The following is a 288,358-nucleotide window of genomic DNA, read 5'->3' on the forward strand; positions in this document are numbered from 1 at the left end:
GTCTATATCTGTAGAAAGCACGGGGGGCTAAGGCCTTTGGAAGTATGGAAATCCGACTTCTAATCAGTGTCCCTCTGTACCATCTGTGATCCTGGAAGATCCCAGGCAGTCTCATTCATGAGTGCCACAAAGAGCTAAAAGGTAGATACAATACTGCAAAACACCGAGTGTTTCTTAATTTTTTAATGTCATCTCTAGTTTTTTTTATTAATATTGTTTTATTTTTTAAACTTTTTTCTTGATTCATGCATCCTAATCTCACTCATCTCCCTGTGTCCTCGATTCTGCCCTCTGCCCTTGCAACCTGCCCCCAAAACAAAATTTAAAAGTAAAACTAAAAAACCCAAACCAAACACACACACACAAAAATCAAACAACAACTCCAGCTCCCCAAATCTCCATGTGGAAGCTATAGTGTATCACAGTATACCCTTTAGTCCATCTATCTTTACTTGCAAGTGTTCATTGCAAGGAGTCACTGGTCTGGTTGAGTCCCTTGGCTTCTGCTGCACTATCGATGCTGGGCCCTCACTGGAACTCCTCTTGGATATCCTGTTGTTGCCTTGTGTCATGGAGATCCTGCAGCTTTGGGTCTGCAGGACCGGCCCCTTCACATGCTCCAGCAGTTCATAGATGAGGTGGATGTGGTGGTGGACTACCTTGTTATCCTGGTTCTGGTTCTGGGTGGTAGCTGGGTTGGTTCAGCCTGCCAGCTTTCCCTCAATTTCACCACCCAGGCAAGTTCTTCATGTCTGGGTCTGTGGTCCTACTGCACCCTGAGTCTGTGCTGATGTCCATGGCCCATGTTTCCACCAAACAGCACACTGATGCCCAGGGTCTGGGCTTCCACTGGTGGCCCTCTTGGTGCCTGAGGGCTGTGCTGCTGTCGGGCCCATACAGACCTGAGTGACATGTGCTGCCACCCAGGGTCAGGGCATCATACAGGCCAAGCTGCAGCAGAGGCCATGTCTTAGTCAGTGGCCCTGCCACAGCCAGGGTCTGCACTGATGTCTGAGACTCCTGTGTGGATGCCCAAGATCTGGGCTTACACCTGTGCCCATGTGGGTGTTCAAGGGCCATGCTGCCAATGGGTCTATGCTGATCAGAGGGACCTGCATTGCCAACTAGGGCCATGGTGACATCAGGCCTAAGCTGCTGCGAAGGACCGTGTCTGGGTCCATGGTCCAACCACAGCTGGGGTCTGTATTGACATCCGTGGCCCATATTGCCACTAAAGGCCACTTAGATGTCAGGGGTCTGGGCCACCACTTAGGGCCATATTAGTGTCCAAGGGTTGAGCCTCTGTCGGGGCCATGCAGATCTGAGTAGCCTGTGCCTCCACCAAGGGTGAGGGTTTCATCGGGGCCTGGGCTGCTGCCAAGGTCCGTGTCTGGTCTGTGACCCTGCTGCAGCTGTAGCCTGTGATGATGTCCCTGGTTCCTGTTACCCCTGAAAGCCGTGTGGATAGGCCTGCACAGAGTTGGTCCTGCCCCTCACTGGCTGCAGCTTTAGAGAGAACCGTTCCTCCCCCCCCCCCCCCCCACCAACTGCAGCACTCAGAAGAGAGGGCCCTGCACTTTGCCTGGGCAGCACAGTAGAGTTTTCCCTGCTCGTGGAGGTGGGATGAGCCGGCCCTGAAGATGTGAGAGTGGGAGAGCTAACCCCATGGTCTGTCACATGGTAGCATGAGCAAGGAAGAGATGCCCCCTTTCCCCTCACCCCTTGTCCCTTGCCCCCAGCCCTACCTTACCTACTGCAGGCGAGAAAAGCTGGTCCCAGCATCACAAGAGTAGAAGACCTGATCCTGCCCCTCACAGACTGCAGCACTCAGGAGAGTGGGCTCTCCCAGGCAGCACAGAAGAGCTGACCCCAATTGATGGGGGTGCAAGTGATCCGGCCATGTGAATGCAGGAGGGAGGTTAGGCCCCACCCCTCATCTGCCATGTGGTGGAGTGGGCCAGAGAGATGACCTCCTTCCTCCTTCTCTCACCCCTTGTCACCCCTGGTGGGTGAGTGAGCTAGCCCTGAGACCAAGGCAGTTGGAGAACAGGCACTGCCCCCAACTGGCAGTGCTGGGAATCATACCTGAGTCACCTGGACGATCGACCAGTGGTCTTGACCCCTGAGCTATTTCTCTGGCTTTCTGATTTCACCTCTTAAAAAATCATTTACACTTTAAAAATGAGATGGGATTCCTTCTTTTTAAAAATATTTCAAGAGATAATAAAAACTTAATTTATATCATAGTTAATAAAAATACTTCTCTGACTTGTACAAGAAGAATGGCAGGGAACTCTGATAGACACGGTGTACGGCTAATCCCACTTGATTTCCTTTTTAACAAAATTATTGGAATTTTATTTTAAATTACAAAATTACCTATTTCATATACTTGAACCAATAAAAATCTCATATATATTCATATATATATATATATGAACACAAAGATTAATAGAGTAATCTAAGTGCTGTAATCATTGAAAGATCCTGTAATAGTATATATTTTCAAGGCAAATTTATTTTTCACAACACAGGGAAAAATATAACTTCATGAAAACATACAAAGGAAAATATAAAGTATTTTAAGGACTTCAATTTTTTTTTAAGTGTTCATTTAACTTTAAAAATCCAGATCCAATGCAGTAAACATATTTAAATTATAAAGTCCCACCGTTCACAGAAGTTCTGTGCAGGATCTTCATGGTACTGGCTGATAGCACTCGGGAGGCAGAGATAGGCAGAACTCAGTGAGTTTGAGGGCAGCTTGGTCTACAGAGTTAGTTTCAGGACAGCCAAGGCTGTTATACAGAGAAACCCTGTCTTGGAAACAAAACAAAACAACAAAACAAACAACAACAACAACAGCAAAAAAGGCAGCTGGTGGTGGTGCACACCTTTAATCCCAGCACTCGGGAGTCATAGGCAGATGGATCTCTATGAGTTCAAGCCCAGGCTGCTCTACAGAGCGATATCCAGGACAGCCAGGGATATACAGAGAAACTCTGTCTCGACACCCCCAACCCCCCAAAAAAGTCACCTGGAAAGAGGAATTGCCTCCATCAGATTGGCCCGAGGGCATGTCAATGGGACATTTTCTTATCAATGATTGCTGTGGAAGGGCCAGCCCAAATGTATGTCAGTGGAGGTACCTAGCCAAATGTTCCCAGAGAAACCTTGTCTTGAAAAAAAAAAGTAGACAGAAAACTATGGGGAACAAGCCTGTAAGCAGCACTCACCCACGGCCTCTACATCAACTCCTGCCTCCATCTTCCTGCCTTAGCTTCCCCAGAGGATGGATGGACTACGCGTAAGCCAAGTAAGTCAACCCTTTCCTTCTCCAACTTCTTCTGATTTGTGTTTTATCACAGCATCAGAAAGCAGACCAGGTTGATCACTTAAGACATTTTCCAGGTTAGAATCACTACAAAATTTGAATATTTGGTTAAAGACATGAAAATGCCAGGCAGTATACAGTGAGTATATGTGCATACTCCACAAGGTGGCACCCTTTGTACTAAGAGAAAGTTAGCTAAGCTCCACCATAAGCCAGAGCCCTACCCTGGCTTGCTGTGGGCCCTGGTTTTCTGCATTTGGAAGACACAAGCGCAATAGAGTTGGGTTTCTTACAAGATTCCCTTCCCAGTTTATTAGCAGTTTCATTCTCTTCTTTAACTTCTATTTGAAGCCTTGATTCATCAGTTTACCTGGGCGATCAGGAGGTGTGCCCGCTTCTTTCACATAAGGCTTCAGTGTGGGCAGGAAAATATCTACAAACTCTACACATTGCTTTTCTTTCTTTGGCATTGTATCCATGAATAGATTTTTTTTCGAGACAGGGTTTCTCTCAGTAACAGCCTTGGCTGTCCTGGAACTCACTGTGTAGACTCTGCTGGCTTCAAACTCACAGAGATCCACCTGCCTGGGATTAAAGGCATGCACTACCATTGCTCAGCTACCAGAGATAGATTCTTATGAAGGGAGAGACTGGCCAGGAGTGTATCTGAGGCAACTGATTGTTCCCACTGCACATTCTTATCTTTCAATAATTAAGAAAAGATTGTTTCTCCCCCTTTCTGAGGTGGGAGTCTAGAAATTTCTTTGGCACCAGCAGTCAGCACACATTTCTGAGGAGGTTTAGGGGTGCTTAAATCCACCAGCAGCACCTGCCACCTCTTTTTGAGTACAAGTACTTCAATTTCGTTCTCACTTTCATACTTCACCTTTAAATATTTTTGTTCCACATTTTAATTTGTGTGTGTGTGTGTGTGTGTGTGTGTGTGTGTGTGTGTGTGTGTGTGGTATGTTGTGTGTGCATGCGTGTGTGCACTCTTGTGGAGGGCAAATTGCAGAAGGTTCTTTCCTTCTACCATATGGTTCCTGGGGATGAAACTCAGATCCTCAGCTTTGGCACAAGTGCCTTCTCCCACTGACTGAGGCACGTTGCCTGCCCTGAGGTGCTTTCAGTTTCTTTGTTTGAACTGAATTCATAAAACATCAGCACAAACAAATCTGTATAATAGCTGTTATCTTCGGAACACAAGAGAGAGTTGGAGTGGAGGCTTAAACTTCACACTATCAGGGCCTGAGAGATGGCTCAGTGCTTAAGAGAACTGGCTGCTCTTCCAGAGGACTGGGGCTTGATTCCCAAAATCCATATGGTGACTGACAGTGGTCTATAACTCCCATTCCAGAGGATATGATCTCCTCTTCTGGCCTCCATGGGCAATGCATGCGCATGGTACACAGACATACATGTAGGCAAAACACCCATGCACATAAAATAAAGATAATAAATAAATCTTTTAAAACCTTCCATGTTTTTCATCGAAAATCTTAAAATTTCCCAGATCACTACAATTTTGCTGGGAAGATGTTTTATGTCACCATTCTTCTGTTCAAACACACAAACCATTTCTGCTGCTCAAATTCAGTTGGAGATCTTTTCATCCTTAGCAACGTAACTTCATAACTTCACCCCATGCCTTCACTGTTAAATGCATTTTGCTTCTTTAGTGACTGGTAGTCTACTTTTCCACTGTTAAATTGGTGTAGTGTCATTGCCCTTCCATCTTCTACCTCTTTCTACTATTCACTCTTTCCAGATGCTGTTGCTGAAGGCCCATCCTGGAAACACAGCATGTCCAGAACCATTACACTAAACATACCCTGCCACAGAACCACCTCACTATTCCTTCTGCTAGACTGCCAGTAAACAACAGAGCTCTTTGAATGCAGCTCCTGCTAAGACTCACACTCCAGATGTGTGGCCTCTCTCTCTTCTCCTACATCAGAGGACAGACCGTCCTCATTTTTGACATTTTTAGGGTCCTGACCAATTATGGAAGAAATTATTTATGAGGCTGCAAAAGTAAATAAAATAAAATACCTACATCTGTTTCTGAAGCTACTAGAAACATATACTTAAAGAGAAATCTAAAGTGAGCTTCTGAGCCGGGCAAGGTGGGCAATATGTTGCACGCTCCGGGCTAGGTGGCAGGAGAGAAGCCTAAGCCTTCCTCCAACCTGGAATGGTTGAAGTCTCCGATCATTCCAGGCTTCTTTTGAAGCAGCAGGACCTCTGTCTACTGTGGCTCCTAGGGCCATGCTTGCTGCACAGAAGAGGGGTCGGGTGAGCAGAGAGCTGTATTCCAATAGTGAAGATGAATGCTGCCTGATCCAGTGAATCCTGTGACTGGCCTTTGGAAGATTCAGGTGTGCACTGAACTCATGAGTGTGGGCAGGAGGCTGTGCTGTCTGAAAACGCACTGACCACCTCCTGGGGACAATGAGGATCCTTGGACATGTTTCTGCAGCTACAGGGTCAGAATGGGGGTCAGGGGTGAGAGACAGAGAACAAGGAACATTCTGTGCAAATCCAGAGAGACCAGAGAAACAACTGTGAAGTGCAGGGGCTACTGAAGGTGACACAGCCATGCCACCTCATGAAAGAAGACCTCTTTGCCAATCTGTTTGAATCTTGTGTACAGAGATCATTTTGCATCTACATTCTACAAAGCAGAAAGAAAATATTGTGAAAATCTCTCTTTATTGATACTGTTATTCCAATGCCAACGATATAGAGAAACACGTTTTCAACAGCCCATCTCCATGTGGCTCCTGGACAAGGATGGCATCCTAGGGCTCCTCCACGTCCTTCATGGAAATGTGGTCCTGGATCCCAGGTGGTGCGCTCCTGAGCATTGCTTTCTTCTCACTGGCCCTCTGTTTGGCTCTCCTGTTGTTAAACCAAGTCTGAAAGCAGAGGAGAACGGGAAATGTCTCAGCATGCTGGGCACTCTGATGCAAAGAGGCACATCATAGGGACACTGGCATTCTTCACTGCACAGCAGCAGCTGTTTTCCAAATGCTCAGCCACCCAGGTCAGAAGCAGGCAGGGTGTGTTCAGTGTTGTTGGAGGTCATGGCTAGACTCTAGTTAACTCTGCCTTCTTCACAGGAAACTGAAAACAGCACCAGCAATCACTATTTCTGAAAAGTCATAGCATGCCTGCTCCTTCAGATCACACAGGGAGAGCAGCAGCCCTGTGCTAAGTTCTGGAAGAGACTCGGTGCAAGACAAGTGCACATTTAATGTGATTTCCAAGGTGCACTTTCTACGGGTGTCTTATTCACCGATGCTGGGTCATCTCTAATGAATTAACTGGTTTTGACTGTTCCATCCCTTAGACAAGGTTTCAAGAGCATTAATCCTCGCCCTCTTCCACCGCCCTTGGGACAGTTTGGACAATGTGTTAGGGTGGAGGCAACATCTGAATTGAAAACAATCCCCCAGATTAAAATTGAGTGCTGGTATCTCATGCACACTCACAGAGGAGGAGGAGCAACCACTTGGACTATGAAGCTCTATTCCCACATCAGTCTCATCATACCATGCATTAATTGGTCCATGTGGGTTCCATGGGCAGATTGGTAACTTGCCCCAATAGCTAGAAGGTTGTCCTTTAGCTAAGTGTGCACAACTTATTTTTAGTAATTTAACGCAACTGAATCCTTTGATAGCCCTGTTTGATCCTGCATCAACTTGAGTCTCTACAGCCACATCCTCAGCCCCAACATGACTCCACAGATGTTTCCTGTAAAGGACAATGGTGGTGAAGGAATTAAACATGAATACTGGGTAAATAGCCATGCACTCACAGGTATGTGTTCTACATGTATATAATTATAGAGCCCTTGCTGTGTAAAGACCTTGGCTTTGCACACAGAACATGAGCAGCATGTGGTTGCTTTGGGTTCCTGTTTCCACCAGGAAGTCACTTTCCTTCCAGGAACAGGCAAGAAGCACTAGCTGAAGTATAGTTCCTCCCCCTTCCAATCAGGAAGCCAGTGACTGCCATCATAGGAAAGACAGCAATCACACACCTACTGAAAAAGACCCAGGACAGCTGGTCCAAGACCTGAAGTGCTCCAGATGGACTTCCCCACCCCATGCTTTCTCAGATTTACTGACCTGCACTTTGGCTTCAGGCACATCCATGTTTCTGGCAAGCACCCGTCTGTGTAGAGAAAGCCACAGAGATCAGTAGTCAAGGTTATGAGAAACATCACAGGCTGGAAACAGTGTGTGCTTGAGACAAACTTTGTCTTCCTGCTAAACTCCTCAAGGATTTGTCCCTGATAAAGCCAGGCATGGTTTTCAAAGGTTTCATATCATCACAACATTTAAAGTGTTATGTTGTACATTGATGGTCAAGATGACTCTAATTGGCTTACACAAATAATTTCAATGCATTATTTTATAAATGAGTACAAAGGCAGGAGTCTATGATGGAGATGTTATGTAAATTTTAAGCATAGGAATATGTAGGAAATACGTGAAAGGCTGCATGATGACAAGATCTTATTCTCCTGACTCTGTTTCCTGTAAATTTGTTTAGTACCTAAGGCGAAGACCAGGAAGGAGTCGGGGTGGGGGGTAGAGGAGTGGGTGGGGAGAAAATGAGGTAAAATAGAGCGCATCAAAAATATAATCTTCTGTGTATCATAGGACACAACCAAGAGTGTGTAGCCAGAAATGACAGTGAAGACCTGTAATTCCAGCTACTTGGGAATCCAAGGCAGATTCACAATATAAGGCCTGAGTGAGCTCTAGTTTAAGTTCAAGGTCACCACCCTAAGGAAGGTAGAAAGACCCTATCTCAATCAGTAAGAGGAGGCTCGTAGCCAAGGCAGGGGATCTCAGATTTATATTCCCAGTACTTGAACACCAGAGAAAGGATAGCCTCAAGAACAAGAATAGCTTGGTTTACATTGGGAGATCCATTTCAGCAAGGACTCCAAAGGAAGTCCATTTTTAAAGAAACCGAACACTCCTTTAGATGAACCAAGAAATGGTGGCTATGGCCATAGATTTAGTGGACTGCCTGTGGAGCATACACATTCCCTGCCTTCAACCCTCACCACAGACAAACAAAAGTGACAAAGACAACCACAGTGTAGGAAAATGTTTGGAAAGAACACAGTCACAATCTCTTACCCAGTGGGGTAGCTAATACAATCAACAGGTGAGGATTTAGAGAAAACAGGAGCTTCTAGACTGTGGGTGGAAATATCTACTCATGTACTAGGTTGGGAAAAGCATTGCTTACAAAAAGACTCAATGCAGTAACTCCATTTCAGAGTTTACATAGCCAAGACCAGTAGCCTGGAGCTGAAGAGAGTTTTGTCAGCCCAGGTAACAGCAACCCCACCCCCATAGCCACAAGGCAAAAACAACCCTGAACTCCTCAGAGGAGGGATTCTGAAAAGACAGGGTATGTTGATACAGTGGTGTGAGATTCAGACCCAAAAAGATCTGAACAGCAGCAGAAACTACAGCTGAGAAGCCCGAGAACTATGACAAATCAGTCAAAAAAGGACATTGACTTCTGTCAGAGGCGGCCTTTAGAGCACTACTGTTTACACCAGGAGGGAAGAAGACATCAGCTTCTGGGATGGAAGAAGTAGGGAATTTTGATACAGTTGGTCAAGAGGAATGGACTTCTAGAGCTCTGTCAGACAAATCATAACATTGCAGAATTCTAAAGCATCAGAAGAGTTTGTGTTCCTACACGATTTTCATTCACCCATGTTGCACCATGTTTGAGAAATGAGATAAAGAAGGACATGAGCAGTAAGCACACCGGTCTCATGCCACCACTGCGTGAAAACACTAACCTTGATTCAAACACTGAGCTCGATGCCACAAAGCAACTTCCCCATACCCATCATGGGGTAGAAGCTACCTGTGGTTTGGAAAAGAATGGGGAGGACAGGGCCCAGAAGGGGTAAAGGCCAGGTCAATATGAACGCTAGCCCCTGGAGGCCAGGGTGCCTCCTGGTGCCAGCCACATACCTTGTGAGCACATCCGGGTACTGGGTTTCTTAGAAAATGGTCTCCATTTCCTGCACCTGCCACTGTGTGAAGTGGAACTGGATTTGGTGCCTGCTGGGCTGGCGCCTTGGAACCTCAGCCAGCAAGATGGCTGGAACCTCTGGGTCTGCCCACATGGGAGCCTGGTTGCTGTGGTCACCTTCAGGAACCAGGCTGTTGTAAGGGCTCATGTGGCCTCCCTGGTTGAGGTTGCCCTGTTGGTTCTCACTGTCGTCCAGGCTTAGAGCTCCTTCATAGACCCTGCCACCTTCCTCGGCTGCTCCCTCCTATTCAGGGTGTGGACCACTGTCCTCCTCATAGTCCTCCAGATGATAGTAGAAGTTGTCGTTGTAGTTGTGGAGGTGCTCCATGGCTACTGCTCCTCAGAAGCCTAGTGACCAGCACCCTCCCTGAGGTGTTTGGCAGGAGCCTTGCCCTGGGGTCTTTCAGCAAGTTGCTGCCACAAAGGTTCAGGCTCTCCTCTTTCAAGATTGCTATTGGCTTTCTGTGTGCCTCCTACATTAGTGGATGAGTCTCTGAAGTGAGAATGGGCTGGGGCGTGGCCCAAGCATGGGATGGGGGAAGGACAGTGAATCTTACTTTTAGAAGACCTGCTCAGATCTGGCTACCTGCCCTGGCCCGTGCCCTTGGACCTCACAGAACACCTTAGGAATGGAGCTATGGGAGATTGCAGGCTGATTTTAGCATGGAGAGTGGGGAACGGGGGAAAAAACTCACAATGAGCACGTGAGGTTTGGGTGAAGAGTAGAGAATTTCTCATCGTCCCAGACCCCACATTTCTGAGTCTCTATGACACATGAGATGAACATTGAGTGGACAGGGTCAGTTCTGCATGTGTCTTCAAGGACTCTGAAAGCAGAGGCCAGTCCCAGACCTCCACCTTCAGCAGTGGCATTTTGGTCCCATGTTTACAGTGTGTTGTGCAGCACTGCGAAAAAGCCAGTGCAACCCTTGCAAAAGTTAACAGACTCCAGACAGGCAGTGAAGAATCTGCATTAGAATGCTTATAGAAGGTCCTGTCCAGCGCTTCTCAGCTCTGCAAGTTCAGACACTGCACCAACTGCACCCTTTGTGTTGCAGTACAAACTGCTGAGGGCTGAGGGTGCATTCGCACAATAACCTGGGCAGAGTAAGTGCCGCAGACTCTGGAAGGCCATAAACAGGGGAGAGGTTGTGTGCACTTCTTGTGGTAGAGCGACTGATCTCATTGACGGTGTTTCAGAGTGCTGGGGTTGGGGTGGGGTGTTAATAGCACCTGAGAGAGAAAATGCAGTGTTGTCCTTTGGTTTGTTTCTTCGTTTTGTGTTTGTGACAGTCTCTCATGTATCCCAGGGAAGCCTGAACCTCACATGTCCCATACTGTGTACAACAGGATGACTAGTGCTGTACTTCCTAGTGTTATACCCTCCCACTGGTCACAGGAGTGCATAGAAATGTCTGGCTTTTGGTTAATTAACTAATTATAAAAAAGAAGTATTAGAACTGGAGGCTTAGCTGTGTATAGAGCTGCAGCATGGCTGAACAGCCTCCAGGAATTCTAAATGTATTGTAGGACAAACACCTCAACCTATAAACATGAACACCATGCCTAGAAATAAGAAAGCCTTGTAAAATAATGATGGATATTAGCTAAATCAAACAAGTAATTGTTTTTGTGAAATATCCAGCCCTTCACTGAAAGGGGGGAGACACAGATCATTGCTACTTTTGATTGAAAGTGCTTGAGGGAAAGATCCGGAAGGTAAGGATTGACACTGCATGGTGGTTATGCTCAGAGTGTTCTCTGTGGGTGGAACGGTCTGTAAGTATGTGGTAAACCCAGCAGTAAGACATGGATTTCAGAGTACCTGACAGTGGGGGCTGTCAGGGTTATTTAGTAAATATCCAAGGGAAGTCATAGAAACTGAGCTCCATGATTTCAGGAACAAGTTGTGTATGGATTTGGGATATCTGAGGGAAGGGATGTTTACAAAATGTCCTCAATGAACAGCAGAAAGTCTTCACTTCTAAATTGTCAATGAAAGCTCTTTCTCTTAGACAGATGCCAGCCATTCATGTGTAGTCAGCCAATAGAAACACAGATCCCTTTTCACACATTTACCTGGTCTCCCCACAGTCTCCGTCCAGGTTTTATGAAGGTGCCCTATCATAGACACACTCAACTGGTCCCTTGCACAGCAATGTAAGCTACAGAAAAGTGGACCCTCATCTAATTGATAGGAAGTCCAGTCGGAACCTGAGCCAGACATGTGGTCACCTAGAGCATGCCTCCACAGGATCTGGCCCTGTAGCTGGTACACATTTTGTGTAGCAGTTTCCTCCAAGATAAGACATTCCATTTGGAGGAAAGCTCTTGAAGACACAAGACATTCCAAATGGAGGTGAAACATTTCATAATACGGAGGAGATGGTTAAGACACAGGAAGTAAAAGGCTGGATAGCTCCAACTAGGCTTAGTAGATGTTTGTTCCCGATTCCTCCTGTGTCTCCAGGAAGAATGTCAACAGCACATCTCAGTTCCACATAACCGGGGAGCACAGAATGAGAATCCACAGTCAGCTGAGGCACAGGATGCCACCCACAGGTTCCGTTCATGGAGCATCAGCCCCAGTGAGAAGACTGAAGCCACTGGATGTGGCAGCCAGGAACTGGAGCATGTCAGCAGACAACACTCTGTACCTGGAAGATTGGTGGCAAGGGCCTGAATAGAACTCAGGAAAGTCATGTCTTGCTGGAACATCCAATGTGGAGCCTCAGGACCCTTTTTCCTGATTCCTCCAGGTCCCCAGTGAACCCATCTCTCTCTCTCTCTCTCTCTCTCTCTCTCTCTCTCTCTCTCTCTCTCTCTCTCTCTCTGCTTCTCCAGGTGTGGTCCCCACCATGAGCCCTTGGGGATTATCCTAAGTTAAAGATGATTGCAAAATACCATCCAGAAGTCAGTTAGGAGCAGAGGCCCTGGTGATAGTGGCAGCTGCAGCAGTGTTTGTGTGGAGGACTGGGGGGGGGGTCAGGAAGGAGGAGGGGGCCTCACTGGTATAGGAACTCTTCTTCCTACAGAGAAAGAGTGGAAGCCAGAAGCAGCCAGGAACTCAGGCTCCCTGGAGACAATCTGAGGCCCCTGGAAACCACTGCTTTCACTCCACCCTTACAAGACTGAGAACAGTTTTCAGACTATTCCAAAACCCCACGGGACTGTAGGATGAGCACTGAGCTCAATGGAGCCTACACAGCCTGGGGGCAGGGGCTGTGCTCAGTCTTCATTCCTTCTTCTAGAGTCCCTTCCTGTTCTTCCTGACCAAAGACAAACAGGGGATCCAAGGCTGCTGGGCCTGTCAGCTTGCACATCACCATGTCCATCACATCTCCTGGACAGCTCAGGGTGGATTTTCTTTGCAGTAGGTTATGGTTGGTACAGAGACCCACAGCCCGTCAATGTTTGCAGCAGCAAACAATAGAAGGTGGAGCACTCAGGTCTAAATGGGACATCTCTGTCCTAATCCTTGCTCACAGGCACAGGGACCATGAGGATGACTGGTGGACGATTCTCATTCTTAAAGCTAGGGGAGGTGTAGTGGGTAGCCATTCCAGCTTTGATCTGGAAGTTCCAACCCCCTTTGAGGCTTCAGTAACTGTCAAGCCTACAAGGCGGGGCCAAGAGAGGGCCCTGAAGACCAGAGTTGTGGATGCATGCTCTCTTGGTTCCTCGACCCTGGACGCTGGAGGTAGACCAAGCAGAGTTCTCCACAGAACACGGCCGGATTGCACTACGTCTTTGCCAGACCCTGCAACCTACCTATCCCTTCATTTGTAAGTTATGCCACTAAATAAACCTCCCTTTTAACTATGTGGAGTGGCCTTAATAATTTCACCAATAGGGAAGTGGTTATCTGTACTGAAATATTATTTGTTAGACCTGCAAAGGGGAGACCTCAGGTTCAGGACCATAGATGCAGCCCTAGTGAAATTCTGATACCTGATAAATAATTGTTCCACAGAGATGGAGTGAGTTGACAAGGCTATGATGAGAGGGTGGAGAGTCATGTGGGGTCAGCATGAAGCAGCATAGCACCTGGAAATCTTCCTCACTTGGCAAGGCACAGTGACCACACCTTGCCAGTGTCACCTCCTGCCATAAATGTCATTTCTGGAATAGGCTACTATGGTTCAAATACTTATACCCACATTTTAGTAATCTGAAAAACAATGAAACCAACATACTTAGAATCCACCTCTTTATTGCTGAGATAATTGCAGGGAAGAAAAAGTTGTCATGGCCAGAACAGGTAGCCGAGACATTGGGGGCAGGGCCAGGTTCCAGGTCATCTGGCTTTGGAAAGAGGTGGCACACATGAGCTGCTCCAAAATCTTCAGGAATCGTTGTTCTGGGGACCAGGTGGTGCATCAATCAGCACCACCTTTCTATTGTTTCTCCTGAAAATGGCTCTCCTGGTCCTAAACCAATCCTACAAGCAGAAGAAAGGGTTGCTTTAGTACACTGTACTGTACCACCACTGAAGAACATATCCTTTAACCACGTATACTGGCTCAATTTTACTAGCATTTTAGAACATATATGGAACCCATCCCTGGGCCAGTATGTGCTAGGTATGTGCTCCAGGACAGAGCTACTCCCCTAGCAAAGCACCACATTTCTGTTTTCCCAGAAACTGTTTGTTTATCGATCTAACCCCAAGAACGGTTGAAGACTTACCTCAAGTGTGTACTGATTGTTCAGAATGCTGGAAGCAACAGGTTTCATTCTCATTGAAACAGTCAAAACACCCCCATGAAGCCCCTGAGGACATGTACCCCCACACCCAGTCCTTCTGCTATGGAACAGACCCAGAATATAGTCTATTCTCTCCATTAATTGATATTTTTAATGCATTCTTTCAGGAAAGCATGCAGATCTAGCTCATGCGTTGTTCCTGGTCCTTGCTGTGTGTTGAAGATTATCAAAAACAGTTCTCTTGGAACCCCGGAGTACTATTTCAAGGCCCAAAGTTTCTGTAAAAGGCTCCATGGTGTTAACCTTTCATGAGTATCCAGAATGCACATTTTATGAGACAAAGGGCATTTCTTCCTGTTCTATGCTTCTTCCCTAGCCTCCAAGCATACTGTGTATAGGCCTTTTCCCTTGTGGGCATGTGGTCTGGAAAAGTCAGGGCTGATTGTAATGATGAGCAGAATTCACATACATAACCAACAAAAGCCTGGTAAAAGGGTTATGGGCCGTTTGAGGTTCCTGGTCCCAGTATTGATTCAGAACTAAGCCAGGCATGGGGCATTTACAGACTAGATCAAGAAGTCTGAGAAAAGGTTTTCTGAGACACACAGAGTGAAAGAGTTGAAGGTTGGCAAGAACATGTTCTCTTCACTTAAGTGAGGCATGCGGACTGCACAGTCTTCAGAAGGTCATGGAGAACACACTATGTTCACTGAGGGTCAGACAAAGCACCTTGGCATCTTAGGTTTCAGGTGTCCATGTTGGCATTTCCTGCCTGAGAAAATGGAGGTGTTTCATCATCTTGAGCCTAGCCTGGGTGTGGACTGGTCTGGCATCCTTGGGATGCAACATCAGGTCCCAATTTGCTGCTACACCTCTGTTCTAGACAGCACCATAACAAGATGTGGAGCCCTTCGAAAACATTAATTTTTTTTTTTAAAATACTGACCTGCACATCTGCTTCTGGCACACCCATTGATATTGCAAGATCCTTCCTGGAGTGAAAAGATTCCAACATTCAGGCCTTGTAGTGGAAATAAACTGTATAAAGACATGTCCTGTTTGCTTTTAAATGTTTGTGTACACACTTGTGTGTGTGCACACGTGTACATACACACACACACACACACACACACACACACACACAGACACATACACAAACACATGCACACACTCACACAGACACACACACAGTATTCCTCACACCTACTTTGAGACTTACTTCAGTAACAGGTTTCTTTCAGGGACCAAAATTAAGGGTAATCCCCCAAACACAGGTATGTGGTCTATGTACTTAACATGTAAAGCTCCATTAAGAGAAGCTCCACGATAAAAAGTGTTAGTCAAATTTTAATCTGAGGTGGAATCCCTCCTGCATTTTACCAGCCACAACTCAGGCTTCTCACTCATACTTACAGAGACTTATTTAGAACAAGCATTGTCTAAATTTCCCACTCACTCTCCAATTAAACAGGCAGCAAAACACAATCTTTCCAGTTGGACTAGGGCACATCTGCTTACTCTAAAATTCACTTTCTGCTGGAGGGTCCAGACATGGTGGCTTTGTTTGTAGAGGAAATCAGGGGTCAGGGAGCACCAAAGAACAGCCTGGATGCACTGCTAGAAAACCAGGCGCCTAGCAGGGCATTCTGCTTACCTTACTTGAAAGCTGGGGAAGCGAGTCTCTTCAAAAAGACGCTCCAGGTCCTGCAGCTGAGACTGGGTGAATTTGGTGTGTCTGTGGAAAGGCTGCCTGTCCTGAGCCTGGAGATTCTTGGTGCCCTCAGGCATTGCTGCCTCTTGCTGAGGCTGCTGTTGAACACTTCCGCCATGGCCACCTTCTGCCTGGATCCCCTTGTCCATGGGGCCAGAACTACCATCGCCAGAATGACCTCCTTTCATTTCTTCTTCTTCGTTTTCTCCCTCCTCTACCACTCCTGTGGCTTCCTGAGTAAGACCGGACTGAGCAAGCGCTTCTTGAGCAGGCTTGCTTGGGGCAAGTTCGCCCAGAGCAAGTTCGCCCTGACCAAGCTCACCCTGAGCAAGCTCGCTCTGTACAAACCCTTTCTTGCCTCCTTCCTCTCCAGCCTTCAGGACCATTGCAATCTCTCCTGCAAGAGAGAAAAACACAAAGATAAAGATCTGAGCATCGTGGCCCATGGATCATTGGAAAGCCTGGAGAGGGCCCACAGGCAGAGCCGGGTAATCGAAGTGCCTGGCCACTGGCCTTTCCACCAAATATGCTTCCCAGACTTCGCTCAAGTAGAGTCAGAACCATTTTACTGACCATGCTGTTGTTCCTGGTCTTCATTAGCTCCTAGACACAGCAACCTGGTGAAAATGTGGCAGCAGCTCTGGAGAGACCCCATGCCAGAAATCTTTCAATCAGACCCGAGTTCTGAAGACTTAAAAGCCGTGTCCTCACGGTCTGACGCCAGAGGTACAGCTGTGACTCTTAACCCGGAAGGCTTGTCTTCTGGAGACTCAACGTAATTACAATGTGTCCAATCACACATTCTGGCCTGCACAGCCTCAGTGGCTGTGGGCTTGTCCTCTGAGGTGCTTAGCCTGAAGCACTTTAGAGCTGCAAAGAGCAGGGAGTATTTAAAAACTGCAGTGAGTGTGTGTGCCGTGGGGGTGCGGAACCTGTGGCTCTGGTTTGCTCCTTAGCTGACACCTCTAGTTTTGGGTAATGCTGGACTGTCCAAATTCAGTCATAGGGAGTAACAAAAAGACCTTTTCAAACTCAGCAGGCCCTTGAGTCCAGCTAAATCACTTTATTAAATTATGGAAATGTCCTTCAAACAAAATGCCCCAACCTTGGTTGTGCTGCCTTGAAGAGCCCTGTATGATGGCAACTATGTGGGTAGGCCAGGGCAAGATCCTCCTGAGAGACTGTGCTCCCAACAGGGCTGAATTCCACCAGTGTTCACAAGCTCATTCTGATGGAGACCTTTCTCTACCTAGCTGTGCTTGACCAAGGTCCTAGGGTGACCCAGATACCTGAGGGCATCAAAGATCAACACTGGGTACTGGCTCCAAACCTGTCTCACAGCTGTGAAGGTTAAAGACAGGATGAGCAAGCAATTCTGATGCAAGCTCTACAAAGAATCATTACAGGACGGGGCGAACTGAGGAAAAGTTAGAGAGACTCCCTAGAGTAGGTGACATTCCCAAAATTTAAAAGAGCCACTGAGCTCTGTCATTTCGTTGTTTTTGTTTTTAATAGGATCATGGTAGAGTCTGGACAATGGCTGAGGTTATTGTTAGGAGATGGTTTATTTCTCTGGGATAGCATAGGCTGAGACATGGAGGGCCCACGGTCCACATGGTCTAGCCCACACCAAGGAGATGATCATGCTCTGTTCACCCATTGCCCACCTAGTCAGGGGTGGCTCAACCCCCTCCCACCACAGGCCCCTTTATCCATCCCTGACTAGGCTTTGTGAGTTGTGGGCCTTGACTGTCTTGTCGCCATTAGCCACTGCATGGTCTTGTGTCCTCTGACATTTCAGCTGTCCCAGGTGCTTTTAATTATCCTCAGCTCTCTGTCTTCTCACAGTCACCAAGAAGCAGCTGCAACTGTCCTTCCTCTTCTCCTTGTCTCCTGGGTCATTGTGAAAGGCTTCCCTGAAACACCTAAATGGGAGGCTTTCTTAGACACAGACTTTACTCACTCTCACAATTAGCTGCTGGAGAAGCTAGGCTATTTTAGGAGACAATAGTATCATGGGTGCTTTCCTGAAGGACTTGGTGGCCTGGTTGGACTGCCCGCACTAGCTGGGAGCCCTGTCTTTACCAGTGTGAGACAGCTTGACTGTCCTACTGATCGCAGAAACTGTTTGTGTCTCTTCTTTGGTGTTCTTGGCTTGGCTGTTTCAAATCAACCCTCCTTTTAGCCCTAGCATCCCTGCAACATATGTGAGCAACTTAGAAATTTGAACGTGACTGCTTTTTACTTACTAAGGACAGAGACCTCCTTCATCCATATCAACCCCATATTCTGAGATAAATTTCCCAAGACACTGTTCCCAGGGTTGGTGTGAAGCAGGTAAGCAATCATGTATTCAGGGTGCCCCAGAGACTGGTCATTTCTTCCCCTTTCTACTGAGCTCACAGGACACTGGGTGTATTCTTTTATTTCTGGCAGTTTGCTCCCAGGGCTTAGCAAAGAGTGATGCAGAGGGATATCACTCTGTGGTGGTTGATTCAGCACCCTAAAAGATGGATGCTTGCTGTGTAACCCAGAGGAGCTGTGGAGTGCAATATGGGAGTAGCTAATACAGGTAAACACCAAGGCCTGCTCTGCTCCAAGCTGTTATCTATGTGAGTCTGGAAACCAGCACCCATCTCTGCCTTTACCTTTGATCCTCTTGACTCTGCTGTCCCCATCTTGGACCTGGGGAAGGGACTCTACTCCTCTGACTCCTTAGGATGTCTGCTGCTCGCCTGCTGCTACCTAGTAGCCCAATCCTATATATCACTGCATTGACAGGAAACCTGTACCCATAAGCAGCTTTTGCTGTAGAACAGCAGTGATTCATGAGCCCAATTACTGCTCTGTGTGATTTTCTTTTAAGTTATCTTCTGTGAGGGACTCTCCAGGATTGAAATGCATTAATGCAATCTTGTGGTTCCTTCTTGTTTAGTTACATGCTCAATGCTTTAGGTCAGTGATTCTCAACCTTCCTAATGCTGTGGCCTTTTAATATAGTTGCCCGTGCTGTGGTGACACCAACCATTTTCGTTGTTACTTCCTAATTGTAATTTTGCTACTGTTATGAGTCATAATTTAATATCTTTGTTTTCCAATGGTCTTAGTTAAGGTCTGTGGACCCCAAAGTTAAAAGTGGCTGCAACTCCCAAGTTGAGAACCACTGCTTCAGGTTAAGGCATGTGATTGTGGAGTTTATACACTATTTTCCAGTGGGACTCTGCTCATCATAGTTATTAGATGGGAAACCTATCTGCACACAGATTTTCCTGAGGGATTTCTTGATCAGCATGCACAAGTCCACACAGGTGCATTCACAGTCACAACATTCACATGCAGAAACATCTGTAGTCAAAGCCCTCCCATCCCATTGTCCAATCCCTTAGAGTGAGGCTAATCTGAAGATTGTAAGAGTAGTTCTAGAAATATGGAAAGCAAAAAAGGAAAGTGGTCCAAAATGTTTCCTAAAGCTAGTTACTGCCGGGAAAGGAAACACAAATGAATTCTAAGTCTTTTATTGATGAGCACAATTTAAAAAAATCTTGGATCACTGCTTAACTAAAACCCAAGACAATATTAAGTTTACCTTGAAGAATGTTGAGATAATTCAAATGAGCAATTTTAGAAGCAATTTTTCAGCTCTAAGAAGAAATGTAATTGTGGGATCAGGATCTATACCTGGTGCTTGCGCAATCTTTTTGGAACTCATTACCTATGCTGGGATACCTTGCATAGCCTTGGTACAGAGGGGAGGGGCTTGGTCCTGCCTCAACTGAATGTACCAGGCTCTGCTGAATTCCCATGGGAGCCTTACCTTTATCGAGGTGGGGATAGGAAGGTAGGTTGCTGGGGGGAATGCTGGGGGAATTGTTAGGAGAGATGCGAAGGGGATCTGTGGTTGGTATGTAAAATGAACAAACAATTTCTTAAAGAAAAAAAGAAGAAACATAATTGACAGGGAATGAATTCTTTGATGAGCTTTTACCTGTGTATGACATCATGTCACATACAGAAAGAATAATAAATGGGGAAGCTTTCCTAGATTTGAGACATGTTCCACAAACCCGTGGTCAGCATAGTTAGGGACACCTGACATTCCATGAACCAGCTGTGCCCAGGTTGGCTCTCCCATGAGGCCTTTGTGGCTCATAGGACAGGATACACTGACCCCAGCACTGCCCACTTAGTCACAGCTCACTGTGTTCTTTCTCTGCTCAGCACTCCATGGCCTGAGCTTTCAAGCCATCAAGTGATAATCATGTCTTTGGCAGGAAAGTCAGAGGCTGCCACCTGCCTCATCTGAAATGCAGCTGCTCTCTCTCTCTCGGTCTCTGTCTTTCTCTGTCTCTCTTTCTCTCTGTCTCTCCCCTCTCTCTCCTCTCTCCCTCTCTCTTTTTTGTGTGTATACTGGTGTCTTGTGTAGAAATAATGAAGAGTGAGCCCCTCTCTGAACCAGGAAATGCTTGGACAGGTCAGGGATCATCCCTTCAGTTTTTCAACCAGCCACATGACTTTGGAGTGTTCTTGCTTAACCCCTCTGGTATGCTGTATCCCAGCAACAAGCCCTGAAGTATCTTGATGTATCCAGGCCATAGGTCCTATCTCTGGTCACAGGACTCACCCTACAGGGACTCAGTAAGGACTCTTCCTGCTGTTTTTAAGAGACACATGGTCAAGAGAGACAAGGGTTGATATAGAGGGAGGCCAGGATTGGGAGTTGGGTGGGCAGACATCTAGAAGGACAGTATCCTGAGGAAGGAGAGGGTGGGGTGGCTGAAGTGAGCTCCAGGGAAGGGTAACTCTGAAAGTGATGGTAGAGGTACGGCCAGGAGATGGTCTGGAGACAAACTGGGCCAATTTTCCAGTGGAAAGGAGTCAAGGTTGGGGAGAAATATGTACCAATTATGGACCTCGCCAGGCCGTGGTGGCACATGCCTTTAATCTCAGCACTGGAGAAGAAGAGTGAGGGAGATCTCTGTGTGTTGGAGGCCATTCTGGTATACAGAGCGAGATTCAGGATAGGCACCAAAACTACACAGAAAAACCCTGTCTGGAAAAACCAAAAAAATCATTATGAGCCCCAAGAAGGAGGTTGGAGCTGGGGTACCCAGGAGGGTCCAGGAAAGAGGCCACTGAGAAGTCAGAAGACTGTGCAGCAGATGAGAGCATGCTGTGAGCATGACTGACTGTGGATCAGCACAGGAGTGAGGCAGACTGCAGGACAGTGGTGGGGATTTCTCATGTAAATCAGCCTGGCCAACCAGGGTCCAGTGTACAGAAGGAAACTTGGCCCTTGTAAAATCTGCAGGACCCTAAATGTGCCTTTGTGGGTCTCAAAGACCAGTAAAAATGGTTCTGTTTTGTAGATAGTTGACCACATAAACTTCCATGGTGCTCTCCGAGAGGGACCTGTTCTTCCTGGATGCAAGCTTAGGCTGGCATAACAAGCACTCAGATAGTCCCCTGGTGGGGTGGTAAGAACATTCAACTTCTTCAGTGACATCCATGGAGAATGAAGAATCCTTACTAGTTGAAATTGGTTATAATGACTTAGTGTGTGTTGATGTGGCTGTGATACTCACTGCAGAATTATGTCTAAACAAAAAACTGGGAAGGGCCTTGATATCCTTCATTGGAGAATTTACTCCATAGGCCAAAGTCTGATCTGAGGCTAGATGATTTTACAGACCATGAATATCATGCTCTCACAAGTGCAGTCCCGGGTGATCTTTCCAAAATGCCAACCTGACTCTGCTGCTTCTCTGCTCAGACACTGCTCACAGCTGCCCACCACCTTTCTGACTTTGCAGGAGCCCAACACTGCCCTTCTCTGACCTCATATTCCATTTGAGTTGTCACCAAACAGTGTTGCTTGGTCCACCTTTGTTCCTTCTGGTTTTATTTCTGGCATGTCTACTTTCAAATTTAACTCTGAGGCTCTGTCCTGTGCACACTTCCTGGTCTTCCTGCCTGTTTGAACGGTTCTATACTGCCACTAGTACCTCCTATTACTGAGTTGGGATCCCTGAGGGACTCTGAGGTTGGCCTTTTTAGTGCTGGATGTGTTCCTGTGGGCAGAGGACTTATGCTGGGAACAAGGAAGCAATTAGGCAGATAACCTGCTCCCGTGTAGGAGGGATTGTAGCCCACCAATGTACCTGGGCCAACTCCAGTGTACCTGGGCCTCTCCACAAGGCTGTCAGGGTGGGCATTTTGCTGGCTACCAGATAACAGCAGTCTGCCAGAGGTCTCTTCATGAGGCTATGAGACATTCTTGAAACATCTGTCCCTGTACTTACACAAGAACAAGATATTCAAAACAAAATAAAATTAAAAAGATCAACAAGATTTGATGGGCTAGAGGAATTGTCTGTAGTTCAGAGTACAAGCCTCTTCCCACTGTACACTCAGACAATTATGTGGCATACAACTCTGCCCTACACAGAGACATATTGATGAGCAAAGCATGGAGTGGAAAGATGATAAAAGTATGAGGTGTTAGGACCTCCCTCTCTTAGAAGTTAGCTCATGTAGAGGCACTATAATGTCATATGACCAAGGAACAACAGAATGCCAGGTTTAGATATATAGACAAATTTATAAGGATATAAATGTGAACATTGATTGTATTATGTCAGAATTTGAGTAGTAACTGCAGCATCTTTGGCCTGAAGACTTTTCCTGAGCAGTCTGACCACTAAGAGTTAATAATACACTGCTTGAGACATGGCAAAATGCCCAGGGTGGTTGAACATTTTGTTTTGGTCTATTGTCCTTGAAGCAACCAAAGCAACCAGCCTGAGCACAGGCTGTCATATGCCTCTAGATTCTCAAAAATTGGGTTATGAGGTTAGTGAGTAAGAATGATAAGTCTGTTTATTAATGATGTCAAAACTTGAGGGAAAATGATTTGAAATAATAACTCTTTTCTGTCATAGTTTATTAATGATGACTAAAAGATGAGCAAAAGGAAGTGAAACACATGTCCAAAACCAAAAATGAAATGATCTATGTTTTGGAACATCATGAATGTATTCCTGTTAACTAACTTCTATATAAATAAAGACACATTCTGGCTGCTAGTCAGTCAGGCTGCAAGATTCTCCCGACCACCATGGCCTGGCTCACTTCCTTCCCTGCTGACTCCTTATACTCTCTCTAAGTGATAGCAATGATTTTTGTCATCAAGATGCATTTTTTCAAGTTGAACGGTTCCTTGGATCTCCTGGTTTTTCTCTCTCTTCTCTAAAACTTATGTTAGAAATTTTACTTTTAATATTCAAATTTTTTTGGAAATATGTAGAAAATTTCTGCATTCTTTGGTTTTCACTGTGCACATGCATCCTGTTGCTATGGGAACATAAACCAATCCAGGAAGTAATTCACCCAGGCACTGAGAGAACACAGCACAAATTCTTTAGCCATGAAATCAAGACCCTTGCTAGTGCTTAAGGGGAACCAGCCCAAAGAAAAACCATTCATGTTTATAAAAAGGAGAGCTATAACAGTGTACTCTTATATATAAGTTTATCTACTGCAGGATCTAGGATCCCACTTGAAGATACATTTTCTGAGCAATTAAGCAAGTTTTTTTTCCCTATGGCATTTCTTTCCTTTAATTGACCATAGATATTTTTTCTCACATAATATATATTCTGATTACTGTTTCCCCCACATCTATTTCTCCCTGTTTCTCCTGACCTTCCCTACCATCTGGCTGCACTCCCTTTCTGCCTCTCACTAGAAAACACACAGTTTTCAGCATAGGACAAAATCAATGAATAGAAGGAAAAGAGCCCAAGAAAAGGCACAAAAAACAGATGCAGACAAAGAGCTGCTTGCTCACATACTCAGAGGTCCCATAAAAACACTAAACTAGGAACCATAATATCTATGCAAAGGACCTTTGGGGTTAAAAAAGAGAGAGAACATTAAAAATAATAAGTAAAAAATCTTTAAGAAGATAAAAATTAAAGAAAAAAATCAGAAGAAGAAAAAAATGTGACATGACATTATGAGACAAGGAACCTTCAAAGGTGCCCTTGAGTTCCTTTCAATTTGGCCATCTACTGCTGGACATGTGGCCTATCATTAAGAATAGTTTGTTTCCCCAATTAGAGAAAGCTTCTGGGTTAGGGATAGGGGTATGTGTCCACTTTGTCTTTCAGCTCAAGGACCCCATGTGGTGCAGACCCATGTGGACCCTGCTCATGCTGCCTTGGTCTGTGTGAGTTTATATGTGCATTGATCATTTTGATTTAGAGGCCTTCTCTTCTTGGTGTCCTCTACCCCCTCTGGCTCTTACACACTTCCCCTCTTATCCTCTGCAGGGTTCCCTGAGCCCCGAGAGAAGGGGTTTGATGGACACATTCCATTTAAGGCTGAGTGTTTCAAGGTACTTCATACCCCACATATTGTCTGGCTGTGGCTCTCTGTATTTGTTCCCATCTGTCACAGGAGGAAGCTTCTCTTATGGTGGCTGAGCAAGGTACTGGTCTATGAGTATAACCTAATATCATTGGGAGTCATTTTATTGCCACCTGTTTTAGAAGAGTAGTGTTTGGTTGTCTTCTAAGTCCCGGGACTATCTAGTCTCTGGTTCTTGGTCACTCAAGCAGTGTTGGGTGTGGGTTCCGTCTCATGGAGTGGGTCTTAAGTCAAACTGGATATTGGTTGGCTAATGGCACAAGTTTTGTGGGAACAACCTTGAATTCACTGGCACAGTAAAAGACTTCGTGAATAGAACACTGTTAACTTAGTGCACAGGCATTAAATTCAACAATTAATAAATGGGAACTTGTGAATCTAAAAAGCTTTTGTAATGCAAAGGGCACCATCATTCAGACTAAGCAGCAGCGTACAGGCTGGGAAAAAGTCTTTACCAACCTCATGTCTGATAGAGGACTAATATCCAAAAGACATAAAGAACCAAAAACACTAGATGGGGCTGTGTAGATGACTCAATGGTTATGTACACTATCAGTTCTTCAAGAGGACCCAGGATTAATTCTCAGCACCCACATGGCACCTCACAACCATCTGTAGTTCCAGTCCCAAGGAATTCAGTGTCTTCTTCTGGTCTCTAAGGGCACTGCATGCATATGGTACACAGGCATACATGCAAACAAATCACCCATACACATAAATAAAAAAATCTAAAGGAATGCAAAAAATAAATTAGATATTATGAAAAGAAATAACTCAATTTAAAAATGGGGTACAGATCTAAATGGAATTCTTAAAAGAGGAAACTCAATGGGCTGAGAAACACTTAGAGAAACGTTCAATGCTCTTTGTTGTCAGGTAAACGCAAATCAAAACTCCTCTGAGATTCCATCCTATCCCTGTCAGAGTGCCTAAGACCAATAAAGAACCTGACAGACCATGCTGGTGAGGATGTGGAGTAAGAACACTCATCCATTGCTGGTGGGAGTGCAAACTTGTATAGCCACTATGAAATCAGTGTGGTGGGTCCTCAGGTAGATGGGAATTGATCTACCTCAATATCCAGCTATATTGTTCTAGGGCATATACTCAAAGGACACTTCATCATACCACAGAGACACTTACTCAAATATGTTTATTGCTGTTCTATTGATAATAGCCTCAAATTGGAAACAACCTAAATGTTCCTCAACTGAAGGATGGATAAAGAAAATGTGGTACAATTACACAATGGAATATTACTCAGCTGTTTAAAAAAATGGCATCATGAAATTTGCAGGTAAATGGATGTAATTAGAAAAATATCACCCTGAGTGAGGTAACCCAGACCCATATAGACAAATATGATATGCATTTTCTTTTTTTTTTTTTTTCTTTTTTTTTTTGGTTTTTCGAGACAGGGTTTCTCTGTGTAGCTTTGCGCCTTTCCTGGAACTCACTTGGTAGTCCAGGCTGGCCTCGAACTCACAGAGATCCGCCTGGCTCTGCCTCCCGAGTGCTGGGATTAAAGGCGTGCGCCACCACCGCCCGGCACGATATGCATTTTCTTATATGTGGATATTAGCCATTAAGTCCATGATAAGCAAGTAACAATCTGTAGACTCAGAGGATGGACACAGAGTAAGTGACTATGGGAACAGATAGATCTCCCTAGGAGCGGGAAGTAAAACAGATAGTTATGGATGGTTGGGAAAGGTTGGAATGGGAGGATGTGTGAGTTTTTGTTTTGTCTTATCTGTTTTATTTTATTTATCAGTATGCCTTAGAAGTATCTTTCTAGAAAGAGACAGGAAGGGAGTGGATCTGGATCAGAGTGGAGGTGGGAGGAACTGGAAAAAGTGGTGTGTGGGAAAAGTAATCAGGATAAATTATGTAAGAAAAAAATAAATTTTCAATTAAAGGAAAATACATAAACTACAAAAAAATGAAAAGAAAAGACAAAAGGAAAATGAGCTGAGTAACCATAGGCAGCTAGCCAGTAAGAAATGTTGGTCCACAGCCTCTGCTCCAGTTCCTGCCTCCAAAGTCCTATCTTGAGTTCCTGCACTGACTTCCATGGATGATAAACTATAACTTGTAATACACAAAACATGCTTTGCTCAGCAAGTTTGATTCTGGTGATGTTTTTAAATGCAAGAAATAGAAACTCTAAGACAGCCTCCAGACCACCTCTCCTGATGGAAACTTCATATTCTAGTAGCTCCTCATTCAGGGATGGAACTTGGAGAATACTCCTTATAGCAGCTTCAACTTGCATTGTGGACATCTTCCTCACAGCATCATCAAATTCCACTATCTCCTTAGTGAAGAATTAATCCTGTTGAGCACCTCCCCCATGGCATCATCAACTGCTTATAACTCCTCAGTAAAAAATAAGCCCTGTTGAGCACTTCCCTCATGGCATCATCAACTGCTTAAAACTCTTCAGGAAAGAATGCACCCCTTTGAGCACCTGCCCTTGGCAGTTTCAATTGCCTATAAATAAACGGGTGGTAGAGCATGGAGAGCACCTCCCTATCATAGCTTCAGTTGCCAATAGCAACTCAGTAAGGAAAAGGGCCTCTGAAGTGCCTCATCTTTGACAGCATCAATTGCCAAAGCACCTCAGTAAAGGTATAGGGCCTGGAGAGCACATTTGATGGCACTTTTCAATTGCTAATAATTATCCAGTAAGGGTTAGTGTCTGGAGGACACATCACCTATGGTAACTTCATCTATAAAAAGATACACAAGAAGGTATGGGGCCTGTGGTGGCTAGTGTTTTGTCAAATCGACATAACCTAGATGCATCTGAGAAAAAGGAAACTCAATTCAGAAAATACCTCCATAAGATTGGCCTGTAGGCAACCCATGGGGCCATTTCTTGATTGAGAATTAGTCTGGGAGGGTTCAGATCATTGTGGAAGGTACCACTTTTGGCATTTTGTCCTGTGTTCACCAACAAAGCAAGCAAAGCAAGCCAATCACAGCAAGCCTGAAAACATCATGATTCCATAGACCCTGCCTCTGTTTTCACCTCTAGGTTCTAGCTTTAAATTCCTATAGTGCCTTCCACAGAAAATGGACTATAAGCTACAAGATGAAATAAACCCTTTTCTCTAAAAGTTGATTTGGTTCATGGTGTTTATCCAAGAACTTGAAACTCTAAGACAGGGAGTGAAGTTCACCTTTCTCCATGGAAGTTTTATATGCTAGTAGCTCCCCAGTCAGGGATGGAAATTGGAGAGCATTTCCCATAGCCAATTCTACAAGCACCATCTCCTCAGTAAGAGGTATGGACCTCCTGCATGACATCTTCAAACAGCACTAACTCATCAGTAGCAGAAGAAGCCTGGAGAACACCTCTCCCAAGGTTGCTTCAACTATCATGAGCTCCTCAGCAAGTATTGGGCTTGGAGAACACCCTGACCAAGGCAGATTAAACTGCCAATAGCTCCACAGAAGGGGATAGGGCCTGCAGAGTACCTCCCATGACAACTTCACCTGTGTAAAGCTTCCCAGTAAGGGACAGGGACTGGAGATTACTTTCTTCCTGACAGCCTCAACTGCCAGGATCCCCTAAGTAAATAAGAGCCCCAAAGGGCACCTTGTCTCATGAGAGCTTCACCTATCAGCAGCTACTCAGTAGGGGATATTTTCAGGAAAGCACCTCCTCCGTGGTCCATGGTGGCTTCAACTGCCTAAAGCTCTGCAATAAGGGACAGGGTTTGTGTTTGCTGTTATGTTTGTTTTGTTTTGTGTTGGTTTTGGTTTTTGTCAACTTGACACAAGCTAGTCAACTGAGAGGAAGGAAACTTAATTCAGAAAATACTTTCTAAAGATTGACTTGAAGCCAACTCCTGGGGGCATTTTTTGATTGAGAATTAGTGTGGGAGGGCCATGCTCACTGTGGCAGGTACCAGTCTTGGGAAGGTGATGCTGGGTGTTGTAAGAAATCAGGATGGGTAAGGCATGACCAACAAACCAGTCAGCAACATTCCTTCATAATCTCTGTTTCAGTTCCTACTTCCATGTTCCTGCCTGAGTTTCTGCCCTGACTTGATGAATAATGGACCACAAGCCATATAATAAAATAAACCTTTTCTTGGAGAAGATTTCCCATGGCAGATTCTGCTAGCAACATCTCCTCAGTAAGGGATATGGCACCACTCCCATGGCATCTTTAACTAGCACTAACTCCTCAGTAAGGGATGAGGCCTGAAAAGCACCTCTCCCAAGGTTGTTTCAATTGTCAGTAACTCTTTAGCAAAGGGTAGAGTCCCAAGAGAACCTTCACATGACAGATTCTACTGCCAATAGCTTACAATTAAGGGACAGAACCAGGAAATCCCTTAAGCATAGAAGATTATACTGCCTTCAGCTCCTTAGTAAGGGAGAATTTGTGGTAGAGCACATACTCATGAGAGCTCATATGGCCAGCAACTCCTCAGTATGGGATAGGGTCTGGTAGATCATTTCCTTCAAGGCAGCTTCATCTACCAGTATTTCCTCAGTGTGGGATATTATCTGCAGAGCATTGTCCATAGCAGATTCTACTAACAACATCTCCACATAAGGGATGGGACCGGAAAGGCATCACCGCTCATGAGAGTTTCATCTCCCATATCTCTTCAGTAAGGGAAAGGACTTGGAGAACTCCTCCCAAGGAGGCTTCAACTGCAAACAGCTATCCAGTGTGGGATGGGGCCTGGAAAGTTTCTCCTCCATGACTTATTAACTGCCAGTAGCGCATCTATAAGGGCGAGAGCCTACAGATCACCTTCCTGGCAGCTTCAACTGCCAGTGTCTCCTAAGTAAGGGATAGGGAGGGCTTGAAGAGCAGCTCCTCACTGCAGCTTCATGAGTTCCTCAGTAAAGGTTAGACCCAGGTGGAGCACCACCTCACATCACAACTTCAACTGCCAATCAATCTCCAGTAATTGATGGGCACAGGAGAGCTCTTCCTCAAAGCAGCTTCAACTGCCAACATCTATATAAGGGATATGGCCTGTGGAACACCACACACATGGCAGCCTCAACTGCCACTAACCCCTCAGTAAGAGACAGAGCCTGAAGTTCACTTCCCCCACAGCAACATCAACTCTCATGAGGTTTCCAGTAAGGGCCAGGGCATGGTAGGGCTCCTACCCCATGTCACTTTCCATTGTCAATAGGTTAACAGGGACAGGGCCTGAGGACCACGTCCAACATCAGTGCTAGAAGATTCTGCTGAAGGTGATTTAAAATTTAAGACAGGATAATAGTAAAGAAATTGACATTTGAAAAAATTAAGAATAGTAACAAACAGGATTGACTGGTGCAGAGGGAAATACACTAGACAAGTCTACTATCCAAACTTGCTAGAATAAAATACGGCAATGAGGTCATGACTGAAGGGTGTGACTGGAGAAATGAGAGTCTGGAGACAGCACAAGCAGGATAGTATCTCACTGAAGTACAAAGAGATAGATTCAGTGGATTATTATTCTAGACGTTTGTTTCTAACACTTGTCCAAAACTCTGAAATGGATAAGGTGGCCTCCTCATTCAGATGTTGTCTGCTCCCCTCTGATTCCCCTGGCTGCTCTGAGTTATTTCAGTTTTATCTTTTATGACTTCCTGAAGATTTCTGCGAGAGGGAATGCAGGAAGAAATCACTTCTTCATGGGTCAACATGTATCACCCAGTCTTCCTGACCCTGGCATTTCCAGCACACACTGTGCAAATATACCAATCAGTCAGTATAAGCCAGATGGCATTATGTCTGGCTTAGGGGCAAAATCACATTGTCCTAGGCATTCAGGAGCTAATGTCTCAATAATGGCATCTGTATTCAAGGCAGCCACATAGGGATGAAGAAGATTTGAAGGGCAGTAAGTCCCCAGCTAATTTTAGCTGTGGGATATCATATATTTTATTATTTTTCCATTCCATCTTTTTTTTTACTATGAGACATTTACAAATATTTTATTTTATTACTGTTTCACACAGAAGGAAGATACGTATAAAGATAAAAAGTCTATACTATGACACAGAATATAAATAAGCTTATTGAGAACTTAGTTATAAAACAGAACAAAATGAATTTTGAAAGTTGGAGAAAATATTTCAGTCAGAAACATACTTGAGAAAAAATATCTTTTGGTTTTCAATAGCACTGAGCAGATAAAGTTGCACACATAGCAAATATTTCACATATACAGAATTGGTGACATAGACACTTCAGCCACATTAGAATTCACTTGAACTTTGCAGTCTGACACCTGAACCCAAGTCATCATACATGCTGAACAAACATAGTACTATTGAGCTACACCCCAGCACCAAACCCCATTTTTACTAATGAGGTCCGTGAATAAATGAAGTTGAGTCTCAGTAGATTTTCGTAGAGCTCCTGTTTTTTCTTTATTTATGGAGGGGGGCGGTAGATGACAGCTAGCTACATTTTTAGTTCTCCCTAGACATCTAGAAAATTGAGGATTTATATGTACTAAAAAATAATCTGTACATTTAATCCTTCTCTTCAACAAGTCAAAGGGGGAAAGAATCATGGACTACTGTTAACCACACAACATAAAGTGATATATGGTGAAATGCAATTACGTTGGAAGGAAATGACAGATTGGAAATCAACTTCTTTTGTTCTGCCTTTAGAATATTAAGTGCATGGGATCATTCATTTGAAGTCACATTGTTGTGGTATGCTTGCAGTTCCAGAAAAAAAAAGCTTTCTTGGGAAAACAGTTTCTTATTCCAAACTACAGAAGCTAATTCACAATAGTGCAAGCAAAAATAAAGGCTTATTAAAAGGAACTGGTCATGTATACTTCCTGGACTTGTGAGAAATGGAAACCAAAACTCAAGGAAACCAAGAATCAAGATGATTTCTCACTCTCGGCCCACTTTCTTTTTTGAACCATCTTGTGTTGCATACTGTTTGTGTCCCTCAGTGATTCTTTTTCATGTTTTCTTTACAGATCCACTTTGTATCCATCTACCTAAAGAAGAAAATCAAACTACTATTTCTAAACTAGAACTGATGAGATGACAAAAGAAGAAGAAATGCACTTTATCCTCTATATGTGCCAAAGATGGCAAGAGCTAGAAGACACTTTCTGGAGGGACAGTTATACTTTGTGGAAAAAGCTGAAATCCCACAGATACACTTTCAAAATCTGCCTACTCTACAAATTAACACTGTACCCATTCAGTAAAGTATGTTTTGATTTTTTGATTCTCTAAAATATGGATGCCAATATTTATCTTGCTGATATGCTATGTAAATCAGCTAAAGTAAAATTATGACAGGACTTGTCACTAAGTAGATACTCAAGAATGTATTGCTATTGTTTATTATGTTGTTTCTTTGCTATCAATTTACTATACTTGTCTTAGTGTTATTAGTATGTTACAGATAAGATTCCTCTATGAAGGGTATTTGATGAAGATGGTGACAAGAGTTAAGGATTTTTAAAGTCCTAATTTTTTAGTGTTCTTTTACCTTTAGCTCAGAGATGTCTCAAGTCTCCCTTGGAGCAGAGTTGCAGAGCTGGGGTGACATTGAAAGAATGTTCAACTCATCATTCTTTTTGTACACCTAAAGGGAATTTTAAGAAATGGAGATTGATCTCTGCAATGACTAAAGTGTTGGATTAGCTCCTTCTGAAGCACTCTCTTCTCTGGATTTCATAACACCATTCATGCCTAATTTTCCTCCCAGCTTCTCTCAGTTTCTTTGTTGGTTTCCTTTTGTCTGTCTATCCTCTAAATCTTGGTGTGTCTTAATGATTGTTTCCCTCTTTTCTCTGAATCTTTTCAATCATGTTTGTTCACAGTCCTACCTATATTTATGACTTCCAATTTTATATTTTTGATTTCTGAATTTTCTTTTCATAGATACCCAAAGAGCAACACATCAAGTAATCAATCCTTTCCCTTGTTATCTCTGCAAAGAATCTGCCTTCCTTCTCCCGTGTGTGCTCTTTTAGTGTGTGCACCACAATTAACCTGTGAGGCCAGCAGAAACATAGGAATTGTTTTTGACTCTTTTTTTCCACCATTACCATGTTTCTACTCCTAATCCCTTTGGTCCCCAAGACCTGTGAGGACTAGTCTAGGATACTTATCATTTCCTGTCTAATCATTTTAATCACCTACTAACTTTTCTCCTTGAACAAACCATCAACATTCCCTATACATCCTCTGTAACCTGTCCCAAGAGATCTTGAATACATTTTCAAGGCAGACTCTTATACAGTGTGTCTGTGTGGCTTCCCAGTTCTCCCTGTTTTTATGTATTACTTAGAAAAGCATACCTTTTCTTTTTTCTTTCTATTTCTGTTCCAATTGTGCTTTCCCTAACACTTCGGACTTCCTTAATCTTTTTGTAAAGCCCAGCTTCTTACCATGTGGCAGACCCCCCATGCCAGCTTAATTCAAGCAGCATGTGTTTTTCTCCTTCTCTACTCCATTCTCCTCCATCCATGAAGTGGTCAAGAGTTCGGTTTGCCTCCTTCCTTGGGGTTCTTCTTTTAAATCCTAATAAAATTGTCCTCAAGCATATGAAACAGCTTAGCAGGTAAAAGAACCTACCTGATGACCGGAGTTCAATCCCTGTGACCCACATGGTGGAGAAAACTGACTTCAGAAAGTTTATTCTGACTTCCACACATGCTGTGGCACATGAACCCCCTCCCCAATATTAGTTTTAAAAACTCACCTTGAAAATAGTAGTTGTCCCTTAAAGAATCATTCGTTACCATGTGCTTGTTTCAGGATAATGTCTTAACCCCTTTAGTGGTTTACAAAACTCTGATCAAATTTTAGTTTCTTTTCCAGATTTTCATTCTTTCCTCACCCCATTCCCTGCATTTTCTGTTCTATTCAGTGTTAATTGTTCTTTCCCTGGCACAAGATCCAGGGTCTGGCATGTTCAGTGCTCTTTTTGAGTGCATGTAGACCAAATGAGCAAATCAGGTACAATGTATAGGGAGCTTGGAACTTAGTTTGAAGCATTTTCCCTATAATCTTGTTTTAGTTATGCACTCCAGAGTTAAGATTACATTTCTGTGCTTCACACTCTGCCCTACCTAGGCTTTTCTGCTTTGTAATGAGTATGCTTCAATACAGAAATGGTTGTCTGCCTTTGAGTTTCCAGTTCAAGGCTCATTAGACTGCATTGATCAGTTCCAATCAAATGACAGTGGAGAGTGAGTCCAAATTCAGGTGATGAAAGCACCTCACTTCTTCGATCAGTCATATTGCTATATATTCTTTCCTATGCCCTGTGAGTTAGATAGGAAAAGAAATGAAATCATTCTGAACTGAACCAATCTGTGGTTCAACTTGACCCAGCGCGAGTGTAATCCTGGGAGGACCTTGATGAGAATTGTCTTCTGGACTCTAGTTCAGGGATCTCAGTGTGTAGAAATCAGCTTTCCTTACACTTTAGTTCTGACACTTGCCACTGTCAACATATGTGAGAACTAATGGCTTCGTTCCTTCTATTGTCAGAGTTTAATGTTCTTGCAAATTATTGATTGGTTGCCTATTATATAACTTCTTATTGGTTGAAAATGTGAAATAGAAGAGACTTTAAATGGCATTTGTTTTTTTTTTCTTTCACAGCCCGTTTGTCACGTGTAGCAATTATGAATATGCGTGACCGTGCTGGCTGCTAACTGGCCTGCCCTGGTCACTGCCTCAGTCTCCTCACCTTCTGACTTCCTCCTCCTTCCTTCCCTCCCTTCCCTCTCTCCTGTCCTCCCTCCCTTCCTCTGCTTTTATATAACATCATCACGCCTGCATTATTTTCTCCTGCTTTCTTTTATCTTCTTGCTGTTGTTTCTCTATCTGATGAATGGTGTATTTGTGTGCATGTGTGCATTCACCAAAGAAGAAATGAAATGAGAAAAATATGCTTTCCACTTGGAGGAAATTTCAAGCTCACTTGGAGTATTTTTCCCTCATTCTTACACACAAAAAGAACATAAAATCTATCACCAGTTGAGCTCCTAGGAAGCTCAGAGACCAATTGGATTCTCACATGAGCTACTCGAAGCTCAGAAATGTTAAATGACTCACGTGAGCCAGGCCCAGACGTGAGGGCAGAAATTGATGGTGTTTTAGAGTTGAAGATTAGCAGATGTAGGGAGAGTAGCAAAGTCACAAACCATGTAGGGAGAAGGGAGTGTCCCAGCCTACCTTGTGCAGTGGTGAAAGGACTTCATCACAGTTTAGAAGATTTACATCTTCAGGCACACTGTGGTGGTCCTGGCAGATATCTGAGCATTCTTCATCAGTCATGATTGACAACCTCAGGCTCTAAGTCCTCTTATCATCAGCTACATTGGTGTGTACATGAAGGATGCTGAAGGATGCGACCTCTTCACTTTAGTGACTAGAATGAAGGACAGATGACCTAAGTTTCAGGCTCTGTCAACTCAAAGCAGAGGGAATTGAAGTCCCCTGGGTCACACATGCATTTTCCTAGTGGCCATGGTTAGAGGGAAAAGATCTAAGGCCCTCTATTAGAGGGACAATTTGGAGGCCCACATGCACATTGGAGATGCTCTGAGGACCCTTTGATCCTGGTCCACTTGGGCAAAATGGAAATTCTGAGATTGCTATAGTAAAAGACAATCATTCTTATGACTCTCCTTGGACAGAGAGGTAAGGTGTGTGGTATAACTTGCAATAGCAGAAAGGTCTGACAACCACTTGAACCAAAGGAAAGTTCTGATAACCCTTCATCAATAGGGCATGGTGTGTGATGCCTTGAGAATAAGGACAGTTTGGGGAGTCCATATTCAGAGGGGAAACTTCTGAGGTCATTCTGAACTGCCTTGCTTAGACAGAAAGTGTCTGGCCTTGTTTAACCAAATAGTAAGATCCAATCACTCCATTGCCAGAATGGAACGGACTAGCTTACCTTGGGTGGTGAGAGAATGGTGTGGTTCTGCATCATGTGCTTCCAACTGTTCTTTCCAGCTCCCATGATCCATATATTACATTGACTGTTTGGAAGAGAACAAGAAGCAATTACAACAGTCTTCCAACAGGATGCGTGATTGTCTGGAATTTGATGCTTCCTCAAGGTTGTATTGATCTGTGCTTATCCATCAATGAATGATGGGAACATTGCATTTCTGACAATCATCTTCTGGGTAGATAGCATGACTATTAGTTTTAGCTTTCTATATTTTGCCATCTGATCTAAACCTAGAATCTTGTGAGGTCCCATTTGTGACAAATGTGTTTGCCTAGCAATCTTGGTTACAGGGATTAGCACTAAGATAATATAAGTTCTAAGGTCACATGTAAGGTGTACTTTGAAGGCAGGAAATTGTCTAGGGCTTCCAAAGGTCAGAGGCTAGATCTGAAGCTCCACTGAGTATAGAATGAAGGAATGAGAGCCCCTTGGCCATGGGAACCAATTCTGAGGTCTCATTCATTATAGGGCCAGACACTCATAGACAAAAATGGGATCTCTGTAGTCTTTGTGGTTGAAAGGAGGTAATCATAGCCCTCTTTTGCACTACACTGAATTGCATGTAGGCAGATCTTATTCTCACTTGTACAGAGGGAGTGGTGTAAGGAATACTTGGTCTGAGCCCTCTTTAGTCATAGGGAAATAACTTAGGCCCACTTACAAATAAACAGAAAGTTTGAGAGACTTTTCCACAAAATGAGTACTTGAGACCACCTTGGGCAAATGGGGAAGGTCTGCAGTAGGCTCTGTCCTAGGAGGGAGGTTTGACATTCTCTTCAACTAAGTAAAAGGAGTGAGGCAACTTGAGAAGAGAGGAAGCACTGGGCCCCTTGTCAGAAAGAGAAAACCTTGACACCTGGTTGGGCAATGGTATGAACTGGAAAACCCTTGGAGAGAGAGGGGAAGTCCCATGCACAATTCTGTTGAAGGTGAATGTCCCTGCTACCTTATTCCATAAAGGAAGGTCTCATCATTGCACTTTAGCTTCCAGCTCTACTTTAGAATTTCCAAATCTTCTGTTGAGTCTCGGAGAGTTAAAGCAGCAATCAGCACCTTTTCCAAGGAGCTTGGATGGCTGTCCCTGGCTAGGTTGTCTCTTCTTTCAGTTTGTCTTCATAGTCCATATCTGGGCAGCATTGATGGGACCACTTCATTTCTAGTGATTGGATTGAAGAGCATAGCATAGGATCCAGTCTCTAAATACGCACTTAGAAACTGGACCCTCAAACCAGTGTGGAGCAATGCATTTCCCTAGCCACCAAGGTCAAAAGTGAAAGGTTTAAATCTCTCTTATTTGCAGTAGCATATGTTGGAGGTACTTCAGAGACTTACAGGGATGCTTGAGAATTTGTGAAATAATAATACAAGGTATGATGCAGTATTATTCAAAAGAGTATGTCTAATGCCTTCTTGGGAATAAAAGGAATGCATGAGTTTCCTTGTGTCAAAGACAGTAGTTCCAATTCCGCCTTGTAGAGGTGAGTAATGTCTAAGACCACATTTTAATGGGGTGAAGGATGGAGTCTCAGTATGACGCAGGATAGTTCTCATGACAACTTTAATAAACAGAGAATGTGTGAGGTCCTATGGGAACAGAAGAATTCTGAGAACATCTTCTAGGGAATGGGAAGTCATGAGACCACCTTCTGCAAAGGAGAAATGCTGAACATCTTTGTTCACAGGGAGGAAGCCCTCAGCCATATTTGATAGAATAGGAATATGCAGTTCACCCATGGTCAGAAGGGGAAGGTCCCAGGCTGTTCTGAGTAGTGGGAAAAGGTCCTGTCTCTGCCTCACTAGCTTCCAGCTATTTTTCCCAGTACAAACACATATACCCTGTGTGAAATCTTTGAGAGTCTAAGGTAAATCTCATAACAGTTATCCAACAGGATAAGTGGTTATGCAAATATTGATGTTTCCTCAAGGTTGTGTTCATCTGATCATATATGTGAATAAAAGACAGGAATAGTGCATTTTTGATAGCCAACTTTTGAGGCAGATGGCTTGAGAGCAGATTTCATCTTTCTATCTGCTGCCTATGATCTAAAAGCAGAAAGTTATGAGGTCTCATTGGTCAAACATATATTTGTATGGCTATCTCCATCAGAGGGGTCAGCTCTATAGCAATCTTAGTTAATAGGGAAATGTGTGACATCACCATGGAAAGAAGGGAAGCTCTGGTGGTTCTTTAGACATAAGGGTTGATCTAAAGTGCCAAAAAGCAGAGTGTAGGGGTCTGAGACATCCCTTGGATACTGGGGAAGAGTTTTGAGTGCCCTTTCAATAGAGTTTGAATTCCCAGATCTCCTTTTACAGAAACTGGATGTTTGAAATCCTCTTGCTGGATGGAGGTGTATAATTGGTCCAAAATCTATTGGGAAGATCAGGAAAGTCTGACTCTTGTTTGTGCAGAGTGGTATAATGCACTCTCGGTCTGATGCCCCTTTAATGAGAAAAGAAGACTCACAGACACTTGGTAGGAATGGGAATATTTAAGGACCATGTAACACAAAATAAATGTTTTAGGCCCCATTGGGAAAATGGGGCTTAGAACAACATTAGTCTCAGGAGAGTTCTAACAACTTGTTCCATGTACTGAGAAGGAATAAGATGATGATAATAATAATAATAATAATAATAATAATAATAATAATAATAATAATAATAGGAAAAGTGGAAGCTCTGAGCCCTATGTGACAGAGAAGTCCTCTGAGGCCCATTTAAAAATGAAGACAGAATCTCCTTTGGGTAGAGGATGAAGGTGCCATATACACTTCTGTTGAAGGTAATTATCCCTGGTACCTTATACAGTGGAGAAAGTTCCCAGCATTGATCGTGAGCTTCTAACTCTTATTCAGAGTTTTGTAACTTCATAGTTTGTGTTCATTCTGGGAGAGATAAGGCAGCAACAACCCATGTCTTCTTCCAAAGGTCTGAATGACTGTCCCTGACTAGGTTGGTTCCTCTAGTTTGTCTTCAGCTTTACAGATCTAGGCAGAGATTTTGAAGTCATTCCACTTCTATAGACTGGCCTAAAGGCAGATGACATGGGTTTCAATGTTGTGATTACTAAACTTGGCCTATGGGACCTCAAACCAACGTGGACTGGTGCCCCTTGTTTATAGAGAGTCTCTCATAGACCTATGCCTGATCAGTTCAATGTGAGACCCATTTGGCCATATGTGGGGAAATGTCAGGCCCCATTCTTGACCAGAAGAAAGTTTTGTGTTGGCAGGTTTAGTAGGAATGAGCAGTGAGGTCCAAGAATACTTCATGCAGAAGATGAAGCTCCCAGGTTACCTTGGGAGTTGGATGAAAGTGCAGGCAATTTCTTATCAGGTCCAAATGTCCTCACACTACAGAATACCCATGTGTTCTGGACTCTGAGTCTTGCTTGCCAGCAATCAGAGCATTTTTTCTTACAGGTTGGTTAGTAATCCCTGGCTCTGTGTCTACATCAGCAGCACAGGCATAGGCAACAAAGATGGGACCACTCCATTTCTGGTGAGAATCTTAAAAGTAGAAGGTGTTTAATCAGGGATCAGATTTTTATAGTCATGTCCCAGGATATCAGTTTAGAGTGATCTGACATCCCTTTGGTCATTTGGGAATGCCTGGCCACCCAGGTCAGAAGGGAAAGACTAAGACCTCATTTAGAGGAAATGCACTCCACTAATTCTCAAGCAGGCTTCAGACCTAGCACTTCAGAACCACAGGTCTTCCAAACTGCTGTATGGACTGATGAGGTTTCTTTTCTGTCCTTCAGAACCAGGGGTTCTCAGATCATCCCAAATGGCCCAGGTTGCCTCAACCTTATCTGTCTAGAACAAAGATAACTCACAACATTCACCAGTAACTCAAGGGGGGTTGGATCTACCTCTTCAACATCAAAAGCTTCAACCATTCCCCAGTATTCAGGGGACATTGTCACACCTTTCCTTTAAGGACCAGGGGGTCTCAGGCACTCACTAATTGTCTTCTGGTTCTAAAGGAGTAAGTCTGAGACCCCTTTGTCAGAAACACAATTTGGAGAGCCCTTGGACAGAGTGAGAATATTTGAGGCACCCACAGACGAACAGGCAATTTTGAGGACACCATTCTTCAGAGGCAGAAAGTCTCATGTTATGTTGGGGAAAGCAGAAACATCAAAGAGTCTGATGGGGAACAGGGGCACATCAAATGTCAGAAAAGGCCAGAAAATTTCCTTATCCAATCTTCATGGGAATATAGAACATCCATGTTATGCAGGGCAGGCAGCAGTGTGATCAATCTCCAACATGCTAGGAGGCAGTTCCCAGCTAGTTCTCCTGACCAATTCAGCTGCCTGCTTCTGAACATGAAGGGCATGGCTTCTTTATTCATGCTGACCAAGTTAAAGGCATATATCCTAGGTTTAGAGTGCTGCTGGACACTCTTAAGCTCTGGGACTTCAGGCATCAGGTCCTTTTATTTTTGCACAGAGGTGATGAAGTCAGATGATTAGAATAAGAAACACTCAGAGCCTCTTAGGCACAAGGAGTTGATCTGTCCCCCTGCTAAGTCAGATGAAATCAGTCTAGGGCCACATTAGTCAGAAGGAGCACATGCTGTTCTCAATGGGTAATAGATTGAATAGCATGTTCTGGATAGAAACTGTTTTCTATTCTTAACCAGAAGGGAAACACCTGCCTTGCTTACAGTCAGATAGGTCTATCTGATGCCTTGATATACATCTGACATAGCCAGGAATTGAAGTCAAAGGTTTGACAGACGTTTGATGACAAGGAAACATTCTAAACTCCCATTGTTCATGTGGGTAACAAAGTGAAAAAATATGAGACCAGCTTGTGGGTAAAAAGATCTGAAGATGTCATGGTAAGAGAGAGTATGACCCAGGCTCCCCTCTTGAGATGAACATCTTGAGAACTTCAAGTTGACAGGCGTGTAAGGTCTGAAGCCTCCATGGGCAGAAGGAGTATGCCGGGGCATCCTAGGGCAGAAGTTGAAGTTCTGACCCACTCTTGTTTAGGGGGCACATCTCTGAATTCCCTTTGGTCACAAGGAGCACATGTGAGACTCACCTTGTTAGATGGGGTATGCCTGTGGCTCTCTCTTTCAGATTGAAACATTCTAAGGCTGCCTTGAACAGGGTGACCATTAGAAATTCTGAGGCCCCTTTGGTCTCATTGAGAAGGTCTGATACCTGGTTGGGGGAAGAGGTTAAAACTCCAGCTCCGTTTTTGCAGCAGGATCCTTTTGAGACTGCATGAGATTGAATGTAAATATCTGTGGCCTCCTAGGACAGAAGGGTCAAATATGGGGGCCTCATATTCATACTGGAAGGCTGTGCCTGTCCCTTTGTAAAAGAGGGAAGATCTCAGGTCCCCTAGTTGAGATAGGGTATGTCTGAATTTCCCTGGGACAACAGGGAATGATGTACCACTTGCTTTTGGAACTGGTGAATATATGAGTCCCCATTGGACAGGACACAAACCCTGAGCCCCTCTCTGGCACTAGTGGAAGGATTCTGTCTCTCTTAGACAGAAAGAGTATGTCTAAAGCCCTCCTTGGTAGAAACAGGGTATCTGGCATCATCGCTTTGGGGTGATGAGGAAAGTGGGACACTCCCATTGTGACCGTCTCCATCTGTAGATGAGTTGAAGCTTTCTTGGGCTGCAGGGGAAGTTTTAATGGCTTCTTGAGTATAAGGGGCGTTTCTGGGTCTTGTCCTGGTAGTAGTAGAAGTAGTATGGCTGAAAGTCCCATGGGGAGAGGTGGAATGTCTGAGATTCTCTTCATGAGAGGGAGTAGTTCCTGAGCCCCCTTCTGTACAGATGAAAGATTCTATGTTCTCTTGAGGAGTAGGCTTTGGTTTCTGGTCCCTTTTGGCAGAAGAAGCATATCTGAGCCGACTTTTTGACAAACAGGATTGTTTACAGCCCTTGTGCTCTAAATGGGAAGCATGAGCATGTGCTTTGTCAGAGGGGGCCTTTTTCAAATTGGTTTTGGTAGATTTGGAATGTCTAGGGATGCCTTGGGGGAGATGGAGAACTTCTGTAGTGCTCCTCACAAGATCAAGGATCTGCAGTCTCCCTTATTAGAAGGAGAAGTGGTGAGACTCCCTTTGGGTTCAGTTTGAAGTCTTATACCCCCTTTGTTTGAAATGGAAGCTTTGCCTCCCTTTTAGGAAGAATGAAGAAGTTTCAAGTCCTCATCTGCTGATGAGATAGATTTGAGGCCTGCTTCTTTAGAAGCATGTCTTGATTTTGTTTTCTTTGATTTAGAATGTCTGGAGCCACCTAGTGGAGAGGGAGAATGTCTGAGATCTTCTTTAGGAAGGGAACTAGATCTGACAATTCTGATGATGGGGGTGGAACTCTAAGGAGTAGAGGTAGGACTTGAATCCTTTTGGGCATACACTGAAGACATGAGCCTACCTTTGGCAGAAAGAATAGATCTTAACCTATCAAGTTCTGAAAGGGAATATCTGATATTCCCTTCAGGAAATGGGACATGTCTTGATACATTTTTGGTGGAATTGGAAAATCTGGAGCTTATTTTTGGATAAGGGGAATGCCTTGGGCAGTCTTCATGAGAAGGAATAAGAATGAAGTCACCAGGTACATAAATGGACAGGCCCAGAAACTCTGTTGAAAATCAAGGTCCCACAGCTTCTTGGATAGATGGCATAGGTTCTAGAGGCCCTTGGGCTGGTTTGGAGTTTTCCAGAGTATCATGGAGAGATGTCGATGGTCCCAGATTTCCTTGATCACATACCAAAGGGCCCAGAGGACCTGGGTTAGATTTCAAAAGTCCCAGAGTCCCTAGAACAGATGGAAAAGATTCTAAAGTGCCTGACATTGATTCTGAAGTGTTACAAACCTCTTTGGTAGATGACAAAGCTTCTATTGTCTCTGGAGAAAGTGGGCAATGATTCAGAGTCTGCACAGAAGGAAGTGGAAGTCCTAGAGAATCTTGGTAAAGTGGTGAAACTTCTGTAATCCTATGGGTCGAAGATCGTATTTCTAGAGTACTTTGGGTACATGGGAATATTCCTAGTGTCCCCTGAGCAGACTGAGAAAGTCCAAGATCTCTTGGGTCAGATGATGACTATCGTAAGGGCCCTTGATCCAAACACTTGCCTGAAGCCTCTTGTTATGACAAGGTATTATCTGGAGACCCTTCAGCAGATGATGAATGTCCTAGAGATTCTTGTATTGATGTGGACAGTCTCAGAGCCCCTTGTGTACACAATGCATTTCCTAAAGAGATTCTCTGAGGTGGTGAATCTTCTGGAGTCACTTTTTCACCCAAAGACACTTCCTGTAAACCCTGGTCTGTTAGTGAAGATCTTATAGGCCCAGTTTTACATGAGGCATATTTCACAGACCCTTGGTCAGATGGAAAATGTTCCAGAGTGTCCTGGGAAAATGTTGGTGATGCCAGTATCACTTGGTCAGATATAGAAGGGTCCACAGCACCTTGGGCAGCTGTTGAAAGTGTCAGTGCCTCTAGGTCAGATGTCAAAGTTTCTAGGGACCTTGAGATAGATTTTTAAAGTTGTATGAACCTCTTGGGGAGATGGCAAAGGTTCTGATGTCTCTAGTTTAAAGTGTGAAGGACCCAGAGTCCTCTTCAAAGAAGCCTGTATTCCCAGAACACTTTGAACAGATGATGCAGAATCTATAGACCATTGGGCAGATGATGGTGTTTCTCTAGCACCTTGAATAGATGATGATGGTCCTAGAGGACATTCTGAAGATTGGGAAAGTCCAGAAAGTCCTGGATCAGATGAATGTGCTAAAGCCTCTTGGGGTAAAGAAGGGCCACAATCCTTTTGGGAAGATGTGGAAGTTGCTGGAGATCATTGATCAGGTTTTGAATGTCCTACATAATCTAGTGTTGATATGGAATTTCCCAGAGCCCCCTGGGCAGATAGTTAATCTTCTTAATATCCTTTCTGAGATGGTGAAGGACCTAGAGACCTTTGGGCAGATCTAGGCAATTCTAGACAGAATTGGGCTTATAATAAAGATTCCAAGGTCCCTGGTACAGATGGAGTAGGTCCCACTGAACCTTTAGAAAATGGAAACAGTTGAAGAGTTTCCTGGAGAGAGTCTGATGATCCCTGAATTGGTTGGTCAGAATCACAAAGGCACTCATCACCTTGCGCAGATATTGAATGTCCCAGAGAACCTATGAGAGGTGACAAGGTTGGACCCTGACCCCCATTCCTTGGATGGCTGTTGCCTTGCTTGCTGACCTTGATCAGATGTCCTCCCTATGCTAATTCCCTCCCGTTTCCTTCCTCCTAAATGGCTTACCAGAGGTTCCTTTTTTGTGTATCCTGCATATTGCTGTAAACAGCTAGGATGCAAGAATGTAAAACATCTGTAGTGAACTTCTGTGCTCTGGGGTTCTCTCACTGTGCTGTAAGCCTGTATTTAAGGCCTCTTCCCTCCTTCAATAAAGGGCATTCTACTGAGATGAATGACCCACTGTCTTGTCTCTGTTTTAATCCTCAGCCCCTCCCTTGGACATGATGAACGGGTAGTAGCACAGGCGCTACAAGTGGAGGTCCCACTGAGATCCGAGAAAGAAGAGATGTGCTGAAGTACACCCAAAGAAAGGCTGGCCAGCATTTTTAAAGAAGGTAAGAGTGGGTGAATTGTTATGGGTGCAGCTAGTTCGCAGTCGCTCCTGGAGGAACAATTAATTGGACTGCTGAAGCAACAGGGAATCACCATTAAGAGTAGAATGGCTAAAGATTTCAGTCAGATTCTCCAGAATGTTAGTCCCTGGTTTCTGGTCTGTGGGGGATTTAATATACCAGATTGGGAACAGGTTAAGATTAACTTACAAAAATACTTGCATAAAGAAGGGCCTGATTCCATACCCTTCGCTACTTTCTCTTTGTGGTGCTTGGTTAAAGATGTGTTGCTTAGTGATAATATCAAAGTTCAAGAATTAACTGAAGCTAAAGCTGTGTTGGAAGAGGCTCAGGTAGAGGAGGCTTTCAGATCCCTTCAAACTTCTGATGTTTCTGACTCTGCAGAGTCATCTTCAGAGGGTCATGATGTAGAAGTCAGATTAGAAAAGAATACTAGATGCTTAAGAGGGAGATTACAGAAGATTTCTTACAAGGATAGACCTCCTGCCCACAACCCTGGCTTTTGCAACACAGAAGTTCATCCTTTCGCACCCATAGGGGAGTTAACAGGGGGAGTTGCTTACCCAGTTATAGAGTCTCAAAATGCTCAAGGTCAGAGGCAAGAGGAACACAATCCCCTAGATTTTAAAAGCATCAAACAGCTTAAGGAAGCTGTAATGTCATATGGGCCCCATGTTCCTTTTACCACAGCTATACTTGAATCTTCTTCTGCCTTAATTATACCCCTAGAGATTGGATGCAGTTGTGTCATGTTGCTCTCTCTAGGGTGGGTTTATTTAAATTGGAGGAGTGAGTTTCAAGAACATTGTCAAACTACAGCTAATAGGAATGCCACTGTGGGCTTTCCAGCTCGCAATCTTGAGATGCTCACGGGTACAGGGCAAGATGCCACTTTATAAGCACAGATTTTGTATGATCCCCCAGTTTATGCACAGATTAGCATAGCCGCTACCAGAGCATGGAACGGGCTGCCTAACAACGCTGCTGGCAAACAACTATCTAAAGTCATTCAGGGACCATCAGAACCATTTGCAGAGTTTATAGATCATCTGCTTCAATTAGCAGGTAGACTATTTGGGGATGCTGATCAAGCCATGCCTATCGTAAAGCAATTGGCCTTTGAAAATGCCAATAAGTATTGCAAGGAGGCCATTAAGCCCCATAAAAATAAGAGCTTAAATGATTATCTTAAGATATATAGAGATATAGACGGGCATCGCATCATGGGACAGGTAATAACTTCAGCCATGAGGGGAAAATATTGTGGAGGAGCCCACCAAAAAAGCTGTTTTGGATGTGGCCAGCAAGGTCATTTTAAGAAAAATTGTCCTCGAGCACAAGCAGTGGCAAAGACACTGGGACTTTGCTCCCGATGTCAAAAGGGCCATCACTGGAGTACTGGGTGCCGGTCTAAGGTTGATGCTCAGGAAAATCTGTTACCACCTTTGGGAAATGGGCAGTGGGGTCCGCTCTGGACCCCCCACAGTCAGGTGTACTGAGCCCTGGATACACCTGTCCCAACCCGTTTCCCACCATCCCATCCAGTTTGTTCCTCGCAAAAATCACTTTCTGTCCAAGACCTTATCAGAGGGACCCCTGGGAGTGCAGGATTGGACCTCTGCGCCTCTGCCAGAGCAATGTTAACACCTCGGATGGGCCCCCAGGCTCTCAGTACTGGAGTCATGGGTCCACTACCTGCAGGATCTTTAGGACTGATTCTGGGCAGGAGCAGTGCTCTTATGCAAGGTATTAGAGTAATTCCAGGAGTGATAGATGAAGAGTCTGAAGGAGAAATAAGAATCATGGTTGAGGTGGAAAGGGGGTGACAGTTATTCCCCAGGGTGCTTGCATAGCACAATTGCTTTTGATGCCTCACTTTCAAACTAATAATCCTTTTCTTAAATCACATAGAGGTGAAGGTGGATTGGGCTCTATGGGCCCTCTAGCCTGCTGGGTGTCCACCTTAGAACAAAGACCCATACTAAATTTAAAAATTAATGATCGCAATTTTCAGGGTCTTTTAGATACTGGTGCTGACACTTGAGTTATCTCTATAAAACATTGGCCAAAGCATGGCCCTTTAAAGATTCCACCTCTAACATACAGGGTATCGGCACAGCTCAGATGCCATTACAGAGCAGGCTACTCTTTTTTTATTTTTTTTTATTTTTTTTTATTTATTTTGCAATACAATTCAGTTCTACATATCAGCCATGGATTCCTTTGTTCTCCCCCCTCCCGTCCCCCTCATCTTCCCCCCAGCCCCGCCCCCCATTCCCATCTCCTCCAGGGCAAAGCCTTCCCCACAGACTGAGGTCAACCTGGTAGACTCAGTCCAGGTAGGTCTAGTCCCCTCCTCCCAGGCCGAGCCAAGCAATCCTGCATAGGCCCCAGGTTTCAAACAGCCAACTCATGCAATGAGCACAGGACCCGGTCCCACTGCCTGGATGCGTCCCAAACAGATCAAGCCAATCAACTGTCTCACCCATTCGGAGGGCCTGATCCAGTGGGGACCCCTCAGCCATTGGTTCATAGTTCATGTGTTTCCATTCCTTTGGCTATTTGTCCCTGTGCTTTATCCAACCTTGGTCTCAACAATTCTCGCTCATATAAACCCTCCTCATTCTCGCTAATTGGACTCCCAGAGATCCACCCAGGGCCTAGTCATGGATCTCTGCATCCAGATCCCTCAGTAGTTGGATGAGGTTTCTAGCACAACAATTAGGGTGTTTGGCCATCCCATCACCAGAGTAGCCACCGCCCGGCTCAGAGCAGGCTACTCTTAAATTGGAAGGGTAAGTGTAGCTAGAGTTTTCCTGCCTGGCCCACAGTCAGGATAAATCTCTGCCACCCGCCAGTCCCACAACCGCTCAGACACGACCAAGTAAACACAGAGACTTATATTGGTTACAAACTGTATGGCCGTGGCAGGCTTCTTGCTAACTGTTCTTACAGCTTAAATTAATCCATTTCCATTAATCTATACCTTGCCACATGGCTCGTGGCTTACCAGCATCTTCACATGCGACTTGTCATCATGGCGGCTGGCAGTGTCTCCCTCACCCAGCTTCCTGTTCTCTCAATTTTCCTCTCTGTTAGTCCCGCCTATACTTCCTGCCTGGCCACTGCCAATCAGTGATTTATTCATTGACCAATCAGCAACACATTTGACATACAGACCATCCCACAGCAGGTAAGGAAGGTCATGCAGGAACTTTTCAACACTTTGTGCTACCTGACACTCCAGGGAACTTGTGGGGACAGGACGGATTAGACGGTATGGGAGCAGTGCTTACTACACGGGCTGTACAACAGATGCTGAAGAGTCAGGGCTACTGCCCAGGCAGAGGCTTAGGGAAAATGCTGCCAGGGGATCCACTACCTGTGGCAGACAAAAGCTGTGTCACTAGATGTCCTGGGGATACTAGGGGATTAGGATTTTTTCCAAGGGGTCACTGCACAGCAGCCTGCGATAATACAACCGATAAAAATCACTTGGAAAAGTGATGACCCTGTACGGGTGGAACAGTGGCTCCTAATAAAAAAAATTGGAGGCTGTGAATGCATTAGTTAAGGAACAGTTAGAGGCTGGACATATCATTCCTTCCACCTCACCCTGAAACACACCTATATTTGTTATTAAAAAGAAGTCAGGAAAATGGAGGCTATTACAAGTTCTTAGAGCTGTAAATAAAACCATGCTTCTCATGGGAGCAACACAGCCTGGTTTGCCTGCCCCTGTGGCAATTCCTAAACATTGGCATTTAATTGTGATTGACTTGAGGGATTGTTTCTTCACCATTCCTTTACATCCCAAGGACAGTTCTTGCTTTGCTTTTAGTGTTCCATCAGAAAATCTCAAAGAACCTTATCAGAGATATCTGTGGGCAGTTTTGCCCCAAGTAATGGCCAATAGCCCCTACTATATGTCAAATTTATGTGTCTTTGTCCACAGCTCCAGTTCGAAAATCTTTTCCAGATGTTTATATAATTCACTATATGGACGATATTTTATTGGTTGCTGAAGGCAAAAAAACTTGTTTTTGATGCCTTTTCTAAATTACAAGAGGTTCTTAGCCTGGATAATTTACAAATAGACCCAAAAAAAGTCCAGGTATCCTTTCCCTATCATTATTTAGGTCATAAAATGTTATGCACAGGCATATGTCAACAAAAGATTACTCTGCATATGGATCAGCTATGCACGCTTAATGATTTCCAAGACTTCCTGGGAGATATTCAAAGACTTCAGCCCACTTTAAATATTTCAACAGATCAACTTTATCCTTTGTATGATGTCTTAAAGGATGACCCTGATCCTATATTTCCACAACATTTTGTTCAATTCTAACATGTTAATTTTTGTTTTACTTATTATGTTACTATTTATTTATGTCTATCTATCTATCTATCTATCTATCTATCTATCTATCTATCTATTTATTTATTCATTTTGGATTTTTCAAGACAGGGTTTCTTTGTGTAGTCCTGGCTGTCTTGGAACTCAATCTGTAGACCAGGCTGGCCTCAAATTCACAGAGATCTGCTTACCTCTGCCTCCCAAGTGCTGGGATTAAAGGCATGTACCACAATAGCTCGGCTATAGTTTATTTTATTATTATTCCTTTGAAGCCTGTATGTTTTCACACACACACACACACACACACACACACACACACACACACACACACACACACACTCACACAATCTTTATTGATTCCTTGGGAATTTCACATCATGCACCCTAATTCTGCTCATTTCCCAGTCCCTCCATATCCTCCCTTTACCCTTGCAGAGTCCCTCTCCCAAAAGAAAATTAAACAAAAAACCAAACTCAACCAACCAACCAAACAAACAAACAAAAACCCCACTTCTCTCCTCTGTCTTTCCTGCCTCTTCAACATCTCTTCATTCATTTGAGTGGCACTGGGATCCTCGGTGTGTCATGCAGTATACACTTTTGTTCAATCAGCACACCCGAAAATGTAAATTGTAATGAGTCATTGGTCTGGTTCAAGGCCTCTGGTTTCTGGTACACCGTCATCACTGGACCCTCACTGAAACTCCTCTCTGATATCCCACGGCTGCCCCTAGTCATGGAGATCTGCAGAACCAGTCCTTTCACATGCTCCTTTCACATGCAGGTCCTAGATGGGGTAGATATTAGGGTGGGCCAATCCAAGGCCCTGGATATGGTCCTGGGTGGTAGTTGATCTGGTCAGTCCTGGATACTTGAGCTGACACTCAAGTGAGGGGTGGAATCAGCTCTCCTATGCCATGGCATCGGGGCCAGCTCTCTCATGCCTGTGTTGAGAGGTGGGGCCATCTCTCCTGAGTACAAGGGGCCAGTTCTCCATGCCAGAGTCATTGGGGCCAGCTCTCCTGTGAGGGTCAGGGTTAGCACTCTTGCTGCAGTGTCTAGTGAGGGGCAGGGCCAGCTTTCCTAGGGCCAACAAAGGGCAGGACCGACTCAGCACTGCCCTTGGATTTCATCATGCATGGACCCCTATGGTAACATGACCCACAGACATCAACACAGACCCCAGTTGCAGCAGGACCACAGATCCAGACATGGCCCTTCAGAGCACCGTGGGCCCAGATGTCACCATGTCCCCTGTGGCAGCTCAGGTCACTGACATCAGTTTGGCTCCAGCAGCAGCACGGCTCTCAGACAACAAAATTGTCTGAGGTGACTAACCAGACCCTGGGCATCCTCATGGCTCTTGGTGGCAACAGATGCCATGGACATCTGCAGCAATCCAGGCCCGGGTGTCATCACTTTCCTGGGTGACAAGCAGGTCACCTACCTCAGTCAGCTCCTCACCACCTTCGATTCTTCGGTTCCACCTCTTTCCAAAACAGCACATGAACCATTCTACCTCTCATTTTCTCCCATTTCTCCACCACACATTTGCTCATCATAAAGGCACCCTCCCCCTGTCAATGTCTTTAGCCAGCCCAGGCCTTGAGGACCCAGGCTGGCCTGGGGGTGGCTTCTACCCACCTGAGCTGTTTTCTAGTGAGAGACAGAAAGGGGGATATATCCAGATGGGAGGGTAAGTGGGGAGGAACTGGGAGGAGTAGGGGGAAGGGAAACCATAATCAGGATTATTATGTGACAGAAAAATCTATTTTCATTAAAAGAAAAAAGAAAGGATTGTTGTGACCCCTCCCCAAATAAAAAGTAATCATCAGGGAGGCTACCCGGAAAACAGGACCCCAAGAAAGACACAGGGATCGCCCAATGACAGAGAAATGGAATGAGATCTACATGAACAGCCTGGACATGAGTGGGGGTAATGAAAGGCGAGGGTCGAGGGAAAGAGAGCTTGGGGGAGCGGGAGATCCCAGCTGGATCAACAACAGAGAGGGAGAACAAGGAATAGGAGACCATGGTAAATGAAGACCACATGAGAACAGGAAGAAGCAAAGTGCTAGAGAGGCCCACAGAAATCCACAAAGATACCCACACAACAGACTGCCGGCAATGGTCGAGAGACAGCCCGAACTGACCTACTCTGGTGATGGGATGGCCAAACACCCTAATTGTTGTGCTAGAAACCTCATCCAACTACTGAGGGATCTGGATGCAGAGATCCATGACTAGGCCCTGGGTAGATCTCTGGGAGTCCAATTAACGAGAATGAGGAGGGTTTATATGAGCGAGAATTGTTGAGACCAAGGTTGGATAAAGCACAGGGACAAATAGCCAAAGGAATGGAAACACATGAACTATGAACCAATGGCTGAGGGGTCCCCACTGGATCAGGCCCTCCGAATGGGTGAGACAGTTGATTGGCTTGATCTGTTTGGGAGGCATCCAGGCAGTGGGACCAGATCTTGTGCTCATTGCATGAGTTGGCTGTTTGAAACCTGGGGCCTATGCAGGATTGTTTGGCTCGGCCTGGGAGGAGGGGACTAGACCTACCTGGACTGAGTCTACCAGGTTGACCTCAGTCTGTGGGGAAGGCTTTGCCCTGGAGGAGATGGGAATGGGGGGGGGGGCGTTGGGGGGAAGGTGAGGGGGACGGGAGGGGGGAGAACAAGGGAATCCGTGACCGATATGTAGAACCGGAGTACCGGGGATAAGAAATCTCCCTTTGAGTTGTTCGTTGAGGGATTTCAAAAGACCCCAAAACAATACAGACTGTTGCCATTTCCATGGCTTGCTGCCCCCAAGTTCCCACTGCTGAAAATAACAGGTACTTTGAGGACAGGACTTGGAGGGATTGAGCTGGATCTTACCTGAAGCTTCCTCCCTGAGGACTAGCTTTCATAGTGTAGGAAGGTGTCATGCAGCTGTCAAGGAGAAAAGTCCTCCCCAGCTTTGATGTCTATGAATCACAGCAGTAACTGGTTTAGCAAGACATCTGAAAAGGTGCAACAATGGCACTTACATCTGTTCAGTAACCAGCAACTATCTGATTGGATGTAGTGCCCACTCAATAGGAGGGAATTCATGTCTGATACTGTGAAACTACCAACTACCTACCCCTGACTAGTTAGGTCAAGAAATCTAGAAGAGAACCCACTCCTGTTACTTTCCCAACTATTATAATCTCTGTCTGCACTCTAAACATTCATTTTTATACCTTCAGATAAGTATAGCTCTTGTCCCTCATCAAAGAAACTTCTTTCTGGAGCAGACAGGTACTATTGCAAAAAGTCACAACTAATCAAAATGCAGAGAACCACAGACCATGGGATGCCCATCCCTAATTGGTCATCTATAACAAAATATCTACCTCTATGTATGTGTAAATTCATGTATGTGACCTATTCATGTGATACCTATGGTCTAAATCCTTCTAATTGATCAATTGTCTGTCTTTTATGAATTACAGTATTTGAATATTAAATCAATATTTTATTTCTTCTGAAAAAAAAAGAAAAAAAAAAGTAATCATCAGCATCAATACTTTCTGTGCCCACCTTCTCCTTAGAGTCCCCATTTGCAGGGTTACTACTGAATCCCTTGCTCAAAGGATCAAGTGAGCCTGAATCAAGAAGGCTTAAGTGATCCACTGTTTCACAATTACCATGTGTAGGGAATAGTCATCTATGCAAGCAATACTCATGACTTAGAAATATCACCCCAAAAACAGAACTTGTCATTTTGTTTAAATGGCATTTCCTGAAGAGTGTACATCTATATACTACAAAACCCCAGAAAGCATATGAAATTAAATAACTTGGAAATTCATGATTTTATTGTTAACATGAGTGCTGAATTTTAGTGAAGCTGGACATTGAGTACATGTGTCATCAGATTTCCCTGTAGCTCCTGAACAAAGATTGCACTCTAGGGATAGTCATCCCTATCGATAATGAGAAGGACCTTTTCAATACGAGGAGGTGTGCTCTGTACTACTACACGCCTCTGACTCTTCCTCTCTTCTGCTCTCCGATGGACGAACCATGTCTAAAATTAGAGGAAGGCAGGATTGGAGTTAGCATTGGCTTCCACCCCAGAGCCAAGAGATAAAAACCACTTTAAGACACATAACACTGACTTTCTATTCAGCTCATAAAAGCAAATACCAGCTGTGTGTCAAATTCTGTAATAGGCCATGATTTTGTCTTTTTCCAGCAGTATAGACACTTCAGTGGTTTCTTTTCTATTGGATGGAAAGCTTAGATAACAGCTTGTTCCAGGTCCTTGATATTAGTTAAATATACGGTAACTGGGTAAAGGAAAGTCTTCATTCTGACATTTGACCATCAGCTGTAGAATACCCTCCTCACTAGTGATACATTCCTCTTGTTTGGGCAGAGAGTGTAGACCACCAAATGTTAGCACATTTTAAAGGCCTATGGAGAGGAACAGCTTTCTGTTTGCAAAAAGTAATCTTCACTATGAAGTAATCAACAGAAACAAGTGTGGGAGATTGTTAGAAAGAAAATAGCCTTCAAGAGTGCCAATGGGATTGTTGGTGCTTCAAATTTCAGGAGAGCAAACAGGTGGTAGGCAGAGAAGGCATGGGCAATGGTTTGACATCGCAGCCTCCAGTGTTTGTGAAAGTTGACAAATTTAACCTTAATGACATACAGGACACGGAAACCTTTGCCATCTCCAGGAGTTCAGCAGAAAGGGTAACTTCCACCCATGGTTAATCTGAACAGAATATGTTCTTTCATGAACAGTAAATCTGAACAGTATATTCTTTCATGTTATACAAAGTTCTCCATGATGAGGACGAAGAATGGTATCTCTGATTCAGCTATATTTCTAGAATCCTGTCCAGCACAGAGGGCACACTAGGACATCTTCATCAGGACATCTAAAGCCCATCATTCTTCAAAAGGCAAAGAGTAAGATGGTCCACAACAGTGTGGGGAAAGTAGTCATGAATCAGTTCTTCCTAAATATTGTCTAGCTATGGAAATACAGTCACAGTTAACTGTTAAATGTCACCATCCTCTCAGGCTCCTAGTGAATGAGGGTCCATTTTATTGGGAAGTTCTGAAACTGTACATTTGTGCCTCCATGTCCTTTCTTTCCCTGCCTATTATGTGGATGTATAGTCTAAAGAAGACCAACCAAAGGAAGCCCTACTTCCATCATGATGCCTCCATGAACTCAAAGAAAGCCCCAGTGGCTGACTCATGTGGGCTCACATTAAGAGTTCCCTGTGTTTGATTCCTAAAGCCTATCTATTACGTTTGTAAGAGGAAAGGGGAAATCAGAAATGAGGCTTTTGGAAAGTCACAATCAAGAGTGTGCAAACAGGAGACCATGGGTGTTTTCTCTTGTGTCTTGTGTCCACCTTCTCTCTGTAGCTGCAGTGCACCAGTCTCTAGAGCTGTAGTTCATCAGTCTCTCTAGAGCTGCAGTGCATCAGGCTCGCTAGAGTTGCAGAGCATCAGGCTCTCTAGAGCTATAGTGCATCAGGCTCTCTAGAGCGACAGTGCACCAACGTCTCTAGAGCTGCATTGCATCAGTCTGTCTAGAGCTGCAGTGCATCCGACTCTCTAGAGCTGCAGTGCATCAGTCTCTAGAGCTGCAGTGCAACATTCTCTCTAGAACTGCAGTGCACCAGCCTCTCTAGAGCTGTAGTGCATCAGCCTCTCTAGAGCTGCAGTGCATCATTCTCTCTAGAGCTGCAGTGCATCATTCTCCAGTGAATCGGCCTCTAGAGCTGCAGTGCATCAAACTCTCTAGAGCTGCAGTGCACCAGCCTCTCTAGAACTGCAGTGTATCAGCCTCTCTAGAGCTGCAGCTCATCAGCCTCTCTACAGTTGCAGTGCATCAGCCTCTCTAGAGTTGCAGTGCATCAGCATTTCTAGAGCTGCATTGCATCAGCATTTCTAGAGCTGCAGTGCATCAGCCTCTCTAGAGCTGCAGTCCATCAGCCTCTCTAGCAAAGGATAACCAGGCTACAATCCACAACTCAAGAGAAGTTAGGCAAAGAGGAGGACCCTAAGACAAACATGCATGGATCACCCCAGGAAGGGAAAATGTTTAAGATCGCCTGGGTAAACTGGGAAGGGGGTAGAACGGTGGGGATGGGGGATGGGAACATGAGGGATCTGGATGGTCAGGTTGGAGGAGGGATGGAAAGGGAGAGCAATGAAAGAGATATCTTGAGAGAGCCATTATGGGGTTAGGGAGAAACCTGGTGCTAGGGAAATCCCCAAGAATCCACAAGGATGACTCCAGCTTATACGCCTAGCAATGGTGGAGAGGGTGCCTTAACTAGCCTTCTCCTGTAGTCAGATGGGTGACTACCCTAATTGTCATCTAGAACCCACTTCCAGTGACTGGTGGAAGCAGATACAGAGATCCACAGCCAAGCCATTTGGCTGAGCTCCTGGAGTTCAGTTGAAGAGAGGGAGGAGGGATTATATGAGCAAGGGGCATCAAGACCATGATGGGAAAAACCACAGAGACAGCTGACCCGAGTTAGTGGGAGCTCACAGACTCTGGACTGACAGCTGGGGAGCTTGCATGGGACCAAACCAGACCCTCTGAATGTGGGTGACAGCTGTGTGGCTTGATCTGTTTGTGGGGTCCCTGACAGTGGGACCAGGACTAATCCTGGGTACATGAACTGGTTTTTTAGAGCCGATTCCTTATGGTGGGATGCCTTGGTCAGCCTTGATGCAGTGGGGAGGAGCGTGGTCCTGCCCCAACTGAATGTACCAGGCTTTGTTGACTCACAATGGAGGCCTTACCCTCTATGAAGAGTAGATGTGGGAGTGGGGTGGGGTGGGGATGAGAGCAGGAGATGGGGAAGGAGGGGGAACTGTGGTTGGTATGTAAAATGAAAAAAATTTTGAAAAAAAAAAAGTGCCTAGGACAAGGCTTCCCAAGACATGAGGAAGGCTGTAGATTGACTGTTCAATGTCTTTGCTTGGATTTACTGACCTTCACTTTGACTTCAGGAATATTCAAAGCTTGTGCAAGTTCTTTCCTGTGGAAAGGAAACCACGAATGTTAGCATGCAGTGTTTTCCATGAAATGCAAAGTCATAAATGATTTCTCTGCTTTTTTAATATTGCTATCCTCCCTCACATCCCCCATTTAACTTTCATTCTCAGAACTAGTCTTGCTTTTGAAATGGTTTCACCTCTTACAAAAGTTTCTAAACAATAGAGATGAATAATTTTAACACACTATTAAAAATTAAAAATAAATGCCAAAGTGTATGCCGAGCAAATTGTACTAAATTAAAAAACAGCACCAGGGGAAGGGAAAGGGAAAGCGAAAGGAGTTGATGGATAGGTACACAGTCCCTGAAAAGATGACGAGACTACTGGTCAGGAGGTCACCCAACAAAGTGTAAATCCTTAACACTGGTGAATTTTACACTAGTGAGTATTTTGACACACTATACTCATGTCTCTATATTTTACAGAAATTAAGATATGACTCAAAATGAGTGGTGTTAACTATGTATACTTGTTTCAGGTCAACCCTACACGCTAATACTGACCTTGACCCAGACACAAGGCCCCCTCCTGTACCCACCACCAAGGGAGAAGACAGCAGTGGCTTAGGGAGGGATGATAGGAAACCAGGGCCTGGAAGAACAAAAGGACATCTCAACTTGAGACAACAGGGAGGTTGGAGATAGCTCCTGGTGCAAGACACATACCTGGCAAGCGCATCTGGGTACTGGGTTTCTTTGAACAATTTTTCCATTTCCTCGACCTGCCCCAGTGTGAACTTCAATGTGGTTCGTCGTCGCCTTCGTGATGAACGGCGCCTGGGAATCCGAATCACAGGCTCGGCTGAGGGCCTTGGCTCCTCCTGGTGAGGCTCCGAGGAAGAGGAGTTTGGGTCCCTACTTCTCTCCTCAGAGTCGTTTTGGCTCTCACGGACCTGGCGGACCCCGTTATTTAGTTCCATTACGCAGCCTGCGTCACCTCCACTAGGGTTGCCACCCACCATGGCCAAGGCAGCCTCTAAGGTGGAGACCTCAGCTATCTCCTCACCATTCTCATTCCTCACAATGTATATATATTGCCAATGGACCTTGCGGGCCATGACTAGTAGTGGGCCCAAGCCACAGAGAGAAGTGAGGCCCCAGGAATGACGACACTCAAGGCCTATTGTTTGGTCATGTCTACTACTGATGAGGCATCAAGAGAGGCCTGAGGAAAGGGTGACGTCAACGTGTCCTTCTGCGCATGCTCCACACTTCTCCATGTTCCTCAAGGTTGACGTCAAGACGCTCCTCTCCAGATGGGCGCTATAGGCTTTTCCCTCCCTGACTGACTGCTCTGGGCTTTTTGACCTCTTGCTGAGGTAGGTGGTATTTGCTTTGTTGCACAAAGGGTGGGTGTGGCCCAAAAGATGAGGAACGAGGGAGCCATTGTGAACAGGGTTGTAAAAGGTCGTGTGAAGTTAAACCTTGCTTCCAGGGCATGCGTGTAGCATGAGTTTTAGCTTGCATTTGCGTGCACGTGCATGCTGCCTGTTCCTTCTAGATTGTAGAGATGACACTGAAGGGTGAATTGTGTAGCATTGCAAGATAATTGGGGAAGAGAGTATGAGAGAAAGGTGGGAACACACACTGACCACAGGACCCTTGTGTGAACATGTAGAAAATTTCTGTGGACCTCATCCTCTCCCTACTACTGCTGCTCAGAGAATGGGCTTAGAACTAAGTGGATATGATCAGCTTAGTGGCTGCTAGTTCAAGAGTGCCTGTTAGTACATTGAATGCTGGCTAGCCATTCTTCTTCAAGCTCAACATCAACATCTTGGGACTGGGTTTGAATATAATTCTAGTTAATAACACTGTTGAAAACCAAACAAAAGACATCCCCTCCTCTAAAAAGAAAAATGATCTGCTTGAGAAATAATTACCTCAGATTATAATAAATTTATAATCTCTGTTAAATTCCACATGTAATATTTGCCTCAGTTCTTATCACTGAGGATGTTGATGCAGTCCCTTATTCTGTTGAATGGAAGGTAAATACATAAATATTCCGGCAGTGTTTAAAACAATATTTGGCATGTGACATATGGCATATGACACCTTTTCAGAAAAATAATAGGTGCCTGAGTTAGCCACTGTTGGAAGTGGGGAGGGTCAGTACCACCCTTCCTGACATATTCCCATAAATAAAGAAAATTTTGCCTTGTTCAGGATTACAAATTAATTAATTACAAATTAATTAGTTATTTAGGATATAAAATAGGTCTACAAAAAATTAGACCCCAAAAGGTGCAAATTAAGAAAGATCAATTACGGACTCTTAATGACTTTCAAAGATTTCTTGGAGACATTTCCCATCTACAAACTGTTGCTGGGGTAAAAAATGATGAATTGAGTAATTTGTTCAAAACCTTAGAAGTTGACAAGGACTTAAATAGTCCAAAAGAATTATCTGCTAAAGCTGAGAGAGAATTGGCCTTGGTGGAAAAGAAAGTACAGGAAGGACATGTGGATGTAGCTAGAGTTTTCCTGCCTGGCCCACAGTCAGGACAAATCTCTCTCACCTGCCAGTCCCACAGCCCCTCAGACCCAACCAAGTAAACACAGAGACTTATATTGGTTACAAACTGTATGGCCGTGGCAGGCTTCTTGATAACTGTTCTTACAGTTTAAATTAATCCATTTCCATTAATCTATACCTTGCCACATGGCTCGTGGCTTACCGGCATCCTCACATGCTGTTTGTCATCATGGCGGCTGGCAGGGTCTCTGACTCAGCTTTCCACTTCCCAGCTTTATTCTCCTCCTTGTTCCGCCTATACTTCCTGCCTGGCCACTGGCCAATCAGTGATTTATTTATTGACCAATCAGAGCAACACATTTGTCATACAGAACATCCCACAGCATGTGGATCCAAAGCTTGATTGCATTTTGGTTATTTTACCCTCTAAGCATTCTCCTACAGGAATTTTAATGCAGAGGGAAGCTATTACATTGGAATGGATATTTCTACCAAATAAACAGAGTAAAAAATTAAAAACTTATGTGGAATAGATCTCTGACTTGATTTTAAAGGGAAAATTGAGACTTTGTCAATTAGCAAGAATAGGCCCAGCAGAAACTGTAGTACCTTTAACTAAGGATGACATTGAAAAATTATGGGTGGAAAGTGAACCTTGGCAAATAGCTTGCAGTAATTTTTTGGGAGAGATTAACAGCAAATATCCCAAAAGTGATAGAATTCAACTTATAAAGAGAACTGATTGGATTCTGCCTCATATTGTATGGGAAATACCCATATCTGGAGCCTGTACATTTTATACAGATGCAAACAAACAAGGAAAGGCAGGTCACAATTCATAAAATTTAAGTAAAGTGGTTCAAAGTCCTTATAATTCAGTTCAAAAATCAGAATTGTATGCTATTCTGTTGGTATTAATGGATTTTTTGGAACCTCTCAACATAGTTACTGACTCTCAGTATGCTGAAAGAGTGGTATTACATATTGAGACTGCAGAATTTACCCCTGATGAGTCAGAATTAGCTTTGTTATTTATTCAGTTACATGATATAATCAGGAATAGGAAACATCCCTTACATATAACTCACATATGATCCCATATGGGTCTGCCAGGCCCTCTAGCACAAGGTAATGATGAGATTGATAAACTATTGATAGGAAATGTGCTCAAGGTCTCAGAATTTCATTAAAAAAACATCATGTTAATAGTAAAGGTTTAAAAAAGAATTTTTCCGTAACCTGGCAACAAGCCAAGGAAATTATAAGAAAATGTCCTACTTATTCTTTTAACAATCAGAATCCACTACCAGCAGGATGTAACTCAAAGAGTACTCAGAGGAATGAAATCTGGCAGATGAATGTGTTTCACTTTGTAGATTTTGGAAAATTAAAATATGTACACCACACTATTGATACTTATTCAGGATTTCAATGGGCAACTGCTCTGAGATCTGAAAAAGCTGAATCTGTAATCACGCATATGCTGGAAGTTATGGTCATCATGGGTATACCTGCACAAATTAAAATTAACAATGCTCCATCATATGTCTTTGTTACAATGAAATAGATTTTTGCTTATTACAATATAAAGCATATTACAGGCATACCACATAATCCTACAGGCCAAACACTCATAGAAAGATCAAAAAGAACTCTAAAGGATATGCTAAATAAACAGAAAGGAGTAACAAAAAACCCAGAAATAGATTACATAATGCTCTGTTAACTTTGAATTTTCTCAATGCTAATGAGAAAGGAACAATAGCTGTGGAGTGACATTGGATAATAGAAAAAAACTACTGAGTTAAATCAGCCTATATACTTTATTCCTGACCTCAGAATGGGAACCAGGATATGTGTTACATTGGGGATGAGGTTTTGCTTTTGTTTCTACAGGAGAAGATAAGCTGTGGATAGCATCAAAATTAATAAAGGTTTGATTTAAACAAGAAAGACCTCTTAATTAGAGGAGGTGATAGTTCATCGACCAGCATAATCATCCAAATAAAATTAACTTATATCACTAACAAATCCTTTTAATTTAATCAGATGTAACTTGCCAAAAAGGGACCTCCCCAAAGTTAGGCTTGGAGAAGGGATTTTGTTTTTTGTCTTTCAAGAGAATGAAGGCTAAGGAATCTGAAGAATACTGGACAAATGGGACATCTCAAGAAAAGGGACAAATCATCCAGAAAAAATGTCCCAAGAAAAAGAGTAAATTGGCCTATTGTTATATCACATATAAAATTTCATAAGGCTTCCTAAAAGTTTGTTTCTGCTCTTCTCTCCAGACACTTAACACAACCCTAGGGTTTTCCCTGCTCTTGGAAGTTTGGGGAGGGTCAGGATTAAAAATTCAGTTCAATTTTTTAAGGTTTATTTTTCTTTTTCTTTATGTGTATGTATTATTGTTCACTTGTTTGTATTTGTACATGTGTGTGTGTGTAGACACATAATAAGGCATATGACACCTTTTCATAAAAAATGATAGGTGCCTGAGTTAACCACCGTCGAAAGTGGGGAAGGCTCAGTAACCCTCTTCCTGACAGATTCCCATAAGCCTTACAATGTATTTTGTGTGTTTCTAAAAGTTGACTACTTGGCTGTCCATGGGTTTGTTAGTGTAGATAAAGAGACAGAGACCCTGAGTCTGCAGCACGCTAATGCAGGAAGCTGGGGTCTTTATGGTGGATGTGGAGCCATGAAAAGGCACTTGACATTTGTTTTTTTTTTTTGTTTGTTTTTGTTTTTGTTTTCTTTTTTGGTTTTTCGAGACAGGGTTTCTCTGTGTAGCTTTGCGCCTTTCCTGGAACTCACTCTGTAATCCAGGCTGGCCTCAAACTCACAGAGATCCACCTGACTCTGTCTCCCAAGTTCTGGGATTAAAGGTGTGCACCACCACCACCCGGCTTGGCACTTGACATATTTACTTGGGCCTCAGAGGGCAGTTTTCCCTCTCACTGACTGCCACACAATTTCTAGGAGATCTCTGCATTATAATTTCAGAGGGGGGAAGAGAGCAGAAGGTAAAGAAAGAAGCAGCTGAGAAAAAAGAAAACAGGATGGGTGGTGTCATCTCTATTTAGCTAAATCCCAAAGCCTGAGCTCCGTATATCTTGGGACCCTGAATGAAATGAAATGCCTTGTTCACAGCTTCCTTAACCATGAAATGGGGATAACATCAATGGCACAGGACGGGGATACCATCAGGGTTCATTGAGTTACTTGCAGAGTTTGACATCCTTTTACTTCAACTTCACAAACCAGTGTACCAGTAACTACAGTTTACTTCCCCTGAAAAGCATAATCTCAGCACTAGGACAGTGCTTCCAGAGCCTTTGTCAGTATGGAAGCCTCTGACTTCTGAATTTCTCTAAATAGCCCAATCAAGCTGCCTATAACAATCCAGTGCATCTCATGCTCAGCTCTAAACAGGATGTCTCCATCAAATCCCTCCCCTCAGGGCTCAGGGAACCCCAGAGAAGAGGAGGCAGGAAGAGTGTAAGAGCCAGAGGGGATGGAGGACACCAGGGGAGCAAGTCCCTCCAAATCAACTGAGCAAAGCTCCTGTGAACTCTCAGAGACTGTAGCAGCAAACACAGGGCCTACATGGGTCTGCACCAATACTCTGAATTCAGTTTGGTGTATTATGGGACTCCTGAGTGTGTTGACAAAGGGTCTTTGATTCTTGGGGTCAGTCCAGAAGCCCTGGGACTTCCATGCTTTCACCTTGTGATTCCAGAGCTGAGAGAATATTTCCCTAAGTATTCCTAGTCCCTGTGTGATTGTGGGTTAAGTGCCATGCTCAATGGCCTGAGCAAGGGCTGTGCTCAGGCCTCATTCCCCACTCCTTGGCTCATTTCATGCTTCTGACACCATGCTTCTGAGTCTTGTCATTTGCCTCCCTGCCTGCCTTGTGCCCCTTTCCGTGCCTTCCTTCACACCTTCTGGGGTGCAGCCCTTTCTTCAACCTACTCCTTTACATTCTCAGCTTCTCCTCTCCATTCACAAAGGGTCGTGGTCCCATGGCTTTCCCGTATATCTCCTGTCTCAAGTAGACAGGGCTGGTACCTCAGACTCATGGAATTTTCCTCTCTTTTCACTGTGTAGTATGCTTTTGTTCCCCTGCTATATACCCTGAGGTCATGAAGGGGAGGAGCCTGCCATCCAGTCTCTTCTGAGCTCTGAGCCCAGACTCTGAACTTAGGACATTGTGTCTGCCTGGTCCGAGTTTAGCAAAGCTCCTGCTCAGTCAGTTGAGCTGTCCTGCATAGCCTAGCACTCCCGATGTCTGCTCTGCATCCTCATCCTTGCACACACCCAACAGAAGTCTGGGCACCCTGACCTGACTTAGATAAAGTCTTATTATCTTTATTCATCCAGAATTACGCCTTCCTACAAAGGATTTAAGTGAGTAGATTTCCATCCACTACTCTACCCTCTGCTCTGAAGCCAGGAATTGCCACATTCCCAGGCTGCCATTTATTTATTTTATTAGATTTATTTATTTTAGCTTATGTGTATGACTCTTTTGCCTGCGTGTATGTATGTATACAAGAGGGTATCAGATACCCTGGAAATGGGGTTATGGATAGTTGTGGGCCACCATGTGGGTAATGATATCTGAACCTAGGTCCTCTGCAAGAGCACCAAGTGCTCTTAACCACTGAGCCATCTCTCTAGTCCCAACCAGGCTTCATTCAGTGAGAGTGACCTCAGTTTTGGCCCTAAATTCACTGAAGAAGTAACTAAAATTTTCTTTCTTCTCCACAGTCAGGGCCACAGACCTGGTAGGTCAGTGTTTAGGCCAAAGAAGAGACTTGACTACGAGCTGTCTTGACTGTGGCCCACACCTGAATCTGAGCTTAGCTCCTTTCCCTATAGCTGTCTTGAGGCTCCCCTGGAACAGTCTCCCTTTGTACTGTTGAAGAGTTCAGTAAACGTTTTCCTTTCATAGTTGTGATGCTGTAACATTGACATCCCTTAGCTCCTGGACCGCTCATCTGGGACCCCAGGTATTCATACTTCAGTGTTGAGCCTTCACTCCTGACCTATATACTTGACATCTACTTATGAATCATATTGCAGAAGCATTGCTTCAAGCAGCTTCTATGAAAACTGGTTAGGATGGACTCAACTCCTGAGGTTTAAGTCTACTCTGAGACTGACTCTAATGATGGTTAGAGTCCTGAGCTTCTTTGAAAAGACTCCTCCTAGGTGCAAAGACTTTTTTTAGCTTCATCTTGTGTGGGCATTATTCCCAGATTACATGAGCTAGGAAGGTTTTTCTTGGTAACAAATGGGTCTTTCTGCTATATGACATCATGTGAAGATCTCATCTGAATGGAACCCTATTCTTGAACCCCTACTTTCTGACAGAGTTTTGATGAAGGTTACTTGAACATTCATCATCCCAGCAGTATTTGGGATATGGAAGTCACCTCATTGGATATACCAGGTTCTGTTCTCTGTTTCTGTCCTCCTCCTCTCTCTAGTCATCTTCAATCCTTTTTTCTCTGGCCTTGAACCACTTAATGTGTGCCTTGTAAACCCTTCCCTTCTCCATCTGTGCTACCCTGCCATACTGCTTCTTTCCCACATCAGACCCTGTGCTGTCTACAGTCACCTTTGTTTAGAACAGTGGTTCTCAACCTGTGGGTTGTGACCCGCTTGGGGTTGCTTATCAGATATCCTGCATGTCAGATATTTCTGTTACGACTCATAACAATAGCAAAATTACACTTAGGAAGTAGCAATGAAATAATTTCATGGTGTGTGGGGTCACCTCAACATGAGGAACTATATTAAAGGTTTGAAGCATTAGGAAGGTTGAGAACCACTGGTTTAGAATCTTATAGAAGGCTGCTCCCTCTGAGCCAAGTCAGATGGACTCAGTGGCATTGCAGTCACCCTATACCACAGCTCTGATAGCAAAATTCCTAAAACACGGCCTTTTGGGAAATTCTGAATCCTTGGCCAGTTTATCTGTATTCAACAAAGCACCCAGCATGTGCACTCTCAAGTATCAGGTGGCACATGTGTTCTCAGCTGTGGTGTAGCCTGACGCTCTCTGTTGCATGTCCTCTCCACAAGCTTGAGTGTTCTGTGGCCTGGGATCCTGCTGTGTACCTGGCTGGGTGTACCCCCACTCCTGTATCATTCTTCTGCCCCTCAATAGTCAGTCTTGTTTTGTAAATATAAACTGATCTGTTGCCCAGGAATAACAACAAGCTGTGTTATATCCAAATGTGTCAGAAACATGTATTTTTAATGAAGATGATAGGGTTTCTTTTGTGGCCTACTATACTATAGTAGTAGGTAGCTGAAAGTTATGATGCCATATTAATTTCCAAGTATTATGTGCCTTCTCTGGGAGGGTATAATAGGGAGCATGACAGGCTCAAGTGTACATTTTTATCATTGATTCTTTTTACAGCTGTTGTATAGCAGTTTCCTCCTGGATTGAAACATTCAATTCCACAGAAAAGCTCCTTAAGAAGGAGTAAACAGGGATTGCGGATTTAACTCAGTGGTAGAGTGCTTGCCTAGCAAGCACAAGGCCCTGGGTTCGGTCCTCAGGTCCAGGCAGTGGGGGGAAAGGAGTAAACAACTGAAATACCTTCAGGAAATTTCTGAACCTGACTTCATTCAGTGGGCCCCGCCCTCCTCAAGAGTATATAAATAGTTAAGAGTGCTGAGAGTCTTTCTCAGACCAGTGGAGCAGCTGGGAAGAGACCAGCAGACCTGCTCAGAAGGAGCAAAGACCAGTTGAGCTGCCTGGGAGAGACTCAGACTAACAGCCACCTGGAAAGACTGTGACCTGTTTTTCTGCCCGCAGGCTGTATAGAGTGCTTCGGGTTTCCAGATTTGGAGAGCCATCACTCGAGCTGAGGTAGGATTTGGTGACAAAGGTGACTTTGAGTCATTTCTGCTCCTGTAAGCAACCCCTCGCCCGTATTCCTGTAACTCTGGTAAAATCCATTGGTTCACCTAGTTGGACACTGGTACAATCGTTGCTTCTGTCTGTGGGGGGATCCCTTTCTGTAGTGAGTAAACGTGTGTTGTTTCCCTAGAAAAAATGTGTTTCACAACAGCAGCTGAGTGTAAAATGTTCCCAGGAGGCAAAAGGAATAGGTGAAGCAGAAATACAGGAGGCTAACATAACTGAGAATTAGACACAGTCATCGAGGATCCTAAGACACAAAGCTCAGGATTTGGACCTGGGCACCCATGTGCCCCCTTACACTACTGATCATCACCTTGCTTCACAGCAGCATACCTTTTCCATTCCTTTTCTGCTCATTCTTACTTTTTTTCCTCCTCTCTTCCTCCTCGAGGGTTAGAATCAAAGGACTTCCTAGCAGTGAGTGGAAAGGGAAGGTGACTGTGTCCTGTCCTGCTGATGCTCACATGATGGAAATATCAGGGTTTTTTTATGTTCAGCATCACCATGAAGACCTCAGCTTCTAGCATTAGCAGGTTGCAGTCTCAGAGGCTCTGCTTCTTATTCTATACTACCCAAACCTGCTAACAATCAAAGAACTAATCTTTATAAAATCACACAATCCATTGAAAGGGGTCTAATACAGCTTCAGAAAAGATAGTATTCTCTTCAGAAGGGATATTCTACTCTTCCTCCTGATAGGATGCTTAGGAGGAATTTGATGGGATTTACTTGGGTCAGGAGTTCTGGGGGGAATACTGTTAGGATTTATGAGACCCTGTAGTGTATGTAGGACTCAAAGTCCAGTAAGATGAATATCCAAAGGCATTCTAAATGTTGTTTCATAATTTTGAGCAGGCATACTTTTACAGGACTTTGCCTGGACCATACCCCTTGTACACAAAAATGAATCTTTGTGTGGGACGTGAGGTCTTCTGTGATGTTTCAGTGGGTAAAGGTGTCTGCTGACAAGCCTGATTACCTGAGCCTGATCCCTGGGATGCACATGTAGAAAGAGAGAATTGATTCTCCCAAGTTGTCTTCTCACTTCCAACGTGTGCTGTGGCCTGCACTCCATGGTGGTCCATACACACATAACAAATAAATTCAACAATTAAAAGAATTCCTAATCTACTCAGCTACCAACTCTATGGGTATTTGACAAGGCTTTTGTATTTAAGGACATTGATTTTCACATTTGCAAGTCAAATTATTTGCACTACAACTTTCTTAGGCATCTTACTTGCTGCCCTAATATCACAAAACTCTAGGAATCTACAACTGAAAGGAAGAAAGAAAAAGTTTGCATTTGTGTGAGGGGACTGGAAGATGGCTAAATGGTTAAGAACTTTTGTTGTTCTTTCAGAGGACCAGAGTCCAGTTCCCAGCATGACCTCAGGTCCTCACAACCACCTACCTATAAGTTGAGCTTTAGGGCCTCCAGTGCTCCCTGTAGGCACCCAGAAGCATGTGCACACAAACAAATAATCATCTTTTTAAAAAGGAATTATGTTTTTAGGTTTCTTAATCTGTAACTTTAGTAAATTCAGTATTAATTTTTAAAAGCAATATTGAACTCTAGTTTTTCTTTTTTATTAATATATTAATTATTTTCCCAGCCCAATCACATTTCCCCTCCCTCCTTCCTCTCCTTCCAGACCTTCCCACTAACCTTCTCTCTTCCCCCATTCACTCCTCCTCTTTTCTCTCCAGAAAAGGGCAGGCCTCCCTTATGTATCCACCAGCCATAGTTTATCAAGTTGCAGTGAGACTAGGCACCTCCTCTCCTGCTAAGGCTAGACAAGGCAATCTAGTAGGAGGAAAGTGTCCCAAAAGCAGGTCACAGAGTCTGAGACAGCCCCTGCTTCCACCGTTAGAAGCCCCACAAAAGATCAAACTATACATCTGTAAAATATGTGCAGAGGGCCTAGTTCAGACCCATGTAAGCTCTCTTGCTGTCTATTCAGTCTCTGTGAGCACCTATGAGCCCAGATTAGTTGATTCTGTGGGTTTTCTTGTGGTTTCCTTGGCCCCTCTGGCTCCCATAATCCTTCCTCTACCTCTTCCACAGGATTCCCTGAGGTCCACTTAATGTTTGGCTGTGGGTCACTGCATCTGTTTCTATCAGTGGCTGGGTGAAGGATTACATTTTCTTAATGAGATCCTCTTGATATTTTCCAACATCTCAGTACACTGAAAACACTTCTTTGAGACTATTAACTCCTTGAAAGGAACTGGGCCTGACATTCTTTCCTTTTCATTTTCTTAATGCATATATGGTGTTTAATCAACCCAGGTACTGTTCCAATGCACGCTCAACCTTAAGTGGTTTATTGACACTACAAAAGGGCACTTAACCATGCAGTGTCAGCATTTGCAGACACAAGAAGCACTGGGCAGGACACTATACTACTCTGATGGAGATTTTTTTACAACAATCTGGAGTATGTGAATTTTTTTTCACTGATGACATCAATTTTTTTTTGCAGTGTCTTGTCCACCAGAATGCTGCACATACCTGGCTCCACAAACATGCCACTGCTGCTGATGGAGGACAGTGATTGGCTGTGTTTTCAGTGTCCTTACAGAAATTTGGAACAAACACAAACTGAGATAACCATGAGCACTTAGTTCCTAGTTCCTGCAATGTGCACCCAGTGAGATATAGAGGCTAGAAGTTCTCCAGAGGTTCACTCAGGGGCCATGTGCTCAGTGTAAATTCTTGTCCTCGTCCTTGCTTGTGCACTTGCAACAGCTTGCTTGCTCCTGAAGTCCCTTCTTCTCGAGGTTTTGATGGGCTTGGTTGGATTCCAAGTTGGGTACATTCTGTACATGCTCCCTAGAGCCACTTCCTTTGACCACATATCTCCTATAGGGATCATGGGATGGAAAGAGAAGGTGTGAAACTTGCAAAAAGCCCAGGCACTGCAATACCATTCAATCCACAGAACATTTGTAGAGGTGACGCTACTTATTCTCTTTTAGGTCCACCATAGCTCTTCAATTCCAACATGTAGACCCCGATTTCTACAAGCAGGAGGAAAATGAGATCGAGGTGAGCCTTGAGGATGAACAAGAGACCACTGTAGCAGCAGAAAATGGCAACTTTGAAGGTTCTCCAAATGGTCCAGACAAACTAAAGAACCAGGGCATCCCAGACCAGAAGGATGATGTGATCCACTACATTGGTGATGACATCAAAGATGAGAGCCATGGGAGCCACCAAGGGTCTGGACACCCACAGTTGGAGAAGCAGGAGAACTTGGCTGCTGCCAGAGTTCCACAGTTCCGGCGCACAAGGCCACGGATCCAGTTGGGTCTTACACCCAGGCAGCTGAGTGAACTGGAAGAAGTTTTTGAACAAACTAAGTACCCTGATGAGGCCACAAGGTATGTGGCTTGTTTCAGTAGCCAATCCCACCTCCCATCTTTCAGCTTCTCATTTGGAGGTGTGTTCTCCGCACTGTGGCCCCTATCTGCTTTGAGCCCCAAGGCATGGAGGTCTTTACCTGTTTCATTGATGGGAAGGGATTTGTCATGTCAGAGTCAATATTTCCATGTAATATTGATATAGATTGATTCTAAAAACTGGTTGGTGCCTCTCAATTCCTTCATTCAGTTTTCTTTTTGTTTATGTTTGTTTTCTTCCTCCTCTTCTTCTTCATGCTTCCTTTCCCCCTTTTGTAATGGGAATTGTACTCAAGACCTTGGGGTTTCTAGGCAATCCCACTACTACTATAACATATCCCCCATGTGTTAATTAATTAATGCGTTTATTTATTGTAGTAAAGTAGAGATAAATGAAAAGCCACTTTTACACCTTTACATATTTTTGTGTTGGTATGTGACCCATCTCCAGAAGTCTCTTCATCTTGCCAAGCTGAAATCTGTATTACTCTAACAGCTCCACTTTTCCATCTTCTTTCCACAGGAGGGACCTTGCAAAGCGCTTGTTCCTGGGAGAATCCAGAGTTCGGGTCAGTAAATCTAAAAAGGCTTTGGGTAGGACACTCTGCTTCAGGCTGTGGTTGATTTTCTTGTAGCCATTATGAAAAGTGATCATGGGTGGGAGGTGCTGTTGTCTGTTTTATAATGGCAACCAAGCATTGAGTCTTGCAGTTTTCCAGAGGTAAAAATGGAATGAACACCCAGCAGCTTATGGTCCTTTCCCATTACTGGAGGCAGCATGATCTCTTAATTGGAAAAAAAACCTGAAAAGGCAGACTACTGATAATCAGTGTGTGGATATCAGATGTATAGACAGCATTGAATATTATAATGCCATGCATATAGGAAGACATAAATGTTCACTGGAATGTCTGCAGTGATTAATAATGAAGTCCAGACACTCAGGTCATTTCAGGGCACTTACATCTAGGATCATAGTAGGGCTCTAAATGACCTTGGGGACCTCTAATTGATGTAGCAAGCAGCAGGGATAAAAAGGGGTTCAGTTGCAACAAATACACATTTACTTAAAAGCATGAGTTAATTGAGACAAGGGAGAAATGCTTCCAAGAAACACACTTTTTCAAAAACTCACCTGTGTTTAGTTTTGCAAAGAGTCATGTGGGAAGACACTTTAAAAGTCCACGTGGTTGGCCCTCCACCTTTGTAAGTTTGTGGAAAGGTGATGTAGACAACACCAAGGCCGAATTTTCATGTTCTCCCATGCTGTGTTTAGGTTATCTAAAACATGGCCAAAATAGTCTCATTAGTGTTTGGAGAGGTCTAGGGATGACAGCTTTGGAAGTTTGTGCTAAAATTAAACACAAACGAAAGCCGGGAGGTGGTGGCACATGTCTTTAATCGCAGCACTTGGGAGACAGAGCCAGGCAGATCTCTGTGAGTTCAAGGCCAGCCTGGTCTACAGAGCGAGATCCAGGACTGGCACCAAAACTACACAGAGAAACCCTGTCTCGAAAAAACAAACAAACAAACAAACTAAACAAAAAAGAGTCAGACTGAATTAATTTCAGTTAATCTTATAAGGAGGACGTGTTCAGGGGAAAATAGCAAAGTCAAAATGCAGGTTGGGGCTGAGGAAAGAGCTCAGTGGATAAAGTACTTCCCACATGAGTTGGATCCTCAGCACCCACATAAAAGCTTAGTAGGTATGTTAGCTCACATGCATAATAAGCTCAGGTTCAGGAGGCACAGACCATGGGTCCTGAGGGTGATTGAGACTAGCTTAGTTGCTGAGCTTAGGTTCAGGGACAGAACCTGCCTCCATAAATCATGTGGGGAACAAGCTAGGAAGATGCTTGACTCTGATCTCAGTCCTTTGCAATCAGGAGTGTGCATGTGCACATGGACACACATGCACATCAAACACCATCCACATAAAAAGTAAAGGTTGCCAAACCACAGACAAGTAAGTCTTCTGTTGAATAACTTGAAAATAGAAAAGGTACCTTTTCCTTTAAAGGAGACTGTTGAAGATACAGGTTTTTTGAAAATTTGGAAAGGCTAGAGCTCACTTGAAGGTAGAATTGTAGCTATCTTATTTTCAAACGAATTTCTTTCCTTCAGACAGTAAAGACTAATGTTTAGCTCATGAGATAAAAAGCTGAGGCCATGAGCCCAAAGAAACTGAATACTCCATGCCAAATCAGAAAGGACAAAGGCAGCGCAGAGTGCTGTTAATGCTAACTTCAGCATGCATCAGGGCAGTCATGACATAAGCATGCTGCCCTACCTGCAGTAGGTTGTCCAGAACAGAAGTCCCAAATAGCAGGCCCCTGAGTGCATGCGTCCTAACAACACAAGCTATAAGCTACAGTAGGACCAGGCTCAGGTGGGAGAAGTTGGAAGAAAGAAGAGTGGTTTTCCCCAAGATGGAGAGGAGGAGTGAGAGGAAAAGAAAAGCTGAAGGTGTGAGGGATTTTTCCCCTCTCGGAGCTGACAGGCCACTGCACTACAGCTCTAGGTATAAATGCACTGCAGCTCTAGAGAGACTGGTGCACTGCATCTCTAGAGACTGGTGCACTTCAACTCTAGAGTTGATGATGCACTGCATCTCTAGAGAGACTGATGCACTGCAGCTCTAGAGAGGATGATACACTGAAGCTCTAGAGACTGGTGCACTACAACTCTAGAGTTGATGATGCACTGCATCTCTAGAGAGACTGACACACTGCAGCTCTAGAGACTGGTGCACTGCAGCTCTAGAGAGGATGATGCACTGCAGCTCTAGAGACTGGTGCACTGCAGCTACTGAGAGAAGGTGGACAAAAGACACAAGAGAAAACACCCATGGTCTCCTGTTTGCACACTCTTGATTGTGACTTTCCAAAAGCCTCACTTCTGATTTCCCCTTTCCTCTTACAGACGTAATAGATAGGCTTTAGGAATCAAACGGGGAACTCTGCCTTAATGTGAGCCTACATGAGTCAGCCACTGGGGCTTTATTTAAGTTCATGGAGGCATCATGATGGATGTAGGGCTTCCTTTGGTTGGTCATCTTTAGAATATACATCCACATAATAGGCAGGGAGAGAAAGTACATTGGAGTCACGAATGTGCAGTTTGAGAATTTCCCAATAAAATGGACCCTCATTCACTAGGAGCCTGAGAGGATGGTGACATCTGACAGGTAACTGTGACTCTATTTCCATCGCTAGACAATGTATTGAGGAGGAGGCAGTTCTGTTAAATGTTCTCCACTCTGGCAGATCACCTTCCTGAGTGGAGGTTCAACCTTAAGTCTTTGAATGTCCTGGTAAAATAATAGGGTCCAGGATGCCCTTCATGTCGGGCAGGAAGTAGGGCATCAATATCCTCATGCTGCAATTCTCATTGAGAAGATTGCCTTTGTCCTGAGCCCAGAAAACATAAGAGGGCAAGAAGTCCATAGGTGACAGCAACCTCCCCCATCACCTAAACTCCATGGAAGCAGGGGAGTGCCAAGATACCGGAATGATTTGTCTGAATTGGTCTTGTTTCTCTAACCCTATAAATGACAATATCCCAGCTCTGTGCAGGCCTACCTTGGAGTAGTGTTACCTGTTCCAAGGCAATTTGAGAGGTATTTTTTTTTGTTTGAGCTGGGGATAGGATGTGGTTCTGCACACTCTTTGGGCAAGTGTGGTTCCTTGTAATCACCCCACCTCCTTAAAGTGCTAGAGCAATAAGAAGTCATCAATCCATGAATGGTGAGCTGAAAGCATGGGGGTTAAAATATTACTGGGGAAGAATTGTGTGATAAACATATATGCCAGAGGAGATCCAGAAACACAGAAGGCTGCTTGTGAGAGACCAGGATAGAAGGAGAAGAAGCTGGAGGGAGAAAGAGGAGAGGAGGAAGAGGAAGAGGAGGAGGAGAAGGAGGAGATTGGGAATGAAAGAGATTGTTTTCTGAACGTTTAGGGAAAGTAGGAAGTGGATATCCCACTATCATAAGTGATAAATCTCACAGTATCCTTTATCCTTTCTTAGATTGGCCACTTGTGAGGAGGCACCATAGGGAGTTAGGATTTAACTGTTTGTATAAGACACCACAAGTCTTGAAGTCAGGCTGCAAACAGAGTGTGAATGATGAAGTGTGTTGATTTCAGTTTTATTTTTGACCTTTTGTCCAGAAAATAGATTTTTGTTTCCTTAGAGTCATCCACCACCTCTGGATCTTCCAATCTTTCTGCTTCGACTTGGGTAGAGATCCCTGAGCCTTGAGGGGAGGAGTTTGATGAAGACCTCTCATTTAGAATTGACTTTGGTAACAGCTTTGGATCAGTCTTTATTCCAGCTGGTTAGGACCACACTCAGGTATCTGGCACCTGGATGTGGCCCCAAGTGCCCAGAGCACACGGATTTTAAGGTCAGAAACCATGTCCTAGAATCTCACTCAGCAGCTGCAGAGGGCCTTTGTAGAAGTAAGCACTTTGAAGCAAGCTGTTTAACGAAAGCTAAAATAACCAGTTAGCTGTGGTGGGGTTTTTGTACAAACAGGCAGTTTAACCGAAACTAAGTTAGCTAGAACATTCTTGATCTTTGGTCCCGAGAATAGATTTGAGTAATTTTCCATGGGATTCTTCATCATAGAAATCAAATTCTATTTATACCTGAAATGGCCTCAACAATAATACAAGATGGAGGAACCACTGCACTGTCTTGCCCTGTCACATTCCCCACTGGATCAAAGGCATGAGTCAAATCATTGACTCATCCTGTTCTAGGAGGGCATAGTTGGTTCTAGGGACCAGTAGCTTAAATGAGTTTATTCTCTGTTTGACACAGTTGGCCATGCAGCTGAGCATGCAGGGTTCCACCATTAGCCCAATAAAGACAAGAATCGATGGTTCAGCTAATGCTGACAGTAAGGTGGTCAGCCATAGGGACCAGGTCATCAGAGAGTGATAGCAATTTCCTGATCTATGTCTTCTTTCCATTCATTGAGCTTTTCTCTCTCCCCTCTCTCTTCTCTATTGCGATTGGCTCAATTTTTCACCAGTTTTTCAGGACCTATTTGGTCAAAAGTCTCCTTTAGAGTTCTAGTCATTATTTTTACTAACCTGAACTCTGTGGTTTATATGCACAATGTAACTTCCAATTAATAGTTAATACCTTTCTCAGATTTTGAGACATTTTGGCTGTGAAGGCCGGGTCATCGCTAGACCCCAAAGCTAGGGGCAGTCCAAACCTGGGAATTAGTTCCTGAAGAAGTTTCCTAGTAATTACTGGAGCAGAATCTGTTTGGGTGTGGTATGCCTCCATGCATCCTTGGAAGGTATCTACAAACACCAGCAAATATTTATAGCCAAAAATAGTAGGCTAAATTTTAGTAACATCCAACCCCCAATGTTCTCCAGGCCCACTTCCTCAAGCCCAGATCCCTTTGGAGTTTACCTGAGCACAGGTGGCACATCTAAACATGGTGTTTGAGCCTTCTTGGCTTAGACTCTGTACCTCTGGGCTTGAAGGACCTCGAAAATGGCCTTCTGTTAGCTGTCCACATTCCTCATCAGTGGACAGAGCTATGAGGAGGCCATCTACCTACTGGAGCAGGGGGATTTATGGATATTTTTCCCTTTAAACTCCAATGGATCTGCACTCAGGGCCCCATCAAATGATGCTGGTGAAATACTGAACCCCTTCTCCTGGTCTATTTCTCCCATTTTTCTCTCTTGTCTGTTTCCCCAAGGGCAGTGATCACCTCATGGGAAAGTTTTTTTCCCTCTTTGTCTTTGGCTTCAATGTCAGCTACTGTAAACTTTCTGAGCGATTTCCATAAGTTGAAACCTATTAACCTTGTGCCACCACTCCCCACACATGGGTCTGCAAAATTACTTCTGAAGGGGCCAATATTGGCTCAAGACCCCCAAGACCAACTTCTCAGCACAAAGGAGATTTATTTGCCCCAGAGAGACAAAGGGCAGGGAATAAGAGACAAAGACAGGAGAGAGAGGATGAGAGAGAAGGGGAAGGAAACAAGGGAGAGGGGCAAAGGGTACTTGTGGGGGGGGAGACGACAAAAGATTATCTCTGGATAGAGAGGAGGCAGACATGGGCCATAGGAAAATGGCAGTTTATAAAGGTAAAAGGGGAAACTTCACGTTAAGATAAGGTGTTTAATGTTGATTAGACATGTTAATTAGGGAAGCTCAAGGGGATTTTGATTGCTGGACTTCAATACTTTGATACAGAACTTGGTAGTGAGAGTCAGGAGAAGGAAGTTGCCAAATAAGGGAATAGACCTTGGTGGCTAGCTTTAGGAATGTAAGCTAACAGTTTTTAGCAAGGCAGAGGGAATGGGGAGATGGACAAGGCCTGCCAGAGCCATGTTTGCCATGCTCAAGCTGGCTAGAGTCCCTTCAACTTTCTCCTTCCTCTGAGCAACCAGCACCTGGCTCTGGGAATTATTCCTGTCTCCCAGCTGAGGGAACAGGCAGAAGTTTGGGGTTTCTCTGAGTTACTTGGTTAGGACCAAAGGATTCTGGTTTCCAAGGAGGAGACACAGGTCTTAAGCCAAGGTGAGGGGTCTTGCACCAGAGGAAGCCATTGGTTATTACATGGGAGCTGGTGATTACAGATGAGGCTTGGAAGCACCCAGATAGTCACAGCAGTAGTGGAGCCAGCTGCCACGAGGCACAGTCACAGCTGCTGCCAGAAACAGGGTCACCACAGTGCTGCCTGCAATTGCCCATGAGCTTGCAGGAAATTGTGCACTGCCTAGGGGCAGCTCTAGCTGTGGTCTTGGGATGACTTACTCTCCCTTTCATTTTCAATCTGTTTCTTCAGCCAACAGAACTGACAGAAACACACAGGGAGACACAGTCATGCTGAGAGACACATAGAAAAGACAAATGACAAATAGGGGTGGCCACCACACATTCATACACCTGCAGATCAACAATCCAGTGACATCGCACAGATCCCAGACACAGGATCTATGGTCGAGCCTGACCTCTCCTCTTGTGTCCTAACCAGATGGCACGCCTTACAGACCAAACTTACCTCTGGAGGTGTTAAGACCAGATGACTTCTGTTTTACCTTTTTTGTTTGTTTCTCTTTTGGGTGGTGACCAATACTGGGTGCCTCCAGAGTGCTCAGCAGCAATGGCTCAGAGATGATTTTCTTGGGATCCTGGACCGTCTCAGGCCGAGTACATCCCCTAAGAGTCCTCTCCAGCTGGTGCATTCTTCACTGTTCCTGGGGGTCCCAAAGACCTAAGTGTCTGTGTCCAGTCTCTGGGATCTCAGAGGGACCTCCAAAATTTTACCCGTAGCCCACCAGAGATGGCCACTCAAACAATTTATAGCCAATTGAAAGTATTTATTCCAGCTGTCTGGAATTACTTCCGAGCTATTTGTGGATCTAGGTGTAGCTCCGAGGGTACAGAGCATGGGATTTTTAGGCAGAAAATACCCTGGCATCACACTCGGCAGCTACAGGGGGGGCTTTGCAGAGTAAGTACTTTGAAACAAGCAGTTTTAATAGAAGACAAATTAAGTGGTTAGCTGGACAGAGTGTTCTGCACAAGCAGGTAGTTTAACAGAAGCTAAGATTAGGTAGCTAGGACATCTTGACCTCTGGTACCCAGAATAATAGATTTGGATAATTTTGCCTCAGTTTTCCAACAAGGAGATCAAATTCCAGTTAAATCTGAAATGGCCTCAGCAAGAATACAAAATGGAGGAACCTTTTTGTTGTCTTGCCCTGGGACAAAGTCTCTCACTTTCAGGCGCAAGACCTGCAAGGGTTTAAACCAGACAAAATTCCAGCACTGAGAAGGGGAAGTGGACACAAAGTTGCACCCCTAACCAAGAAGCTCTTTGCAATTGATGCCTGATAGTAAAGGGAACATGAATTTTCTGCATGGAGTGTCACTGGGTACAGCAACCATACTCTGGGGCAGGCCCCATACCCAGTAATAGTTCTGGTTGACTCCATGTTTTCTGCAGAATTTTTGTCTCTTTTGTTTTGTTTTGTTGTCGTCTTTTAGTTTGTTTTGTTTTTTGTTTTTTTGTCATTATCTTATTTTTGAGAGAGAGAGAGAGAGAGAGAGAGAGAGAGAGAGAGAGAGAGAGAGAGAGAACGAGAAATGAAGTTGGGTGGGTTAGGAGGTATGGAGAATATGAGAAGTGTTCAGGAGGGTAAATGATCAAATATATTCCATAAAATAATTTTAAAGAAAATACCCATATGTATGAGATTGTTCTATTTAGTCTAAAGCCTCACTGGCATACAGAGATTTTTTTTCCAGTTGTGATATGGACTGTTGAATATACTAAAGTCATCTCCTTCACCATGTTATTGCAGAGTTGGTTTAAGAGAAGAAGAGCCAAGTACAGGAAAACTCAGCAGTCTCAAATGCTCAAGTGTGAGTCTGCTGACAGGCAGAACACCTTGCAGTAAAGCTTTTGGAGGAGTCCTGAAGCATCATTTTGTCTTGGCACTGGATGAAGACAGGATATTCTGGTGTCACTGACGAGTGCTCCCAATGCCTATGAAACCTTATTCTTTCATCAACAAAGAGATGTGTATTCAATATATGTCATGTCTTTTTTTGGGTAGCAGTAAGTTGTGGGTGTCAATTATTGAGAAAATATCATGTTTGAAGGACAAAGAGAGGTGACAAATCCTGAGTCATCTTTATTACTCCACAAATCACAAAGTTTCTCAGGAGCCACAGAGACCCTCACTCAGACACATAGTCTTCTCTATTGTCACATTGTGCTATCCTCACCTTAATCGTTGACCCTGTATATATGAGCAAATACATGAAAACAAGGACAGAGAAAGTCCCCAGTGAGAAGACTGTTCACAAAGACAGCTGAGTTCCACCAGTATTTAGGAGTTCACTCTTATCTGCACCAAATATACAAAGAGGAGATTCTGAGCATTCATGGGAGGAGGAGTGTGAACAATCACCCAGGCTGCCCCCAGGTCTGTTCACTATCCTTCCTTTCAATGGCTCAGTCATGGTACTAGGAGTCATTCTGCCTCAGGTCCTACTGTTTCAAAGGAATCACAAGAGCCCATCCCATGCTGACTAGAAGGAAGTTTCCTCTCTTCTCCCACCTCTATGCACAAGATGCATATTGACCCATTCCTCTCAGGTCAGACCAGAGAGGCAAAGGTTTCTCAGTAGATGCACCAGCCCAGGTTAGGGGTAGACATTGGATACAGGGTTTGGGACATGCAGGGAACAATTGTCTGTGTTAGCCCAAGGGTAACTGGAGGAGAGGCAGTGTGAGAAATGTATAGAGAGGCTTATGCTTGAGTTCCAGCAGGGAGGACACATCAAAGGGGCATTAGTACGGTAGTGTAGGGCATTAGTATGGTGGTTTATGGCATGGGAAGTAGAGATAATGGTCCTGTAAGAATGTGGCCACAACATGAGCTGATTTTGATGCTGTGACTATTTGTGAGCTGTGACTGACTCTAAAAAAGAGGGGTCCAGCAGCATGTGTTGAAAGCCTCTTTGGAAACTGACCACAGGTAAGGGGGAATCTGGAATCTTGAATAGAGAAGATGGGTAAAGAGGGCTGTTTACTCAGTAGACACACATCTAGAAGTCTGGGGTGACAGAGGAGGGGCGTATTTAGGGAAGTTTATGGATGGTAGAGGCATTGGGGAAAGATGAAAGACATGGATCCACACAGCAGGGTGTCTAGAGGCCAGATTACATGAGTACTGGCTGGTTTTGTGTGTCAACTTGACACAAGCTAGAGTCATCAGAGAGGAATGAGCCCCAGTTGAGATCCAACTGTAAGGCATTACTCAATTAGTGATCAGTGGGCAAAGACTCAGCCCACAGTGGATGGGGCCATCCCTGAGATGGTGGTCCTTGCAGCGGTGGTACAAGCCTTTAATCCCAGCACTTGGGAGGCAGAGCCAAGTGGATTGCTGTGAGTTCAAGGCCAGCCTGGTCTACAGAGCAAGATCCAGGACAGACACCAAAACTACACAGAGAAACCCTGTCTTGTAAAACCAGAAAGAAAGAGAGAAAGAGAGAGAGAGAGAGAGAGAGAGAGAGAGAGAGAGAGAGAGAGAGAGAGAGAGAGAGAGAGAGAAAGGCTGAGCAAGCCACTAATCAGCATCCATCCATGTCCTCTACATCAGCTCCTGTCTCCAGGATCCTGCCCTGTTTGAGTTCTTGTCCTAACTTCCTTCAGTGATGAGCAGCAATGTTGAAGTGTAAGCCAAATAATACCATTTTGTCCCAATTTGCCTTTTGGTCGTGGTGTTTTGTCACAGCAACAGAAACCATGACTAAGACAACATCCTTCTACTTCAAGCTGGGCTGGGAGCACTGATGCTGGAGTTATAAGCACCAGGGTGGATGCTGGATTTAGGGACATGTGCAAGACCTAGAAGGAAGGGGAACAGTAGACAGATGCCTGTGCAGCAGAGGTGGGGTGTGTGAGGTGGAGACAGTGAGAAAGACTCCCTGGGGTCTACTACCACAGAATGTAGACAGGTTCTTAGTAGAGTCCTGAGAATTGGAGAGTGACTGGCCACACTAAGTGGGCCTAGTGGATCAAGGCCCAACAAATGCAGAGAAAGCTTCTTTCCATAGAGATCAATGAACAATGAGGAAGGGGCCCATTGATAAAAACAGGTTCTGGTGTGGGACCAGAGTGAGCACCCACAGCTCCACATACCAGGAGAGGGGAAAGAATATGTAGTCAATATACAAATGGGAAGGTGTATCCTCATTGTAACCTGTGTTCCTTATCCAGAGAGTGCCATTTCCAGGACCCCACGACAAAACATTTGAAACTGACACACATCTTTTGGGGCAAAGTCCAGAATAAGGGCATAGAGAGATGGCGCAGCAATTATGGACCCAGTCATACTCTTTATGGTTCATTTCCAGCACCTATGTTGGCTCATAACCTCCTGTAACTTGAGCTTCAGGGGATATGACATCCTCCTTTGGCCTATACAGGCACCTGTTTGCATACATGCACAGACTCGTGCACATAATTACAAATAAGATTTCAAAAAGAAAGTGCAGATTGAGAGTTCCAGACAAGAGATCTTCAGCCATGAATCTTTTTGTCCCAGGATCCTTCGTGTTCCTGCCACCATCAGCATATGCCCAGTGCAAGGCGTTTTTGATGCATGTATCTGAATAGGGACATTGCTGGTGAGAGAGTTCAGCAGGTGCTTCATTTGCTGTGACAAAATACCCTGACAAAAAGTAACGGTGTGCCCGTGTCACAAGACCCCCAAGCAAGACCACCACAGAGCCAATATCCGATGCAAGCACACAGGCATCTGTTAATAGCAAAACAAGCCTTGCTTGATCCATGTCCAACACTCAGCACAGTGGATGGAGGAGGACAGCCCCGAGCACTCACTTCAAGGGGTTTATATAGGAAAAGTTTATGTGCAGAGGGTTACATGTCTCGGGATGGCACGAGGGAGCTCAGGGTGAGGTAGTTCTTTGAAGTTACTGGCTGACCTATAAGCGTGAGGTTACTAATGGCTAACAGGATGCAGGGTATCGACAGAAACATAAGTTTTTTACTCCCTATAAGCTGTTTTTGTTGAGCCCAGGATATATACATTCAGATTTATTATTTTAGTCCTTTTTTCCAATGAGTTTAATTTCTGGTCAGCTATAAAACTCTGGTCAGCAAATACCTTTAGAGGAGGTGGGGAAGGAGCATCTCTTAAGAGGGGTACTGATTTTTCCCTTTCAGTAACTCATGGGAGAAAGGACTTATTTCAGCTCACAATTCCAGGTTATAGACCATTATAGTAAGGAACTTAAAATAGCTGGACACTTTACTTTCACAGTCAGGAGTAGAGAGAAGTGAATGCATTCCTGCTTACTTGCTTGTTTTTGCTCATGGAAATGTATTCATTTGTATGCAGTTCAAAATCCCCTGGCTAGGGAATGGTGCCACCAAAAGTGGGCTAGATCTTCCTATAACAACTCACTTGAAGACAATTTCCCACAGGCCAACCAAAGTAGATAATTTATCATTGAGACTCTCTTCTCAAGTGATTGTAAGTCGTGTCAAGTTGACAAAGCAAAACATCAGAGAAGGTAAAGTCACCAAGACAGCTGACCTGAAGTTCATCCCCAGGATTTACATGGTGGAAGGAGAGAATCAGACCCTGCAAGTTGTGCTCTTATCTCCACACTGGGAAGGGTCACCCCAATAAATTAATTATAGTAATAATAATAACAAAATAGTAATGACTAATAGTGCCTCTACATACAGTAATTCATGTGCTGCATGGTAGAGATTGCCTAGCTTGCACTAGGTCCTGATTTAATGTCTAGTACCATGGAGAAAGTTGAAATATTGTCATTGGACCAGCACAGGTTTCAGACATTAAAGAAGGTATCAACTAAGTGTATCTATTTTCCTGATTCTCAGGGGAAAGCATCTGCCTCCCTTCCCCAGCTTTGTCAAGGCCCACACAGCAGCCAAGCACTAGGAGGCCTGGATTAGAGAGATCAGATTTCCAGCAAGTTCTGTTCCTTCCAGTTTGATCTTTGCTAACTCACAGCAGCTTCAGGTAGTGCCTCATTATCCTCCCCTACATGCTGGGCCTCATGGCTGTGACTCTCATAGATCTGCTGAGATGACGTCTTTCCTCTGTTCACCCAGGTGTGATCTTAAAACCCTAACCATTGAACACCACTAACACAGGAATCCAAGACAGGAGGTCTTACAGTGACACTGTGGCTTCAGGGAACTGCTGGCCTGAACCTTCTTTCTGGCCCATGCTGATGGCCCATTGTTGTGTAACAGTTTCCTCTGAGATGGAAACATTGCACCATGCAGGCTTGGGACCTCCTTAACCAGAGACATAACTCCAAATAATTCTAAGAACTCCCTGAAACTGACTAGGTTCACTAGGCCCCTTCTTGCCAGAGTCAACAGTGAAAGCTGAGTCCCTCTCAGAGGAAGAAAAGCTGAGCTGCTAAGAAGACTATTAGAGGTCAAAAGAAGCAAACAGGACTGGGACAAGACCAGCTGCCTAGAAGAAGCAAGCCCAGCTAAGCAGCCTAGAAGAGGTTTTAACCAGCTGAGGCACCTGGAAAGGACACGTTCCAACCTGTTGAGCTGCCTGCAGGCTGTGTAGTGTACTCCAGATTCCCAGGGTTTCTGAGCTGTCACCCATGCTGGGGTTGGCTTTGGTGATACACCTGTCTGAGTCATTTCTGCTCCTGTAACCCCCCACCCATATCCTCTAAGTAACCCCAGTAAAACCCATTCGTCCACCAAGTTGGACTTTGATGGTATCTGCACTTTGGTCTATCATGGGCTCCCTATCTGGGGTGAGTAGATGAGTGTGTTTCGTCTCCTCAGGAAAAATCTTGTCACACAACACATGCAGGTAGCCTGAGGGCACTCCAAAAAACCATCTCATAAGGTAACTGGCTGGTGAAGTCAGGGCTGCCCAGAGCAACAATCAGCATCTCATGACAGCAATGTCACCTGTGATTAAATACTTGTTTGTCCGATTCCACACTCCCTCCTGCATCCCATTCTCAAATCTTCTTCAGTTAAAATCTGACCAGAAGTTTCAATGATGTGGGACGCTTCTGTATGACCCAGTGCCCTGTCTGCAGGCATGCATCCTGCTTCCCCTCTGGCTGCAGATTTCACAGAGATGGCTGTGGGGGGCGTATGTCACCTCCACCCTGGTCATTTCTTCCCAATATGATGGTGATGCATTTGTTCTTTCCTCTTTTGATTTTAGTGAGCAGCTTTCTTTAGCTTTAACATTGACAGGCAACACTTTGTGTGCGTACAACTGCAGAGTGATTGAAAAAAAATTCTAGAGAACAGGAAAAATGCATTTTTCCATTCCTGAAATTTTGGAGTATGGGAAGGAACAAGTCATTGCAAGGATATGCTAGATAGTAAGGTAAATTTTAGCTACAAATAAGAAATTTTTTAAATTTTACCTTCACATTTATTTTATTTTATGTGTATGAACGTTTTGCCTGCATGAATGTGTGTATACCATGTGTGTGCCTGGTACCTATGGAAGTCAGAAGGGGGTGGTGTATTCCACTGGAAGTGGGGTTACAGATTCATGTGAGCCACCATGTGAATGATGAACCCAGCTCTTCTTGAACAGCCAGTACTCTTTACCCTGAGCCATCTCTCCAACCCCTCACATAATTCTTTTTAGCATAAATATGTCTCTAATAATGTATGGAGAATACACATCAAAGAATAAGCTTTGTCTGTTGTGGCACATTCCTGTGGTACCAGCGTTTGGGATCCTGAGGCAGATAAACTAGAGTACCCAGTCAGCCTGTGCTATACACTGAGGCTCAGTTTTAACACCATACATTAAGTGTTTACCTCTATTTTAAATATACCTTAATGGTTCTCTAGTGGAACTACAATTGTAAATTTGATGTGCCATTGTTTGATTTACAATGAGCTTGAACAATTGTACCTTTTGGAATTAGTCCATGGATATATATATCTACCTGTGATTCAAGAGGGTTCCAGGAGAAAAATACATACCGAGCACTTCCTCTACATATGTGCACGCACCCAGGTAGCACCCCAAACACAGTTACAAACACTTGTATTGTTACACAGCTTTTTCTGACCTATGTACTTTTCCCATTCAGGTGTATCAGGTGCTGTGCTGAGGATGATGTGATCTATTCTTCAGCAGGGACTTCAGGAGATGCACGGGTAAGGGACAGAACTTGGAGACAGGTTTTCCACAACTTTATTACATACATACCTAGAGTCTGACCCCAGGCCCCAAGCCCTGGGAAAAACCTGCTGGATCTGCATGGTTTTGTTTACATAGGTTCTTCTTTGACAGTCGCACATGGCAAGTTCAGGAGTGAACAGAAAAGTTACTTTCTCAGACTGGACAGAGATTCCGTTTTCTCCACCTCAGGAAAGACTCTTGTATTGGGCTTAGCAGCCTTGGAAAGAGGCCTTGCTCTTAGGCACAGAAACCAGAACATTCCACAGCATCAAACTGAAGTCATAGGAAAAGTTTCTTCTTCAGTAGCTAGAGGTTGCATACGGAATCCTTCTGAGGATTGTCCATCCAAGGGTAGAGAAGGTTAAAGAGGGTGTGGAGTGATGGCTGGGGCACAGAGTCACACAGAACGGACCCTTCAGAACCATTCGCCTCTATCACTTTGCTGAAAGAACACCTCAGTAGCCCCCTCAGACAGAGAAACCTAAAAATGCTTTGGACTTGGAAATCGAGAAGCCTGTGTGAATTAGTTGCCTGCACAGCAACTTGACCCTGCACCCAACTGCCCAATTGCTAGCGTGGTATTTTGGTTCCTTCTGTGTATTGGATGTTATACGTCCCTTCCTGTCCACTACATTGATATTTAGGAAACGGACTGCAAGAGTATAAATGGGCTCTGAAGCACCAGGCAGCTTTAGAAAGGGCCCGGACTGTGTGATTTAAAGATTAATTTCCCTCTTGAATGCTTTTCACTCCCTACCATTTTGTAAGCATTTACAATGTAAATTGGGCCTGGATCTGTCTATCCCACTAACATCTCTGGACTGACTTTATCCTGTATGTTCACATGATAAAAGTCCATATGTGTGATGCTGTGATGAAAGGAGGTTTGTGCAAGGGGCAGAAGTAATAATGTCCAATATTAGAGCAGGTGGTTCTGGGTCAGGAAGCAGTCATTAGTGTTCCTCCCTCTCAGCTACTCGGAGAGGAGCAGAGTAATCAAGTTTTCTGGAAGTTCATAAACACACCCTGGAACACCCACCCAATTCAGCCCCAGTTGCCAACCAGCAGGCAGAACTCCTGCGGGAAGGCTCCCCATTCATCAAGACCCCTCAGCCGCAGACCCTGCAATCTACATGCCCTGCCCCCATTTCCATCTGCCCGAGACCCCAGCCACTTCCTGAGGCTTGGAAACCAACCCTTAGCTCTATTCTTACCGAGAGAGAGAGAGAGAGAGAGAGAGAGAGAGAGAGAGAGAGAGAGAGAGAGAGAGAGCTCTCATTGGACAAAGGTTTGTCTTTGGACCAAGAGTAACATCAGCAAAAAGGGAATCTGCCAGCCCTCATTAGACCAAGAGTGGCTTTCTCAGAAGTAGAATCTCCCACCTCTCATTGGACCAAGAGAGGCTTCCTGAAACACAGAATCAGGCACTTCTGACTGGATCAAGAGTCCTGAGAATACCAAGAAAGCATCTGGGACTCACAGAATCAACTAGCTTGGGTTGACCCAAGAGCAGCTCCCTGAAACACAGAATCTGCCTGCTCCAATTAGACCAAGAGCTAAGATTAGACCCAGAAGGGCCCCCTGAGAAACAGACACAACAAGCACAGAGTGGACCAAAGCAACTCATTCACACACAGGCACCTCATATACCCATTAGAGGAAGAGATGGGCAGACATCAAGGCAGAAGTACATACAACAACATAAAGAGCAATAGAGCATCACCAGAACCTAGGCCTCCTCCAACAGCAAGACCTGAACATCACAAGACAGAAGAAGCAGAAGAAAGTGACCTTAAGAATAGAATCATGAAGATGCTAGAGGCCTTTCAAGAAAACATGAAAAATGAAATTGAGGAAAAGATAAACAAAAAAGTGGAAGAAATCAATAAAGATATTGAGAAAAAGACAAACAAAAAATTGGAAGAAATAGAGGAAAAGACAAATAAAAAATTGGAAGAAAGCAATAAATCCCTTAAAGAAAACAAAGAAAAAGCGATTAAACAGGTGAGGAAAACAGTTCAAGACCTGGAAAGGGAAATAGAAACAATGATGAAGACACAAACAGAGGGAATGCTAGAAATAAAAAATCCGAGTAAACGAACAGGAAACACAGATGCAAGCATAACCAACAGAAGACAAGAGATGGAAGAGAGGATCTCTGGTGTAGAGGATACAATAGAGGAAATGGATTCATCAGTCAAAGAAAATACCAAAGCCAAAAAAGTCATAACACAAAACATCCAAGAACTCTGGGACACCATGAAAACACCAAAATTAAGAATAATAGGGATAGAGGAAGGAGAAGAATACCAACTCAAAGGCACAGAAAATATATTCAACAAGATCATAGAAGAAAATCTTGCCAACTTAAAGAAGGAAATGCCTATGAAGATACAAGAAGCTTATGGAACATCAAATAGACTAGACCCCTCAAAAAAGTCCCCTCACCACATAATAATTAAACCACTAAACATACAGAATAAAGAATATTAAGAGCAGCAAAGGAAAAGGCCAAGTGACTTATAAAGGCAGACCCATCAGAATAACACCCGACTTGTCAATGGAGACTTTGAAAGCCAGAAGGTCCCGGAAAGATGTAATGCAGACACTAAGAGACCATGGATGCCAGCCTAGACTACTATACCCAGCAAAACTTTCAATCACCATAGACAGAGTGAACAAGACATTCCCAGACAAAACCAGATTTAAACAATACCTATCCAAAAATCCAGCCCTACAGAAAGCGCTAAAAGGAAAATTCCAACCTAAGGGAGTCAAATATACCCACAAAAACACAGGCAATAGATAACCCCACAGCAGTAAATCCCAAAGAAGAGAAGTACACACACACACACTTCCACCAAAAGATAACAGGAATTAACAATCACTGGACTTTAATACCCATTAATATCACTGGACTTAATTCACCTATAAAAAGACACAGGCTAACAGAATGGATATGTCGTCAGTACCCATCCTTCTGCTGCATACAAGAAACACACTACCTCAGAGTAAAAGGCTGGGAAAAGACTTTCTAATCAAGTGGCCTTAAGAAGCAAGCTGGTATCGCTATCCTAATATCTAACAAAATAGACTTCAAACTAAAATCATTCAAACAGATCGAGAAGGACATTACATACTCATGACAGGAAAGATCCACCAAGATGAAGTTTCAATTCTGAACAGTTATGCCCCAAATACAAAGGCACACACATATATAAAAGAAACATTACTAAACCTTAAATCACACAACAAACCTCACACATTAATAATGGGAGACTTCAACACCTGACTCTCACCACTGGACAGATATGTCAGATCGAAGCTTAACAGAGAAGGAAGGGATCTAACAGATGTTATGACTCAAATGGACTTAATATATATCTACAGATCATTCCACCCTAACAAAAAAATACCCTTTTCTCAGCACCCCATGGAACCTTCTCTAAAATTGACCACATACTCGGCCACAAAGCAAATCTCAACAGATACACAAAAAATTGAAATAACCTCCTGTATTCTATCAGACCACCATGCCTTAAAGCTAGATTTCAATGATAACAAAAATTACAGAAAACCTACAATCTCATGGAAACTGAATAATGCTCAACTGAATCACCAATAGGTCAAGGAAGAAATAAAAAAAAGAAATTAAGACTTCCTAGAGTTCAATGAAAATGAATGTACTACATACCCAAACTTATGGGACACTATGAAAGCAGCGTTAAAAGGAAAATTCATACCACTAAATGTCCACATAAAGAAACTGGAGAAATCTCACAGTAGTGATTTAACAGCACACCTAAAATCTCTAGAATAAAAGGAAGCAAAGTCACTCAGGAGGAAAAGGTGCCAGGAAATAATCAAATTGAGAGCTGAAATCAATAAAATAGAAACAAAGAGAACAAGACAAAGAATCAATGAAACAATGAGTTGGTTCTTGGAGAAAATCAACAAGATTGACAAGCCCTTATCTAGACTAACCAAAAGGGACAGAGAGACTATCCAAATTAATAAAATCAGAAACAAAAAGGGAGACATAACAACAGATAATTAGGAAATCCAGAGAATCATCTGGTCATACTTCAAACACCTGTACTCCACAAAATTGGAAAATCTAAAAGAAATGGACAATTTTCTGGATAGGTACCCCATACCGAAGCTAAATCAAGATCAGATAAACTAATTAAATAGACCAACAACCCCTAAGGAAATAGACACAGTCATTGAAAGTCTCCCAACCAAAAAATGCCCAGGACCAGATACTTTCAATGCAGAATTCTACCAGATATTCAAAGAAGAGTTAATACCAATACTCTTCAAAATCCACACAATAGAAGCTGAAGGAATGTTACCAAACTCCTTTTATGAGGCTACATTTACTCTGATTCTCAAGCCACTCAAACATTCAACAAACAAAGAGAATTACAAACCAATCTCCCTCATGAATATTGATGCAAAAATTCTCAATAAAATATTGGCAAACAGACTCCAAGAACACATCAAAAAATTATCCACCATGATCAAGTAGGCTTCATCCAAGAGATGCAAGCATGGTTCAACATACAAAAGTTCAACATACAAATGTAATACACCATATAAACAAACTGAAAGAAAAAAAACGGCTGGAGAGATGGCTCAGCGGTTAAGAGTACTGGCTGCTCTTCCAGAGGTCCTGAGTTCAGTTCCCAGCAACCACATGGAGGCTTACAACCATCTGTAATGAGAACTGGTGCCCTCTTCTGGCCTGCAGACATACATGCAGGCAGAACACTGTGTACATAATAAAAAGTCTTTAAAAAAAGAAAGAAAAAACCATATGATCATTTCATTAGGTGCTGAAAAGGCCTTTGACAAAATCCAACACCCCTTCATGACAAAGATCTTGGAGAGACCTTTATATAAGGAACACACCTAAACATAATAAAGGCAATTTACAGCAAGCTAACAGCCAACGTCAAAGTAAATGGAGAGAAACTCAAAGCAATTCCACTAAAATAAGGAACAAGACAAGGCTGTCCACTATCCTCATATTTATTAAATATTGTACTTGAAGTTCTGGCTAGAGCAATAAGACAACACAAGAAGATCAAAGGGATACAAATTGAAAGGAAGAAGTCAAAATTTTACTGTTTTCAGATGATATGATGCCATACATAAGTGACCCCAAAAATTCTACCAGGGAACTCCTACAGCTGATAAACACTTTCAGTAATGTGGCCGGATACAAGATTAACTCAAATCAGTGGCCCTCTAATATACAAATGATAAATGGGAGGAGAAAGAAATCAGAGAAACATCACCCTTTACAATAGCCACAAATAATATAAAATAACTTGGGGTGACCCTAACTAAGGATGTGAAGGACCTCTATGACAAGAACTGTAAATCTCTGAAGAAAGAAATTTAAGATGTCAGAAAATGGAAAGATCTCCCATGCTCATGGATAGGTAGGATTAACATAGTAAAAATGGCAATCTTACCAAAAGCAATCTACAGATTCAATGCAATCCCCATCAAAATACAAAAGCAATTCTTCACAGAACTGGAAAGATCAATATTCAACTTCATTTGGAAAAACAGAAAACCCAGGATAGCTAAAAGAATCCTGTACAACAAAGCCACCTCTGGAGGCATCCCGATCCCTGACATCAAGCTCTACTATAGAGCTATAGTAATAAAAACAGTTTGGTACTGGCATAAAAACCGATATGTGGACCAATGGAATCGAATTGAAGACCCTGACATTAATTCTGCACACCTATCAACATGAGATTTTTTACAAAGAAGCCAAAACTGTACAGTGGAAAAAAGAAAGCATCTTCAACAAATGGTGCTGGCATAACTGGACGTCAACATGTAGAAGATTGCAAATAGATCCATAAATGTTGCCATGCACAAAACTCAAGTCCAAGTGGATCAAAGACCTCAATATAAACCAGTTACACTGAACCTGATAGAAGAGAAAGTAGGAAATAGTCTTGAACATATTGGCACAGGAGACCACTTCCTAAATATAAAACCAGTAGCACAGACACTGAGAACAACAATTAATAAATGGGACCTCCTGAAACTGAGAAGCTTCTGTAAGACAAAGCACACAGTAAATAAGACAAAACTATAGCCTACAGGATGGTAAAAGATTTTCACCAACACCACATCTGACAGAGTGCTGATCTCCAAAATATATAAAGAACTCAAAAAGTTAGACAGCAAAATACCCAACAGTCCAATTAAAAAATGGGCTATAGTGCTAAACAGATAATTCTCAACAGAAGAATCTCGAATGGCTGAAAGACATTTAAGGAATTGCTCAGCATCCTTAATCATCAGGGAAAGGTAAATCAAAATGACTCTGAAATACCACCTTACACCTGTCAGAATGGCTAAGACCAAAAACACTGATGACAGCTTATGATGGAGAGGATGTGGAGCAAGGGGAACACTTCTACACTGTTGGTGGGAGTGCAAACTTGTACAGCCACTTTGGGAATCAGTATGACAGTTTTCTCCTAAAACTGGGAATCAATCTACCCAGCTATACCATTCTTGGGCATTTACCTAAGGACTGCTCAATATTACCACAAGGACACATGCTCAACTATGTTCATAGCAACATTATTTGTAATAGCCAGAACCTGGAAACCACCTAGATGCCCTTCAACTGAAGAATGGATTAAGAAAATGTGGTACATATATACAATGGAGTACTACTCAGCAGAGAAAAACAATGACATCATGAAATTTACAGGCAAATGGATGAAACTAGAAAATATCATCCCAAGTAAGGTAACTCAGACTCAGAAGGACAAACATGGTATGTACCCACTCATAAGTGAATACTAGATAAAAAACAAAGGATAATCAGGGAACAACCCAAAAATCCAGGGTAGCTAACTAACAAGGAAGACCGAAAGAGGGATGCATGGATTGCCCTGGGAAGGGAAAATAGATGAGATCTCCATGAGTAAATTGGGGATGAGGGGTGTGCAATAGAGGGTAGGGAATGGGATGATTGAGCTGGAACAGGGATGGAGGAGGAAAGCAATGAAAGAGATACCATGACATCAGGAGCTATCATGAGGATAGAGAGAAACCTGGTGCTAGGGAAGTTGCCATGAATCCCCAAGGATAACCCCAGCTTGGACTACTAGAAATAGCGGAGAGGGTACCCACACTGAACTGCCTTACCCCCGTGTTCAGACCAGTGAATACCCTAACTGTCATCACAGAGCTTTTCTCCAATTACTGATGGAAGCAGATGCAGAGATCCACAGCCAAACACCAGGCAGAACTTCAGGAGTCCAGTCAAAGAGAGAGAAGAGGGATTCTGTGAGCAAGTGCATCAGGATCATGATGGGGAAACCTGCAGAGATGACCAAACCAAACTAGTGGGAACTCATGAAAGTTGGATCAATGGCTGTGGAGCCTGCATGGGACTGGACTAGGCCCTCTGCATGGCAAGACAGTTGTGTAACTTGATCTGCTTGGGGGGTCTTGGCGGTAGGATCAGAATCCTCTCTGGTGCATGAGCAGGCTTTTTGGAGCCCACTACCTATGATGGGACACCTTGCACAGCCTTGAGGCAGGGGGAAGGGCTGGGACTTGCCTCTACTCACATGGCATGTACTCACAGCAATGAAACCCTAACTAAAACTCTACAGTTGGTAAAGGCAGCCTGAGATTAGGTATCTAGTTTCCTAGCTTCAAAGTTGGCTCAGTCATTGAATATTGGTGTTAGTGGGCATGGTCCTATTTCAGACTTCTAAGGTAAATGTAAGCTGGATATCTAATTAAACTGGGAATGATAGTATTCACCATGAGTGATTGTTCTGAGAATGATGGTCACAGAGGTCTGAGCATGATGACTGACTAGTCTGAGCCACTGGGACCTATGTAATTGCAGGGATTTTAGCAAGGAAAGTATAACCAGTAACACACCTTTCCTTTTCTCCTTGTTTCCTTTAATTCAACAAACAATGGGATTTTGAATTTTAAAGAATAATTAAAATACTTTTAACAATTAAAAAACATCATATCCTAACTCAGACTGGAAACCACCTCTCAAGGCAGCACAAAACTCAAATAGGAAATTCAATCTCTCACATTTATGTATATGAGTCCACGAAATGTGGTCTTGGAAAAATAACTTCAATGAAATATCTAGAAGCAGAGGGTTCAGGTACCACCAGCTTTGGGGCAACCTGACCCTTCAGGGGCCCTTGTTGGAGGCATCAAGTAACCAGAGATCCTCTCCTGTCTGAGGAAGTTCCTCCAGACCACTTCCCTCTGGCCACCTCCAAGACCCCCCCTGTTTGCTTGGTTTCTTCACCCTAAGGTAACCCCAGAACATCTCCTGCAGCAGCTGTCCCCAATGTGGGCACTGAAGAACGGGGAACCTTAAACTGCCACCTGCTTCCCGTTGATTGCATCTTTAAGGCCATGCACCCTACTGCACCTATGCAGAAGTTCCACGAGGGGTCCCTTGAAGGGCCAAAGCCTGGAGAAATTCTGCACGGAGGTCTGGCCCAGACAGCTGACTGCATGGGAACCTCAGAAGCAGGCCTAGGAGACCAAGCCAGCAGCATTTGTCTCCCTCTGGAGGACGAGATGGGGTACAACAAGGCCGGACGGGCCAAATCAAAAAAAAGAGCTGCTTGCAGCACACACACAGCAAGCCTTAGGAGGTTCCCTGTTGTAGTTATGGCTCCTCCTCCTCGGTCATAGGGCACATTACCTGAGCCACACTGCAAACAGTGACCTCCTCCGGCTCAGAGTCCACCATCAGAGAACAGGTGCCTCTCTCCGTTACTCCTTCCCCAACCCCCATTGAAGCCCGCCAGGGTGAAAGTATACTCACAGACCAATGTGGACTAAATGGAAATGCTCTACCAAGGCTGGGGTGGGTCCTGAGTGTCCAGTGCCTTTTCCCACTTCTTGTGACTCTGGTCCTATTGGTGGGAAGCCTGAGCAGGAAGAGAAGCTGCTAGTGTTGCTGAACTTGGAAGCCTAGCTTTCCTGTCCTCCTGCTGCCTTTCTGGGGTGTGCCAATGGGAGGGTCTGGCCCCATCCTTTCCATCTGTACCTCTTCTCTCAGTGTCCTTTAACATCTCCTGCGGGGAGAAGAAAAAGAGCACTGAGGGCCAGGAATAAGGTGGAAAGGGTCTTAAGTGTTCACGTCCTTTCTCATCTTGCTTTTAGAAGAGGTCCCCCCATGTTCCAGGGCTTCAGACAGAAATAGAAGACAAGGCAGAGGGCTTGAGATAGCTGAGCCAGAACTGCAGCAAATATGCTGTGGCTACCCCGACATCATAGGTGGGACAGGAGCTTTTTGAACTAGTGCTGTACCCCAGTAAGTGAACCCCTATTTTATAAGAAGAAACAGCCTGGAGGTGATAGAGGGGACTGGGATACTGATTTACAGGTCCTCGCTCCTACAGCTTCAGTTAGGGGTCATGGTCATCGGCTAAGCTTCCTTTTGCCTTGTGTGAGTCACGTGGCATTGGGCTTTCTGGGCAGCAGATCATGTTGCCTGAGTCACCTGGATTGCCAGTGTCCTCTGCCCCTCACTTTGACTTTTGCAGATCTTGAGGTGGCCTGGGATATGATTTTAGGGAATCGTGTTCTCTTTTCCTCCTGTATCCTATTGTTCCCAAAGTTTCCTTGTCCTCTGTCTGTCCCTGCTTCTTTGCTGTTGATGAATAGAAATAAATCTGATCCTGTAAATCTGGGTTGAAGCTTCAGGGCAAGAAGAGGTCCCAGCAGCAAACTCCTTTCAGGAGAGTGTCCATCATGGAATTGGGGAACTGTGAAAGAAAGGATAAACAGAAAATCCTGGGAGGCCTTTGCTGAAGAGGCAACTCCTCTGTTCAGTCTCTGAACTCTCCATGAATTTTCATCCATGCCAAAGAAGCCAGAAAATCACTCAGGCAAATTGTACATTAGAGAAGCTGATACCAATATAAATACTACAAGAAAATGATGGAAAGTTGGGAGGTGTCTAAGGTAAACTGAACTTGGAGAACTGAATAAACTATTGGATATGAAATGTTATTTTTATATGTAGGTGCATGTTCATGTGCATGGATGTACATTGTTGGTGTGAGTTTGTTTATGGGTATGCTTAATGGATGTGGAGAATAAGGGTAGCTTTTGGTGTCATTCTTCAGGTGCAATCCATGTTCTTTTTAAAATTTTTATTGAAAATAGATTCTTCTCTCATACAATACATCCTGACCACAGATTCTTCTTCCTCTGCTCCCTACCCCTTCCACCTATCCTCCCCAACAGATCCACTCCCCTCCATTTCCTCTTCAGAAAAGAGCAGACCTTCAAGAGAGGACAGCCAGACAGGACAAAACAAGATACAATAAGACAAGGCAAAAGCCCTCATCAAGGCTGGACAAGGCAACCCAGTAGGAGGAAACTGGTCCCAAGAGAAGACAAAAGAGTCAGAGAGACCCGGTCCCATTATTAGGTGGACCACAAAACACCAAGCTAACAGCCATAACAAAATACAGAGGACTTGGTCCAGACCCTTGCAGACCCCTGCTTGCAGCTTCAGTCTTTATGAGCCCATGTGAGTCCTGCTTAGTTGATTCAGTGTGTCTGGTTCTCCTGGTGTCATCCATACCTTCTGATAGTCCACATTCTTTTGAGTTACACATTCCTTACAGTTACAGGTCTGCTGTATTTCCTTCTCAGCCTGCTGCGAGATTTAGAGAAAGTCACGTGACCTCTGTTTTATTTTCCCTATGTACAAGATGAGGGTATGATTCTCATGTCTGATTACATGACACTAGTCAGGGCTTCAGCCCGGCATGCTGCACTGTCTCCTACTAAGCCTTGGCAATCTGACAAGGCTGCCCTTTGCCCATTTACTGGGTAGACCCTTATTGCTCTAGAGCATCGCTGTTTGTACAGACAGGGTAATTTGTGAGCGTTCTATGTGTTTCACTTCTGGAAACAATGGATGCATGTGCCAGCACGATAGGACTGCACACATCTCTCTACTGTAACCATTACTTTGTCTGTGTTGACCACTTTCCTGCCTTTGGGGATTCAGTGCTGCCACGTGGCCCTTGTTACTCTGGGATACAAGTAGACTTGTTGTATTTGATTTATCCAGTTATGACCTCTGACTTCCACTGTGAAGTGTGGCGTAAAGAGAACAGCAATGACAGATCTCCTCCGTCATACTAGTTCACAAGTTCCGTTTTCTGTAGTATTCCTCACAAATAATCTTCAGGGCCTTCCCAGTACGCAGAAGTCTGTGTCAGAGGACAAATCGATGCCAGCATTCCAATTTCCCTGAACCTTTTATTCCCTTTATCAACATGGAACCATCCAGGCTCATTCACAGTTGGCCGTCTTTTTACATTTGTTTCAAAATCAATAGAATAAACATCAGCATCTTTTTTAAAAAAAAGATTTGTCCTATTTCATGTGTAAGAGTGTTTTCACTGCATATAGTTATGTGCACCATGTACATGCCTGGGGTCTGTGGAGATCAGAAGAGGTTGTCAAACCCTTTGGGACTGGAGTTTAACTGCAGTTATGGATGGTTGTAAATTACCATTTATTACAAGCCTCGTGGCTTTACCCAGCAGGTCTGCATAGAGGATGATTAGGACCACGGGCCTGAGTGCAGGTGTCTGAGATGGTCTGCACTTGGCTGTGCTGGGGGAGGAGGTCTTTTGCTCCACCCCTTGGCGTCTCTATAAAAACCCTGGGGCAGAGACAGTCGGGGCCCGTTGGAAAAGATTCCAGGCCCTCTCGAGGCTATCCTTTATTTTCTATCTGTTTATCTCCGCAAGATTCTCCGCAATAAATCCTTCTATCTAATATTTCCTGCTGCTCGCACTCAAGAAAACTCTGGGGAACTGTGGGGGTGGTGGGTAAACACCCCACAAGTGGTTAAGAGAATCCAAGTTTGATTTCCAGCACCAACATGGTTGCTTACAACTATCTGTAACTCCAGTTCCAGGGAAACTTGATGCCCTCTTCTGGCCTCTGTTGTCACACATGTGGTGCATATATATACATATAGACAAAACGTCCAAATAATTTTTCAGCTAGAAATATATATACCATATGACCCCACTTTAATACTTTAGTCACAAAAGCTAGAAAATGGAATGAGCCTACAAATCCACCAACAGATGAATGAATAATGAGAATATTGTGGGCATACACAATGGAATTCAATTCAACTGTAAATAAAACTGAAATTATGAAATAAGCAAGTAAAATCAGTAGAACTGTAAATGGTATGCTGGATGAAGTAACCCAGGCCCAGAGACAAATGTCTCATATGCTCTCTTATGTATTGAGCCTAACTTCAAACCTTTGTTTGATAAATTTAATGTAGATCAGCTGTAGAAGTCACTGAACTAGAAAAAGATCATTGAGGGGGGGGGGTGTAGCTTGAGTTTTTTCTCTGGTCCCGTCAAGCCCCGGCAGTCTGATAGCCCACTTATAAAATAAATACACAGACGCTTATATTGCTTACAAACTGTTTAGCCGTAGCAGACTTCTTGCTAACTGTTTTTATATCTTAAATTAACCCATTTCTATTGTGAGACCAAAATGAGCCATCTTAGAAATAAGACCAAAATGCTTTCACCCTAAAATTAAGGCCTAAGATTTCTCCTTTTGGGAATAGGCCATTAGTTACAGAAACAAGTCAGTTCAGATTCCAGAAACCCGGAAGTGTAAAAGTACAGAGTCACAAGATAGTCACAAGGTAATGCCTGCCAGACTATGGAATGTCCTCTCCCTGGTTTCCAGGGTAACTGACCATAAAATGCCCCCACGTGAGGGCAGCCAATGAGAAATGGTGGCGGGAAACCACTCCCTTAGAAGTAAGATTAAGCCATGATTTCTAGAAAGCCCCTAGAAGCGAGCCAATCAGAATTGTACCTGTACTAGCACCCCTAAACAATGTAACCTTGTGATTTTTCCCTTTAAAAACTGAGCTTGCTGACAGGCAGGCACTTCCTCCAGCCTCCACTGCGTTGGATGTATTGGACAAAGTACCTGCCTAGGCTTGTATTGCTTTTGGATATCTAGAATTAAACCTTGCTTTTGCATTCCGGCATGCTCGTCTTTGGTGGTCTCTCTGGGGGTCATGATCTGGGCACAACACTATTAATCTATAAGTTACCACGTGGCTTGTGGCTTACCGGTATCTTAACATGCTGCTTCTCCTCATGGTGGCTGGCAGTGTCTCCCCCCACCCTGCCTTCCTGTTCCTTCAATTCTCCTCTCTGTTAGTCCCACTTCCTGCCTGGCTACTGGCCAATCAGTGTTTTATTTATTAACCAATCAGAGCAACACATTTGCCATACAGACCATCCTTCAGCAGGGGGGAATGTCTTAAGTTTGTGAAAGCAGAGAGGACAAACTGTGGGGTAGAAAAGTTCAAGTAAGAATAGGCATTGGGGGACAGGAGAAACAAAGGAGATACAGATAATACACAATTAAAGGATGAAATAAATTTTCAAAAATAAAATACTGTGTGTGTGTGTGTGTGTGTGTGTGTGTGTGTGTGTGTGTGTGTTTTTGTGTGCAGGTGTGTTAAAAATAGTGAGAAAGGAGGTGTCCTGCACAGTCAGATGATGCTATATGTAGCAATCTTTGTTTCTCAAACAAAATTCCCATTCCCCTGTGTGAGGTTCTTCATGAGTTGTTGGTCAGGGAGGCTTCTATTTCCTCCTGTTCGCTGACTCCTTCACCTTCATTTATGTCATTCATTAACTATTTCCATACTTATCTTACATAATATTTAACTGAATAACACATTTTCCACTAATTTTGATATTTTCTGTCTTACAGACAACAGTGATGTCTTAGTAAGTTCCTATCTTGCTTTCTTTTGCTGCTGTGATAAAAATGCATGGATTAAAAGCAGTTAAGAGAAAAATAGCTTATTCAGCTCACATTTCATGAATTCAGTCCATCATAGATGGGAAGTAAAGACACCAGGAGTTTGAAGCATCTGGTCACAGTGCATCCACATTCAGGAACAAAATGAGACAAATCCAAGTTAGCACTCAGCTCACATTCTCCACCTTATATATATTCTGAGATGCTCTCCCCAGGAATTGGCACACCCCCCTAATTAAGATGAGTCTTCCTATTGCTTAGTCCCTTCAGGGAGAAAATTCTCACAACAGATGGTAAAGTTTTGTTACTGTATCTCATGGTATGAAAAATAAAATTAAAGGTAACCAGGAAGTAGGAAAAATAAATGTTAGAAGGATATAAGAATAAAAATATTTTGAGCAAAAAGGATTTGTGTATAAAGATTAAGATAGCTGGATGTTTCTTCCAGAATGGTGAAAAACGCATGAAGGACTAAGAGAGTTACAAAGCTCTGAGTATGCTAAATAACATATATAAAACATGAGCCTTAGAGATGATATATGTATGGTATTAAATCTAATTTTAAGGACAAAGGTCAATGCATTGTAATCAAATCTCTACTACTTCTATCAATGGAGTTATTTATCTGCTCTTGGTACTAGTTACAAGGAGTAGCTAAGAGTTACAAGGAGTAACTAAAAGTAAAAAATAACAGGAAAGGCGCAAAGCTACACAGAGAAACCCTGTCTCGAAAAACCAAAAAAAAAAAAAAAAAAGTAAAAAATAATGTCTAATCAAGGTTCATTTACAGTGGTCCCACATACTGCCCAAGCCACACAACTGTCACCCACATTCAGAGGGCCTAGTTCAGCAACCCCAGAGAAGCTAGGTAACAAGGAAGACCTTGATAGAGACATGCATGGATCCCTGTAGGAAGGGGACATAGATAAGATCTCCTGAGTAAATTGGGAGCATGGGGGGAGGTAAGGGAAGGTGGCAAAAGAACATGAGGGAACCTGGTGGTCGAGCTGGGGGTGGGGCGGAACAGAGAGGGAGAGCAAGGAAAGAGATACCTTTTTATATTTATTTAAATTTTTAATCATTTTACATACCAACCACAGATGCCCCTCTCATCCCTTCTCCTGCTCCCCCAAGCATCTTCCCCCTACCTCCCATCTCCTCCTCCAAAAGAGTAAGGCCTCCCATGAGGAGTCAGCAAAGCCTGGTACATTCAGTTGAGGCAGGTCCAAGCCCCTCTCCCCTACATCAAGGGTGAGCAAGATAGACAATGGGCTCAAAAAGCCACCTCACGCACCAGGGATAGATCCTGATGCCACTGTCAGGGATCCCTCAAACAGACCAAATTACACAACTGCCTAATCCAGTCCCATGCAGGTTCCACAGCTGTCGGTCTAAAATTTGTGAGTTTCCACGAACTTGGACCAGGTGTCTCTGTAGATTTCCCAACTATGATCTTGACTCCCCCCTTGCTCATATAATCCCTCTTCCCTCTCTTCAACTGGCTCCTGGAACTCAGCCTGGTGCTTGGTTGTGGATCTTTGCCTCTGCTTCCATCAGTTACTGAATGAAGGCTCTGTGATGAGTTAGGGTAGTCACCAATCTGATTACCAGGGTAGGCCAGTTTAGGCACCCTCTCCACTATTGCTAGTTGTCTAATCTGGAGTCATCCTTGTGGATTCCTGGGAATTTCCCTAGCACCAGGTTTCTCCCTAACCCCATAATGGCTACCTCTATCAAGATGAACCCAGCTAAGACTCTAAGAGTCCAGTTGAAGAGAGGGAGGAAGGATTATGTGAGCAAAGAGGTCAAGATCATGATGGGGAAATCCACAGAGACAGCTGACCAGGGCTAGCTGGAGCTCACAGACTCTGGATTGACAGCTGAGGAACCTGTATGGGACCAAACTAGTCCATGATGTTTTAATATCTCCTTTAAACTCTCATCATATTATTTAGGAGCTTTCAGTTATTTTGGTTAGTTTAGCTTATGATTTGTCTGTTTATCTTTTCAAGGAACCAACTCTTTGTTTCATTGATTCTTTGCATATTTTGTTTCTAGTTCATTGATTTCAGCCCTGATTTTGATTGTCATCCCACCAATGTTTGGGATGTATTGTTTCTTGTTTGTCCAAGGCCTTTGGGTGCATCATTAAATTACTAGTTTAAGCTCTCTCAAATTTGTGATATAGTCTGTGGTGATGTATTGTGTCCCCCAATCTATTGTGCATCCTAATAAACTTATCTGGGGTCAGAGAACAGAACAGCCACTAGATAGACATAGAGACCAGAAAATGGTGGCACACACACCTTTAATCCTAGCATTCTGGAGGCAAAGATCCATCTGGATCTCTGTGAGTTCAAAGGAACACTGGAAACAGCCAGGCATGGTGACTCACGCCTTTAATCTCAGGAAGTGATGGCAGAAAGGTATATAAGACTTGAGGACCTGGAACTAGAGCCTGGTTAATCTTTTAGGCTTCTAGCAACAGTTCAGTTGAGATTCATTCCGGATGAGGACTCAGAGGCTTCCAGTCTGAGGAAACAGGATCAGCTAAAGAACTGGCAAGGTTAGGTAGCTGTGGCTTGTTCTGCTTCTCTGATCTTCCAGCGTTCACCCCAATACCTGGCTTCAGGTTTTTTCTTATTAATAAGACCGTTTAAGATTCCTGCTATAATAGTCCTATATTTTTTCTCAGATTTGCTTTAATTTTGTCCCATAAATTTTGGCATTTTTAATTTTCATTGAGTTCTAGAAATCTTTCCTTCTTGATTCTTCTTTAATCTAATTATTACTTGATAGTTTTCTGTTTAATCTCCAGAAATTTGTGCTCTTTTCTGTAGTTTCTATTGCTGTTAATATACAGCTTTTATTCCATTGCAATCACATAGAATGCAAGATATTACTTCAATTTTTCTAGATTTGTTGGGAGGGGAAGAGATAATGGAAGAGCAAGAAGTAGTGGACAGTATTTAACAGACAGGACTATGCCATTACATACATGAAGTCACTGTGTCTGTGTCTGCAGACACTACACAAAACCAGACCAGATAAAATTCCATAAAGGTGGGGAGAGGAACTCATGAAGTCTCATCCATAGCTGAGAAGCTATTGGTAATTTATGGCTTTTTGGAGAGTGGGAGTCAAGTTTTCTTCAGGGATGAGGCCCCTGAAAGGATACTCATGCCCCAGTAGATATCCTACACTCAGGCACATACCTATGTGGACACTAAGTGAACACAGAGTTTTGTTTTCTTAGAAGACATAAAGTTGGGAGGGAAAAGTTGTGGGATGATAAGGGTAGAAGAGAGGAAAGTTTTGATCAAAATGAACTATATGCATGACTAAAATTCTCAAATAATAAAGAGAAAGTTTTTTAAAAACCCACAAAAATGAAACTCCTTCTACTCCTAGCACAATGGCCAAGAAAATCTCAGCTCAGACTATAGAAAACTAGTGGAGATTTCCAAAGAATTAATAAAAATCAGGAAATATTAACATTACAAACTAAATCTGGAAGAAAATCAAAATGAACGAAAAAATTAAAGAAAGAAAAAAAAAGAGCCCAAAGAAACATGTTCTATGCTCCAGGACCTCATTAGAAAAATCCCTATACTGGGAAACTCCAGGACAAACAACAAGCAGTGGCAATAGAATGTCTTCGGGTCAGTAATCGTGTCATACTGTTGTTTTCAGCTGTGATCTCATATGGTACTTAAAGATTTTTAAAAGAATTTCTACAACATCATATCATAAAATGTAAAAAACAAAATTAGAAAGACTCTCCCAACTAAAAACACCCAGGCCAGATAGATTCAGCACAGAATTCCACCAGACTTTCAAAGAAGAATTAACACTAATACTCCTCAAGTTGTTCTATAAAATAGAAAAGGAAGGAACACTTCCAAATTTGTTTTACTAAACCAGCATTTCCCTGATACCAAAACCAGTCAAAAACCCAACAAAAAAGGGAAGTATATAGGCCAATCTCTCTGACGAACATAAACACAAAAATTTCCATTAAAATATTTGCAAGCCAAATTCAAGACCACATCCAAAAGATAATTTGACTTCATCCCAGAGAAGCAGGGATGGTTTGATACATGTAAATCAGTAGATTTAATCCACCACAGAGACTCAAGGAGAGAAACCTCATGAGCAGCTCATTAGATGCCAAAAATGCCTTTAAGAAAATCCAACATCTCTTCATGATAGAAGTCCTGCAGAATCTAGGGATAGAGGGTTGATATCTCAACCTAATAATGACAATATATAAGTCCCCTGTCAACTGGTCTGAGGTCACAATTGTAATTCAAACAAAAATTATGTGAATGTTAAGTTTATATTTGTAAAGTCAAGGTTTTTCTACAGAACTTCTGCCTTTCCTATTTGATAGCTACAGAATTACATTGGCATTATAGGCAGGGTGATAATCCTACAGATGTTGCAACTGGGTTAAGGGAAAGTTATTTGTTAATATACTTTGTAAGAATACACTCACATATGCAGCATACACACACGCACACACTACAAGCCCACAACAAACATCATGATAAATGGAGAAATACTGAAATAATTTCTTCTAAAATAAAGAACAAGACAAGAATGGCCACTCTTTCTATTCTTCTTCAATAAAGTCCTTAAAGTCCTTGGTGGAGCAATGAAACAAAGCGATAAAGGGGATACATATAGGAAAGATAGAAGTCTAATACACCCATTTGAAGATATGATTCTACACATAAAAGATCCTAAAGACTCCACAGGAAAACTAGAGCTGAAAAATACATTCAGCAATGTTGTAGGATACAAAATTAAAAATCAACATCTCTAGTTTTCCTTTATATAGATGAAAAACATATCAAGAAACCATAAAAACAATCCATTTACAATAGGACAAAAATATCTTGGAATAAATCTAATCAAGGAAGTTAAAGACTTGTACAATGAAAACTTTACACACTGAAGAAAGAAATGAAAGACAATACCAGAAGACGGAAAGACCTCTCATGCTCATAGTCTAGTAAGATTAATAAGGTGAAAATGGCCATCGTACTAAAAGTAAACTATGTATTCAATGCAATCCCTATCAAAATTCCAATGCAATTTTTCACAGAAACTGAAAAAAATCTCTATTAATATAGTAACACTACTGGAGGTATCAACATCCCAGATTTTAAATTACGCTACAGAGCTATAGTAACAAAAACAGCATTGCACTGGCAGGAAAACACACATTGATCAATGGAATAGAATTGAGGACTCACATACAAGCCTGTGCTCCCATGGCCATTGTTTTTTTGTATATAATTTATTTATTTTATTTTAAATGCATTGATGTTTTGCCTGCAAGTATGTTTGAATCAGATTCCCTGGAAGAGGAGTTATGGACAACTGTGAGCTGCCATGTGGGGGCTGGGAATTGAACCCAGGTCCTATGGAAGAGCAGCCAGTGCTCTTAACCACTGAGCCATTTCTCCAGCCCACCAGGCCACTCCTTCAGCCCAGTAATTGGTTCTGGTAATTTACAAAACTTAAGATACATAACCAAATAAATATGTGCTGTGTTAGTGGAGAGAACTTTGGAAATGACTGTTTTCATCAAGTCTGGGACTTAGCCACATCTACCATGTAGGCCCCAGTTGAAGCAAAATACTACCAATACCAAATGTATCTTATGTCTGGAAATTAGAGATAATAATACCTGGCAGGCCATTGTGAGTATTAAATGTGATAATATATGAAGTATCTAGTGCTTAATAGTTTCTCAATAAATTTGTCTCTTTCCCATTCAAAAGTAAACATTAAAACAACCTAGGTGACATAGACCTGTGCTCAAATCTACCATTTCTTTTAACGAAAATGATGAAATTACATATTGGAGAAAAGACCAATGTTAAAAAATGGTGCTAGTCAACTTGGATGGCTTTTAGAAGACAGTAATTAGATGCTTTAATCTCACCCTTTACAAAACTCAACTTCAAATGGATCAAGGAACTCAACATAAGACCACATCCCCTCAAATTGCTAGAAGAAAAAATCAGGGAATACACTTCAAGTTATAGGCACTAGAAAGAATAGGGATTTCTTTTTTAGCTACCTATTGACATAGCCAGATTGCAGGATTATACAGCACTTCATCTTTTATCTGCAAAAAGTAATAAGGAGATGTAGAGTGCATACAACCACACATTCCTTAAGTCCTGATGTCCCCAGGAAGCTCATATTTTCCCACCTTTCAATGTTCTCCTGTTTTCTTATGGTGTTATTTCTAGGGATTTTTAAAAATATAAGAGGGAGGCAGACAAAATATGGAATCAGTCCATTTTTGCAGAATTAGAGATTTTATTCTTTATTATTTTTGTTTTTAAAATGTTTGCTAAGTGAATGAATGCTAAGTGTTGATGGGATTTAAAGAATACCATCATTTGTAATTCTTCTAGAAGATTAAAACATATCTGGCCAGCTAGATATAGTTGCATCAATGCATATGTTATACAGAGTTACATGACATTTATGCAATATAAAGTGTTAAAACTGTTAAAGTAGAAATAGTTCAGTATGAAGCCTCCCTCTGTCCTGGAATGGTTGAAGTCTCCGATCATTCCAGGCTTCTTTTGAAGCAGCAGGACCTCTGTCTACTGTGGCTCCTAGGGCCATGCTTGCTGCACAGAAGAGGGATCAGGTGAGCAGAGAGCTGTATTCCAATAGTGAAGATGAATGCTGCCTGATCCAGTGAATCCTGTGACTGGCCTTTGGAAGATTCAGGTGTGTACTGAACTCATGAGTGTGGGCAGGAGGCTGTGCTGTCTGAAAACGCACTGACCACCTCCTGGGGACAATGAGGATCTTTGGACATGTTTCTGCTGCTACACCTTCAGAATGGGGTTCAGGAGTGACAGACAGAGAACAAGGCACATTCTGTGCAAATCCAGAGAGACCAGAGAAACAACTGTGAAGTGCAGGGGCTACTGAAGGTGACACAGCCATGCCACCTCATGAAAGAAGACCTCTTTGCCAATCTGTTTGAATCTTGTGTACAGAGATCATTTTGCATCTACATTCTACAAAGCAGAAAGAAAATATTGTGAAAATCTGTCTTTATTGATACTGTTATTCCAATGCCAACGATATAGAGAAACATAATTTTCCCCTCAGAAGTGACTGAGTTGTGACAGCAAACAGCCCATCTCCATGTGGCTCCTGGACGAGGATGGCATCCTAGGGCTCCTCCACATCCTTCATGGAAATGTGGTCCTGGATCCCAGGTGGTGCACTCCTGAGCATCACTTTCTTTTCACTGGCCCTCTGTTTGGCTCTCTTGTTGTTAAACCAAGTCTGAAAGCAGAGGAGAATGGGAAATGTCTCAGCATGCTGGGTACTTTGATGCAAAGAGGCACATCATAGGGACACTGGCATTCTGAACTGCACAGCAGCAGCTGTTTTCCAAATACTCAGCCACCCAGGGCAGAAGCAGGCAGGGTGTGTTCAGTGTAGGAGGTCATGGCTAGACTCTAGTTAACGCTGCCTTCTTCACAGGAAACTGAAAACAGCACCAGCAATTACTATTTCTGAAAAGTCATAGCATGCCTGCTCCTTCAGATCACACAGGGAGAGCAGCAGCCCTGTGCTAAGATCTGGAAGAGACTCGGTGCAAGACAAGTGCACATTTAATGTGATTCCCAAGATGCGCTTTTACGGGTATCTTATTCACCGATGCTGGGTCATCTCTAATGAATTAACTGGTTTTGACTGTTCCATCCCTTAGACAAGGTTTCAAGGGCATTAATCCTTGCCCTCTTCCACTGCCCTTGGGACAGTTTGGACAATGTGTTAGGGTGGAGGCAACATCTGAATTGAAAACAATCCCCCAGATTAAAATTGAGTGCTGGTATCTCATGCACACTCACAGAGGAGGAGGAGCAACCACTTGGACTATGAAGCTCTATTCCCACATCAGTCTCGTCATATCATGCATTAGTTGCTCCATGTGGGTTCTATGGGTAAATAATTCACTCGCCCAGATAGCTAGTAGGTTGTCCTTTAGCTAAGTGTGCACAACTTATTTTTAGTAAATTAATGCAACTGAATCCTTTGATAGCCCTGTTTGATCCTGCATCAGCTTGAGTCTCTACAGCCACATCCTCAGCCCCAACATACCCACAGAAGGTTCTTGTAAAGGACAATGGTGGTGAAGGAATTAAACATGAATACTGGGTAAATAGCCATGCACTCACAGGTATGTGTTCTACATGTACATAATTATAGAGCCCTTGCTGTGTAAAGACCTTGGCTTTGCACACAGAACATGAGCAGCATGTGGTTGCTTTGGGTTCCTGTTTCCACCAGGAAGTCACTTTCCTTCCAGGAACAGGCAAGAAGCACTAGCTGAAGTATAGTTTCTCCCCCTTCCAATCAGGAAGCCAGTGACTGCCATCATAGGAAAGACAGCAATCATACACCTGTTAGGATCTTGTATATGCACAGCGTCTTACATCATCAGTGGGCACTGGAGACTACGTACCCACCACGTGGTCACGCAATTCCCACCTTAGAAAGCTGGATGCTAACCCCCACCTTCTCTTTCTTTGCTCTCTGTTCTCTGCTCCGCTCTGCTCTCTCCCCCCAAGGCCTGGCTCCCCTCTCTCTCCCTCCTTTCCCTTCTAATAAAGCCCTCTGTAACTCTGAGGTCATGGCTCCTGACTTTTCTGCCAGTAACCAGCTCTGCCACCAACATCATTCATCCTTTAAAGACCTACTGAAAAAGACCCAGGACAACTGGTCCAAGACCTGAAGTGCTCCAGATGGACTTCCCCACCCCATGCTTTCTCAGATTTACTGACCTGCACTTTTGCTTCAGGCACATTCATGTTTCTGGCAAGCACCTGTCTGTGTAGAGAAAGCCACAGAGATCAGTAGTCAAGGTTATGAGAAACATCACAGGCTGGAAACAATGTGTACTTGTGACAATCTTTGTCTTCCTGCTAAACTTCTCAAGGACTTGTCGCTGATAAAGCCAGGCATGGTTTTCAAAGGTTTCACATCATCACAACATTTAAAGTGTTGTGTTGTACATTGATGGTCAAGATGACTCTAATTAGCTTATACAAATAATTTCAATGCAGTATTTTATACATGAGCACAAAAACAGAAGTCTATGGTGGAGACTTATGTAAATTTTAAGCATAAGAATATGTAGGAAATATGTAGGAAATATGTGAAAGGCTAAATGATGACAGGATCTTATTCTCCTGACTCTGTTTCCTCTAAATTTTGTTTAGTACCTAATGTGAAGACCAGGAAGGAGTGGGGGTGGGGTGAGGTGTGGAGGGGGAGAAAATGAGATAAAATAGAGCATATCAAAAATATAATCTTCCATGCATCACAGGACACAACCAAGAGTGTGTAGCCAGAACTGACAGTGGAGACCTGTAATTCCAGCTACTTGGGAATCTAAGGCAGAAGGGTCACAATATAAGGCCTGAGTGGGCTCTAGTTTAAGTTCAAGGTCACCCTAAGGAAGGTAGAGAGACCTTATCTCAATCAATAAGAGGAGGCTCATAGCCAAGGCAAGGGGCCTCAGATTTATATTCCCAGTACTTGAACACCAGAGAGAGATTAGCCTCAAGAACAAGAATAGCTTGGTTTACATTGGGAGATCCATTTCAGCAAGGACTCCAAAGGAAGTCCATTTTTAAAGAAACCAAACACCCCTTTAGTATCAATGAAGAAATGGGTGGCTGTGGCCATAGATTTAGTGGACTGCCTGTGGAGCATACACATTCCCTGCCTTCAACCCTCACCACAGACAAACAAAAGTGACAAAGACAACCACAATGTTAGAAAATGTTTGGAAAGAACACAGTCACAATCTCTTACCCAGTGTAGTAGCTAACACAATCAAGAGGTGAGGACATAGAGAAAACAGGAGCTTCTAGACTGTGGGTGGAAATATCTACTCATGCACTAGGTGAGGAAAAGCATTGCTTACAAAAAGACTCAATCCAGTAACTCCATTTCAGAGTTTACATAGCCAAGACCAGAAGCCTAGAGCTGAAGAGGGTTTCTGTCAGCCCAGGTAACATCAACCCCACTCCCATAACCACAAGGCAATAACAACCCTGAACTCCTCAGAGAAGAGATTCTAAACAAAGACAGGGTATGTTGATACAGTAGTGTGAGATTCAGACCCAAAAAGATCTGAAAACCAGCAGAAACTACAGCTGAGAAGCCCGAGAACTATAACAAATCAGTCAAAAAAGGACATTGACTTCTGTCAGAGGCGGCCTTTAGAGCACTACTGTTTACACCAGGAGGGAAGAAGACATCAGCTTCTGGGATGGAAGAAGTAGGGAATTTTGATACAGTTGGTCAAGAGGAATGGACTTCTAGAGCTCTGTCAGACAAATCATAACATTGCAGAATTCTAAAGCATCAGAATAGTTTGAGTTCCTACATGATTTTCATTCACCCATGTTGCACCATGTTTGAGAACCGAGATAAAGAAGGACATGAGCAGTAAGCACACTGGTCTCATGCCACCATTGCATGAAAACACTAACCTTGATTCAAACACTGAGCTCGATGCCACAAAGCAACTTCCCCATACCCATCATGGGGTAGAAGCTACCTGTGGTTTGGAAATGAATGGGGAGGACAGGGCCCAGAAGGGGTAAAGGCCAGGTCAATATGAACACTAGCCCCTGGAGGCCAGGGTGCCTCCTGGTGCCAGCCACGTACCTTGTGAGCACATCTGGGTACTGGGTTTATCAGAAATTGTCTCCATTTCCTGTACCTGCCACTGTGTGAAGTGGAACTGGATTTGGTGCCTGCTGTTCTGGTGCCTTGGAACCCTGCTGGGCTCCTCTGGGTCTGCCTCCATGGCAACCTGGTTGCTGTGGTCACCTTCAGGACCCAGGCACATGTGGCCTCCTTGGTTGAGGTTGCCTTGTTGGTTCTCACTGTCGTCCAGGCTTAGGGCCCCTTCATAGACCCTGCCACCTGATTCAGGTGCTCCCTCCAGTTCACGGTGGGGGTCCACTGTCTTCCTCATAGTCCTCCAGATGATAGTAGAAGTTGTCGTTGTAATTGTGGAGGTGCTCCATGGCTACTGCTCCTCAGAAGCCTAGTGACCAGCACCCTCCCTGAGGTGTTTGGCAGGAGCCTTAACCTGGGGGCTTTCAGCAAGTTGTTGCCACAAAGGTTCAGGCTCTCCTATTTCAAGATTGCTATTGGCTTTCTGTGTGCTTCCTACATTAGTGGATGAGTCTCTGAAGTGAGAATGGGCTAGGTCATAGCCAAAGCATGGGGTGGCAGAAGGACACTGAAACTTACTTTTAGGAGACCTGCTCAGATCTGGCAGCCTGCCCTGGCCCATGCTGTTGGACCTCACAGAACACCTTGGGAATGGGGCTATGGGAGATTGCACACTTATTTTAGCATGGAGAGTGGGGAACGGGGGAAAACTCACAATGAGCACATGAGGCTTGGGGGAAGACTGGAGAATTTTTCATCATCCCAGACCCCACATTTCCAAGTCTCTATGACACATGAGATGAACATTGAGTGGACAGGGTCAGCTCTGGGTGTGTCTGCTTCAAGAGTCTTCAACAACTCTGAAAGCAGAGGCCAGTCCTGGACCTCCACCTTCAGCAGTGGCATTTTAGTCCCATGTTTACAGTGTGTTGTGCAGCACTGCAAAAAAGCCAGTTCAACCCTTGGAAAAGTTAACAGACTCCAGACAGCCAGTGAAGAATCTGCATTAGAATGCTTATAGAAGGTCCTGTCCAGTGCTTCTCAGCTCTGCAAGATCAGACACTGCACCAACAGCACTCTTTGTGTTGCAGTACAAACTGCTGAGGGCTGAGGGTGCATTCTCACAATAACCTGGGCAGAGTAAGTGCCTCAGACTCTGGAAGGCCATAAACAGGGGAGAGGTTGTGTGCACTTCTTGTGGTAGAGCCAATGCTCTCATTGATGGTGTTTCAGAGTGCTGGGGTTGGGGTGGGGTGTTAATAGGACCTGAGAGAGAAAATGCAGTGTTGTCCTTTGGTTTGTTTCTTCGTTTTGTGTTTGTGACGGTCTCTCATGTATCCCAGGGAAGCCTGAACCTCACATGTCCCATACTGTGTACAACAGGATGACTAGTGCTGTACTTCCTTGTGTTATACCCTCCCACTGGTCACAGGAGTGCATAGAAATGTCTGATTTTTCTTTAAATAACTAATTACTTAAAAAAAGAGGTATTAGACCTGGAGGTCTAGCTGTGTATAGAGCTGCAGCATGGCTGGACAGCCTCCAGGAATTCTAAATATATTGTAGGGCAAACACCTCAACTTATAAACATGAACACCATGCCTAGAAATAAGAAAACCGTGTCAAATAATGCTGGATATTAGCTAAATCAAACAGCTCATTGTTTTTGAGGAAATATCCAGCCTTTCACTGAAGGGGGAGACATAGAGCATTGCTACTATTGACTGAAAGGGCTTGAGAGAAAGATCCAAAGCGACAGCCTACAGAATGGGAAAAGATCTTCACCAACCCCACATCTGACAGAGGACTGATATCCAGAATATATAAGGAACTCAAGAAATTAGACATCAAAATGCCCAACAGTCCAATTAAGAAATGGGCTATAGAACTAAACAGAGAATTCTCAACAGAGGAAACTCAAATGGCCGAAAGACATTTAAGGAATTGCTCAACATCCCTAATCATCAGGGAAATGCAAATCAAAACAACTCTGAGATACCACCTTACGCCTGTCAGAATGGCTAAGATCAAAAACACTGAAGACACCTTATGCTGGAGAGGATGTGGAGCTAGGGGAACTCTCCTCCACTGCTGGTGGGAATGCAAGCTTGTACAACCACTTTGGAAATCAATATGGCGCTTTCTTAGAAAATTGGGAATCCATCTCCCCCAAGATTCAGCTATACCACTCTTGGGCATATACCCCAGGAATGCTCAATCACACCACAAGAGCACTTGTTCAGCTATGTTCATATCAGCATTGTTTGTAATAGCCAGAACATGGAAACAACCTAGATGCCCTTCAACTGAAGAATTGATAAACAAAATGTGGTACATATACACAATGGAATACTACTCAGCAGAGAAGAACAATGACATCATGAGGTTTGCAGGCAAATGGATGGATCTAGAAAAAATCATCCTGAGTGAGGTAACCCAGACTGAGAAACACAAACATGGTATGTACTCACTCATAGCAGGATACTAGATGTGGAACAAGGATGACTGGACTGCTACTCACATCACCAGGGAGGCTACCTGGAAAACAGGACCCCAAGAAAGACACAGGGATTGCCCAATGACGGAGAAATGGAAGAGATCTACATGAACAGCCTGAACATGAGTGGGGGTAGTGAAGGGCGAGGGTCGAGGGAAAGAGAACTTGGAGGAGCGGGACATCCCAGCTGGATCAACAACAGAGAGGGAGAACAAGGAATAGGAGACCATGGTAAATGAAGACCACATGAGAATAGGAAGAAACAAAGTGCTAGAGAGGCCCACAGAAATCCACATTGATACCCCCACAACAGACTGCTGGCAATGGTCGAGAGACAGCCCGAACTGACCTACTCTGGTGATGAGATGGCCAAACACCCTAATTGTTGTGCTAGAAACCTCATCCAACTACTGAGGGATCTGGATGCAGAGATCCATGACTAGGCCCGGAGTGGATCTCTGGGAGTCCAATTAGCGAGAATGAGGAGGGGTTATATGAGCGAGAATTGTTGAGACCAAGGTTGGATAAAGCACAGGGACAAATAGCCAAATGAATGGAAACACATGAACTCTGAACCAATGGCTGAGGGGTCCCCACTGGATCAGGCCCTCCGAATGGGTGAGACAGTTGATTGGCTTGATCTGTTTGGGACGCATCCAGGCAGTGGGACCGGGTCCTGTGCTCATTGCATGAGTTGGCTGTTTGAAACCTGGGGCCTATGCAGGATTGTTTGACTTGGCCTGGGAGAGGGGACTAGACCTACCTGGACTGAGTCTACCACGTTGACCTCAGTCTGTGGGGAAGGCTTTGCCCTGGAGGATATGGAAATGGGGGGGGGGGGTGTTGGGGGGAAGGTGAGGGGCACGGGAGGGGGGAGAACAAGGGAATCTGTGGCTGATATGTAGAACTGAATTGTATTGCAAAATAAATTAAAAAAAAAAGAAAGATCCAAAAGGTAAGGATTGACACTGCATGGTGGTTATGCTCACAGTGCTCTCTGTGGGTGGAAAGTTCTTCAAGAGCATGGTAAACCCAGCAGTAAGACAGGGATTTCAAAGTCCCTGAAGTGGAGACTCTGACTTTAATAAGTCCTACTACACAAGGGAAGTCATAGAAACCGAGTCCCGTGATTTCAGGAGGAAGTTGTATATGGATTTGAGATATCTGAGTGAAGGGATATTTACAAAACGTCCTCAATGAACAGCAGAAAGTCTTTTCTCTTAAAGTGTCAATGAAAACGCTTACCCTTAGACACAGATCCCAGCCAGTCATGTGTAGTCAGCCAATAGAAACACAGATCCCTTTTCACACATTTACCTGGTCTCCCCATAGTCTCTGTCCATGTTTTATGAAGGTGCCCTCTCACAGACACACGGTCCCTTGCACAGCAATGTAAGCTACTGAAAAGTGGAGCCTCTTCTAATTGATAGGAAGGCCAGTCAGAACCCGAGCCAGACATGTGGTCACCTAGAGCATGCCTCAACGGGATCTGGCCTTGCAGCTGGATACACATATTGTATAGTAGTTTCCTCCAAGATAAGACATTCCATTTGGAGGAAAGCTCCTGAAGACACAAGACATTCCAAATGGAGGTGAAACATTTCATAATACGGAGGAGATGGTTAAGACACAGAAAAAAATGCTGGATAGCTCCAACTGGGCTTAGTAGATGTTTGTTCCCAATTCCTCCTGTGTACCCAGAAAGAGTGTCAACAGCACATCTCAGGTCCACACAACTTAGGAACACAGGATGAGAATCAGCAGTCTGCTGAGACACAAGATGCCATCCACAGGTTCAGTTCATGGCACATCAGCCCCAGTGAAAAGACTGAAGCCACTGGACATGGCAGCCAGGAACTGGAGCATGTCACCAGATAACACTCTGTACCTGGAAGATTGGTGGCAAGGGCCTGAATAGAACTCAAGAAAGTCATCTCTTACTGGAACATCCAATGTGGAACCTCATGACCCTACTTCCTAATGCCTCCAGGTCCCCAGTTGAATCAATCTCTCTCTCTCTCTCTCTCTCTCTCTCTCTCTCTCTCTCTCTCTCTCTCTCTCTGCTTCTCCATGTGTGATCTCCACCATTAGCCCTTGGGGATTATCCTAAGATAAAGATGACTGCAAAATATCATCCAAAAGTCAGTTAGGAACAGAGGCCCTGGTGGTAGTAGCAGCTGCAGCAGAGTGTGTGAGGAGGACTGGGGGGGGTCAGGAAGGAGGAGGGGGCCTCACTGGTGTAGGAACTCTTCTTCCTACAGAGAAACAGTGGAAGCTGGAAGCAGCCAGGAACTCAGGCTCCCTGGAGACAATCTGAGGCCCCTGGAAACCACTGCTTTCTCTCTACCCTTACAAGACTGAGAACAGTTTTCAGACTATTCCAAAACCCCATGGGAATGTAGAATGAGCACTGAGCTCAATGGAGCCTACACAGCCTGGGGGCAGGGGCTGTGCTCAAACATCATTCCTCCTTCTAGAGTCCCTTCCTGTTCTTCCTGACCAAAGACAAACAGGGGATCCAAGGCTGCTGGACCTGTCAGCTTGCACATTACCATGTCCATCACATCTCCTGGACAGCTCAGGGTGAATGTTCTTTGCAGTAGGTTATGGTTGGTACAGAGACCCACAGTTGGTCATTGTGCAGTGGCACACAAGAGAAGGTGGAGCACTCAGGTTTAAATGGGACATCTCTGTCATATCCCTTGCTCACAGGCACAGGGACCATGAGGATGACTGGTGGAAGATTCTTAAAGCCAGGGGAACTAGTTATCTGTACTGAAATATTATGTGCTAGACCTGAAAAGGGGAGACCTCAGGTTCAGGGCCATAGACAGAGCCCTAGTGAAATTCTGATACCTGTTACTACAGCAAGGGCTATCAAATCAGCATGCTGGGAGACATCATAGAGACTCAAAAGCAAAGTACCTGCAGCAGGCAAGGTCCCTGGAGCACTCATATTCCCAGAGACTGAAAATAGACTACGGATTGCAAGGGCAGGAGAGCATGGTGTTGGGACAATACCATGCAGTACATTTGGGGCTGTACAACTAGGCCATAGCTCTCCATCTCACCAAGATAGACTTTGTGCATTTGGACCTGCAACTTCACATAGGCAAAGAAACAGTACTACTCTATGCACAGTCTGACTGCTCCAGAACATTGCTAGGGGCTCAGTTTTGTATACAAATTAGAGCTGCTATGAAGCAAAGGTCCACAAAATCTTGAGTACTGAGGGTTCTCCAAGGCAGGTGACAAAATGCAGACAGAAGACATATTAGTCAAGATCTCTGAGAAGGCTAGGGTGAGACCATATGCTCCCTGAGCTGTAATGGATGAAATGAAACAGAAACATTCCTCTGGCCTGGACAGATGGATTCTGCTCTCCCTCCCAAGCATCAGGACTCTGGCCAGTGTGGCTCCTAGTGCCCTGGATGTCCACAGAGAGGATGTAAATCACACATCATATACCCCTTCCTCTCACTGTCAAACCTGGGACAAGTGTCTGGGAAGTATCCAGCTGGATCCAGGTTGAGACTTACTGGAGTGTGGGTGGGAACAGCCATGACTAGAAACACACTGTCGTCTGCTGGGGTCTTGCCCCACCTGACATTATAAATAATTGTTCCACAGAGGTGGAGTGAGTTGACAAGCCCCTGAGGAGGGTACAGAGAACCATATGGGGTCAGCATGAAGCAGCATAGCACCTGGAAATCTTCCTCACTCGGCAAGGCACAGGGACCACAGCTTGCCAGTGTCACCTCCTGCCATAAATGCCATTTCTGGAATAGGCTACTATGGTTCTAATACTTATACCCACATTTTAGTAACCTGAAAAACAATGGAACCAAAATACTGAGAATCCACCTCTTTATTGCTAAGATAATTGCAGGGAAGAAAAGGATGTCATGAGCAGCATGGGTGGCTGAGACATTGGGGGCAGGGCCAGGCTCCACGACATCTGGCTCTGGACAGAGGTGGTACTCATGCGCTGCTCCAAAATCTTCAGGGATCGTTGTTCTGGGGACCAGGTGGTGCATCAAACAGCATTGATACTGTAGTGCTTCACTTGAAATTCACTCTCCTGGTCCTAAACCAATCCTACAAGCAGAAGAAAGGGTTGCTTTAGTACACTGAACTGTACCACCACTGACGAACACATGCTGTACCCTTGTATACTGGCTCAATTTTACTAACATTTTAGAATGTGTATGGAACCCATCCCTGGGTCAGTGTACGGTAGGTATGTGCTCCAGGCCTGAGCAACTCCCCTAGCAAAGCACCACATTTTTGATTGCCAAGAAACTGTTTGTTTATTTGCCTAAGCCCTAGAACAGTTGAAGTCTTACCTCAAGTGTGTACTGATTGTTCAGAATGCTGGAAACAAAAGGTTTCATTCTCATTGAAACAGTCAAAACACCCCCATGAAGCCCCAGAGGACATGTACCCCCACACCCAGTACTTCAGCTATGGGACAGACCCAGAATATTGCTGCTTCCCTCCATCAATTGGTAGTTTTAATGCATTCTTTCAGGAAAGGATGCAGATCTAGCTTGTGAGTTGTTCCTGGTCCTTGCTGTGTGTCAAAAAGTATCAAAAAGAGTTCTCTTGGAACCTGGGAGAACTATCTCAAGGCCCAAAGCTGTCTGTGAAAGGCTCCATGGTGACAGCCTTTTGTGAGTATCCAGAATGCATATTTTATGAGACAAAAGGCACTTCTTCCTGCTTTATGCTTCCTCCCTAGCCTCCAAGCATACTGTGTATAGGCCTTTTCCCTTGTGGGCATGTGGTCTGGAAAAGTCAGGGCTGATTGTAATGGTGAGCAGAGTTCACATACATAACCAACAAAAGACAGGTAAAAGGGCTATGGGCCTTTTGAGGTTCCTGGTCCCAGTATTGATTCAGAACTAAGCCAGGCATATGACATTACAGACTAGATCAAGAAGTCTGAGAAAAGGTTTTCTGAGACACACAGAGTGAAAGAGTTGAAGGTGGGCAAGAACATGGTCTCTTCACTTAAGTGAGGCATGCGGGCTGCACGGCCTTCAGAAGGTCATGGAGAACACACTATGTTCACCGAGGGTCAGACAAAGCACCTTGGCACCTTAGGTTTCAGGTGTCCATGTTGGCATTTCCTGCCTGAGAAAATGGAGGTCTTTCCTCATCTTGAGCCTAGCCTGGGTGTGGACTGGTCTGGAGTCCTTGGGATACAACTTTAGGGTCCCACTCTTCTGCTATAATTATCCTCTAGAAACAACATCACAAGATGTGGAGCCCTCCCAAAATATTATTTTTAGAATACTGACCAGCACATCTGCTTCTGGCACACCCATCCATCTTGCAAGATCCTTCCTGAAGTGAAAAGATTCCAACATTTAGGCTTTGTGGTGGATGTAAACTGTATAAGGATATGTCCTGATTGCTTTTAAATGTTTGTGTCCACACTTGTGTGTACACACACATACACACACACACACACACACACACACACACACACACACACACACTATTCCTCACACCTGCTTTGAGACATACTTTAGTAACACGGTTCTTTCAGGGACCAAAATTAAGGGTAATCCCCCAAACACAGGTACTTAACATGTAAGCTTCTTTAAGAGAGACTCCATGATGAAAAGTGTTAGCCAAATTTTAATCTGAGGTGGAATCCCTCCTACATTTTCCAAATCACACCTCAGGCTTCTCACTCATTCTTACAGAGAAACATTTAGAACAAGCATTGTCTAAATTTCCCACTCACTCACGTACCACTTAAACAGGCAACAAAACACATTCTTTCCACTTGGACTAGGGCACATCCCCCTACTCCAGAATCCAATTTCTGCTGGAGGGTCCAGACATGGTGGCTTTGTTTCTAGAGGAAATCGGGGTTCAGGGAGCACCAAAGGATAGCCTGGATACACTGCCTGAAAACCAGGCGCCTAGCAGGGCGTTCTGCTTACCTTACTTGAAAGCTGGGGTAGCGATTCTCTTTGAAAAGACGCTCTAGGTCCTGCAGCTGAGACTGGGTGAATCTGGTGTGTCTCTGCAAAGGCTGCCTGTCCCCAGCCTGGAGACTCTTGGTACCCTCAGGCATTGCTGCTTCTTGCTGAGGCTGCTGTTCAATACTGATTCCATGACCACCTTCCGATGGGATCCCCTTGTCCATGGCGCCAGAACTACCATCTCCAGCTTGTCTTCCTTCCATTTCTTCTTCTTCGTTTTCTCCCTCCTCTACCACTCCTGTAGCTTCCTGAGTAAGACCGGATTGAGCAAGTTCTTCTTGAGCAGGCTTGCTTGGGGCAAGTTTGCCCAGAGCGGGTTCGCCGTGATCAAGCTCACCCTGAGCAAGCTCGCTCTGTACAAGCTCCTTCTTGCCTCCTTCCTCTCCAGCCTTCAGGACCACTGCATTCCCACTTGCAAGAGAGAAAAACATAAAGATAAAGATCTGAGCATCGTGGCCCATGGATCATTGGAAAGCCTGGAGAGGGCCCACAGGCAGAGCCGGGTAATCGAAGTGCCTGGCCACTGGCCTTTCCACCAAATTTGCTTCCAGAACTTCGCCCAAGTCCAATCAGAACCATTTTACTGACCATGCTGTTGTTCCTGGTGCTCATCAGCTCCTGGTCTCAGCATCCTGTTGAAACTGTGGCAGTAACCCTCACGAGTCTCCTTGCCGGGAATCTCTCAATCAAACCCGAGTTCCGAAGACTTAAAAGCTGTGTCCTCATGGTCTGATGCCAGAGGTACAGCTGTGACTCTTAACCTGGAAGGCTTATCTTCTGGAGACTCAATGTAATTACAATGTGTCCAATCACACATTCTGGCCTGCACAGCCTCAGTGGCTGTGTGCTTGTCCTCTGAGGTGCCTAGCCTGAAGCACTTTAGGGCTGCAAAGAGCAGGGAGTACTTTAAAAACTGCAGTGAGTGTGTGTGCCGTGGGGGTGCGGAACCTGTGGCTCTGGTTTGCTCCTTAGCTGACACCTCTAGTTTTGGGTAATGCTGGACTGTCCAAATTCAGTCATAGGGAGTAACAAAAGACCTTTTCAAACTCAGCAGGCCCTTGAGTCCAGCTAAATCACTTTATTAAATTATGGAAATGTCCTTCAAACAAAATGCCCCAATCTTGGTTGTGCTGCCTTGAAGAGCCCTGTATGATGGCAACTATGTAGGCCAGGGCAAGATCCTCCTGAGAGACTGTGCTCCCAACAGGGCTGAATTCCACCAGTGTTCACAAGCTCATTCTGATGGAGACCTTTCTCTACCTAGCTGTGCTTGACCAAGGTCCTAGGGTGACCCAGATACCTGAGGGCATCAAAGATCAACCCTGGGTAGTGGTACCAAACCTGTCTCACAGCTGTGAAGGTTAAAGACAGGATGAGCAAGCAATTCTGGATGCAAGCTCTACAAAGAATCATTGCAGGACGGGGCAGAACTGAGGAAAAGCTAGAGAGACTCCCCAGAGTAGGTGACATTCCCAAAATTTAAAAGAGCCACTGAGCTCTGTCATTTCGTTGTTTTTGTTTTTAATAGGATCATGGCAGAGTCTGGACAATGGCTGAGGTAATTGTTAGGAGATGGGTTAGTTCTCTAGGAAAGCATACGCTGAGACACTGGAGGGCCCACGGTCCACATGGTCTAGCCCACACCAAGGAAATGATCATGCTCTGTTCACCCATTGCCCACCTAGTCAGGGGTGGCTCAACCCTCTCCCACCACAGGCCCCTTTATCCATTCCTAACTGGGGCTTTGTGAGTTGTGGGCCTTGACTGTCTTGTCGCCATTAGCCACTGCATGGTCCTGTGTCCTCTGACATTTCAGCTGTCCCAGGTGCCTTTAATTATACTCAGCTCTCTTTCTTCTCACAGTCACCAAGAAGCAGCTACAACTGTCCTTCCTCTTCTCCTTGTCTCCTGGGTCATTGTGAAAGGCTTCCCTGAAACACCGAAATGGGAGGCTTTCTTAGACACAGACTTTACTCACTCTCACAATTAGCTGCTGGAGAAGCTAGGCTATTTTAGGAGACAATAGTACCATGGGTGCTTTCCTGAAGGACTTGGTGGCCTGGTTGGACTGCCTGCACTAGACAGGAGCCCTGTCTTTATCAGTGTGAGACAGCTTGACTGTCCTACTGATCGCAGAAACTCTTTGTGTCTCATCTTTGGTGTTCCTGGCTTGGCTGTTTCAAATCAACCCTCCTTTTAGCCCTAGCATCCCTGCAACATATGCGAGCAACTTAGAAATTTGAACTTGAGTGCTTTTTCCTGACTAAGGACAGAGACCTACCTCCTGCATCCATACCAACCCCAGATTCTGAGATAAGTTTCCCAAGACGCTGTTCCCAGGGTTGGTGTGAAGCAGGTAAGCGATCATGCAATCAGGGTGCCCCAGAGACTGTTCATTTCCTCCCCCTTTCTACAAAGCTCACAGGACACTGGGTGTATTCTTTTATTTCTGGCAGTTTGCTCCCAGGGCTTAGCAAAGAGTGATGCAGAGGGATATCAGTCTCGTGGTTTATTCAGCACCTTAAAAGATGGATGCATGATGTGTAATCCAGAGGAGCTGTGGCATGCACTATGTGAGTAGCTAACACAGGTAAACACCAAGGCCTGCTCTGCTCCAAGCTGTTATCTATGTGAGTCTGGAAGCCAGCACCCATCTCTGCCTTTACCCTTGATGGTCTTGACTCTGCTGTTCCCATCTTGGACCTGGGGAAGGGACTCTACTCTGCTGACTCCTTAGGATGTTTGCTGCTATCTAGTAGCCCAATCTTACATATCACTGCATTGAAAGGAAACCTGTACCCATAAGCAGCTTTTGCTGTAGAACAGCAGTGATTCATGAGCCCAATTACTGCTCTGTGTGATTTTCTTTTAGGTTATCTTCTGTGAGGGTCTATCCAGGATTGAAATGCATTAATGCAATCTTGTGGCTCCTTCTTGTTTAGTTACATGCTCAATGCTTTAGGTCAGTGATTCTCAACCTTCCTAATGCTGTGTCCCTTTAATATTGTTCCCCATGTTCTGGTGACCCCAACCATTTTCGTTGTTACTTCCTAATTGTAATTTTGCTACTGTTTTGAGTCATAATTTAATATCTTTGTTTTCCAATGGTCTTAGTTAAGGTCTGTGGACCCCAAAGTTAAAAGGGCCTGCAACACCCAAGTTGAGAACCACTGCTTCAGTTTAAGGCATGTGATTGTGGAGTTTCTACACTATTTTCCAATGGTGCTCTGCTCATCATAGTTATTAGATTGGAAACCTATCTGCACACAGATTTTCCTGAGGGATTTCTTGGTCAGCATGCACAAGTCCACCCAGGTGCATTCACAGTCACAACATTCACATTCAGAAACATCTGTAGCCAAAGCCCTCCCATCCCATTGTCCAATCCCCTAGAGTGAGGCTAATCTGCAGATTGTAAGAGCAGTTCTAGAAATATGGAAAGCAAAATAGGAAAGTGGTCCAAAATGTTTCCTAAAGCTAGTTACTGCCAGGAAAGGAAACACAAATGAATTCTAAGTCTTTTATTGATGAGCACAATTTAAAAAATATATTGGATCACTGCTTAACTAAAACCCAAGACAATATTAAGTTTATCTTGAAGAATGTTGAGATAATTCAAATGAGCAATTTTAGAAGCAATTTTTCAGCTCTAAGAAGAAATGTAATTGTGGGATCAGGATCTATACCTGGTGCATGCGCGATCTTTTTGGAGGTCATTACCTATGATGGGACACCTTGAACAGCCTTGGTACAGAGGGGAGGGGCTTGGTCCTGCCTCAACTGAATGTACCAGGCTCTCCTGAGTACCCATGGGAACCTTACCTTTTTGGAGGTGGGGATAGGGAGGTAGTTTGCTGGGGGGGAATGCTGGGGGAATTGTTAGGAGAGATGAGAAGGGGATCTGTGGTTGGTATGTAAAATGAATAAAAAATTTCTTAAAGAAAAAAAGAAGAAGCATAGTTGACAGGGAATGAATTCTTTGATGAGCTTTTACCTGCGTATGACATGTCACATACAGAAAGAATAATAAATGGGGAAGCTTTCCTAGATTTGAGACATCTTCCACAAACCCATGGTCAGCATAGTAGGGACACGTGACATCCCATGTGCCAGCTGTGCCCAGGTTGGCTCTCCCATGAGGCCTTTGTGGCTCATAGGACAGGATACACTGACCCCAGCACTGCCCACTTAGTCACAGCTCACTATGTCCTTTCTCTGCTCAGCACTCCATGGCCTGAGCTTTCAAGCCATCAAGTGATAATCGTGTCTTTGGCAGGAAAGTCAGAGGCTGCCACCTGGCTCATCTGAAATGCAGCTGCTCTCTCTCTCTCTCTCTCTCACTCTCTCTCTCTCTCTCTCTCTCTCTCTCTCTCTCTCTCTCTCTCTGTCTCTCTCTGTCTCTCTCTCTCTTTCTCTCTGATTCTCTTTCTCTCCCCTCTCTCCCTCTCTCTTTTTTTGTGTGTACTGGTGTCTCGTGTATAAATAATGAAGAGTCAGGCCCTCTCTGAACCAGGAAAGGAGTGGACAGGACAGGGATCATCCCTTCAGTCTTTCAAACAGCCACATCACTTTGGAGTGTTCTTGCTTAACCCCTCTGGTATGCTGTATCCTAGCAACCGGCCCTGGAGCATACTTGCTGTATCCAGGTCATAGGACCTCTCCCTGCATTAGGTCTCATCCTATAGGGACTCAGTAAGGACTCTTCCTGCTGTTTGTAAGAGACACATGGTAGAGAGAGACAAGGGTTGATTTAGAGGGAGACCAGGACTGGGAGCTGGGTGGGAAGACATCTAGAAGGACAATATCCTGAGGAATGAGAGGGTGGGGTGGCTGAAGTGAGCTCCAGGGAAGGGTAACTCTGAAAGTGATGGCAGAGGTATGGCCAGGAGATGGTCTGGAGACAAGCTGGGCCAATTTTCCAGTGGAAAGGAGTCAAGGTTGGGGGAAATATGTACCAATTATGGACCTTGCCAGGCCGTGGTGGCACATGCCTTTAATCTCAGCACTGGAGAAGAAGAGCGAGGGAGATCTCTGTGTGTTTGAGGCCATTCTGGTCTACAGAGCGAGATCCAGGTTAGGCACCAAAACTACACAGAGAAACCCTGTCTGGAAAAACCAAAAAAATCATTATGAGCCCCAAGAAAGAGGTTGGAGCTGGGGTACCCAGCAGTGCACAGGAAAGAGGCCACTGAGAAGTCAGAAGACTGTGCAGCAGATGAGAGCATGCTTTGAGCATGACTGACTGTGCATCAGTACAGAAGTGAGGCAGGATGCAGGACAGTGGTGGGGATTTCTCATGTAAATCAGCCTGGCCAACCAGGGTTCAGTGTACAGAAGGAAATCTGGACCCTTGTAAAATCTCCAGGACCCTAAATGTGCCTTTGTGGGTCTCAAAGACCAGTAAAAATGGTTCTGCTGTGTAGACAGTTGACCACATAAACTCCCCTGGTGCTCTCCGAGAGGGACCTGTTCTTCCTGGAAGCAAGCTTAGGCTGGCATAACAAGCTCTCAGATAGTCCCCTGGTGGGTGGTAAGAACGTTCAACTTCTTCAGTGACACCCATGGAGAATGAAGAATCCTTACTAGTAGAAATTGGTTATAATGACTTAGTGTGTGTTGATGTGGCTGTGATACTCACTGCAGAATTATGTCTAAACAAAAAGCTGGGAAGGGCCTTGATATCCTTCATTGGAGAATCTACTCCACAGGCCAAAGTCTGACCTGAGGCTAGATGATTTTACAGACCATGAATATCATGCTCTCACAAGTGCAGTCCAGGGTGATCTTTCCAAAATGCCAACCCGACTCTGCTGCTTCTCTGCTCAGACACTGCCTACAGCTGCCCTCCACCTTTCTGACTTTGCAGGAGCCCAACAGTGCCCTTCTCTGACCTCATATTCCATTTGAGTTGTCACCAAACAGTGTTGCTTGGTCCAGCTTTGTTCCTTCTGGTTTTATTTCTGGCATGTCTACTTTCTAATTTAACTCTGAGGCTCTGTCCTGTGCACACTTCCTGGTCTTCCTGCCTGTTTGAACTGTTCTATACTGCCACTAGTACCTCCTATTACTGAGTTGGGATCCCTGAGGGCCTCTGAGGTTGGCCTTTTTAGTGCTGGATGTGTTCCTGTGGGCAGAGGACTTATGCTGGGAACAAGGAAGCAATTAGGCAGATAACCTGCTCCCGTGTAGGAGGGATTGTAGCCCACCAATGTACCTGGGCCAACTCCAGTGTACCTGGGCCTCTCCACAAGGCTGTCAGGGTGGGCATATTGCTGGCTACCAGATAACAGCAGTCTGCCAGAGGTCTCTTCATGAGGCTATGAGACATTCTTGAAACATCTGTCCCTGTACTTACACAGGAACAAAATATTCAAAACAAAATAAAATTAAAAAGATCAACAAGATTTGATGGGCTAGAGGAATTGTCTGTAGTTCAGATTACAAGCCTCTTCCCACTGTACACTCAGACAATTATGTGGCATACAACTCTGCCCTACACAGAGACATATTGATGAGCAAAGCATGGAGTGGAAAGATGATAAAAGTATGAGGTGTTAGGACCTCCCTCTCTTAGAAGTTAGCTCATGTAGAGGCACTATAATGTCATATGACCAAGGAACAACAGAATGCCAGGTTTAGACATATAGAGAAATTTATAAGGATATAAATGTGAACATTGATTGTATCATGTCAGAATTTGAGTAATAACTGCAGCATCTTTGGCCTGAAGACTTTTCCTGGACAGTCTGACCACTAAGAGTTAATAATACAGTGCTTGAGACATGGCAAAATGCCCAAGGTGGTTGATCATTTTGTTTTGGTCTAGTGTCCTTGAAGCAACCAAAGCAACCAGCCTGAGCACAGGCTGTCATATGCCTCTAGATTCTCAAAAATTGGGTTATGAGGTTAGTGAGTAAGAATGATAAGTCTGTTTATTAATGATGTCAAAAGTTGAGGGAAAATGATTGGAAATAATAACTGTTTTCTGTCATAGTTTATTAATGATGACTAAAAGATGAGCAAAAGGAAGTGAAATACATGTCCAAAACCAAAAATGAAATGATCTATGTTTTGGAACATTATGAATGTATCCCTGCTAACTAACTTCTGTATAAATAAAGACACATTCTGGCTGCTAGTCAGTCAGGCTGCAAGATTCTCCTGACCACCATGGCCTGGCTCAGTTCCTTCCCTGCTGACTCCTTATACTCTCTCTAAGTGATAGCAATGATTTTTGTCATCAAGATGCATTTTTTCAAGTTGAATGGTTCCTTGGATCTCCTGGTTTTTCTCTTTCCCTTCTCTAAAACTTCTGTTAGAAATTTTACTTTTAATATTTAAATTTTTTTGAAAATATGTAGAAAATTTCTGCATTCTTTGGTTTTCTCTGTGCACATGCATCCTGTTGCTATGGGAACATAAACCAATCCAGGAAGTAATTCACCCAGGCACTGAGAGAACACAGCACAAATTCTTTAGCCATGTATTCAAGACCCTTGCTAGTGCTTAAGGGGAACCAGCCCAAAGAAAAACTATTCATGTTTATAAAAAGGAGAGCTATAACAGTGTACTCTTATATATGTTTATCTACAGCAGGATCTAGGATCCCACTTCAAGATACATTTTCTGAGCAATTAAGCAAGTTTTTTTTCCTATGGCATTTCTTTCCTTTAATTGACCATAGATATTTTTTCTCGCATAATATATATTCTGGTTACTGTTTACCCTACATCTATTTCTCCCTGTTTCTCCCCACCTTCCCTACCATCTGGCTGCACTCCCTTTCTGCCTCTCATTAGAAAGCATACAGTTTTCAGCATAGGACAAAATCAATGAATAGAAGGAAAAGAGCCCAAGAAAAGGCACAAAAAACATGCAGACAAAGAGCTGCTTGCTCACATACTCAGAAGTCCCATAAAAACACTAAACTAGGAACCATAATATCTATGCAAAGGACCTATGGGGTTAAAAAAGAGAGAGAAAATTAAAAATAATAAGTAAAAAATCTTTAAGAAGATAAAAATTAAAGAAAAAAATCAGAAGAAGAAAAAATGTGACATGACATTATGAGACAAGGAACCTTCAAAGGTGCCCTTGAGTTCCTTTCAATTTGGCCATCTACTCCTGGACATGTGGCCTATCATTAAGAATAGTTTGTTTCCCCAATTAGAGAGAGCTTCTGGGTTAGGGATGGGGTATGTGTCCACTTTGTCTTTCAGCTCAAGGACCACATGTGGTGCAGACCCATGTGGACCCTGCTCATGCTGCCTTGGTCTGTGTGAGTTTATATGTGCATTGATCATTTTGATTTAGAGGCCTTCTTTTCATGGTGTCCTCCACCCCCTCTGGCTCTTACATACTTCCCCTCTTATCCTCTGCAGGGTTCCCTGAGCCCTGAGAGAAGGGGTTTGATGGACACATTCCATTTAAGGCTGAGTGTTTCAAGGTCTCTGGTACCCCACATATTGTCTGACTGTGGCTCTCTGTATTTGTTCCCATCTGTCACAGGAGGAAGCTTCTCATATGGTGGCTGAGCAAGGTACTGGTCTATGAGTATAACCTAATGTCATTGGGAGTCATTTTATTGCCACCTTTTTTAGAAGAGTAGTGTTTGGTTTTCTTCTAAGTCCCGGGACTATCTAGTCTCTGGTTCTTGGTCACTCAAGCAGTGTTGGGTGTGGGTTCTGTCTCATGGAGTGGGTCTTAAGTCAAACTGGATATTGGTTGGCTAATGGCACAAGCTTTGTGGGAATAGCCTTGAATTCCCTGGCACAGGAAAAGACTTTCTGAACAGAACACTGTTAACTTAGTGCACAGGCATTAAATTCAACAGTTAATAAATGGAACTTCATGAAACTGAAAAGCTTTTGTAATGCAAAGGACACCATCATTCAGACTAAGCAGCGTACAGGCTGGGAAAAAGTCTTTACCAACCTCATGTCTGATAGAGGACTAATATCCAAAAGACATAAAGAACAATAAACACTAGATGGTGCTGTGTAGATGACTCAATGGTTATATACACTATCAGCTCTTCCAGAGGACCCAGGATTAATTCTCAGTACCCACATGGCAGCTGGCAACCATCTGTAGTTCCAGTCCCAAGGAATTCAGTGTCTTCAATAATGGCATCTGTATTCAAGACAGCCACACAGCAATGAAGAAGATTTGAAGGGCAATCATTTTTAGCTGTGGGATAGTGTATATTTTATTATTTTTCATTCCATCTGTTGGTTATGCTTGCATCTGTAGTTCCTGTTCTTTTTCTCAGATTTTCTACTTCCAGCATTCCCTCAATTTGTGTTTTCTTTATTGTTTCAGTTTCACTTTTCATGTCTTGAACTGTTTCCCTCAATTTTTAAATTGCTTTCCCTTGGCTTTCTTTCAGGTATTTACTGATTTCTTCCATTTTTTGTTTGACTTTTCCTTGAGTTCTTTAAGGGAATTTTTCATTTCCTCTTTAAAGATCTCTATCAACTTCTTAAGGTCATTTTAAGGTCGATTTTGTCTGTTTCTTCTGTGTTGGGATGTTCAGGTCTTGCTGATGTAGGTTCTGATGGAGCCATTGGTTTTTATGTTGTTGACTGTATTTCTGCACTGGCTTCTACCTATCTCTTTCTCCACTTGGTGCAAGTGGTGTCTGTGTCTGAGGGAGCCTCTCTGGTCTGATCCATACTCTTGGTCCAGTGGGACCTCTTGGTCTAAATGGTGCTCATGGACTCTTTGTCTCAGAGAGCAGCTCTTAGTCCAATTGGTACTTGTGGGCTCTGTCTCAGGGAGTAGCTGCAATCTTGGTGTGTGGGTGGGTTGGGAGGGGTGAGGCTTGTGGATTACAGGGTCTGGTGGGGAATGGTGGTAATCTGATCTTCCTACAGTAGTTCTGCCTGCCTGAAACTGGGACTGCAATGGGTGGTGGTGTAGGGGCTCAGGGTTGTGCCCATGGCCCCAAAGCCTAGGGGCTGGAGTGTTAGAGTGTGAGGATAAAGACTCACTTCTTAATCCATTTGGGTGCTAGCGGGCTCTGTCTTAGCGAACAGTTGCAGTCTAGGTGGGTGGGTGGGATTTGGGGAGGTGGGGATTTTGGATTACAGGGTCTGGTGGGGGATGGTGGCAGTCCGACCTGTCTGCAGGAGGCCTGCCTATTGGCTTGAGACTGGGACTGCACTGGGTGGTGGTGTGGGGGCACAGGTTTGTGCCCCTGGGCCCCACCTAGACAAAGACTGACCTCTTAGTCTAATTGGGCATTGGCAGGCTCTATCTCAGGGAACAGTTGCAGTCTGGGAGGGTGGGTGGGGCTTTTGGGTTACAGGGTCTGATGAGGGATGGTGTTAGTCTGACCTCTCTGCAGGAGGTCTGCCTGCCAACTGGCCGGAAACTAGGACTGCAATGGATGGTGGTGTTGGGGATCTGGGTTGTGCCCCTAGGCCCACTTGGAGTGTCTTGGAATATGTTTGGTTATTTTGGGCCCCATGGCAAGACAGGAGGACCATTTTGGCCAGCAGGGGATATTTGAAGCCCAAAGACCAGTGACAAGACAGGATGGACTTTTTGGCCAGCAGTGGATGTATGAAGCCCACTAGGTCTGATAGGGACACCGTGAAATCCTCTTGTTCAGAGGGAGGATCTCTCCATCTCCTTTTGCCACAGTAGGAATATCCAGGGTCCCTTTTCATAGCAGGAGAATGTTTGAAGCTCTTTTTGTGAGAGAGAATAGGTCTTTGACCCTCTGCTCTAGATGTGGATAATCCTGGAGTCACATTCAGAACCCCTGGGGTAGATGGTGAAGGTGCTAGAGCCCTTTGTGTGTGTTGAGAAGGCCCAAGAGTTCCTTGGGCAGACTTGGGAGTTCCTAGCACCTCTTGTGTATATGTGGAATGCTCTAGGGCCCCTTCTGAAGAGGGAAATGGTCCGTGAGCCCCTGGTATAGATGTGGATAGTTTTGTTTCTGCTTGGGCATGCATGGGTGGTATGAGGCTCTCTTGGGAATTAGTGGTCTGGCTTAGGCCCCTTTGGGCAATAAGGGAAGATCTGAGCCCATTTTTTAATAGTGGAGGACATTTAAAGCCCCCTTGGTTTAATGGGCAAGCAATGAAATTGCCTTGATCAGAGCAGACAAGACTCAAGAGCGCTTCAGTAGAAGTAGATTGCTTGGGGTCCTTTTGAGGAGAGGAGGAATGTCCTCGACTTTCTTCATTGGAGGGAGTAGCTCTCCAGCCAACTTGAGCGGCTGTCAATGGTGTTAAAGTCCCCTGAGGAGAGGTGATGGGACTCAATCCATTTCAGGAAAATGAGAAATCACTGAGTCCCCCTTGAGAAGATGTTTTGAAACCCTCTTTGTCTGATGAGGTTTGTTGGAGGCACCTTTGATCAGAAGGGCCTTGTCTAAAACTCCTTGGGGGAGACATGTAACAATTGGTGACCCCATGGTTAGAGGATGGACTTCTGAAACCCTTTCTGGGAGAGGAGATATGTTTGGTTTTCCTTTGAGCACAAGTGCGAAGTCTCTGGAATTCCTGTGCAAATGTGTAATGGCCCATAGGCCTTTGGTCACATTGGGGTCCTCCCAGAACCTCTTGGGTGGATAGGGATAGTTCCTGAGCATCTTGGGAAGAAGGGGAAGATCTCCGAGCTCGATGGGTAGGTGGGGAGGGTTGCAGGGCCCCTTGAATATGTGGGGACATTACCGGTCCATGTTGGTCAGTGGGAGAGTAGGCAGAAGATGGCCCAGGCACTGTGTTATCTTTGAATTTTTCACTAGCAACTCCAGCAGTGTCTTGAAGATGTTAATCTTACATTGGTGTCCAATTGGTCAATGTCCACAGGTTCTTCAAACACAGTAGACATAGCCAGGCTTCTTTTCACCTTCCCAGGTATGGTCCTGTTGACAGACTGTAAGGCAGATGATCTGGGTTCCCTGCTCAGTGGGCTACTCCTGCACTCAGGAACCTCCCGCAAAAGTGTAATATTTCCTCCCTTGTTCTCTTTTAGCTCCTTTATAGGGTCCAGGGTCTTCTCACAGGATTTACTCTTTATAGAAGCCCTAAGACTCTGTAGTCTATCTGTAGTCCATGAGTTAGGGAGTTTCAATGTTTTGTCCTCATAGGGATTCTGGCACCTGATCTTGTGCTGAGTCAGTCGAATCATCCCTGGATGTCCAATGTCTCTTGGGTCTTTGATGCTGGTCAAGTGGTTCCTCCAGTGGGGTGAGGTGTCCACATTCCTTTGGAGCACAACGAAGGCGGTGTCAGGTTTGGGAGGCTGGGAAAATTGCAGTCTATGGTAAGAGGGTAACGTCCAGGCTGAGGCTTGTTGGCCTCTCTCCACACATCTGGTCATTTAGCCAATAAGGTAGTTGAACAAGAAAAGAGAAATGGGAAATTATCCCTCTCAAGGGGCAGCGAATGTACTTGCCAATGGTGACTCATGGCAAGTGGCATCTAAGTAGTATCCTCTGAGAAAGGCTCTCCTATCCTGAGAACTGTGGACATATTCAGAAGGAGAAGCACACAGAATCTGAGTGACATTTAGTCTCAGGAATCCAGCAGCTCTTGTGAGGGGCACTTGGAATGGCTGTCCTCAGGCCTGCACTGGCCAGTCCCAAGTTGCCTCACTGGGCCATTCCCCATGCATTAGTGGGCAAACATCCAAGTTTTCTGTATAAGGAGGGATGCTGAGGACCCTCTCCTCTCCCTTAAGGTCAAGAGTACTAGCATATCTGGTGCCCACTGTCAGCAGACGTAACAAGATGTAACAAGGTCTGTTGAAGGAGCACCATGATTGGGAAAGGCAAGGGGTCCTTGGGAATCTGTGCTCTTGGGTTCTTCTTGCACTAGGATGGTACACACTGTCAGGAGGCCATCAGTGTTGCAGTGAGGCCTGCTCACGCCTCCTAACTGAATTAGAAAGGGTGTAGTTAGAGTTTTCTCCATTCCCACTAGGGCTCACAGCTGCTCAGACCCATGTAAACACACAGAGACTTATATTACTTATAAACTGTATGGCCGTGGCAGGCTTTTTGCTATCTAGTTCTTATATTTTAAATTAACCCATTTCTATAAAACTATACTTTGCTGCATGGCACATGGCTTACCAGTATCTTTACATCTTACTTCTCATGGAGGCGGCAGCAGCGGCTAAAGGTGTATCCTGACTCAGCCTTCCCCTTCCCATAATTCTCCTCTCCCTTTATCCCACCTACACTTCCTGCCTGGCTACTGGCCAATCAGCATTTTATTTATCAATCAATCAGAGCAACACAATAACAGCAGACAGAAAGACATCCCCAGGAATAGGGTGATCCAGACCTGACCCTCCCTCCTCAGAGACTGTGCCGGCCAGCCAATCTCTGCTTATTGTGCTAGAAAAATAGCAAATAAGAGCATTTGAATGGAATAGAGGATGCCTGAAATTGATATTACAAATGGTATTCTGCATTTTAAGCATGGCCTGTCCTGGGATTTTTTAGGTAAATATGTGACAACTTCTGTGAACATCTTCCTGTATGCTGAAATACACCTTTAGATTGCTTAATTATACTCTAATGTTATTATTATGGAAGTACCTATTATATATATATATATATATATATATATATATATATATATATATATATATATATGTGTGTGTGTGTGTGTGTGTGTGTGTGTGTGTGTGTGTGTATGTGTGTGAGTGTGTACAAGAAAAATAATGTACTTTGAGTACAGATGCAAGTTATTTTTCCAATACTCTTAACTGCTTTTGCCTAAGTTCACAGATTCAGAACACATACACACTTTTGTACTCCTGAATGCAGCCCCGATGGCCTTAAACAATTGCTCTGTCTGTCAAGGTTTACATGTTGGGTCCTATAACATTTACATATTTGGATTGCTTTTGGAAGGTCATATACTTTCCCAGAAGACACTATATGGCAAATGGTTCATATTAGTGGCACTGCATGTGCCATTCACTTTCATTCCAATGACACAGCTGTGGCAGAGTTGTACAGAATGATTTTTTGAAACCCTTAGTAAAGTTGATTCTTGGAAAGGTCATGTTTATGTAGCTGCTGACATCCTCAGAGAGTGTAAATTTAAGGATACAGATGAAGATGTTATCTTACTGATAGAGAAACTTGGTTTGATTATTGCACCTTTTACCAGGTTTCCTTTCAGCAGTTTTTGTTGTTGCTGGATGAAAGGCTTTTGTTTATTTATTTCAGTGCTGTATTTGTTTTTGTGAAGGATTTCTGTTTGTCTTTGCCTCCACAGACACTCAGGCTTGCATCATTCAGAAGCACTGGGGCACTTTCTTGTCCTCAAACTATCTTCCTGTGCCATTGCCTTAGTGATTTGGCACATGATTTCTCCTTGGCATTTCTGAACACTTCATAATGTTTTCCATTGTTTAGCCCCAATTTATCCCACTACTTCCAATTTTGAATGTATCTGTCTCCAGGAAACCCATTCCTTTCCTACAGTCTGGAATAAATTGACTTCTTGTCTAATTTTATACCTCACTGTGTTTGTCTGAATACTAGCACATATCATAACTCTTGTATACCTTTGACTCACTTATCTGAATTTCCTGTTGTTCTTTTGATGTCCTTGAAACATTGAATTTACATATCAACATAATGCCACTAGGCATTACAAACTTGGTGTAGGGTAAAATGGACAGGAATTATGAATATCAATTCAGATAACATACACTTTTTGAGAATTAGCTTGGCAATTTTAAGGTCAGCACAAAGTAGCTTTCTCAATTTAACTTACAATGACCATTTTTAGTTCAGATAATCAGTCAAAGATAAATAGAGTAGTTTATACATACATGAATGACTGTTCTAAAATGGTAATATTTAAAAGAAATTTCAAGTTTTCACTTTGTTAAAGTTATTCAACTACAATAACTTCTATGCATAGTGCATTTAATAAAGAAAACAGCTGTTTGAATAGTATATTTTGTAGCATTTAACTCATTCATTAATATTTTTTCTATAAAGTTTTATATTTTAGTCATTTTGTCAGATCCAGTAAGGGAGGAACATCATTGAGGCTACTGTCTCAGTAGCTGCTGCCTCACTTGCCTGCCCTTGCTGCTTTGATAACTAGGAATCCCCCTGTTACTGGATTCTATTTTACAGGAATTTGGGTATCTTTTAGATATGGATAATACTGAAATATTGTTTTATGCTGTTCCTGTTTATTAAAAAGCTGGCTCTGGAATTGGATTATAGCTCTCCTTTCCCAAATCCAAGCATGTGTCTAAAACCAAACAACCTTTCCTCTGTCCTGAGTCAGAGGAGCTACCTGATTTTATGACAGGGGAAAGAGAGCAAAGCAAAACAGACAAAAAATTAGACTATTGGTTTCATTGAACTCTCTAAGACTTTTGCAAAAATATAAACTTTATCTCAGTAATACCTTAATAATACCTTCACCTTAATAGTTTGTAAAACTAGGTGACCAGTCCCCAGCTCCCATCTGGCCCGGAGTTCCCATTCAGACCAGAGAGCTCTGTCTGGACAAAGAGCGCTGATAAGACCAAGAATGAATCTACGAGGAGATGGGCAGATGTCAAGGCAGAATTACATACAACAAAATAAAGAGCAATACAGCATTACCAGAACCTAGCCCTCCTCCAACAGCAAGACCTGAACATCACAAAATGGAAGTAACAGAAGAAAGCAACCTTAAGAATAACATCATGAAGGTGCTAGAAACCTTTAAAGAAGAAATAAAAAATGAAACTGAGGAAAAGACAAATCAAAAATGGGAAGAACACTGTAAAAAACTAGAGGAAAAGACAAATAAATCAGAAGAAAACAATAAATCCCTGAAAGAAAATTATGGAAAAGCAATGAAACAGATGAGGGAAACAGTCCAAGACCTGAAAAGTAAAATGGAAAAAATGAAGAAGACACAAACAGAGGGAAAGCTGGAAATAGAAAATCTGAGTAAACGAACAGGAACTACAGATGCAAGTATAACCAACAAAATGCAAGAGATGGAAGAGAGAATCTCTGGCATTGAAGATACAGTAGAAGAAATAGATTCATCAGTCAAAGAAAATACTAAAGCCATCAAAGTCATGACCCAAAATGTCGAGGAAATTTGGGACACCTTGAAAAGACCAAACCTACAAATAATAGGGATAGAGGAAGGAGAAGAATACCAACTCAAAGACACAGAAAATATATTCAACAAGATCATAGAAGAAAACTTTCCCAACTTAAAGAAGGAAATGCCTGTGAAGATACAAGAAGCCTATAGAACACCAAACAGACTAGACCCCCCAAAAAAGTCCCCTCATCACATAATAATTAAACAACTAAAGGTACAGAATAAAGAAAGAATATTAAGAGCAGCAAAGGAAAAAGGCCAAGTGACTTATAAAGGCAAACCCATCAGAATAACACCCGATTTCTCAATGGAGACTTTGAAAGTCAGAAGGACCTGGACAGATGTAATGCAGACACTAAGAGACCATGGATGCCAGTCTAGACTAATATATCCAGCAAAACTTTCAATCATCATAGACAGAGTGAACAAGACATCCCAAGACAAAGCCAGATTTAAATAATACTTATCCACAAACCCAGCCCTACAGAAAGCACTAGAAGAAAAATTCCAACCTAAGGAAGTCAGATACACCCTTGAAAACACAGGCAACAGATAACACTACAGCAGTAAACCACAAAGAAGAGAAGTACACACACATACTACAACCAAAAAAAAAAATAACAGGAATGAACAATCACCAGTCATTAATATCCCTTAACATCAATGGACTTAATTCAACTATAAAAAGACACAGGCTAACAAAATGGATACAAAAGCAGGATACAAATTGGGAAGAATTCAAGCTTTCGCTATTTGCAGAGGACATGATAGTATACATGAGTGACCCCAAAAATTCAACCATGAACTGATACAGCTTATAAACACCTTCAGCAACATAGCAGGATACAAGATCAACTCAAAGAAATCAGTAGCGCTCCTATATACAATTGACAAACAGGCTGAGAAGGAAATCAGAGATACATCACGCTTTACAGTAGCCACAAATGATATAAAATACCTTGGGGTAACTCTAACTAAGCAAGTGAGGTCCTATATGACAAGAACTTTAGTCCCTGAAAAAAGAAATTGAAGAAGATGTCAGAAAATGGAAAGATCTCCCATGCTCATGGATAGGCAGTTTTAGCATAGTAAAAATGGCAATCTTAACCAAAAGCAATCTACAGATTCATTACAATCAAGAACAGAGAGAGAGAGAAGAAGGAAAAAGAGACGATGATTAATGAAGACCCCATGGGAATAGGAAGAAACAAAGTGTTAGAGAGGTCCCCAGAAATCCACAAAGATATCTTCACAATAGACTACAGGCAATGGTTGAGAGAAAGCCCGAACTGACCTACTCTGGTGATAGGATGGCTAAAACACCCTAACTGTCGTGCTAGAAATCTCATCCAATGACTGATGGAAGCAGATTCAGAGATCCACAGCCACGCCCCAGGTGGAGCTGCAGGAATCCAGTCGGAAAAAAGGAGGAATTCTATGAGTGAGAATTGTTGAGACCAAGATTGGAAGAAGCACAGGGACAAATAGCCAAAGGAATGAAAACACATGAACTATGAACCAATAGCTGAGGAGCCCCCAACTGGATCAGACCCACTGGATAAGTGAGACAGTTGTTTAGCTTGAACTGTTTGGGAGGCCCCCAGGCAGTGGGACCGGGACCTGTCCTTAGTGCATGAGCTGGCTGTTTGGAACCTGGGGCCTATGCAGGGACACTTTGCTCAGCCTGGGAGGAGGGGACTGGACCTGTCTGGACTGTATTTACCAAGTGGAGCTGAATCCAGAGAGGAGTCCTTGCCCTGGAGGAGATGGGAATGGGGTATGGGCTGGGGGAATGGAGGGGGCCGGCGGGAGGAGGGAGGACAGGGGAATCCGTGCCTGATTTGTAAAATTAAATCAAAGTATAAAATTAAAAAAAATTAAAAACTGTCAATTTCTTTAAAAAATAGTTTGTAAAACTATTAACTACATTTTCTGTATTTTAAGATTTTTAAGTTTATTGAGTGTGGTTAAAGATCTATAAAATCTACAACAAAAAGGTTAACTAAAAATTTATGTCAAAGAGGCTTAATAATTAAAAATATGTGTGTGAGTTTCCTTAATTTAGTACAATATATTCAACACTTGTTAGAAAAAAGAATTAAAAATATAACAGCCATGTAATTTCACCATCATCTTGGTCAAGATGTCTTCCTAACAATAGACTTAAAGATGCTTTTTATTGTGCTATAAACATCTCTTTCTTTTATATATACAAAATTTCAGCCCTTTGGGAAAAGGTGTTCATATGTTTGATTTTGTATCTATTGAGTTCTCAAGCTTTTACTATGAATCACAGGCATGAGTCTACTGCATTTTTTACATTTCAGATTTCTGTACGTATTAGAAACAATGTTAATAGTAATGTATCTAAAGTTTTATCTGGTGTAAAATTTAAAAATCCATATAAGCTATAAAAAGACATAACTTGGATCCACATGTCACACCTCAAATGGACTCCAGGTTGGTACTCCTGTCAACCAATAGCCTAAGCTTCCCTACCTGCTGCTTATTACCGGGGGGCAAGTTCAAATCTAAGATTCTCCTTTAAGTTCCTAAACTTTAACATCTGTCCCCAGTCTACATCTGTACCACCAGATTCCCACTCAGCCAACAGACATCATGAGTCGGCTGCAGACAACAAACTGCTTCAAAGGCCATGAGCCCTGGACTTGCTGAAAGCTTATGTGAACCAGTCCAGCCAATGTGATTTCTCCCTGTCTCCACAGCAAACCAGATGCTTCTGATGAATGCTCCCCACTGTCTGAATGCCTAACATACTCCTTTGATTTGCATTCCAGCCTTCACGGGTCCTGACAAGAACATCCTAATCTCAGCTGAGAAGCAGTTACAAAAGAGAGTTCCTCACCCTTTATCCTCAACCAAAGGCTGGCATACTGGTCTAAAGGAAACTGGTTTCTCTCTATCAAAAAGCTTTAGAAATAACAGGTATCCATCACAGAGTCAGATATTTGACTCATGAAACAACTCAAGGGGGGAATGTAATGGTTATCATTACATTTAAAGATTAGACTTACTATGCTTGAGAGACCCAAAACAAAAATGCCTCAACATGCAAGCCCCTAGCTTGTACAAGCTGTGCCCTAGTAGCTCCTCCATCCCCTGTTTGTCCAAGACATTGAAGACTGTTCTTAAACTGACTGATCCTATAAAATCTGCTGTTTAAGCAAGACAATAGCTCATAGGACTAACTACTATTTCTGTTTTTGTAATCAAACTTGCTTACTCTGCTCAATGACCGGGACAACTGCAAGACATAGATGTTAAAATTAGACCATGCTTACGTGTAGACAGAATACATGTAATATTATGGTTTTTGACTTTATAAGCCTTGGATTAACATGACCAAGGGCTGCAACTTGGGACCAATCTCAGTTGCAATCTTGGTGTCATGAGCATCTGGCACCAGTTCATTTTTTTAATTTTTTTTTTTATTTTGCAGTACAATTCAGTTCTACATGTCAGCCACGGATTCCCTTGTTCTCCCCCCTCCGGCCCCACTGACCTTCCACCCGCCGACCCCCCATTCCCACCTCCTCCAGGGCTAAGCCTCCCCCGTGGACTGAGATCAACCTGGTAGACTCAGTCCAGGTAGGTCCAGTCCCCTCCTCCCAGGCCGAGCCAAGCAATCCTGCATAGGCCTCAGGTTTCAAACAGCCAACTCATGCAATGAGCATAGGACCCAGTCCCATTGCCTGGATGCCTCCCAAACAGATCAAGCCAATCAACTGTCTCACCTATTCAGAGGGCCTTTTCCAGTTGGGGACCCCTCAGCCATTGGTTCATAGTTCATGTGTTTCCATTCGTTTGGCTATTTGTCCCTGTGCTTTATCCAACCTTGGTCTCAACAATTCTCGCTCATATAAACCCTCCTCATTCTCGCTAATTGGACTCCCAGAGATCCACCCGGGGTCTAGCCATGGATCTCTGCATCCAGATCCCTCAGTAGTTGGATGAGGTTTCTAGCACGACAATTAGGGTGTTTGGCCATCCCATCACCAGAATAGGTCAGTTCGGGCTGTATCTCAACCATTGCCAGCAGTCTGTTATGGGGGTATCTTTGTGGATTTCTGTGAGCCTCTCTAGCACTTTGCTTCTTCCTATTCTCATGTGGTCTTCATTTACCATGGTCTCCTATTCCTTGTTCTCTCTCTCTGTTGTTGATCTAGCTGGGATCTCCCGCTCCCCTAAGCACTTACCTCTCTACCCTCGCCCTTCATTACCCCACTCATGTCCAGGCTGTTCATGTAGATCTCTTCCCTTTTCCGTCATTGGGCGATCTCCGTGTCTTTCCTGGGCTCCTGTTTTCCAGGTAGCCTCCCTGGTGATGTGAGTAGCAGTCCAGTCATCCTTGTTCCACATCTAGTATCCTCCTATGTGTGAGTACATACCATGTTGTCTTTCTGTGTCTGGGTTACCTCACTCAGGATGATTTTTTCTAGATCCATCCATTTGTCGGCAAACCTCATAATGTCATTATTTTTCTCTGCTGAGTAGTATTCCATTGTGTATATGTACCACATTTTGTTTATCCATTCTTCAGTTGAAGGGCATCTAGGTTGTTTCCATGTTCTGGCTATTACAAACAATGCTGATATGAACATAGCTGAATAAGTGCTCTTGTGGTGTAGTTGAGCATACCTTGGGTATATGCCCAAGAGTGGTATAGCTGGATCTTGGGGGAGATGGATTCCCAATTTTCTAAGAAAGCGCCATGTTGATTTCCAAAGTGGTTGTACAAGCTTGCGTTCCCACCCGCAGTGGAGGAGAGTTCCCCTAGCTCCACATCCTCTACAGCATAAGGTGTCTTCAGTGTTTTTGATCTTAGACATTCTGATAGATGTAAGGTGGTATCTCAGAGTTGTTTTGATTTGCATTTCCCTGATGATTAGGGATGTTGAGCAATTCCTTAAATGTCTTTCAGCCATTTGAGTTTCCTCTGTTGAGAATTCTCTGTTTAGTTCTATAGCCCATTTCTTAATTGGACTGTTGGGCATTTTGATGTCTAATTTCTTGAGTTCTTTATATAGTCTGGATATCAGCCCTCTGTCAGATGTGGGGTTGGTGAAGATCTTTTCCCATTCTGTAGGCTGTCGCTTTGCCTTGTTGACTGTATCCTTTGCTCTAGAAAAACTTCTCAGTTTCAAGAGGTCCCATTGATTGATTGTTTCTCTCAGTGTCTGTGCTACTTGTGTTATATTTAGGAAGTGATCTCCTATGCCAATGCGTTCAAGACTACTTCCTACTTTCTCTTCTAGCAGGTTCAGAGTAGCTGGATTTATGTTGAGGTCCTGGATCCACGTGGACCTAAGTTTTGTGCACGGTGATAGATGTGGATCTTTTTGCAGACTTCTACATGTTGATATCCAGTTATGCCAGCACCATTTGTTGAAAATGCTTTCTTTTTTCCATTGTGCACTGTAGCTTAAGTTTTCCTGCCTGGCCCACAGTCAGGACAAATCTCTCTCACCTGCCAGTCCCACTTCCTCTCAAACCCGACCAAGTAAACACAGAGACTTATATTGGTTTCAAACTGTATGGCCGTGGCAGGCTGCTTGCTAACTGTTCTTACAGTTTAAATTAATCCATTTCCATAAATCTATACCTTGCCACATGGCTCGTGGCTTACCGGCATCTTCACATGCTGTTTCTCATCGTGGCGGCTGGCAGTGTCTCTCTGACTCAGCCTTCCACTTCCCAGCTTTATTCTCCTCCTTGTCCCGCCTACACTTCCTGCCTAGCCAATGGCCAATCAGTGTTTTATTTAATGACTAATCAGCAACACATTTGCCATACAGAACATCCCACAGCAGTGCACTTTTGGCTTCTTTGTCAAAAATTATATGTTCATAGGTGTGCAGATTAATGTCAGGGTCTTCAATTCGATTCCATTGGTCCACATGTCGGTTTTCATGCCAGAACCAAGCTGTTTTTATTAGTGTAGCTCTATAGTAGAGCTTGAAGTCAGGGATCGTGATGCCTCCAGAGGTTGTGTTATTGTACAGGATTCTTTTGGCTATCCTGGGTTTTTTGTTTTTCCATATGAAGTTGAGTATTATTCTTTCCAGGTCTGTGAAGATTGTGTTGGTATTTTGATGGGGATTGCATTGAATCTGTAGATTGCTTTTGGTAAGATTGCCATTTTTACTATGTTAGTCCTGCCTATCCATGAGCATGGGAGATCTTTCCATTTTCTGAGATCTTCTTCAATTTCTTTTTTCAGGGACTTAAAGTTCTTGTCATATAGGTCCTTCACTTGCTTGGTTAGTGTTACCCCAAGGTATTTTATGTCATTTGTGGCTATTGTAAAGGGTGATGTATCTCTGATTTCCTTCTCAGCATCTTTGTCCATTGTATATAGGTGGGCTACTGATTTTTTTGAGTTGATCTTGTATCCTGCTATGTTGCTGAAGGTGTTTATAAGCTGTATCAGTTCCTTGGTTGAATCTTTGAGGTCGCCCAAGTATACTATCATGTCATCTGCAAATAGGGAAAGCTTGACTTCTTCCTTTCCAATTTGTATCCCCTTAATCTCCTTATGTTTTCTTATTGCTCTGGCTAGAACTTCAAGTACTATATTGAATAAGTATGGGGAGAGCGAACAGCCTTGCCTCCTTCCTGATTTTAGTGGAATTGCTTTGAGTTTCTCTCCATTTAATTTGATGTTGGCTGTTGGCTTGCTGTAAATTGCCTTTATTATGTTTAGGTATGTTCCATGTATTCCTGATTGCTCCAAGACCTTTATCATGAAGGGGTGTTAGATTTTGTCAAATGCCTTTTCTGCATCCAGTGAGATGATCATGTGTTTTTTTTCTTTGAGTTTGTTTATATGGTGTATTACATTGACGGACTTTCGTATGTTGAACCACCCTTGCATCCCTGGAATGAAGCCTACTTGATCATGGTGGATAATTGTTTTGATGTGTTCTTGGAGTCTGTTTGCCAGTATTTTATTGAGTATTTTTGCATCAATGTTTATGAGGGAGATCGGTCTGTAGTTCTCTTTCTTTGTTGTATCCTTGTTTGGTTTAGGAATCAGGGTAATTGTAGCCTTGTAGAAGGAGCTTGGTAATGTTCCTTCTGTTTCTATTGTGTGGAACAATTTAGAGAGTATTGGTATTAACTCTTCTTTGAAGATCTGGTAGAATTCTGTGCTGAAACCATTTGGTCCTGGGCTTTTTTTTGTTTGGGAGACTTTTAATGACTGTTTCTATTTCGTTAGGGGTTATTGGATTATTTAAATAGTTTATCTGGTCTTGATTTAACTTAGGCATGTGGTACCTATCCAGAAAGTTATCCATTTCTTTTTGGTTTTCCAGTTTTGTGGAGTAGAGGTTTTTGAAATATGACCTCATGATTCTCTGGATTTCCTCAATGTCTGTTGTTATGTCCCCCTTTTCATTTCTGATTTTGTTGATTTGGATGCTCTCTCTCTCTCTGTCTTTTGGTTAGTTTGAATAAGGGCTTGTCTATCTTGTTGATTTTCTCAAAGAACCAACTCTTTGTTTCATTAATTTTTTGTATTGTTCTCTTTGTTTCTATTTTATTGATTTCAGCTCTCACTTTGATAATTTCCTGGCGTCTATTTTTCCTGGGAGACTTTGCTTCTTCTTGTTCTAGAGCTTTCAGGTATGCTGTTAAGTCACTAGTGTGAGATTTCTCCAACTTATTTATGTGGGCATTTAGTGCTATGAATTTCCCTCTTAGTACTGCTTTCATAGTGTCCCATAGGTTTGGATATGTGGTGTCTTCATTTTCATTGATCTCTAGGAAGTCTTTAATTTCTTTATTTCTTCCTTAACCCATTGGTGATTCAGTTGAGTATTATTCAGTTTCCATGAGATTGTAGGTTTTCTGTAGTTTTTGTTGTTGTTAAATCCAACTTTAGACCATGGTGGTCTGATAGAACACAGGAGGTTATTCCAATTGTTTTGTATCTGTTGAGATTTGTTTTGTGGCCAAGTATGTGGTCAATTTTAGAGAAGGTTCCATGGGATGCTGAGAAGAAGGTATATTCTTTTTTGTTAGGATGGAATGTTCTGTAGATATCGATTAAGTCCATTTGATTCATGACATCAGTTAAGTCCTTTATTTCTCTGTTAAGTTTTGAATTGGGAGATCTGTCCAGTGGTGAAAGTGGGGTGTTGAGGTCTCCCACTATTAATGTGTGGGGTTTTATATGTGATTTAAGCTTTAGTAATGTTTCTTTTACATATGTGGGTGCCCTTGTGTTTGGGGCATAAATGTTCAGAATTGAGACTTCATCTTGGTGGATCTTTCCTGTGATGAGTATGTAATGCCCTTCTTGATCTCTTTTGATTGATTTTAGTTTGAAGTCTATTTTGCTGGATATCAGGATGGCTACACCCGCTTGTTTCTTAAGACTGTTTGATTGGAAAGTCTTTTCCCAGCCTTTTATTTTTAATTAGTGTCTGTCTTTGAATTTGAGATGTGTTTCTTGTATACAGCAGAAAGATGGGTCCTGCTTTCGTATCCATTCTGTAAGCCTATGTCTTTTTATAGGTGAATTAATTCCATTGATATTGAGGGAAATTAATGACCAGTGATTGTTCATTCCTGTTATTTTTTGGTGTTGATTTGTGTGTACTTCTATACGTTGGGGTTTACTGCTATGGCTTTTTCTATTGCCTGTATTTTCGAGGGTGCATCTGAATTCCTTAGGTGGGAATTTTCCTTCTAATGCTTTCTGTAGGGCTGGGTTTATGGAAAAGTATTGTATAAATATGGCTTTGTTTTGGAATGTCTTATTCTCTCCATCAATGATGATTGAAAGTTTTGCTGGGTATATTAGTCTAGGCTGGCATCCATGGTCTCTTAGTGTCTGCATTACATTTGTTCAGGTCCTCCTGGCTTTCAAAGTCTCCATTGAGAAATCGGGTGTTATTCTGATGGGTTTGCCTTTATATGTCACTTGGCCTTTTTCCTTTGCTGCTCTTAATATTCTTTCTTTATTCTGTACGTTTAGTTGTTTAATTATTATGTGGCGAGGGGACTTTTTTGGGGGGTCTAGTCTGTTTGGTGTTCTATAGGCTTCTTGTATCTTCACAGGCATTTCCTTCTTTAAGTTGGGAAAGTTTTCTTCTATGATCTTGTTGAATATATTTTCTGTGCCCTTGAGTTGGTATTCTTCTCCTTCTTCTACCCCTATTATTCATAGGTTTGGTCTTTTCATGGTGTCCCAAATTTCTTGGACATTTTGGGTCATGACTTTGTTGGCTTTAGTGTTTTCTTTGACTGATGAATGTATTTCTTCTACTGTATCTTCAATGCCAGAGATCCTCTCTTCCATCTCTTGCATTCTGTTGGTTATACTTGCACCTGAAGTTTCTGATCTTTTACTCAGATTTTCTATTTCCAGCATTCCCTCTGTTTGTGTCTTCTTCATTTTTTCTATTTCCCTTTTCAGGTCTTGGACTGTTTCCTTCATTTGTTTCATTGCTTTTTCTTGATTTTCTTTCAGTACTTTATTGTTTTCTTACAGGACTTTATTGATTTCTTCTAATTTGTTTGCCCTTTCCTCTAGTTGTTTACAGCGTTCTTCCCATTTTTTGTCTTTTCCTCTACACAAGCCTCTACCTTCTTCATGATGTCATTCATAAGGCTGTTTTCTTCTGCTTCTTCCAATTTTTGATGTTCAGGTCTAGGTGTTGGAGGAGGGATAGGTTCTGGTGATGCTGTATTGCTATTCATTTTGTTGTATGTATTTCTGCCTTGATGTCTGCTCATCTCCTTGTGGTTCGTTCTTGGTCTTATCAGCACCCTTGGTTCAGACAGAGCTGACAGATTCAGGAAATCTCTCTCTCTTGTCCAGATGGGAGCTCTCTTGTCCAAATGGGAACTCCGGGGCAGGATGGGAGCTCTTGTCCAGAAGGGAAGTCTGGGGTAGAATGGGAGCTCTTGTCCAGACAGGAAGTCCGGGGTAGATTGGGTGCTCTTGTCCAGGAGGGAAGTCCAGGGCAGGATGGGAGCTCTTTCTCTCTCTCTCTCTCTCTCTCTCTCTCTCTCTCTCTCTCTCTCTCCCAGAAGGGAAGTCCAGGGCAGGATGGGAGCTGGGGGCCGGCCTCTAAATCTAAGGAAGTGCCTGGGGTCTCAGGCGGATGGGTGTGGGGGCAAGGCATGGAGATTGCAGGGTCTGCCAGGGGTCTTGGAGAAGGGGATCCTTCCCAGTATGGCTAGAAGGGAACCTGCCCAGTGGCCAGAACCTGGGGCCAAGTAGGGAAGGTCTTCCCCAGAGTGGCTGGTGCCCAGGGATGGGGTCCGGGCCGAGCCAGGGCACTCACCTGTGCTCCAGAAGGGAAATCTGGGGCATGATGGGATCACCAGTTCTTATTTAATAAAGCCTGTCCTAATATAAATTTATTCATGGTCACAGTGAATCTCTGAGTGACCCAGGCCGCACAATATTTTGCTGTATTCTAGCATGTTAGTTTCTGTTTTAAGTATGTATGTATGTATATATGTATTTATTTTGGGTTTTTCAAGACAGGGTTTCTTTGTGTAGCCCTGTCAGTCTTGGAACTCACACTGTACCAGGCTGGCCTCGAACTCACAGAGATCTGCCTGCCTCTGCCTCCCGAGGGCTGGGATTAAAGGCATGTACCACAACAGCTTGGCTATAGTTTATTTTATTATTATTCCTTTGAAGCCTGTATGTTTTCACACACACACACACACACACACACACACACACACACACACACACACACACACACAATCTTTATTCTTTGTGAATTTCACATCATGCAATCCAAATCTGCTCATTTCCCAGTCCTCCATATTCTCCCTTCACCCTTGCAGCATCCCTCCCCTATAATAAAATAAAAAAAAAACCAAACTAAACCAACCAACCAACTAAACAACCAACCACGCAAACAAAAGAGCCCACTTCTCTCTTTTGTCTCTCCCGCCTCTTCAACATCTCTTCATTCATTTGAGTGGCACTGGGTTCCCCGGTGTGTCCTGCAGTATACCCTTTGTTCAATCAGCCCCATCCGAAAATGAAAATTGTAATGAGTCATTGGTCTGGTTCAAGTCCTCTGGTTTCTGGTACACTGTCATCACTGGATCCTCACTGAAACTCCTCTCTGATATCCCACGGCTGCCCCTAGTCATGGAGATCTGCAGAACCAGTCCCTTCACATGCTCCAGCAGGTCCTAGATGGGGTTGATGTTAGGGTGGACCAATCCAAGGCCCTGGATATGGACCTGGGTGGTAGTTGAGTTGGTCAGTCCTTGATACTAAGGCTGCCCCCTCAGGTGGAGGTGGAACCAGCTCTCCTATGCCCATGGCATCACGGCCATCTCTCTCATGCCTGTGTTGAGAGGTGGGGCCAACTCTCCTAAGTATAGGGGGCCAGCTCTCCATGCCAGAGTCATTGGGGCCAGCTCTCCTGTGAGGGTTAAGGTCAGCACTCTAGCTGCAGTGTCTAGTGAGGAGCAGGGCCAGCTTTCCTAGAGACAACACAGGGCAGGTGTGGCTCAGCACTGCCCTTGCATTTCATCATACATGGCCTCCTATGGTAACATGGGCCACAGATGTCAACACAGACTCCAGTTACAGCAGGACCACAGATCCAGAGGTGGTCCTCCAGAGCATCTCGGGCCCAGATGTTACCATGTCCCATGTCTCAGCTCATGTCACTCAGAGGAGTTCAGCCCCAGCATCAAGTAGCATGGCTCTCAGACACCAGCATAGTCTGAGGTGGCTAACCAGACCCTGGGCATCTGCATGGCCCTTGGTGGCAACAGATGCCATGGACATCAACTCAGACTCTGGCTGCTGTGGGGCCATGGACCCAGAGATGGCCCTAGACTGAAGCTTGGGTCCTGACATACCACGGCCCCAGGTGGTGGCACAGGCCAACCAGAGCAGCAGCATGGCTGTGGGACACCAACATGGTCTCAGGTGGCAGACCAGAGCTAGGACAACTTCTTGCCCCTTGGTGGTAACAGGAGCCATGGATATCAACTCAGACCATGGCTGCCATAGGGACACGGACCTAGACATTGTCCTAGGCAGCTACATGGCCTGGATGTCACCAAGGCCCCGGGTAGCAGCACAGGCACTCAGATTGGCATGGCCCCAGAGGCAGCATGATCCAGGGTCACCAACACGGCCCCAGGTGACAGCCCAGACCCCAGACATATGCATGGCTTTCAATGGCAGCAGGAGCCATGGATATCAACACATAGACCCTGGCTGCAGTAAGGCCATGGACCCAGACACGACCCTTCAAGCAGCCCAGGCACAGGAATCATCACTTCCCTGGGTGACAAGCAGGCCATCTACCTCAGCCGGCTCCTCACCACCTTTGGTTCTTCTATTCCACTTCTTTCCACAGCACATGAACCATTCTGTCTCTCTTTTTCTCCCATTTCTCCACCACACATTTGCTCATTATAATGGCACCCAACCTCCATCAACTGCTTTAGGCAGCCCAGGTCTTGAGGACCCAGGATGGCCTTTGAGTGGCTTCCACCTATCTGAGCTGTTTTCTAATGACAGAATGGTAGATATGTCCAGATGGAAGGGTAAGTGAGGAGGAACTGGGAGGAGTAGGGGGAAGGGAAACCATAATCAGGATATGGTATGTGACAGAAAAATCTATTTTCATTAAAAGAAAAAAGAAAGAATTGTTGTGACCCCTCCCCAAATAAAAAGTAAACATCAGCATCAATACTTTCTGTGCCCACCTTCTCCTTAGATTCCCCATTTGCAGGGTTACTACTGAATCCCGTGCTCAAAGGATCAAGTGAGCCTGAATCAAGAAGGCTTAAGTGATCCACTGTTTCACAATTCCCATGTGTAGGCAATAGTCATCTGTGCAAACAATACTCATGACTTAGAAATGTCACCCCCCAAAAATAGAACGTGTCCTTTTGTTTAAATGGCATTTCCTGAAGAGTGTACATCTGAAGAATACTAAACCCCAGGAAGCATATGAAATTAAATAACTTGGAAATTCATGATTTTATTGTTAACATGAGTGCTGAATTTTAGTGAAGCTGGACATTGAGTACAGGTGTCACCAGATTTCCCTCTAGCTCCTGAACTAAGATTGCACTCTAGGGATAGTCGTCCCTATCGATAATGAGAAGGACCTTTTCAATACGAGGAGGTGTGCTCTGTACTACGACACGCCTCTGACTCTTCCTCTCTTCTGCTCTCCGATGGACGAACCATGTCTAAAATTAGAGGAGGACAGGATTGGAGTTAGCATTGGCTTCCACCCCAGAGCCAAGAGATAAAAACCACTTTAAGACACATAACACTGACTTTCTATTCAGCTCATAAAAGCAAATACCAGCTGTGTGTCAACTTCTGCAATAGGCCATGATTTTGTCTCTTTCCAGCAGTATAAACACTTCAGTGGTTTCTTTTCTATTGGATGGAAAGCTTAGATTACAACTTGTTCCAGTTCCTTGATATTAATTCAATATATGGTAACTGGGTAAAGGAAAGTCTTCATTCTGACATTTTTCCATCAGCTGTAGAATACCCTCCTCCCTAGTGATACATTCCTCTTGTTTGGGCAGAGATTGTGGATCACCAAATGTTAGCACATTTTAAAGGCCTAGGGATGGGAACAGCTTTCTGTTTGCAAAAGCAATCTTCAGTATGAAGTAATTAATCAACAGAAATAAGCATGAGAGATTTTTAGAAAGAAAATAGCATTCAAGGGTTCCAATGGGATAGTTGGTGCTTGAGATTTCAGGAGAGCGAACAAGTGGTGGGCAGAGAAGGCCTGGTCAATGGTTTGACATCACAGCCTCCAGTGTTTGTGAAGGTTGACAAATTTAACCTAATGACATACAGGACACTGAAACCTTTACCATCTCCAGGAGTTCAGCTGAAAGCATGACTTCCACCCATGGTAAATCTGAACAGTATATTCTTTCATGCTATAAAATGTTCTCCAGGATCAGGACGAAGAATAATATCATTGTTTCACCTATATTTCCAGAACCCTGTCCAGCACAGAGGGCACACTAGGCCCTGCTGTGTCACCAGGACATCTAAAGCCCATCTTTCTTCAAAAGGCAAAGAGTAAGATGGTCCACAACAGTGTGGGGAAAGTAGTCATAAATCAGCTCTTCCTAAATGTGGTCTAGCTATGGAAATACAGTCACCGTTACCTGTCAGATGTCACCATCCTCTCAGGCTCCTAGTGAAATGAGGGTCCATTGTATTGGGAAGTTCTCAAACTGTACATTTGTGCCTCCCTGTCCTTTCTTTCCCTGCCTATTATATGGATGTATAGTCTATAGAAGACCAACCAAAACACCAGAAGCCCTACTACCATCCTGATGCCTCCATGAACTCAAATAAAGCCCCAGTGGCTGACTCATGTTGTCTCACATTAAGTCAGATTTCCCCGTTTGATTCCTAAAGCCTATCGTTTGCGTTTGTAAGAGGAAAGAGGAAATCAGAAATGAGGCTTTTGGAAAGTCACACTCAAGAGTGTGCAAACAGGAGACCATGGGTGTTTTCTCTTGTGTCTTGTGTCCACCTTCTCTCTGTAGTTGCAGTGCACCAGTCTCTAGAGCTGTAGTGTATCATCCTCTCTAGAGCTGCAGTGCATCATCCTCTCTAGAGCTGCAGTGCACTAGTCTCTAGAGCTGGAGTGTATCATCCTCTCTAGAGCTGCACTGCATCATCCTCTCTAGAGCTGCAGTGCACCAGTCTCTAGAGCTACAGTTCATCACCCTCTTTAGAGATGCAGTGCATCATCAACTCTAGAGTTGTAGTGCATCAGTCTCTAGAGCTGCAGTGAATCAGTCTCTCTAGAGATGCAGTGTGTCAGTCTATCTAGAGATGCAGTGCATCAGCCTCTCTTGCAAAGAATAATGAGGCTACAATCGACAACCCAAGAGAAGCCAGGTAAAGAGGAGGTCCCATAGAGGGACATTCATGGATCACCCCAGGAAGGGAAAACAGATACGATCTCCTTTGTAAACTGGGTAGGGGATAGAATGGAGGGGTTAGGAGATAGGAGCATGAGGGATCTGGTTGGCCAAGTTGGAGTAGGAATGGAAAGGGAGAGCAATGAAAGAGATATCTTAAGAGAGCCATTATGGTTTAGGGAGAAACCTGGTGCTAGGGAACTCCCCAAGAACCCAATGCCTAATTCAGCCTTGATGCAGTAGGTCCTGCCCCAACTGAATGTACCAGGTTTGTTGACTCACAATGGAAACCTTACCCCCTATGAGGAGTGGATATGGGAGTTCAGGGAGGAGGTGGGGATGAGAGCAGGAGATGGGGAAGGAGGGGAACTGTGGTTGGTATGTAAAGTGAAAAGAAAACTTAAATAAAAAAAAAGTGCCTAGGACAAGGCTTCCCAAGACATGAGGAAGGCTGTAGATTGACTGTTCAATGTCTTTGCTTGGATTTACTGACCTTCACTTTGACTTCAGGAATAGTCAAAGCTTGTGCAAGTTCTTTCCTGTGGAAAGAAAACCACAAATGTTTAGCATGCCGTGTTTTACATGAACTGCAAAGTCATAAATGATTTCTATGCTTTTTTAATATTGCTATCTTCCCTCAACCCCCCCCCCCCATTTAACTTTCATTCTCAGAACTAGTCTTGCTTTTGCTATGGTTTCACCTCTTATAAAAGTTTCTAAACAAAGATTTTAATTTTAACACTCTATGAAAACTTAAAAATAAATGCCAAAGTGTATGCCGAGCAAATTGTACTAAATTAAAAAACAGCAGCAGGGGAAGGGAAAGGGAAAGCGAAAGGAGTTGATGGATAGGTACACAGTCCCTGAAAAGATGACGAGACTTCTGGTGAGGAGGTCACTCAACAAAGTGTAAATCCTTAACACTGGTGAACTTTACACTAGTGAGTATTTTGGCACACTACACTCATGTCTCTATATTTTACAGAAATTAAAATATGACTCAAAATGAGTGGTGTTAACTATGTATACTTGTTTCAGATCAACCCTACACGCTAATACTGACCTTGACCCGGACACAAGGCCCCCTCCTGTACCCACCACCAAGGGAGAAGACAGTAGTGGCTTAGGGTAGGATGATAGGAAACCAGGGCCTGGAAGAACAAAAGGACATCTCAACCTGTGACAACAGGGAGGTTGGGGATAGCTCCTGGTGCAAGACACATACCTGGCAAGCGCATCTGGGTACTGGGTTTCTTTGAACAATTTTTCCATTTCCTCGACCTGCCCCAGTGTGAACTTCAATGTGGTTCGCCGCCGCCTTCGTGATGAACGGCGCCTCGGAATCCGAATCACAGGCTCGGCTGAGGGCCTTGGCTCCTCCTGGTGAGGCTCCAAGGAAGAGGCGTTCGGGTCCCTACTGCTCTCCTCAGAGTCGTTTTGGCTCTCAGGGACCTGGCGGACCCCGTTATTTAGTTCCATTACGCAGCCTGCGTCACCTCCACTAGGGTTGCCACCCACCATGGCCAAGGCAGCCTCTAAGGTGGAGACCTCAGCTATCTCCTCACCATTCTCATTCCTCACAACGTATATATATTGCCAATGGACCTTGCGGGCCATGACTAGTAGTGGGCAGAAGCCACAGAGAGAAGTGGGGCCCCAGGAATGACGACACTCAAGGCCTATTGTTTGGTCATGTCTACTACTGATGAGGCATCAAGAGAGGCCTGAGGAAAGGGTGACGTCAACGTGTCCTTCTGCGCATGTTCCACACTTCTCCATGTTCCTCAAGGTTGACGTCAACACGCTCCTCTCCAGATGGGTGCTATAGGCTTTTCCCTCCCTGACTGACTGCTCTGGGCTTTATGACCTCTTGCTGAGATAGGTGGTATTTGCTGTGGTGCACAAAAATGTGGGTGTGGCCCAAAGATGAGGAACGAGGGAGCCACTGTGAACAGGGTTGTGAAAGGTCTTGTGAAGTTAAACCTTGCTTCCAGGGCATGCATGTAGAATGAGATTAGCTTGCTTTTGCATGCATGTGCATGCTACCTGTTCCTCCTAGGTTGTAGAGATGACACTGGAGGATGAATTGTGTAGCATTGCAAGATAATTGGGGAATAGAGTATGGGAGAAAGATGGGAACACACACTGACCACAGGACCCTTGTGAGAACATGTAGAAAATTTCTGTGAATCTCACCCTCCACCTACCATTGCTGCTCAGAGAATGGGCTTAGAACTAAGTGGACATGATCAGATTAGTGGCTGATAGTTCAAGAGTGCCTGTTAGTACATTGAGTCCTAGAACACACTCTTGTCTTCCCTAAGTTGCTTTTTCATTGTATTTTATCACAGCATAAGAGAGCAACTGAGGGGTGGAGTGACTTTGGGTGGGGGGGAGGAGTGACTGAGGAGGACTTATTGATGGGGGAAGGGATTGATTGGGGGGTGAGTGACTGATGAGGAATGGCTGATGGGGGGAGTGGCTGATGGGGGAGTGACTGGTGGGGAGTGACTGGTGGGGAGTGCTGAGACAGTTTTCAGTTGAGATTTTTTAAAATTTCCTTTAAGTTCCTAATTGTGTATGTAAGTGCATGAGCCACGTGTGTGGGTCAGAAGATAACTTGGAGGAGTTGTTTCTCTCCTTCCACTGCATCCAGGAATTGAACCCAGGCTGACAGACATTAGCAGCAAGTACCTTTACCATCGGAGTCATCTTGCTGGCCCTGACAGTACCTATTTAGACAGGTTGTTTGTTAATGGGCATTTCCTAGTGTTATATATGCTCTCATTCCCATATACTTAGGTCTTGAAAGGCATAGCTGTTTGAAGATTCAGAAATAGTAGTGTTTGGTTTAGGTCTTCTAGACACATACAACCACAAGAGCTAGTCAGCATAGCTTGATGTTAAACTTAGTAAACAATTAGATTTCAATTTTGGTGTAGTCATGTTTTTTTTTTTTTAATGTTGTTGTTCATTTTTTTGAGACAGGGTCTCGTATAGCTCAGACTGGCTTTGAATTCAGTATGTAGCAGAGCCAGACCCTGAGTTCCTGATTCCCCTCCCTTTGCCCCCTGGGTTCTGTGATTACAGATTTGCACCATCATGCCTGGGTTCAATTTTTAAATGTAATTTAAGAAAAATGCATTGTCAGTATTATTTTGTGTGGGTCTGGATGCATGTATACTCTGGCACCACGTGACAATCATAGAATAACTTTGGGTACTGGGTTCTTTCTTTACGTCTATATGTGACCCTCTGTCACACTCAGGCTATCAGGCTTGAGTCTTTACCAGCTGAGTTATCCCACTGGTTCCAGGTTTTTGTTTGTTTGTTTTTCAGGAAAGGTTTTTTTTTTTTCTCTGCAACCCTGGCAGCCCTGGAAGTCACTCGAGACCAGGTTGTCCTTGAACTCACAGAGATCTGGTTGCCTCTACCTCTTAAGCGATTAGATTAAAGGCAGGCACCACCACTGCCCAACTCCTAGGGTTTGTTTTTGTTTTTAAATGATACATTTATTTTTATTTTATGTGCATCGGTGTTTTGCCTGCATGTCTGTCTGTGTGAATGTAGATCACTTTGAGCTAGGTTACAGACAATTGTGAGCTACCATATGGGTGCTGGGAATTGAACCTGGGTCCTCTGGAAGAGCAGCCAGTGCTCTTAACACTGAGCCATCTATCCAGTCCATAGCTTTTGTTTTAATACAAAGAAATAAAGAATTTTTTTTAAAGGACTGGGGCTGTAGCTTGTGAGCAGTCGTCTGGCACAATGGAAGTTCTCTAGGTTCTGTTCTCAGTCCTGTCAGAAATTGTTAAATCATTTCCAAGTCCCAGGTTTTCTCTCCAAGAAGCACAAGGAGGACAAGAGCATTTCAGTAAACTGGTGCATAAGACATGTCCTCGGCTTTAGAGAATGTCGGTGCAACCCTGAGTTTATGAGCTCTTCCCCTCAGACTCCAAGAACAGAAGTTTATCTGCACTGTGGTAGAGTCAGTGTGTGTACTTGGAGGGCTAAAGGCCCTGTGTAAGGCTCTGTAGTCCTCAATCGTAGATGAGGGAGGGAGGGAGGGAGGGGTTAGTCGGGAGAGCCAGACAGCTGAGGCTCTATGTGATGCACTGTGGGAGTGATGCTCACAGCCACTTGGAGGTGAACTTTCTCATAGTTGTAGGAGAGAAAGACGGTCCAAGTGTGTGATCCTCCTTAGGCTGTTGTTCCAGGTTGACACTGTGAGTTTTGTTGTTGTTGTTGTTTTCTTTTTAAAGTTAGCTGCCAGGTGGTGGTGGCAGCAGTGGCACACACCTTGAATCCCCCCACTTGGGAGGCAGAGGCAGGTAGATTCCTATGAGTTCAAGGCCAGCCTGGTCAATGTAGAGAGCTCCAGAATGCACAGAGAGACATTGTCTCAAAAAAATTAACTGGCAAATTTGGGGTTATTTTTATTTGTATTTTTTAAATTTATGATGCCTATTTTCAAGATAAAACCTAATGATTTTCTGAATTTTGTTGGTATCTGTTGCAGTGGCTCTCCTTTTATCTTTAATTTTATTAATCTGAGTCTCTAATATTGTTATCATTGTCTTTTGATCAGTCTTCCTAATCATACATTTCAAAGAACCAACTTCTAGTTACATTGATTCTTTATTGTTATTTTTGTTTCCATTTAAATAATTCCTGCATGGATCTTGATTTCTTTTCATCTCCTGATTTGGGGTTTGGCTTATCCTTCATTTTTGAGGGCTCTCATATGTATCATTTATTTGCACACTCTCTGGCTTTTTTGTTGTTGTGTTTTGGGACAGGGTTTCTCTGTGTAACAGCCCTGGCTGTCTGGGAAGTCACTTTGTAGACCAGGCTGTCCTCCAACTCACAGAGATCCCTCTGCCTCTGCCTCCTGGGTGTTGGGATTAAAAGAGTGTGCCACCACCTCCGGTAGTTTCATTCCATTGTGATCAGGTAAACCACAAGGAATTGTTTTCCTGTATTTGTTGAGACTTGCTTTGTCTCAGAATATGGGATCTATTTTGAAAAAAAGTTCCATGGGAATAAAGTGTATTCTGCAGAGTTTGGATGGACTAGTCTGTAGATGTCTGTTAAGTCCATTTGATCTATAATATCATTTAATTTACATATCTCTGTTTATTTTTTGTTAGGGAGACATATCAGTTGGTGAGATTTAGGTATTAACGTCACCCGCTAGTATTGGGCTAGAGTTAATCAGGCTTGAACCTAATATTATTGTTAGGAAATCAGGTGCACTTGCTTGAGGCATACTTTTAGAATCATAAAGTCCTCTTACATTCCCTTAGTCAGTATGAAGTGACTGTCTTTATATTTTCTCACTAGTTTTGGTTGGAAGTCTGTTTCATTAGCTATTGGAACACCGGCACCTGCTTGTTTCCTAGGCCTATTTACTTGGATCTTTTTCCATTCTTTCCCCCTAGGGTGACATCTGCCTTTGTAGTGACATCTGTTTCTTGGAGGCATCAAGTAGATGTTTCCTGTCATTTGATGCAATCTGCTAGTCTGTGCCTTTTTCCAAAGATTTATTTTTATTTTCAATTGTGTGTGCCCATGCCTATATGTAGGTCTGTGCATGTGATTGCAGGTGTTCAAAGAGCCCAATGGTGTGGGAGCCCCTAGTTTGCTTGTGGAATTGAGACCATTAGTATTCAGTTATTGTTGAAAAGTGGGTGTTAATTCCTGCCATTTGTTGATTTTGTAGGTTTTTTTTTCTTTTCCCCTCTTGCTTAACTATTATCCTACTGTGGTTTATTCTTGCTGTGGATTTGTGGAGGAATTTGTTTTTGTCTTCAGTCCAAAAGATTCCTGTAAGTATTTTCTATGGAGCTAGCTTAGTGCTCATGCATTCCTTTAGTCTGTTTTTTTTTTTTTTATCATGGAAAGTATGTATTTTCCTTTCAGTTACCACAGAGAGTTTTGCTAGCTATAGTCTTCTGGGTTGGCAGTTGAGTCAGAATTGAAAGGCATCTGCCCGGGCCGCCTGGCTGTAAAGTTGCAGCCAAATATTCTGCTGCCATACTGCCAGTCTGCCCTATGGGACATGGTGTGCTGCTGAGATGCTGTCTTTGTTCTGTGTCTTTAGTGTTCTAATTGTGAGGAGGGCCAATTCTTTCCTGGTCTGTCTCTTGGTGTTCTAAGCACTTCACATCTGGATTGACCTCTCTTTTAACAGTGCTGAGAAGTTTTCTGTTATGAGTTTTTTTAAAAACATATTTTGCACCTTTAGTACTTGATTCTTCTCCTTCTTCTATGCTGTCGTCATGGATCTCTCAGGGGGTTGTGTGTCTTGGAGTCCCACTGATGCCTTCTTTGTCTTGTTTCGATTGTTCCAGCAACTTAACTGTATTGAATTTCTCAACCATGTTTACATTTTCCCAGAAAGCATTTTGTGATTAACTTTATTCTGCATGTCTTTTCCTTCTTGTTCTTTGCTTCTGATTCTTAACTATTTATTGCTGATTTAAGTTCGTATTTTCTCTGTAATTTTAGAATTGAAGCAGCATGATATAACACACTTTTTATTAGTAGTGAGCTGGTTCATTCATGTAGATTTCCTGCCCTCCCCTCCAGTGCCAGGAATTACACCCAGGCCCTTGTGTGTGCTAGGCAAAGGCTCTCCCACTGGACCCAGCCTCAGCCTATGGATTCTGAAACCTAGTGATGTACTGTGGGTCTTGTGTGGAAAATGTAGCCTGGGAGGGATTCTGATTGTTTTCTTTACTTTTTTCTTCTGTATAGTGCTTGGAATTGGACCCAGGAGCTCAAGTATGTAACATATAGTTTATAACTAAGCTATATTCCCACTCTAGCCTAGGAAATCTGAGCCTTTGTGTTTCTATGCAGGAATTGTTTGGGGAGTGTGGTGATAATGACTGAATCATTGAGCTCCAGGAATGACTATGAAGAGAAAGACAAATGGTTTTTTTAAAAACATTTTTATTTTTATTTATGTGTCTATGTGTGTCTTTATGAGTGTGTGCCGTGTGTGCAGGTACCTGCAGAGACCAGAGAGCATGGATTCTGTGGAGCATAGGCGGTTGTGTGCTGGCAGCTGAACTTGCAGCCTTTGGAAGAGCAGCATGCACTCTTAATTGCTCAGCCATCTCTCCAGTTTTTACTTTTTTATGTATTTTGTTTTGTTTTGTTTTTTGAGATGTGACTTCTCTGTGCAGTCCTGTAGAACTCACTATAGACCAGGCTGGCCATGAACTCACAGATTTCCACCTGCATTTGCCTCCCAAGTGATGGGATTAAAGTTATGGACCACCACCTCCAGCCAGTCCTGATTTTTAAATGTATTTTCATTTTTGCATTTATTGTTTTGGTGGAGGACACTGCAAGAATTTCTGAGCAACAAGTTCCTGAAGTTCCCAGGGGCAGTATACTGAAGAATTGTATCACAGTGTAGTAGCCTGCTTGCGGTCTCTTGCCCGCCCTTTGTTGATCGTGGAAGAGCTAGGAATTCATCAGTCTTGTAGTCACTAGGCTCTTGATGCTCCTCTTCCTTAGCTTCTGTGGGCTGGTTCACCCTGACTGTTGGCTGTTGTCCAAATATCCAGAGAGGTGTCACAAGTGACACTCCCATGTTGGTGGTAACTAACACCTATCTATTTGGACCTTTAAACCCACTCCACAGGAGGGAAATCATCCATCATCCTAGAAACCTAGACAGCATCCCAGGGCTAGTGAGGTTATGTATCTTAGAAGAGAATTTACAGTTGCCATGATGATAGACTGGAATAATTCAAACCGCATTATTAATCTTATCCTTATATAAGTGTGACTACCACCCCTAATCAGAGAACCCTCTCTCTACAGCAAACGGAGACCATCAGAGAAGCCACAGCTGGACAGGATGCAGAGAACAATGGCTCATGGGGAGCACAGCCCCAATGCCTACATCTACATCACAGTTCCTGCATCTATGACTCAGGAAACGCAGGGGAAGAGCACAGCTGAAAGGTTTTAAGATCCTCAATACCAGGATGTCTACTGTGAAACAGTCAGTCACAGACCTGGCTGCATAAATGAGATCTGAACATTGGCCATATCAACAGAAAAGATACTGGAGAGATGGCAAAGACTCCATGGAAGGAGAGACATTTTGTCCTGGGATTTTAGGCCTAGGCTTTATTTTGTTCCTAGACAGAGAACTGTGGGCAGCTAGTGAGTACAGAGAGAGGGGAATTGACCTCTCCCAGGGATGAGACCTCTAAGTGGTTAGTCAAGGCAAAGGAGAAGCCCTGAAATCATATACACACAAACAACTAAAGCAGACTCAGCAGGCCATATTCACACACTTATTCATACACATATGTCTATACGAAGGAAGAATAATTGAAAAGAGACAATTAATGTGAGAGTAGTGGGGGAAGGCATGGGAGGAGTTGGAAGGAGGAGACTTAGAGAAAGTGAGGGAAGAGAGGTTCTATCAGTCCATTTCTTTATTTGAGTTGGCTTTAGTTGGCTTTCTGCTTCTGCAATAAAACACAGGAACTAAAGCAAACTGGGGAGGAAAGGGTTTATTTCCTCAGAGCTTACAGTCTATCATTGAGAGAAGTCAGGGTAGGAACTGGAGGCAGGAACTGAGGCAGAGGCTGTGTAGAGATGTTGCTTACCGGCTTGCTCCTCTTGGCTTCTTCAGCCTGCTTTCTAATACACTCCAGGATGACCTGCTCTGGGGTGGCTCCACCCACAGTTGGAGGGACCTCTCCATATCAATCACTAATCAAGAAAACGCTCCTCAGAATGGCTTACAGGATGGAGCCATTTTCCAATGGAGATTCCCTCTTTCCAGATGCATCCAGGTTCTGTCTACTTGACAAACATTCTTATCACCACAACAGACACTTTGTCTACTGGAAAAAGAAAACAATTTTAAAAAGAAACAAATTTAGATTGCACAGAAGAACCTGCTGTCTCACTACTCTAATGCTGTGTGGGGCTGAGGGGCTGGAATAGAGTCCAGTGCTTGCCTAGAATGTCGAGGCCCAGTGTCCACCCCAGTACTGCAGAACAGTCCCTGGACAAATGTCCGAACGTTGCATGCCCTTCCCCCCTCACCACAGTAATTCACTATTTAGGAAGTCAGCAGGATTTTCAGGCAGATGCACCAGCGTGCTTCAGATAATTACAAAGATGTGTGGCCTCATACCAAAACAATTTAAAAAGAAACAAACAAAAATGGTTCTCTCAGATTCTATGGTTGGTATGAAATTCCAGGTATGGTCAGAACCAGCTCTGTCTGGATAAACACCATCTCCCTAGAGATTTTCAATGTCCCTCTTGCCCGTGTATGGTACAACATGGTCAGGGTGAGGAAGAAAAAACACTATGATGGAGGACAGGAGAATTTATGGGTCAATGTAAACACCACTTGACAAACTCCCATGACACAAAAGGCTACTGATGCTCACTCAGTGATGTCCCCCCACAGAAGGAGACCTTGTCATTTTCTTTAAATGGCATTTCCTTGATAACTGTTATATATAACATACTAATGCAGAAGACACAGGAAGAAAGCAAACTGAGAATCTATTTATTTCAAATACAGGTTCTTAGGGAAGAAAGATGTAACAACATGTGGGCGGGAGGCAAAAATGCATCTGCAAGTGGATCCTGGTCAAGGCAGGCACAATGGGGCTCCTGCACAATCTTTAGATTGAGGTGGAGTGGGTCCCAGGAGCAGCACTGCTAAGTCCTGGCAGATTCTTCCCTCACCAGATCTGTTCTCTCCTCTTCCTGAACCATCTCTGCAATGAGAGGGAAGAGGAATTTGTTCAGTAGGGTAATCAGGATATAATCAGAAAAAACCTCGTGTGACATTAGCTGCTCTCTATAATTTAGATTGCACAGAAGAACCTGCTGTCTCACTACTCTAATGCTGTGTGGGGCTGAGGGGCTGGAACAGAGTCCAGTGCTTGCCTAGAATGTCGAGGCCCGGTGTCCACCCCAGTACTGCAGAACAGTCCCTGGACAAATGTCCAAACGTTGTATGCCCTTGCCCCCTCACCACAGTAATTCACTATGGAGGAAGTCAGCAGGATTTTCAGGCAGATGCACCAGCGTGCTTCAGATAATTACAAAGATGTGTGGCCTCACCAGATGCTTCAAAACAGCAGAAGGACCGGGCATTTGGACTCTATGCTTTCCCATTCCCATCAGTCTCTGTTTAACCAAGCTTAAAACAACATTATCAGTGCTGGGTTCTGCCTGTCCACTATCCACACACCCATATTACTTCTGTAATGATAGAATCTATGCTTACTTTGCAGTATTTCAAACAGTTTAGGATCATGAAACCCCTAGTTACTCTAATTTGAATCCTTTTTTGGTCATAACCCCAGGACTACTCCAAAGAGAAACCTACCCAAAGGATGCCAGCATTAAAGGACTGGAATGAACATGTATATCGATATTGATATAAATACTGAATGTAAAAAAAGACATAAAGAAGTAGGAACATGACTTGCACCTAGTATGATGGAAAATAAGTCTATAATAGATTTGTGGGAGAGCATAACCAGAGGCGGGGACATCTGGGAGAGTCCAGAGTGGATGTGACCAGACTGAGCCATGTGAGGAGAGGAGGAGGGAGGGGTATACACATGTAACAACATTATAAACAAAGGCAGTGTGGTACCTGAATTATCCCAACCACACCTCAGGCTTGCCCGGCCAAACCATTCTTCTTGTTCCACCTAAATACTACATGAGAATAGCTCCACTCCCAGTTTATGATCTCCCACTCCGTTTTGGAAGCCTAGGATAGCAAAGCAGGGGTCTTGCAGGCTGGAATGTGTGGGTGGCTTTAGTTCTGGAGGGCAAAATGGAGGCAGACAAAATGGCGCCGCAGATGAACATGCCTGCCAGCCAGCCTGAGGAGATGATTTTGAACCCAGGACCCACATCCTGGAAGGAGAGAACCAAGTCCTTCCAGCTGTCCTCTGACCTCCAAATGTGAGACACAGCTCCTCTCGTCCCCCTACACACTCATGCCAAGACAAAATAAAACTTCAAAATGTAATCTGAACTTTTCAGTAAATGAAGACAAGAAGCACAGCTGAAAGAGAGCCAGAGGCCTCTCTGTACCAGCTTGTTCCCTATAAAGGGACTTGAAGCCACACAAGAGGCTTACCCTTCCTCAGCACTAGATCGTGATTTCTCTGGAAAAGGTGTTTCAACTCCTGCAGCTGTAGCCCTGTCACAGAGGCAGCTGCAGGACCCCAGCGCGGGCACAGGCTGCATTTTGTGCACGGTAACTGGAATGGACTGTGCACTGGGCGTCAGAACTGACACAGGCTGGACATGGGGTCCTGTAATGGTACAGGCTGCTAATTGTGTGATATTGTACTTGGCATAGACTGAACACTGGATACTGTAATTGGTTTGGCTGTACACAACCCACCTGGAATAGCATAGGGTGTGCAATAGGAACTGCCATAGGTGGTGTGCTAGATAACTTAACTGGCATAGCCTGTACATTGGACATAGTAAATGGCACGGGACAGACATGGGGAACAGAAACAGGCATAGGCTGTATCTGGACCTCAGTGATTGACACAGGCAGTACCTGGGGCACAGTAACAGGTACAGGCTGTACTTGAGGCACAGTAACAGGCACAGCTGTACACGGTGCACATTAACAGGCACAGGCTGTATATGGGACAGTAACAGGCAGAGGCTGTACACCAGGCACTGTTACTGACATACACTGTTCTCAGGGCACCAGATGTGACATATGCTGTACACAGATCACAAAGCTGCACAGCCTCGGTGCCCCCTATGCTCTCAGGAACTGGCTTCTGAGGTGGACGCTCATTCTCGTGGCTATTGGGACTGGCACTCTCTCGGTCATCCATGAGGCCGAATGTACAGTAGCAGAAGGACCTTCTCCAGTCTTCCCTGTTTTTCTGTTCTACTCCTCTCCATTCTGCTGTTGAGGTCCCGACGCAGGGTGGTCCCTTCCAACCTCTTCCTCATTTCTTCCCTCTTCATATGGGGAGAGCATCAGTGTCTCAGCACCTGAAAGTAGAAAACAGAAAGAAGAGGCGACAGGGACCAGGGTGGTGCAAAGTCGCTATGACATCAAGGCAGGTGAAGCCCTCAGTGCCCCACGCCTCTCCAGTCACCTCTGAGAAACAATATCCCCTCATGGACATGGCCAACCCACCACTCCTAGCATGCACTGACCTTTCCATTTTTCCTGGTCAGGTCCCTCAAGAGGCAGGTGTTTGATGTTTCACGCTCCATGACAGGAATGCTATCAAAGTCGCTTGAGGTTTGCCTTCCTTTGTGTCCCTTCACATTCTGAGGGGGAGACCCATATACTTCTGGCAGGAGAACTACTCCACCAGGAAGGCTTCTTTCTCTTCTACACCTTAACGACCTAACATCCAGGTTATTTTAACCAATCAGAAGCCTTCCTTCCTGGCTTCCTGGGATGATTGATAGTTGCAATGGACTGAGCCCCTGAGGTCCAAAACCAACAGCAGTGTAGCTGGAGTTTTCTCTCTGGATCCTGCCAAGCCTCGGCAGTCCGACAGCCCACGTATAAAATAAACACACAGATGCTTATATTATTTAAACTATTTGGCCATGGCAGGCTTCTTGCTAACTGTTCTTATATCTTAAATTAACCCATTTCTATAAATCAATACCTTGCCACATGGCTCGTGGCTTACCGGCATCTTAACATGCTGCTTGTCATGGCTGTGGCTGGCAGTGTCTCCCCCCTCACAGCAGTTTGGAGCTTCAGTGAGCAGGATGTGTTTACAGGGAAGGTGTGGCCCTTGGGCAAGAAGAGTGTTGAAGGAACCTTCCAAGTGGCATCTCAACTGAGTCCCCTGGCCTTGGGGTATTAACTTCCTAGGAAATGGGTGGGGGTCAACTATGGGAACAAATCTGCAGTGAGTAAGAAACAAAAACAATAATTCTGAGGCCTTGTGGAAATGTGTGGACCATGTATCTTGGGGAAGGTGGGAAAACCTCACAATGAGCACATGAGGCTTGGGTGAAGACTGGAAAATTTCTCAACATTCCAGACCCCACATTTCCGAGTCTCTATGACACATGAGATGAACATTGAGTGGGCAGGGTCAGCTCTGCATGTGTCTGCTTCAAGAGTCTTCAAGGACTCTGAAAGCAGAGACCAATCCCAGACCTCCACCTTCAGCAGTGGCATTTTAGTCCCATGTTTACAGTGTGTTGTGCAGCACTTCGAAAAAGCCATTGCAACCCTTGGAAAAGTTAACAGACTCCAGAAAGCCAGTGAAGAATCTGCATTAGAATGCTTATAGAAGGTCCTGTCCAGCACTTCTCAGCTCTGCAAGATCAGACACTGCACCAACTGCACCCTTTGTGTTGCAGTACAAACTGCTGAGGGCTGAGGGTGCATTCCTACAATAACCTGGGCAGAGTAAGTGCCACAGACACTGGAAAGCCATAAACAGGGGAGAGGTTGTATGCACTTCTTGTGGTAGAGGGACTGATCTCATTGACAGTGTTTCAGAATGCTGGGGTTAGGGTGGGGTGCTGTGGGATGTTCTGTATGTTAAATGTGTTGCTCTGTTTGATTAATAAATAAAACACTGATTGGTCAGTAGCCAGGCAAGAAGTAAAGGCGGGACAAGGAGAGAGGAGAATTCTGGGAACAGGAAGGCTGAGGCAGAGAGACGCTACCAGCTTCCGCCATGGAAAGCGAGATGTAAGGTACCTGTAAGCCACGAGTCATGTGGCAACTTATAGACTAATAGATATGGGTTAGTTTGAGATATAAGAACTAGATAACAAGAAGCCTGAGACATTAGGCCAAACAATTTAAATAATATAAGCATCTGTGTGTTTATTTTATAAATGGGCTGCCGGGCTGCCTGGGCTTGGTGGGCCCCTGAGAGAAAACTCCAGCTACAGTGGGGTGTTAATAGGACCTGAGAATGCAAATGCAGTATTTTCCTTTGGTTTGTTTCTTTGTTTTGTGTTTGTGATGGTCTCTCATGTATCCCTGGGAAGCCTGAACATCACATGTCCCATACTTTGTACATCAGAATGACTAGTGCTGTACTTCCTTGTGTTTTACCCTCCCACTGTTCACAGGAGTGCATAGAAATATCTGGCTTTTGGTTAATTAACTAATTATAAAAAAGAGGTATTAGAACTGGAGGCTTAGCTGTGCATAGAGCTGCAGCATGGCTGGACAGCCCCCAGGAATTCTAATTATATTGTAGGGCAAACATCTCAACCTATAAATGTGAACACCATGCCTAGAAATAGGAAAACCATGTCAAATAATGCTGGATATTAGCTAAATCAAACAGCTCATTGTTTTGGAGGAATTATCCAGCCTTTCACTGAGACATAGAGCACTGCTACTATGGACTGAAAGGGCTTGAGAGAAAGACCCGGAAGGTAAGGATTGACACTGCATGGTGGTTATGCTCACAGTGCTCTCTGTGGGTGGAAAGTTCTTTAAGAGCGTGGTAAACCCAGCAGTAAGACAGGGATTTCAGAGTCCCTGAAGTGGGTGCTCTGACTTTAATAAGTCCTACTACACAAGGGAAGTCATAGAAACTGAGCTCCGTGATTTCAGGAGGAAGTTGTATATGGATTTGAGATATCTGAGTGCAGGGATGTTTACAAAATGTCCTCAATGAACAGCAGAAAGTCTTTTCTCTTAAAGTGTCAATGAAAACGCTTACCCTTAGACACAGATGCCAGCTAGTCATGTGTAGTCAGCCAATAGAAACACAGATCCCTTTTCACACATTTACCTGGTCTCCCCACAGTCTCCGTCCAGGTTTTATGATGGTGCCTTCTCACAGACACACGGTCTCTTGCACAGCAATGTAAGCTACTGAAAAGTGGAGCCTCTTCTAATTGATAGGAAGTCCAGTCAGAACCTGAGCCAGACATGTGGTCACCTAGAGCATGCCTCCACAGGATCTGGCCCTGTAGCTGGATACACATTTTGTGTAGCCTTTTCCTCCAAGATAAGACATTCCATTTGGAGGAAAGCTCCTGAAGACAAAAGACATTCCAAATGGAGGTGAAACATTTCATAATAAGGGAGAGATGCTTAAGACACAGGAAGTAAAAGGCTTGATAGCTCCAACTAGGCTTAGAAGATGTTTGTTCCCAGTTTCTCCTGCCTCCCCAGGAAGAGTGTCAACAGCACATCTCAGTTCCACATAACCGGGGAGCACAGAATGAGAATCCACAGTCAGCTGAGGCACAGGATGCCACCCACAGGTTCCGTTCATGGAGCATCAGCCCCAGTGAGAAGACTGAAGCCACTGGATGTGGCAGCCAGGAACTGGAGCATGTCACCAGATAACACTCTGTACCTGGAAGATTGGTGGCAAGGGCCTGAATAGAACTCAGGAAAGTCATGGCTTGCTGGAACATCCAATGTGGAGCCTCAGGACCCTTCCTCCTGATGCCTCCAGGTCCCCAGTGAACCCATCTCTCTTTCTATCTCTGCTTCTCCCTGTGTGATTCCCCACCATGACCCCTTGGGGATTAGGTCTAGGGTGGGACATACTGGAGTGTGGGTGGGAACAGCCATGACTAGAAACACAGTGTCCTCTGCTGGAGACTTCCCCCAGCTGGCATTATAAATAATTGTTACACAGAGGTGGAGTGAGTTGACAAGCCCCTGAGGAGGGTACAGAGAATCCTGTGGGGTCAGCATGAAGCAGCATAGCACCTGGAAATCTTCCTCACTTGGCGAGGCACAGTGACCACAGCTTGCCAGTGTCACCTCCTGCCATAAATGCCATTTCTGGAATAGGCTACTATGGTTCTAATACTTATACCCACATTTTAGTAACCTGAAAAACAATGGAACCAAAATACTGAGAATCCACCTCTTTATTGCTAAGATAATTGCAGGGAAGAAAAGGATGTCATGAGCAGCATGGGTGGCTGAGACATTGGGGGCAGGGCCAGGCTCCACGACATCTGGCTCTGGACAGAGGTGGTACTCATGCGCTGCTCCAAAATCTTCAGGGATCGTTGTTCTGGGGACCAGGTGGTGCATCAAACAGCATTGATACTGTAGTGCTTCACTTGAAATTCACTCTCCTGGTCCTAAACCAATCCTACAAGCAGAAGAAAGGGTTGCTTTAGTACACTGAACTGTACCACCAGTGAAGAACACATGCTGTAAACTTGTATACTGGCTCAATTTTACTAACATTTTAGAACGTATATGGAGCCCATCCCTGGGTCAGTGTATGGTAGGTATGTGCTCCAGGCCTGAGCAACTCCCCTAGCAAAGCACCACATTTTTGATTGCCAAGAAACTGTTTGTTTATTTGCCTAAGCCCTAGAACAGTTGAAGTCTTACCTCAAGTGTGTACTGATAGTTCAGAATGCTGGAAACAAAAGGTTTCATTCTCATTGAAACAGTCAAAACACCCCCATGAAGCCCCAGAGGACATGTACCCCCACACCCAGTACTTCAGCTATGGGACAGACCCAGAATATTGCCCCTTCCCTCCATCAATTGGTATTTTTAATGCATTCTTTCAGGAAAGTTTGCAGATCTAGCTTGTGAGTTGTTCCTGGTCCTTGCTGTGTGTCAAAAAGTATCAAAAAGAGTTCTCTTGGAACCTGGGAGAACTACTCAAGGCCCAAAGCTGTCTGTGAAAGGTTCCATGGTGACAGCCTTTTGCGAGTATCCACAATGCACATTTTATGAGAGAAAGGGCACTTCTTCCTGCTCTATGCTTCCTCCCTAGCCTCTAAGCATACTGTGTATAAGCCTTTGCCTTTGTGGGCATGTGGTCTGGAAAAGTCCGGGCTGATTGTAATGATGAGCAGAGTTCACATACATAACCAACAAAAGACAGGTAAAAGGGTTATGGGTCGTTTGAGGTTCCTGGTCCCAGTATTGATTCAGAACTAAGCCAGGCATGGGACATTTACAGACTAGATCAAGAAGTCTGAGAAAAGGTTTTCTGAGACATGCAGAGTGAAAGAGTTGAAGGTGGGCAAGAACATGGTCTCTTCACTTAAGTGAGGCATGCGGGCTGCACGGCCATCAGAAGGTCATGGAGAACACACTATGTTCACCGAGGGTCAGACAAAGCACCTTGGCATCTTAGGTTTCAGGTGTCCAGGTTGGCATTTCCTGCCTGAGAAAATGGAGGTCTTTCCCCATCTTGAGCCTAGCCTGGGTGTGGACTGGTCTGGAGTCCTTGGGATACAACTTCAGGGTCCCACTCTTCTGCTATAATTATCCTCTAGAAACAACATCACAAGATGTGGAGCCCTCCCAAAATATTGTGTTTAGAATACTGACCAGCACATCTGCTTCCGGCACACCCATCCATCTTGCAAGATCCTTCCTGAAGTGAAAAGATTCCAACATTTAGGCTTTGTGGTGGATGTAAACTGTATAAGGACATGTCCTGATTGCTTTTAAATGTTTGTGTCCACACTTGTGTGTACACACACATGTACACAAACACACACACACACACACACACACACACACTATTCCTCACACCTGCTTTGAGACTTACTTTAGTAACAGGGTTCTTTCAGGGACCAAAATTAAGGGTAATCCCCCAAACACAGGTATGTCGTCTATGTACTTAACATGTAAGCTTCATTAAGAGAGACTCCATGATGAAAAGTGTTAGCCAAACTTTAATCTGAGGTGGAATTCCTCCTACATTTTCCCAGTCACACCTCAGGCTTCTCACTCATTCTTACAGAGACACGTTTAGAAAAAGCATTGTCTAAATTTCCCACTCACTCACGTACCACTTAAACAGGCAACAAAACACATTCTTTCCACTTGGACTAGGGCACATCCCCCTACTCCAGAATCCAATTTCTGCTGAAGGGTCCAGACATGGTGGCTTTGTTTCTAGAGGGAATCGGGGTTCAGGGAGCACCAAAGGATAGCCTGGATACACTGCCTGAAAACCTGGCACCTAGCAGGGCGTTCTGCTTACCTTACTTGAAAGCTGGGGTAGCGATTCTCTTTGAAAAGACGCTCTAGGTCCCGCAGCTGAGACTGGGTGAATCTGGTGCGTCTCTGGAAAGGCTGCCTGTCCCCAGCCTGGAGACTCTTGGTGCCCTCAGGCATTGCTGCCTCTTGCTGAGGCTGCTGTTCAATACTGCTGCCATGACCACCTTCCGCGGGGATCCCCTGGTCCATGGGATCAGAACTACCATCTCCAGCTTGTCCTCCTTCCATTTCTTCTTCTTCGTTTTCTCCCTCCTCTACCACTCCTGTGGCTTCCTGAGTAAGACCGGATTGAGCAAGTTCTTCTTGAGCAGGCTTGCTTGGGGCAATTTCGCCCAGAGCAAGTTCGCCCTGACCAAGCTCACCCTGAGCAAGCTCGCTCTGTACAAGCCCTTTCTTGCCTCCTTCCTCTCCAGCCTTCAGGACCACTGTATTCCCACCTGCAAGAGAGAAAAACATAAAGATAAAGGTCTGAGCATCGTGGCCCATGGATCAATGGAAAGCCTGGAGAGGGGTCACAGGCAGAGCCGGGTAATCCAAGTGCCGGGCCACTGGCCTTTCCACCAAATTTGCTTCCCGGACTTCGCCCAAGTCCAATCAGAACCATTTTACTGACCATGCTCTTGTTCCTGGTGCTCATCAGCTCCTGGACTCAGCATCCTGTTGAAACTGTGGCAGTAACCCTCACGAGTCTCCTTGCTGGGAATCTGTCAATCAGACCCGAGTTCTGAAAACTTAAAAGCCGTGTCCTCACGGTCTGACGCCAGAGGTACAGCTGTGACCTGTGACTCTTAACCCGGAAGACTTGTCTTCTGGAGACTCAACGTAATTACAATGTGTCCAATCACACATTCTGGCCTGCACAGCCTCAGTGGCTGTGGGCTTGTCCTCTGAGGTGCTTAGCCTGAAGCACTTTAGAGCTGCAAAGAGCAGGGAATACTTTAAAAACTGCAGTGAGTGTGTGCGGTGGGGGTGCGGAACCTGTGGCTCTGGTTTGCTCCTTAGCTGACACCTCTAGTTTTGGGTAATGCTGGACTGTCCAAATTCAGTCATAGGGAGTAACAAAAAGACCTTTTCAAACTAAGCAGGCCCTTGAGCCCAGCTAAATCACTTTATTAAATTATGGAAATGTCCTTCAAACAAAATGCCCCAATCTTGGTTGTGCTGCCTTGAAGAGCCCTGTATGATGGCAACTATGTGGGTAGGCCAGGGCAAGATCCTCCTGAGAGACTGTGCTCCAGACAGGGCTGAATTCCACCAGTGTTCACAAGCTCATTGTGATGGAGACCTTTCCCTACCTAGCTGTGCTTGACCAAGGTCCTAGGGTGACCCAGACGGCATCAAAGATCAACCCTGGGTACTGGCTCCAAACCTGTCTCACAGCTGTGAAGGTGAAAGACAGGAGGAGTAAGCAATTCTGGATGCAAGCTCTACAAAGAATCATTGCAGGAAGGGGCGAACTGAGGAAAAGTTAGAGAGACTCCCCAGAGCAGGTGACATTCCCAAAATTTAAAAGAGCCACTGAGCTCTGTCATTTCGTGGTTTTTGTTTTTAATAGGATCATGGTAGAGTCTGGACAATGGCTGAGGTAATTGTTAGGAGATGGTTTATTTCTCTGGGATAGCATAGGCTGAGACATGGAGGTCCCACGGTCCACATGGTCTAGCCCACACCAAGGAGATGATCATGCTCTGTTCACCCATTGCCCACCTAGTCAGGGGTGGCTCAATCCCCTCCCACCACAGGCCCCTTTATCCATCCCTGACTAGGGCTTTGTGAGTTGTGGACCTTGACTGTCTTGTCGCCATTAGCCACTGCATGGTCCTGTGTCCTCTGACATTTCAGCTGTCCCAGGTGCTTTTAATTATACTCAGCTCTCTTTCTTCTCACAGTCACCAAGAAGCAGCTGCAACTGTCCTTCCTCTTCTCCTTGTCTCCTGGGTCATTGTGAAAGGCTTCCCTGAAACACCGAAATGGGAGGCTTTCTTAGACACAGACTTTACTCACTCTCACAATTAGCTGGTGGAGAAGCTAGGCTATTTTAGGAGACAATAGTGCCATGGGTGCTTTCCTGAAGGACTTGGTGGCCTGGTTGGACTGCCCACACTAGACAGGAGCCCTGTCTGTACCAGTGTGAGACAGCTTGACTGTCCTACTGATCGCAGAAACTGTTTGTGTCTCATCTTTGGTGTTCCTGGCTTGACTGTTTCAAATCAACCCTCCTTTTAGCCCTAGCATCCCTGCAACATATGCGAGCAACTTAGAAATTTGAACGTGAGTGCTTTTTCCTCACTAAGGACAGAGACCTACCTCCTGCATCCATACTCCGAGACTAGAAGGGCACTAAAGAAGTAGCATATGACCAGATATTTCCTCTTTTGTGTGGGATTATTTGGGAGCCCTGGTGCCTGAGTAGGACTTTTCCTTCTATCAAAAGACTTGCCTCCCAGTTCTGGTTACTCCCTCACCAATAAACCATGGCTGGCTCCTCTGGGTCCGCCTCCTTCGGAACCTGGCTGCTGTGGTCACCTTCAGGACCCAGGCTGTTGTAAGGGCTCATGTGGCCTCCCTGGTTGAGGTTGCCCTGTTGGTTCTCACTGTCGTCCAGGCTTAGAGCTCCTTCATAGACCCTGCCACCTTCCTCGGCTGCTCCCTCCTGTTCAGGGTGTGGATCACTGTCCTCCTCATAGTCCTCCAGATGATAGTAGAAGTTGTCGTTGTAATTGTGCAGGTGCTCCATGGCTGCTGCTCCTAAGAAGCCTGTTCACCAGCAACCTCCCTGAGGTCTTGGGCAGGAGCCTTGCCCTGGGGTCTTTCAGAAGGTTGCTGCCACAAAGTTTCAGGCTCTCCTCTGCTATTGGCTTTCTGTGTGCCTCCTACATTAGTGGATGAGTCTCTGAAGTGAGAATGGGCTGGGGCGTGGCTCAAGCATGGAATGGGGGAAGGACAGTGAATCTTACTTTTAGAAGACCTGCTCAGATCTGGCCACCTGCCCTGGCCCGTGCCCTTGGACCTCACAGAACACCTTAGGAATGGAGCTATGGGAGATTGCAGGCTGATTATAGCATGGAGAGTGGGGAACGGGGGAAAACTCACAATGAGCACATGAGGCTTGGGTGAAGACTGGAGAATTTCTCATCATCCCAGACCCCACATTTCCGAGTCTCTATCACACCTTAAACGAACAGACGAGGCTGAGACCATATGCTCCCTGAGCTGGAATGGAAGAAAAGAGACAGAAACCTCCCTCTGTCCAGGATGGTTGGATTCTCCTCTCCCTCTGAAGAATTAGGACTCTGGCCAGTGTGGCTCCTAGTGCCTGGATGTCCATAGACAGGGTGCAAACCACACATCATGTACCACTTCCTCCCACTGTCAAAGTTTCTATCTGGGTCTAGGGTGGGCCTTACTCGAGTGTGGGTGGGAACAGCCATGACTAGAAATACAGTGTCGTCTGCTGGGGACTTGCCCCACCTCACATTATAAATAATTGTTCCACAGAGGTGGAGTGAGAAGACAGTGGCATGATGATGGTACAGAGAATCATGTGGGGTCAGCATGAAGCAGCACAGCACCTGGAAATCTTCCTCACTCAGCAAGGCACAGTGACCACAGCTTGCCAGTGTCACCTCCTGCCATAAATGCCATTTCTGGAATAGGTTACTATGGTTCAAATACTTATACCCACATTTTAGTAACCTGAAAAACAATGGAACCAACATACTTAGAATCCACCTCTTTATTGCTGATATAATTGCAGGAAAGAAAATGATGTCATGGCCAGCCTGGGTGGTCCAGATATTGGGGGCAGGGCCAGGTTCCATGACATCTGGCTCTGGACAGAGTTGGCACTCAGTACTGCTCTACAATCTTCAGGAATCGTTGTTCTGGGGACCAGGTGGTGCATCGATCAGCACCACTATTCCATTGCTTCTCCTGAAAATGGCTCTCCTGGTCCTAAACCAATCCTACAAGCAGAAAAAAGGGTTGTTTTAGTATACTGAACTGTACCACCACTGAAGAACACATCCTTTAACCATGTATACTGGCTCAATTGTACTAACATTTTAGAACGTATATGGAACCCATCCCTGGGCCAGTGTGTGCTAGGTATGTGCTCCAGGACAGAGCTACTCCCCTAGCAAAGCACCACATTTCTGATTGCCCAGAAACTGTTTGTTTATCGACCTAACCCCAAGAACAGTTGAAGACGTACCTCAAGTGTGTACTGATTGTTCAGAATGCTGGAAGCAACAGGTTTCATTCTCATTGAAACAGTCAAAACACCCCCATGAAGCCCCTGAGGATATGTACCCCCACACCCAGTCCTTCTGCTATAGAATAGACCCAGAATATTGTCTATTCTCTCCATCAATTGATATTTTTAATGCATTCTTTCAGGAAAGGATGCAGATCTAGCTCATGGGTTGTTCCTGGTCCTTACTGTGTGTTGAAAAATATCAAAAACAATTCCTTGGAACCCAGGAGAACTATCCCAAGGCCCAAAGCAGTCTGTGAAAGGCTCCATGGTGATAGCCTTTTGTGAGTATCCAGAATGCATATTTTATGAGACAAAGGGCACTTCTTCCTGCTCTATGCTTCCTCCCTAGCCTCCAAGCATACTGTGTATAGGCCTTTCCCTTGTGGGCATGTGGTTTGGAAAAGCCAGGGCTGATTGTATTGTTCAGCAGAGTTCTCATACATTACCAACAGAAGACATGTAAAAGGGCTATGGGCCTTTTGAGGTTCCTGGTCCCAGTATTGATGCAGAATTAAGCCAGGAATGTGACATTTACAGACTAGATCAAGAAGTCTGAGAAAAGGTTTTCTGAGACCCACAGAGTGAAAGATTTGAAGGTGAACAAGAACATGGTCTCTTCACTTAAGTGAGGCATGCGGGCTGCATGGCCTTCAGAAGGTCATGGAGAACACACTATGTTCACTGAGGGTCAGACAAAGCACCTTGGCATCTTAGGTTTCAGGTGTCCAGTTGGCATTTCCTGCCTGAGAAAATGGAGGCCTTTTGTCATCTTGAGACTAGCCTGGCTGTGGACTGGTTTGGCATCCTTGGGATGCAACATCAGGTCCCAATTTGCTGCTGCACCTCTCTTCTAGACAGCACCATCACAAGATTTTGAGCCCTTCCAAAACATTAATTTTTCTAAAATACTGACCTGCACATCTTCTTCCTGCACATCCATAGATCTTGCAAGAGCCTTCCTGAAGTGAAAAGATTCCAACATTTAGGCTTTTTGGTGGGAATAACCTGTATAAGGACATGTCCTGATTGCTTTTAAATGTTTGTGTCCACACTTCTGTGTACACACATGTACATACACACACACACACACACACACACACACACACACACACACACACACACATATGAGCACACACACACAGAGACACAAACACAGTATTCCTCACACCTACTTTGAGACTTACTTTAGTAACAGGTTTCTTTCAGGGACCAAAATTAAGGGTAATCCCCCAAGCACAGGGATGTCTTCTATGTACTTAACATGTAAACCTTCATTAACAGAGCCCCCACGATGAAATGTGTTAGTCAAATTTTAATCTGAGGTAGAATCCCTCCTGCATTTTCCCATCCACAACTCAGGCTTCTCACTCATACTTACAGAGACTTATTTAGAACAAGCATTGTCTAAATTTCCCACTCACGTGCCACTTAAACAGGCAACAAAACACAATCTTTCCAGTTGGACCAGGGCACATCCCCCTACTCCAGAATCCAATATCTGCTGGAGGGTCCAGACATGGTGGCTTTGTTTGTAGAGGAAATCAGGGTTCAGGGAGCACCAAAGGACAGCCTGATGCACTGCCTGAAAACCAGGCGCCTAGCAGGGCCTTCTGCTTACCTTGCTCGCAAGGTGGGGTAGCGATTCTCTTGGAAAAGACGCTCCAGGTCCTGCAGCTGAGACTGGGTGAATCTGGTGCGTCTCCGGAAAGGCTGCCTGTCCCGAGCCTGGAGATTCTTGGTGCCCTCAGGCATTGCCACCTCTTGCTGAGGCTGCTGTTGAACACATCCGCCACGGCCACCTTCTGCCTGGATCCCCTTGTCCATGGGGCCAGAACTACCATCGCCAGAATGACCTCCTTTCATTTCTTCTTCTTCGTTTTCTCCCTCCTCTACCACTCCTGTGGCTTCCTGAGTAAGACCGGACTGAGCAAGCTCTTCTTGAGCAGGCTTGCTTGGGGCAAGTTCGCCCAGAGCAAGTTCGCCCTGACCAAGCTCACCCTGAGCAAGCTCGCTCTGTACAAGCCCTTTCTTGCCTCCTTCCTCTCCAGCCTTCAGGACCATTGCAATCTCACCTGCAAGAGAGAAAAAACACAAAGATAAAGGTCTGAGCATCGTGGCCCATGGATCATTGGAAAGCCTGGAGAGGGCCCACAGGCAGAGCTGGGTAATAGAAGCACCTGGCCACTGGCCTTTCCACCAAATTTGCTTCCCGGACTTTGCCCAAGAAGAGTCAGAACCATTTTACTGACCATGCTCTTGTTCCTGGTCTTCATTAGCTCCTAGACACAGCATCCTGGCGAAAATGTGGCAGCAGCTCTGGAGAGACCCCATGCCAGGAATCTTTCAATCAGACCCGAGTTCCGAAGACTTAAAAGCCGTGTCCTCACGGTCTGACGCCAGAGGTACAGCTGTGACTCTTAACCCGGGAGGCTTGTCTTCTGGAGACTCAACGTAATCACAATGTGTCCAATCACACATTCTGGCCTGCACAGCCTCAGTGGCTGTGGGCTTGTCCTCTGAGGTGCTTAGCCTGAAGCACTTTAGAGCTGCAAAGAGCAGGGAGTACTTTAAAAACTGCAGTGAGTGTGTGCGGTGGGGGTGCGGAACCTGTGGCTCTGGTTTGCTCCTTAGCTGACACCTCTAGTTTTGGGTAATGCTGGACTGTCCAAATTCAGTCATAGGGAGTAACAAAACGACCTTTTCAAACTCAGCAGGCCCTTGAGCCCAGCTAAATCACTTTATTAAATTATGGAAATGTCCTTCAAACAAAATGCCCCAATCTTGGTTGTGCTGACTTGAAGAGCCCTGTATGATGGCAACTATGTGGGTAGGCCAGGGCAAGATCCTCCTGAGAGACTGTGCTCCCAACAGGGCTGAACCAGTGTTCACAAGCTCATTGTGATGGAGACCTTTCTCTACCTAGCTGTGCTTGACCAAGGTCCTAGGGTGACCCAGATACCTGAGGGCATCAAAGATCAACCCTGGGTACTGGCTCCAAACCTGTCTCACAGCTGTGAAGGTGAAAGACAGGAGGAGTAAGCAATTCTGGATGCAAGCTCTACAAAGAATCATTACAGGAAGGGGCGAACTGAGGAAAAGTTAGAGAGACTCCCCAGAGTAGGTGACATTCCCAAAATTTAAAAGAGCCACTGAGCTCTGTCACTTCTTTGTTTTTGTTTTTAATAGGATCATGGCAGAGTCTGGACAATGGCTGAGGTAATTGTTAGGAGATGGGTTAGTTCTCTGGGATAGCATAGGCTGAGACACTGGAGGTCCCACGGTCCACATGGTCTACCCACACCAAGGAGATGATCATGCTCTGTTCACCCATTGCCCACCTAGTCAGGGGTGGCTCAACCCCCTCCCACCACAGGCCCCTTTATCCATCCCTGACAAGGGCTTTGTGAGTTGTGGACCTTGACTGTCTTGTCGCCATTAGCCACTGCATGGTCTTGTGTCCTCTGACATTTCAGCTGTCCCAGGTGCTTTTAATTATACTCAGCTCTCTTTCTTCTCACAGTCACCAAGAAGCAGCTGCAACTGTCCTTCCTCTTCTCCTTGTCTCCTGGGTCGTTGTGAAAGGCTTCCCTGAAACACCGAAATGGGAGGCTTTCTTAGACACAGACTTTACTCACTCTCACAATTAGCTGCTGGAGAAGCTAGGCTATTTTAGGAGACAATAGTACCATGGGTGCTTTCCTGAAGGACTTGGTGGCCTGGTTGGACTGCCCGCACTAGCTGGGAGCCCTGTCTTTGTCATTATGAGACATCTTGACTGTCCTACTGATCCCAGAAACTCCTTGTGTCTCATCTTTGGTGTTCCTGGCTTGGCTGTTTCAAATCAACCCTCCTTTTAGCCCCAGCATCCCTGCAACATACGCGAGCAACTTAGAAATTTGAACATGAGTGCTTTTTACTTACGAAGGACAGAGACCTCCTTCATCCATATCAACTCCAGATTCTTAGATAAATTTCCCAAGACACTGTTGCCAGGGTTGGTGAGAAGCAGGTAAGTAATCATGTATTCAGGGTGCCCTCCCCCTTTCTACTGAGCTCACAGGACACTGGGTGTATTCTTTTATTTCTGGCAGTTTGCTCCCAGGGCTTAGCAAAGAGTGATGCAGAGGGATATCGCTGTCTGATGGCTGATTCAACACCCTAAAAAGATGGATGCTTGCTGTGTAACCCAGAGGAGCTGTGGAGTGCAATATGGGAGTTGCTAACACAGGTAAACACCAAGGCCTGCTCTGCTCCTAGCTGTTATCTATGTGAGTCTGGAAACCAGCACCCATCTCTGCCTTTACCCTTGATGTTCTTGACTCTGCTGTTCCCATCTTGGACCTGGGGAAGGGACTCTACTCTGCTGACTCCATAGGATGTCTGCTGCTCGCCTGCTGCTATCTAGTAGCCCAATCTTACATATCACTGCAATGACAGGAAACCTGTACCCATAAGCAGCTTTTGCTCTAGAACAGCAGTGATTCATGAGCCCAATTACTGCTCTGTGTGATTTTCTTTTAAGTTATCTTCTGTGAGGGTCTCTCCAGGATTGAAATGCATCAATGCAATCTTGTGGCTCTTTCTTGTTTAGTTACATGCTCAATGCTTTAGGTCAGTGAGTCTCAACCTTCCTAATGCTGTGGCCCTTTAATATAGTTGCCCGTCCTGTGGTGACACCATCCATTTTTGTTGTTATTTCCTAATTGTAATTTTGCTACTGTTATGAGTCATAACTTAATATCTTTGTTTTCCAATGGTCTTAGTTAAGGTCTGTGGACCCCAAAGTTAAAAGTGGCTGCAACACCCAAGTTGAGAACCACTGCTTCAGGTTAAGGCATGTGATTGTGGAGCTTCTACACCATTTTCCCATGGGACTCTGCTCATCATAGTTATTAGATGGGAAACCTATTTGCACACAGATTTTCTTGAGGGATTTCTTGGTCAGCATGCACAAGTCCACCCAGGTGCATTCACAGTCACAACATTCACATGCAGAAACATCTATAGCCAAAGCCCTCCCATCCCATTGTCCAATCCCCTAGAGTGAGGCTATTCTGCAGATTGTAAAAGTAGTTCTAGAAATATGGAAAGCAAAAAGGGAAAGTGGTCCAAAATGTTTCCTGAAGCTATTTACTGCCGGGAAAGGATACACAAATGAATTCTAAGTCTTTTATTGGTGAGCACAATTAAAAAAAAAACTTGGATCACTGCTTAACTAAAACCCAAGAAAATATTAAGTTTACCTTGAAGAATGTTGAGATAATTCAAATGAGCAATTTTAGAAGCAATTTTCAGCTCTAAGAAGAAATGTAATTGTGGGATCAGGATCTATACCTGTTGCATGCCGGGGCTTTTTGGAGGTCATTACCTATGATGGGATACCTTGCACAGCTTAGGTACAGAGGGGAGGGACTTGGTCCTGCCTCAACTGAATGTACCAGGCTCTGCTGAATCCCCATGGGAGCCTTACCTTTTTCGAGGTGGGAATAGGGAGGTAGGTTGCTGGGGGGAATGCTGGGGGAATTGTGAGGAGAGATGAGAAGGGGATCTGTGGTTGGTATGTAAAATGAATAACAAATTTCTTAAAGAAAAAAAGAAGAAACATAATTGACAGGGAATGAATTCTTTGATGAGCTTTTATCTGAATATGACATCATGTCACATACAGAAATAATAATAAATGGGGAATCTTTCCTAGATTTCAGACATCTTCCACAAAACCGTGGTCAGCATAGTTAGGGACACCTGACATTCCATGAACCAGCTGTGCCCAGGTTGGCTCTCCCACGAGGCCTTTGTGGCTCATAGGACAGGATACACTGACCCCTGCACTGCCCACTTAGTCACAGCTCACTGTGTTCTTTCTCTGCTCAGCACTCCATGGCCTGAGCCTTCAAGCCATCAAGTGATAATCGTGTCTTTGGCAGGAAAGTCAGAGGCTGCCACCTGGTTCATGTGAAATGCAGCTGTTCTCTCTGTCTCTCTCTCTGTCTCTATCTCTCCCTCTCTGTCTCTCTCTCTGTCTCTCTCTCTGTCTCTCTGTCTCTCTCTCTCTGTCTCTCTTTCTCTCTCTCTCTCTCTCTCTCTCTCTCTCTCTCTCTCCTCTCTCCCTCTCTCTTTTTTGTGTGTATACTGGTGTCTTGTGTAGAAATAATGAAGAATGAGCCCCTCTCTGAACCAGGAAAGAGTGGACAGGTCAGGGATCATCCCCTTCAGTCTTTCAACCAGCCACATCACTTTGGAGTGTTCTTGCTTAACCCCTCTGGTATGCTGTATCCTAGCAACAGGCCCTGGAGCGTTCTTGCTGTATCCAGGCCACAGTTCCTCTCCCTGGTTATAGGTCTCATCCTACAGGGACTCAGTAAGGACTCTTTCTGCTGTTTGTAAGAGACACATGGTCGAGAGAGACAAGGGTTGATTTAGAGGGAGACCAGGACTGGCTGATGGGTGGGCAGACATCTAGAAGGACAGTATCCTGTGGAAGGAGAGGGTGGGGTGGCTGAAGTGAGCTCCAGGGAAAGGTAGCTCTGATAGAGATGGTAGAGGTATGGCCAGGAGATGGTCTGGAGACAAGCTGGGGCAATTCTCCAGTGGAAAGGAGTCAAGGTTGGGAAGAAAGATGTACCAATTATGAGCTTCGCCAGGCAGTATTGGCACATGCCTTTAATCCCAGTACTAGAGAAGCACAGCGAGGCAGATCTCTGTGAGTTTGAGGCCATCCTGGTCTGCAGAGCAAGATCCAGGACAGGCACCAAAAATACACAGAGAAACCCTGTCTTGAAAAACCAAAAAATAATTATGAGCCCCAAGAAAGAGGTTGGAGCTGGGGTACCCAGCAGTGCCCAGGAGAGTGGCCACTGAGAAGTCAGAAGACTGTAAAGCAGGATGAGGTTATGCTGTGAGCATGACTGACTGTACAGCTATATTATTCTTGGGCATATACTCAAAGGACACTTCATTGTACCACAGAGACACTTGCTCAAATATGTTTATTGCTGTTCTATTGATAATAGCCCCAAATTGGAAACAACCTAAATGTCCCTGAACAAAGGATGGATAAAGAAAATGTGGTACATTTACACAATGAAATATTACTCAGCTGTTTAGAAAATGGCATCATGAAATTTGCAGGTAAATGTATGTAATTAGAAAAAAATCACCCTGAGTGAGGTAACCCAGACCCATATAGACAAATATGATATGCATTTTCTTATATGTGGATATTAGCCATTAAGTCAATGATAAGCAAGTAACAATCTGTAGACTCAGAGGATGGACACAGAGTAAGTGACTGCGGGGACAGATAGATCTCCCTAGGAGCGGGAAGTAAAACAGATAGTTATGGATGGTTGGGAAAGGTTGGAATGGGAGGATGTGTGAGTTTTTGTTTTGTCTTATCTATTTTATTTTATTTATCAGTATGCCTTAGAAGTATCTTTCTAGAAAGAGACAGGAAGGGAGTGGATCTGGATAAGAGTGGAGGTGGGAGGAACTGGAAAAAGTAGTGTGTGGGAAAAGTAATCAGGATATATTGTGTGAGAATAAAAATGAATTTTCAATTAAAGGAAAAATATGTAAACAACCAAAAAAGAAAAGACAAAAGAAAAACGAGCTGAGAAACCATAGGCAGCTAGCCAGTAAGCAATGTTGGTCCACAGCCTCTGCTCCAGTTCCTGCCTCCAGAGTCCTATCTTGAGTTCCTGCACTGACAGCAGAAGCTGGTGAGATTGGAGAGTAAGGGGATTCCTCATCACTGTTGCTGAGAATGCAAAATTGTACAGCCACTCTGGAAATCAGTATGAAGAATCATCGAAAAATAAAATTAAGTCCATCATATGCTCCAGCTATGACCTTACTCGATCTATGCCAAAAGACACATCATCCTACTCCACAGCTACTTCTACGGTGCTGTTAAGTTGAATTCACAGTTAGTTTACAGATCATTCATTAATTTTCTTGAGAAGTTTTCATAAAACTATACATGTTTCTCCAAGTACTGATTTAACTACCAGTTTTGACATTACTTAGGGAGTTCTGTAACAGTGGTGTGCATTTGACATATTTATTGACTTTTTAAACAGACTTCGGATTACCTCACCACGACTTCTTCAGCACTTATCATACACAGTCCATTTTAATTTCATCTTTTCTCCCATCAGTTCTTCCTTTTGGAAACATTTTCTCCAAATACTTTTGTTGTGTCCAGACCTTCATCTTCCTCCATTTATTTCTCTTCCAACTTCTCTACTACTGTTGCTTCTTCCTCCTACTCTTCACTTTTCCTTGTGAACCACGAAAATTAATGAGTGGAGGGCAAGTGAAATGTATGATATAGGGAACAGATCAACCAGGAAGAGCATAAAACAAGAAAAATATGGCTGTCAAGATGGCTCAGTGGGTAAGGACACTTTCCTGGAAGCTTGATGATCTATCAAGTTTAATCTCCCAGACCTACATGGTAGAAGAGAACCAACTTGCACAAGCTTTCCATTCAACTTCATATGTACACCATAGCATACATATACATACATACACATATATATATGCACAATAAATTGAGGGGTGAAATCAATAAAATAGAAACAAAGAGAACAATACAAAAAATTAATGAAGCAAAGAGATGGTTCTTTGAGAAAATCAACAAGATTGACAAGCCCATATCCAAATTAACTAAACAGCAGAGAGAGAGCATCCACATTAACAAAATGAGAAATGAAAAGGGAGACATAACAACAGACAATGTGGAAATCCAGAGAATCATCATGTCATACTTTAAAAACCTCTGCTCCACACAATTGGAAACTCCTAAAGAAATGGACGATTTTCAGGAAGGTTCCACATACCAAAGTTAAATCAAGACCAGATAAACTTTTAAATAGACCAATAACCCCTAGGGAAATAGAAACGGTCATTAAAAGTCTCCCAACCAAAAACGCTCAGGACCAGATGGTTTCAGCACAGATTTCTACCAGATTTTTTTTTTTTTTTGGTTTTTCGAGACAGGGTTTCTCTGTGTAGCTTTGCGCCTCTCCTGGAACTCACTTGGTAGCCCAAGCTGGCCTCGAACTCACAGAGATCCGCCTGGCTCTGCCTCCCGAGTGCTGGGATTAAAGGCGTGCGCCACCACCGCCCGGCTTCTACCAGATTTTTAAAGAGCTAATACCAATACTCTTCAAATTGTTCCACACAATAGAAACAGAAGGAACATTACTAGACTCTTTTTATGAGGCCACAGTTACCCTGATACCCAAACCACACAAAGATGCAAGCAAGAAAGAGAATTACAAACCAATCTACCTCATGAACATTGATGCAAAATTACTCAATGAAATACTGGCTAACCAAATCCAGGAACACATCAAAAAAATTATCCACCATGACCAAGTAGGTTTCATCCCAGGAATGCAAGCATGGTTCAACATACAAAAATCTGTCAATGTAATACACCATCTAAACAAACTGAAAGAAAAAAAAAACACATGATCAGCATTAGATGCTGAAAAAAGCCTTTGACAAAATCCAACACTCCTACATGATAAAGGTTATAGAGACATCACATATACAAAGAACATACCTAAACATAATAAAGGCAATTTGCACCAAGCCAACAGCCAACATCATATTAAATGGAGAGAAACTCAAAGTGATTCCACTAAAATCAGGAACAAGACAAGGCTGTCCACTCTCCCCATACTTGTTCAACATAGTACTTGAAGTTATAACTAGAGCAATAAGACAACAATAGGAGATCAAAGGGAAACAAATTTGAAAAAAAGAACTCAAATTTTCCCTATTTGCAGACGATATGATAGTATACATACGTGACCTCAAAAATTCAACCAGGGACACCTACAACTGATAAACTCCTTCAGTAAGGTGATAGGATACAAGATTAACTCAAAAAATCAGTAGCCCTCCTATATACAAATATGATAAATGGGCTAAGAATGAAATCAGAGAAACATCTCCCTTTACAATAGCCACAAAAAATAGAAAATAGCTTGGGACAACCTTAACTGAGCAAGTGAAAGACCTGTATGATAAGAACTTTAAATCTCTGAAGAAAGAAATTGAAGAAGATATCAGAAAACTGAAAGATCTCCCATGCTCATGGATGGTACAATTAACATAGTAAAAATGTCAATCTTACCAAAAGCAATCTACAGATTCAATGCAATCTCCAACAAAATCTGATCACAATTCTTCATAAACTTGGAAAGAACAATACTCAACTTCAAATGGAAAAATGAAAAACCCAGGATAGCTAAAAGAATCCTGTACAATAAAGGAACCTCTGGAAGCATCACGACCCCTGACTTCAAGATCTACTATAGCGTTACATTAATACAAACATCTTGGTACTGGCATAAAAACTGACATGTGGACCAATGGAATTGAATTGAAGAACTGACATTAATCCACACACCTATGAACATATGATTTTTGACAAAGAAGCCAGAACTCTACCATGGAAAAAAGAAAGCATCTTCAACAAATAGTGCTGGCATAACTGGATGTCAACATGCAGAAGATTGCAAATAGATCCATATCTGCCACCATGCACAAAACCCAAGTCCAAGTGGATCAAAGATTTCAACAAAAATCCAGTTACACTGAACTTGATAGAAGAGAAAGTAGGAAGTAGTCTTGAATGCATTGGCACAGGAGACCACTTCCTAAATATAACACCAGTAGCACAGACATTGTGAGCAACAATTAATAAATAGGACCTCCTGAAACTTAGAAGCTTTTGTAGAGCAAAGGACATGGTCAAAAAGACAAAACGACAGCCTACAGAATGGGAAAATATCTTCACCAGCCCCATATCTGACAGAGGGCTGATGTTCAAAATATGTAAAGAACTCAAAACCCTAGACTTCAAAATACTGAACAATCCAATTTAAAAAATGGTCTACAGAGCTTAACAGGGAATTCTCAACAGAAGAATCTCAAATGGCCAAAGACATTAAGAAATTGATCAACATCCTTAGTCATCAGGGAAATGCAAATCAAAACAACTCGGAGATACCATCTTATACTTGTCTGAATGGCTAAGATTAAAAACACTGAAGACAGCTTATGTTGGAGAGGATGTGGAGCAAGCAGAACACTCCTTCACTGTTGGTGGGAATGCAAACTTGTACAGTCACTCAGGAAATTAGTATGGTGGTTTCTCAGAAAATTGGGACTCAATCTTCCTCAAGACCCAGCTATACCACTCTTGGGCATATACCTAAGGTATGCTCAATCTAACCACAAGGACACATGCTCAACTATGTTCATATCAGCATTATTCATAATACCCAGAACCTGGAAACTCCCTAGACATCCCTCAACTGAAGAATGGATAAAGAACATGTGGCACTTGTACACAATGGAGTACTACTCAGCAGTAAAAAACAATGATATCATGAAATTTGCAGGCAAATGGATGGAAGTAGAAAATGTCATCCTGAGTGAGGTAACCCAGACACAGAAGGACAAACATGGTATATACTCACTCATAAGTGGATACTGGATGTAGGGCAAGGGATAGCCAGACTGCAGCTCATGGCTCAGCAGAGGCTAGCTGATAGGGAGGGACCCTGGGTGGGACACAGGGATCACTCAGTCAAGTAGAAGTGCAAGGGATCTGCATGAGTGGGCTGGGGCTGGGGGAGGTGGCAGAGGGCAAGGAATGGAGGATGAGAACATAGGGAAATGGGAGGATCGAGCTGGAGCGGGACAGAGTGAGAGAACAGGGAAGGAGAGACCGTGATAGATAAAGACATCATGGGAATAGGAAGAGGCAGGGTGCCAGGAAGCTCTCAGGAATCCACAGGGATGACCCCACCTTGGACTGCTGGCAGTGATCAGGGGGTTCCTGGACTAGTCTACTTTGGTGACCAGTCTAGTGAATACCCTAACTGTCATCATAGAGCCTTTATCCAGTGACTGATGGAGGTGGATGCAGGGATCAGCAGTCTGGTGGAGGGAGGAGGCTGGATTTGTAGGTGGTATGTATGGTGAGTAGAAAATTTGTTAACAAAAAAAAGAAAAAAGAAAATCTAATTCATTTCCTTTGGTAATTGCTTAGGGGACCTGCAATTTTAAATGGTTATTTTAGGTTCAGGAAAGTGAGGTGTTATTCATGACTCTCTTGTCTCTTACAACCCCAAGAACAAGTATGTATGTAGCCTACCTTCTACAATTCTATGGGTGAATTCATCTACTTTTTCCATGTGATTGTGGTGTTCATGATTCACTCTGATGTTACTCATCATCTCTATTATCTCAAAATATTTCCAGTCTCCCTTCTTCTAGGTTTACCGCACTCCAAATGATTCTTCACAGAGAATGTTAAACTCCAGCTGCTTGTCAGAGAATTAAACATTGTTTCATGTGTAGTGTATGCACGTGTATATGTGTGTGCATGTGCACGTGCACATGTGTAACTGTAGAGGCAGAAGTCGGGGCCAGAGGTTGACATAGGATGTCTACCTCGATTGGACTCCACCTCATTTTTGAGACAGAATCTCTCACTGGAGCTCACTGTTTCACTTGGGCTGGCTGGCTGCCTGGCCAGGGAGCTCCAGTATCTGACTGTCTGCACATCTTTTGTCCCAGCCCTGAGAACACAGTCGTGTATGTCACCATCCCTAGATTTTACATAGGTAGTGATCTGAACTCAGATCCTCATGCTTGTGTAGAGCATTTCATTCATCACACCATCTCTTTAGCCCTTGTACAAAATGGAAGACAAAAAAATTGACAGGAATTCCCTGTATCAAATCCTCCAATTACTTCTTAACACTCAGGCAAATTACTTAAAGAAAAGAAGATGTCCTTGGTGTCCTACTCATTTCTACATTTCCAAGGCCTCATATAATCAGCATTTAGCAGTTTTCTAGTATATTATACATTATGAATTATAGTTGTACAAGTTAATTTGTATTAAAAATAAGATGAATTACCTCATTTACTTCATCTCTTGAGTTGTATTTTTATTTCATACTACAGTAATATAGGCATTTTAAAAAAAAGCCTACATTGATTCTATTAGGGTTGATCAGAGAATCATAACTGACATAATGACTATATGTATTCATACACACAAATGTATGATATATATATATATATATATATATATATATATATATATATATATATATATGCGATTTATTAGAGTGAAAGAATGGACTTGCTAATGAGAATGAGGGCAAGCAGACAAGGAACAAGAGCTAACTTCTTCCATGTCCTTCATAGAGACTGCCACCAGAAGGTGTGGCCCAGATTTAAGGTGAATCTTCCCATCTCAAAAGATCTCAAATTAGGGTAGGTCTTCACACTTCAAATGATTTAATTAAGAAAAATCCCTCACCAGTGTACCCAACCACTTTGGTTTTAGCTAATTCAGGATGTAGTTAAGTTGAAAATCAAGAACATCCATCACACTGGTCATTATTATGATAATAATAGCAAATATAAATCTTAATCACCATTAAAAAGTAAAACAGTAAGTAAGTATTGTTTCATTAGACTGAGAAGCCAAAGCCTGCACAATGACGTGGTGGAGAATGGTGCTTGAATAACTTGTTGAAGATAGAAAACTTTTCCGAGTCCATTGGGCAATTGGCAAAAGTTCCATTGTTCCCTGGGCAGACTGGAAACAACACAGAGCTCCTGGGGCAGATGGTGAATGTACTAGAGATCTTTGGCCAGGTGGTGATGTTCCTAGTTACCCCTACTTAGATGGTGATGGTACCAGGGAACGTGGAGGGGAAGGCAAGTGTTCTGCAGAAAGAAGGCAGGAAGTAGAAGGATCTTGAGATGCTTTGGAAGACATGGGAGGTGTTAGTTCCTCTTGGGCTAATGGTGCAAGTCCTAGAGTTCTTTGTACAGATGTGGACTTTCCCTCACACTCTTGGGCTGATAATAATGTTTTCACAGTTCCTAGTTTAGATTTAGAAAGCGACAAGCCCGTTGGGCATGGGGAGAATTTTGTGGAGCCCTTAAAAGAGATTGAGATTGTCCCTGAAGCCCTGGAGCAGATGTGATCTCCATAGACCCTTTGGGACAGACAGAGAAGTACTTTGAGTCTCTTGAGAAGATGTGGAATGTGCAAGAGACCCTTGAGCAGATCAGCCAGTCCCACAGTCTTGTGGTCACATGTGGAAGCCAAGTCCCACAGTCTTATGGTCACATGTGGAACACTCCAGGGCCTCTTGTTCAGATAAAGTAGATGTGAGACTCACCTGAGGAGTACTTGTAGCTATTGATGTTTCTTTGGGAGCAGGAGATGATACAAGGTCCCCTTTTTGCATTAGGGAGAAGGTTGAAACTGTCTTCCTCAGACAAGGAAATACTGAAATCCCCTTGATCAGAAGGATCAACTCTCAACCTCTTTTTGGTAGACATGTGATGCCCTGATTCCATTTTGTTAGAGGGAGAATATCTAATATTTCCATCCTTAGAAGGGATATACTTGAAACCGTCTGTGTGGATGCGGAAGATCTTAAGCACCTTGGTTGGATATGGTAAATCCTAGGGCCATTTGTGAGATGGGGAAGGGTCTATAGCCTCTTACATAGATGTGGCAGATTTTCTGATACTCTTGAAGGGATTGGAACATTCTCACAACCTCCTGTAAAGTGTGGGGAGGTCCTGTGGGTGCTCATGTACAGGTGGAATCAAAGGAATCCCCTTCTCTAGATGTGAAAGTTGCTACAGACTCTTGTGTACACCTGTCATATGCCATGGCCCCTTGATCACATAGGGGTTGGATCCAGAACCCTGTGGTGTACAGGTGGACTATGTCCTGGAACATCTTTTGTATTTGTGTTGAATCTGAGAACCATTTCTTAAGGTGGGGATGTGGCTGGAGCCCCTTTTGTAGATGTATCCCTTCCCAAAGCACTTTGATCAGATAGGGTAGAACCCAGAGAAAGCTGGCAGGTGGAGAATGTCCTGATATCCCTGGTGTATATCGAGAAATTCCAAGAGCCTCTCCTGCAGATGTTGAAAGTCTTACAGACCCCTGGGAAAGTAGGGAAGGTTGTGTTGTGTCAGCACCCTGGGCAGATGTGCAACCTGTGTGTCCCACTTGGAGTGTCTTGGAATATGTTTGGTTATTTTTGGCGCCATGACATGACAGGAGGGCCATTTTGGCCAGCAGGGGATATTTGAAGCCCAAGAACCAGTGACAAGACAGGAGGGTCTTTTTGGCCAGCAGTGGATGTATGAAGCCCACTAGGTCTGATAGGGACACCGTGAAATCCCCGTGTTCAGAGGGAGGATCTCTCCAACTCCTTTTGCCACAGTGGGAATATCCAGGGTCCCTTTTCATAGCAGGAGAATGTTTGAAGCTCTTTTTGTGAGAGAGAATAAGTCTTTGACCCTCTGCTCTAGATGTGGACAATCCTGGAGTCGCATTTAGAACCGCTGAGGAAGATGGTGAAGATGCTAGAGCCCTTTGTGTGTGTTGAGAAGGCCCAAGAGTCCCTTGGGCAGACCTTGAGTTCCTAGCACCTCTTGTGTATATGTGGAGTGCTCTATGGCCCCTTCTGAAGAGGGAAAAGGTCCGTGAGCCCCTGGTATAGATGTAGATAGTTTTGTTTCTGCTTGGGCATGCATGGGTGGTATGAGGCTCATTTGGGAATTAGTGGTCTGGCTTAGGCCCCTTTGGGCAATAAGGGAAGATCTGAGCCCATTTTTTAATAGTGGAGGACATTTAAAGCCCCCTTGGTTTAATGGGCAAGCAATGAAATTGCCTTGATCAGAGCAGGCATGACTCAAGTGCGCTTCAGCAGAAGTAGACTGCTTAAGGTCCTTTTGAGGAGAAGGGGAATGTCCTCGACTGTCTTCATTGGAGGGAGTAGCTCTCCAGCCAACTTGAGCGGCTGTCAAAGGTGTTAAAGTCCCCTGAGGAGAGGTGATGGGACTCAATCCATTTCAAGAAAATGAGAAATCACTGAGTCCCCCTTGAGAAGATGTTTTGAAACCCTCTTTGTCTGATGAGGTTTGTTGGAGGCACCTTTGATCAGAAGGGCCTTGTCTGAAACTCCTTGGGGGAGACATGTAACAATTGGTGACCCCATGGTTAGAGGATGGACTTCTGAAACCCTTTCTGGAAGAGGAGACATGTTTGATTGTCCTTTGAGCACAAGTGGGAGGTCTCTGGAATTCCTGTGCACATGTGTAATGGCCCATAGTCCTTTGGTCACATTGGGGTCCTCCCAGAACCTCTTGGGTGGATAGGGATAGTTCCTGAGCATCTTGAGAAGAAGGGGAAATCCCAGAGCTCAATGGGTAGGTGGGGAGGGTTGCAGGGCCCCTTGAATATGTGGGGACATTACCGGTCCATGTTGGTCAGTGGGAGAGTCAGCAGAAGCTGGCCCTGGCACTGTGTTATCTTTGAATTTTTCACTAGCAACTCTAGCAGTGTCCTGAAGATGTTAATCTTACATTGGTGTCCAATTGGTCAATGCCCATAGGTTCTTCAAACACAGTAGACATAGCCAGGCTTCTTTTCACCTTCCTAGGTATGGTCCTGGTGGCAGGCTGTAAGGCAGATGGTCTGGGTTTCCTGCTCAGTGGGCTACTCCTGCACTCAGGAACCTCCCGCAAAAGTGTAATCTTTCCTCCCTTGTTCTCTTTTAGCTCCTTTATAGGGTCCAGGGTCTTCTCACAGGATTTACTCTTTATAGAAGCCCTAAGACTCTGTAGTCTATCTGTAGTCCATGAGTTAGGGAGTTTCAATGTTTTGTCCTCATAGGGATTCTGGCACCTGATCTTGTGCTGAGTCAGTCGAATCATCCCTGGATGTCCAATGTCTCTTGGGTCTTTGATGCTGGTCAAGTGGTTCCTCCAGTGGGGTGAGGTGTCCTCATTCCTTTGGAGGACAACGAAGGCGGTGTCAGGTTTGGGAGGCTGGGAAAATTGCAGTCTATGGTAAGAGGGTAACGTCCAGGCTGAGGCTTGTTGGCCTCTCTTCCACACATCTGGCCATTTAGCCAATAAGGTAGTTGAACAAGGAAAAGAGAAATGGGAAATTATCCCTCTCAAGGGGTAGTGAATGTACTTGCCAATGGTGACTCATGGCAAGTGGCATCTAAGTAGTATCCTCTGAGAAAGGCTCTCCTTTCCTGAGAACTGTGGACATGTCCAGAAGGAGAAGCACACAGAATCTGAGTGACATTTAGTCTCAGGAATCCAGCAGCTCTCGCGAGGGGCACTTGGAATGGCTGTCCTCAGGCCTGCACTGGCCAGTCCCAAGTTGCCTCACTGGGCCATTCCCCATGCATTAGTGGGCAAACATCCAAGTTTTCTGAATAAGGAGGGATGCTGAGGACCCTCTCCTCTCCCTTAAGGTCAAGAGTGCTAGCATATCTGGTGCCCACTGTCAGCAGACGTAACAAGATGTAACAAGGACTGTTGAAGGGGCACCATGATTGGGAAAGGCAAGGGGTGCTTGGGAATCTGTGCTCTTGGGTTCTTCTTGCACTAGGATGGTACACACTGTCAGGAGGCCATCAATGTTGCAGTGAAGTCTGCTCACCCCTCCTAACTGAATTAGAAAGGGTGTAGTTAGAGTTTTGTCCAGTCCTGCTAGGCCCCACAGCTGCTCAGACCCATGTAAACACACAGATACTTATATTACTTAAAAACTATATGGCCATGGCAGGCTTCTTGCTATCTAGTTCTTATATTTTAAATTAACCCATTTCTATAAATCTATACTTTGCCGCATGGCTCATGGCTTACCAGTATCTTTACATCTTACTTCTCATGGAGGCGGCAGCAGCGGCTACAGGTGTATCCTGACTCAGCCTTCCCCTTCCAATAATTCTCCTCTCTCTTTATCCCACCTACACTTCCTGCCTGGCTACTGGCCAATCAGCATTTTATTTATCAATCAATCAATCAGAGCAACACAATCACAGCAGACAGAAAGACATCCCCTGCAATAGGGTGATCCAGACCCGACCCTCCCTCCTCAGAGACTGTGCCGGCCAGCCAATCTCTGCTTATTGTGGTAGAAAAATAACAAATAAGAGTGTTTGAATAGAACAGAGGATGACTGAAATTGATATTACAAATGGTATTCTCCATTTTAAGCATGGCCTGTCCTGGGATTTTTCAGGTAAATATGTGACAACTTCTGTGAACGTCTTCCTGTATGCTGAAATACACCTTTAGATTGCTTAATAATACTGTAATATTATTATTATGGAAGTACCTAATATATATATATATATATATATATATATGTGTGTGTGTGTGTGTGTGTGTGTGTGTGTGTGTGTGTGTGCGCGCGCGTGTGCGTGCGTGTGCGTGTGTGTGTGTGTGTGTGTATGTGTGTGAGTGTGTACAAGAAAAATAATCTACTTTGAGTACAGACGCAAGTTATTTTTCCAATACTCTTAACTGCTTTTGCCTAAGTTCACAGATTCAGAACACATACACACTGTTGGAGTCCTGAATGCAACCCCGATGGCCTTAAACAATTGCTCTGTCTGTCAAGGTTTACATGTTGGGTTCTATAACATTTACATATTTGGATTGCTTTCGGAAGGTCATATACTTTCCCAGAAGGCACTATATGGCCAATGGTTCATATTAGTGGCACTCCATGTGCCATTCACTTCCATTCCAATGACACAGCTGTGGCAGCGTTGTACAGAATGATTTTTGAAACCCTTAGTAAAGTTGATTCTTGGAAAGGTCATGTTTATATAGCTGCTGACATCCTCAGAGAGTGTATATTTAAGGATACAGATAAAGATGTTATCTTACTGATAGAGAAACTTGCTGTGGGATGGTCTGTATGTCAAATGTGTTGCTGATTGGTCAATAAATAAATCACTGATTGGCCCGTGGCCAGGCAGGAAGTATAGGCGGGACAAGGAGGAGAATAGAGCTGGGAAGTGGAAGGCTGAGTCAGGGAGACACTGCCAGCTGCCATGATGACAAACAGCATGTAAAGATGCCAGTAAGCCATGAGCCATGTGGCAAGGTATAGATTAATGGAAATGGATTAATTGAAGCTGTAAGAACAGTTAGCAAGAAGCCTGCCACGGCCATACAGTTTGTAACCAATATAAGTCTCTGTGTTTACTTGGTCGGGTCTGAGTGGCTGTGGGACTGGCAGGTGAGAGAGATTTGTCCTGAATGTGGGCCAGGCAGGAAAACTCAAGCTACAGAAACTTGGTTTGCTTGTTGCACCTTTTACCAAGTTTCCTTTCAGCAGTTTTTGTTGTTGCTGGATGAAAGGCTTTTGTTTATTTATTTCAGTGCTGTATTTGTTTTTGTGAAGGATTTCTGTTTCTCTTTGCCTCCACAGACACTCAGGCTTGCATCATTCAGAAGTACTGGGGCACTTTCCTGTCCTCAAACTATCTTCCTGTGCCATTGCCTTAGTGATTTGGCACATGATTTCTCCTTGGAATTTCTGAACATAGTATATTTTGTAGCATTAACTCATTCATTAATATTTTTTCTATAAAGTTTTATATTTTAGTCATTTTGTCAGATGCAGTAAGGGAGGACCATCATTGAGGCTACTGTCTCAGTGGCGGCTGCCTCACTTGCCTGCCCTTGCTGCTTTGATAACCAGGAATTCCCCTGTCACTGTATTCTGTTTTACAGGAATTTGGGTATCTTTTAGATATGGATAATACTGAAATATTGTTTTATGCTGTTCTGGTTTATTAAAAAGCTGGCTCTGGAGTTGGATTATGGCTCTCCTTTCCAAATCCAAGCATGTGTCTAAAACCAAACAACCTTTCCTCTCTGTCCTGAGTCAGAGGAGCTACCCGATTTTATGACAGGGGAAAGAGAGCAAAGCAAAACAGACAAAAAATTAGACTATTGGTTTCATTGAACTCTCTAAGACTTTTGCAAAAATATAAACTTTATCTCAATAATACCATAATAACAACTTCACCTTAATAGTTTGTAAAACTAGGTGACCAGTCCCAAGCTCCCATCTGGCCCGGAGCTCCCATTTAGACCAGAGAGCTCTGTCTGGACCAAGAGCGCCTATAAGACCAAGAACGAATCTACGAGGAGATGAGCAGATGTCAAGGCAGAAGTACATACAACAAAATAAAGAGCAATACAGCATCACCAGAACCTAGCCCTCCTCCAACAGCAAGAACTGAACATCACAAAATGGAAGAAACAGAAGAAAGCAACCTTAAGAATAACATCATGAAGATGTTAGAAATCTTTAAAGAAGAAATAAAAAATGAAACTGAGGAAAAGACTAATATATCCAGCAAAACTTTCAATCATCATAGACAGAGTGAACAAGACATCCCAAGACAAAGCCAGATTTAAATAATATTTATCCACAAACCCAGCCCTACAGAAAGCACTAGAAGAAAAATTCCAACCTAAGGAAGTCAGATACACCCTCAAAAACACAGGCAACAGATAACACCACAGCAGTAAACCCCAAAGAAGAGAAGTACACACACACACTATCACCAAAAAAAAAAATAACAGGAATGAACAATCACCGGTCATTAATATCCTTTAACATCAATGGACTTAATTCAACTATAAAAAGATACAGGCTAACAAAATGGATACAAAAGCAGGATACAAACTGGGAAGAAGTCAAGCTTTCGCTATTTGCAGATGACATGATAGTATACATGAGTGACCCCCAAAATTCAACCATGAACTGATACAGCTTATAAACACCTTCAGCAACATAGCAGGATCAACTCAAAAAAATCAGTAGTGCTCCTATATACAATTGACAAACAGGCTGAGAAGGAAATCAGAGATACATCATGCTTTACAATAGCCACAAATGATATAAAATACCTTGGGGTAACTCTAACTAAGCAAGTGAGGACCTATATGACAAGAACTTTAGTCCCTGAAAAAAGAAATTGAAGAAGATGTCAGAAAATGGAAAGATCTCCCATGCTCATGGATAGGCAGGTTTAGCATAGTAAAAATGGCAATCTTAACCAAAAGCAATCTACAGATCCATTACAATCAAGAACAGAGAGAGAGAAGAAGGAAAAAGAGACGATGATAAATGAAGACCCCATGGGAATAGGAAGAAACAAAGTGTTAGAGAGGTCCCCAGAAATCCACAAAGATATCCTCACAATATACTACAGGCAATGGCTGAGAGAAAGCCCGAACTGACCTGCTCTGGTGATGGGATGGCTAAACACCCTAACTATCGTGCTAGAAATCTCATCCAATGACTGATGGAAGCAGATTCAGAGATCCACAGCCACGCCCCAGGTGGAGCTGCAGGAATCCAGTCGGAAAGAGGAGGAATTGTATGAGTGAGAATTGTTGAGACCAAGATTGGAAGAAGCACAGGGACAAATAGCCAAAGGAATGAAAACACATGAACTATGAACCAATAGCTGAGGAGCCCCCAACTGGATCAGACCCTCTGGATAAGTGAGACAGTTGTTTAGCTTGAACTGTTTGGGAGGCCCCCAGGCAGTGGGACCGGGACCTGTCCTTAGTGCATGAGCTGGCTGTTTGGAACCTGGGGCCTATGCAGGGACACTTTGCTCAGCCTGGGAGGAGGGGACTGGACCTGTCTGGACTGAATTTACCAAGTGGAGCTGAATCCAGAGAGGAGTCCTTGCCCTGGAGGAGATGGGAATGGGGTGTGGGCTGGGGGAATGGATGGGGTGGCGGGAGGAGGGAGGACAGGGGAATCTGTGGCTGATTTGTAAAATTAAATCAAAGTATAAAGTTAAAAAAATTAAAAAGTGTCAATTTCTTTAAAAAATAGTTTGTAAAACTATTAACTACATTTTCTGTATTTTAAGATTTTTAAGTTTATTGAGTGTGGTTAAAGATCTATAAAATCTACAACAAAAAGGTTAACTTAAAATTTATGTCAAAGAGGCTTAATAATTAAAAATATGTGTGTGAGTTTCCTTAATTTAGTACAATATATTCAACACTTGTTAGAAAAAAGAATTAAAAATGTAACAGCCATGTAATTTCACCATCATCTTGGTCAAGATGTCTTCCTAACAATAGACTTAAAGATGCTTTTTATTGTGCTATAAACATCTCTTTCTTTTATATATACAAAATTTCAGCCCTTTGGGAAAAGGTGTTCATATGTTTGATTTTGTATCTATTGAGTTCTCAAGTTTTTACTATGAATCACAGGCATGAGTCTACTGCATTTTTTACATTTCAAATTTCTGTACATATTAGAAACAGTGTTAATAGTAATGTATCTAAAGTTTTATCTGGTGTAAAATTTAAAAATCCATATAAGCTATAAAAAGACACAACTTGGATCCACATGTCACACCTCAAATGGACTCCAGGTTGGTACTCCTGTCAACCAATAGCCTAAGCTTCCCTACCTGCTGCTTATTACCGGGGGGCAAGTTCAAATCTAAGATTCTCCTTTAAGTTCCTAAACTTTAACATCTGTCCCCAGTCTACATCTGTACCACCAGATTCCCACTCAGCCAACAGACATCATGAGTCGGCTGCAGACAACAAACTGCTTCAAAGGCCATGAGCCCTGGACTTGCTGAAAGCTTATGTGAACCAGTCCAGCCAATGTGATTTCTCCCTGTCTCCACAGCAAACCAGATGCTTCTGATGAATGCTCCCCACTGTCTGAATGCCTAACATACTCCTGTGATTTGCATTCCAGCCTTCACGGGTCCTGACAAGAACATCCTAATCTCAGCTGAGAAGCAGTTACAGAAGAGAGTTCCTCACCCTTTATCCTCAACCAAAGGCTGGCATACTGGTCTAAAGGAAACTGGTTTCTCTCTATCAAAAAGCTTTAGAAATAACAGGTATCCATCACAGAGTCAGATATTTGACTCAAGAAACAACTCAAGGGGGGAATGTAATGGTTATCATTACATTTAAAGATTAGACTTACTATGCTTGAGGGACCCAAAAAAAATGCCTCCAACATGCAAGCCCCTAGCTTGTACAAGCTGTGCCCTAGTAGCTCTTCCATCCCCTGTTTGTCCAAGACATTGAAGACTGTTCTTAAACTGATTGATCCTGTAAAATCTGCTGTTTAAGCAAGACAATAGCTCATAGGACTAACTATTATTTCTGTTTTTGTAATCAAACATGCTTACACTGCTCAATGACCGGGACAACTCCAAACATAGATGTTAAAATTAGACCATGCTTACGTGTAGACAGAATACATGTAATATTATGGTTTTTGACTTTATAAGCCTTGGATTAATATGACCAGGGGCTGCAACTTGGGACCAATCTCAGTTGCAATCTTGGTGTCATGAGCTTCTGGCACCAGTTCTTTTTTATTTTAATTTTTTTTTATTTTGCAGTACAGTTCAGTTATACATGTCAGCCATGGATTCACTTGTTCTCCCCCCTCCGGCCCCCCTCACCTTCCCCCCACTCACCCCCTATTCCCACACCCTCCAGGGCAAAGCCTCCCCTGTGGACTGAGATCAACCTGGTAGACTCAGTCCAGGTAGGTACGGTCCACTCCTACCAGGGCAAGCCAAGCGATCCTGCCTAGGCCCCAGGTTTCAAATAGCCAACTCATGCAATGAGCACAGGACCGGGTCCCACTGCCTGGATGCCTCCCAGACAGATCAAGCCAATCAACTGTCTCACTCATTCAGAGGGCCTGATCCAGTTGGGGACCCCTCAACCATTGGTTCATAGTTCATGTGTTTCCATTCGTTTGGCTATTTGTCCCTGTGCTTTATCCAACCTTGGTCTCAACAATTATCGCTCATATAAACCCTCCTCATTCTTGCTAATTGGACTCTCAGAGATCCACTCGGGGCCTAGCCATGGATCTCTGCATCCAGATCCCTCAGTAGTTGGATGGGGTTTCTAGCACGACAATTAGTGTGTTTGGCCATCCCATCACCAGAATAGGTCAGTTTGGGCTGTCTCTCAACCATTGCCAGCAGTCTGTTGTGGGGGTATCAATGTGGATTTCTGTGGGCCTCTCTAGCACTTTGTTTCTTCCTATTCTCATGGGGTCTTCATTTACCATGGTCTCCTATTCCTTGTTCTCCCTCTCTGTTGTTGATCCAGCTGGGATGTCCCGCTCCCCCAAGTTCTCTTTCCCTCGACCCTCGCCCTTCACTACCCCCACTCATGTTCAGGCTGTTCATGTAGATCTCTTCCATTTCTCCGTCATTGGGCGATCCCCGTGTCTTTCTTGGGTCCTGTTTTCCAGGTAGCCTCCCTGGTGATGTGAGTAGCAGTCCAGTCATCCTTGTTCCACATCTAGTATCCTGCTATGAGTGAGTACATACCATGTTTGTGTTTCTCAGTCTGGGTTCCCTCACTCAGGATGATTTTTTCTAGATCCATCCATTTGCCTGCAAACCTCATGATGTCATTGTTCTTCTCTGCTGAGTAGTATTCCATTATGTATATGTACCACATTTTGTTTATCCATTCTTCAGTTGAAGGGCATCTAGGTTGTTTCCATGTTCTGGCTATTACAAACAATGCTGATATGAACATAGCTGAACAAGTGCTCTTGTGGTGTGATTGAGCATTCCTGGGGTATATGCCCAAGAGTGGTATAGCTGAATCTTGGGGGAGATGGATTCCCAATTTTCTAAGAAAGTGCCATATTGATTTCCAAAGTGGTTGTACAAACTTGCATTCCCACCAGCAGTGGAGGAGAGTTCCCCTAGCTCCACATCCTCTCCAGCATAAGGTGTCTTCAGTGTTTTTGATCTTAGCCATTTTGATAGGCATAAGATGGTATCTCAGAGTTGTTTTGACTTGCATTTCCCTGATGATTAGGGATGTTGAGCAATTCCTTAAATGTCTTTCAGCCATTTGAGTTTTCTCTGTTGAGAATTCTCTGTTTAGTTCTATAGCCCATTTCTTAATTGGACTGTTGGGCATTTTGATGTCTAAATTCTTGAGATCCTTATATATTTTGGATATCAGTCCTCTGTCAGATGTGGGGTTGGTGAAGATCTTTTCCCATTCTGTAGGCTGTCGCTTTGCCTTGTTGACTGTATCCTTTGCTCTAGAAAAACTTCTCAGTTTCAAGAGGTCCCATTGATTGATTGTTTCTCTCAGTGTCTGTGCTACTGGTGTTATATTTAGGAAGTGATCTCCTATGCCAATGCGTTCAAGACTACTTCCTACTTTCTCTTCTAGCAGGTTCAGAGTAGCTGGATTTATGTTGAGGTCCTTGATCCACTTGGACTTACGTTTTGTGCACGGTATAGATATGGATCTATTTGCAGCCTTCTACATGTTGATATCCAGTTATGCCAGCACCATTTGTTGAAGATGCTTTCTTTTTTCCATTGTGCACTTTTGGCTTCTTTGTCAAAAATTATATGTTCATAGGTGTGCGGATTAATGTCAGGGTCTTCAATTCGATTCCATTGGTCCACATGTCGGTTTTTATGCCAGTACCAAGCTGTTTTTATTACTGCAGTTCTATAGTAGAGCTTGAAGTTGGGGATCGTGATGCCTCCAGAGGTTGTGTTATTGTACAGGATTCTTTTGGCTATCCTGGTATTTTTGTTTTTCCATATGAAGTTGAGTATTATTCTTTCTAGGTCTGTGAAGAATTGTGTTGGTATTTTGATGGGGATTGCATTGAATCTGTAGATTGCTTTTGGTAAGATTGCCATTTTTACTATGTTAGTCCTGCCTATCCATGAGCATGGCAGATTTTTCCATTTTCTGAGATCCTCTGAGAACTTCTTCAATTTCTTTTTTCAGGGACTTAAAGTTCTTGTCATATAGGTCCTTCACTTGCTTGGTTAGTGTTACCCCAAGGTATTTTATGTCATTTGTGGCTATTGTAAAGGGTGACGTGTCTCTGATTTCCTTCTCAGCTTCTTTGTCCATTGTATATAGGAGGGCTACTGATTTTTTTGAGTTGATCTTGTATCGTGCTATGTTGCTGAAGGTGTTATAAGCTGTATCAGTTCCTTGGTTGAATCTTTGGGGTCGCACAAGTATACTATCATGTCATCTTCAAAAAGGGAAAGCTTGACTTCTTCCTTTCCAATTCGTATCTCCTTAATCTCTGCAGAGACCAGAGAGCATGGATTCTGTGGAGCATAGGCAGATGTATACTGGTAGCTGTACTTGCAGCCTTTGGAAGAGAAGCATGCTCTCTTAACTGCTCAGCCATCTCTCCAGTTTTTACTTTTTTATTTTGTTTTGTTTTGTTTTTTTTTGAGACATAGTTTCTCTGTGCAGTCCTGTAGAACTCACAATAGACCAGGCTGGCCATGAACTCACAGATTTCCACCTGCATTTGCCTCCCAAGTGATGGGATTAAAGGTGTGTACCACCACCTCCGGCCAGTCCTGATTTCTAAATGTATTTTCATTCTTGCATTTAGTGTTTTGGTGGAGGACACTGCAATGCTTGTATGGGAGTGAGAGGACAACATGCAGTCTGTTCTTTCTCACTGGAGCTGGGACTGGAAGTGCCTTAACCACTGAGTCAGCTGTCTCACCAGCCAAGAAGAGTTTTTAAGGTTCCAGTGTGAAGTGATGCTGAGTTTTCAGGTTAGGAAAAAGCCCCAACAGCATTTAGAAGAGGTGGACTCTCTTTGTTAATTCAGATTTAGTCTTTAGCTTGTAAACTTTCTTTGTCCTGAAAAATATAAGAAGTAGCTATGGTGTGCCTAAAGGCAGAGTGAACTTGATGTTTTAAGCTGGGATATATAGACAGCTTGGTTGCTTCAGCAAGATTTTCTCAGCAACAAGTTCCTGAAGTTCCCAGGGGCAGTATACTGAAGAATTTTATCACAGTATAGTAGCCTGCTTGCGGTCTCTTTCCCGCCCTTTGTTGATTGTGGAAGAGCTAGGAATTCATCAGTCTTGTAGTCACTAGGCTCTTGATGCTCCTCTTCCTTAGCTTCTGTGGGCTGGTTCACCCTGACTGTTGGCTGTTGTCCAAATATCCAGAGACTTGTCACAAGTGACACTCCCATGTTGGTGGTAACCAACAGCTGTCTATTTGGACCTTTAAGACCCACTCCACAGGAGGGAAATCATCCATCATCCTAGAAACCTAGACAGCATCCCAGGGCTAGTGAGGTTATGTATCTTAGAAGAGAATTTACAGTTGCCATGATGATAGACTGGAATAATTCAAACCGCATTATTAATCTTATCCTTATATAAGTGTGACTACAACCCCTAATCAGAGAACCCTCTCTCTACAGCAAACGGAGACCATCAGAGAAGCCACAGCTGGACAGGATGCAGAGAACAATGGCTCATAGGGAGCACAGCCCCAATGCCTACATCTACATCACAGTTCCTGCATCTATGACTCAGGAAACGCAGGGGAAGAGCACAGCTGAAAGGTTTTTAGAGCCTCAATACCAAGATGTCTACTGTGAAACAGTCAGTCACAGAACTGGCTGCATAAATGAGATCTGAACATTGGCCGAATCAACAGAAAAGATACTGGAGAGTTGGCAAAGTCTCCATGGAAGGAGAGACACTTTGTCCTGGGATTTTAGGTCTGGGCTTTATTTTGTTCCTAGACAGAGAACTGTGGGCAGCTAGTGAGTACAGAGAGAGGGGAATTGACCTCTCCCAGGGATGAGACCTCTAAGTGGTTAGTCAAGGCAAAGGAGCAGCCCTGAAATCACATACACACAAACAACTAAAGCAGACTCAGCAGGCCATATTCACACACTTATTCATACACATATGTCTATACGAAGGAAGAATAATTGAAAAGAGACAATTAATGTGAGAGTAGTGGGGGAAGGCATGGGAGGAGTTGGAAGGAGGAGACTTAGAGAAAGTGAGGGAAGAGAGGTTCTATCAGTCCATTTCTTTATTTGAGTTGGCTTTAGTTGACTTTCTGCTTCTGCAATAAAACACAGGAACTAAAGCAAACTGGGGAGGAAAGGGTTTATTTCCTCTCAGAGCTTACAGTCTATCATTGAGAGAAGTCAGGGTAGGAACTGGAGGCAGGAACTGAGGCAGAGACTGTGTAGAGATGTTGCTTACCGGCTTGCTCCTCTTGGCTTCTTCAGCCTGCTTTCTAATACACTCCAGGATGACCTGCTCTGGGGTGGCTCCACCCACAGTTGGAGGGACCTCTCCATATCAATCACTAATCAAGAAAACGCTCCTCAGACTGGCTTACAGGATGGAGCCATTTTCCAATGGAGATTCCCTCTTTCCAGATGCATCCAGGTTCTGTCTACTTGACAAACATTCTTATCACCACAACAGACACTTTGTCTACTGGAAAAAGAAAACAATTTAAAAAGAAACAAATTTAGATTGCACAGAAGAACCTGCTGTCTCACTACTCTAATGCTGTGTGGGGCTGAGGGGCTGGAACAGAGTCCAGTGCTTGCCTAGAATGTCGAGGCCCAGTGTCCACCCCAGTACTGCAGAACAGTCCCTGGACAAATGTCCGAACGTTGCATGCCCTTCCCCCCTCACCACAGTAATTCACTATTTAGGAAGTCAGCAGGATTTTCAGGCAGATGCACCAGCGTGCTTCAGATAATTACAAAGATGTGTGGCCTCATACCAAAACAATTTAAAAAGAAACAAACAAAAATGGTTCTCTCAGATTCTATGGTTGGTATGAAATTCCAGGTATGGTCAGAACCAGCTCTGTCTGGATAAACACCATCTCCCTAGAGATTTTCAATGTCCCTCTTGCCCGTGTATGGTACAACATGGTCAGGGTGAGGAAGAAAAAACACTATGATGGAGGACAGGAGAATTTATGGGTCAATGTAAACACCACTTGACAAACTCCCATGACACAAAAGGCTACTGATGCTCACTCAGTGATGTCCCCCCACAGAAGGAGACCTTGTCATTTTCTTTAAATGGCATTTCCTTGATAACTGTTATATATAACATACTAATGCAGAAGACACAGGAAGAAAGCAAACTGAGAATCTATTTATTTCAAATACAGGTTCTTAGGGAAGAAAGATGTAACAACATGTGGGCGGAAGGCAAAAATGCATCTGCAAGTGGATCCTGGTCAAGGCAGGCACAATGGGGCTCCTGCACAATCTTTAGATTGAGGTGGAGTGGGTCCCAGGAGCAGCACTGCTAAGTCCTGGCAGATTCTTCCCTCACCAGATCTGTTCTCTCCTCTTCCTGAACCATCTCTGCAATGAGAGGGAAGAGGAATTTGTTCAGTAGGGTAATCAGGATATAATCAGAAAAAACCTCGTGTGACATTAGCTGCTCTCTATAATTTAGATTGCACAGAAGAACCTGCTGTCTCACTACTCTAATGCTGTGTGGGGCTGAGGGGCTGGAACAGAGTCCAGTGCTTGCCTAGAATGTCGAGGCCCGGTGTCCACCCCAGTACTGCAGAACAGTCCCTGGACAAATGTCCAAACGTTGCATGCCCTTCCCCCCTCACCACAGTAATTCACTATTTAGGAAGTCAGCAGGATTTTCAGGCAGATGCACCAGCGTGCTTCAGATAATTACAAAGATGTGTGGCCTCACCAGATGCTTCAAAACAGCAGAAGGACCGGGCATTTGGACTCTATGCTTTCCCATTCCCATCAGTCTCTGTTTAACCAAGCTTAAAACAACATTATCAGTGCTGGGTTCTGCCTGCCCACTATCCACACACCCATATTACTTCTGTAATGATAGAATCTATGCTTACTTTGCAGTATTTCAAACAGTTTAGGATCATGGAACCCCTAGTTACTCTAATTTGAATCCTTTTTTGGTCATAACCCCAGGACTACTCCAAAGAGAAACCTACCCAAAGGATGCCAGCATTAAAGGACTGGAATGAACATGTATATCGATATTGATATAAATACTGAATGTAAAAAAAGACATAAAGAAGTAGGAACATGACTTGCACCTAGTATGATGGAAAATAAGTCTATAATAGATTTGTGGGAGAGCATAACCAGAGGCGGGGACATCTGGGAGAGTCCAGAGTGGATGTGACCAGACTGAGCCATGTGAGGAGAGGAGGAGGGAGGGGTATACACATGTAACAACATTATAAACAAAGGCAGTGTGGTACCTGAATTATCCCAACCACACCTCAGGCTTGCCCGGCCAAACTATTCTACATGTTCCACCTAAATACTACATGAGAATAGCTCCACTCCCAGTTTATGATCTCCCACTCCGTTTTGGAAGCCTAGGATAGCAAAGCAGGGGTCTTGCAGGCTGGAATGTGTGGGTGGCTTTGGTTCTGGAGGGCAAAATGGAGGCAGACAAAATGGCGCCGCAGATGAACATGCCTGCCAGCCAGCCTGAGGAGATGACTTTGAACCCAGGACCCACATCCTGGAAGGAGAGAACCAAGTCCTTCCAGCTGTCCTCTGACCTCCAAATGTGAGACACAGCTCCTCTCGTCCCCCTACACACTCATGCCAAGACACAATAAAACTTCAAAATGTAATCTGAACTTTTCAGTAAATGAAGACAAGAAGCACAGCTGAAAGAGAGCCAGAGGCCTCTCTGTACCAGCTTGTTCCCTATGAAGGGACTTGAAGCCTCACAAGAGGCTTACCCTTCTTCAGCATTAGATGGTGATTTCTCTGGAAAAGGTGTTTCAACTCCTGCAGCTGTAGCCCTGTCACAGAGGCAGCTGCAGGACCCCAGCGCTGGCACAGGCTGCATTTTGGGCACGGTAACTGGAATGGACTGTGCACTGGGCGTCAGAACTGACACAGGCTGGACATGGGGTCCTGTAATGGCACAGGCTGCTCATTGTGTGATATTGTACTTGGCATAGACTGAACACTGGATACTGTAATTGGTTTGGCTGTACACAACCCACCTGGAATAGCATAGGGTGTGCAATAGGAACTGCCATAGGTGGTGTGCTAGATAACTTAACTGGCATAGGCTGTACATTGGACATAGTAAATGGCACGGGACAGACATGGGGAACAGAAACAGGCATAGGCTGTATCTGGGCCTCATTGATTGACACAGGCACTACCTGGGGCACAGTAACAGGCATAGGCTGTACCTGAGGCTCAGTGATTGGCATAGGCAGTAACTGGGGCACAGTAACAGGTATACGCTGTACCCGAGGCTCAATGATTGGCATAGGCAGTAACTGGGACACAGTAACAGTCACAGGCTGTACTTGAGGCACAGTAACAGGCACAGGCTGTAGTTGGGACACAGTCACAGACATAGGCTGTACGTGGCGCACCGTAACAGGCAGAGGCTGTACACCAGGCACTGTTACTGACATACACTGTTCTCAGGGCACCAGATGTGACATATGCTGTACACAGATCACAAAGCTGCACAGCCTCGGTGCCCCCTATGCTCTCAGGAACTGGCTTCTGAGATGGACGCTCATTCTCCTGGCTATTGGGACTGGCACTCTCACGGTCATCCATGAGGCCTGCAGGTACAGCAGCAGAAGGACCTTCTCCAGTCTTCCCTGTTTTTCTGTTCTACTCCTCTCCATTCTGCTGTTGAGGTCCCGACGCAGGGTGGTCCCTTCCAACCTCTTCCTCATTTCTTCCCTCTTCATATGGGGAGAGCATCAGTGTCTCAGCACCTGAAAGTAGAAAACAGAAAGAAGAGGCGACAGGGACCAGGGTGGTGCAAAGTCGCTATGACATCCAGGATGTGAAATCCACAGTGCCCCACGCCTCTCCAGTCACCTCTGAGGAACAACATGGCCAACCCACCACTGCTATCATGCACTGACCTTTCCATTTTTCCTGGTCAGGTCCCTCAAGAGGCAGATGTTTGATGTTTCCACGCTCCATGACAGGAATGCTATCAAAGTCGCTTGAGGTTTGCCTTCCTTTGTGTCCCTTCACATTCTGAGGGGGAGACCCATATACTTCTGGCAGGAGAACTACTCCACCAGGAAGGCTTCTTTCTCTTCTACACCTTAACGACCTAACATCCAGGTTATTTTAACCAATCAGAAGCCTTCCTTCCTGGCTTCCTGGGATGATTGATAGTTGCAATGGACTGAGCCCCTGAGGTCCAAAACCAACAGCAGTGTAGCTGGAGTTTTCTCTCTGGATCCTGCCAAGCCTCGGCAGTCCGACAGCCCACGTATAAAATAAACACACAGATGCTTATATTATTTAAACTATTTGGCCATGGCAGGCTTCTTGCTAACTGTTCTTATATCTTAAATTAACCCATTTCTATAAATCAATACCTTGCCACATGGCTCGTGGCTTACCGGCATCTTAACATGCTGCTTGTCATGGCTGCGGCTGGCAGTGTCTCCCCCCTCACAGCAGTTTGGAGCTTCAGTGAACAGGATGTGTTTACAGGGAAGGTGTGGCCCTTGGGCAAGAAGAGTGTTGAAGGAACCTTCCACGTGGCATCTCAACTGAGTCCCCTGGCCTTGGGGTATTAACTTCCTAGGAAATGGGTGGGGGTCAACTATGGGAACAAATCTACAGTGAGTAAGAAAAAAAACAATAATTTTGAGACCTTGTGGAAATGTGTGGACCATATCTCTTGGGGAAGATGGGAAAAACTCACAATGAGCACATGAGGCTTGGGTGAAGACTGGAAAATTTCTCAACATTCCAGACCCCACATTTCCGAGTCTCTATGACACATGAGATGAACATTGAGTGGACAGGGTCAGCTCTGCATGTGTCTGCTTCAAGAGTCTTCAAGGACTCTGAAAACAGAGGCCAATCCCAGACCTCCACCTTCAGCAGTGGCATTTTAGTCCCATGTTTACAGTGTGTTGTGCAGCACTTCGAAAAAGCCATTGCAACCCTTGGAAAAGTTAACAGACTCCAGACAGCCAGTGAAGAATCTGCATTAGAATGCTTATAGAAGGTCCTGTCCAGCACTTCTCAGCTCTGCAAGATCAGACACTGCACCAACTGCACCCTTTGTGTTGCAGTACAAACTGCTGAGGGCTGAGGGTGCATTCCTACAATAACCTGGGCAGAGTAAGTGCCACAGACACTGGAAGGCCATAAACAGGGGAGAGGTTGTATGCACTTCTTGTGGTAGAGGGACTGATCTCATTGACAGTGTTTCAGAATGCTGGGGTTAGGGTGGGGTGCTGTGGGATGTTCTGTATGTTAAATGTGTTGCTCTGTTTGATTAATAAATAAAACACTGATTGGTCAGTAGCCAGGCAAGAAGTAAAGGCGGGACAAGGAGAGAGGAGAATTCTGGGAACAGGAAGGCTGAGGCAGAGAGACGCTACCAGCTTCCGCCATGGAAAGCGAGATGTAAGGTACCTGTAAGCCACGAGTCATGTGGCAACTTATAGACTAATAGATATGGGTTAGTTTGAGATATAAGAACTAGATAACAAGAAGCCTGAGACATTAGGCCAAACAATTTAAATAATATAAGCATCTGTGTGTTTATTTTATAAATGGGCTGCCGGGCTGCCTGGGCTTGGTGGGCCCCTGAGAGAAAACTCCAGCTACAGTGAGGTGTTAATAGGACCTGAGAATGAAAATGCAGTATTTTCCTTTGGTTTGTTTCTTCGTTTTGTGTTTCTGATGGTCTCTCATGTATCCCTGGGAAGCCTGAACATCACATGTCCCATACTTTGTACATCAGAATGACTAGTGCTGTACTTCCTTGTGTTTTACCCTCCCACTGTTCACAGGAGTGCATAGAAATATCTGGCTTTTGGTTAATTAACTAATTATAAAAAAGAGGTATTAGAACTGGAGGCTTAGCTGTGCATAGAGCTGCAGCATGGCTGGACAGCCTCCAGGAATTCTAAATATATTGTAGGGCAAACATCTCAACCTATAAATGTGAACACCATGCCTAGAAATAGGAAAACCGTGTCAAATAATGCTGGATATTAGCTAAATCAAACAGCTCATTGTTTTGGAGGAATTATCCAGCCTTTCACTGAAGGGGGAGACATAGAGCATTGCTACTATGGACTGAAAGGGCTTGAGAGAAAGACCCAGAAGGTAAGGATTGACACTGCATGGTGGTTATGCTCACAGTGCTCTCTGTGGGTGGAAAGTTCTTTAAGAGCGTGGTAAACCCAGCAGTAAGACAGGGATTTCAGAGTCCCTGAAGTGGGTGCTCTGACTTTAATAAGTCCTACTACACAAGGGAAGTCATAGAAACCGAGCTCCGTGATTTCAGGAGGAAGTTGTATATGGATTTGAGATATCTGAGTGCAGGGATGTTTACAAAATGTCCTCAATGAACAGCAGAAAGTCTTTTCTCTTAAAGTGTCAATGAAAACGCTTACCCTTAGACACAGATGCCAGCTAGTCATGTGTAGTCAGCCAATAGAAACACAGATCCCTTTTCACACATTTACCTGGTCTCCCCACAGTCTCCGTCCAGGTTTTATGATGGTGCCTTCTCACAGACACACGGTCTCTTGCACAGCAATGTAAGCTACTGAAAAGTGGAGCCTCTTCTAATTGATAGGAAGTCCAGTCAGAACCTGAGCCAGACATGTGGTCACCTAGAGCATGCCTCCACAGGATCTGGCCCTGTAGCTGGATACACATTTTGTGTAGCCTTTTCCTCCAAGATAAAGCATTCCATTTGGAGGAAAGCTCCTGAAGACAAAAGACATTCCAAATGGAGGTGAAACATTTCATAATAAGGGAGAGATGCTTAAGACACAGGAAGTAAAAGGCTTGATAGCTCCAACTAGGCTTAGAAGATGTTTGTTCCCAGTTTCTCCTGCCTCCCCAGGAAGAGTGTCAACAGCACATCTCAGTTCCACATAACCGGGGAGCACAGAATGAGAATCCACAGTCAGCTGAGGCACAGGATGCCACCCACAGGTTCCGTTCATGGAGCATCAGCCCCAGTGAGAAGACTGAAGCCACTGGATGTGGCAGCCAGGAACTGGAGCATGTCACCAGATAACACTCTGTACCTGGAAGATTGGTGGCAAGGGCCTGAATAGAACTCAGGAAAGTCATGTCTTGCTGGAACATCCAATGTGGAGCCTCAGGACCCTTCCTCCTGATGCCTCCAGGTCCCCAGTGAACCCATCTCTCTTTCTATCTCTGCTTCTCCCTGTGTGATTCCCCACCATGACCCCTTGGGGATTAGGTCTAGGGTGGGACATACTGGAGTGTGGGTGGGAACAGCCATGACTAGAAACACAGTGTCCTCTGCTGGAGACTTCCCCCAGCTGGCATTATAAATAATTGTTACACAGAGGTGGAGTGAGTTGACAAGCCCCTGAGGAGGGTACAGAGAATCCTGTGGGGTCAGCATGAAGCAGCATAGCACCTGGAAATCTTCCTCACTTGGCGAGGCACAGTGACCACAGCTTGCCAGTGTCACCTCCTGCCATAAATGCCATTTCTGGAATAGGCTACTATGGTTCTAATACTTATACCCACATTTTAGTAACCTGAAAAACAATGGAACCAACATACTTAGAATCCACCTCTTTATTGCTAAGATAATTGCAGGGAAGAAAAGGATGTCATGAGCAGCATGGGTGGCTGAGACATTGGGGGCAGGGCCAGGCTCCACGACATCTGGCTCTGGACAGAGGTGGTACTCATGCGCTGCTCCAAAATCTTCAGGGATCGTTGTTCTGGGGACCAGGTGGTGCATCAAACAGCATTGATACTGTAGTGCTTCACTTGAAATTCACTCTCCTGGTCCTAAACCAATCCTACAAGCAGAAGAAAGGGTTGCTTTAGTACACTGAACTGTACCACCAGTGAAGAACACATGCTGTAAACTTGTATACTGGCTCAATTTTACTAACATTTTAGAACGTATATGGAGCCCATCCCTGGGTCAGTGTATGGTAGGTATGTGCTCCAGGCCTGAGCAACTCCCCTAGCAAAGCACCACATTTTTGATTGCCAAGAAACTGTTTGTTTATTTGCCTAAGCCCTAGAACAGTTGAAGTCTTACCTCAAGTGTGTACTGATAGTTCAGAATGCTGGAAACAAAAGGTTTCATTCTCATTGAAACAGTCAAAACACCCCCATGAAGCCCCAGAGGACATGTACCCCCACACCCAGTACTTCAGCTATGGGACAGACCCAGAATATTGCCCCTTCCCTCCATCAATTGGTATTTTTAATGCATTCTTTCAGGAAAGTTTGCAGATCTAGCTTGTGAGTTGTTCCTGGTCCTTGCTGTGTGTCAAAAAGTATCAAAAAGAGTTCTCTTGGAACCTGGGAGAACTACTCAAGGCCCAAAGCTGTCTGTGAAAGGTTCCATGGTGACAGCCTTTTGCGAGTATCCACAATGCACATTTTATGAGAGAAAGGGCACTTCTTCCTGCTCTATGCTTCCTCCCTAGCCTCTAAGCATACTGTGTATAAGCCTTTGCCTTTGTGGGCATGTGGTCTGGAAAAGTCTGGGCTGATTGTAATGATGAGCAGAGTTCACATACATAACCAACAAAAGACAGGTAAAAGGGTTATGGGTCGTTTGAGGTTCCTGGTCCCAGTATTGATTCAGAACTAAGCCAGGCATGGGACATTTACAGACTAGATCAAGAAGTCTGAGAAAAGATTTTCTGAGACACGCAGAGTGAAAGAGTTGAAGGTGGGCAAGAACATGGTCTCTTCACTTAAGTGAGGCATGCGGGCTGCACGGCCTTCAGAAGGTCATGGAGAACACACTATGTTCACCGAGGGTCAGACAAAGCACCTTGGCATCTTAGGTTTCAGGTGTCCAGGTTGGCATTTCCTGCCTGAGAAAATGGAGGTCTTTCCCCATCTTGAGCCTAGCCTGAGTGTGGACTGGTCTGGAGTCCTTGGGATACAACTTCAGGGTCCCACTCTTCTGCTATAATTATCCTCTAGAAACAACATCACAAGATGTGGAGCCCTCCCAAAATATTGTGTTTAGAATACTGACCAGCACATCTGCTTCCGGCACACCCATCCATCTTGCAAGATCCTTCCTGAAGTGAAAAGATTCCAACATTTAGGCTTTGTGGTGGATGTAAACTGTATAAGGACATGTCCTGATTGCTTTTAAATGTTTGTGTCCACACTTGTGTGTACACACACATGTACACACACACACACACACACACACACACACACACACACACACACACACACACTATTCCTCACACCTGCTTTGAGACTTACTTTAGTAACAGGGTTCTTTCAGGGACCAAAATTAAGGGTAATCCCCCAACACAGGTATGTCTTCAATGTACTTAACATGTAAGCTTCATTAAGAGAGACTCCATGATGAAAAGTGTTAGCCAAACTTTAATCTGAGGTGGAATTCCTCCTACATTTTCCCAGTCACACCTCAGGCTTCTCACTCATTCTTACAGAGAAACATTTAGAACAAGCATTGTCTAAATTTCCCACTCACTCACGTACCACTTAAACAGGCAACAAAACACAATCTTTCCACTTGGACTAGGGCACATCCCCCTACTCCAGAATCCAATTTCTGCTGGAGGGTCCAGACATGGTGGCTTTGTTTCTAGAGGGAATCGGGGTTCAGGGAGCACCAAAGGATAGCCTGGATACACTGCCTGAAAACCTGGCACCTAGCAGGGCGTTCTGCTTACCTTACTTGAAAGCTGGGGTAGCGATTCTCTTTGAAAAGACGCTCTAGGTCCCGCAGCTGAGACTGGGTGAATCTGGTGCGTCTCTGGAAAGGCTGCCTGTCCCCAGCCTGGAGACTCTTGGTGCCCTCAGGCATTGCTGCCTCTTGCTGAGGCTGCTGTTCAATACTGCTGCCATGACCACCTTCTGCCTGGATCCCCTGGTCCATGGGGTCAGAACTACCATCTCCAGCTTGTCCTCCTTCCATTTCTTCTTCTTCGTTTTCTCCCTCCTCTACCACTCCTGTGGCTTCCTGAGTAAGACCGGATTGAGCAAGTTCTTCTTGAGCAGGCTTGCTTGGGGCAATTTCGCCCAGAGCAAGTTCGCCCTGACCAAGCTCACCCTGAGCAAGCTCGCTCTGTACAAGCCCTTTCTTGCCTCCTTCCTCTCCAGCCTTCAGGACCACTGTATTCCCACCTGCAAGAGAGAAAAACATAAAGATAAAGGTCTGAGCATCGTGGCCCATGGATCAATGGAAAGCCTGGAGAGGGGTCACAGGCAGAGCCGGGTAATCCAAGTGCCGGGCCACTGGCCTTTCCACCAAATTTGCTTCCCGGACTTCGCCCAAGTCCAATCAGAACCATTTTACTGACCATGCTCTTGTTCCTGGTGCTCATCAGCTCCTGGACTCAGCATCCTGTTGAAACTGTGGCAGTAACCCTCACGAGTCTCCTTGCTGGGAATCTGTCAATCAGACCCGAGTTCTGAAAACTTAAAAGCCGTGTCCTCACGGTCTGACGCCAGAGGTACAGCTGTGACCTGTGACTCTTAACCCGGAAGACTTGTCTTCTGGAGACTCAACGTAATTACAATGTGTCCAATCACACATTCTGGCCTGCACAGCCTCAGTGGCTGTGGGCTTGTCCTCTGAGGTGCTTAGCCTGAAGCACTTTAGAGCTGCAAAGAGCAGGGAATACTTTAAAAACTGCAGTGAGTGTGTGCGGTGGGGGTGCGGAACCTGTGGCTCTGGTTTGCTCCTTAGCTGACACCTCTAGTTTTGGGTAATGCTGGACTGTCCAAATTCAGTCATAGGGAGTAACAAAAAGACCTTTTCAAACTAAGCAGGCCCTTGAGCCCAGCTAAATCACTTTATTAAATTATGGAAATGTCCTTCAAACAAAATGCCCCAATCTTGGTTGTGCTGCCTTGAAGAGCCCTGTATGATGGCAACTATGTGGGTAGGCCAGGGCAAGATCCTCCTGAGAGACTGTGCTCCAGACAGGGCTGAATTCCACCAGTGTTCACAAGCTCATTGTGATGGAGACCTTTCCCTACCTAGCTGTGCTTGACCAAGGTCCTAGGGTGACCCAGACGGCATCAAAGATCAACCCTGGGTACTGGCTCCAAACCTGTCTCACAGCTGTGAAGGTGAAAGACAGGAGGAGTAAGCAATTCTGGATGCAAGCTCTACAAAGAATCATTGCAGGAAGGGGCGAACTGAGGAAAAGTTAGAGAGACTCCCCAGAGCAGGTGACATTCCCAAAATTTAAAAGAGCCACTGAGCTCTGTCATTTCGTGGTTTTTGTTTTTAATAGGATCATGGTAGAGTCTGGACAATGGCTGAGGTAATTGTTAGGAGATGGTTTATTTCTCTGGGATAGCATAGGCTGAGACATGGAGGTCCCACGGTCCACATGGTCTAGCCCACACCAAGGAGATGATCATGCTCTGTTCACCCATTGCCCACCTAGTCAGGGGTGGCTCAATCCCCTCCCACCACAGGCCCCTTTATCCATCCCTGACTAGGGCTTTGTGAGTTGTGGACCTTGACTGTCTTGTCGCCATTAGCCACTGCATGGTCCTGTGTCCTCTGACATTTCAGCTGTCCCAGGTGCTTTTAGTTATCCTGAGCTCTCTTTCTTCTCACAGTCACCAAGAAGCAGCTGCAACTGTCCTTCCTCTTCTCCTTGTCTCCTGGGTCGTTGTGAAAGGCTTCCCTGAAACACCGAAATGGGAGGCTTTCTTAGACCCAGACTTTACTCACTCTCACAATTAGCTGCTGGAGAAGCTAGGCTATTTTAGGAGACAATAGTACCATGGGTGCTTTCCTGAAGGACTTGGTGGCCTGGTTGGACTGCCCGCACTAGACAGGAGCCCTGTCTTTACCAGTGTGAGACAGCTTGACTGTCCTACTGATCGCAGAAACTCTTTGTGTCTCATCTTTGGTGTTCCTGGCTTGGCTGTTTCAAATCAACCCTCCTTTTAGCCCTAGCATCCCTGCAACATATGCGAGCAACTTAGAAATTTGAACGTGAGTGCTTTTTCCTCACTAAGGACAGAGACCTACCTCCTGCATCCATGCTCTGAGACTAGAAGGGCACTAAAGAAGTAGCATATGACCAGATATTTCCTCTTTTGTGTGGGATTATTTGGGAGCCCTGGTGCCTGAGTAGGACTTTTCCTTCTATCAAAAGACTTGCCTCCCAGTTCTGGTTACTCCCTCACCAATAAACCATGGCTGGCTCCTCTGGGTCTGCCTCCTTCGGAACCTGGCTGCTGTGGTCACCTTCAGGACCCAGGCTGTTGTAAGGGCTCATGTGGCCTCCGTGGTTGAGGTTGCCCTGTTGGTTCTCACTGTCGTCCAGGCTTAGAGCTCCTTCATAGACCCTGCCACCTTCCTCGGCTGCTCCCTCCTGTTCAGGGTGTGGATCACTGTCCTCCTCATAGTCCTCCAGATGATAGTAGAAGTTGTCGTTGTAATTGTGCAGGTGCTCCATGGCTGCTGCTCCTAAGAAGCCTGTTCACCAGCAACCTCCCTGAGGTCTTGGGCAGGAGCCTTGCCCTGGGGTCTTTCAGAAGGTTGCTGCCACAAAGTTTCAGGCTCTCCTCTGCTATTGGCTTTCTGTGTGCCTCCTACATTAGTGGATGAGTCTCTGAAGTGAGAATGGGCTGGGGCGTGGCTCAAGCATGGAATGGGGGAAGGACAGTGAATCTTATTTTTAGAAGACCTGCTCAGATCTGGCCACCTGCCCTGGCCCATGCTCTTGGACCTCACAGAACACCTTAGGAATAGGGCTATGGGAGATTGCAGGCTGATTTTAGCTTGGAGAGTGGGGAACGGGGGAAAACTCACAATGAGCACATGAGGCTTGGGTGAAGACTGGAGAATTTCTCATCATCCCAGACCCCACATTTCTGAGTCTCTATGACACCTTAAACGAACAGACGAGGCTGAGACCATATGCTCCCTGAGCTGGAATGGAAGAAAAGAGACAGAAACCTCCCTCTGTCCAGGATGGTTGGATTCTCCTCTCCCTCTGAAGAATTAGGACTCTGGCCAGTGTGGCTCCTAGTGCCTGGATGTCCATAGACAGGGTGCAAACCACACATCATGTACCACTTCCTCCCACTGTCAAAGTTTCTATCTGGGTCTAGGGTGGGCCTTACTCGAGTGTGGGTGGGAACAGCCATGACTAGAAATACAGTGTCGTCTGCTGGGGACTTGCCCCACCTCACATTATAAATAATTGTTCCACAGAGGTGGAGTGAGAAGACAGTGGCATGATGATGGTACAGAGAATCATGTGGGGTCAGCATGAAGCAGCACAGCACCTGGAAATCTTCCTCACTCAGCAAGGCACAGTGACCACAGCTTGCCAGTGTCACCTCCTGCCATAAATGCCATTTCTGGAATAGGTTACTATGGTTCAAATACTTATACCCACATTTTAGTAACCTGAAAAACAATGGAACCAACATACTTAGAATCCACCTCTTTATTGCTGATATAATTGCAGGAAAGAAAATGATGTCATGGCCAGCCTGGGTGGTCCAGATATTGGGGGCAGGGCCAGGTTCCATGACATCTGGCTCTGGACAGAGTTGGCACTCAGTACTGCTCTACAATCTTCAGGAATCGTTGTTCTGGGGACCAGGTGGTGCATCGATCAGCACCACTATTCCATTGCTTCTCCTGAAAATGGCTCTCCTGGTCCTAAACCAATCCTACAAGCAGAAAAAAGGGTTGTTTTAGTATACTGAACTGTACCACCACTGAAGAACACATCCTTTAACCATGTATACTGGCTCAATTGTACTAACATTTTAGAACGTATATGGAGCCCATCCTTGGGCCAGTGTGTGCTAGGTATGTGCTCCAGGACAGAGCTACTCCCCTAGCAAAGCACCACATTTCTGATTGCCCAGAAACTGTTTGTTTATCGACCTAACCCCAAGAACAGTTGAAGACGTACCTCAAGTGTGTACTGATTGTTCAGAATGCTGGAAGCAACAGGTTTCATTCTCATTGAAACAGTCAAAACACCCCCATGAAGCCCCTGAGGATATGTACCCCCACACCCAGTCCTTCTGCTATAGAATAGACCCAGAATATTGTCTATTCTCTCCATCAATTGATATTTTTAATGCATTCTTTCAGGAAAGGATGCAGATCTAGCTCATGGGTTGTTCCTGGTCCTTACTGTGTGTTGAAAAATATCAAAAACAATTCCTTGGAACCCAGGAGAACTATCCCAAGGCCCAAAGCAGTCTGTGAAAGGCTCCATGGTGATAGCCTTTTGTGAGTATCCAGAATGCATATTTTATGAGACAAAGGGCACTTCTTCCTGCTCTATGCTTCCTCCCTAGCCTCCAAGCATACTGTGTATAGGCCTTTCCCTTGTGGGCATGTGGTTTGGAAAAGCCAGGGCTGATTGTATTGTTCAGCAGAGTTCTCATACATTACCAACAGAAGACATGTAAAAGGGCTATGGGCCTTTTGAGGTTCCTGGTCCCAGTATTGATGCAGAATTAAGCCAGGAATGTGACATTTACAGACTAGATCAAGAAGTCTGAGAAAAGGTTTTCTGAGACCCACAGAGTGAAAGATTTGAAGGTGAACAAGAACATGGTCTCTTCACTTAAGTGAGGCATGCGGGCTGCATGGCCTTCAGAAGGTCATGGAGAACACACTATGTTCACTGAGGGTCAGACAAAGCACCTTGGCATCTTAGGTTTCAGGTGTCCAGTTTGGCATTTCCTGCCTGAGAAAATGGAGGCCTTTTGTCATCTTGAGACTAGCCTGGCTGTGGACTGGTTTGGCATCCTTGGGATGCAACATCAGGTCCCAATTTGCTGCTGCACCTCTCTTCTAGACAGCACCATCACAAGATTTTGAGCCCTTCCAAAACATTAATTTTTCTAAAATACTGACCTGCACATCTTCTTCCTGCACATCCATAGATCTTGCAAGAGCCTTCCTGAAGTGAAAAGATTCCAACATTTAGGCTTTTTGGTGGGAATAACCTGTATAAGGACATGTCCTGATTGCTTTTAAATGTTTGTGTCCACACTTCTGTGTACACACATGTACATACACACACACACACACACACACACACACACACACACACACACACACACATGAGCACACACACACAGAGACACAAACACAGTATTCCTCACACCTACTTTGAGACTTACTTTAGTAACAGGTTTCTTTCAGGGACCAAAATTAAGGGTAATCCCCCAAGCACAGGGATGTCTTCTATGTACTTAACATGTAAACCTTCATTAACAGAGCCCCCACGATGAAATGTGTTAGTCAAATTTTAATCTGAGGTAGAATCCCTCCTGCATTTTCCCATCCACAACTCAGGCTTCTCACTCATACTTACAGAGACTTATTTAGAACAAGCATTGTCTAAATTTCCCACTCACGTGCCACTTAAACAGGCAACAAAACACAATCTTTCCAGTTGGACCAGGGCACATCCCCCTACTCCAGAATCCAATATCTGCTGGAGGGTCCAGACATGGTGGCTTTGTTTGTAGAGGAAATCAGGGTTCAGGGAGCACCAAAGGACAGCCTGATGCACTGCCTGAAAACCAGGCGCCTAGCAGGGCCTTCTGCTTACCTTGCTCGCAAGGTGGGGTAGCGATTCTCTTGGAAAAGACGCTCCAGGTCCTGCAGCTGAGACTGGGTGAATCTGGTGCGTCTCCGGAAAGGCTGCCTGTCCCGAGCCTGGAGATTCTTGGTGCCCTCAGGCATTGCCACCTCTTGCTGAGGCTGCTGTTGAACACATCCGCCACGGCCACCTTCTGCCTGGATCCCCTTGTCCATGGGGCCAGAACTACCATCGCCAGAATGACCTCCTTTCATTTCTTCTTCTTCGTTTTCTCCCTCCTCTACCACTCCTGTGGCTTCCTGAGTAAGACCGGACTGAGCAAGCTCTTCTTGAGCAGGCTTGCTTGGGGCAAGTTCGCCCAGAGCAAGTTCGCCCTGACCAAGCTCACCCTGAGCAAGCTCGCTCTGTACAAGCCCTTTCTTGCCTCCTTCCTCTCCAGCCTTCAGGACCATTGCAATCTCACCTGCAAGAGAGAAAAAACACAAAGATAAAGGTCTGAGCATCGTGGCCCATGGATCATTGGAAAGCCTGGAGAGGGCCCACAGGCAGAGCTGGGTAATAGAAGCACCTGGCCACTGGCCTTTCCACCAAATTTGCTTCCCGGACTTTGCCCAAGAAGAGTCAGAACCATTTTACTGACCATGCTCTTGTTCCTGGTCTTCATTAGCTCCTAGACACAGCATCCTGGCGAAAATGTGGCAGCAGCTCTGGAGAGACCCCATGCCAGGAATCTTTCAATCAGACCCGAGTTCCGAAGACTTAAAAGCCGTGTCCTCACGGTCTGACGCCAGAGGTACAGCTGTGACTCTTAACCCGGGAGGCTTGTCTTCTGGAGACTCAACGTAATCACAATGTGTCCAATCACACATTCTGGCCTGCACAGCCTCAGTGGCTGTGGGCTTGTCCTCTGAGGTGCTTAGCCTGAAGCACTTTAGAGCTGCAAAGAGCAGGGAGTACTTTAAAAACTGCAGTGAGTGTGTGCGGTGGGGGTGCGGAACCTGTGGCTCTGGTTTGCTCCTTAGCTGACACCTCTAGTTTTGGGTAATGCTGGACTGTCCAAATTCAGTCATAGGGAGTAACAAAACGACCTTTTCAAACTCAGCAGGCCCTTGAGCCCAGCTAAATCACTTTATTAAATTATGGAAATGTCCTTCAAACAAAATGCCCCAATCTTGGTTGTGCTGACTTGAAGAGCCCTGTATGATGGCAACTATGTGGGTAGGCCAGGGCAAGATCCTCCTGAGAGACTGTGCTCCCAACAGGGCTGAACCAGTGTTCACAAGCTCATTGTGATGGAGACCTTTCTCTACCTAGCTGTGCTTGACCAAGGTCCTAGGGTGACCCAGATACCTGAGGGCATCAAAGATCAACCCTGGGTACTGGCTCCAAACCTGTCTCACAGCTGTGAAGGTGAAAGACAGGAGGAGTAAGCAATTCTGGATGCAAGCTCTACAAAGAATCATTACAGGAAGGGGCGAACTGAGGAAAAGTTAGAGAGACTCCCCAGAGTAGGTGACATTCCCAAAATTTAAAAGAGCCACTGAGCTCTGTCACTTCTTTGTTTTTGTTTTTAATAGGATCATGGCAGAGTCTGGACAATGGCTGAGGTAATTGTTAGGAGATGGGTTAGTTCTCTGGGATAGCATAGGCTGAGACACTGGAGGTCCCACGGTCCACATGGTCTACCCACACCAAGGAGATGATCATGCTCTGTTCACCCATTGCCCACCTAGTCAGGGGTGGCTCAACCCCCTCCCACCACAGGCCCCTTTATCCATCCCTGACAAGGGCTTTGTGAGTTGTGGACCTTGACTGTCTTGTCGCCATTAGCCACTGCATGGTCTTGTGTCCTCTGACATTTCAGCTGTCCCAGGTGCTTTTAATTATACTCAGCTCTCTTTCTTCTCACAGTCACCAAGAAGCAGCTGCAACTGTCCTTCCTCTTCTCCTTGTCTCCTGGGTCGTTGTGAAAGGCTTCCCTGAAACACCGAAATGGGAGGCTTTCTTAGACACAGACTTTACTCACTCTCACAATTAGCTGCTGGAGAAGCTAGGCTATTTTAGGAGACAATAGTACCATGGGTGCTTTCCTGAAGGACTTGGTGGCCTGGTTGGACTGCCCGCACTAGCTGGGAGCCCTGTCTTTGTCATTATGAGACATCTTGACTGTCCTACTGATCCCAGAAACTCCTTGTGTCTCATCTTTGGTGTTCCTGGCTTGGCTGTTTCAAATCAACCCTCCTTTTAGCCCCAGCATCCCTGCAACATACGCGAGCAACTTAGAAATTTGAACATGAGTGCTTTTTACTTACGAAGGACAGAGACCTCCTTCATCCATATCAACTCCAGATTCTTAGATAAATTTCCCAAGACACTGTTGCCAGGGTTGGTGAGAAGCAGGTAAGTAATCATGTATTCAGGGTGCCCTCCCCCTTTCTACTGAGCTCACAGGACACTGGGTGTATTCTTTTATTTCTGGCAGTTTGCTCCCAGGGCTTAGCAAAGAGTGATGCAGAGGGATATCGCTGTCTGATGGCTGATTCAACACCCTAAAAAGATGGATGCTTGCTGTGTAACCCAGAGGAGCTGTGGAGTGCAATATGGGAGTTGCTAACACAGGTAAACACCAAGGCCTGCTCTGCTCCTAGCTGTTATCTATGTGAGTCTGGAAACCAGCACCCATCTCTGCCTTTACCCTTGATGTTCTTGACTCTGCTGTTCCCATCTTGGACCTGGGGAAGGGACTCTACTCTGCTGACTCCATAGGATGTCTGCTGCTCGCCTGCTGCTATCTAGTAGCCCAATCTTACATATCACTGCAATGACAGGAAACCTGTACCCATAAGCAGCTTTTGCTCTAGAACAGCAGTGATTCATGAGCCCAATTACTGCTCTGTGTGATTTTCTTTTAAGTTATCTTCTGTGAGGGTCTCTCCAGGATTGAAATGCATCAATGCAATCTTGTGGCTCTTTCTTGTTTAGTTACATGCTCAATGCTTTAGGTCAGTGAGTCTCAACCTTCCTAATGCTGTGGCCCTTTAATATAGTTGCCCGTCCTGTGGTGACACCATCCATTTTTGTTGTTATTTCCTAATTGTAATTTTGCTACTGTTATGAGTCATAACTTAATATCTTTGTTTTCCAATGGTCTTAGTTAAGGTCTGTGGACCCCAAAGTTAAAAGTGGCTGCAACACCCAAGTTGAGAACCACTGCTTCAGGTTAAGGCATGTGATTGTGGAGCTTCTACACCATTTTCCCATGGGACTCTGCTCATCATAGTTATTAGATGGGAAACCTATTTGCACACAGATTTTCTTGAGGGATTTCTTGGTCAGCATGCACAAGTCCACCCAGGTGCATTCACAGTCACAACATTCACATGCAGAAACATCTATAGCCAAAGCCCTCCCATCCCATTGTCCAATCCCCTAGAGTGAGGCTATTCTGCAGATTGTAAAAGTAGTTCTAGAAATATGGAAAGCAAAAAGGGAAAGTGGTCCAAAATGTTTCCTGAAGCTATTTACTGCCGGGAAAGGATACACAAATGAATTCTAAGTCTTTTATTGGTGAGCACAATTAAAAAAAAAACTTGGATCACTGCTTAACTAAAACCCAAGAAAATATTAAGTTTACCTTGAAGAATGTTGAGATAATTCAAATGAGCAATTTTAGAAGCAATTTTCAGCTCTAAGAAGAAATGTAATTGTGGGATCAGGATCTATACCTGTTGCATGCCGGGGCTTTTTGGAGGTCATTACCTATGATGGGATACCTTGCACAGCTTAGGTACAGAGGGGAGGGACTTGGTCCTGCCTCAACTGAATGTACCAGGCTCTGCTGAATCCCCATGGGAGCCTTACCTTTTTCGAGGTGGGAATAGGGAGGTAGGTTGCTGGGGGGAATGCTGGGGGAATTGTGAGGAGAGATGAGAAGGGGATCTGTGGTTGGTATGTAAAATGAATAACAAATTTCTTAAAGAAAAAAAGAAGAAACATAATTGACAGGGAATGAATTCTTTGATGAGCTTTTATCTGAATATGACATCATGTCACATACAGAAATAATAATAAATGGGGAATCTTTCCTAGATTTCAGACATCTTCCACAAAACCGTGGTCAGCATAGTTAGGGACACCTGACATTCCATGAACCAGCTGTGCCCAGGTTGGCTCTCCCACGAGGCCTTTGTGGCTCATAGGACAGGATACACTGACCCCTGCACTGCCCACTTAGTCACAGCTCACTGTGTTCTTTCTCTGCTCAGCACTCCATGGCCTGAGCCTTCAAGCCATCAAGTGATAATCGTGTCTTTGGCAGGAAAGTCAGAGGCTGCCACCTGGTTCATGTGAAATGCAGCTGTTCTCTCTGTCTCTCTCTCTGTCTCTATCTCTCCCTCTCTGTCTCTCTCTCTGTCTCTCTCTGTCTCTCTGTCTCTCTCTCTCTCTCTCTCTCTCTCTCTCTCTCTCTCTCTCTCTCTCTCTCTTTCTCTCTCCCCTCTCTCCCTCTCTCTTTTTTGTGTGTATACTGGTGTCTTGTGTAGAAATAATGAAGAATGAGCCCCTCTCTGAACCAGGAAAGAGTGGACAGGTCAGGGATCATCCCCTTCAGTCTTTCAACCAGCCACATCACTTTGGAGTGTTCTTGCTTAACCCCTCTGGTATGCTGTATCCTAGCAACAGGCCCTGGAGCGTTCTTGCTGTATCCAGGCCACAGTTCCTCTCCCTGGTTATAGGTCTCATCCTACAGGGACTCAGTAAGGACTCTTTCTGCTGTTTGTAAGAGACACATGGTCGAGAGAGACAAGGGTTGATTTAGAGGGAGACCAGGACTGGCTGATGGGTGGGCAGACATCTAGAAGGACAGTATCCTGTGGAAGGAGAGGGTGGGGTGGCTGAAGTGAGCTCCAGGGAAAGGTAGCTCTGATAGAGATGGTAGAGGTATGGCCAGGAGATGGTCTGGAGACAAGCTGGGGCAATTCTCCAGTGGAAAGGAGTCAAGGTTGGGAAGAAAGATGTACCAATTATGAGCTTCGCCAGGCAGTATTGGCACATGCCTTTAATCCCAGTACTAGAGAAGCACAGCGAGGCAGATCTCTGTGAGTTTGAGGCCATCCTGGTCTGCAGAGCAAGATCCAGGACAGGCACCAAAAATACACAGAGAAACCCTGTCTTGAAAAACCAAAAAATAATTATGAGCCCCAAGAAAGAGGTTGGAGCTGGGGTACCCAGCAGTGCCCAGGAGAGTGGCCACTGAGAAGTCAGAAGACTGTAAAGCAGGATGAGGTTATGCTGTGAGCATGACTGACTGTACAGCTATATTATTCTTGGGCATATACTCAAAGGACACTTCATTGTACCACAGAGACACTTGCTCAAATATGTTTATTGCTGTTCTATTGATAATAGCCCCAAATTGGAAACAACCTAAATGTCCCTGAACAAAGGATGGATAAAGAAAATGTGGTACATTTACACAATGAAATATTACTCAGCTGTTTAGAAAATGGCATCATGAAATTTGCAGGTAAATGTATGTAATTAGAAAAAAATCACCCTGAGTGAGGTAACCCAGACCCATATAGACAAATATGATATGCATTTTCTTATATGTGGATATTAGCCATTAAGTCAATGATAAGCAAGTAACAATCTGTAGACTCAGAGGATGGACACAGAGTAAGTGACTGCGGGGACAGATAGATCTCCCTAGGAGCGGGAAGTAAAACAGATAGTTATGGATGGTTGGGAAAGGTTGGAATGGGAGGATGTGTGAGTTTTTGTTTTGTCTTATCTATTTTATTTTATTTATCAGTATGCCTTAGAAGTATCTTTCTAGAAAGAGACAGGAAGGGAGTGGATCTGGATAAGAGTGGAGGTGGGAGGAACTGGAAAAAGTAGTGTGTGGGAAAAGTAATCAGGATATATTGTGTGAGAATAAAAATGAATTTTCAATTAAAGGAAAAATATGTAAACAACCAAAAAAGAAAAGACAAAAGAAAAACGAGCTGAGAAACCATAGGCAGCTAGCCAGTAAGCAATGTTGGTCCACAGCCTCTGCTCCAGTTCCTGCCTCCAGAGTCCTATCTTGAGTTCCTGCACTGACAGCAGAAGCTGGTGAGATTGGAGAGTAAGGGGATTCCTCATCACTGTTGCTGAGAATGCAAAATTGTACAGCCACTCTGGAAATCAGTATGAAGAATCATCGAAAAATAAAATTAAGTCCATCATATGCTCCAGCTATGACCTTACTCGATCTATGCCAAAAGACACATCATCCTACTCCACAGCTACTTCTACGGTGCTGTTAAGTTGAATTCACAGTTAGTTTACAGATCATTCATTAATTTTCTTGAGAAGTTTTCATAAAACTATACATGTTTCTCCAAGTACTGATTTAACTACCAGTTTTGACATTACTTAGGGAGTTCTGTAACAGTGGTGTGCATTTGACATATTTATTGACTTTTTAAACAGACTTCGGATTACCTCACCACGACTTCTTCAGCACTTATCATACACAGTCCATTTTAATTTCATCTTTTCTCCCATCAGTTCTTCCTTTTGGAAACATTTTCTCCAAATACTTTTGTTGTGTCCAGACCTTCATCTTCCTCCATTTATTTCTCTTCCAACTTCTCTACTACTGTTGCTTCTTCCTCCTACTCTTCACTTTTCCTTGTGAACCACGAAAATTAATGAGTGGAGGGCAAGTGAAATGTATGATATAGGGAACAGATCAACCAGGAAGAGCATAAAACAAGAAAAATATGGCTGTCAAGATGGCTCAGTGGGTAAGGACACTTTCCTGGAAGCTTGATGATCTATCAAGTTTAATCTCCCAGACCTACATGGTAGAAGAGAACCAACTTGCACAAGCTTTCCATTCAACTTCATATGTACACCATAGCATACATATACATACATACACATATATATATGCACAATAAATTGAGGGGTGAAATCAATAAAATAGAAACAAAGAGAACAATACAAAAAATTAATGAAGCAAAGAGATGGTTCTTTGAGAAAATCAACAAGATTGACAAGCCCATATCCAAATTAACTAAACAGCAGAGAGAGAGCATCCACATTAACAAAATGAGAAATGAAAAGGGAGACATAACAACAGACAATGTGGAAATCCAGAGAATCATCATGTCATACTTTAAAAACCTCTGCTCCACACAATTGGAAACTCCTAAAGAAATGGACGATTTTCAGGAAGGTTCCACATACCAAAGTTAAATCAAGACCAGATAAACTTTTAAATAGACCAATAACCCCTAGGGAAATAGAAACGGTCATTAAAAGTCTCCCAACCAAAAACGCTCAGGACCAGATGGTTTCAGCACAGATTTCTACCAGATTTTTTTTTTTTTTTGGTTTTTCGAGACAGGGTTTCTCTGTGTAGCTTTGCGCCTCTCCTGGAACTCACTTGGTAGCCCAAGCTGGCCTCGAACTCACAGAGATCCGCCTGGCTCTGCCTCCCGAGTGCTGGGATTAAAGGCGTGCGCCACCACCGCCCGGCTTCTACCAGATTTTTAAAGAGCTAATACCAATACTCTTCAAATTGTTCCACACAATAGAAACAGAAGGAACATTACTAGACTCTTTTTATGAGGCCACAGTTACCCTGATACCCAAACCACACAAAGATGCAAGCAAGAAAGAGAATTACAAACCAATCTACCTCATGAACATTGATGCAAAATTACTCAATGAAATACTGGCTAACCAAATCCAGGAACACATCAAAAAAATTATCCACCATGACCAAGTAGGTTTCATCCCAGGAATGCAAGCATGGTTCAACATACAAAAATCTGTCAATGTAATACACCATCTAAACAAACTGAAAGAAAAAAAAAACACATGATCAGCATTAGATGCTGAAAAAAGCCTTTGACAAAATCCAACACTCCTACATGATAAAGGTTATAGAGACATCACATATACAAAGAACATACCTAAACATAATAAAGGCAATTTGCACCAAGCCAACAGCCAACATCATATTAAATGGAGAGAAACTCAAAGTGATTCCACTAAAATCAGGAACAAGACAAGGCTGTCCACTCTCCCCATACTTGTTCAACATAGTACTTGAAGTTATAACTAGAGCAATAAGACAACAATAGGAGATCAAAGGGAAACAAATTTGAAAAAAAGAACTCAAATTTTCCCTATTTGCAGACGATATGATAGTATACATACGTGACCTCAAAAATTCAACCAGGGACACCTACAACTGATAAACTCCTTCAGTAAGGTGATAGGATACAAGATTAACTCAAAAAATCAGTAGCCCTCCTATATACAAATATGATAAATGGGCTAAGAATGAAATCAGAGAAACATCTCCCTTTACAATAGCCACAAAAAATAGAAAATAGCTTGGGACAACCTTAACTGAGCAAGTGAAAGACCTGTATGATAAGAACTTTAAATCTCTGAAGAAAGAAATTGAAGAAGATATCAGAAAACTGAAAGATCTCCCATGCTCATGGATGGTACAATTAACATAGTAAAAATGTCAATCTTACCAAAAGCAATCTACAGATTCAATGCAATCTCCAACAAAATCTGATCACAATTCTTCATAAACTTGGAAAGAACAATACTCAACTTCAAATGGAAAAATGAAAAACCCAGGATAGCTAAAAGAATCCTGTACAATAAAGGAACCTCTGGAAGCATCACGACCCCTGACTTCAAGATCTACTATAGCGTTACATTAATACAAACATCTTGGTACTGGCATAAAAACTGACATGTGGACCAATGGAATTGAATTGAAGAACTGACATTAATCCACACACCTATGAACATATGATTTTTGACAAAGAAGCCAGAACTCTACCATGGAAAAAAGAAAGCATCTTCAACAAATAGTGCTGGCATAACTGGATGTCAACATGCAGAAGATTGCAAATAGATCCATATCTGCCACCATGCACAAAACCCAAGTCCAAGTGGATCAAAGATTTCAACAAAAATCCAGTTACACTGAACTTGATAGAAGAGAAAGTAGGAAGTAGTCTTGAATGCATTGGCACAGGAGACCACTTCCTAAATATAACACCAGTAGCACAGACATTGTGAGCAACAATTAATAAATAGGACCTCCTGAAACTTAGAAGCTTTTGTAGAGCAAAGGACATGGTCAAAAAGACAAAACGACAGCCTACAGAATGGGAAAATATCTTCACCAGCCCCATATCTGACAGAGGGCTGATGTTCAAAATATGTAAAGAACTCAAAACCCTAGACTTCAAAATACTGAACAATCCAATTTAAAAAATGGTCTACAGAGCTTAACAGGGAATTCTCAACAGAAGAATCTCAAATGGCCAAAGACATTAAGAAATTGATCAACATCCTTAGTCATCAGGGAAATGCAAATCAAAACAACTCGGAGATACCATCTTATACTTGTCTGAATGGCTAAGATTAAAAACACTGAAGACAGCTTATGTTGGAGAGGATGTGGAGCAAGCAGAACACTCCTTCACTGTTGGTGGGAATGCAAACTTGTACAGTCACTCAGGAAATTAGTATGGTGGTTTCTCAGAAAATTGGGACTCAATCTTCCTCAAGACCCAGCTATACCACTCTTGGGCATATACCTAAGGTATGCTCAATCTAACCACAAGGACACATGCTCAACTATGTTCATATCAGCATTATTCATAATACCCAGAACCTGGAAACTCCCTAGACATCCCTCAACTGAAGAATGGATAAAGAACATGTGGCACTTGTACACAATGGAGTACTACTCAGCAGTAAAAAACAATGATATCATGAAATTTGCAGGCAAATGGATGGAAGTAGAAAATGTCATCCTGAGTGAGGTAACCCAGACACAGAAGGACAAACATGGTATATACTCACTCATAAGTGGATACTGGATGTAGGGCAAGGGATAGCCAGACTGCAGCTCATGGCTCAGCAGAGGCTAGCTGATAGGGAGGGACCCTGGGTGGGACACAGGGATCACTCAGTCAAGTAGAAGTGCAAGGGATCTGCATGAGTGGGCTGGGGCTGGGGGAGGTGGCAGAGGGCAAGGAATGGAGGATGAGAACATAGGGAAATGGGAGGATCGAGCTGGAGCGGGACAGAGTGAGAGAACAGGGAAGGAGAGACCGTGATAGATAAAGACATCATGGGAATAGGAAGAGGCAGGGTGCCAGGAAGCTCTCAGGAATCCACAGGGATGACCCCACCTTGGACTGCTGGCAGTGATCAGGGGGTTCCTGGACTAGTCTACTTTGGTGACCAGTCTAGTGAATACCCTAACTGTCATCATAGAGCCTTTATCCAGTGACTGATGGAGGTGGATGCAGGGATCAGCAGTCTGGTGGAGGGAGGAGGCTGGATTTGTAGGTGGTATGTATGGTGAGTAGAAAATTTGTTAACAAAAAAAAGAAAAAAGAAAATCTAATTCATTTCCTTTGGTAATTGCTTAGGGGACCTGCAATTTTAAATGGTTATTTTAGGTTCAGGAAAGTGAGGTGTTATTCATGACTCTCTTGTCTCTTACAACCCCAAGAACAAGTATGTATGTAGCCTACCTTCTACAATTGTATGGGTGAATTCATCTACTTTTTCCATGTGATTGTGGTGTTCATGATTCACTCTGATGTTACTCATCATCTCTATTATCTCAAAATATTTCCAGTCTCCCTTCTTCTAGGTTTACCGCACTCCAAATGATTCTTCACAGAGAATGTTAAACTCCAGCTGCTTGTCAGAGAATTAAACATTGTTTCATGTGTAGTGTATGCACGTGTATATGTGTGTGCATGTGCACGTGCACATGTGTAACTGTAGAGGCAGAAGTCGGGGCCAGAGGTTGACATAGGATGTCTACCTCGATTGGACTCCACCTCATTTTTGAGACAGAATCTCTCACTGGAGCTCACTGTTTCACTTGGGCTGGCTGGCTGCCTGGCCAGGGAGCTCCAGTATCTGACTGTCTGCACATCTTTTGTCCCAGCCCTGAGAACACAGTCGTGTATGTCACCATCCCTAGATTTTACATAGGTAGTGATCTGAACTCAGATCCTCATGCTTGTGTAGAGCATTTCATTCATCACACCATCTCTTTAGCCCTTGTACAAAATGGAAGACAAAAAAATTGACAGGAATTCCCTGTATCAAATCCTCCAATTACTTCTTAACACTCAGGCAAATTACTTAAAGAAAAGAAGATGTCCTTGGTGTCCTACTCATTTCTACATTTCCAAGGCCTCATATAATCAGCATTTAGCAGTTTTCTAGTATATTATACATTATGAATTATAGTTGTACAAGTTAATTTGTATTAAAAATAAGATGAATTACCTCATTTACTTCATCTCTTGAGTTGTATTTTTATTTCATACTACAGTAATATAGGCATTTTAAAAAAAAGCCTACATTGATTCTATTAGGGTTGATCAGAGAATCATAACTGACAGAATGACTATATGTATTCATACACACAAATGTATGATATATATATATATATATATATATATATATATATATATATGCGATTTATTAGAGTGAAAGAATGGACTTGCTAATGAGAATGAGGGCAAGCAGACAAGGAACAAGAGCTAACTTCTTCCATGTCCTTCATAGAGACTGCCACCAGAAGGTGTGGCCCAGATTTAAGGTGAATCTTCCCATCTCAAAAGATCTCAAATTAGGGTAGGTCTTCACACTTCAAATGATTTAATTAAGAAAAATCCCTCACCAGTGTACCCAACCACTTTGGTTTTAGCTAATTCAGGATGTAGTTAAGTTGAAAATCAGGAACATCCATCACACTGGTCATTATTATGATAATAATAGCAAATATAAATCTTAATCACCATTAAAAAGTAAAACAGTAAGTAAGTATTGTTTCATTAGACTGAGAAGCCAAAGCCTGCACAATGACGTGGTGGAGAATGGTGCTTGAATAACTTGTTGAAGATAGAAAACTTTTCCGAGTCCATTGGGCAATTGGCAAAAGTTCCATTGTTCCCTGGGCAGACTGGAAACAACACAGAGCTCCTGGGGCAGATGGTGAATGTACTAGAGATCTTTGGCCAGGTGGTGATGTTCCTAGTTACCCCTACTTAGATGGTGATGGTACCAGGGAACGTGGAGGGGAAGGCAAGTGTTCTGCAGAAAGAAGGCAGGAAGTAGAAGGATCTTAAGATGCTTTGGAAGACATGGGAGGTGTTAATTCCTCTTGGGCTAATGGTGCAAGTCCTAGAGTTCTTTGTACAGATGTGGACTTTCCCTCACACTCTTGGGCTGATAATAATGTTTTCACAGTTCCTAGTTTAGATTTAGAAAGCGACAAGCCCGTTGGGCATGGGGAGAATTTTGTGGAGCCCTTAAAAGAGATTGAGATTGTCCCTGAAGCCCTGGAGCAGATGTGATCTCCATAGACTCTTTGGGACAGACAGAGAAGTACTTTGAGTCTCTTGAGAAGATGTGGAATGTGCAAGAGACCCTTGAGCAGATCAGCCAGTCCCACAGTCTTGTGGTCACATGTGGAAGCCAAGTCCCACAGTCTTATGGTCACATGTGGAACACTCCAGGGCCTTTTGTTCAGATAAAGTAGATGTGAGACTCACCTGAGGAGTACTTGTAGCTATTGATGTTTCTTTGGGAGCAGGAGATGATACAAGGTCCCCTTTTTGCATTAGGGAGAAGGTTGAAACTGTCTTCCTCAGACAAGGAAATACTGAAATCCCCTTGATCAGAAGGATCAACTCTCAACCTCTTTTTGGTAGACATGTGATGCCCTGATTCCATTTTGTTAGAGGGAGAATATCTAATATTTCCATCCTTAGAAGGGATATACTTGAAACCGTCTGTGTGGATGCGGAAGATCTTAAGCACCTTGGTTGGATATGGTACATCCTAGGGCCATTTGTGAGATGGGGAAGGGTCTATAGCCTCTTACATAGATGTGGCAGATTTTCTGATACTCTTGAAGGGATTGGAACATTCTCACAACCTCCTGTAAAGTGTGGGGAGGTCCTGTGGGTGCTCATGTACAGGTGGAATAAAAGGAATCCCCTTCTCTAGATGTGAAAGTTGCTACAGACTCTTGTGTACACCTGTCATATGCCATGGCCCCTTGATCACATAGGGGTTGGATCCAGAACTCTGTGGTGTACAGGTGGACTATGTCCTGGAACATCTTTTGTATTTGTGTTTAATCTGAGAACCATTTCTTAAGGTGGGGATGTGGCTGGAGCCCCTTTTGTAGATGTATCCCTTCCCAAAGCACTTTGATCAGATAGGGTAGAACCCAGAGAAAGCTGGCAGGTGGAGAATGTCCTGATATCCCTGGTGTATATCGAGAAATTCCAAGAGCCTCTCCTGCAGATGTTGAAAGTCTTACAGACCCCTGGGAAAGTAGGGAAGGTTGTGTTGTGTCAGCATCCTGGGCAGATGTGTGTCCCACTTGGAGTGTCTTGGAATATGTTTGGTTATTTTGGTCCCCATGACAAGACAGGAGGACCATTTTGGCCAGCTGGGGATATTTGAAGCCCAAAAACCAGTGACAAGACAGGAGGGTCTTTTTGGCCAGCAGTGGATGTATGAAGCCCACTAGGTCTGATAGGGACACCGTGAAATCCCCGTGTTCAGAGGGAGGATCTCTCCAACTCCTTTTGCCACAGTGGGAATATCCAGGGTCCCTTTTCATAGCAGGAGAATGTTTGAAGCTCTTTTTGTGAGAGAGAATAAGTCTTTGACCCTCTGCTCTAGATGTGGACAATCCTGGAGTCGCATTTAGAACCGCTGAGGAAGATGGTGAAGATGCTAGAGCCCTTTGTGTGTGTTGAGAAGGCCCAAGAGTCCCTTGGGCAGACTTTGAGTTCCTAGCACCTCTTGTGTATATGTGGAATGCTCTATGGCCCCTTCTGAAGAGGGAAAAGGTCCGTGAGCCCCTGGTATAGATGTGGATAGTTTTGTTTCTGCTTGGGCATGCATGGGTGGTATGAGGCTCATTTGGGAATTAGTGGTCTGGCTTAGGCCCCTTTGGGCAATAAGGGAAGATCTGAGCCCATTTTTTAATAGTGGAGGACATTTAAAGCCCCCTTGGTTTAATGGGCAAGCAATGAAATTGCCTTGATCAGAGCAGGCATGACTCAAGTGCGCTTCAGCAGAAGTAGACTGCTTAAGGTCCTTTTGAGGAGAAGGGGAATGTCCTCGACTGTCTTCATTGGAGGGAGTAGCTCTCCAGCCAACTTGAATGGTTGTCAAAGGTGTTAAAGTCCCCTGAGGAGAGGTGATGGGACTCAATCCATTTCAGGAAAATGAGAAATCACTGAGTCCCCCTTGAGAAGATGTTTTGAAACCCTCTTTGTCTGATGAGGTTTGTTGGAGGCACCTTTGATCAGAAGGGCCTTGTCTAAATCTCCTTGGGGAGACATGTAACAATTGGTGACCCCATGGTTAGAGGATGGACTTCTGAAACCCTTTCTGGAAGAGGAGACATGTTTGATTTTCCTTTGAGCACAAGTGGGAGGTCTCTGGAATTCCTGTGCACATGTGTAATGGCCCATAGTCCTTTGGTCATATTGGGGTCCTCCCAGAACCTCTTGGGTGGATAGGGATAGTTCCTGAGCATCTTGAGAAGAAGGGGAAGATCCCAGAGCTCAATGGGTAGGTGGGGAGGGTTGCAGGGCCCCTTGAATATGTGGGGACATTACCGGTCCATGTTGGTCAGTAGGAGAGTCAGCAGAAGATGGCCCTGGCACTGTGTTATCTTTGAATTTTTCACTAGCAACTCTAGCAGTGTCCTGAAGATGTTACTCTTACTTTGGTGTCCAATTGGTCAATGTCCCTAGGTTCTTCAAACACAGTAGACATAGCCAGGCTTCTTTTCACCTTCCCAGGTATGGTCCTGTTGACAGACTGTAAGGCAGATGATCTGGGTTCCCTGCTCAGTGGGCTACTCCTGCACTCAGGAACCTCCCGCAAAAGTGTAATCTTTCCTCCCTTGTTCTCTTTTAGCTCCTTTATAGGGTCTAGGGTCTTCTTACTGGATTTACTCTTTATAGAAGCCCTAAGACTCTGTAGTCTATCTGTAGTCCATGAGTTAGGGAGTTTCAATGTTTTGTCCTCATAGGGATTCTGGCACCTGATCTTGTGCTGAGTCAGTCGAATCATCCCTGCATGTCCAATGTCTGTTGGGTCTTTGATGCTGGTCAAGTGGTTCCTCCAGTGGGGTGAGGTGTCCTCATTTCTTTGGATGACAATGAAGGGGGGGTCTGGTTTGGGAGGCTGGGAAAATTGCAGTCTATGGTAAGAGGGTAACGTCCAGGCTGAGGCTTGTTGGCCTCTCTCCACACTTCTGGCCATTTAGCCAATAAGGTAGTTGAACAAGGAAAAGAGAAATGGGAAATTATCCCTCTCAAGGGGCAGCGAATGTACTTGCCAATGGTGACTCATGGCAAGTGGCATCTAAGTAGTATCCTCTGAGAAAGGCTCTCCTTTCCTGAGAACTGTGGACATGTCCAGAAGGAGAAGCACACAGAATCTGAGTGACATTTAGTCTCAGGAATCCAGCAGCTCTCGCGAGGGGCACTTGGAATGGCTGTCCTCAGGCCTGCACTGGCCAGTCCCAAGTTGCCTCACTGGGCCATTCCCCATGCATTAGTGGGCAAACATCCAAGTTTTCTGAATAAGGAGGGATGCTGAGGACCCTCTCCTCTCCCTTAAGGTCAAGAGTGCTAGCATATCTGGTGCCCACTGTCAGCAGATGTAACAAGATGTAACAAGGACTGTTGAAGGGGCACCATGATTGGGAAAGGCAAGGGGTGCTTGGGAATCTGTGCTCTTGGGTTCTTCTTGCACTAGGATGGTACACACTGTCAGGAGGCCATCAATGTTGCAGTGAAGTCTGCTCACCCCTCCTAACTGAATTAGAAAGGGTGTAGTTAGAGTTTTGTCCAGTCCTGCTAGGGCCCACAGCTGCTCAGACCCATGTAAACACACAGAGACTTATATTACTTAAAAACTATATGGCCATGGTATATTAATATTTTTTCTATAGAGTTTTATATTTTAGTCATTTTGTCAGATCCAGTAAGGGAGGAACATCATTGAGGCTACTGTCTCAGTAGCTGCTGCCTCACTTGCCTGCCCTGGCTGCTTTGATAACCAGGAATTCCCCTGTTACTGGATTCTGTTTTACAGTAATTTGGGTATCTTTTAGATATGGATAATACTGAAATATTGTTTTATGCTGTTCTGGTTTATTAAAAAGCTGGCTCTGGAGTTGGATTATGGTTCTTCTTTCCCAAATCCAAGCATGTGTCTAAAACCAAACAGCCTTTCCTCTCTGTCCTGAGTCAGAGGAGCTACCCGATTTTATGACAGGGGAAAGAGAGCAAAGCAAAACAGACAAAAAATTAGACTATTGGTTTCATTGAACTCTCTAAGACTTTTGCAAAAATATAAACTTTATCTCAATAATACCATAATAATAACTTCACCTTAATAGTTTGTAAAACTAGGTGACCAGTCCCAAGCTCCCATCTGGCCCGGAGCTCCCATTCACACCAGAGAGCTCTGTCTGGACCAAGAGCACCTATAAGACCAAGAACGAATCTACGAGGAGATGAGCAGATGTCAAGGCAGAAGTACATACAACAAAATAAAGAGCAATACAGCATCACCAGAACCTAGTCCTCCTCCAACAGCAAGAACTGAACATCACAAAATGGAAGAAACAGAAGAAAGCAACCTTAAGAATAACATCATGAAGATGTTAGAAACTTTTAAAGAAGAAATAAAAAATGAAACTGAGGAAGAGACTAATATATCCAGCAAAACTTTCAATCATCATAGACAGAGTGAACAAGACATCCCAAGACAAAGCCAGATTTAAATAATATTTATCCACAAACCCAGCCCTACAGAAAGCACTAGAAGAAAAATTCCAACCTAAGGAAGTCAGATACACCCTCGAAAACACAGGCAACAGATAACACCACAGAAGTAAACCCCAAAGAAGAGAAGTACACACACACACACTTCCACCAAAAAAAAAAAAAAAATAACAGGAATGAACAATCACTGGTCATTAATATCCCTTAACATCAATGGACTTAATTCAACTATAAAAAGACATAGGCTAACAAAATGGATACAAAAGCAGGATACAAATTGGGAAGAAGTCAAGCTTTCGCTATTTGCAGATGACATGATAGTATACATGAGTGACCCCAAAAATTCAACCATGAACTGATACAGCTTATAAACACCTTCAGCAACATAGCAGGATCAACTCAAAAAAATCAGTAGTGCTCCTATATACAATTGACAAACAGGCTGAGAAGGAAATCAGAGATACATCACGATTTACAATAGCCACAAATGACATAAAATACCTTGGGGTAACTCTAACTAAGCAAGTGAGGACCTATATGACAAGAACTTTAGTCCCTGAAAAAAGAAATTGAAGAAGATGTCAGAAAATGGAAAGATCTCCTATGGTCATGGATAGGCAGGTTTAGCATAGTAAAAATGGCAATCTTAACCAAAAGCAATCTACAGATCCATTACAATCAAGAACAGAGAGAGAGAAGAAGGAAAAAGAGACGATGATAAATGAAGACCCCATGGGAATAGGAAGAAACAAAGTGTTAGAGAGGTCCCCAGAAATCCACAAGGATAGCTTCACAATAGACTACTGGCAATGGTTGAGAGACAGCCCAAACTGACCTACTCTGGTGATGGGATGGCTAAACACCCTACTGTCGTGCTAGAAATCTCATCCAATGACTGATGGAAGCAGATTCAGAGATCCACAGCCACGCCCCAGGTGGAGCTGCAGGAATCCAGTCGGAAAGAGGAGGAATTGTATGAGTGAGAATTGTTGAGACCAAGATTGGAAGAAGCACAGGGACAAATAGCCAAAGGAATGGAAACACATGAACTATGAACCAATAGCTGAGGAGCCCCCAACTGGATCAGACCCTCTGGATAAGTGAGACAGTTGTTTAGCTTGAACTGTTTGGGAGGCCCCCAGGCAGTGGGACCCGGACCTGTCCTTAGTGCATGAGCTGGCTGTTTGGAACCTGGGGCCTATGCAGGGACACTTTGCTCAGCCTGGGAGGAGGGGACTGGACCTGTCTGGACTGAATTTACCAAGTGGAGCTGAATCCAGAGAGGAGTCCTTGCCCTGGAGGAGATGGGAATGGGGTGTGGGCTGGGGGAATGGATGGGGTGGTGGGAGGAGGGAGGACAGGGGAATCCGTGGCTGATTTGTAAAATTAAATCATAGTATAAAGTTAAAAAAAAATAAAAAAGTGTCAATTTCTTTAAAAAATAGTTTGTAAAACTATTAACTACATTTTCTGTATTTTAAGATTTTTAAGTTTATTGAGTGTGGTTAAAGATCTATAAAATCTACAACAAAAAGGTTAACTTAAAATTTATGTCAAAAAGGCTTAATAATTAAAAATATGTGTGTGAGTTTCCTTAATTTAGTACAATATATTCAACACTTGTTAGAAAAAAGAATTAAAAATATAACAGCCATGTAATTTCACCATCATCTTGGTCAAGATGTCTTCCTAACTATAGACTTAAAGATGCTTTTTATTGTGCTATAAACATCTCTTTCTTTTATATATACAAAATTTCAGCCCTTTGGGAAAAGGTGTTTATATGTTTGATTTTGTATCTATTGAGTTCTCAAGCTTTTACTATGAATCACAGGCATGAGTCTACTGCATTTTTTACATTTCAGATTTCTGTACATATTAGAAACAACGTGAATAGTAATGTATCTAAAGTTTTATCTGGTGTAAAATTTAAAAATCCATATAAGCTATAAAAAGACACAACTTGGATCCACATGTCACACCTCAAATGAACTCCAGGTTGGTACTCCTGTCAACCAATAGCCTAAGCTTCCCTACCTGCTGCTTATTACCGGGGGGCAAGTTCAAATCTAAGATTCTCCTTTAAGTTCCTAAACTTTAACATCTGTCCCCAGTCTACATCTGTACCACCAGATTCCCACTCAGCCAACAGACATCATGAGTCGGCTGTAGACAACAAACTGCTTCAAAGGCCATGAGCCCTGGACTTGCTGAAAGCTTATGTGAACCAGTCCAGCCAATGTGATTTCTCCCTGTCTCCACAGCAAACCAGATGCTTCTGATGAATGCTCCCCACTGTCTGAATGCCTAACATACCCTTTGATTTGCATTCCAGCCTTCACGGGTCCTGACAAGAACATCCTAATCTCAGCTGAGAAGCAGTTACAAAAGAGAGTTCCTCACCCTTTATCCTCAACCAAAGGCTGGCATACTGGTCTAAAGGAAACTGGTTTCTCTCTATCAAAAAGCTTTAGAAATAACAGGTATCCATCACAGAGTCAGATATTTGACTCAAGAAACAACTCAAGGGGGGAATGTAATGGTTATCATTACATTTAAAGATTAGACTTACTATGCTTGAGGGACCCAAAAAAAATGCCTCCAACATGCAAGCCCCTAGCTTGTACAAGCTGTGCCCTAGTAGCTCACCCTCCCCCTGTTTGTCTAAGACATTGAAGACTGTTCTTAAACTGACTGAACCTGTAAAATCTGCTGTTTAAGCAAGACAATAGCTCATAGGACTAACTACTATTTCTGTTTTTGTAATCAAACTTGCTTACTCTGCTCAATGACCGGGACAACTGCAAGACATAGATGTTAAAATTAGACCATGCTTACGTGTAGACAGAATACATGTAATATTATGGTTTTTGACTTTATAAGCCTTGGATTAATATGACCAGGGGCTGCAACTTGGGACCAATCTCAGTTGCAATCTTGGTGTCATGAGCTTCTGGCACCAGTTCTTTTTTATTTTAATTTTTTTTTATTTTGCAGTACAATTCAGTTCTACATGTCAGCCAAGGATACACTTGTTCTCCCCCCTCCGGCCCCCCTCACCTTCCCCCCACCCACCCCCTATTCCCACCTCCTCCAGGGCAAAGCCTCCCCTGTGGACTGAGATCAAACTGGTAGACTCAGTTCAGGTCGGTACGGTCCTCTCCTACCAGGGCGAGCCAAGCGATCCTGCATAGGCCCCAGGTTTCAAATAGCCAACTCATGCAATGAGCACAGGACCCGGTCCCACTGCCTGGATGCCTCCCAAACAGATCAAGCCAATCAGCTGTCTCACCCATTCAGAGGGCCTGATCCAGTTGGGGACCCCTCAACCATTGGTTCATAGTTCATGTGTTTCCATTCGTTTGGCTATTTGTCCCTGTGCTTTATCCAACCTTGGTCTCAACAATTCTCGCTCATATAAACCCTCCTCATTCTCGCTAATTGGACTCCCAGAGATCCACTCAGGGCCTAGCCATGGATCTCTGCATCCAGATCCCTCAGTAGTTGGATGGGGTTTCTAGCACGACAATTAGTGTGTTTGGCCATCCCATCACCAGAATAGGTCAGTTTTGGCTGTCTCTCGACCATTGCCAGCAGTCTGTTGTGGGGGTATCTTTGTGGATTTCTGTGGGCCTCTCTAGCACTTTGCTTCTTCCTATTCTCATGTGGTCTTCATTTACCATGGTCTCCTATTCCTTGTTCTCCCTCTCTGTTGTTGATCCAGCTGGGATGTCCCGCTCCCCCAAGTTCTCTTTCCCTCGACACTCGCCTTTCACTACCCCCACTCATGTCCAGGCTGTTCATGTAGATCTCTTCCATTTCTCCGTCATTGGGCAATCCCCGTGTCCTTCTTGGGGTCCTGTTTTCCAGGTAGCCTCCCTGGTGATGTGAGTAGCAGTCCAGTCATCCTTGTTCCACATCTAGTATCCTGCTATGAGTGAGTACATACCATGTTTGTCTTTCTCAGTCTGGGTTACCTCACCCAGGATGATTTTTTCTAGATCCATACATTTGTCTGCAAACCTCATGATGTCATTGTTTTTCTCTGCTGAGTAGTATTCCATTGTGTATATGTACCACATTTTGTTTATCCATTCTTCAGTTGAAGGGCATCTAGGTTGTTTCCATGTTCTGGCTATTACAATCAATGCTGATATGAACATAGCTGAACAAGTGCTCTTGTGGTGTGATTGAGCATTCCTTGGGTATATGCCCAAGAGTGGTATAGCCGAATCTTGGGGGAGATGGATTCCCAATTTTCTAAAAAAGTGCCATATTGATTTCCAAAGTGGTTGTACAAACTTGCATTCCCACCAGCAGTGGAGGAGAGTTCCCCTAGCTCCACATCCTCTCCAGCATAAGGTGTCTTCAGTGTTTTTGATCTTAGCCATTCTGACAGGCATAAGTTGGTATCTCAGAGTTGTTTTGATTTGCATTTCCCTGATGATTAGGGATGTTGAGCAATTCCTTAAATGTCTTTCAGCCATTTGAGTTTCCTCTGTTGAGAATTCTCTGTTTAGTTCTACAGCCCATTTCTTAATTGAACTGTTGGGCATTTTGATGTCTAAATTCTTGAGATCCTTATATATTTTGGATATCAGTCCTCTGTCAGATGTGGGGTTGGTGAAGATCTTTTCCCATTCTGTAGGCTGTCGCTTTGCCTTGTTGACTGTATCCTTTGCTGTACAAAAACTTCTCAGTTTCAAGAGGTCCCATTGATTGATTGTTTCTCTCAGTGTCTGTGCTACTGGTGTTATATTTAGGAAGTGATCTCCTATGCCAATGCGTTCAAGACTACTTCCTACTTTCTCTTCTAGCAGGTTCAGAGTAGCTGGATTTATGTTGAGGTCCTTGATCCACTTGGACTTACGTTTTGTGCATGGTATAGATATGGATCTATTTGCAGCCTTCTACATGTTGATATCCAGTTATGCCAGCACCATTTGTTGAAGATGCTTTCGTTATTCCATTGTACACTTTTGGCTTCTTTGTCAAAAATTATATGTTCATAGGTGTGAGGATTAATGTCAGGGTCTTCAATTCGATTCCATTGGTCCACATGTCAGGTTTTTATGCCAGTACCAAGATGTTCTTATTACTGTAGTTCTATAGTAGAGCTTGAAGTCGGGGATCATGATGCCTCCAGAGGTTGTGTTATTGTACAGGATTCTTTTGGCTATTTGGGTTTTTTGTTTTTCCATATGAAGTTGAGTATTATTCTTTCTAGGTCTGTGAAGAATTGTGTTGGTATTTTGATGAGGATTGCATTGAATCTGTAGATTGCTTTTGGTAAGATTGCCATTTTTACTATGTTAGTCCTGCCTATCCATGAGCATGGCAGATTTTTTCATTTTCTGAGATCCTCTGAGAACTTCTTCAATTTCTTTTTTCAGGGACTTAAAGTTCTTGTCATATAGGTCCTTCACTTGCTTGGTTAGTGTTACCCCCAAGGTATTTTATGTCATTTGTGGCTATTGTAAAGGGTGATGTGTCTCTGATTTCCTTCTCAGCTTCTTTGTCCATTGTATATAGGAGGGCTACTGATTTTTTTGAGTTGATCTTGTATCGTGCTATGTTGCTGAAGGTGTTATAAGCTGTATCAGTTCCTTGGTTGAAACTTTGGGGTCGCACAAATATACTATCATGTCATCTTCAAAAAGGGAAAGCTTGACTTCTTCCTTTCCAATTCGTATCCCCTTAGTCTCTGCAGAGACCAGAGAGCATGGATTCTGTGGAGCATAGGCAGTTGTATACTGGCAGCTGTACTTGCAGCCTTTGGAAGAGCAGCATGCACTCTTAACTGCTCAGCCATCTCTCCAGTTTTTACTTTTTTATTTTATTTTATTTTGTTTTTTTTTTTTGAGACATAGTTTCTCTGTGCAGTCCTGTAGAACTCACAATAGACCAGGCTGGCCATGAACTCACAGATTTCCACCTGCATTTGCCTCCCAAGTGATGGGATTAAAGGTGTGTACTACCACTTCCGGCCAGTCCTGATTTCTAAATGTATTTTCATTCTTGCATTTAGTGTTTTGGTGGAGGACACTGCAATGCTTGTATGGGAGTGAGAGGACAACGTGCAGTCTGTTCTTTCTCACTGGAGCTGGGACTGGAAGTGCCTTAACCACTGAGTCAGCTGTCTCACCAGCCAAGAAGAGTTTTTAAGGTTCCAGTGTGAAGTGATGCTGAGTTTTCAGGTTAGGAAAAAGCCCCAACAGCATTTAGAAGAGGTGGCTCTCTTTGTTAATTCAGATTTAGTCTTTAGCTTGTAAACTTACTTTGTCCTGAAAAATATAAGAAGTAGCTATGGTGTGCCTAAAGGCAGAGTGAACTTGATGATTTAAGCTGGGATATATAGACAGCTTGGTTGCTTCAGCAAGGATTTCTGAGCAACAAGTTCCTGAAGTTCCCAGGGACAGTATACTGAAGAATTGTATCACAGTGTAGTAGCCTGCTTGCGGTCTCTTGCCCGCCCTTTGTTGATCGTGGAAGAGCTAGGAATTCATCAGTCTTGTAGTCACTAGGCTCTTGATGCTCCTCTTCCTTAGCTTCTGTGAGCTGGTTCACCCTGACTGTTGGCTGTTGTCCAAATATCCAGAGAGGTGTCACAAGTGACACTCCCATGTTGGTGGTAACCAACAGCTGTCTATTTGGACCTTTAAGACCCACTCCACAGGAGGGAAATCATCCATCATCCTAGAAACCTAGACAGCATCCCAGGGCTAGTGAGGTTATATATCTTAGAAGAGAATTTACAGTTGCCATGATGATAGACTGGAATAATTCAAACCGCATTATTAATCTTATCCTTATATAAGTGTGACTACAACCCCTAATCAGAGAACCCTCTCTCTACAGCAAACGGAGAGCATCAGAGAAGCCAGAGCTGGACAGGATGCAGAGAACAATGCTTCATGGGGAGCACAGCCCCAATGCCTACATCTACATCACAGTTCCTGCATCTATGACTCAGGAAACGCAGGGGAAGAGCACAGCTGAAAGGTTTTAAGAGCCTCAATACCAGGATGTCTGCTGTGAAACAGTCACTCACAGAACTGGCTGCATAAATGAGATCTGAACATTGGCCATATCAACAGAAAAGATAATAGAGAGATGGCAAAGTCTCCATGGAAGGAGAGACACTTTGTACTGGGATTTTAGGCCTGGGCTTTATTTTGTTCCTAGACAGAGAACTGTGGGCAGCTAGTGACTACAGACGGAGGGGGAATTGACCTCTCCCAGGGATGAGACCTCTAAGTGGTTAGTCAAGGCAAAGGAGAAGCCCTGAAATCATATACACACAAACAACTAAAGCAGACTCAGCAGGCCATATTCACACACTTATTCATACACATATGTCTATACGTAGGAAGAATAATTGAAAAGAGACAATTAATGTGAGAGTAGTGGGGGAAGGCATGGGAGGAGTTGGAAGGAGGAGACTTGGGAGAAAGTGAGGGAAGAGAGGTTCTATCAGTCCATTTCTTTATTTGAGTTGACTTTAGTTGGCTTTCTGCTTCTGCAATAAAACACAGGAACTAAAGCAAACTGGGGAGGAAAGGGTTTATTTCCTCTCAGAGCTCACAGTCTATCATTGAGAGAAGTCAGGGTAGGAACTGGAGGCAGGAACTGAGGCAGAGGCTGTGTAGAGATGTTGCTTACCGGCTTGCTCCTCTTGGCTTCTTCAGCCTGCTTTCTAATACACTCCAGGATGACCTGCTCTGCGGTGGCTCCACCCACAGTGGGAGGGACCTCTCCATATCAATCACTAATCAAGAAAACGCTCCTCAGACTGGCTTACAGGATGGAGCCATTTTCCAATGGAGATTCCCTCTTTCCAGATGCATCTAGCTTCTGTCTACTTGACAAAAAACCTTGTCACCACAACTGTCACTTTGTCCACTGAAAAAGAAAACAAAAACCAAAACAATTTAAAAAGAAACAAACAAAAATGGTTCTCTCAGATTCTATGGTTGGTATGAAATCCCAGGTATGGTCAGAACCAGCTCTGTCTGGATAAACACCATCTCCCTAGAGATTTTCAATGTCCCTCTTGACCATGTGTGGTACAACATGGTCAGGTTGAGGATGAAAACACTATGATGGAGGACAGGAGAATTTATGGGTCAATGTAAACACCATTTGACAAACTCCCATGACATAAAAGGCTACTGATGCTCACTCAGTGATGTCGCCCCACAGAAGGAGACCTTGTCATTTTCTTTAAATGGCATTTCCTTGATAACTGTTATATATAACATACTAATGCAGAAGACATAGGAAGAAAGCAAACTGAGAATCTATTTATTTCAAATACAGGATCTTAGGGAAGAAAGGTGTAACAACACGTGGGCGGAAGGCAAAAATGCATCTGCAAGTGGATCCTGGTCAAGGCGGGCACAATGGGGCTCCTGCACAATCTTTAGATTGAGGTGGAGCGGGTCCCAGGAGCAGCACTGCTAAGTCCTGGCAGATTCTTCCCTCACCAGATCTGTTCTCTCCTCTTCCTGAACCATCTCTGCAATGAGAGGGAAGAGGGATTTGTTCAGTAGGGTAATCAGGATATAATCAGAAAAAACCTCGTGTGACATTAGCTGCTCTCTATAATTTAGATTGCACAGAAGAACCTGCTGTCTCACTACTCTAATGCTGTGTGGGGCTGAGGGGCTGGAACAGAGTCCAGTGCTTGCCTAGAATGTCGAGGCCCGGTGTCTACCCCAGTAATGCAGAACAGTCCCTGGACAAATGTCCAAACGTTGCATGCCCTTCCCCCCTCACCACAGTAATTCACTATGGAGGAAGTCAGCAGGATTTTCAGGCAGATGCACCAGCGTGCTTCAGATAATTACAAAGATGTGTGGCCTCACCAGATGCTTCAAAACAGCAGAAGGACCGGGCATTTGGACTCTATGCTTTCCCATTCCCATCAGTCTCTGTTTAACCAAGCTTAAAACAACATTATCAGTGCTGGGTTCTGCCTGCCCACTATCCACACACCCATATTACTTCTGTAATGATAGAATCTATGCTTACTTTGCAGTATTTGAAACAGTTTAGGATCATGGAACCCCTAGTTACTCTAATTTGAATCCTTTTTTGGTCATAACCCCAGGACTACTCCAAAGAGAAACCTACCCAAAGGATGCCAGCATTAAAGGACTGGAATGAACATGTATATAGATATTGATATAAATACTGAATGTACAAAAGGACGTAAAGAAGTAGGAACATGACTTGCACCTAGTATAATGGAAAATAACTCTATAATAGATTTGTGGGAGAGCATAACCAGAGGCGGGGACATCTGGGAGAGTCCAGAGTGGATGTGACCAGACTGAGCCATGTGAGGAGAGGAGGAGGGAGGGGTATACACATGTAACAACATTATAAACAAAGGCAGTGTGGTACCTGAATTATCCCAACCACACCTCAGGCTTGCCCGGCCAAACTATTCTTCTTGTTCCACCTAAATACTACATGAGAATAGCTCCACTCCCAGTTTATGATCTCCCACTCCCTTTTGGAAGCCTAGGATAGCAAAGCAGGGGTCTTGCAGGCTGGAATGTGTGGGTGGCTTTAGTTCTGGAGGGCAAAATGGAGGCAGACAAAATGGCGCCGCAGATGAACATGCCTGCCAGCCAGCCTGAGGAGATGATTTTGAACCCAGAACCCACATCCTGGAAGGAGAGAACCAAGTCCTTCCAGCTGTCCTCTGACCTCCAAATGTGAGACACAGCTCCTCTCGTCCCCCTACACACTCATGCCAAGACAAAATAAAACTTCAAAATGTAATCTGAACTTTTCAGTAAATGAAGACAAGAAGCACAGCTGAAAGAGAGCCAGAGGCCTCTCTGTACCAGTTTGTTCCCTATGAAGGGACTTGAAGCCACACAAGAGGCTTACCCTTCCTCAGCACTAGATCGTGTTTTCTCTGGAAAAGGTGTTTCAACTCCTGCAGCTGTAGCCCTGTCACAGAGGCAGCTGCAGGACCCCAGCGCTGGCACAGGCTGTATTTTGGACATGGTAACTGGAATGGACAGTGCACTCGGCGTCCGAACTGACACAGGCTGGACATGGGGTCCTGAAATGGCACAGGCTGCTCATTGGCTGAAACTGTACTTGGCATAGACTGAATACTGGGTACTGTAATTGGTATTGCTGTACACCACCCACCTGGAATAGCATAGGGTGTGCAATAGGAACTGCCATAGGTGGTGTGCTAGATCTCTTAACTGGCATAGGCTGTACATTGGACATAGTAACTGGCACGGGACAGACATGGGGAACAGAAACAGGCATAGGCTGTATCTGGACCTCAGTGATTGACACAGGCAGTACCTGGAGCACAGTAACAGGCATATGCTGTACCCGAGGCTCAGTGATTGGCATAGGCAGTAACTGGGGCACATTAACAGGCATAGACTGTATATGGGACAGTAACAGGCACAGGCTGTACTTGGGACACAGTCACAGACATAGGCTGTACCTGGCACACACTAACAGGCTGTACACCAGGCACTGTTACTGACATACACTGTTCTCAGGGCACCAGATGTGACATATGCTGTACACAGATCACAAAGCTGCACAGCCTTGGTACCCCCTATGCTCTCAGGAACTGGCTTCTGAGGTGGACGCTCATTCTCCTGGCTATTGGGACTGGCACGCTCACGGTCATCCATGAGGCGTGAAGGTACAGCAACAGCAGGACCTTCTCCAGTCTTCCCTGTTTTTCTGTTCTACTCCTCTCCATTCTGCTGTTGAGGTCCCGACGCAGGGTGGTCCCTTCCACCCTCTTCCTCATTTCTTCCCTCTTCATATGGGGAGAGCATCGGTGTCTCAGCACCTGAAAGTAGAAAACAGAAAGAAGAGGCGACAGGGACCAGTGTGGTGCAAAGTCGCTATGACATCAAGGCAGGTGAAGCCGTCAGTTCCCCATGCCTCTCCAGTCACCTCTGAGGAACAACATCTCCTCATGGACATGGCCAACCCACCACTCCTAACATGCACTGACCTTTCCATTTTTCCTGGTCAGGTCCCTCAAGAGGCAGATGTTTGATGTTTCCATGCTCCATGACAGGAATGCTGTCAAAGTCGCTTGAGGTTTGCCTTCCTCTGTGCCTCTTCACATTCTGAGGGGGAGACCCATATACTTCTGGCAGGAGAACTACTCCACCAGGAAGGCCTTTTCTCTTCTATACCTTAACGACCTAACATCCAGGTTATTTTAACCAATCAGAAGCCTTCCTTCCTGGCTTCCTGGGATGATTGACAGTTGCAATGGACTGAACCCCTGAGGTCCAAAACCAACAGCTGTGTAGCTGGAGTTTTCTCTCTGGATCCTGCCAAGCCTCGGCAGTCCGACAGCCCACGTATAAAATAAACACACAGATGCTTATATTATTTAAACTATTTGGCCATGGCAGGCTTCTTGCTAACTGTTCTTATATCTTAAATTAACCCATTTCTATAAATCAATACCTTGCCACATGGCTCGTGGCTTACCGGCATCTTAACATGCTGCTTGTCATGGCTGTGGCTGGCAGTGTCTCCCCCTCAAAGCAGTTTGGAGCTTCAGTGAGCAGGATGTGTTTACAGGGAAGGTGTGGCCCTTGGGAAGGAGAGTGTAGAAGGAACCTTCCAAGTGGCATCTCAACTGAGTCCCCTGGCCTTGGGGAATTCTCTTCCTAGGAAATGGGTGGGGGTCAACTATGGGAACAAATCTGCAGTGAGTAAGAAACAAAAACAATAATTCTGAGGCCTTGTGGAAACGTGTGGACCATATCTCTTGGGGAAGGTGGGAAAAACTCACAATGAGCACATGAGGCTTGGGTGAAGACTGGAGAATTTCTCAACATTCCAGACCCCACATTTCCGAGTCTCTATGACACATGAGATGAACATTGAGTGGACAGGGTCAGCTCTGCATGTGTCTGCTTCAAGAGTCTTCAAGAACTCTGAAAGCAGAGGCCAATCCCGGACCTCCACCTTCAGCAGTGGCATTTTAGTCCCATGTTTACAGTGTGTTGTGCAGCACTGCAAAAAAGCCATTGCAACCCTTGGAAAAGTTAACAGACTCCAGACAGCCAGTGAAGAATCTGCATTAGAATGCTTATAGAAGGTCCTGTCCAGCGCTTCTCAGCTCTGCAAGATCAGACACTGGACCAACTGCACCCTTTGTGTTGCAGTACAAACTGCTGAGGGCTGAGGGTGCATTCGTACAATAACCTGGGCAGAGTAAGTGCCACAGACTCTGGAAGGCCATAAACAGGGGAGAGGTTGTGTGCACTTCTTGTGGTAGAGGGACTGATCTCATTGACAGTGTTTCAGAGTGCTGGGGTTGGGGTGGGGTGCTGTGGGATGTTCTGTATGTTAAATGTGTTGCTCTGATTGATTAATAAATAAAACACTGATTGGCCAGTAGTCAGGCAAGAAGTAAAGGCGGGACAAGGAGAGAGGAGAATTCTGGGAACAGGAAGGCTGAGGCAGAGAGACGCTACCAGCTGCCGCCATAGAAAGCGAGATGTAAGGTACCTCTAAGCCACGAGCCATGTGGCAACTTATAGACAAATAGATATGGGTTAGTTTGAGATATAAGAACTAGATAACAAGAAGCCTGAGACATTAGGCCAAACAATTTAAATAACATAAGCATCTGTGTGTTTATTTTATAAGTGGGCTGCCGGGCTGCCTGGGCTTGGTGGGCCCCTGAGAGAAAACTCCAGCTACAGTGGGGTGTTAATAGGACCTGAGAATGAAAATGCAGTATTTTCCTTTGGTTTGTTTCTTCGTTTTGTGTTTGTGATAGTCTCTCATGTATCCCAGGAAAGCCTGAACATCACATGCCCCATACTGTGTATATCAGAATGACTAGTGCTGTTCTTCCTTGTGGTATACCCTCCCACTGGTCACAGGAGTACATAGAAATGTCTGGCTTTTGGTTAATTAACTAATTATAAAAAAGAAGTATTAGAACTGAAGGCTTAGCTGTGCATAGAGCTGCAGCATGGCTGGACAGCCCCCAGGAATTCTAATTATGTTGTAGGGCAAACAGCTCAACCTATAAATGTGAACACCATGCCTAGAAATAGGAAAACCATGTCAAATAATGCTGGATATTAGCTAAATCAAACAGCTCATTGTTTTGGAGGAAATATCCAGCCTTTCACTGAAGGGGGAGACATAGAGCACTGCTACTATGGACTGAAAGGGCTTGAGAGAAAGATCCAGAAGGTAAGGATTGACACTGCATGGTGGTTATGCTCACAGTGCTCTCTGTGGGTGGAAAGTTCTTTAAGAGCGTGGTAAACCCAGCAGTAAGACAGGGATTTCAGAGTCCCTGAAGTGGGGGCTCTGACTTTAATAAGTCCTACTACACAAGGGAAGTCATAGAAACCGAGCCCCGTGATTTCAGGAGGAAGTTGTATATGGATTTGTGATATCTGAGTGAAGGGATGTTTACAAAATGTTGTCAATGAACTGCAGAAAGTCTTTTCAATTACAGTGCCAATGAAAACGCTTACTCTTAGCCACAGATCCCAGCCAGTCATGTGTAGTCAGCCAATAGAAACACAGATCCCTTTTCACACATTTACCTGGTCTCCCCACAGTCTCTGTCCAGGTTTTATGAAGGTGCCCTCTCACAGACACACGGTCCCTTGCACAGCAGTGTAAGCTACTGAAAAGTGGAGCCTCTTCTAATTGATAGGAAGTCCAGTCAGAACCTGAGCCAGACATGTGGTCACCTAGAGCATGCCTCCACAGGATCAGGCCCTGTAGCTGGATACACATTTTGTGTAGCAGTTTCCTCCAAGATAAGACCTTCCATTTGGAGGAAAGCTCCTGAAGACAAAAGACATTCCAAATGGAGGTGAAACATTTCATAATAAGGGAGAGATGCTTAAGACACAGGAAGTAAAAGGCTTGATAGCTCCAACTGGGCTTAGAAGATGTTTGTTCCCAGTTTCTCCCGTCTCCCCAGGAAGAGTGTCAACAGCACATCTCAGTTCCACATAACCGGGGAGCACAGAATGAGAATCCACAGTCAGCTGAGGCACAGGACGCCACCCACAGGTTCCGTTCATGGAACATCAGCCCCAGTGAGAAGACTGAAGCCACTGGATGTGGCAGCCAGGAACTGGAGCATGTCACCAGATAACACTCTGTACCTGGAAGATTGGTGGCAAGGGCCTGTATAGAACTCAAGAAAGTCATCTCTTGCTGGAACATCCAATGTGGAGCCTCAGGACCCTTCCTCCTGATGCCTCCAGGTCCCCAGTGAACCCATCTCTCTTTCTATCTCTGCTTCTCCCTGTGTGATTCCCCACCATGACCCCTTGGGGATTAGGTCTAGGGTGGGACATACTGGAGTATGGGTGGGAACAGCCATGACTAGAAACACAGTGTCCTCTGCTGGAGACTTCCCCCAGCTGGCATTATAAATAATTGTTACACAGAGGTGGAGTGAGTTGACAAGCCCATGATGAGGGTACAGAGAATCATGTGGGGTCAGCATGAAGCAGCATAGCACCTGGAAATCTTCCTCACTTGGCAAGGCACAGTGACCACAGCTTGCCAGTGTCACCTCCTGCCATAAATGCCATTTCTGGAATAGGCTACTATGGTTCAAATACTTATACCCACATTTTAGTAACCTGAAAAACAATGGAACCAACATACTTAGAATCCACCTCTTTATGGCTGATATAATTGCAGGAAAGAAATGATGTCATGGCCAGCATGGGTGGTCCAGATATTGGGGGCAGGGCCAGGTTCCATGACATCTGGCTCTGGACAGAGTTGGCACTCAGTACTGCTCTACAATCTTCAGGAATCGTTGTTCTGGGGACCAGGTGGTGCATCGATCAGCACCACTATTCCATTGCTTCTCCTGAAAATGGCTCTCCTGGTCCTAAACCAATCCTACAAGCAGAAAAAAGGGTTGTTTTAGTATACTGAACTGTACCACCACTGAAGAACACATCCTTTAACCATGTATACTGGCTCAATTGTACTAACATTTTAGAACGTATATGGAACCCATCCCTGGGCCAGTGTGTGCTAGGTATGTGCTCCAGGACAGAGCTACTCCCCTAGCAAAGCACCACATTTCTGATTGCCCAGAAACTGTTTGTTTATCGACCTAACCCCAAGAACAGTTGAAGACGTACCTCAAGTGTGTACTGATTGTTCAGAATGCTGGAAGCAACAGGTTTCATTCTCATTGAAACAGTCAAAACACCCCCATGGAGCCCCTGAGGATATGTACCCCCACACCCAGTCCTTCTGCTATAGAATAGACCCAGAATATTGTCTATTCTCTCCATCAATTGATATTTTTAATGCATTCTTTCAGGAAAGGATGCAGATCTAGCTCATGGGTTGTTCCTGGTCCTTACTGTGTGTTGAAAAATATCAAAAACAATTCCTTGGAACCCAGGAGAACTATCCCAAGGCCCAAAGCAGTCTGTGAAAGGCTCCATGGTGATAGCCTTTTGTGAGTATCCAGAATGCATATTTTATGAGACAAAGGGCACTTCTTCCTGCTCTATGCTTCCTCCCTAGCCTCCAAGCATACTGTGTATAGGCCTTTCCCTTGTGGGCATGTGGTTTGGAAAAGCCAGGGCTGATTGTATTGTTCAGCAGAGTTCTCATACATTACCAACAGAAGACATGTAAAAGGGCTATGGGCCTTTTGAGGTTCCTGGTCCCAGTATTGATGCAGAACTAAGCCAGGCATGGGACATTTACAGACTAGATCAAGAAGTCTGAGAAAAGGTTTTCTGAGACATGCAGAGTGAAAGAGTTGAAGGTGGGCAAGAACATGGTCTCTTCACTTAATTGAGGCATGCGGGCTACACCGCCTTCAGAAGGTCATGGAGAACACACTATGTTCACTGAGGGTCAGACAAAGCACCTTGGCATCTTAGGTTTCAGGTGTCCAGGTTGGCATTTCCTGCCTGAGAAAATGGAGGCCTTTTGTCATCTTGAGACTAGCCTGTCTGTGGACTGGTTTGGCATCCTTGGGATGCAACATCAGGTCCCAATTTGCTGCTACACCTCTCTTCTAGACAGCACCATCACAAGATTTTGAGCCCTTCCAAAACATTAATTTTTTAAAAATACTGACCTGCACATCTTCTTCCTGCACATCCATAGATCTTGCAAGAGCCTTCCTGAAGTGAAAAGATTCCAACATTTAGGCTTTTTGGTGGGAATAACCTGTATAAGGACATGTCCTGATTGCTTTTAAATGTTTGTGTCCACACTTCTGTGTACACACATGTACATACATACTCTCTCTCTCTCTCTCTCTCTCTCTCTCTCTCTCTCTCTCTCTCTCTCTCTCTCTCTCTCTCTCTCTCTCACACACACACACACACACACACACACACACACACACGAGCACACAAACACAGAGACACACACACAGTGTTCCTCACACCTACTTTGAGACTTACTTTAGTAATAGGTTTCTTTCAGGGACCAAAATTAAGGGTAATCCCACAAACACAGGTATGTCTTCTATGTACTTAACATGTAAACCTTCATTAACAGAGCCCCCACGATGAAATGTGTTAGTCAAATTTTAATCTGAGGTGGAATCCCTCCTGCATTTTCCGAGCCACAACTCAGGCTTCTCACTCATACTTACAGAGACTTATTTAGAACAAGCATTGTCTAAATTTCCCACTCACGTGCCACTTAAACAGGCAACAAAACACAATCTTTCCAGTTGGACTAGGGCACATCTGCTTACTCCAGAATCCATTTTCTGCTGGAGGGTCCAGACATGGTGGTTTTGTTTGTAGAGGAAATCAGGGATCAGGGAGCACCAAAGAACAGCCTGATGCACAGCCTGAAAACCAGGCGCCTAGCAGGGCCTTCTGCTTACCTTACTTGAAAGCTGGGAAAGCGATTCTCTTCGAAAAGACGCTCCAGGTCCTGCAGCTGAGACTCAGTGAATCTGGTTTGGCTCTGGAAAGACAGGTTGTCACCAGCCTGGAGACTGTTGGTGCCCTCAGGCATTGCGGCCTCTTGCTGAGGCTGCTGTTCAATACTGCTGCCATGACCACCTTCTGCCTGGATCCCCTTGTCCATGGGGCCAGAACTACCATCTCCAGCATGACCTCCTTCCATTTCTTCTTCTTCGTTTTCTCCCTCCTCTACCACTCCTGTGGCTTCCTGAGTAAGACCGGATTGAGCAAGTTCTTCTTGAGCAGGCTTGCTTGGGGCAAGTTCGCCCAGAGCAAGTTCGCCCTGACCAAGCTCACCCTGAGCAAGCTCGCTCTGTACAAGCCCTTTCTTGCCTTCTTCCTCTCCAGCCTTCAGGACCATTGCAATCTCACCTGCAAGAGAGAAAAACATAAAGATAAAGGTCTGAGCATCGTGGCCCATGGATCATTGGAAAGCCTGGAGAGGGCCCACAGGCAGAGCTGGGTAATCGAAGTGCCGGGCCACTGGCCTTTCCACCAAATTTGCTTCCCGAACTTCGCCCAAGAAGAGTCAGAACCATTTTACTGACCATGCTGTTGTTCCTGGTCTTCATTAGCTCCTAGACACAGCATCCTGGTGAAAATGTGGCAGCAGCACTGGCGAGACTCCATGCCAGGAATCTTTCAATCAGACCCGAGTTCTGAAGACTTAAAAGCTGTGTCCTCACAGTCTGACGCCAGAGGTACAGCTGTGACTCTTAACCCGGAAGGCTTGTCTTCTGGAGACTCAACGTAATTACAATGTGTCCAATCACACATTCTGGCCTGCACAGCCTCAGTGGCTGTGGGCTTGTCCTCTGAGGTGCTTAGCCTGAAGCACTTTAGAGCTGAAAAGAGCAGGGAGTACTTTAAAAACTGCAGTGAGTGTGTGCGGTGGGGGTGCGGAACCTGTGGCTCTGGTTTGCTCCTTAGCTGACACCTCTAGTTTTGGGTAATGCTGGACTGTTCAAATTCAGTCATAGGGAGTAACAAAACGACCTTTTCAAACTCAGCAGGCCCTTGAGCCCAGCTAAATCACTTTATTAAATTATAGAAATGTCCTTCAAACAAAATGCCCCAATCTTGGTTGTGCTGTCTTGAAGAGCCCTGAATGATGGCAACTATGTGGGTAGGTGATGTGGGATGGTCTATATGTCAAATGTGTTGCTGATTGGTCAATGAATAAATCACTGATTGGCAGTGGCCAGGCAGGAAGTATAGGCGGGACTAACAGAAAGGAAAATGGAGAGAACAAGAAGCTGGGTGGGAGAGACGCTGCCAGCCACCATCAGGATAAGAAAGATGTAAAGTACCGGTAAGCCACATGCCACGTGGCAAGGTATAGATTAATAGAAATGAATTAATTTAAGCTGCAAGAACAATTAGCAAGAAGCCTGCCACAGCCATACAGTTTGTAAGCAATATAAGTCTCTGTGTTTACTTGGTCAGGTCTGACGGCTGTGTGACTGGCGGGTGAGAGAGATTTGTCCTGACTGTGGGCCAGGCAGGAAAACTCTAGCTACAGGTAGGCCAGGGCAAGATCCTCCTGAGAGACTGTGCTCCCAACAGGGCTGAATTCCACCAGTGTTCACAAGCTCATTCTTATGGAGACCTTTCTCTACCTAGCTGTGCTTGACCAAGGTCCTAGGGTGACCCAGATACCTGAGGACATCAAAGATCAACCCTGGGTAGTGGTACCAAACCTGTCTCACAGCTGTGAAGGTGAAAGACAGGAGGAGTAAGCAATTCTGGATTCAAACTCTACAAAGAATCATTGCAGGAAGGGGTGGAACTGAGAAAATTTAGAGAGACTCCCCAGAGTAGGTTACATTCGAAAAATTTAAAAGAGCCACTGAGCTCTGTCATTTCGTGGTTTTTGTTTTTAATAGGATCATGGCAGAATCTGGACAATGGCTGAGGTAATTGTTAGGAGATGGGTTAGTTCTCTGGGATAGCATAGGCTGAGACACTGGAGGGCCCACGGTCCACATGGTCTAGCCCACACCAAGGAGATGATCATGCTCTGTTCACCCATTGCCCACCTAGTCAGGGGTGGCTCAATCCCCTCCCACCACAGGGCCCTTTATCCATCCCTGACTAGGGCTTTGTGAGTTGTGGGCCTTGACTGTCTTGTCGCCATTAGCCACTGCATGGTCCTGTGTCCTCTGACATTTCAGCTGTCCCAGGTGCTTTTAATTATACTCAGCTCTCTTTCTTCTCACAGTCACTAAGAAGCAGCTGCAACTGTACTTCCTCTTCTCCTTGTCTCCTGGGTAGTTGTGAAAGGCTTCCCTGAAACACCGAAATGGGAGGCTTTCTTAGACCCAGACTTTACTCACTCTCACAATTAGCTGCTGGAGAAGCTAGGCTATTTTAGGAGACAATAGTGCCTGAGTGTCCTACTGATCAAAGAAACTCTTTGTGTCTCATCTTTGGTGTTCCTGGCTTGACTGTTTCACATCAACCCTCCTTTTAGCCCTAGCATCCCTGCAACATATGCGAGCAACTTAGAAATTTGAACGTGAGTGCTTTTTCCTCAGTAAGGACAGAGACCTACCTCCTGCATCTATATAAACCCCAGATTCTGAGATAAATTTACCAAGACACTGTTCCCAGGGTTGGTGTGAGGCAGGTAAGCAATCATGCATTCAGGGTGCCCTAGAGACTGTTCATTTCTTCCCTTTCTACAGAGCTCACAGGACACTGGGTGTATTCTTTTATTTCTGGCAGTTTGCTCCCAGGGCTTAGCAAAGAGTGATGCAGAGGGACATCACTCTCATGGTTGTTTCAGCACCCTAAAAGATGGATGCTTGCTGTGTAACCCAGAGGAGCTGTGGAGTGCAATATGGGAGTAGCTAACACAGGTAAACACCAAGGCCTGCTATGCTCCAATATGTTAACTATGTGAGTCTGAAAACCAGCATCCATCTCTGCCTTTACTCTTTATCCTCTTGACTCTGCTGTCCCCTTCTTGGACCTGGGGAAGGGACTCTACTCTACTGACTCCTTATGATGTCTGCTGCTTGCCTGCTGCTATCTAGTAGCCCAATCCTACATATCACTGCAATGACAGGAAACCTGTACCCTAAGGAGCTTTTGTTGTAGAACAGCAGTGATTCATGAGCCCAATTACTGCTCTGTGTGATTTTCTTATAAGTTATGTTCTGTGATATCCAGGATTGAAATGGATTGATGAAATCTTCTGGTTCCTTCTTGTTTACTTACATGCTCAATGCTTTAGGTCAGTGATTCTCAACCTTCCTAATGCTATGTACCTTTAATATAGTTGCCTATGCTGTGTTGACACCAACCATTTTTGTTGTTACTTCCTAATTGTAATTTTGCTACTGTTATGAGTCATAATATAATATCTTTGTTTTCCAATGGTCTTAGTAAAGGTTTGCAGACCACAAAGTTAAAGGGGCTGCAACCCACAAGTTGAAAACCACTGCTTTAGGTTAAGGCATGTGATTGTGGAGTTTCTACACCATTTTCCCATGGGACTCTGCTCATCATAGTTATTAGATGGGAAACCTACCTACACACAGTTTTTCCTGAGGGATTTCTTGATCAGCATGCACACATCCATACACAGGTGCATTCACAGATACACTCACATGCAGAAACATCTGTAGCCAAAGCCCTTCCACCCCATTGGCCCATCCCCTAGAGAGAGGCTTATCTGCAGAATATAAGAGTAGTTCTAGAAATATGGAAATCATAAAAGGAAAGTGGTAGGAAACTTTTTATAAAGCTAGTTACTGCTGGGAAGAAACACAAATGAATCCTTAGTCTGTTTTATTGATGAGCACATGTTTAAAAAATACCTTGGATCACTGCTTATCTAAAATACCTAATCTAAAGTGCCTTAATAGTACTAAGGCTATTCAAATTAGCAATTTTAGAAGCAATTTATCTACTCTAAGAAGAAACGTAATTGGGAGATCAGTATCTATACCTGGTGCCTGCACGGGCTTTTTGGAGCTCATTACCTATGATGGGAAACCTTGCACAGCCTTGGTACAGAGGGGAGGGGCTTGGTCCTGCCTCAACTGAATCCAGGTTCTGCTTAATTCCCATGGGGATTTGGAGGTGAGGATAGGGAAGCAGGTTGGGGGGATGCTGGGGGAAGCATGAGGAGAGATGAGACTGTGATTGGTATGTAAAATGAATAAAAAATTCTTAAAGAAAAAAAGAAGAAACATAATTGACAGAGAATGAATTATTTGATGAGCTTTTTTTCTTTGTATGACATCATGTCACATACAGAAAGAATAATAAATGGGGAAGCTTTCCTAGATTTGAATCATCTTCCACAAACACGTGGTCAGCATAGTTAGGGACACCTGACATCCCATGTGCCAGCTGTGCCCAGGTTGGCTCTGCCATGAGGCCTTTGTGGCTCATAGGACAGGATACACTGACCCCTGCACTACCCCATTAGTCAAAGCTCACTATGTCCTTTCTCTGCTCAGCACTCCATGGCCTGATCTTTCAAGCCATCAAGTGATAATCGTGTCTTTGGCAGGAAAGTCAGAGGCTGCCACCTGGCTCATCTGAACTGCAGCTGCTCTCTCTCTCTCTCTCTCTCTCTCTCTCTCTCTCTCTCTCTCTCTCTCTCTCTCTCTGATTCTCTCTCTCTCCCCTCTCTCCCTCTCTCTTTTTTGTGTGTATACTGGTGTCTTGTGTAGAAATAATGAAGAGTGAGCCCCTCTCTGAACCAGGAAAGGAGTGGACAGGGCAGGGATCCTCCCCTTCAGTCTTTCAACCAGCCACATCACTTTAGAGTGTTCTTGCTTAACCTCTCTGGTATGCTGTATCCCAGCAACAGGCCCTGGAGCATTCTTGCTGTACCCAGGACTTAGGTCGTACCTCTACCATCACTTTCAGAGTTACCCTTCCCTGGAGCTCACTTCAGCCACCCCACCCTCTCCTTCCTCAGGATACTGTCCTTCTAGATGTCTTCCCACCCAGCTCCCAATCCTGGACTCGCTCTAAATCAACCCTTGTCTCTCTCGACCATGTGTCTCTTACAAACAGCAGGAAGAGTCCTTTATGAGTTCCTATAGCCACCAAAACTACACAGAGAAACCCTGTCTCGATAAACCAAACAAAAAAATTATGAGCTCCAAGAAGGAGGTTGGAGCTGGGGGTACCCAGCAGTGCACAAGAAAGAGGCCACTGAGAAGTCAGAAGACTGTGCAGCAGATGAGAGCATGCTTTGAGCATGACGCACTGTGCAGCAGTACAGGAGTGAGGCAGGCTGCAGGACAGGGGTGGGGATTTCTCATGTAAATCAGCCTGGCCAACCAGGGTCCAGTGTACAGAAGGAAACCTGGGCCCTTGTAAAATATCCAGGACCCTAAATGTGCCTTTGTGGGGCTCAAAGACCAGTAAAAATGGTTCTGCTGTGTAGACAGTTGACCACATAAACTCCCCTGGTGCTCTCCAGAGGGTCCTGTTCTTCCTGGATGCAAGCTTAGGCTGGCATAACAAGCTCTCAGATAGTCCCCTGGTGGGAGAAAGAATGTTCAACTTCTTCAGTGACACCCATGGAGAATGAAGAATCCTTACTAGTAGAAATTGATTATAATGACTTAGTGTGTGTTGATTTGGCTGTGATACTCACTGCAGAACTATGTCTAAACAAAAAGCTGGGAAGGGCCTTGATATCCTTCATTGGAGAATTTACTCCATAGGCAAAAGTCTGACCTGAGGCTAGATGATTTTACAGACCATAAACATCATGCTCTCACAAGTGCAGTCAGGGTGGTCTTTCCAAAATGCCAACCCGACTCTCCTGCTTTTCTGCTCAGACACTGCCCGCAGCTGCCCACCGCCCTTCTGACTTTGCCAGAGCCCAACACTACTCCACAGAAGATGAAAGGGCCTGCACAGTACCTCCCACCACAACTTCATCTGTGTAAAGCTTCCCAATAAGGGACAGGGACTGGAGATTACTTTCTTCCTGGCAGCCTCAACTGCCAGGATCCCCTAAGTAAATAAGAGCCCCAAAGGGCACCTTGCCTCATGAGAGCTTCACCTATCAGCAGCTACTCAGTAGGGGATATTTTCACATCACGAAAGTACCTCCTTCGTGATCCATGGTGGCTTCAACTACCTAGAGCTCTGCAATAAGGGACAAGGTTTGTGTTTGCTGTTTTGTTTGTTTTGTTTTGTGTTGGCTTTGTTTTTTTTGTCAACTTGACACAAGCTAGTCAACTGAGAGGAAGGAAACTTAATGCAGAAAATACTTTCTAAAGATTAACTTGAAGCCAACTCCTGGGGGCATTTTTTGATTGAGAATTAGTGTGGGAGGGCCACGCTCACTGTGGGAGGTACCACTCCTGGAAAGGTGTTCCTGGGTGGTATAAGAAATCAGGATGGGTAAGGCACAGCCAACAAACCAGTCAGCAACATTCCTTCATGATCTCTGTTTCAGTTCCTGCTTCCATGTTCCTGCCTAAGTTTCTGCCCTGACTTGGTGAATAATGGACCACAAGCCATATAATAAAATAAACCTTTTCTTCTCCAACACTATTTTGGTCAGTGTTTATCCAAGCAATAGAAACCCCAAGAAATACAGGGCCTGAAAGTCACCTCACCTAAAGGAAGTTTCAATGCTAGTAGCTCCTCGGTCAGGTTGGAACCTGGAGAGCATTTTTCCATAGAAGCTTCAATTGTTAAATTCTCCTCAGTATATTTAGATACGGCATTGCGGGTACATTCTCCGTGTCATCTTCAGCTGCCACTAGCTGCTAGGTAAGGGATGAGGCCTGGAGAGCATCTCCCCTATTTCAGCCTCAACAGCTAATAGACACAATACAGGATAGGGCCTGGATAGCATCTCTTCATGGCAACTTCAACAGTGAAAATCTTAGAGATAGAGCCCATGTTCTCCCTCAATCCCGAATGGCAAATAGCAGCTCAGTAAGGAACAGAGCCTGTAAACACCTCCTCCATGACAGCCTCAATTGCCAATAGAACCTTAGTATGTGATTAGGCCAGGAGAGCATTATCTGATGGCAGTTTCAATGGCTAATTGCTCCTCAGTATGATATAAGGCCTAGCGTGCATCTTACCCATGGGAACTCCAACTGGAAGAAGCTCTTGGCTTAGAGACCAGGCCTGGAGAATACCTCCTTTCTGGCCACTTAAAGTGCCAACATCTCCCAAAGAGGGGTAGGGTTGGAAGAGCACCACCTTCATGAGAGCTTCCTCTTCCATCTCCCCCAAGAAAGGACAGGACCTGGAAGGTACCTTCCTAAGACAGAAGTGTCAGTTTTAACTACCACTAGCTCATAAGTAAGGGAGAGAACCTGGGGAGGCCTTGCCCATAGTAAATCCTCCTGCCAGCAACTGCTCAGTGAGAAAAAATGTGTAGCAGGAATCTTCAAAGGTCTTATTAATAAAATCAAACCCAGAGCCAGGTATTGGGATGAATGCTGAGTGATCAGAGAAACAGAACAAGCCACAGCCACCTCACCAATTCCTCAGCTGATTCTGTTTTCTAAGAGTGGTAGCATCTGAGTTCTCATCTAAATGAATCTCAGCTGAACTGCTGCTAAAAGCCTAAAAGCTTAACCAGGATTTAGTTCCTGCTCCTCACACCTTACACACCTTTCTGCTTTCTGCCACCACTTCCTGGGATTAAAGGTGTGTGTCACATGCCTGCCTGTTTCCATTGTGGCTTTGAACTCACAGAGATCCAGATGGATCTCTGCCTCCAGAATGCTAGGATTAAAGATGTGTGTGCCACCATTTTCTGGCCTCCATGTCTATCTAGTGGCTGTTCTGTTCTCTGACCCCAGGTAAGTTTGTTAAAGTGCAGAGCAATTTCTTTTTCAAGGACATATAAATACGGTAACAAGAAAAACAATTTACTCAAGATATGCTTTTGAAAACAACCATTAACAGGAGAGTTATCTGATAATATGAACGGAAGGACAGTTTAACAATTGAATGTCAATGTGAATGAACACATTGACAAAAATAAAATATACATTTTACCAAAATGTACAAATAAAAATACCTCATTGAATCCAATATCAATTATGAATAACTGAAAAATCTCATAAACCAGAGTATAAAGATCCTTATTTATCTTAAAAAAATCAAAAAACTATCAACACATAGCAGCCATATTCAGTTACAACTTTAGATACATTCCCTTTAAAGTTCTGAACAAGACAAAGTATCATATATTACAAATATTATTCTCTATTTTATGCATAGGCTGCTTGAGATTTTCTAGCTAAATTTATGACAAACTATGAATTCAGTAAATACATACAAACTACATATATACAACACACCCACATGCACACACATGTGTGCAAACACACTATTTTCTAAACTGTTTTAGTGAGAATGTCATAGAAATTCTGATTCATTTCCTTTGGTAATTGCTTAGGGGACCTGCAATTTTAAATGGTTATTTTAGGTTCAGGAAAGTGAGGTGTTATTCATGACTCTCTTGTCTCTTACAACCCCAAGAACAAGTATGTATGTAGCCTACCTTCTACAATTCTATGGGTGAATTCATCTACTTTTTCCATGTGATTGTGGTGTTCATGATTCACTCTGACGTTACTCATCATCTCTATTGTCTCAAAATATTTCCAGTCTCCCTTCTTCTAGGTTTACCGCACTCCAAATGGTTCTTCACAGAGAATGTTAAACTCCAGCTGCTTGTCAGAGAATTAAACATTGTTTTACGTGTAGTGTATGCACGTGTATATGTGTGTGCATGTGCACGTGCACATGTGTAACTGTAGAGGCAGAAGTCGGGGCCAGAGGTTGACATAGGATGTCTACCTCGATTGGACTCCACCTCATTTTTGAGACAGAATCTCTCACTGGAGCTCACTGTTGCACTTGGGCTGGCTGGCTGCCTGGCCAGGGAGCTCCAGTATCTGACTGTCGGCACATCCCTTGTCCCAGCCCTGAGAATACAGACGTGTATGTCACCATCCCTAGTTTAACTAAAAAAAAAGAAATAAAGACTGGACATTCAAACTACAAAAATATATACAAAACACTGAAATTCTTGTTCAATGTCCATTTGATTAGTAACTGGGATTTCCTTTGTTTCTGGCTATTTTCAGGTACTTATTCCTGGAAACACTTCTGTTGTTGTTTTTTTTGCTCTTTTGAGAGGGCTCACCATCCAACTCCCAAATAAATCACACACAGAGGCATATTCTTAGTTATGAATGCCCAACCTTAGCTTGTCTTGTTTCTTGTCAGCTTTTCTTAAATTATCCCATCTACTTTTGCCTCTGGGTTTTTCCCATTCTCTTACTTCTGTAAATCTTCCTCGTACTCCATGGCTTGCTGTGTAACTGGGTGGCTGGCCCCTGGAATCCTCTTCCTTCTATGGCTACTTCTTTCTCTCTTCTCCTAGATTTCTCCTTCTATTTATTCTCTCTGCCTGCCAGCCCCGCCTATCCTTTCTCCTGCCTTGCCATTGGAAATTCAGCTCTTTATTAGACCATCAGGTGTTTAGACAGGCAAGTAACACAGCTTCACAGAGTTAAACAAATGCAACATAAACAAAAGTAGCACACCTTAAAATAATATTCCCCAACACTCTTGTTTACACTTTGTTTTTGCTTCATTTATTACTGTGTACTTCTAATTAGTACTTAAAATCAACTGGACAGCAAGGATCCTGAAGGTATTTATGCTGCTGAAGATATTAAGTCATACACCCTCTGCTCTAAGATCTATCATTTTAAGACACATCAATAAGAAAGGATCTTTCAAATGACATCAAATGAACTTTTCTGCATATGTGTTACAGTTGTGTAGTTTGGTCCAATTTTAGGACTCTTTACTGTGGGAACAGAGGCTATCTCCAACACTTTCACAGGCTTTTGGAACCCAACTCCTCATTCTAGGTTGCCTTGCCCAGCCTTGGTGCATGGGGAGGTGTTTAGACTTACTGCTACTTGGTATGCTATGTTTTGTTGATATCCATGGGAGACCTGGCCTTTCCTGAACAGAAACAGAGGAAGAATAGATTGGGGGTGGAAACAGAGTCAGGGGGAGGACTGGGAGGGGAGGCTGTGGCCAGGATGTAAAGTAAATAAATAACAAATTTATTTTTTAAAATAGTCATTAGGTAAAAAATCTTAACTTACCACAGGAAACAGTTTTGCACATAAAATATACATTTGTGTGAATATTGGTTAAAAGAATTATGTTTGTAAAATAGAATTACATAGTGGTATATCTTTGAAACAAAAGTGTGGAATATATGCTTACATTGTGACTTCCAAATAGAGTAGAACACTTAAGCATTTGGTTGCTGGATTTTAATGTCAGTAGACGATTAACATAACGACAAAATATCAAAATGTTCTCTTCTAAACTTAAAAGAAAACAACTCCACCAAGAAGAGAACAAGAGCAATCAAAACAACAACAACAACAACAAAGCAACCATATCATCTGTGGCATCTTCAGGAGGATATGCAGTAATCTGAACACTGTTCCAAGAGCGTGAATGGTGTCTGTGGCTTTTTTCAGTCTCACAGGCTGGTGTTCAGCCATCCAGGTGGGGGCACTAAAGTTGGGACCACTCCATTTCTGATATTCTGATGAATGTCCTGAAGACTAATGACCACTGTTCTAGCCTCTCCTTGTTACTCTTAAGCTCTGAGACCTCAAACCTGAGTGGGGGAATGTTATATTGATGAGCTTGAGAATCCTCAAGGCCTCTTTGTCCACATTATGTAAATGTGATGTCTCTTTGATCAGAGTGGGAATGTTGGACACCTGCTTGGTCAGAAGGTAAAAACAGAGGCCATTTTGGATAAGATGTTAGTATAGACACCTTATATAATGGGAGAGGAAGGTCTGAAGTACTGTTGGCCAGAGGTGGTGGTGGATACCCCATTAGTCAGAAAAAGTATGTGTGAGACACCCTTGGTCAATGGAAGCACTATTGAAGGCCTCATATTCAGGCACTGAATGTCCCCCAACATTAATCAGAGATGTACAGCTAGGGATCAGTGAGTCAGAGGTGAGAGGTCTGAGGTTTTCCAAGAGGCATGGAGAAGAAATGAGAATTCAAGAGCCCTGGGGAAAATCCAAGGCCACCAGGGTCAGAGGAGAAATGTTTGAGGGCCTCTTGGAGAGATAGTAGGAATCTGAGGCCTCTTTATAGAGATAGACTAGCATATTGGGCTGCATAGAGGTGGAAATGTGTGTGCCCACTCCTTGACATGAGGTCAAGGTCCCAGCTCACCTCATGCACTGGAACACATTCCAAGTACTGCTTTACCAACTTCCAACTCTTTGTTGGAGACTGGAACATCTGACCACTGTAGTGAATATGTGGCAAGGCAGGCAGCAGTCTGAGATTTTGTCCAAAAGTCTGCACTATAGTCTCATGCTGGTTCTCCTTCTCAAGAATATCTTCAGTCGCTCAGTTCTAGGTATGAATGATAAAGACCAAATTATATTGTTTTCTGTTTTAAGGCAGTGGGCTTTGGTTCTAGATTCTACTTGCTACTCTTGGGCTCTGACACTTTAAGACTAGTTGGTCTAGAGAAGTCATTGGGTAAAGAAAAAATGTTCTAGGACCCCACATTTCTGTGGGGATGTCTGAGGCCCCTGAATCAGAGGAGAACAACTTGAGGCCCTCCTTGGGCAGAAGGGGATATTTGAAGACATCTTGGGCAAAAAGAGAAGATCTGAGGCCCCTTGGTAAAAGAGAGACAGTAGATTTAAATTCCTTTGGTTACAATGGAATGATCTGTGGCCCAATTACAGAGAACCAGGAAGTCCACTCCCACAGGGGCATACTCAGGTCTGAGAACTCTGTTGATACTGGTGGACTGTAGCTCTCTATTAGAACAGGCAGGTCTGGGAACCATTTGGTCAGAAGACTAATGGTTGGAGTGTACTTAGGGAGAAGGGAGAGTCTAAAAGCCACTTCAGTAAGAGGATGGTCTCAGGCTTCTTTGGGTAGGTGGGGCATATCCAATTTCCCAGTGGGCAGAAGAGGAATTTCTGCTATCACTTGGGGAGCAGTTGAAAGATCCAAGACCCTTTAATGTAGAAAGATAGGAACTCCCCACGACTAAATGGAATAGTCTCAACCTCTCTTGGTTATATGTCTGCTGCCCTATTGGGCAGAAGCTGAAGGCTGAATGATACCTTGAGAATTATAAGAAGTTTCAGGTACTCACTCCTTCATCAGCACCAAACTTGAAATCACACTCTAGATCACACATCTTCTGAATGTCCATGTCAGGAATGTCAGCACACTTAGAAGTCTCCCAAGAGGCTGCATGGCAGTAGTTTCTGACTCTGTGTCTTTGTCTAGTGTATGTCCATCCACACATTCCTCTGCATGTAGGACAGGACTTCTCTAAGGACCAGAATGAAGACAGTATTCTGAGTTACCATCATCTTGCTGCTTTTGTGTTCTGGGACCTCGGTCCAGAGTGCTCTGAGATCACTTTGGTTAGAACAGTACTTTCCCAGGCAATGCAACTTAGAAGTTGTAGGTATGAAATCCACTGGGCAGATGGTGAATATATGGGATTTCCTTGATTTCGGGCAGGTCATTTTTTTTTCATTTTTCTTTACTAAAAAATTTTCTACTCACTCCACATACCACCCACAGATACCCCCTCCTTCCTCCACCTACCCCTAAGCCCTCTCTCCCAAGCCACCCCGCATCTTCACATCTCCCAAATCAAGGTCTCCCATGGGGAGTCATCAGAGCCTGGCACACTGAGCCTAGACAGGTTTAAGCCACTTCTCCCTGCACCAAGGCTGTGCAAGGCATCACACCACAGGCACCAGATTCCCGGAAGCCTGCCCATGCACCAGGGACAGATCTTGATCCCCCTGCCTGGGTGCCCCCAACACAGTTCTTCACAGACTTGGAAAGAACCATACTTAACTTTATATGGAAAAAAACTAGGATAGCTAAAAGAATCCTGCATAATAAAGCAACCTCTGGAGGCATCATGATCCCTGACCTCAAGCTCTACTATAGAGCTATAGTAATAAAAACAGCTTGGTACTGGCATAAAAACCGACATGTGGACCAATGGAATTGAATTAAAGACCCTGATATTGATCCACACACCTATGAACATATGGTTTTCAACAAAGAAGCCAAAACTGAGGCACTCTTTATTGAAGGGAATGTCTAAATCTCTGTATGTAAGAGTGGAGAAGGACATTGGCACTTTGGACAGAAATAGAAGGACTATTTTGCCCTCCATCAAAGAAGTAGCATGGCAGACTCCATGGGAATAAAGGGAAATGTAGGTGCACCCTGGTCATAAGTGGAACTTCTGAGACATTTTGTGCAAAGGTGAAGGTCTATTGCTATTTTTCAAAGGAGTAAAATCTCTGGGTATCATCAGTGAAACAGGAAAGAACATTTCCCATTGGGCATAATGTAAATACCTCGTGGAGCAGATGAATGTCTGGAACTGCCTGGTCAGCTTCCAACTCTTTTTCAGTATTTAGAATATCCATATACCTTTTGTGGGCTATGTGGAATGTCAGGAAACAATCATTGCATTATTTTCCAGCAGGTTGGATGGTTATTCTCAGTCTAAGAAGCCTTTGGTCAGATGAGATAAGCCCAAGACCCCTTTGTTCAGAGCGGTCATGTCTTAGATTGTACATAGCAGGGAGAAAGTTGGATGTAATCCTAGATGGTTGGGAATATAGCAGGCATACATAGTCAATAGAACAGGATCTATGGACCTCTTACAGGAGGTGGTGAGCCTGAATTCCCTGTTGGGAAAAAGAGGACATTCTCAAGCCAATTTGCAAATTGGGAGGAAATTTCTTTTCCCCCTAGACACAGGGGGAAAGACTAAGTCTTTATGAGTAGAAGTGGGGTGTCTGTGGGAGGGAGAGTATATGAATCCCCTCTATGAAAGAAAGGCATTTTCAGACTTCTTGGAAAGAGGGTGAGAACTTTGGAGCCACTGAAACAAAAGGACTAGTTCTGATGTCCCTTTCAGATGAGATGTTAGAGGTGAGACATATTTAATTAGAAGTGGAAGGTTTGAGCCCTTCTTCTTCTCAGAGGGAATGATTGAATTCTTGGTCAGAGAGAGAAAATTTTGAGGTCCTTTTTTCTTGGAAGTGGAAAGCCGTGGGGCCTTGGGTTTATAGACGTGCTCTCTGACCCCCTCAGTCATGCAGGTTAGATATCAGGCCCTCTTGGTTACAGAGTGTACATTTGATGTCTAACGGGCAGAAATTGATGGTGTTTAGGAGTGGAAGATTAGCAGATGTAGGTAGTGTATCAAAGTCACAAACCACGGAGGGAGTAGGGAGTGTCCCAGACTACCTTGTGCAGTGGAGGAAGGACTCCATCACAGTTTAGAAGATTCACATCTTCAGGCACACTGTGGAAAGCCTGGCAGCAATCTGAGCATTATTCATTGGTCATGATTGGCAGTATCAGGCTCCAAGTTCTCTTAATATCAACTACATTGGTGTGTACATGAAGGATGCAACCTCTTCACTTCAGTGACTAGAATGAAGGACAGATGACCTAAGTTTCAGGCTCTGTCAACTCAAAGCAGAGCAAAGTGAAGTCCCTTGGGTCACACATGTATTTCCCTAGTGGCCATGGTTAGAGGGATAAGATCTAAGGCCCTCCATTACAAGAATAATTTGGAGGCCCACGTGCACGTGGGTGATGCTCTGAGGACCTTTTGATCCTTGTCCCCTGGAGCAAAATGGATATTTAGAGATTGCTATAATAAAAGACAACCATTGTTATGACTCTCCTTGGACAGAGAGGAAAGGTCTGGGGTATTACTTGTAATAGCAGAAAGGCCTGACAACCACTTTGTCTAAAGGAAAGTTCTGATAACCCTTCATCAAAAGGGTATAGTGTGTGATGCCTTGAGAATAAGGACAGTTTGGGGAGTCCATATTCAGAGGGGAAACTCTGAGGTCTTTCTGAACTTTCTTGTTTAGACAGAAAATATTCGGCCATGTTTAACCAAATAGCAAGATCCAATCACTCCATTGTGCCGAATGGAAAGGACTAGTTCACCTTGGGTGATGAGAGAATGGTGTGGTTCTGCATCATGTGCTTCCAACTGTTTTTCCCAGCTTCCATGATCTATATAATACATTGACTGTTGGGAAGAGTACAAGAAGCAATTACAACTCTCTTCCAACTGGATGCGTGATTGTCTGGACTTTGATGCTTCCTCAAGGTTGTATTGATCTGTGCTTATCCATCAATGAAAGATGGGAATACTGCAGTTCTAACAACAATCTTCTGGACAGATGGAATGACTATAGTTTCAGCTTTTTATATTTTTCCCTCTGATCTAAACCTAGAATCTTGTGAGGTCCCATTGGTGACAAATATGTTTGACTAGCAATCTTGATTACAGGGATTGGCACTAAGTTAATATGAGTTCAAGGATCACATGTAAGGTGAATTTTGAAGGCAGGGAATTGTCTAGGGCTTCCAAAGGTCAGAGGCTAGATCTGAAGCTCCATTGAGTATAGAGTGAAGGAATGAGAGCCCCTTGGCCATGGGAGTCAATTCTGAGGTCACATTCATCATTGTGCTTAGGCCAGATACTTATAGGCAAAAATGGGATCTCTGTAGTCTTTGTGGTTGAAAGGAGGTAATCACAGCCCTCTTATGCACTACACTGAATTGCATGTGGGCAGATCTTATTCTCACTTGTACAGAGGGAGTGATGTAAGAAATATTTGGTCTGAGCCCTCTTTAGTCAGAGGGAAATGACTTAGGCCTACTTGCAAAGAAACTGAAAGTTTGAGGCTCTTTCCACAAAATGAGTGCTTGAGACCACTTTGGGAAAATGGGGAAGGTCTGCAGTAGGCTTTGTCCTAGGAAGGAAGTTTGACCTTCTCTTCAACTAAGTAAAAGGAGTGAGGTAACTTGAGAAGAGAGGAAGCACTGGGCCCCTTGTCAGAGAGAAAACTTTGACACCTGGTTGGGTAAAGGTATGAACTGGAAAATGCTTGGAGAGAGAGGGGAAGGGCCATGCACAGTTCTGTTGAAGGTGAATGTCCCTGATAACTTATTCGATGAAGGAAGGTCTCATCACTGCACTTCACCTTCCAGCTCTACTTTAGAATTTCCAAATCTTCTGTTGAGTCTCGGAGAGTTCAGGCGGCAACCAGCACCTTTTTCAAAGAGCCTGGATGGCTGTCGCTGGCTAGGTTGTCTCTTCTTTCAGTTTGTCTTCATAGTCCATATCTCAGCAGCAATGATGGGGCCACTTGATTTCTAGTGATTGGATTGAAGAGTATAGCATAGGATCCAGTCTCTAAATATACACTTAGGAACTGGACTCTCAAACCAGTGTGGAGCAATGCATTTCCCTAGGCACCAAGGTCAAAAGTGAAAGGTTTAAATCTCTCTTATTTGTAGTATCATATGTTGCAGGTACTTAAGAGACTTACGGGGATGCTTGAGGATTTGTGAAATAATAATACAAGGTATGATGCAGTATTATTCAAAAGAGCATGTCTAATGCCTCCATGGGAATAAAAGGAATGCATAAGTTTCCTTGGGTCAAAGACAGTGGTTCCTATCCCCCTTGAACTTGTGGGTAAGATCTAAGACCACATTGTTAATGGGGGTAAGGATGGAGTCTCAGTATGACACAGGGTAGATCTCATGACAACTTTAATAAACAAGGAATGTGTGATGTCCTGTGGGAACAGTGGAGTTCTGAGAACCTCTTCTAGGGAATGGGATGTCATGAGGCCACTTTCTGCAAAGGAAAAATCCTGAACATCTTTGTTCACAGGGAGGAGGCCCAAATATGAATATGTGCTGTGGGCCACAGGAATATATTATAAGAACTCAGCTGGTTATGGCAAAGTCTCCACCTGGAGGAATCAGGGAATTCCTCCAGAAGAAGCCAAATCCCAAGGAGTTTTTGGTGTTACTTGGCTTGTTATATATCAGCTGTAATCTGTTATGAAAATCTTGTGTGCCTTCATAGTTTTCCCAATTGACTTTTCCCTAAGAAGGGATAACAGTGTAAATTGATCACTCTCTGGACATACACATTCCAGGTATTTGGAGAACTGTGTCAGGAAAGGCTTTCTCTGGAATCAGATATCTCCCTTGGCCACTTTCAAGGACTAGCAGTAATAAGAGTCCACATGCAAGTCTCCTGATTTAAAGTAAATTCCACAAGGAGACACCACCTAGGTCAGGTGGACATTAAGTAAAAGCTTTACACAATTCAGCTGGGACCCTCATTTCTTACAGCCTTACTAACTTTATAGACTGCTAACTCCTTACCTAACCATTTCTATTTAGATAACCTTCTATGCTGACAGCTATGCTCAGCCCAAACCCCAGTTCAAGCCTCCCTGTAATTATCATCATTGGCAGCATCCGGCCAGATCCATCCCCAGATGGAGGAAAGTACCTTATCAGAGACACCTCCGTACTTTCTAAGAACAGATTTAAGCATCCAGGCTACCCATTTGAGAAGGCCTGGTGGATATGCTAATTAAGCTTTACTTGCTCCTTTCCCAAAACTTACCCCTGGTTCCAGATCTCCATTTAACTATCACCAGAGGCATCTAGCTGTACACAGGTTGCCTAGCGACTGAGCACACTTTCCCCCACCCTGCAGAAAAACGGCAGATAGCTTGGACAGATAGGAGCCACAGGAAAAAAGAAGACAGTTTTATTTTCTCCCATTGACCTAGCAACTTACAGATTCTTAACATTTTCTACTAATCACGTTTAAGACTATAGTTGAGTACATAAGATTCCCTCTTCTTAGATATTACACGAATTTAGCCTTTAGTTAATTCATTTCCACATTGGTCACTTCCCTTTGGGGTTGCAAATGATAATTAATGGTTATTGCCTCCCTATGTGATTCTTATCACCCCCCCTTTGACCCTGGAAGTCTGGCTTTATATACCAGGACTTCCAGGGCACGGAGGGACAGAGAAGAGAAAAGAGAATGGAAGAAATAGATGGGTAAGAACATGAGAGGAACAAACTGAGATGGGGAAGAACTAGGTTGAAGGGCTAGAAGAGAGGACTAGAGGAATGAGATGGAAGATGAGGAAGAGCCAGATGGGGAATAACAAAATGAGTAAGAGCCAGATGAGAGAGAAGGGGACGGGAGAGGAGCTGATAGGGGAAAGAACTAGATAGATGAGACCCTAGAAGGGACAGAACTAGATGAAGGAATTAAGATAGAACCTAGAGGGAACAGTAGATAAATATAGAGAAATCAGGCAGAAAGGAGCTAGGCATGAGAACAGAACTGAAGCTGGGTATAAAGGATGTTATGCCAGAGGAATTAAAGCAAGTGGACTGTAGAGCTCAGTGTGCTGAGATTCTATTTCCTGAAAATAGTCCTCGCCATTAGTAGTTCTCTCTCCTGAGCCCCTGGGATGTATAATATTAAGGCTGGTCCCTCTAATATTATACAAGAAATATGCAGTTCACCCATTGTCAGAAGGGGAAGGTCCCAGGCTATTCTGGGTAACAGGAAAAGGTCTTGGCTCTACCTCACTAGCTTCCAACTATTTGTCCCAATACAAACATATATACACCTGTGTGAAATCTTTGAGAGTCTAAGGTAAATCTCATAACAGTTATTCAACAGGATAAGTGGTTATGCAAACACTGATATTTCCTCAAGGTTGTGTACAGCTGATCATATATGTGAATAAAAGACAGGAATAGGGCATTTTTGATAGCCAACTTTTGAGGCAGATGGCTTGAGAGCAGATTTCATCTTTCTATCTGCTGCCTATGATCTAAAAGCAGAAAGTTGTGAGGTCTCATTGGTCACACATGTGTTTGTATGGTTATTTCCATTAGAGGGGTCAGCTCTATAGCAATCTTAGTTAATAAGGGAATGTGTGACTTCACCATGGAAAGAAGGGAAGCTCTGATGGTTCTTTAGACATAAGGGTTGACCTAAAGTGCCAAAGAGCAGAGTGTAGAGGTCTGCGACATCCCTTGGATATGGGGGACAGTTTTGAGAGCCCTTGCAATAGAGTTTGATTTCCCAGATCTCCTTTTACAGAAACTGGATGTTTGAAATCCTCTTGCTGGATGAAGGTATATAATTGGCCCACAACCTAATGGGAAGATCATGAAGGTCTGACTCTTGTTTGTGCAGAGTGGTAGAGTGCACTCTTGGTCTGACACCTCTTTAATGAGAAAAGAAGACTCAGAGCCACTTGGTAGGAATGGGAATATATAAGGCCCATGTAACACAAAATAAATGTTTTAGGCCCCATTGGGAAAATGGGGTTTAGAATAACCTTATTCTTAGGAGAGTCCTGACATCCTATTCCATATACTGAGAAGGCATAAGCTAACAATAATAATAATAATAAAAATAATAATAAAAATAATAATAATTGGAAAATTGGAAGCTCTGAGCCCTTTGTAAGAGAGAAATCCTCTGAGGCCCATTGAAAAAGGAAGACAGAATCTCCTTTGGGCAGAGAGTGAAGGTACCATACACACTTCTGTTGAAGGTGAATATCCCTGGTACCTTATACAGTGGAGAAAGTTGCCAGCATTGATCATGAGCTTCCAACTCTTATTCAGAGTTTTGTATCTTTATAGTTTGTGTTCATTCTGGGAGAGACAAGGCACTAACAACTCATGTCTTCTTCCAAAGGCCTGAATGACTGTCCCTGGCTAGGTTGGTTCCTCTAGTTTGTGTTCAGCTGTCCAGATCTAGGCAGAGATTCTGAAGTCATTCCATTTCTACTGACTGGCCTAAAGGCAGATGACATGGGTTTCTATGCTGTGATTGCTAAACTTGACCTATGGGACCTCGAAACTAAGTCGACTGGTGCCCCTTGTTTATAGAGTGTCTCTCATAGACCTATGCCTGATCAGTTCAATGTGAGACCCATTTGGCCATATGTGGGGAGATGTCAGGCCCTATTCATGAACAGAAGAAAGTTTTGGGTTGGTAAGGTTAGTAGGAATGAGCAGAAAGGTCCTAGAATACTTCATGCAGAAGATGAAGCTCCCAGGTTACCTTGGGAGTTGGATGAAGGTGCAGGCAATTTCTTATCAGGTCCAAATGTCCTCACACTACAGAATACCCATGTGTTCTGGACTCTGAATCTTGCTTGCCAGCAATAAGAGCATTTTTTTCTTACAAGTTGGTTAGTAATCCCTGGCTCTCTGTCTATCACAGCCTTTCATCAGCAGCAGAGGCATGGGCAACAAAGATGGGACTGCTCCATTTCTGGTGAGAATCTTAAAAGTAGAAGGTGTTTAATCAGGGATCAGATTTTTACAGTCATGTCCCAGGATATCAGTTCAGAGTTATCTGACATCCCTTTGGTCATTTGGGAATGCCTGACCAGCCATGTCAGTAGGGATAGACTGAGACCTCAGTTAGAGGAAATACACCTGAGTTTTCTGTGGATAGAAGTGGTTTCTCTGAGGAAGCCATTGTCAGCGAGTGGTGATTTGAAGTGTACTTCAGAAAAAGATGAACATCTGAGAGAGTTTTCATGTCACTGGCCCAGTCTGTATTCACTTAACTATGTGAGTTTGCATCATCCCCTTGAAATGAAATGGTGTGTCTAAAGTCCCCTTGTTCAAGGAAAGTAGAATGTAGCCAACTTCCTTGACAAGGTATCATGTCAGAGTTTCTCCACTGTATCAGTATTGGGCCTTCAGTTTACCTTGGACTGAAAGACAAATTTGGGACCCATTTATCAAGAAGAATTGGTGAGGCCGACTCCTTAACATCAGGAAGTGTATGCCCTCCTCACACAAAATGAATGTCTAGGTTTCCTTTGGACAAACTAGAAAAAGTGGCTCTCCCTTTGTTTCAGGAGGAAGATCAGATGGGTCCTTAATCAAAGGGAGAAAGAGTGAGTACCCTAGGGGAGAGAGGTGTTTCTGAGGCTCATGTGACAGGGGAGATGTAGTCAGAGTGTGAAAATCCCATACAACTCTGAACAAAAATTAATTTGACTACCATACCTCATAAGGTGCTAGCATTGCCTCAACTTCTAACTCTTCTTCACAGTTTATGATGTCCATATCTTTAGCTGAATCTACAAGAGACCAACTTCAGTACCAGGATTCATTAGCAGCTTGGGTAGGAGACCCAGTGGTGTTGGCCCTAAGAACTGTGTTCAGCTAACCAGAATTGGGTGGAACTGATGATGCCACACCATGACAGGTGATTTTACTCAAGGAAGTGACATGGGTTCCAGATTTCCTTGCTCTTCTTCTGTCAACTCTAACCAGAGTGACCAATGCCCCTTGGTCAGAGGTAAAATATCACATGTGCCCTTGCTCAGAGGGGAATGTTCTGAGGGCCCTTTGGGTCAAACAGGAGATTTTAAGGTCTAAGTTATCAGATCAAAAAATAATAAGGTTTGAGAAAGGAGACCAGTCCCAGACCTTGTTGGGCAGAGGGGAATGTCCCTGCTTACCTACTGTAGAGGAGGAAGGCCCAGACACTCCCTAGTTAGTTTCCAAATCTTCAGTGAACTCTAGAAAATCTGTGTCTCTGAGGACTTGTTGAGGCTTGACAGCAATCAGAGGGTTCTTCTGACAAGTGTGTCACAGTCCCTGGGTCTGTTTGCCTACTTAAATTCATGATAAGCTTCACAGGTATGGATATGGAGGACAGTCACCTTTTCTGGTGAACAGCTTGAAAATAGATGGCCTTGGATTCAAGGTCAGTTGTTTATTCTTCTGTCATTTGACTTCAATCTAGAGTTAAATGAGGTTTCTTTGGTGGTCAAAAGTGTATTTCCTAGCCACTCAGGTCTGAGAGAGAAGCTCTAGTCTCTCTTAGTTGTTTGATAGACCAGAGTCAGCCATGAACACAAGGAGAAGCTCCTGTGTTTCCTTGATATTAGGGTCTCAGTCTCAAGTACCTGTCACCACTGTGAATGTTTGAGACACACCCTTCAGTCACAGGGCCAGCTCTGTATTTTTCTTCATCAAAGAGGTATGTCTCAGACCCCTCCAGTACAGACAAAGACTACAGTTTTCTTGTTCAAAGAGGGGGTGTTACAGCAGCCCTGCTTTTGCACATCTTGAAAGTCGGGGGCTACTATGGTTGGAGGAAATAAGTCTAAGGCCCTCTTCAGAAGATGTTCCAGTGAGCTGTAACATCCTGAATTAGTGAGATAGTTTCATCTGAGGGAGGATATCTAAGACATGTGTTGTGGATATCGCTCTGTATAAATAAACACTGATTGGCCAGTAGCCAGACAGGAAGCATAGGCGGGACTAACGGAGAGGAGAATTGAGGGAACAGAAAGACAGAGGGGGAGACTGCCTGGAGCCGTGGCCAGGACAAGGAAGGTGTAAGATACCGGTAAGGCACAAGCCACTTGGCAAAGTATAGATTAATAGAAATGGGCTAAATATAAGAGTAAGAGCTTCACAATGATAGGCCTGAGCTAATGGCCAAGAAGTTTAAATAATGTAAGAGTGTGTGTGTTTATTTTATAAGTGGGCTCCGGAACTGGCGGGACTTGGCAGGAGCTGGAGAGAAATTCTCCAGCTACAATATGATGGAGTTATTAGCTGGAGGCATGAATTATCCTACTTCTGGAAGAATAGTTCTGAAGCCCCATTGTGACTTTGCAGAAATTCTGTGGTGCATTGGTTTTTATAGGGGTTGTATTTGTGCCGTTCTTGGGACATTAAAGAGGTCTGGGGACACTTGCTTCTCAAGTTACATATCTAAGGCCCACTTCAGGCATTGAAAATGTGTGTGACACCCTTGTTCTGAAGTGGTAAGTATGAGGCCCATTTGTCAATTAGTGAATGTCTGAGATCCCCTATTTCTCAAAGGAACAATGTGTCAATGCCCCTGAACACTGGGGAATGGCTGAAGCTTTTAATGTTGAGGAGGTAAATCTAAAACCTTGAGTTATTAGTGAAAGTTGTGAGTTACCTTGTTTCTAGACAGATAAGATTGAGGCCACTTGGGCCGTTGGGGAAGATCTGAGATTCCCCTGGTTCTGAAGGACAGATCAGAAGCCCCCTCGGTACATGCAGCAGTTTGAAGACCTGTGGTTCTGAAGTGGTTGCTGTGAAGCCTGTTTCAGAATTAGTGGAGTGCATTTGGCTTCATGATTCCGAGGAGATGTGCCTGACCACACTGTGAGCCCATGAAACAATTTGAGCTCCACTTCAGACATTGGGAAAAGTATGAACCAGATGAACAGGGAATTTTGAGGACACCATTCTTTGGAAGCAGAAAGTCTCATGTTATGTTGGGGAAAGTAGAAATGTCAAAGAGTCTTATGGGGAACAGGGGCACATCAAGAGTCAATTTGGGGATTAGGGAAAGCCTTAACATTTCCTTACCCAATCTTCATGGGAATCTAGACATCCATGTCATGCAGGGCAGGCAGCAGTGTGATCAATCTCCAACATGCTAGGAGGCAGTTCCCAGCTAGATCTCCTGACCAATTCAGCTACCTACTTCTGAACATGAAGGGCATGGCTTCTTTATTTCTGCTGACCAAGTTAAAGGAATATATCCTGGGTTTAGGGTGCTGCTGAATACTCTTAAGAGCTAAGACCTCAGGCATCAGGTCCTTTTATTTTTGCACAGAGGTCATGAAGTCAGATGATTAGAATAAGAAACACTCAGAGCTCTCAGGCAGAGGGAGTTGATCTGTCTCCCACTGGGTCAGATGAAGTCAGTCTAGGGCCACATTAGTCAGAAGGAGCACATGCTATTCTCAATGGGTAATAGATTGTATTGCATGCTCTGGATAGAAACTGTGACCTATTCTTAATCAGAAGGTAAACACCTGCCTTGCTTATAGTCAGATAGGCCTATCTGATGCCTTGATGTGCATCTAACATAGCCAGGAATTGAAGTCAAAGTTTTGACAGATGTTTGATGACAAGGAAACATTCTAAACTTCCATTGTTCATGTGGGGCACAGAGTGAAAAAATATGAGGCCAGCGTGTGGATGAATAGATCTGAAGATGCCATGGTAAGAGAGTATGGCCCAGGCTCCCTTCTTGAGATGAACATCTTGAGAACTTCAATTTGACAGGCTTGTAAGGTCTGAAGCCTCCATGGGCAGAAGGAGTATGTGGGGCGTTTCCTAGGGCAGAAGTTGAAGTTCTGACCCACACTTGTTTAGAGGACACATCTTTGAATTCCTTTTGGTCACAGGGAGCACGTTTGAGGCTCAGCTTGTTAGATGGGGCATGCCTGAGGCTCTCTCTTTCAGATTGAAACATTCTAAGGCTGCCTTAAACAGGGTGACCAACAGAAATTCTGAGGCCCCTTTGGTCTCATTGAGAAGGTCTGATACCTGGTTGGGGGAGAGGTTAGAACTCCAGCTCCACTTTTGTAGCGGGATTCTTTGAAGAATGCATGAGATTGAATGTAAATATCTGTGGCCTCCTAGGACAGAAGGGTCACATATGGGGGCCCCATATTCATATTGGAAGGCTGTGCCTGTCCCTTGGTAAGAGAGGGAAGATCTCAGGTCCCCTAGTTGAGATAGGATATGTCTGAATTTCCCTGGGACAACAGGGAATGATGTACCACTTGCTTTTGGAACTGGTGAATTTATGAGATCCCATTGGACATGACACAGAGCCCTGAGCCCCTCTCTGGCACTAGTGGAAGGTTTCTGTCCCTCTTGGACAGAAAGAGTATGTCTAAAGCCCTCCTTGGTAGAAACAGGGTGTCTGGCATCATCACTTTGGGGTGATGAGGAAGGTGTGACACTCCCATTGTGACTGTCTCCATCCAGAGATGAGTTGAAGCTTTCTTGGGCTGCAGGGGAACTTTTAATGGCTTCTTGAGTATAAGGGACATCTCTGGGTCTTGTCCTGGTAGTAGTAGAAGTAGTATGGCTGAAAGTCCCATGGGGAGAGGTGGAATGCCTGAGATTCTCTTCATGAGAGGGAGTAGTTCCTGAGCCCCCTTCTGTACAGATGAAAGATTCTATGTTCTCTTGTGGAGTAGGCTTTGGTTTCTGGTCCCTTTTGGCAGAAGAAGAATGTCTGAGCCGACTTTTTGACAAAGAGGATTGTTCACAGCCCTTGTGCTCTAAATGGGAAGCATGAGCATGTGCTTTGTCAGAGGGGGCCTTTTCCAAATTGGTTTTGGTAGATTTGGAATGTCTAGGGATGCTTTGGGGAACTGGAGAACTTCTGCAGCCCTCCTCACGAGATCGTGAGGATCTGCAGTCTCCCTTGGCAGAAGGAGAAGTGGTGAGGCTCCCTTTGGGCTCAGTTTGAAGTCTTATACCCACTTTGTTTGAAATGGAAGCTTTGCCTCCCTCTTTGGAAGAATGATGAAGTTTCAAGCCTTCATCTTCTGATAGGACAGATTTGAGACCTGCTTCTTTAGAAACATCTTTTGCTTTTGTTTTCTTCCATTTAGAACATCTGGAGCCACCTTGTAGAGAGGGAGAACATCTGAGATCTTCTTTAGGAGGGGAACTAGATCTGAAGCTCAATTCTGATGATACTGGCGGTGGAATGCTCCTCTGAGGAGTAGAGGTAGGACTTGAGTCCTTTGGAGCATACACTGTAGATGTGAACCTACCTTTGGCAGAAAGGATAGATCTTAACCCATCCAGTTCTGAAAAAGAATATCTGATATCCCCTTCAGGAAATGGGACATGTCTCATTACACTATTGGTAGAATTGGAAAGTCTGGGGCTTATTTTTGGATAATGTAAGCCTTGGGCAGTCTTCATGAGAAGGAATAGGAATGAAGTCGCCAGGTACACAAATGAACAGTTCCAGAAACTGTTGAAAAGCAAGGTCCCACTGATTCTTGGGTAGATGGCTTAGGTTCTAGAGGCCCTTGGGCTACTTTGGGGTTTTCCAGAGTATCATGGACAGATGTTGATTGTCCTAGAATTCCTTGATCTGATACTGAAGGACCTAGAGCACCTTGCTTAGATTTCAAAAGTCCCAGAGCCCCTAGAACAGATGGAAAAGTTTCTAGAGTGCCTAACATTGATTCTGAAATTTTACAAACCTCTTTGGTAGATGACAAAGTTTCTATTGTCTCTGGAGAAAGTGGGCAAGGATTCAGAGTCTGCACAGAAGGAAATGGAAGTCCTAGAGAATCTTGGGAAGGTAGTGAAATTTCTGTAATCCTATGGGTAGAAGATGGTATTTCTAGAGTACTTTGGGTACATGGCAATGTTCCTAGTGTCCCCTGGGAAGATTGAGAAAGTCCAAGATCTCTTGGGTCAGATGAGGACTGTCGTAAAGGCCCTTGATCCAAACAAGTCCCTGAAGCCTCTTGGGATGACAAGGAAGTGTCTGGAGACCCTGGAGCAGATGATGAATGTCCAAGAGATTCTTGTTCTGATGTGTATAGTACCAGAGCTCCTCTTGTAGACAATGCATTTGCTAAATAGATTTTCTGAGGTGGTAAATCTTCTGGAGTCACTTTATCATCCAAAGACACTTCTTGTAAACCCTGGTCTGTTAGTGAAGATCTTATAGGCCCAGTTTTACATAAGGCACATTTCACAGACCCTTGGTCAGATGGAGAATGGTTCAGAGTGTCCTGGGAAAATGTTGGTGATGCCAGTATCACTTGGTCAGACATAGAAGGGTCCACAGCACCTTGGGCAGCTGTTGAAAGTTTCAGTGCCTCTAGGACAGATGCCAAAGTTTCTAGAGATCTTGAGATCAATTTTAAAGTTCTGTGTACCTCTTGGAGAGATGGCAAAGGTTCTGATGTCTCTAGTTTAAATTGTGAAGGACTAAGAGTCCTGTCCAAAGGAGCCTGGATTCCTAGAACTCTTTGAGCAGATGATGCAGACTCTACAGACCCTTGAGCAGATGATGGTGTTTCTCTAGCACCTTGGGTAGATGGTGATATTCCTAGAGTACCTTCTGAAGATTGGGAAAGTTCATAATCTCCTGGAGCAGATAAATATGCTAAAGCCCCTTGGGCTAAAGAAAGGCCATGATCCTTTTGGGAAGATGTGAAAATTTCTGGAGATCATTGATCAGATTTTGAATGTCCTACATGTTCTTGCATTGATATGGAAGTGCCCAGAGCCCCTTGGGCAGATAATGAATCTCCTAAACACCCTTTCTGAGATTGTGAAGGACTTAGAGACTCCTGGGCAGATCTAGGCAATTCTGGACACAATTTGCGCTGATAATAAAGATTCCAAGTTCCCTGGTACAGATCGAAAAGGTTCCACTGAACCTTTAGAAAATGGAGATAATTGAAGAGTTTCCTGGATAGATTTTGATGATTCCTGAATTGATTGGTCAGAATCACAAGGGCACACAGCACCTTGGGCAGATATTAAATGTCCCAGAGAACCTGGGAGAGGTTGCAAAGTTTCTAGAGTCCCTGTTGAAGTTTCAGAAAATTTAGAAACCATTTAGGGGGATGGTAAAGTTTGTGATGTCTTTGAAATATATTGAGAAGGTCTCAGATACCCTGGGGAATGAGGCTGAAGTGCTAGAGTACCTTGCACATCTAAAGAAGCATCTACATTTCTCTGGAAAGAAGGTGATGTTTGTAGACTAATGTGGGAAGATGGGAAAGTTCACAATATCCCCTGGGCAGAGGGAGAAAGTCCACCTCTTGGGACAGATAGGAACTGTGCTACATCCCCTTGATCATAAGAAGGGCCTAGAACTTTATGGGAAGATGTGGAGGTTTCTGGATTCCCTTGAGTAAATGATAAATGTCCTAGAGACTCTTTCCCCTGGGAAAATTGGGTCCCAGAGAAGGAGACCCGAGTCTCAGATTGTCTTGGGCATATGGCAAAGGTTCTTTATTCCCCTGGCCAGCTGGTGAAAGTTTCATAGCCAATTGGGCAGATGTCGATGTTCCTAGAACACCCTGGACAAATGGAGAAGATCCTAGATTCACTGGAGTAGATGGTGAAGATTGAAAATCCCCTATTGAAGAATGGGATATCCTAAGATCACCATGCGTACTTGTAGAAACTTTCAGAGTTCCCTGTGAAGACAGGCAAGGTCCTCCAGGTTCTTGGAAAGATAACAAAGGTCCTGCACTCACTTGACCAGAAAAGGAAATTACCAAAGGCACAAGAGAAGATCCTGTAGGTCCTAGAGTACCTTGAACAGATGAAGAAATTACCATGAAACCTTTTGAAGAAGGCATAGATATTGAGGAGTCTGAAGCAGAATGACCTGTTTGTTGAACCCTTTGGGCAGACTGTAAAGACTCAACAGGTTGCTGGGAAGAAGCAGAAGGTCTCAGAGTACCTTGTGCATGTGTGGAGAGATCCAAAGTCCCTTTTACAGACAGGGAAGTTTCCCAAAGGCTTCGAGAAGAAATGAAAAAACTCAAGTTTGCTTGGATAGATATGGAAAGTTCCAGAGTCTCTTCTTCATATATCATATGTCCTAGGGTTGCTGTAGAAGTTTTGCATGCACCTGCTGCAGATGATGAATATCCCAGAGTCTCCAGGGGAGATGAAAAGGTTCTAGAGAAACTTGTGCAGTTATAGAAATTCTCAGAGACTCTTAGGCACATTTCAAAGTTCCTACCATCTTTTGAGCATGGTGGGTATATTCCTGAAACACTGTGGTGGATGGTAAATGTGCTACTATGCTCTATGCAAAAGTGTACAGACCTTGTTTGTATGAGAAAGTGATTGAAAGCCCTTGGGCAAATGGAAGATGTCCTGCAGTCCTTTGTGTAGATGTAGGCAGTCCCATAGTCCCTTGTGTTGATAGGCGGGAACCCATAGCTCCTTGAACACAATGAGAATGTGTGTGACTAGAGGAAAATCCCAGGGGCTTTGAAGCACAAGGCAGATACATGGAAGTCCCTGGAGAAGATGAAGTCTCCATAGTCTCTCCTACATGTGACAATTGCCCATGACACCTCTGTGTAGATTGAAGTGTTCCTAGAATGTCTTCAGAAGAAGACAAGGACTCTAGAGTTCTTAAAAGATGAAAGGCACTTTTGAAAGATGCTGAAGTACTTAGAGAACCCTGGGCAGACATACTAAATTCTAGAGGCAAATGAGCAGAGATCAGAGGTGCTGGATCATGTGGGGCATTTGATGAAAGTCCTCTAGGCACTTTGTTAAAATAGGAAGGCTCTCTAGGACCTGAGACACATGGAGAGGAATGTACTAATGGTTCTAGAGTCCTTTGAAAAGATTTGAAAGAACTTTGCACAGGTAAAGTTTTCTCTGCAGCTGTGGAGAGTTCTTTAGGCCCCTTAGAAGACAGCAAATGTCTTAGCGGCCCTGGAACAGTTAGAGGATGTTCCTGAGTACATGGTGCAGATGCTGAATGTTCTACATCCTCTGTGAAGCAAAAAAAGATCCTTGAGTTTCCTGTCTAGATGGGAAAGGTACTGTATGTCTTGGGGGAGATACTGAACCTTGTTCAGTATGTTGGGAAGATGGAGAAAATCTTGGAGCTACCTGGGAAGAAGTTGGATGTTGCAAAGAACTTTGAGCAGATCGTATATTTCCTACAGTTCCTTGTGTGGGTGTGGATAGTTTTAGAGACCCTTGGGCAAATAGGGAAGGCCCTAGATCTTCTTGGGCAGATGAACAAGATCCTAGAGTTCCTTGTGTAGATACGGAAATTACCAGAGGCACTTGGGCAGGTGGACGAACTCCTAGTTCCTTCTGGACACTTTGCTTAGATCCCAGAGTCCCTGATGTAGAAGCTGAATGTCCTTCAGTACCCTGTGCAGATCTGGGCTGTCCCAAAGTGGCTTTTGCATAAAGGGTAGCTTGATCAGGCACCTGAGTCAATGGGGAAGGTTCTAGAGAGCCTGGTGCTGAGGTGTTCAGTTCCAGAGTCTCCTGTGTGTATAGGCAAGATCCATCACCTTTTGGCAAAGATGGGAATGGGGCTGGAGTTGCTTGTGTTAGTGGGGAAAGTCTAGGAGTCATTGGAGCAGGTGTCAATGTACTTGTAGTTGTTGGGATACATGGAGACATTCCCAAAGAATATGAGACAGAAGACAAATGTCTATGTGTGCAATGGGTAGACTTGGATGGTCCCAGAATCTCTTGGGAAGATGCTGAATGTTGTTGACATTGTTGAGTATATGGCAAAGGGCCCAGTGTTTCCTGAGCAGATAGGCAAAGTTGGGTAGATAGCAAATGTGCTAGATCTCTTGAGACTGATAAAGAAGATTCCTGAGATATTTGGTCATCTTGTAAACATTGTGTAGTCCTGATGGAAATGGCAAAGGCCCTGTAGTCCCTTGGACAGATGGTGATATATACTCAGATTCTACCATGCAAGACAAGTGGCCTAGCTTACTTTGGAAAGATGCTTGTGGTCCTAGAACTGATGAAGAAGATGTCGAATGTTCTAGAGATCCAGAGCTGGATGAGAAAGAACCCAGTGTACTCTGGACAGACATAGAATGTTCCTGAGGCCCTTGATTAGATATCAGAGATGGTAGAGGTCTTGGTACAGATGGAGAGGATTCCAGACCACCGATGGCAAGAGGAGAATTTTCCACAGGTTCAGAGTTAGATGGCAAAATTTCAAGAGCATCTTGGACAGATGTCAGACATCCATGAATCCCCTGATGACTTGGGGAATGTTTAAGAGCTCCTACACTAGGTGGCAAAATGTTCTAAAGCATCTAGGGCACATTGAAAATGTCCTTTTGTTCCTTGGGAAACTGATGGGTTTATTAGAGCTTCTTGAGCTGGTTCCAAAGGTTTCATGGTCCCTTCTTTCAATGTGCATGGTTTTGGATCTCTTTGGACAGACAGGGAATGTCCCGCATTCACCTGAACAAATGGCAAATGTCTGAGAGTTCCTTGTGCAGATAAGGAATTCCCAACAGGATCATGGTCAGATATTATAGATTCTGGAAACCCTGAGACATTTCTCAAATGTCTTACAGGTCCTGGAGCATGTGAATATGTCCCCACATCCACTTCCACAGAAGACAATGGTCCTAGGTCCCCCTGGGAAGACAGCAATGGTGTCATATCATCTAGAAAAGACAGAGAATGTCCTGGAGTTCCTTGTGTGGACTTGGAAATTCCTGAAGCCTCTTGTGCAGACAGGGGCACAGGTGCTATTCTCCATTCTGAGGATGAGGGAATTCCCTGATGCCATTGTGCAGGTAAGTGTGAAGAAGTTTCCCGAGCCTTCAGCGAAGGGGGAACACATCGTAATATTCCATGTTCTAATGAGGAAAGTCCCAGATCTCCTGAGAGGTGGAGAAAATGTCCTGAGTAACTTGATGAAGATGGAAAACTGTCCTGAGTCCCTTGGGCAGATGGCAAAAGTTCTATTGTTTCTTGGGCAGACTGGAAACACCACAGAGCTCCTGGGGGAGATGGTGAATGTACTAGGAAATCCTTGGCCAGGTGGTGACGTTCCTACATACCCCTGCTTAGATGTTGATGGTACCAGGGAACCTGGAGGGGAAGGCAAGTGTTCTGCATCAAGAAGGCAGGAGGCAGAAGGATCTTTAGATGCTTTGGAGGACATGGGAGGTGTCAGATCCTCTTGGGCTAGTGGTACATGTCCTAGAGTTCTTTGTACAAATGTGGACTTTCCCTCACACTCCTGGGCAAATAAGGAAGGTTTCACAGTTACTAGTTTAGATTTGGAAAGTGACAAAGCCCCTTGAGCATGGGGAGAAATTTCTGGAGCATTTGAAAGAGATGGAGACTGTTCCTGAATTCCTGGGGCAGATGGTGACCACTGTAGGCAATTTGGGACAAACAGAGAAGACCTTTGAGGTTCTTGAGAAGGTATGGAATGTTCAAGAGACCCTTGGGTAGATTGGCAAGGTCCCACAGTCTTGTGGTCAGATATGGAACATTCCAGGGCCTTTTGGACAGATATAGAAGATGTGAGTCTCACCTGAGGAGTACTTGTAGCTATTGATGTTTCTCTGGGAGCAGAAGATGCACGTCCCCTTTTTGCATTAGGGAGAAGGTTGAAACTGTCTTCCTCAGACAAGGAAATACTGAAATCCCTTTGGTCAGAAGAATGAACTCTCAACCTCTTTTTGGTAGATATGGGATGTCCTGGGTCCCCTTGGTTAGAGGGAAAATATCTAATATTTCCTTCCTTAGAAGGGATATGCATGAAACCGTCTTGTGTGGATGTGGAAGATCCTAAAGTACCTTGTTTGGATACAGTAGATCCTAGGGCCCTTTGTGCAGATGGGGAAGGGTCTATAGACTCTTGTTTTGTTGTGGTAGATTTCTGATACTCTAGAAGGGATGAGAACATTCCAACAGCCTCCTGTGATGGGTTAGGATGTCCTGTGGCTACCTGTGCACAGATGGAGTCCAAGGAATCCCTTCTCTAGATGTGAAAGTTGCTACAGACTCTTGTGTACACATGTCATACGCCATGGCCCCTTGATCACATGGGGTTGGATCCAGAACTCTGTGTACAGATGCACTATGTCCTGGAACATCTTTTGTAGATGTATTGCATCCAAGAGCGATTTCTAAAGATGGGGATGTGGCTGGAGCCCCTTTTGTAGATGTATCCCATCCCAAAGTACCTTGACCAGATAGGGTAGAACCCAGAGAAGGCTGGGTAGGTGGGGAATGTCCTGATATCCCTGGTGTATATGGAGAAATTCCAAGAGCCTCTCCTACAGATGTGGAAAGTCCTATAGATCCCTGAGGAAGTAAGGAAGGTTGTGTTGTGTCAGCACTCTGGGAAGATGTGGAACTCGTGTGTTGCACTTGGAGTGTCTCGGAATATGTTTGCTTATTTTGGGCCCGAAGATGAGACAGGATGGCCTTTTTGGTGAAGGTGCTCAAGCCCTTTGTGTGTGATGAGAAGGCCCAAGAGTTCCTTGGGCAGACTCAGGAGTTCCTCCCACCTCTTATGTATATGTGGAATTCTCTAGGGCCCCTTCTGAAGAGTGAAAAGGTCCTTGAGCCCCTGGTATAGACACGGATAATTTTGTTTCTGCTTGGGCAGGTATAGGTGGTGTGAGGCTCACATGGGAATTAGTGGTCTGGCTTAGGCCCCTTTGGGCTGTTTGGCAAGATCTGAGCACATTTTTTTAATGGTGGAAGACATTTAAAGCCCTCTTGCTTAATGGGGAAGTTATGAAATTCCGTTGATCATAGGAGGCAGAACACAAGAGCGCTTCAGCAGAAGTGGGTTGCTTTAGGTCCTTTTGGGGAGAGGGGGAACATTCTTGACTCTCTTCATTAAAGGGAGTAGCTCTGCAGCCACCTTTGGCAGCTGTCAAAGGTGTTAAAGTCCCCTGGGGAGAGGTGGTGGGACTCAATCCATTTAGGAAAGTGAGAAATCACTGAGCCCCCCTTTTGGAGAAGGTTTGAAAACCTCTTTGTCTGATGGAGCCTGTTGGAGGCCCCCTTGAGCAGAAGGGCCTTGTCTAAAACTCTTTGGGGGAGAACTGGAACGATTGGTGACCCCATGGTTAGAGGATGAACTTCTGAAACCCCTTCTGCAAGAGGAGACATGTTTGATTTTCCTTTCAACACAAGTGGGAGGTCTCTGGGATGCTGGGCAGATATGGAATGGCCCATAGCCCCTTGGTCACATTGGGGTCCTCCCAGAACCTCTTGGGTGGATAGGGATAGTTCCTGAGCATCTTGGGAAGAAGGGGAAGATCCCAGAGCTCCATGGGTAGGTGGGGGGGGGGTTGCAGGTCCCCTTGAATATGTGGGGAGATTACCGGTCCACGTTGGTCAGTGGGAGAGTCTGCAGAAGATGGCCCAGGCACTGTGTCATCTTTGAACTTTTCACTAGCATCCCCAGCACAGTGTCCTGAAGATGTTGCACTTACTCTGGTTTCCGATTGGTCAATGTCCATAGGCTCTTCAAACACAGTAGACATAGCCAGGCTTCTTTTCACCTTCCTAGGTATGGTCCTGGTGGCAGGCTGTAAGGCAGATGGTCTGGGTTTCCTGCTCAGTGGGTAACTCCTGCACTCAGGAACCTCCCGCAAAAGTGTAATCTTTCCTCCCTTGTTCTCTTTTAGCTCCTTTATGGGGTCCAGGGTCTTCTTACTGGATGTACTTTTTATAAGTACATCCCTAAGACTTCTCAGGCTATGTGTAGTCTGCAAGTCGGGGACTTTGAATGTTTTGTCCTCATAGGGCTTCTGGCACCTGAACTTGTGGGGAGTCAGTTGAATCACCGCCGGAGGTGCAAAGTCTCCTGGGTCTTTGATGCTGTTCAAGTGCTTCCCCCATTTGGGTGAGGTGTCATCATCCCTTTGGAGGATATCGAAGGGGGTTCCAGGTCCGGGAGGCTGAGAAAACTGCGGTCTATGGTCACCATCCCTTTGGGGGACACTGAAGGGGGTCCCAGGCTGGGGAGGCTGGAAAAACTGCGGTCTATGGTCAGAGGTTAACGGCCGGGCTGAGGCTTGCTGGCCTCTCTCCACACGTCTGGCCATTTAGCCAATAAGGTAGTTGAACAAGAAAAAGGGAAATGGGAAATTACCCCTCTCAAGAGGTAGCGAATGTACTTGGCAATGGTGACTCACGGCAAGCGGCATCTAAGCAGTATCCTGTCAGAGAGGCTCTCCTTTCCCGAGAACTGCTGACATGTCCGGTAGGAGAAGCACACAGAATCTGAGTGACAGTTGGCCTCAGGAATCCAGCAACGCTCGAGAGGGGCCCTTGGAATGACTGTCCTCGGGCCTGCACGGGCCAGTCCCGAGCTGCCTCACCTGGCCGTTCTGCATGCAGCTGCAGGGAAAACATCCCAGTTTTCTGAATGAGGAGGGACGCTGAGGACCCTCTCCTCTCCCTTAGTGTCAAGAGTGCTAGCTAGTCTGTGCCCACTGTCAGCAGACATAACAAGGACTGTTGAAGGGGCACCATGATTGGAAAATACAAGGCATGCTTGGGAATTTGTGTTCTGGGGCCCTTCTTGCTCCAGGATGGTACCCACTGTCAGGCTACCATCAGTGTTGTGATAAGATCTGATGGAGCCTCCTAACTGAATGAGAAAGGGTGATGCAGACCCTTGCTCCTCAGAGAATGTGCGGGGCAGCCAATCACTGCTGGTTGTGCAAGGGAAAGTACAAGTAATAGCACTTGAATAGAGTAGAGGATGCCTGGAGTTGATATTACAAATGGTATTCTGCATTTTAAGCATGGCCTGTCCTGGAATTTTTTAGGTAAATATGTGACAACTTCTGTGAACGTCTTCCTGTATGCTGAAATACACCTCTAGATTGCTTAATAATACTGTAATGTTATTATTATGGAAGTACCTATTATATATATATATATATATATATATATATATATGTATGTGTGTGTGTGTGTGTGTGTGTGTGTGTGTGTGTGTGTGTGTGTGTGTGTATAGTTAGACAAGAAGGACAAGAAAAATAATCTCCTTAGAGTACAGATGCAAGTTATTTTTGCAATACTCTTATCTGCTTTTGCTTAAGTTCACAGATTAAGAACACACACACAAATTTAATAACTTATACATTCAGGCTGGGAGAATCTTGAGACAGGCAGTCAGTTAAACAGATGCTAACACCCTGGGTCCTGTCCTTTCCTTTCCTGTATTAACTCTGTCTAGGCACCCAGCCATGTGGCTTCCTGCTATTTCTCTTGGCAGGTTCTTCTGGGAACAAGAAGACACTGTCTCAGGGAGGCAGCCTTAGTTTTCCCTTCCTACTTATGTTCATCTAACCCCACCTCGTGTGTGTGTGTGTGTGTGTGTGTGTGTGTGTGTGTGTGTGTGTGTGTGTGTGTGTGTGTGTTATGGGCATGAATGTGTAGTGTGTTTTGATATATGTAGGTGCACATGTGAATGGGTGTACATGTGTATGTGTGTATGTGCATGCAGAGACCACACGTTGGTGTTGGGTGTTTTTTGGTGAATCTACACTTTATTTACTGAAGCACGGTTTGGATAGGTGCACATGTGAGTGGGTATACATGTGTATGTGTGTATGTGCATGCAGAGACCATATGTTGGTGTTGGGTGTTTTTGGTGAATCTACACTTTATTTACTGAAGCACAGTTTGGCTTGTCTAGCTAGCCAGCCTTTCCCTGGGGATCCCCAGTCTCCAACTCTCTAGAGTGTCCTTGGGCAGCCACACTTACTCACCACTTATTTGGGTACTGATGGTCTGAGCTCTTGTCCTCACATGTGTGTGGCAATTGCTTTACCCATTGAACTATCTACCAGCACCTATTAGTTTTTAATGTTATTAGGAATTGGCTTTTATTTTCTTTCTCTCCCAGCACAGTCTTTGTTGACATATGGAAAAGCTTCTGATTTTAAATGTTGATTTTGTATCCTGCTGAGCATGTCTATACTTGAATTTTCTGCTGGAGACTTTTAAGTACAGAATTATGCTATCTCAAAATAGGAATAATTTGACTTCTTCCTTTCCTATTTGTATCCCTGGTGGAATGAAAACTGGTGCCATAATGCATAAACCAGCACCTATGATTTCAAAAAATAAAAATAGAATTATTATAAGACCTAGCTGTAATACTCCTGGACAAATAATCTAAGGACCCTAAGTCTTACTTCTGACATACTTGCACATCCATGGTTTTTGCTGCAGTGTTCACAATAGCTAAGGAATGGAACCATTCCTTTCTCTTATGAAATGAGTAGATTAAAATGTAGTATATATACACAATGGAATTTTATTCAACTGAAAAGGTAGATGAAATCGTGGCATTTGGAAGAAAAAGGATAGAACTGGAGATTCTTATGCTACGTCATGAGGCACAGATTTGGAAAGAGAGAACTACCATAGGTTTTCTCTCATATGTGGATTTGAGATTTAATTTTTATATATTTGTATACATATGTGTGGTTATGTAGGATAGGTCAAAAAACTAGAAAATGAAGTATGAGATGAGAAAAGAGATCTCCAGGGGAAAAATTTTTAAATGTAATAAAATACATAGGACACAAAAACATAAAGGGATACAAACTAGTTATTGTTTTATTGTTGCAATAAAACACCATTTCCAATGCAACTTGTGGAAGGGAGAAGTTATTGACCTTTCGGTTCCAGAGGGATAAGCGTCCATCATGGTGGGAAAGAATGGCAGGAAGCAGTAGGCATGGTACCAGGAATAGGAGCTCTTAGTTCACATCTCCAAGCACAAGTAGGAAGCTGAGAGAGTGACCCTGACATTGTGTGAGTCTTTCAGCTTTCAAAACATGCCCCTCAGGACATACTTCCTTTAGCTAGATCATACCTCCTAAGACACCCCAAACAGCCACCAACTGGGGACCAAGTGTTTAAATATATGAAAATACAGGAGACATGTCACTCAAACCACCACAGGATGGCTACTAAAGGAAGCAATGAACCAGTAGGAGGAATTCATGGGATCTGGGATGTCAATACAGGAGGATCAGCAATATGGAAAAGGACAATGGAGAGATGGCTTAGCACTTAAGGGAACCAGCTGCTCTTCCAGAGGACCTGGGTTTGATTTCCAGATCCACACATTGGCTCACAATTATTTGTAACTCCAGTCCTTGTGGGATATGGCACCCTCTTCTGACCTCTGTAGGCACGAGGCATGTATGTGGTGCACAGACATATGTGCAGGTAAAATGCCAGTACACATAAAAATGAGGAAGGAAGGAAAGGGAGTGAATGAAAATGCCATAACAAGTCTCACTTTGCATGCTAACTTTTAAGCCTGGTAAAGTATGTGTATTGTTCAGCATCTGTGTTTATATAGTTTTTGTTCTTTCCTTGTTATTGACTTATATTTTTATTCCCACTCTATTTTATGAAATAAAATGTATTTATTGTTTTGTGTTCATTAAAACTTAATTTGTACAAAAAATACCCACATGTGGTATATTTTAGAGGAGATTCCATGGGGTACCAAGAAGAATGTATATGCCATACCTATTTAATAAACTATTCTGTAGGGATCTGTTAATTCCAATCTATGTATGGTCTAGTCTAGCTCTGATGTTTCTTTGTTAACTTTAGTTCATATGATGTGATGTTTTATGTGGATTGTCAACAGGAACTATGATGAAGAAAAGGAGCCTGTGAGGGTTATCTAGATAAGGTTAGTCTCCGGTGGGTCTGTCAGGGATACTTTGATTGCCTTAACTTAACTGAGTTAGGAAGACTAACCCTAAATGTGGGAGTCTGAAATTTCATGGTCTGGGGTCCTGGACTGAGTTAAAAGGGAAAAGGAGACCTGAATAGCAACATTCAATGCACAATTACCCTGTCTAAAGCCCCTGTGACCATGGCTCCCTGCAATGATAGACTGTATCCTGGAATGGTGAGCCAATACAAACTCTTCATTTCCTTTGATGCTTTGTCAGGGTATTTTATTACAGAAACCAGACAAGTAACCAGCACAGACAACCTATCTAATGATGAGAATGAGGAATTGAAATAAATGATTAGTGTTATAAGGGGACCTATAGGAATTTTTCTTTAGTGTTTCTTATATGAAATTGAGAGACCCAAGATTTGGTATCTATATGTTTATAATAGTTACACATACTTGGTCGATTAATAAAAGTTCACTTTACTAAAATTTATCTACTGTCTTTACCTATTCTTGCTAATTTTGAAGTCTACTTTATCATGTACCAAAATAGCTGTATCTGCTTGCTCTCTATCTCCACTCAGTCGGTAGCTAGTCTTCTATCCTTTTGCTCCTTGTTTATAAGTGATTACACCAGTGAGTCCTAGTTCTTTTACATACTCATTTAATTTTTTTTAGTTTACATACCAACTCCAGTTCCCCTCTTTCCTCTTCCCCTTCCCTCCCCACCTCCCACCTCCTACCTCCCATCTATTTCTTTGAGACAACCAGACAGTTGATTCTAGTTTCAATTCTGTCAGCTAGTCCTCATCTCTTTATTTATGATTTGAACTCATTTATATTTAAAGTTATTATTAAGAGATGTTTAAGAGTTCTTGTGATTTTGTTGATTCTTTTGGATTTTTAGATTATTGTTTGCTGTTTCTTTTTATCTTATCATTGGGGGTTTACTGCTTTACTGTGTTGTACTTGATGGGTTTCTTCATGATTCTTTCTTGTTCATGTACTCCTCCAATAAAATTATTCTTTCTTCATGATTAAAACTGTCACCATCCTCTATGTGTTTGTCTTGAATGTCCTTATTACTTTGTAAGTAATAAAGGATGTCTCTTCTTGTTGGTAGTCACTCACTTTAAGAACTTCACAGATGATATTCTGTGCTTTTCTGGCTGTAAGTAGTTCCCGTGAGAGATTTTGGCGTTACTGGGATATTTCTGTCTTTGTATTTTAGTGTTTTGTTTTGTTTTCGCTCTGCAGCTCTTGATAGTCTCCTTGATTGTATTTTTGAAATCTTGAGCATGCTATGCTATGGAGAGGTTCTTCTCTGTTCATATCTATTTGGAATTCTAAATGCATCTTGCATTTGAATATTCATTTTTCTCTAAACCTCAAAAAATGTCTGTTTTAATTTCACTGACTACATTCTCTGTGCCTTTAGTTTTTAATCTCAGCTTCTTCTTTTAACAGTTAAATACTTAAGCTTTTGTTATCTTTTAAAAAATAAATATATTTGTGTATCTTACCTCATGGCCACAATTTCCCTTCCCTTCTCTCAGTTCTCCCACACCTCTGTTCCCACTGCCCAATCTACTCCCCCTCTGTTTCTGTCCAGGAAAGGGCAGGTCTCCCATGAGTATCAACAAAACATGGCATATCAAGTTTCAATAAGACCAAGCACCTCTCCATGTACTAAGTTTGGACAAGGTAACCCAGTATGAGGAGTAGTTCCCCACAAGCCAGTAAAAGAGTTGGAGACAGCCCCTGTTCCCACTGTTAGGAGTCCCACAAGAGGGCCAAGTTATACAACTGTAACATATATGCAGAGTGTCTATGTTGTTGGTTCAGTTTCTGTGAACCCCTATGAGCCCAAGTTAGTTTATTCTGTGAGTTTTCTTATTGTAATCTTGACCCCTCTGGCTCCTACAATCCTTTCTTCCCCTCTTCTGCAGGATTCCTGGAGCTCCCCCTAATGTTTGGCTGTGGGTCTCTGAATCTGTTTCTATCAGTTGCTGGATGAAGCCTCTCTGATGACAATTGTCTAGGCACCAGTCTGGTCACAGGAGATGGCCAGTTCGGGACCTGTATCTGCTGTTGCTAGTAGTCTTACTTGGGGTCATTCCCTTGTGCCAGGTTTTTCCCTGACCCAGATATGACCCCTGCCTTTTCTTGTAGTCTCTTTCAGTACTCTCCCCTCCCCCACAACCTGATTATTCAGGTTCACATCCCCACCTGCTATCAGTTAACTCACAATTTATATTCCATTTCTCCTTCCCAGAGAGATCTGGACCCCCTCCCCCCAACCACTCCATGAACCCTCCTTTTTACTTAGTCTCTCTGGGCCTGTGGATTGTAGCATTGTTATCTCTTGGGGAATATTACTTTAACTGGGCAAAGATACGTTACATTTGTTTATGCTGCCTTTGTTAACAATATAAAGATGTGTTACATTTGTTTATGTTGCATTTATACAGTGGAGTGTTACCCAGCTGTTATCTTATCTTTTATTACATTTTATTTTTGAGTTCTTGGACATTATTTTCATGCTTATTTGTTTATTTGTCTTTTTTGTTGTTTCTCTTTGGATGTTTGAATGTAGTATTTCTTTAAACTTGTAATTCATCCTGGGATTCTTTCTTGTGCTTTGTTGAGTCACGTTGTGATTTCAACATTTTTTATTTTGTTGTTTTTGTTTAAAGTCACCGTTTATTTGTTGCTTTCTCTTTCTTGTTGCTGACTTTTTGTTAATATTATTGGTCTTCTCATCTATGCTGCTTAATTTTTAGTCTCTATGGCTGGCTTTCCTCAACAGTTCATGGATCTTCTTTCAGGCTATTTTCCATTTTTATCAGAACATTTTTGAAAAGTATATCTGGAATTTCATCCACTTCAGTATGTATGGGTTCAGCAGTAGAGGAGTTAATACTGCTTGAGAGAGTCATGTTAACTTGTGTTCTCATGTTTCTTGTGTTTCCCTGTTGTGATTTATTCACATGTTGACTTGAATTTCTCTCTCTATTTTTTGGGGTCAATTAGAGGGAAATATTTTTCTAGCACAGTCTATTCTTGAAGGTTTGATATCCAGTACTATCCAGTGAGGAGAAAACAAACTGCTCTAATAAGAGTATTAAACCATATACAATATGGAAATACATTTAAAATTGATTGAAACTGAGTTTCACTTGACAGGACCTAAAATCATCCTGGAGATGGGCCTCTGTGTATACCTGTGTAACAAGTGATTTTGATTTCATTAATTGATGTAGAGAGAGACATTTTTCGACACTCAAGAAAAATTTTATTATATATTAAAAGAAAAAAAAACTTGGGTTGCCAAGATGTGAATACCAACATCTGCCTAAAGGAACATAATGGAGGTGGGGAAGAAAACAACCATGTTCTTTGATTTACTGGCATGAAGGTCCACCATGGGGCAGCAGGCAGCCCTATGTTGGAGACTTTACAGAGACACTTCAGAGAAAGATTGTATTCCCAACATATCAGAAAAAGCACACTTTGATTTTTGGCCAGCATCTGAAAGAAGACAGATTAAAGAAACAGGAAAAGTTGCAAAGTTAAGACTCAGAAAGTTGAGCAGATCCAGTGAAAGCTCATGGCTTCTAGGGTTATAGGAGTTGTGTGGAAATTGTGGTTAGGAACAATTCAGTATTCTTTAAAAGAAGAGTTATTATTCTCCTATCTCTGTAGTGTTGCTCAAGGAGAAACTGTGATTAGGATGTATTGTATGAGAGAAGAATTTATTTTCAATAAAAATTTTAAAAAGAACATGGATTGCACCTGAAGGAAAAGCTACCCTTATTCT

General features: G+C 44.1%; 9 protein-coding genes across 9 annotated transcripts; 1 reads left to right on the forward strand and 8 right to left on the reverse strand.

The window, feature by feature from the left end:
* Nucleotides 1-13,760: 13,760 nt before the first annotated feature.
* Nucleotides 13,761-16,488, reverse strand: LOC128117511 (homeobox protein Rhox5-like). Its single transcript, XM_052749459.1, has 4 exons — nt 16,407-16,488; nt 15,777-16,230; nt 15,069-15,114; nt 13,761-13,856 (listed from the first exon to the last, which is right to left on the reverse strand). The coding sequence occupies exons 1-4, from the start codon at nt 16,486-16,488 to the stop codon at nt 13,761-13,763; spliced, it is 678 nt and encodes a 225-aa protein (XP_052605419.1).
* A 35,711-nt stretch (nt 16,489-52,199) lies between these two features.
* LOC128117519 (homeobox protein Rhox13-like) lies at nt 52,200-56,387 on the reverse strand. Its single transcript, XM_052749470.1, has 3 exons — nt 55,996-56,387; nt 55,266-55,311; nt 52,200-52,319 (listed from the first exon to the last, which is right to left on the reverse strand). The coding sequence occupies exons 1-3, from the start codon at nt 56,385-56,387 to the stop codon at nt 52,200-52,202; spliced, it is 558 nt and encodes a 185-aa protein (XP_052605430.1).
* LOC128117526 (rhox homeobox family member 1-like) lies at nt 56,386-76,605 on the forward strand. Its single transcript, XM_052749480.1, has 5 exons — nt 56,386-56,418; nt 62,582-62,598; nt 67,737-68,141; nt 68,683-68,728; nt 76,510-76,605. Exons 1-5 carry the CDS (start codon nt 56,386-56,388, stop codon nt 76,603-76,605), a joined length of 597 nt encoding a protein of 198 aa, XP_052605440.1.
* A 27,405-nt stretch (nt 76,606-104,010) lies between these two features.
* LOC128117532 (homeobox protein Rhox13-like) lies at nt 104,011-148,751 on the reverse strand. Its single transcript, XM_052749490.1, has 3 exons — nt 148,312-148,751; nt 147,580-147,625; nt 104,011-104,127 (listed from the first exon to the last, which is right to left on the reverse strand). Exons 1-3 carry the CDS (start codon nt 148,701-148,703, stop codon nt 104,011-104,013), a joined length of 555 nt encoding a protein of 184 aa, XP_052605450.1. The 5' UTR covers nt 148,704-148,751.
* A 14,285-nt stretch (nt 148,752-163,036) lies between these two features.
* On the reverse strand, nt 163,037-167,824 carry LOC128117538 (rhox homeobox family member 2-like). The gene is made up of 6 exons (XM_052749504.1): nt 167,553-167,824; nt 166,975-167,044; nt 165,701-165,791; nt 165,071-165,524; nt 164,410-164,455; nt 163,037-163,204 (listed from the first exon to the last, which is right to left on the reverse strand). Exons 1-6 carry the CDS (start codon nt 167,822-167,824, stop codon nt 163,169-163,171), a joined length of 969 nt encoding a protein of 322 aa, XP_052605464.1. The 3' UTR covers nt 163,037-163,168.
* A 3,135-nt stretch (nt 167,825-170,959) lies between these two features.
* On the reverse strand, nt 170,960-171,637 carry LOC128117545 (homeobox protein Rhox5-like). Its single transcript, XM_052749517.1, has 2 exons — nt 171,595-171,637; nt 170,960-171,417 (listed from the first exon to the last, which is right to left on the reverse strand). Exons 1-2 carry the CDS (start codon nt 171,635-171,637, stop codon nt 170,960-170,962), a joined length of 501 nt encoding a protein of 166 aa, XP_052605477.1.
* Nucleotides 171,638-204,739: 33,102 nt separating this feature from the next.
* Nucleotides 204,740-209,542, reverse strand: LOC128117552 (rhox homeobox family member 2-like). Its single transcript, XM_052749530.1, has 6 exons — nt 209,271-209,542; nt 208,693-208,762; nt 207,419-207,509; nt 206,789-207,242; nt 206,113-206,158; nt 204,740-204,907 (listed from the first exon to the last, which is right to left on the reverse strand). The coding sequence occupies exons 1-6, from the start codon at nt 209,540-209,542 to the stop codon at nt 204,872-204,874; spliced, it is 969 nt and encodes a 322-aa protein (XP_052605490.1). The 3' UTR covers nt 204,740-204,871.
* A 3,134-nt stretch (nt 209,543-212,676) lies between these two features.
* Nucleotides 212,677-213,354, reverse strand: LOC128117559 (homeobox protein Rhox5-like). The gene is made up of 2 exons (XM_052749542.1): nt 213,312-213,354; nt 212,677-213,134 (listed from the first exon to the last, which is right to left on the reverse strand). The coding sequence occupies exons 1-2, from the start codon at nt 213,352-213,354 to the stop codon at nt 212,677-212,679; spliced, it is 501 nt and encodes a 166-aa protein (XP_052605502.1).
* Nucleotides 213,355-240,166: 26,812 nt separating this feature from the next.
* On the reverse strand, nt 240,167-247,169 carry LOC128117566 (homeobox protein Rhox5-like). Its single transcript, XM_052749554.1, has 4 exons — nt 247,088-247,169; nt 246,458-246,911; nt 245,693-245,738; nt 240,167-240,409 (listed from the first exon to the last, which is right to left on the reverse strand). Exons 1-4 carry the CDS (start codon nt 247,167-247,169, stop codon nt 240,167-240,169), a joined length of 825 nt encoding a protein of 274 aa, XP_052605514.1.
* Nucleotides 247,170-288,358: the final 41,189 nt, after the last annotated feature.

The sequence above is a fragment of the Peromyscus californicus genome, unplaced genomic scaffold (assembly GCF_007827085.1).
Source record: "Peromyscus californicus insignis strain IS unplaced genomic scaffold, ASM782708v3 Scaffold_10__1_contigs__length_136768540, whole genome shotgun sequence".
Lineage (NCBI taxonomy): Eukaryota > Metazoa > Chordata > Mammalia > Rodentia > Cricetidae > Peromyscus > Peromyscus californicus.

Bases quoted from the DNA above. Each gene is read 5' to 3' on its own strand.
- LOC128117532 (XM_052749490.1), bottom strand. From the start codon at position 148,703: ATGGCCCGCAAGGTCCATTGGCAATATATATACGTTGTGAGGAATGAG. The intron at 147,626-148,311 runs GTATGTGTCTTG...TTCTTTCCACAG, and splicing joins TACCCAGATGCGCTTGCCAG to GAAAGAACTTGCACAAGCTT. The intron at 104,128-147,579 runs GTCAGTAAATCC...CTCTGCTTTCAG, and splicing joins TTCCTGAAGTCAAAGTGAAG to ACTTGGTTTAACAACAAGAG.
- LOC128117538 (XM_052749504.1), bottom strand. From the start codon at position 167,824: ATGGAGCACCTGCACAATTACAACGACAACTTCTACTATCATCTGGAG. The intron at 165,792-166,974 runs GTGAGAAGAAAG...TCTGATTGACAG, and splicing joins GCAGCTGCTTCTTGGTGACT to ATTCCCAGCAAGGAGACTCG. The intron at 165,525-165,700 runs GTCAGTAAAATG...TCTCTCTTGCAG, and splicing joins GCACCAGGAACAAGAGCATG to GTGGGAATACAGTGGTCCTG.
- LOC128117552 (XM_052749530.1), bottom strand. From the start codon at position 209,542: ATGGAGCACCTGCACAATTACAACGACAACTTCTACTATCATCTGGAG. The intron at 207,243-207,418 runs GTCAGTAAAATG...TCTCTCTTGCAG, and splicing joins GCACCAGGAACAAGAGCATG to GTGGGAATACAGTGGTCCTG. The intron at 204,908-206,112 runs GTCAGTATTCTA...TTCTGCTTGTAG, and splicing joins TGCCGGAAGCAGATGTGCTG to GATTGGTTTAGGACCAGGAG.
- LOC128117566 (XM_052749554.1), bottom strand. From the start codon at position 247,169: ATGGAGTCTCGCCAGTGCTGCTGCCACATTTTCACCAGGATGCTGTGT. The intron at 246,912-247,087 runs GTCAGTAAAATG...TCTCTCTTGCAG, and splicing joins AGACCAGGAACAACAGCATG to GTGAGATTGCAATGGTCCTG. The intron at 240,410-245,692 runs GTCAGTATTTTT...TTCTACTTTCAG, and splicing joins TGCAGGAAGAAGATGTGCAG to GTGCTGAGACACCGATGCTC.
- LOC128117545 (XM_052749517.1), bottom strand. From the start codon at position 171,637: ATGCTGTGTCTAGGAGCTAATGAAGACCAGGAACAAGAGCATG. The intron at 171,418-171,594 runs GTCAGTAAAATG...TCTCTCTTGCAG, and splicing joins AGACCAGGAACAAGAGCATG to GTGAGATTGCAATGGTCCTG.
- LOC128117526 (XM_052749480.1), top strand. From the start codon at position 56,386: ATGACTAGTAGTGGGCCCAAGCCACAGAGAGAA. The intron at 68,142-68,682 runs GTATGTGGCTTG...TTCTTTCCACAG, and splicing joins TACCCTGATGAGGCCACAAG to GAGGGACCTTGCAAAGCGCT. The intron at 68,729-76,509 runs GTCAGTAAATCT...ATGTTATTGCAG, and splicing joins TGGGAGAATCCAGAGTTCGG to AGTTGGTTTAAGAGAAGAAG.
- LOC128117519 (XM_052749470.1), bottom strand. From the start codon at position 56,387: ATGGCCCGCAAGGTCCATTGGCAATATATATACATTGTGAGGAATGAG. The intron at 55,312-55,995 runs GTATGTGTCTTG...TCCTTTCCACAG, and splicing joins TACCCAGATGCGCTTGCCAG to GAAAGAACTTGCACAAGCTT. The intron at 52,320-55,265 runs GTCAGTAAATCC...CTCTAATTTTAG, and splicing joins TTCCTGAAGTCAAAGTGAAG to ACATGGTTCGTCCATCGGAG.
- LOC128117559 (XM_052749542.1), bottom strand. From the start codon at position 213,354: ATGCTGTGTCTAGGAGCTAATGAAGACCAGGAACAAGAGCATG. The intron at 213,135-213,311 runs GTCAGTAAAATG...TCTCTCTTGCAG, and splicing joins AGACCAGGAACAAGAGCATG to GTGAGATTGCAATGGTCCTG.
- LOC128117511 (XM_052749459.1), bottom strand. From the start codon at position 16,488: ATGGGGTCTCTCCAGAGCTGCTGCCACATTTTCACCAGGTTGCTGTGT. The intron at 16,231-16,406 runs GTCAGTAAAATG...TCTCTCTTGCAG, and splicing joins AGACCAGGAACAACAGCATG to GAGAGATTGCAATGGTCCTG. The intron at 15,115-15,776 runs GTAAGCAGAATG...TTTTCACTCCAG, and splicing joins TTCCCCAGCTTTCAAGTAAG to GAAGGATCTTGCAATATCAA.